This window comes from Coregonus clupeaformis, chromosome 24, assembly GCF_020615455.1.
Source record: "Coregonus clupeaformis isolate EN_2021a chromosome 24, ASM2061545v1, whole genome shotgun sequence".
NCBI classification, from domain to species: domain Eukaryota; kingdom Metazoa; phylum Chordata; class Actinopteri; order Salmoniformes; family Salmonidae; genus Coregonus; species Coregonus clupeaformis.
In genome coordinates, this window is record NC_059215.1 from 38,978,806 (window position 1) to 39,222,684 (window position 243,879).

General features: G+C 45.5%; 1 protein-coding gene across 1 annotated transcript; it reads right to left on the reverse strand.

Annotated features, from left to right (window-relative positions):
* Positions 1–12,761: 12,761 nt before the first annotated feature.
* LOC121537238 (protein bassoon-like) lies at positions 12,762–232,754 on the reverse strand. The gene is made up of 11 exons (XM_041844922.2): positions 232,480–232,754; positions 174,120–174,633; positions 111,871–113,208; positions 39,791–40,231; positions 32,523–39,158; positions 28,109–29,735; positions 25,913–26,766; positions 24,540–24,648; positions 20,273–20,404; positions 20,043–20,098; positions 12,762–15,873 (listed from the first exon to the last, which is right to left on the reverse strand). The coding sequence occupies exons 1-10, from the start codon at positions 232,650–232,652 to the stop codon at positions 20,058–20,060; spliced, it is 11,865 nt and encodes a 3,954-aa protein (XP_041700856.2). The 5' UTR covers positions 232,653–232,754; the 3' UTR covers positions 12,762–15,873; positions 20,043–20,057.
* Between the last annotated feature and the right edge of the window lie 11,125 nt (positions 232,755–243,879).

Here is a 243,879-nt window from a genome sequence, read left to right on the forward strand (position 1 = left end):
TAAATATAACCACATAATTTTCCTACCTCATGATGCCATCTATTTTGTGAAGTGCACCAGTCCCTCCTGCAGCAAAGCACCCCCACAGCATGATGCTGCCACCCCCGTGCTTCACGGTTGGGATGGTGTACTTCGGCTTGCAAGCAGCCCCCTTTTTCCTTCAAACATAACGATGGTAATTATGGCCAAACAGTTCTATTTTTGTTTGATCAGACCAGAGTACATTTCTCCAAAAAGTACGATCTTTGTCCCCATGTGGAGTTGCAAACCGTAGTCTGGCTTTTTTATGGCGGTTTTGGAGCAGTGGCTTCTTCCTTGCTGAGCGGCCTTTCAGGTTATGTCGATATAGGACTCATGTTACTGTGGATATAGATACTTTTGTACCTGTTTCCTCCAGCATCTTCACAAGGACCTTTGCTGTTGTTCTGGGATTGATTCGCACTTTTCACACCAAAGTACGTTCATCTCTAGGAGACAGAACACGTCCCCTTCCTGAGCGGTATGATGATTGTGTGGTCCCATGGTGTTTATAGTTGCGTACTATTGTTTGTACAGATGAACATGGTACCTTCAGGCGTTTGGAAATTGCTCCCAAGGATGAACCAGATTTGTGGAGGTCTACAAATTTTTTCTGAGGTTTTGGCTGATTTCTTTTGATTTTCCCATGATGTCAAGCAAAGAGGCACTGAGTTTGAAGGTAGGCCTTGAAAAACATCCACAGGTACACCTCCAATTGACTCAAATGACGTCAATTAGCCTATCAGAAGCTTCTAAAGCCATGACATCATTTTCTGAAATTTTCCAAGCTGTTTAAAGGCACAGTGAACTTAGTGTATGTAAACTTCTGACCCACTGGAATTGTGATACAGTGAATTATAAGTGAAATAATCTGTCTGTAAACAATTTTTTGAAAAATTACTTGTGTCATGCACAAAGTAGATGTCCTAACCGACTTGCCAAAACTATAGTTTGTTAACAAAAAATGTGTGGAGTAAACTTCCGACTTCAACTGTATGTCTTTAAGTTCAGCAGGGACACTAGCTGCTGTGTCGAGGAGGAGGGGCAGGCAGATCTCATCAATCATCTGTGTGTTTTAAATCCTACATGATGATGTTACCGGTGTTTACTTTGTGTTTTTTTTCTCTTATTTCTTCTTTCATCACACTTTTCACCTGTGTATTACATTGAACTATTTTCCTAGATAAATATCTAAAAGGTCTGCAAATGTATTTGTCTGGTTATTTATACATAAAATATTACTGTTCTGAATCAGTCACTCAGTAAACGTATACTGCTTTGTACGAGCTATGTAAATGAGGTTAATGTCTTGGGAATCTGTCCTTATTGTCTACAGCTGGACACTCACTCTCACCCATGTACCCAAGTAGGAAAGTACTCACTGAAAGGCCACTACACAACACAAGGTTAGTTAAATGTCTTGAGGGTCTAGCCTCCAAAGAATATGATAAACTAAAACAACAAGGATGAAGTGATTTGTAAAGTGTGATTTAAAAAAACAACAACAGCCAAGTGTGTAGCTCACAACATTATATAAAGTATAAACAGTCGTCAACCAGAGGCAGGAACATACAGTATGTGTGCACATGTTTTCCAAACCACATTCCAACATTTACTGTAGGGTGCCACGCATGATAGCAGCATCCTGGAAAGACACTTGACCAGCTGGTGTGAGGAAGTAGTCCTTGAGGTTGTTGCGCACATCTATAGCAACTCTGGTTGCCCTGTATGCTGACATGTTTCTTGGGTCCAGGAAGCTGGTGTCCCCTTGTACCAGCTGTCTCCACTCTCCTGGACGCAGGTCCCCAGTGGGTGTGGAGTGGTCTACAAACATGGGGTGGATGTACTTTGTTGATAATGACTGTGTTGTCAGTGTCTGTAGTGCAAAGGTAATTGTGGATGGCCATGCAGGCCTTCACTATGGTCTCAGCTTTCTCTGAGTCAACCTCAAGGGCTCGTCCCAGGATCCTCCATCTTGTAGCAAGGATCCCAAAGCAGTTCTCTGAAATTCTTCTGGCTCTTGAGTGGTGGTAGTTGTAGATCTTCTTGGCGTCATCAAGGCCAGAATAAACTTTCAATAAATAAGCGTTTCCATTAGTATTGAACAGGAAGGCTATCAAATGTTCACTGCAGTGTTTCCCAAACTCAGTCCTGGGGACCCCAACGGGTGCACGTTTTGGTTTTTGCCCTAGCACTACACAGCTGATTCAAATTATCAACGAATCATCAAGCTTTGATCATTTAAATCAAAAAGCAACAAAATCATCCTTCAGGACATGCCAGATAGCGTGGCACTTCCTTGACGATGGCACAAACTGTCGAGATTCCTAGCTTATAACTTGCAGTGATACTTTGCTGTGTGCTACCACTCGTCAAAAACAGACTGTCACAGACAGCCTTCCTGCAGCAATTTCTTTTCCTTCTCCTCCTGAGTGGTAAGAGCAGTTCAAGCTCTTGCAGTTCTGCTTCTGTGGCAAAAAAGTTGCGTCGTAAAGAATAGAAAACCAGACTAGCCTGACATGTATTTGCAGATAGTATTTGTAAACAGGCATATAACACCAGATCCGGAAGTTCAAATGTTGTCACTATCTAAATATTTTTTATAAGATTGCCTCGGCCCTTGCTTGGTAAGATCCTCTGGCTCCCCATGCCCCCTAGTGGATAGGCACTACACAAGGCAGACTTCCTTTCTACACAACGAAAATAGTCCGCTGCCCTAAAAAAATCGACTCCACCCACGAACATGCACACGAATAGATTTACACACGTAAAACGTGTATGGGTCCCAAAAGGGTTCTTCGGCTGTCCCCATAGGATAACCCTTTTTGGTTCCAGGTTGAACCATTTTTGGTTCCAGGTAGAACACTTTTGGGTTCCATGTAGAACCCTCTGTGGAAAGGGTTCTACATGGAACAGAAAATAGCTCCTCCTGGAACCAAAGGGTTCTACCTGGAACCAAAAAGGATTCTTCAAAGAGCTCTCCTACGGAGACAGCCGATGAAGCCTTTTAGGTTCTACACTGAACAAAAATATAAATGCAATAATTTCAACGATTTTACTGAGTTACAGTTCATGTAAGGACATCAGTCAATTGAACTAAATTCACTAGGCCCTAAACTATGGATTTAACATGACTGGAAATACAGATACGCAGGTGTTGGTCACAGATACCTTTAAAAAAAGGTAGGTGCGTGGATCAGAAAACCAGTCAGTATCTGGTTTGACCACCTCATGCAGGGCGACACAACTCCTTCGCATAGAGTTGATCAGGCTGTTGAATGTGACCTGTGGAATGTTGTCCAACTGCGAAGTTGCTGGATATTGTCAGGAACTGGAACACGCTGTCATACACGTCAATCCAGAGCATCCCAAACATGCTCAATGGGTGACATGTCTGATGAGTATGCAGGCCATGGAAGAACTGGGAAATGTTCAGCTTCAAAGAATTGTGTACAGATCCTTGCGTCATGGTTCCGTGGAATATTATGCTGAAACATGAGGTGATGGCGGTGGATGAATGGCACGACAATGGGCCTTAGGATCTAGTCACAGTATCTCTATGCATTCAAATTGCCATTAATAAAATGCAGTTGTGTTCGTTGTCCGTAGCTTATGCCTGCCCATACCATAACCCCACAACGTTGACATCAGCATCTGCCCGGTACAGTTGAAACTGGGATTCATCTGTGAAGAGCACACTGCTCCAGCATGAAAGTGGCCATTGAAGGTGAGCATTTGCCCACTAAAGTTGGTTATGACGCCAAACAACAGTCCGGTCAATACCCTGGTGAGGATGACGAGCACGCAGAAGAGCTTCCTTGAGACAGTTTCTGACAGTTTGTGCAGAAATTATTTGGTTGTGCAAACCAACAGTTTCATCAGCTGTCCAGGTGACTGGTCTCAGATGATCCCTCAGGTGAAGAAGCCGGATGTGGAGGTCCTGGGCCGGCGTGGTTACACGTGGTCTGCGGTTGTGAGGTCGGTTGGACGTACTGCCAAATTCTCTAAAATGACATTGGAGGCTGCTTATGGTAGAGAAATGAACATTCAATTCTCTGGCAACAGCTCTGGTTTACATTCATGCAGTCAGCATGCCAATAGCACGTTCCCACAACTTGAGACATCTGTGGCATTGTGTTGTGTGACAAAACTGCACATTTTGGAGTGGCCTTTTATTGTCCCCAGCACAAGGTGCACCTGTGTAATGATAATGCTGTTTAACCAGCTTATTGATATGCCGCACCTGTCAGGTGGATGGATTATCTTGGCAATGGAGAAATGCTCACTAGCAGGGATGTAAACACATTTGTGCACAACATTTGAGAGAAATAAGCTTTTTGTGTGTATTGAACATTTCTGGGATCTTTTATTTCAGCTCATGAAACATGGGACCATCACTTTACATGTTGTGTTTATATTTTTGTTCAGTGTCGATACCTTTTTTTCAGTTTAAGATCAGGCAATCATGGGCATTTGAATAGCATGTCTCTTGGGGAATCCAGTCTCAGTGCTGATGCAGAGAAAAAAACGTTTATGATCATTAACATAGCTAGTACAAACCTAGCTCTTACAAAGCTGGTTAGTAGGAATCAATACACATTGAATATCAGAGTATCAAACCGAAAAAAAAAAAACTACATTTTGCCCACAACTTGCTCTCAATTACTATGGATTTAAGTAGGGGGGTTTCTGCTCTCTCCTTTCCCTGGGATGTGGCAGAATAGGTGACTGGTAACTGAGTGGGTGGCCAAGCACTGTTCTAGAGGCCATGCTTCAGGTCATTGACATGGTTCAGGAACTGTAAGGATGGAGACGAATCATGATTAACAATTACCTAAGGTCTTCACTAAGTTAGACTTAGCCTAGCAAGTACATTGACTATGTTGCCCCTCAGCAATCTGGTAGTCAGGCAGACAGAGAGAAAGAGAGAGAGATAGACCGCAAAACATAGGTTATTTAAATGTCTTAGTCAGCAGGCTAGATAACTTCTCTACTCCTTCCCTTTGTTTCCTCCTCCATCCTTCCATCCAATAAAAGAGAATCAAGAATTGAAAAAGGTAGTTGAGAGGTGCAACATTAGAATGCTTGTTGAGGGGGAGCAGGGATAGGCAAAATCTATCATATTCTCAAATACAAAATACACAAAAGGATCTCTGATGAATCAAGAAAATCACACACACACACATAGCTAGCATGACACAATGTTGACATGACAATATTTTCTATAAGTTATTGTGATCATAATCATCATCTCTCTCCCCCTCTCTCACACAGAACACACACACACACACACACACACACACACATACACACATAGCTAGCATGACACAATGTTGACATGACAATATTTTCTATAAGTTGTTGTGATCATAATCATCATCTCTCTCCCCTCTCTCACACAGAACACACACACACACACACACACACACACACACACACACACACACACACATAGCTAGTATGACACAATGTTGACATGACAATATTTTCTATAAGTTGTTGTGATCATAATCATCATCTCTCTCCCCCTCTCTCACACAGAACACACACACACACACACACACACACACACACACATAGCTAGCATGACACAATGTTGACATGACAATATTTTCTATAAGTTGTTGTGATCATAATCATCATCTCTCTCCCCTCTCTCACACAGACACACACACACACACACACACACACACACACACACACACACACACACACACACACACACACACACACACACACACACACACACACACACACATAGCTAGTATGACACAATGTTGACATGACAATCTTTTCTATAAGTTGTTGTGATCATAATCATCATCTCTCTCCCCCTCTCTCACACAGAACACACACACACACACACACACACACACACACACACACACACATAGCTAGCATGACACAATGTTGACATGACAATATTTTCTATAAGTTGTTGTGATCATAATCATCATCTCTCTCCCCCTCTCTCACACAGAACACACACACACACACACACACACACACACACACACACACACACACACACACACACAGCTAGTATGACACAATGTTGACATGACAATCTTTTCTATAAGTTGTTGTGATCATAATCATCATCTCTCTCCCCCTCTCTCACACAGAACACACATACACACACACACACACATAGCTAGCATGACACAATGTTGACATGACAATCTTTTCTATAAGTTGTTGTGATCATAATCATCATCTCTCTCCCCCTCTCTCACACAGAACACACACACACACACACACACATAGCTAGCATGACACAATGTTGACATGACAATCTTTTTATAAGTTGTTGTGATCATAATCATCATCTCTCTCCCCCTCTCTCACACAGAACACACACACACACACACACACACACACACACACATAGCTAGTATGACACAATGTTGACATGACAATATTTTCTATAAGTTGTTGTGATCATAATCATCATCTCTCTCCCCCTCTCTCACACAGAACACACACACACACACACACACACACACACATAGCTAGCATGACACAATGTTGACATGACAATCTTTTCTATAAGTTATTGTGATCATAATCATCATCTCTCTCCCCCTCTCTCACACAGAACACACACACACACACACACACACACACACACACACATAGCTAGCATGACACAATGTTGACATGACAATATTTTCTATAAGTTGTTGTGATCATAATCATCATCTCTCTCCCCCTCTCTCACACAGAAAACACACACACACACACACACACACACACACACACACACACACACACATAGCTAGTATGACACAATGTTGACATGACAATCTTTTCTATAAGTTGTTGTGATCATAATCATCATCTCTCTCCCCCTCTCTCACACAGAACACACACACACACACACACACACACACACATAGCTAGCATGACACAATGTTGACATGACAATATTTTCTATAAGTTGTTGTGATCATAATCATCATCTCTCTCCCCCTCTCTCACACAGAACACACACACACACACACACACACACACACACACACACACACACACACACACACACACACACACACACACATAGCTAGTATGACACAATGTTGACATGACAATATTTTCTATAAGTTGTTGTGATCATAATCATCATCTCTCTCCCCCTCTCTCACACAGAAACACACACACACACACACACACACACACACACATAGCTAGCATGACACAATGTTGACATGACAATATTTTCTATAAGTTGTTGTGATCATAATCATCATTTCTCTCCCCCTCTCTCACACAGAAACACACACACACACACACACACACACACACACACACACACACACACACACACACACACACACACACAGCTAGTATGACACAATGTTGACATGACAATCTTTTCTATAAGTTGTTGTGATCATAATCATCATCTCTCTCCCCCTCTCTCACACAGAACACACACACACACACACACACACACACACATAGCTAGCATGACACAATGTTGACATGACAATATTTTCTATAAGTTGTTGTGATCATAATCATCATCTCTCTCCCCCTCTCTCACACAGAACACACATACACACACACACACACATAGCTAGCATGACACAATGTTGACATGACAATCTTTTCTATAAGTTGTTGTGATCATAATCATCATCTCTCTCCCCCTCTCTCACACAGAACACACACACACACACACACACATAGCTAGCATGACACAATGTTGACATGACAATCTTTTTTATAAGTTGTTGTGATCATAATCATCATCTCTCTCCCCCTCTCTCACACAGAACACACACACACACACACACACACATAGCTAGTATGACACAATGTTGACATGACAATATTTTCTATAAGTTGTTGTGATCATAATCATCATCTCTCTCCCCCTCTCTCACACAGAACACACACACACACACACACACACACACACACACACACATAGCTAGCATGACACAATGTTGACATGACAATCTTTTCTATAAGTTGTTGTGATCATAATCATCATCTCTCTCCCCCTCTCTCACACAGAACACACACACACACACACACACACACACACACACACACACACATAGCTATCATGACAACTGTCGTTGTTTTTCAGCTGAGTTTTGTGTGGTCTATAGGGTGCGCTTTCCAACTGCTGTATGGAATGTTGACCGATGCGCTTGAGCAAGCAGGCTGCCTGTGCACAGAGATCTATAACTGTGCACGAGGCACAGATTCCAATCCAAGTTTTAGCTAGAACTGATATGCCTACCTCCTTATTTAGCCACTGAAATTAAAATAATATACTGCACGCATTATGTTAATTGCTTAAAAGCATTAAGGGAAAATATAATAGTCATATTTTCAGGTTGAAATTCAGGTGCAATTTTTTTTTGTATGATTATTTATGGCAATAATTGCGATAAAAATAGGGTTTTGTAAATCCTGGTGGAATGTAGGATGATATTGAAATAAAAGACAAAGCCCTACGTGTTTTTTGTTAAATTCTGAAAACAAATGTAGTTATTCATAATAGAACTTAAAAACAGCATTCAGTGGAACAGAAGAAAATGTGCAGCACAATAATCAGTGCAATTAGCTAGCACAGACAAAAGATTACCATTAGGAGCTAATACACACAGCAAGCTACCAGATATCATTCATTAAACAACCATTTTAACGGCAGTGCATTTTTGTAAGGGTATCCTGTATTATTGTGCATGTTTATCTTACATGCTGTTAGCCTAGAACAAATGTTATGGAAGTGAATGTGCACTTTTTAATTGTGTGGACTGCAACTACAAAAACAACTGCCATAGCCTGTAGTAAAAGCAAAAACATTTATAGCATTGGAGATTATCTAAATTAGGGACCATCTCTGATAGCTATAGGACTACAGAGACTGTCACAAATTGTAGCTTTTAATGACCTAGCAAATTCCATGACTTGGGGGTGAAATATACTACCGGTCAAAGGTTTTAGAACACCTACTGCAAAAATCTCTGAAGCTGGAGACTCTTATCTCCCTCACTAACTTTAAGCGTCAGTTGTCAGAGCAGCTTACTGATCACTGCACCTGTACACAGCCCAATCTGTAATTAGCCCACCCAACTACCTCATCCCCATATTGTTATTTATTTTTCTAATTTGCACCCCAGTATCTCTATTTGCACATCTATCATTCCAGTGTTAATACAAAATTGAAACTATTTTGCACTATGGCCTATTTATTGCCTTACCTCCATAACTTACTACATTCGCACTCACTGTATATATATGTTCTGTTTGTATTTTTGACTTTATGTTTTGTTTACCCCATATTTAACTCTGTGGTGTAGTTTTTTTATCGCACTGCTTTGCTTTATCTTGGCCAGGTCGCAGTTGTAAATGAGAACTTGTTCTCAACTGGCTTACCTGGTTAAATAAAGGTGAAATAAAAATAATAAAAAAATACTCATTCAAGGGTTTTTCTTTATTTGTACTATTTTCTACATTGTAGAATAATAGTGAAGACATCAAACTATGAAACAGCACATATGGAATCATGTAGTAACCAAAAAAGTGTTAAACAAATCAAAATATATTTTATATTTGAGATTCTTCAAATAGCCACCATTTGCCTTGATGACAGCTTTGCACACTCTTGGCATGGTAGTGTACATCACATTTCATATTTTTTTTTAAAATAGATATTTCAACAATTGCCAAATAAAAACCTTAAATGGCCCAACTCCTGAAAAAGTTAATCGGGCTGGATAAGCTGAAGTGGACTTGGCCCGGGTACCATTAGCCGGAGCCCAGAGTAATATGATTCTGCCGGACTTGGGAAGGCCTTGGCCTGCATGAAGTCCTCAGAGTCCATGCAGAGTCCCCCGAGTCTCAGAATAGGCCTGAGCCCAGCGTGTTGACTGGGTAAAGTATGCCTCAAGACCCAAAGCTGATAAATGACAATATCCATCCAGACATTTGCCACCTAGGAAATGTGTGTGACCGGACCATCTCAAATAGTACTTGAGTACCCTTGCAATACGCCTACAACACATAAATGTGTTGACCCTAACCCGCTTTGGTGCGCGCTGCCAGCTGTTGTTTGCCAAGTGTGCTAAGATGAATCATGCAAACCTTGCTGACAAAGAACATTACTCAAGTTTTTATAATTGTAATGCTCTAGTGTCTTATATGCAATCAGTACCTGGCCCACAAACACTATGCCCATGTATAAACATAGATTGATGTCTATTAATTGAGTAGCATTTCGATAACTGGTCGGTAGTTCAATCCGATTTCAACCAAAAACCAGATATCAACCAAAATGACTTCAAAAAGACGTAATGAACAATATGTCTTAATCTGATCTAGTTATAAGACGTCCCGACCAGATTTTAACCAGTAAAAGACGTCTTTATCATGTAGTATGCCCACTGGGCAGGTTTGTTACAAAGCTGATAAATGACAATATCCATCCAGACATTTGCCACCTAGGAAATGTGTGTGACCGGACCATCTCAAATAGTACTTGAGTACCCTTGCAATACGCCTACAACACATAAATGTCTTCTCGCCTCCCATCATTAAGGCTACTTTCTGTCCCTAACACTAAAACTGAAACTAAATAATATAAAAATGAAATATAAATGTTTTTATCAAATCAAGTCTGACAAACTGAAACTAAACTGAATTTCAAATATAATCTAAAAACAGATAGAAATAAAAACAAATAGAAAACCACAAAATTATAATAACCTTGAATTTGAATATGGAGAAGCAGCAGAGTCAAGTGACCATGATACGAGTTATGTCTCTCACTCATAGAAAGCTCTCTATGATGACCTGACTGTATTTCTACTGATGTTAGACAGATTACTATAGACACAACAGTCATTTTTTTTGTTCTCTTTATTCTTTTCCTGATTGAAATGTATTGTAAGGTCATTATTTCATTCATCACATTACATGACATGATGCACCAAGTCTAATACAACTGTTTACAGGAACACACTGAAACATACACAATGTTTTACATGAAGTATAGCTCATTGCACTTACAACAGTGAATGTAACATCTTATTCATTTAGGGACTCTGCCTTTATTTTCTGTTGCTTTTTTGAATTAGATTAGATTTTTTTTACACCCCCCCCCCTCCACAAAATAAAATTGTATATGGAAGCCAGGATATCCCTTTTGAGGACGTTTTTTTTTCCTTCTCATTTTACAAACACAACATGTATAGAAACTCTACACAGACCAATATGTTTCTGAATACAACTTTTAGTTTTTAAACAGTCTGCACGAGCCAGCCACATACACAATGCTTTAAAAAAACAATAACTGCTCTTTTTTGTATTTTTTTTTTTACACAAAAGCACAAGTTTGGCGAAGTCGGTCTGTGAGGCTTTCACTGCACACTTCGGCGTCCCATGCCTGTGATGGTGTTCAGTATGACATTTACATGTTGTACAGAGTGGTCTATGGTCCTGACTGGTATTTACAGAGAATATGGCTGCCAGGTGAAAGGAGAGGGCTGAGGCTGGGGAGTTGGGCGTTAGGTTGCATTAGCTCATGCACTTGTTGCTTTTCACTACAGTAAAAGATGACTGCTCCCTGATGGTTGTGAAATATTTTTGTTTCAGCATTCCCTTTCTAAACCTGTCTGTCACCCTTTTCTCTTCATCCATAGTAATAAATACTTGTGTTGTTCACTGTGCATAGCCATCCACAACCACCCACAGTAAGGGCATGGTCACAGTTGCTATGCTACTTTAAAAGCACAATTGTTGGTTGACATAAAAAAAGACATGAGTGTTTTATTTGTCCCTGGCAAAATGTTGTGGTCCAAAGTCCATGCAATCCAGAGTAGACGTAGGACTGGATGGGACAGTAACAAGATGGCTTTCTTGATTGATCAGCATTGTAATAATAAGCCCTTACTGCTATGCATATTAACGTCCCCTTTCGTTTCGCCACGGTGCATTTTGTGTGTGCTTTCCTGAGGCAAAGTGATTGAACACAGTTACAAACTCCTTCAAACATAAACATAAACAAGTCATAATTGGATTTTGATAAATATCATTTCCCTTATTTTATTTTTTTACAGCTTTATTATTATGATCTCTATTATATCTATATCTAATTTAAACATATCTGATATTTCAGTCAGTGGACAGTGACTTCATCAGTCACTAGTCTGTTCTAATGGAAGTGAGCCTGTGAGGTGCTTTCCATGCCAGTGTCTATTTGCTGTAAGCAGGCCTTTGCACCAGCTCCATTAGGACAATATTGAAATGATCATCATTCTATTCCATAGACTTCATAGGGATATGGACAGTGTACTAATGACTCTATTCATCTGTATGATAAAATAATATTTCTGTATAGATATTCCATAAATGTAAGTCATAAAAATATCCCCACTTTTTTACATTGAACTAATTCGCCCATACTTGAAATAGCAGTTAGTGTACAGAGTGAGTTGTGGGTTAAGGGATGTTCACACTATAGCCTCCTTCAAGCCAGATGAATGGTGAGTGGATATAGCCTACAATGGTTTTCTGTGGGTCACACTAAAAGGAAACAAGCTTTGTAGTGCCAGCAGACTCCCATCAACGTTCAAACTACTTGAGCATCATATTATATTAATAGGTAGTGGCAGTGTACACACACAAGGTCAACCCCTTTGATCATGAAAAGTGCCTGTCATTACAGAAATATTTGTGATATATGTTATCATATATATTTATCATTTAGTATTTGTTTTACATATACTGTATATTTTTTATATATATATATATATATATATATATATATATATATATTTAATCTCTTCATAGAATTGGCTTAATTCTTCAGCAGCTTTATTCTCTTCTATGAAATAACAAATGCACAAACTGGGTCCCAATTTTCAGTGAGGGGACTCAAACATGCAAAAAATAAAAACATTTAATCAATTTCCTGACGTAAAAGTATTGTAGCTATATACAAACCAGCCAATTAGTTTTTCTAGCAGGAATGCTACAATAAAGGAGTATTTTTCTCAGGCATGACAACAATAGTGGTATTCAGTTGTGTTTCTTTCTTCCTTAGTATTTTCCCTAAATATGATTCATTGCATAGAACGTTTGGAATTGAAAAATTGCTATCGACCACACACTTGGGTTTTATTTGTCAAATATTGTTTTGTTTTGTAGTTTTGTAATATGATGATGAGAAACATACACATACATACAGACATCAGGAACGTAACGATACAGAAGTGACTGTTACTGAGGTTTTGCCAGAGCATGCTTGATCCCAGCGTCCACAGAGAGAGAGAGACAATATACATCAGGTTTAGGGTTCCCATTAGTAGGCCTCTGCCTGACCAGTCCCACCTGACCAGTCCAACTACTATCCACGCTGCACTGCAAAGAACAGCAGGAAGAACACTGACCTGAGAGGTTTCTGTGACAACTGTCAACATCTTGGGGTTTGCAGTTTGGTCGCAAAAACAAAGGCAAATAACTGTCTGTGACTGAACCAAGTGCTGTATCTTTGACCCTTCAGCGTCTAATGCTCCAAACACCTTTAACTTGCACAGAACTCATACAGCCACATGTGAGTGTGTGCAGACTAGGTGTCTCCAGTGTGTCATCCTCAGTCTATTTGAAACACAGCCTATATGTACTACTTGTCAGTAAGGATTATCTCTTTTCCCGTTTGTGTTCTTTTGGATGTAAAACATTTGAAGTAAGCCAAAAAACATGAAAACCCATTGATGATGATGACCGTCAACAAAAGAATGCTAAAGTATTCAAGTCAGATTCAATGGTGATTTGCACTGGTTTGTATTCAGTGCCTCTCTGCTGTCTTGCAGTGCTCATATATCAAAATGGGCAGATATTATGTGCCTTGTCTGGGCAGTACCAAACTACAAGAATGGATTTCCAGGGTCGTATTCATTAGAGCACACCGTAGCAAAACGTTTTACGACAGAAAATGAAAATGAGGGTTTCTTATTGGACAATTTCAGGTAGTCCCTCCCTGTTTCAGTCCGTTGTTTCTTCGGTTTGGTACCTAGTGAATCTGACCCAGGTGTGGCCCTGTTAAGATGTGATAGCAGAAAATTGCACAACTCAGATATACAGACAGAGGCACACATTCCTGACCACTGATTTTTTTAAATGACACAAGACTGTGCTCTTTACTGACTTCCTTCCACATACTATTGCGTTTTCACTATTATTAATAATAAATGAATAAATAAATAACGTAATAAATTATTATGGCAACCATAAACATGTATGAAAAAATAAATAATATAAATCATTTCAAACCTAAAAGTGAAACAAAATCCAAAAATATAAATTAATCTCATAGCCAGTGTTCCAGCTGACATCATTATTACATAAAAAACGTTTGCAATGAAAATAAGCTTTATGGACAGAACATGGAGTAAAAAAAATAAGATATGTCACTTTACTCTAAATAAAAAATAATGGAATGATTAAGGCGAATCCGCTATCATATAACAGAAAATCTGGCAAATACATAGCGAGAACAAAATCCAATGGAAACGTTGTGGGAAGGTTCAGAAACACTTTGAACCCAAACGTTCTGGGATGTTTTTGTTCTTATTAATGGCTTTGCAATGGCCAAAAAACTAACCTGGCCACATTTGGCTCTCATGGTGCAACCAAAACCTCCCAAATGATGAGTCTCCCATTCTATGGCCAGATTCAGTGTTGTCTCCACCTTGTCGTCTTTTGGAGAAATCTTACTGAGCTTTTTTTATTAGTATTATTATTATTAACCAGTGTCTTATGGCCTCTGTGATTGAAATGGTGAACAGTGTAAGGTCTTGGATATAAAGTTCCATGCATTCAAAATCCTAAATCCACTATACACTTCTTAGACACATAAAAAAAAAAAAAAAGAATGAGTCAGCATAAAAAACAGAGCCTTTTTCCATTCTGGAATGTAGAGATAAGAACAGAACAGACTGTGAAGTTGTCATGCTAGCTTCTGTCATCCTAGTCATCCATATTATGTATTTTTTTCTTTCTTCTTCTTCTTCTTCTTCTTCTTTTTTTCATTTTTTCTTCTTCTTCTTTCTTATTCTTCTTCTTCTTCTTTTTTTTCATCTTCTTCTTTCATCTTCTTCTTCTTTTTCTTTTTCTTCTTCTTCCCTAAATTGTTATCAGCATCCAAATGAAACAGCAAGTCTTTAGTACCAGAAAAACCTACGAAGCGCTTCAGTGTTCTTTTCTTTTTCGGAGATGAAAGGAGAGTGTCTGAGCACAGGCTTATGGAATCAAGGATCCTACCATGCCACTATGGCCACGCCCCCTGGGATGTGTTACGCCCCCCAGCAGACAACAGCACAACAGCCCACATACTAGAGCAGTGGTTCCCAACCAGGTGTACTAGGACCCCTGGGGGTATTTGGCTTTATCAATACTTGAGAAGACTCATGAGATAATAGGACTACTGGTAAAATACACACGAGGGAGTACTTCAAGGGTGTTCCGGGCAGATCTAAACTCAGTTACCAAAAAAGGTTGGGAACCACTGGACTAGAGGATAGCATCATCAGTGTGTTGGGGTGTCACAATATTGTGGCTCCCTCCCATCCTCCTACAGAGCAGCTGGATGGAGTATTCCTTAGTATAGAGCCCATTCCCCAAAGGATAATGGCTGATTGAAAGGTGGTGCTGAAAACCCAGACAGTGGCAGAGACCCGGGGGACGAGGCACTCTATCCAGCTAGCCTCTCTCTGGAAGGGTCCTCAGGGCTTGTGACCTCAGTGCAGACTGCAGCCCTAGGGTGTTCTGGGGGTCCCGGGGTGTCAGGGGCCTGGTTCTTTGGCTGTGGGCATTGCAGCCAGGTGGCCTCAAAACGATCTAGAGAATGTAAACACAAAGTCAGGTGACTGGTATCCTATGAGTATCTTACTATAGCCTAAATGAAACAGTAAATACATGTAATGGATCCCCAATGAATGACAGAGGAATGCACCACTTAATTCAATCATTCTGTGGAAATAAGCTTTCTAAATTAACGCTTTCATTATATGCAGAGTTGAGTGTAAGATTAGAACAGAGTGAAATCCTATGATTCAACACTAGATGGCAGAAGAGCATAAGAAAAGCAGGACTGAACTGTACAGAGTACTGAGGTCTGTGCAGGTTATGTAATTATACTACCTCTCTATTACATTACACTCAGTTTATCCTCAGTAAAACACATTTAACAAAATATTAACAGTAATAATCTGAATTGAATTGAATTGAATATTATGATTAAGGGCATGGCAGCCTACATGTAGCCTCTCTCTCACTGAATTGGACATAAACACAGCAGAACAGTCCATTTCACAGATAGCTTGAAACACAAGATGGTTTACTGTTCATGAGGCTCTATTCATTCCTTTAGCAGCACCAATATCTGTATATGAGAATGCTATACTGCGAGAGACAGACAGACTGGGGCTGTGGTCACATGAGGTGGTTATTCATCTTGGCATGGTTGGCTGCACCACCTTGTACTACAGATGCAGCATGGGTCTCTGTCTCAGGCAGCACACTGCCATTGCTGACAACTGAACCTGACAGATATACTGTATGTTGTCGATGGATAATGGATCAGTCACACACTGGTTTCAAATTCATCTTCTCCAGAAGGAAATCAACCATGCTTAAATATATTATTAAGGAGACATTGTGTTAGCTTCAGGAACGTCTTTACTGAGATAACAACCGTATATGATTACAGAGCATTATGGGTACTGTAGATGTACATCATGCTACATTAAACACATCATAATCCAGTGGGAGTATGTGTTCAAGGAGATGTGACTGTATGTTGTGCTAATGAAGGCTTGTTAATCAGATATACTAGGGGAAGTTACGATAAAGCCTGTTCAGGTGTTCTCCTTGAGCTTGTCTAATAGGACCCTATGGGACAGCCCTTCAAAACCAAAGTTCCAGTTCTCAACACTAGGGGTTTTATTTTGGGTTCATTGGGTTGCTATGATGTAATGTACTGTAACATACATGCTCTCTCTCTCTCTCTCTCTCTCTCTCTCTCTCTCTCTCTCTCTCTCTCTCTCTCTCTCTCTCTCTCTCTCTCTCTCTCTCTCTCTCTCTCTCTCTCTCTCTCTCTCTCTCTCTCTCTCTCTCTCTCTCTCTCTCTCTCTCTCTCTCTCTCTCTCTCTCTCTCTCTCTCAGTAGATGTCAGGTAATCCACACAGTCCAATAACAGTAATGCTATGTTAAGCATTAGAGGTCTGTTCAGGTGTCACATTACAGGAAATTTAGATATCACATAGAAACGTCTTGTGTGGAACAGACATCATTATCTGACAGGTAGAACAGGGAATTATATTAGCTGTATTCATTACATTTCTATCCCAGGGAATACAACCAAGTCTCCCTGTGACCCTAAAAGACTGTGACCTCAATGGGCACCATGGGAGAGCAGGGCTCCGATGTCACAACTTTACAACACAATTAAAAACCAATCAGGAATGCTCTCTTGTGTCACAAAGGCAATGATGCTATAATATAAACAAACGTTGTTGTTGTTCTGTATGCTCCTCCAACGCTGCTTGCCTTGGTTTCACAGCTTTATCCTTGGGCCTAGTTAATTACTCTGGAGAGGTTATATAACAATGCTGGTTTGCCATTTTCTATGTAGCAAAGCAATCATACATTACTACTGCGTGATATAAAGTATATTATGCACCATGGAGGAAGGAGGTAAAGAGACGAGGAGGAGGTAGAGAGAAGAGTTGGTAGAGAGAGGAGGAGGTAGAGGAAGAGGAGGTAGAGAGAGGAGGAAGAGAAGGAGGATTAGAGACAAGTGGTAGAGAAAGGAAGAGGAGTTAGAGAGAGGACGGAAGGTAAAGAATGGTTACTTTAGCAAACAACGGTAAACTAGAGCCATCTGTACTTGTAGCGGATGAACAGTGAGGAGTTGAGAAGTATACAGTGTATGTTGTCGGGTGGGGAATGGAGAAGAAGGGGTCCCGGGGGAGGTGGATGGATACACAATCTTCTGGCACACATTACCACGTCACTCAATCTCATATCCATCCACGGATACTGTTACCGCCCAAATAGCCTTTCCGTAATTAGAGAGCGTGCTCTGTTCTCTGTGAATATGATGAGTCCAGTTCATAACCGGACAACCCCCTTCATCTATCTCACTGATGCATTATTAAAAACAGGGGGCTAGCCAGAAGGTAACAATACCCTAACTATACATGTTTGAGGGTAGAGTGTTTTGTTTAAAGGAAAAATCCACTAAAAAAACAATATTTTGATATTTTCTTTATTAGTCCACTGATGAAAAATGCATCATCATGATGATGTGGCAAGTGACACTTTGCTTCTTGAAAGTCCAATAGCTTGTACTGCACTTGACTGCTGACATGCAAAACATTTTGGGACTGTATCAACAGTGGACTAATGAAAAAAATACCAAAATATATAGTTTTTGATTGGAGTTTTTCTTTATGTGATATAAAGGGACTGCAGTTGAACCACAAGATAAGTCTGCTGTTCAGTTACAAACTACTATGATCAAATATGTTGTTTTCTCTCTATAAACTGGTAGGAGAGGTAGAAGATAACACTGCCAAAATGAATGATACAATGTCATAGACAAGTGTAGGTAGAATTTGCCCTAGATTACGTGCTATCTCATTGAGTCTTTCAATGCGCCTTATATTAACCCTCTGAGGTAAGATCAACACTCTTATGTCACGTACATTGGACGTTGAAGGCCTTTCTGAGACTCTTCTATAGCCCTGGTTGCCCATAGAAACGTGACCTGGGGCTGGCCCTTGAGAATCGCAGTGTCAATGCCAGTGTATGGACGTCACAGTAATATGGCTGTTACGGTACACTCATGCATAGGCTGACAGAGAGCCCATGTGTCAAGGGTCAGGGTTCATGAAAGGGTTAGCATAAGGTGCAGTACTGTTTTGCAGTAAACAGGATAGGCCTACTATATGTAAACAATAGCAGGAGTGACTTGACTGCAACATATTAAGAGATGAAGAATCTAGAATCTACCTTTGCTGTGAGCTAAATCTTTCCCACACCATCACTACATAATCAACTATATTAGTAAATAATGATTATTGTTTTGTTATAATTCTTGTGTCATTAGTGTATTACTAAGAGGTATCCACCATCCTACCTTTTCTAATCTTAGCTGTGTTCGATGAGTCTGTGTGCACTACTTACTGTCTGGCCTGCCAGAGAAAGCAGCATTGTTTCTCTGCCTTCGTGTGCTCAGGCCTGGGACATGCAGCATCCATTTATTCCTGTCCTCATTGGCTGAATGAGGGTGGGAAAAAACACAATCAATCTTGAGCTGATCGATCATGATCATGTCAGGTTTGCTCATCTTTTCCAATTATATTTTTAAATGCTGCAACTTGAAATATACACAATACTGTATGTACTACTTACAAGTTCAATGTCATTTATGTTTTTCCGTATTACACTACAATAAAGCCATGGGGTGTCTTTTGAAAATAAATAGTTTACAAAGTAGTGTTTGATGTAATTTTCTGAAAATGAGGGAGCTTTAGGCAGGGAATAGAGATGTTGGACTCACCAGTGCGCTCAGATTTCCTCTATCGGTGGCTGTATCTTTCCCTCCCTCCCTCCCTCTCCCTCTCTCTCTCTCTCTCTCTCTCTCTCATAGTAAAACAAAGCAGGGGTCTTCCTAGGTTTTTCTGGTACGAAGCCTCACGACGTCCTCCATAACATTTACAGACACCTGAAATCATACGACCGTGAGACTCCCACTTGTCACTTACTGAGGTGAGCTGTCATACTGTTCTAAAATCCTAGTTCAGGACTCAGGAGAGACACTCAAACCTACACACAGTGCACTTCAGACCTCCAGAAATTGCAGAAAGTGGAAAACGGAACCACCCCACACACAGTTAGAAGGAATAGTATCAGGTAAAGTTATTCTGTCTATAGCCGAGCACACTGTTACCTCACTGACTGTGTTAAGGATTTTTACTTGGTAGTGCCAGGTGAACGCTTACCTTCATCTCAACACCTCACCACAACGAGGTGAACTTCTTGCCGAAACCGGAGATCGCTGTTGGAGGGAGGGGGGAGGGAGCGAGGGAGGGAGGGAGGGAGGGAGGGAGGGAGAGAGAGAGAGAGAGCGATTAGGCATATTGTAGCAAGTAGAATAAAGGTTATGTTGATGGAATAATATTAAGTTCCACACAGAGAGTAAAAACATGGAGTCTGAGATCCAGCATGGCACCTTCTCCTAGTTTTCCTGCCGCCTCTGCAGGGTTTGCTGGCAGGACTTTAGAGAGGAGACTATCCCCCTCCATCCCCGGTTGACCCGCTGCTGCGCTCCCGATGCCACCGGGTCTAGGGCTGGCCTTGGAGCCTGCAGGGAGAAGGGAGAGGGGAGGAAGATGGATGATGATTAGAAACTCATTTTCAGAAAATGTACCTACAGTATGAGAAAGAATCTTAAAATATAATTAGTTGAATCCTGATAAGTGGACTTCTGATAAGTGCAAACTCTGTTTAGGTGTAGTTTTCAAATTGCAATTCAAAGACTTTCTTTTTAATCCAGGTGATGCCATACTCAAGTTTAGTGCACACTATCACAACAGTCTGAAGCCATTGCATTTATCTGGAGATGACTGCACCAGCTTTCCACATAAATCTGATACCCATTGCGCTTTACAGACTGTTTCTGACCCTGGTATCTATTTCCACAAAACAACTGTCTATGCAACTGTCAGTGAGGTGATGGGACTGTATAGACTAGAGCATGTCAACACAGACACAATTGAACCGTGACACGAAAATGTCTGAAACGATTTAGCATAGCCCCTAAGATCCTTACCAACTTTTACAGCTGCACCAACAAGAGCATGCTGACTGGTTGTATCACGGTATGGTATGGCAACTGCACCACCCTCGACCTGAAGGCCCTACAGTGGGTGGTGGGGCGGCCCAGTGAGCTCCCAACCATCCAGGACGTACATGCCAGTATATCTGAAAAAGGCCCAAACAATTGCCAAAGACTCCAGCCACCCGAGACATGGACTGTTCTCCATGCTCCCGTCCAGCAGGCGGTGCCGGTGCATCAAGGCTCAGATCTACAGACTCCTTAACAGTTTCTATCCCCTGGCCATACAACTACTTCTCCTCCTCACACCTAAGCTGCTGCTAAAATGATTATTGATTTGATTTATTACTACCACTACTCTGCTGTTCATTGATGATTGATTTCCATTACCATTAGTATCAATGTATCCTACTACTGGTCACTATTACTCCTGTTTACATGTATACATTACCATTAGTATATTACCACAAGTATTTATATATTCCTGCTACCAGTCACTTTTCAGCCCTGTTTACATGTATATCCGCGTATAACGCCTACACTGACACTCTTGCACACACACACTCACACTAACACACACACACACACACACACACACACTTACACATACAGTGCCTTCAGAAAGTATTCACATCCCTTGACTTTATCCACATTTTGTTGTGTTACAGCCTGAATTTCAAATGGATTACATTTAGATTTTGTGTCACTGGCCTACACACAATACCTCATAATGTCAAAGTGAAATTATGTTTTTACACATTTTTACAAATTACACTGAACAAAAATATAAATGCAACATATTTCATGAGCTGGAATAAAAGATCCCAGAAATGTTCCATACGCACAGAAAGCTTATTTCTCTCAAATGTTGTGCAAAAATATGATTACATCCCTGTTAGTGACCATTTATCCTTCGCCAAAGATAATCCATCCACCTGACAGGTGTGGCGTATCAAGAAGCTGATTAAACAGCATGATCATTACACAGGTGCACCTTGTGCTGCGGACAATAAAAGGCCACTCTAAAATGTACAGTTTTGTCACACAGCACAATGCCACAGATGTCTCAAGTTTTGAGGGAGCATACAATTGGCATGCTGACTGCAGGAATGTCCACCAAAGCTGTTGCCAGAGAATGTAATGTTAACTTCTCTCCAACGTCATTTTAGAGAATTTGGCAGGACGTCCAACCGGCCTCACAACTGCAGACCACGTGTAACCATGCCAGCCCAGGACCTCCACATCCGGCTTCTTCACCTGCGGGATCTTCTGAGACCAGCCACCCGGACAGCTGATGAAACTGTGGGTTTGCACAACCAAAGAATTTCTGCACAAACTGTCAGAAACCGTCTCAGGGAAGCTCATCTGCGTGCTTGTCGTCCTCACCAGGGTCTTGACCAGACTGCAGTTTGGCGTCGTAACCGACTACAGTGGGCAAATGCTCACCTTCGATGGCCACTGGCATGCTGGAGAAGTGTGCTCTTCCCGGATGAATCCCGGTTTCAACTGTACCGGGCAGATGCTGATGTCAACGTTGTGAACAGAGTGCCCCATGGTGACAGTGGGGTTATGGTGTGGGCAGGCATAAGCTACGGACAACGAACACAATTGCATTTTATCGATGACAATTTGAATGCACAAAGATACCGTGACGAGATCATGAGGCCCATTGTCGTGCCATTCATCCGCCGCCATCACCTCATGTTTCAGCGTGATAATGCATGGCCCCATGTTGCAAGGATCTGTACACAATTCCTCAAAACAGATGCATATCTTTATTCCCAGTCATGTGAAGTCCTTATATGAACTGTAACTCAGTAAAATCTTTTAAATTGTTGCATGTTGTGTTTACATTTTGTTCAAAATTAAAAGCTGAAATGTCTTGAGTCAATAAGTATTCAACCCCTTTGTTATGGCAAGCCTAAATAAGTTCAGGAGTAAAAATTTGCTTAACAAGTCACATAATAAGTTGCATGGACTCACTCTGTGTGCATTAATAGTGTTCAACATGATATTTGAATGACTACCTCAGTACCTCATCTCTGTTGCCCACACATACAATTATCTGTAAGTCAACCACAAAGACCAGAGAGGTTTTCCAATGCCTCGCAAAGAAGGGCACCTATTGGTAGATGACAAAAAAATAAAAAATAAAAATAGACATTGAATATCCCTTTGAGCATGGTGAATTTCTTAATTACACTTTGGATGGTATATCAATACACCCAGTCACTACAAGGATACAGCTGTCCTTTCTAACTCAGTTGACGGAGAGGAAGGAAACCACTCAGGTGAGCATTTGCCCACTGAAGTCGGTTTACGACGCCGAACTGCAGTCAGGTCAAGACCCTGGTGAGCATGAGGCCAATGGTGACTTTAAAACAGTAACATAGTTTATTGGCTAACCTAAATGACAGAGTGAAAAGAAGGAAGCCTGTACATAATACAAATATTCCAAAAGATGCCTCCTGTTTGCAATAAAGCACTAAAGTAAAACTGCAAAAAATGTGGCAAAGAAATTAACTTTATATCCTGAATACAAAGTGTTATGTTTGGGGTTATTTTCAAGCATGGTGGTGGCTGCATCATTACATTTACATTTACGTCATTTAGCTGACGCTCTTATCCAGAGCGACTCACATTATTATTTTCATACTGGCCCCCCGTGGGAAACGAACCCACAACCCTGGCGTTGCAAACACCATGCTCTATCAACTGAGCTACCTCCCTGCCTGCCATTCCCTCCCCTACCCTGGACGACGCTGGGCCAATTGTGCGCCGCCCCATATGTCTCCCGGTTGCGGCCGGCTACAGCAGAGCCTGGATTCGAACCAGGATCTCTAGTGGCACAGCTATCACTGCGATGCAGTGCCTTAGACCACTGCGCCACTCGGGAGACATCATGTTATGGGTATGCTTGTTATCGGCAAGGACTAGGGAGTTCTTTGTTGTTGATAAAAATAAATAGAAAAGAGCTAAGCACAGCAAAAATCCTAGAGGAAAACCTGGTTCAGTCTGCTTTCCAACAGACACTGGGAGACAAATTCATCTTTCAGCAGGATAATAACCTAAAACACAAGACAAAATATACACTGGAGTTGCTTACCAAGACAACATTGAATGCTTCTGAGTGGCCTAGTTACAGTTTTGACTTAAATCGGCTTGACAATCTATGGCAAGACTTGAAACTGGGGCCTCCCGAGTGGCGCAGTGGTCTAAGGCACTGCATCGCAGTGCTAAAGGCATCACTACAGACCCGGGTTTGATCCCGGGCTGTATCACAACTGGCCGTGATCGGGAGTCCCATAGGGCGGCGCACAATTGGCCCAGGTATACAAAGTTCTTAGAGCAGGGATCATCAACTAGATTCAGCCGCGGGCCGATTTCTTCTTGAGCGGATGGTTGGGGGGCCGGAACATAATTACAAATAATTTGTAGGCTGCAAATTAACCGCAATAAGCCTGAATAGATACAATGCTTGACTTAAAGATAATCATTTCAAACCTTGCTTTCCAACTAAGTGACCCAATGCCTTCAACCCAGCAGTTGGGTCATCCAAACAACCCAGAATGTTTTAGAGTGTACAAGTGTACTAATCACTCTCAGTGAAATGTTCAGTGGGTGGAGCAGCAGCAGTTTGGGTGCAGACAGGGATGTTTACCTATTCCTGTGAGTGGGGGTTGAGGTGTTTTTGCAGGTTGGGCTGCTCCTCCTATGACAGCTTTGGCCCCTATGGCAGTCACAGGGGGTGTGTTTGCGACAGGTGCCTGCTGGAAGAGCGAGAAAGAGACAAAGAGATGAGGAACTCAGTTTAAGGTGGCAAACTGACTGTACATCAATAATTTTGTTCTGATGCACTGAAAGATGAGCCTCTTATCATGTTGACCCCTACTGTAAAATACCATGCCAAAACTTGATGCAGAATGATGAGCATTAGCAATGCCAGAGATCATTGAGCTGAAACCAGTTTCACGCTTCCTCCCTGCAAACCAACTAGCCGTGCATCTAAGCATGCATCTAGATTTATTGGAACAGATATAACATCATTCGCTTAGCAATGTGGACGTTTGCCAAATAATCACACATTATTTGTTTTGCATTCACTTTACCCAGCGAACGGATGCAATGCATTCCATTAATTTCAATTTTCAATTAGCCTTTTTTATAAATTAATTTTAATCACTCATTGGGCCTTTCAGAGAGAACAGGCGCCATTACAGTTCAAATTAATGTGGCACAGGATGAATGTGATTGGATTTGTATGATTGCCTAACAACTGCATTTCCATTTGGAGCTTAGAACAATCTTTCAGAACCATATCTCAGTCTGCACATAATAATGAGGATCATACATAATACGGAATATTTCATTTTACGTCATCAGTATAGGCTATAGCATAGAGGTCCTATAATTCCTATAATATAGGCTTTCTATGGCCTAGAGTACAGGATTATATGGAAAACATAACAAATAGCTGAAAAACTTTAGCATGCTGTATAGTTCTGTATATTATAACCATGGTGACATATTCAGAGACATAACAAAACAAACAGGAATGGGAGGATTGGGAATGATTTACAGTGGAAGACATTTTTGGGGATGAATCTCTCTCCTCCATCTGAGTGGAATAGACAGAGGCTGTTACACTGCCACTATCTACAGCCACAGTGCTAATCACAAGACCAGATAAGGTCTGCCAACAGGGTTTCACACACATTTAAATAAAACCTCTTCTCAGAATGATGTGCTAGGCTTTATCAGAGAGACAGAGAGAGAGAGGAGGTGGAGGGGGAGATGGAGAGAGAGTATGAGAGAGAGAGGGAGACAGATGAAAAAGAGGCAAGAAAGAGATGAGAGGGAGAGATGCCACCAAAGACCTCTAAAGCTGTCTTAACATGTGAAATAATAATCTACATACATTTACAGTGATTCTCATTATAATTCATAAACTGGATGGTAGATTTGAATAATCATGACACTTTCAATCCAGTGTCACCACACTTGTACTGTACTATGTCATAATCCTGTACCCACCGCAGTTGGTGGCAGTTGCCCCAATGGGCCTCCTGCCTGTGGCTGGCGACCGGGCTGACCAGGACCAAGCTGACCAGGCTTGGCCTGTAGACCCTGTTGGGCTTGGGCCAGGCCCAGAGGCTGCTGGCCCCCAGGGGTGGTGCCACCAGGGGTGGTGCCCCCAGGGGTGGTGCCTGTCTGTCGTGCCGCCAAGGTCTGGGGCTGCTGCTGCAGCTGGGTGCGCTGGCCTTGATGCAGCCCATCCTGCTGGGAGGTATGACCCTGTCCCCTGGAGCCTGGGGGCCCACCGGCGGATCCCTGCCCACGGCCAGAGCTGCCCTGGCCCCTGGAGGAGGAGGGAGGGTGACCCTGGAGGTCTTGCTGCTTCCTGGAGGAAGTCCGCCCATCATGGGAGGATGAGGACTTGGAGGAGCGGCCCTGGCTGTGGTGGTGGCCCGACGGGTCCCTGGAGTAGTCCGATGAGTGATACCCCCCCTGGGAGCGGGATTCACCCCTCTTTCCTGACGAGGACATCTGGCGGGAGTCATGGCGCATGGACGGATCTTTGGGGTGGCCCTTGGAGGAGCGCGAGGAGCGCGGTTCGTCCGAATGGCGGGACGAGGCGGAGTGTCTCCCGGAGCTGCTGCTGCCGTGGTGGCGATGGTCCCGCGAAGAGGAAGATTGGCGGGTGTGGCCGTACTCGTCCTGGGGCCACAGGTCCTCCTCTGGGGGCTCGTCATAGTCCTGGTAGGTGTGCTTGACGTGGCGGCTACGGCCGGACGAGGAGTGGCCACCACTGCCATAGTGGCGGGAGCTAGAGCGCAGGTCCCTGGGCTTCTCAAACCAGTCCGTCTCCTCCTGGCCAAGATGGTAGGCTTTGGAAACCAAGAGTAGATCACAGTCAATCTCCAAGTCTGACGGCGACAGAGGCATGCAGACTGAGGGCATGCAAAAGAAGAACGGGAAGGAGAGAACAGAAAAAGAAAGGGAAAAAAACAAAAACAAAAAACTGAAGTCGAGATTTACGCCCATGCATAATACGAAAACAAGACACACATCAAAAAAAGAAAACAAATGTAAAAATCAGAAAATAAGTTAATCACAACAAGAAAACAAAACAACTTTCACAAGACAACGGTATTGTGTGAAAAATAGTTATGCACCTCAGAATAACATGCAAGTGAAAAGAAAGAGACGAACAAAGTGAAGAAACTGGACATGGCTGCTCATGCAGACAGCACAGACAGCAGTCAGTCAGTCGGGACGAGAGCAGCCAGTATAGGCCTCGAGACAAAACACCAGCACAGCATGCAACAACTCTCTCTCTCTCTTTCTCTTATCTAGCCTTATCTCTGGGTGGGTGGGGGATGTTTATTCGTGGGCAGAGACTGGCATTCAGCACCCATTTACCTTCGCTGTCCGAAACAGCGCAATGCATATCGTCTATAATGTAAAAATCATCTGGTTTGTAGACGTGTGTCCGGGGCAAGTCTCTCATGTGGTTCTGCACGTCAGGCATGGAGTGGCTGGAGCCGTGCTGGCCATAATACTGACTACTACGGCTGTCGTACAGCTCTGGGCCCAGGGAGGAGGCCCTCACATGAACACCCATGGGGCTGAGAGGGCTCTCCTCAGACGAATACTGAGAGCGCATGGGGGGTCTGCCCCGGCTATAGCTCGCCCTGTATGACGATCGCTCCCTGTCCCCATCTCTCTCGTAGGAGCGGCTGCGGTAGCCGGCGTAGTCCCGGGATGAGATCTTGTCCATGCCGTAGCCCGTTGAGCGCGAACGGCCCGAGGTGTAGTACATGCGCTCCTCGGGATAGGAGTATCTCTTCTGCTCGTAGGCGCTCTTCCTCAGGCCATAGGCCATGTCGTCCTGCAGCTTCCTGGCCCGCGACACCACGGTGAAGTTGCCACCGCCCGACGTGCTCATGGTGTAGGAGGCCAGATCAGCCTCCATGTCGCGTGCTTCCTCAATGGGGGAGAACTTGGAGATCTTCTGCTCCACGCCTTGCTTGTGGTGCTTACTGCGCTTGGAGGACATGACGGCCGGAGCCAGGCTCTTGGAGGCGTGCTTCTGGACCCCGGTGCGCTGTGTGCCGTGTTTGGTGTAGTCATCATAGTAATAGGAGGATCCCCCACCCATGCTAGTGCTGCTGCTGCCCACTACTCGGCCATATGTGTCTGACACTCGCGGGTGGTAACTGCTCTTACCCCTGCCATGGTGGTCGTACAGGTCTTCTTCCCTGGTCAGCTCATCCTCCGGCCTGCCGTAGGAGCTCCCTCCTCTCGCCGGACCGCTCTCCACTGCGTAGCGTCCACCTTGGCCGTCGCTCCGGTGCATGTCTGCTGTGCCTCCCAGGCCCTCCTTGGTCAGCTCGCTGATGTCATCACACATGACGTAGTTCCTTGGGACATTCTGCTCCAGGCTTGCGGGGCCGTAGAGACCGTCCTGTGCGTAGGTAGAGGGGCTGTCAACCGAGTGCAGACGGTCAGATGGAGTGATGTGGCCGTAGCTGTTGGCCACTGTTGCAGTATACTGGCCGTAGGAGCTGGCTGTAGTGGTGGTGTAGCCATAGGTGTTAGCTGTGGTGGTGGTATACTGGCCGTATGTACTGGCCGGGGTGGAAGTGTACTGCTGCCCGTATGTGTTGGATACTGTTGTGGTGTACTGGCCATATGTACTGGAGACTGCCGTAGAGTACGGCCCATAATTGTTGACCATGGTGGTACCACCAGTATACTGTCCGTATGGGGGTGCCCCACTGGAGGAGGAGTAAATGGTGTCTTGAGCCGTGGTGGTCACCCCTACAGTGGGGTTGCTTATGACCTCATAATTAGCGGGCATCTTGTGCTCCAGGTCAGCCAGCGATGTCTGTCTCGGTCTCTGGTGGACAGTGAGGATGTCTGCCTGGGGCTGGTAGGGAGTGATCTGCCCAGGGCCAGCTGGGTAGGACACCTGGCTGGGGTATGGAGAGGTGTGGGTGGGGTACGGAGGTTGGCCAGGCTGGGCATGCTGGAATCCCTGGTGGCTAGGCTGTTGCTGTTGCTGAGGCAGTGGGTGCACACCCTGCTCTGTCGGGTAGGGGGGATGGCTCTGGGGGAATGTGTGGGAGGAGAAGGACTGGATCTGGTAGGATGGGGGAGGATGTTGGGTCTGCAGGGGGGTGGGCTGGGGGAGAGCTGCTGCCTGGGACACTGAAGGGTAGGGGGGCTGGTTGAAGGCTGCAGTCTGGTAAGGGGTGCCGGGCTGGGGAGCTGGAGCTGGCTGGCTCTGGGTGTGATAGGACTGATAGGAGACGAAGGAGGAGGTGGGAGGAAACTGGGCGGCTGTGTTGAAGTCGCTGGTGAACTGGCTCAGTGGTGCTGTGCTGGGTCTGGTCAGCACCCCGTTGCTCTCGTAGGAAGCTACAGCGGCCGCCAGCCGCAGGTTATTCAGCTCGCTGTCTGACATGTAGTCTCGTGGGTCGCCCATGCAGCGCAGATAGGCCATATCCCTCCTCTCCCTCTCCTTCACCAGGGTCTCCTTGCGCTGATGGATGCCCAGCTCCAGGTAGCGCAGCTTGGCATCAATCTCCTTCTCCTCCTCCTCCAGCTCCTGCTGCTGCTTGCGGAGCTTGGTGGACTCCTGCTCCACGGCCTTCAGCTCGTGGGTGAGGTCCTTCAGCAGGCTGGCTTTGGCTGCCAGACCTGGCCTGGTCCCGGCCCTCAGGGAGGGCATGGAGGGCATGTACATCTGAGGGAGGGCCGGGGTGACGATAGGGAGGTGGCTTTCCTCTGGAGGGGGGCTGGGCAGGGTCCTCTTCACCTTCCTCAGGGCGCTCTGCTGCAGGGCGGCCAGCTGCAGGGAGACAGGGGACAGGGCCATGAGAGCAAGGGTTAGGGAAAGAGCTTGCACAACAGAGCACTGCACATGTGACGTAAATATGTATTGTTCCTCAAGGACGATACAAAATAAAAGGTACATTCTTAAGGTGTGATTATACATTACTCAATGTGCCTGTGCAAAAGACAAAAGCAATAAACAAATTGCTGTAAACTGAAACTTGATAAATACTGTATCAATATTTTTGCTACCTTAAATGGTATTGCTACAGTTACATAGCAGTGCAAAGCAATACAAATGTCTATAATTTAACATTTCCACTAACATTTCTCTATTGTGTTACATCCTCAGTCATGCCACAACTGTGCATGCAGCATTAAGTGATTGTGTAATAATTAATTCATTGTTTCATTGTGGTAATTAAACTTGGATTTCCATTGAGAGTCAAATTAATCACAGCCACAGTCTCAAGAAATGTTGGGGAAGATAGCCCCAGTATCTGTCTGCAACATGACTGTTTAATTAACTATGACCATCTCATAAAGATGATCCCACAATAGCAATTCTACAATAACTCAGTAAATGTTTTACAACCATGCACCTCTCATCAGCAATTCTAGCATAATCCATGAATAAGGTATAAAATAAATTCCTCTCCACTCTTAAATCGCCTTCAAATCCTCAGTATTTATGAAATCAACCAACTTCAAGTCTGTCTGTTTATCTTCCAATTCAAAATGAATCTACTCCCTGTTTATTTTCAAATGCTATTCAAATTCAATACTCAGGTTTATCATTACTCTACAAGAACTGCCACAGATCTCCACCCCCCTTTTTCCCTGTAGAAGATTAGGTCAATTCTCCATCACCTACAGAGGTCTGTTTTATTTTAACAACTCCTTGACCACCTCAAAGACTGCATCAACTCCTTCAACAACTCCTTCAAATACAAAATAAAAAGATATCTACTGGACATTCCAGCTCAACGACTCACCCAATCATTTCCTGCCTATCAGTCACTTATTTTGATTATGCATTTTACTTGAATGTATTTTTTCTCTCTCCCCACCCCAAATCATGAAGTTTTCCTTTTTCTTTGTGTAAATTTTGTTTGTTTTTGTTTTATAAATATTTGAAAGAGGGAGGTACCTCTCCTGCACATGCTCTTTCCAGTTGCCTTTTAAACTCTTATCATGTTGTTTCGTATTTTCTTGTGTGCAAATAAATAAATAACATATTTTTTAAATCACAAAGAAAGCGTTATTCACAAATACGACGGATGGTCACTTAAATTTCTGAATAGTTTCAGCATTTTCTTCCCTTCATAGAAATCTGTATATAGGGGGGACAAACGTCAATCTGAAATGTGCCACTTAAGCAAAAGTAACATACAGCTGTAGTTAGTATTAGATGAATGGATATATTGTTGTCAGCATTTGCCTATGATGATGTTCAAAATTGCTTGCCAAAAACATAAATAACTTCAGTGTAGAGATAATTTGACAATGTTCACTTAAGCTGTGCATTAGTAATATGTTGGAGGACATATGTCTATGGTGCTTTTTGAAACTAGAGATCTATCACAGTGTCAATGTGTGTACATTGTGTTGTGTGTTTTATGTAGAGTACACACTCTTAAAAGTAAAGGAGCCAGGAAGAACCTTTTGGGGTTCTAAAAACTGCCATACGGGGAACTTTTCCAGTTGAAAAAGGTTCCTTGAGGAACCCCTATGAAAAGGGTATTCGAGGAACCCCTGTCTAAAGGATCAAACCGGAACCTTTTTGTGGTGAGAGGGGTTCAATTTTGAGCATTTTTAACAATATATTGTAGAGGTGGCAGACCATCAGATGATTGGAGGCGTGGCTTTCACATAGTTATTTTGGGTCACCCGTTAGAGTAAATGTAATTCCTGTTCATCATGTTAAGTTTGTACACTGCAAATTAAAATGTTTCTTGAATATTTCTGCATATTACATATTCTAATATAATATTAACATGATTAAATATAGTAATAAAGTGGTAACTATTCCAACTTTGGGATTTGCATAGGCTCTGGAGGAACTCATAAACCTCTGTAAGCCTCATTGAAGCTACAAAACTGTTAGTGTTCAACCTTAACATGTGATGACAATACAACAGAACAGATTAACTGGAATTACATTTACTTCCACGGGTGGCCTAAAAAGATCTATCTGAAAGCCACGCCCTTACTAAGCCACTCCTCCAGTCCAGGGTTCTTCCAGGAACATTACATTGAAACATTAAAGCAGGGGTGTCAAACTCATTCCATGGAGGACCTAGTGTAGGCTGGTTTTTTGGTTTTTCCTTTCAATTAAGACAACCAGGTGAGGGGAGTTCCTTACTAATAAGTGACCTTAATTAATCAATCCTGTACAAGAGAGGAGTGAAAACCTGCAGACACTTGGCACTCCGTGGAATGAGTTTGACACATGTGCATTAAATGTTCCTCCAAGAGCCCCTCAACTAACCAAGGGTGCTAATATGAACCATTGACTGGCAATGGTTCCTTGAAGAACTCCAGGGATTCCTTGAGGATCTCCAGGGTTCCTCGAGTCACCACTAATTGTAAGAGTGTAGCATTGTATGGTAATGCACTGTATGTTTATGGGGCCATATTTTAATATTACGCTGCCAATTTGATACATACTACAGTAGAATGCATACAGTACTTAACAGTAAAAAAAACAACTGTCCATGTGATTTTGCGGTTTGACTCTTTTGGTCTCTGCATGTGTACAGAAATAGCTGTTGAGGATCAAAGGATTGACCTTATGACCTACCTGGCTCTGAAGAGCTTGCTGCTGGTACAGGTTTAGCCTGGCCTTGGTGTGCTCATCTGTAGTTGGGCTTAGGGGCTTGGGGTCCGACATGGACCTCTGTGTGTTCTTAATGGGCCGGGGCATGCTGGGGTGGCGTTGGGGCGACTCGACCGTGTATGCCTTCTGCTGGGGGGTGACGTGGGCCTTGTTCAGCCCGCCGCTGGAGAGGGAGGTCTCCAGCAGGTGGTGGGGGGAGACTGGGGAAACAGGGGAGTAGAGCACCTGGGGGGACTTGGGGGGCTGACGGATCAGGCTGGAGAGGGACTCATTATGGAGGTGGTTCATGGGCTGGGTCTGGTAGCTGATCTCCAGGGGGTCCGGCCTCCTCCTGTTCTGCTGCTGGCGCGGGTCGGCAGACCCCACCAGCTGGATGCTCGTGGAGTAGGGGCTGATGGTGGTGGGCACGCTGAGTTGCGGCACCACCACGCCCTGAGACTGGGCCTCAACGTCTGTTTGGCAGGCTAGGCTTTGGCCCTTCTGGGTCCTCTCAGGGCCTGAGATGTAGTGGACGATCTCGACTTTGTTCGGGTCTGGCACGGTGACGTGGATGGCCGGGGACACCTTCCACAGCTGGTCTGTTTCAGTCTGGCAGGAGCCTTCTCGGATGGTCTGGATGGCAATGCTGGATGAGGCGGCTGTCTTGGAGGCTGTGTCTGTCTTGTTTTCGGCCCCGGGATCCGAGTGCTTAGAGAAGCGAGAGCGCCTGCGCCTCACGGGCTGCTCCCACTCCACTTTCTCCTCATCATCGTCGGTTTGAACGCTGCAGTCTACACTGCGCCTGTTGCGTCTGCGCCGGGACATGATGTACCTCTCCTCGCCATCCTCTTCGTCTGTCTGGACGCAGCTGTCCACGATCCTCCGCGCTCCATAGAACTGGACGCTCTCGCCCTCCATTCCATCCCTCAGCCGGGGCATGGAGGTGGAGTTCTGCCTCCTCATGTTGGTTCTGGTCTCTATATGCTCCTCGTTGTTCCTTAGACACATGTCCGAGGAGGAGTTGGGCAGGGAAATGAAGCCCACTTGGTTTCCATTGGGCAGCAGGGTCTGGCCGTTCTGGTCCACCTGAGCGGCTGCGGCGGCTGCAGCAGCAGCAGCTGCAGCAGTCTTCTGCCTCTTCTGCTCCTCGAGCTGCTGCTGAAGCTGCTGCTGCAGCGACTGTATCTGGTCGAGCTGGGCTTTCTGCTGGGCCAACTGCTCCTTCTGCATCACCAGCTGGTTCTCCCTCTCAACCTGCTGCTGCTGCAGGACCTGCTCCTTGATTGTCTGCAGCTCCTGGATCTCCCTGTGCACCAGCATCTGCTCCTTCTCGCGGTGCCGCTGCAGCTCCATGCGCTCCCTCTCCAGCTCCTCCTGCAGACGTAGCTGACGCAGCTTCTCCAGCTCCACACGCTCCCGCTCCATTTGCAGCAGCTGCTCATGCTGGCGGTGTATCCTCTCCTCCGTCTCCGTCGCAGGGTTGACGGGGCCGCTGGAGGGTGGGCCAGGCGGAGGGGGCTGGGTGTTGCTCTGGGGCCCAGTGTAGCTTTGTGTCGGAGGGTAAGTGTGGGCTGGAGGGGGCTGGCTCTGGGGTGGGAGCTGGCCCTGAGGATGGGATTGAGGTTGCATGTGCTGGGGCTGGGCTGGGGGTTGGTTCTGAGGCTGGACCTGGGGCTGCCCTAGGGCCTGAGTGTGGAGGTGAGCCTGGGTCAGGTTCATGGGTTGCTGCTGGGGCGCCATTGACAAGCTGACCGGGGCTGATGTATGGGCAAAGAGAGGTTGAGACGATGGATCAGATGCACCTGATTTCACAGAGGGCTTCCCTAGGTAGAGCGGGGCATCCTGGGTGGTGTTGATAGCGGCAGGCATTCTCACAGAGGCCGAAGTGGTGAATGGGAAGATGTTGGGAGCCGGATGACGGTATGGAGCCTGCCCAGATATAGGCATCCTTGGGTTCACAGGCATCCTGGTGAGGCTGGCCAGAGGCACGGGTGTCATGTTGGCTGTGGGTAAAGGTCTGTACACTCCCCTCAGTAGCGGGCGCAGCACTGAGGCAGGCTGGGAAGTGATTGGCAAGGTGGATGCGATGGGCGTGTTGACGGTGGAGTAGGTCATTCCATCAGCAGACCTCATGGCAGACGGGTACATGGCTCGGAGGCTGGCTTGCCTGGCATTGATCATGTTGGTGAGCGCTTGGGTTTGAGAGATTGGCTTCCCGTCAGGTCCGTAGAGCATATTTTGTCTCATAGAGTTAAGCCTGCCACCTGGACCAGTTCCTCTTCCTACGCCGTACTGCACAAGCTCCGGGTTGCTCCCATAACGGTCCATTAAGTTGAGGGCAGCGCACATTCGGCTGATCTCTCTGGCGGTGGTGGCACTGTACTGGGCCAGGTTGGACTCCTGGAAGTTAGCGAGGTCTCGGGGCGAGTAGCCGTAGTCTGAGCTGATGTTTGACAGGGAGTTGAATCTGCGTATGGGCAGGGAAGTAGCTGTGAGGTCACCCCCATGGCGAAGGTCAGTGTAGGAGCCGTACTGCATGCCCAGTCCCAGGAAGCCTCCCTCATAGCCATGTTTCATGGTGCTGAGGTCCACGGCCAGCTCTTTAGAGACCTGGATGTGTGGGTCCATCTTGAAGTGGTAGGACTGGAGTCCGGCCTCTGCTAGGTTGGTGTCAGACATCGAGGGCGGTAGCCGCCCAGGGAACGGTAGTGTGTAGGCTTTACGCCCATCCACAGAAAACTCCTGATACTGGCCCTCCTGGTCTGACTCGTAGGAGAGTGGTGGTGCAGAGGGTGGACTTGGCTCTTGAGTGGCCACTTTCTCATCAACATTTTGCTTCTGGGAGAACGGACCACCAACACAGCTACCTCCGAATGGGAGGCGGTACACTACGTCACAGCAGGCCGGTTGGTTCTCAGCTTTGATCTGCCCCCCTGTCAGGTCCACGGCATCCTGGCCCTCTTCTGTCTTCACCAGCTGGGTCACTGGTCCTCCCTGTGGGGCTCCATCCATCTGGACCATCATGCCATGAGGTCCACCGCCTGCCAGGTTCATCACACCTGCTGGGGTTGGTTTGCTCTTCAGCTCCAGGGGACCTCCAGTGCTGTAGATGTCAGGGGCGATGGTGGAGGATATAGCGCTGACCACAGCTGGGGAGTTGCTGGTTTGGCTGACCAGAAGGTCCTTCTTGAGCAGAGTCATCTGGCCTGGTAGGTTGTACCGAGCTAAGGAGGACTGCTGCTGCATCTGATGGTGTTGCTGGAGCTGCTGCTCCAAGAGCTGCTGCTGCTGTTGAAGCTTCTGCTGCTGCTCCATCAGCTGCTGCTGCTGGATGCTCAGGTCCTCCAACTTGGCGTCAATCTTGGGGATGGACGGGTCAGTGGGTGGTGGTTTGTTCTGTGACAGGCACATGGCTGAGCCCAGACCCTGACCCAGGTCCACTCTGTTTTGTAAAGGGTCCCCGTAGACCATGGGCTGTTGGGGCTGTGATATGAACATGGAGCCGGCCACTGTGACGCTCACAGTGGTTACGGTTGATACCATCACTTGGGGGTGCTGCTGGGTGTTCAGGTTCATGATGAGAGGCTGGATGATGGTAGAGGGGTGGCTCCCCTCGTGCCCACTGGTGTATTTGCGTGTTTCTGTGGCCAGGGAGGTAAGATCCATGCCGTGGTCAGTCATGATGATGGGAGCTGGTATAGTGGCTGTTCTCAGATCCACTGTTCTCAGATCCACCACGCTCCCACCATGGATCATCTTGCCTTGCTCCACTCTCGAGGTCCCTGGGACGGTGGAGATTCTGCAGAGCGAGATGCTGTCCATAGATATCGAACCACGGCTGTAGGTGCTAGCTGTGGTGACCATGCTGGTGCCAACATTGACCTTCTCCAACTTCTGCGTCCTATAGAAGCTGCGGTGAGGAGACTGGTGGTATGGAGGGGTGTCTGGCGGACTGGCTTGTGGAGAGTAGCCGTCAAATGTCAACTGTCGGCTGAATCTGGTGGGCGAGGATAAAGGTGAGGTGGCCGTGTTGACCGTCATTGGTTTGGCAGGGCTTGTGTGCTCGGCGTCCATGTAGGGGGCGTCCTGGGAGGATTGCTGTCTGAAAAGACGTGGGGATATGACTCTGTGAGTTGTCTGGGTACCCTGGACCATCACTGGGGAGGTGGGCCCTGAGCCAGCCGACGGAGCCCCTATGCCTGGGCTGAACGTCTGGGTGGAGATCTCGACCCTCCTGGAGGGGGATTTACTTAGGCTTTCAGTGGGCGAGGTGGAGGGGGACAGAGGGGGGCTGGAGCTCTTGTAGTACGAGTATATCTTTGGCGAGCGGGGCTCAATGACGTGCTCTGAAGATGTTGCACTGTCTCTGACTTGGACCCCTCGGTTCTCCCCCACGCTCCGCGCAACCACCTGTCTCTGGCTGTATGCCTGTGTTATCTCTGCTATCTTGCTGCACACATTTGAGATGGTTGTGGTTGAAGTGGTGGGACCTCCAGTTTGCCGACCATACATGGTGGATTGGATGGTCGTCATCGTTTGACTAACGCTGGTCTGGGAGATGGTCACTGCATCCCGGGAATAAACCCCGTAGGCGGCTAATGTGGTGGCGGCCGCCACTGGAGTGATGCCATTTTTACCCATCTGGCTCTTCATCCCTTTTGAGTAGTGTTGTGTCACCCGTACATCAGGGATCCTTCCTCCGGTCTCAGAGAAGGACACAGGTGCAGAGAGCTGAGTGGGGCTGGTGCCAGGAGTCAATAGGTCATTGGTCTGCTCAAGCAGCTTAGCGAATGCTGACCCAGTATCTAAAAGCTGCTTATCTGGATAGGTACTGTTGTCTATTTCCACCTGCTGCTGTAACTCCAGGGTGGAGGACTGGTGCATCTTAGTGATGTTCTGGGAGGTCTGGCAGATCTCTTCGTAGATGTCTCCCGTCTCTGCTGCCTCTTTTTCATAACCAGTCTCTGCCTGCTTGTACGCGTACTCATCTTCATACTGTTGACCATTTGTGTCATCCTCATATGCACTGTTGTGTCTCCCTTGTTGCTGCTGCTGTTTCTGTTGTTTATGTTGCTGCTGCGGTTTCTGTTGTTTCTGCAGCAACTCAGCTTTCCTCATCATTTCCTCGTACACCTCCTCAGCACTCTTCAGGGGCTTGCTGCTGGAGGGAGCAGTGGTCGTCATGGTTGTCGATGATTTCTCGGTGGGAGAATACAGAGACATGAATGTAGGTAGGTTATATTCGCTGCCAGACTTGTAGAGTTTAGACTCATATCCCTCAACCTCTGAGTCAAGGCTCTGGGGGGAGTATTCCGAGGCAGAGGATCGGTGGAGCTCCTCCATCTCTGCAGCCTGTCGCAGCTCCTCAGTAGGGGAGGCATCCTCGATGGGGGAGAGGTTGCTGGGGGGCGTCTTGGACCTCTCCCTGCGTCTCTGGGCCCTCAGCTCCTCTTTGTCTCTTTTGGTCTTCCTGGCCGTGCTGCGGATCCTCTGTTGCTCCAGGTCCCTCATCTTCTCCTGCTCCCGCAGCAGCTCCTCCTCCTCCCTCAGCTCATCCTCCTCAGAGGAGTCCTCGATGGTGGGCAGCAGGGGGCCATGGGAGCGGTGCCGGGCCTTCCTCTGCTGCTTGGCATCCTCCAGTCTCTGTCTGCGGCTGGGGCTGCTGTCGCTGTCGTCCTCCATGGAGGAGATGGAGGTGGGTGAGGTGCCAGAGGTATAGCTGGAGGTGGTGGGTGGCAGGGTGGAGGAGTACTCTCCCCTGGAGCGCTCCTCTGGAGATCCCGTCAGGCTCTCCATCTCCAGCTCGGGCTCCCGGTCCAAGCTGAGGTCATTTTCATTGTTGAGCTCCATGTCATGGCTGTAGCTGTTGGTGTTGTTGAGCTCAATGGTCTTGAAGCGGCGCAGGCCCCCCAGGCCCCCCTCCTCTCCTTCCTCCGCAGAACCTTTGTAGATGTTGCTGGAGCTTTTGGTCTCCTCCTCGAAGCTGCTAGACTGGTGAGATAGGCGGCGTTTCTCTTTCATTGACTCCGAAATGTGCTTGTGTGTCTTTTTCGGTTTTTGGTAGCCGTAGCCTTCGTCCTCCTCGTCCTCCTCCTCCATGTCCTCCTCTTCTTCGTTGTCCTCGTCTGCGCTCATCTCCATGATCTGCCTCCTCATGAACTCCTCATCTGTCATTGGCTCCGGCTCAGCCACTTTCTTCTCGTCCTTGGGAGCGGCACTGCTCTTGTGCTCCCGTTTGGACTCCCTCTCCCCTCCGTCCTCTTCCTCCTCCACAATGTCCTCCAGCTCCTCATCAGAGTCATAGGCCTCGGGGGTGATGGACAGCGACCGGGGCCTCTGCTCTCCGTGGTGCCTGCCCCGGCCCCGTTCGCGCTCCCTCTCCTCGGCCGGCAGGGTCTTGGACTCCAGCAGGGGCCTCATGGAGCTCTCCAGCTTGGTGATCTCGGAAGGGCTGGGGGGGCTGCCACGTCCGCTGATGCCCCTCTCGCTCAGCTTCATCTCCTCCTCCTGGATGAGGCCGGTGATCTCACTGTGGGAGCTGGAGATGCCGTCTGAGGAGTAGCCCGTGTCGCTCAGGCTCTGGGGGCTCCGTGACAGGTCTTGAGTGCTGTTCTTGGTCTCCTAAGGAGGGACATAAGAAATCAGCCAAAAACAAAACAGCAGACTGGGAAAAAGACCTGAAAAAAAGACCTGAAAAACCCTGAAATGATCTTATGCAATGACTGTTCTAAAACACTTATTTGTAATGTTCTGCTCCTCATATTATTCCACCCATACTCACAGTGAACATCGGAGAACAGTGGGCATTAGAGTGGATCACTTTCATTTTGTATTCACATCAGCACTAATTCAGTACCACTAAGACCTTGATGGCTTTGCATATTCATGGTTGTACCAATCGTAGCGCATTATGTTTCAAGAGGGGCGACGGCTAAAATGGAGTGAGAGAAAAAACACATTCATTTTCTCTGTGTGCAGTAAATCCATCAGTGCTGTGGCTGGCGCCTGCTTCATCAGCACAATTTTTTTTCTAGACGTCAATAACAAGGTGCAGAAGAAGAGGGAAGGCTGAGAAAAGATTGGATGCCATGTTCAAATAATTTGCTATACTGTGGCTATAAACTATCAATACATTATTCCATTTCAACTCCACTAAATGTCCCTCAATAAACATCTTGCTTTACTATATAACAACTAAGATTTATCAGCTGTATATCAAAATGAATTTCTAGGAGACCTAAAAGGTGACTTACGTCATAATGTCTTGACTTCTTTAGGTCTTTTAGGATTGGCTCTCCCTTCTTCTGAGTTAATTTGGTGTCTATGACGGGTTCCACCACCTCCTCTGACTTTGGCATAGTCTCTTCCGTGGCCTTCGGTTGTTTTGGGGGCTCGTTGGCAGGTGTGGGCTGGACAGGTGCCTTTGTGTCCCCAGGTTGCTTCACTGCGAAAGGTCCGCTCCCCAGGCCTGTCTGTGGCTTCTGCTGCTGCATCGGTCTCGGCCCTTGCTGCTGCTGATTGGTTGATTTCTGGAAGGGCGGCTTCTGAGCTGGCTGCTGACTGGCTGGTGCCTGGTGGCGTGGAGATCCCATTGGTTGGTGCTTTGGAGACAGATGAGGAACAGGAGAAGGGTCTCCGAGTCCACCGGACATCAGCCGCTGGGTCTGACAGTTCAGACAGAGCCACTCCTTCTTCTGAAAAACAAAACAGAAAAACAAAACTATTATATTAACCTTTTGATAAAAAAATGTAAAGAGAAAGAAAAAAGAGAGAAAGTTAGGAAGTGAAGGGTGAACATTTGTTCAAAGGGGGGTACAAAGCGGGCATGGAAGAATCTGACAAGAGTAGAACATCCCTCCCATATTCCATGTACATCTTCACTGTGATTCTGTGGATAAAGAAAAGAGTGACAGCATGGCCTCCCTGGGATTAAGTCTGTGGGTCTCAGAGGAGAAAGTAGTACTGTCTATTGGCAGGCTGCCACCAGATTGAGAGACATCGCCCTTCTACGACACATTTTGGGGAGCCGGCATACATAGACCACAACAATGGGACTGAGTGGAGGCCCAGTCCCACACCTACAGTAGCACTACTCTGAGAAGTAAGCCTCTTAAATCTGTGGGATATGATTCCATCTATCTTTACTGGTGTTGTGCTTGATCCTCGATTCAATGGTTTCTTATTGCTCGCGTAGGCCCTATTTTTTATAGGCCGGGGCTACAATACAGAGTTTTTACCCCTGTCCAGCCTGTCTGGAAACGTCTTTGTCAAATCTGAAGATCCGAATCACGTTCTGCACGTGTTATTTTACACACACATTCACGTTTCTCTCTTTACTCACCCTCTTCTGAAAGCTCAACCAATTTGATCGATATCATGATGTGGCCTATCTCGCTGCCTAATATTTCTGAACAGCTGCAATTTGAACAAATGTTCAAAAAATATGTGTGAAGGCTACAACCTTCTCTGTCTGTTGTAACGGATATTGCCGTTGGACAAGCAAGACGCAGTCTACACATTGCATTGGGGCAAAACAATTAGTGTTTTGATGATGTAATCTTTATAGTTATGCAGCAATATATCGCCAGGAGTCTGCCTCCTCTTAAGCCAATGTTTGCAATGATGATGAAAAAGAACATTAAATCGCTATTGACTGCCTGTTTGTGTCTTGCTTGTTTGATATGCTGTGTAACATATAACTTGCAATGGCATGTAACTCCCCTCCTTAAAAAATAACATGAAATTGCTAGACAACCTGTTTGTGTCATGCTCATGTTTGCAATAGCCAACATTTACAACAGACAAAGAACTAAGTTGTAAAACTAACTGTTTTGTGTAAAAGAATGACTGAGCACTGAACAGCAGCTGAAAGTAGGTAGGCTAGTGTATCCCGCATGCGCAGATATCTCAAAACCCAGCTAGTTGAGTTCCAGAAATTCCAGAACCACAGACACTGTTTTTTAAAAATCAGGAAGCTATTAGCATTGTTCAAATAATTTCTATTGAATTTCGAGTGGGGTTGAGGCAACAGCAAGTCAGCATCTAAAACCAGCATGTCAACAATAAACCATGTGGGTGTTGTTCTGTAAAACACATTGATTCATTTCTCACTGAAGGGCAGATATATGCTGTACAGAGCAGTGGTGGAAAAAGTACCCAATTGTCATACTTGAGTAAAAGTAAAGATATCTGATTAGAAAATTACTCAAGTAAAAGTGAGTCACACAGTAAAATACTACTTGACTAAAAGTCTAAAAGTATTTGGTTTTAAATATACTTAAGCATCAAAAGTAAATGTAATTGTTAAAATATTCTTAAGTATCAAATGTAAAAGTATAAATCATTGCAAATTCCTTATATTAAGCAAACCAAACGGCACCATTTTATTTTCTTGTTTTTTTTTACAGATAGCCAGGGGCACACTCCAACACTCAGATATAACTTACAAACAAAGCATGTGTGTTTAGTCAGTCCGCCAGATCAGAGGCAGTAGGGATAACCAGGAATGTTCTCTTGATAAGTGCGTGAATTGGACCATTTTCCTGTCTTGCTAAGCATTCAAAATGTAACAAGTACTTTTGGGTGTCAGGGAAAAATGCATGTAGTAAAACGTTTATTATTTTCTTTAGGAATGTAGTGAAGTAAAAGTTGTCAAAAATATAAATAGTAAAGTGTCACACCCTGATCTGTTTCACCTGTCTTTGTGATTGTCTCCACCATCCTCCAGGTGTCACCCATCTTACCCATTAACCCCAGTGTATTTATACCTGTGTTCTCTGTTCGTCTGTTGCCAGTTCATTTTGTTTCGTCAAGCCTAGCAGCGGTTTTCCCCTTGCTCCTGTCTTTCTCAAGTTCCTGTTTTCTAGTTACCTGGTTTTGACCATTCTGCCTGCCCTGACCCTGAGACTGCCTGCCGTTCTGTACCTTTTAGACTCTGATCTGGATTACTGACCTCTGCCTGCCCTTGACCTGTCATTTGCCTGCCCCCTGTTTTTGTAATAAACTTTTGTTACTTCAACACTGTCTGCATCTGGATCTTCTCTTGAAACGTGATCGTAAAGTACAGATACCCAAGTAGTACTTTAAAGTATTTTTGCTTAAATACTTTACACCACTGGTACAGAGACACTGAGAGAGAACAAGGAAGACAGGAGAGAATAAGTCAGAGAGGACTAACTGAATGGAACCGTATTGACCATTAACACCAGGAACAATTTTGAGGCTAATGTTTAATTTTCTCTCTATTCTCTCCCTTCATGCAGGTCTTCAGAAGTCAGGGAATGGTATGAACTGTATGAACCTGTCATAGACACGCAGCCCACAGATACATAAATATTGTATCACTCTCTAAAAAGCAGACCGGAAAAAAAAGGTAAAAGCCCTCACTAATAATACAGCATCTCTTATCATCCATTTCACATCCTAAAGACTAAAATGCACCCAGTCCCAGTCCCCTCGTTTACCAAGCATGACATCACATTGAGGGGAAAAATACAAACCATTTCAGAAAGATTTACAAAAGAAATTGGATTATGGTTTCAATTAATGGAAAACTAAATTCTCCTACCGAGCAGAAGAGTACATCGTGACTAGTGATATGAGAATATAAAAAGGTTTGTATTCAGATAATCATCAATGCTCACACCATCTTGAAATGAGATTTTCAAACGTAACTGTCACAGTCATCGCTGGACTGACAGGAAGTTCCAGACACTTGTACAATCTATGCCAAGGCGCATTGAAGCTGATCTGGCAGCTTGTGGTGGCCCAACATCCTATTAAGAAACTTTATGTTGGTGTTTCCTTTATTTTGGCAGTTACCTGTAGCAGCAGGCTACACAGTGAATGGAACAGCTGGATAGGGGAAACGTCTCGAGTCGCACAAAAGGGAATATAACGTTGCAGGTAAAGTTCGGAATGACACAATTTCATGTGTACAACATCTAAAGACCTGCATCACTATACTGTTAGCTTTGCAGTTTCTAAAAGGACATATTATGTGTATTTTTCTTACTCTTTTTATTAAGGACATATTTGAGTGTTTTTGGAGCCTTTGTTAATGTTTTTTCAGGGTCCTGCTTTCTGCACAATGACGATGAGGAAGTGATTAGCTGTTTTGGGTAAGTTTATCAAAAACAAGTGAAATCACTAAAAGGTGTCTGGACCCTTCTATAACATTACATTTACATAAAAATAATAGAGATTTGGTTGTAAAAAAGAAAACTTCTCCTTTAATCTGTTCGGTTTGGATTACATTCTTCAATGACACTCCCACACACTATTCTTTATCTGCACTCCAGGCAATAAAACATTATAAAGAAAACTGGTGGATGAGTAGTTGGTACAAAAAACAATGTTACTGAAATGAGTGCAATAAGTTCATTAAGAAGAAATTGCTGGAATTCAAAGTAAGCTTCCAGCCTACTGGCGATGACTGAAGGGAAAAAACTGAATTAAATGAAAAAGCTACTGTCAATACTCCACCATCAATAGTGTGGGGGGATTTTCAACTTTTCTAACCGAGATTGAGTGAGGTATTGACAAAAGCATAAAAGCCTCCCTGCGAGACCTGCCAAGCTGTTAAATAGTTCATTTCAAGCAGTGGGTGTTTTGTTTTTTCTTTCTCTTAAGTGTGATTAGCAAAGCCACAAATTATATCCCTATTTTTCATTTGCTAGTGGACTCATACAGATTGCTCTTAATTCAGAGAGAGAGCAATACTGTGGCCCCACTTTGCTATATTGTTCTGACTAAAGTATAGTGCACTACAGCCCTTCTCATAATTGCCTGGCTACCCAGACTCTTTGCTTCGGGCAAACGCTACGCCACGCCCACGGACGTTAGTTTCTTCTCCGCAATGAGTCTGGATCTGAGTACATCCACGACCAAATGGGAGCACATGCGGGGCCGTCTGATGGGTCCAGAAACCGATGGGTTGTCCAGAGCCAGAATACACGTGGATAAAACGGTGGTTTGAAAATTAGTCATTGACTTTGATACTCTGACTGGTTAGAGACGATCCAAACGCTGATGACTTTGTTTTGCACAACGCCCCTCGTGGCCCTCGTCACAACAAACGACTTCAATGATGGCAGTCTCAGACTGAAGCAGGTAGTGAACGACAGAGCAGAGGAAGAATTTACTTTGAGTGGTCAGGCTATTCTCATAGTGCACTATTATCCATCCCTTGTAGAGTATTTTGTGCTTTTCCTCACCCTACCTTTTCTTGCATATTATATACCCTGGAGACCCCCAAAAAAGATAAAGCAGAATACCACAGAACACATCCACAATTGGATGTACAGCACCAGTCAAAAGTTTGGACACACCTACTCATTACAGGGTTTTTCTTAATGTTTTACTATTTTCTACATTGTAGAATAATAGTGAAGACATCAAAACTATGAAATAACACATATGGAATCATGTAGTAACCAAAATAAGTGTTAAACAAATCCAAATATATTTTACATTTGAGATTCTTCAAATAGCCACCCTTTGCCTTGATGACAGCTTTGCACACTCTTGCCATTCTCTCAACCAGCTTCATGAGGTAGTCACCTGGAATGCATTTCAATTAACAGGTGTGCCTTCTTAAAAGTTAATTTGTGGAATTTCTTTCCTTCTTAATGCGTTTGAGCCAATCAGTTGTGTTGTGACAAGGTAGAGGGGGTATACAGAAGATAGCCCTATTTGGTAAAAGACCAAGTCCATATTATGGCAAGAACATCTCAAATAAGCAAAGAGAAACGACAGTCCATCATTACTTTAAGACAAGAAGGTCAGTCAATACGGAACATTTCAAGAACTTTGAACGTTTCTTCAAGTGCAGTCGCAAAAACCATCAAGCACTATGATGAAACTGGCTCTCATGAGGACCGCCACATGAATGGAAGACCCAAAGTTACCTCTGCTGCAGTGGATAAGTTCATTAGTTACCAGCCTCAGAAATTGCAGCCCAAATAAATACTTCACAGAGTTCAAGTAACAGACACCTCTCAACATCAACTGTTCAGAGGAGACTGTGTGAATCAGGACTTCATGGTCGAATTGCTGCAAAGAAACCACTACTAAAGTACACCAATAATAAGAAGAGACTTGTTTGGGCCAAGAAACACAAGCAATAGACATTAGACCAGTGGAAATGTGTACTTTGGTCTGGAGTCCAAATTGGAGATTTTTGGTTCCAACCGCCGTGGCTTTGTGAGACGCGGTGTGGGTGAACAAATGATCTCCGCATGTGTATTTCCCACCGTAAAGCATTGAGGAGGAGGTGTTATGGTGTGGGGGTGCATTGCTGGTGACACTGTCTGTGATTTATTTAGAATTCAAGGCACACTTAACCAGCATGTCTACCACAGCATTCTGCAGTGATACGCCATCCCATCTGGTTTGGGCTTAGTGGGACTATCATTTGTTTTCTAAAAGGACAATGACCCAACACACCTCCAGGCTGAGTAAGGGCTATTTGACCAAGAAGGAAAGTGATGGAGTGCTGCATCAGATGACCTGGCCTCAACAATCACCCGACCTCAACCCAATTGAGATGGTTTGGAATGAGTCGGACCACAGAGTGAAGGAAAAGCAGCCAACAAGTGCTCAGCATATGTGGGAACTCCTTCACGACTGTTGGAAAAGCATTCCAGGTGAAGCTGGTTGAGAGAATGCCAAGAATGTGCAAAGCTGTCATCAAGGCAAAGGGTGGCTATTTGAAGAATCTCAAATATAAAATATATTTTGATTTGTTTAACACTTTTTTGGTTACTACATGATTCCATATGTGTTATTTCATAGTTTTGATGTCTTCACTATTATTCTGCAATGTAGAAAAGAGTAAAAATAAAGAACAACCCTTGAATGAGTTGGTGTGTCCAAACTTTTGACTGGTACTGTATACGGTGGTCCTCTCCACCGTCTCTTCACTTGGCCTACATCCCCCCGACACACACAACTCTCCCTTCTCTTCCATATAATTCCCCCAGCTCCCTTCAACGTGTGCATTGGATTCCCTTCCTTTCTTCTGTATGAAGTGCATTGTACATCTGCATATAGACCACTCAATCCCCCCTCTCTTTGTACTGCATATAGTACAGCAGGCAGGGCCCCTCCCCCTGCCAAGCTGGGAGAGCTATTTTTACCCAGGGTACCATTGTTCTGCTCTCGCGCACACTTCCATCCCCTCCACAGTTCTACTGCTGCTGCTTCAGGCAGTGCTACACTACACTACAGCACAATGCCGCAAAATGGAGGACCACTCAGCACAGGGTCGACCAGAGAAGGAAGAGGAGAGCCGGAGGGGCCCACCGGAAACAGAAGACAGAGAAATTAGAAGGAAGAAAAGGGGGAAAGCCCCATAGTGAGTGAGGAGGAAGGGAAGCAAAGAAAGAGAGTGAGGGGGATAGAAGAGTGAAATATGCCGAATGAAGACGAGAGGAGGGGCGTGAGCAGATTGGAAAAGAGAGAGGTCACAGAGATGGGGGGTGAACAGGAGAAGGCACTAGAGGTCAGAATAAAAACATAAAGAGATGGAGAGCATGATTAGGAAGAGAGGAGAGAAGATCTGCTGTAGCTGGTCAGATGATAATATACAGTAGAGAAGAGAGAAAATCTGCTGTAGCTGGTCAAATGATAATATACAGTAGAGAGGAGAGAAGATCTGCTGTAGCTGGTTAAATGATAATATACAGTAGAGAGGAGAGAAGATCTACTGTAGCTGGATAAATGATAATATACAGTAGAGAGAAGATCTACTGTAGCTGGTCAGATGATAATATACAGTAGAGAAGAGAGAAAATCTACTGTAGCTGGTCAGATGATAATATACAGTAAAGAGGAGAGAATATCTACTGTAGCTGGTCAGATGATAATATACAGTAGAGAGGAGAGAAGATCTGCTGTAGCTGGTCAAATGATAATATACAGTAGAGAGGAGAGAACATCTACTGTAGCTGGTTAAATGATAATATACAGTAGAGAGAATATCTACTGTAGCTGGTCAGATGATAATATACAGTAGAGAAGAGAGAAGAGCTACTGTAGCTGGTCAGATGATAATATACAGTAGAGAGGAGAGAATATCTACTGTAGCTGGTCAGATGATAATATACAGTAGAGAGGAGAGAAGATCAGCTGTAGCTGGTCAAATGATAATATACAGTAGAGAGGAGAGAATATCTGCTGTAGCTGGTCAAATGATAATATACAGTAGAGAGGAGAGAATATCTACTGTAGCTGGTCAGATGATAATATACAGTAGAGAGGAGAGAAGATCTGCTGTAGCTGGTTAGATGATAATATACAGTAGAGAGGAGAGAAAATCTACTGTAGCTGGTCAAATGATAATATACAGTAGAGAGGAGAGAATATCTACTGTAGCTGGTCAGATGATAATATACAGTAGAGAGGAGAGAATATCTACTGTAGCTGGTCAGATGATAATATACAGTAGAGAGGAGAGAAGATCTGCTGTAGCTGGTTAGATGATAATATACAGTAGAGAGGAGAGAAAATCTACTGTAGCTGGTTAGATGATAATATACAGTAGAGAGGAGAGAATATCTACTGTAGCTGGTCAGATGATAATATACAGTAGAGAGGAGAGAAGATCTACTGTAGCTGGTTAAATGATAATATACAGTAGAGAGAATATCTACTGTAGCTGGTCAGATGATAATATACAGTAGAGAAGAGAGAAGAGCTACTGTAGCTGGTCAGATGATAATATACAGTAGAGAGGAGAGAATATCTACTGTAGCTGGTCAGATGATAATATACAGTAGAGAGGAGAGAAGATCTGCTGTAGCTGGTCAAATGATAATATACAGTAGAGAGGAGAGAATATCTGCTGTAGCTGGTCAAATGATAATATACAGTAGAGAGGAGAGAATATCTACTGTAGCTGGTCAGATGATAATATACAGTAGAGAGGAGAGAAGATCTGCTGTAGCTGGTTAGATGATAATATACAGTAGAGAGGAGAGAAAATCTACTGTAGCTGGTCAAATGATAATATACAGTAGAGAGGAGAGAATATCTACTGTAGCTGGTCAGATGATAATATACAGTAGAGAGGAGAGAATATCTACTGTAGCTGGTCAGATGATAATATACAGTAGAGAGGAGAGAAGATCTGCTGTAGCTGGTCAGATGATAATATACAGTAGAGAGGAGAGAATATCTACTGTAGCTGGTCAGATGATAATATACAGTAGAGAGGAGAGAAGATCTGCTGTAGCTGGTTAGATGATAATATACAGTAGAGAGGAGAGAAAATCTACTGTAGCTGGTTAGATGATAATATACAGTAGAGAGGAGAGAATATCTACTGTAGCTGGTCAGATGATAATATACAGTAGAGAGGAGAGAATATCTACTGTAGCTGGTTAAATGATAATATACAGTAGAGAGAATATCTACTGTAGCTGGTCAGATGATAATATACAGTAGAGAAGAGAGAAGAGCTACTGTAGCTGGTCAGATGATAATATACAGTAGAGAGGGAGAGAATATCTACTGTAGCTGGTCAGATGATAATATACAGTAGAGAGGAGAGAAGATCTGCTGTAGCTGGTCAAATGATAATATACAGTAGAGAGGAGAGAATATCTACTGTAGCTGGTTAGATGATAATATACAGTAGAGAGGAGAGAATATCTACTGTAGCTGGTCAGATGATAATATACAGTAGAGAGGAGAGAATATCTACTGTAGCTGGTTAAATGATAATATACAGTAGAGAGAATATCTACTGTAGCTGGTCAGATGATAATATACAGTAGAGAAGAGAGAAGAGCTACTGTAGCTGGTCAGATGATAATATACAGTAGAGAGGAGAGAATATCTACTGTAGCTGGTCAGATGATAATATACAGTAGAGAGGAGAGAAGATCTGCTGTAGCTGGTCAAATGATAATATACAGTAGAGAGGAGAGAATATCTACTGTAGCTGGTTAGATGATAATATACAGTAGAGAGGAGAGAATATCTACTGTAGCTGGTCAGATGATAATATACAGTAGAGAGGAGAGAAGATCTACTGTAGCTGGTTAAATGATAATATACAGTAGAGAGAATATCTACTGTAGCTGGTCAGATGATAATATACAGTAGAGAAGAGAGAATATCTACTGTAGCTGGTCAGATGATAATATACAGTAGAGAGGAGAGAAGATCTGCTGTAGCTGGTCAAATGATAATATACAGTAGAGAGGAGAGAATATCTACTGTAGCTGGTCAGATGATAATATACAGTAGAGAGGAGAGAAGATCTGCTGTAGCTGGTTAGATGATAATATACAGTAGAGAGGAGAGAAAATCTACTGTAGCTGGTCAAATGATAATATACAGTAGAGAGGAGAGAAGATCTGCTGTAGCTGGTCAGATGATAATACACAGTAGAGAGGAGAGAATATCTACTGTAGCTGGTCAAATGATAATATACAGTAGAGAGGAGAGAAGATCTACTGTAGCTGGTCAGATGATAATATACAGTAGAGAGGAGAGGGATATGGGGACATGGCCATCCATATGATGGCCCAGTGATATAGAGACTAGGGCATTATCCCAATTGGCACCCTATTACCTATGGGGGCCTATACAGTCTCCTATGACAGCGGGAGTAAAAGTCCAGTGGGATTGCTTCCTTCCACCCAGCCAACCTCTAGATGAACCTCTCAGAGCCAGAGTGAGTTATTGACTTCCATCCACACTGCATCTCCACTCTTAGGCAGGTAGCCACAGTCCAGTCCCCCATAGCTACTGTACCACCATCAGTCAAACCTCCTCTGCTAGAAGCATGTCCCCCATCCCATTGACACAACTCCTTATCGATCCCCCTGGTGAGCACAAGTTAACTTCTATGGGATCGGTGTCCCATATACGGGATGGTTGAGCTAACGTGCGCTAATGTGATTAGCATGACTGTTGTAAGTAACAGCAAACTTTCCAGGACATAGACATGTCTTATATGGGCAGAAAGCTTTAAATTATTGTTCATCTAACTGCACTGTCCAATTTACAGTAGCTATTACAGTGAAAAATACAATGCTATTGTTTGAGAACCATAGAGAGGAACAGAGGAACAACCCTATGCTTATTAGATCTAAAAGGTAATTTAGCTGCTCTCTCTCTCTTACCATGCTAGGGATTAAGGCTCACCTCCTTCGACATCTCTCTCTTTTCGCTTTCCCTCAATCCTTTTCTCCTAAATCCCCCATTCCCTTTCGTGCACTTTATTTCCTGTCTTCCTCGAATTTATTCACCTTCTCTCAATCTCCCTCCTGTTTTTATTATCCAATTTCACTGCCAGACCAATTCAGATTGTTCTTCTTCTGCTTCTCTCTTTTCTTCCATTCCTCTGCTTTCCTCTCTTCAACCATATTAACTTGGCCGTCCACGGTTCAATATCCTTGATGCAACTACAGTTGAATTTCCCCATTTTAACTCCTACCAAAGCCTGATCTTATAAAGATTGCTCTCAGAGAAAGAAGGTGAGAGAGTGTGTGTTTGTAATCACTGGTGGTGGTAACCAAGGTTGAGGGCAACATTTCTGGCCATAGAGAAAAGAGGGCTTTTGTCTGTTCACACAACTGGGAGAGAGATAAGGTAGACCTCCATGAGAGCAAACACCACCTCAGACTCCTCAGCCTATCATTCACACAGGGCCCTATAGAAAAGCAATGCCACACGAACGGAACACACACCCACGCATGCACGCACGCACGCACACACCTCTCCTTTACTCTCAATCTTTTTATTTTGCTCTTACTCTCTCACCCTTTCTCACACCGTCACTTTCTCACACAATCAACAACATCTCCCTCAACGTGATCACGCCCCCATTCTCATCAACGGGGCTGTAGTGGAACAGGTTGAGAGCATCAAGTTCCTTGGTGTCCACATCACCAACGAACTATCATGATCCAAACACACCAAGACAGTCGTGAAGAGGGCATGACAATGCCTATTCCCCGTCAGGAGACTGAAAAGATTTGGCATGGGTCCCCAGATCCTCAAAAAGTTCTACAGCTGCACCATCGAGAGCATCCTGACTGGTTGCGTCACTGCCTGGTATGGCAACTGCTCGGCCTCCAACTGCAAGACGCTACAGAGGGTAGTGCGTACGGCACAGTACATCACAATAAGTATTTGACTCCCCTCTATATCAGAAAGATTTCTGGCTCCCAGGTGTCTTTTATACAGGTAACGAGCTGAGATTAGGAGCACACTCTTAAAGGGAGTGCTCCTAATCACAGCTTGTTACCTGTATAAAGGACACCTGTCCACAGAAGCAATCAATCAATCAGATTCCAAACTCTCCACCATGGCCAAGACCAAAGAGCTCTTCAAGGATGTCAAGGACAAGATTTTAGACCTACACAAGGCTGGAATGGGCTACAAGACCATCGCCAAGCAGCTTGGTGAGAAGGTGACAACAGTTGGTGCGATTATTCACAAATGGAAGAAACACAAAATAACTGTCAATCTCCCTTGGCCTGGGGCTTCATGCAAGATCTCACTTCGTGGAGTTGCAATGATCATGAGAACGGTGAGGAATCAGCCCAGAACTACACGGGATGATCTTGTCAATGACCTCAAGGCAGCTGGGACCATAGTCACCAAGAAAACAATTGGTAACACACTACGCCGCGAAGGACTGAAATCCTGCAGCGCCCGCAAGGTCCCCATGCTCAAGAAAGCACATATACAGGCCCGTCTGAAGTTTGCCAATGAACATCTGAATGATTCAGAGGAGAACTGGGTGAAAATGTTGTGGTCAGATGAGACCAAAATGGATTTCTTTGGCATCAACTCAACTCGCCGTGTTTGGAGGAGGAGGAATGCTGCCTATGACCCCAAGAACACCATCCCCACCGTCAAACATGGAGGTGGAAACATTATGCTTTGGGGATGTTTTTCTGCTAAGGGGACAGGACAACTTCACCGCATCAAAGGGACGATGGACGGGGCCATGTACTGTCAAATCCTGGGTGAGAACCTCCTTCCCTCTGCCAGGGCATTGAACATGGGTTGTGGATGGGTATTCCAGCATGACAATGACCCAAAACACACGGCCAAGGCAACAAAGGAGTGACTCAAGAAGAAGCACATTAAAGTCCTGGAGTGGCCTAGCCAGTCTCCAGACCTTAATCCCATAGAAAATCTGTGGAGGGAGCTGAAGGTTCGAGTTGCCAAACGTCAGCCTCGAAACCTTAATGACTTGGAAAAGATATGCAAAGAGGAGTGGAACAAAATCCCTCCTGAGATGTGTGAAAACCTGGTGGCTAACTACAAGAAACGTCTGACCTCTGTGATTGCCAACAAGAGTTTTGCCACCAAGTACTAAGTCATGTTTTGCAGAGGGGTCAAATACTTATTTCCCTCATTAAAATGCAAATCAATTTATAACATTTTTGACATGCGTTTTTCTGGATTTTGTTGTTGTTATTCTGTCTCTCACTGTTCAAATAAACCTACCATTAAAATTATAGACTGATCATGTCTTTGTCAGTGGGCAAACGTACAAAATCAGCAGGGGATCAAATACTTTTTCCCCTCACTGTATAGTTTTTTGTGTGCTCTAGGGCAACAGTGTATAATTGTGATGGTAGGTTTATTTGAACAGTGAGAGACAGAATAACAACAAAAAAATCCAGAAAAATGCATGTCAAAAATGTTATAAATTGATTTGCATGACTTAGTACTTGGTGGCAAAACCCTTGTTGGCAATCAAAGAGGTCAGACGTTTCTTGTAGTTGGCCACCAGGTTTGCACACATCTCAGGAGGGATTTTGTCCCACTCCTCTTTGCAGATCTTCTCCAAGTCATTAAGGTTTCGAGGCTGATGTTTGGCAACTCGAACCTTCAGCTCCCTCCACAGATTTTCTATGGGATTAAGGTCTGGAGACTGGCTCCAGGACTTAAATGTGCTTCTTCTTGAGCCACTCCTTTGTTGCCTTGGCCGTGTGTTTTGGGTCATTGTCATGCTGGAATATCCATCCACGACCCATTTTCAATGCCCTGGCTGAGTAAAGGAGGTTCTCACCCAAGATTTGACGGTACATGGCGCCGTCCATCGTCCCTTTGATGCTGTGAAGTTGTCCTGTCCCCTTAGCAGAAAAACACCCCCAAAGCATAATGTTTCCACCTCTATGTTTGACAGTGGGGATGGTGTTCTTGGGGTCATAGGTAGCATTCCTCCTCCTCCAAACACGGCGAGTTGAGTTGATGCCAAAGAGCTCGATTTTGGTCTCATCTGACCACTACATTTTCACCCAGTTCTCCTCTGAATCATTCAGATGTTCATTGGCAAACTTCAGACGGGCATGTATGTGTGCTTTCTTGAGCAGGGGGACCTTGCGGGCGCTGCAGGATTTCAGTCCTTCATGGCGTACTGTGTTACAAATTGTTTTCTTGGTGACTATGGTCCCAGCTGCACCAACTGTTGTCACCTTCTCACCAAGCTGCTTGCCGATGGTGTTGTAGCCCATTCCAGCCTTGTGTAGGTCTACAATCTTGTCCCTGACATCCTTGGAGAGCTCTTTGGTCTTGGCCATGGTGGAGAGTTGGGAATCTGATTGATTGATTGCTTCTGTGGACAGGTGTCTTTTATACGGGTAACAAGCTGAGATTAGGAGCACTCCCTTTAAGAGTGTGCTCCTAATCTCAGCTCGTTACCTTTATAAAAGACACCTGGGAGCCAGAAATCTTTCTGATTACTTAAATCAAATACTTATTTCCCTCATTAAAATGCAAATCAATTTATAACATTTTTGACATGCGTTTTTCTGGATTTTGTTGTTGTTATTCTGTCTCTCACTGTTCAAATAAACCTACCAGTAAAATGATAGACTGATCATTTCTTTGTCAGTGGGCAAACGTACAAAATCAGCAGGGGATCAAATACTTTTTTCCCTCACTGTACATACCTCAGCCTAAACATCAGCGCCACAGGTAACTTCCACAAAGCTGTGAACGATCTGAGAGGCAAGGCAAGGAGGGCCTTCTATGCCATCAAAAGGAACATAACATTTGACATACGAATTAGGATCTGGCTAAAACTACTTGAATCAGTTATAGAACCCATTGCCCTTTATGGTTGTGAGGTCTGGGGTATGCTCACCAACCAAGAGTGATGAACCTGGAGAAGAGTCTCCTAAGCCAGCTGGTCCTGGGGCTCTGTTCACAAACATAAACAGACCCCACAGAGCCCCAGGACAGCAACACAATTAGACCCAACCAAATCATGGGAAAACAAAAATATAACTGTGACTGACCCAAACTTAGGGAAAGCTTTGACTATGTACAGACTCAGTGAGCATAGCCTTGCTATTGAGAAAGGCCGCTGTAGGCAGACCTGGCTCTCAAGAGAAGACAGGCTATGTGCACACTGCCCACAAAATGAGGTGGAAACTGAGCTGCACTTCCTAACCTCCTGCCAAATGTATGACCATATTAGAGACACATATTTCCCTCAGATTACACAGACCCACAAAGAATTTGAAAACAAACCCAATTTTGATAAACTCCCATATCTATTGGGTAAAAACCACAGTGTGCCATCACCGCAGCAAGATTTGTGACCTGTTGCCACAAGAAAAGGGCAACCAGTGAAGAACAAACACCATTGTAAATACAACCCATATTTATGTTTATTTATTTTCCCTTTTGTACTTTAACTATTTGCACATAATATGACATTTGAAATGTCTTTATTATTTTGGAACTTTTGCGAGTGTAATGTTTACAGTTATTTATTTATTTATTGTTTTTTTCACTTTTGTTTATTATCTATTTCACTTGGCATTTGGCAAATGTAAACATGTTTCCCATAACAATAAAGCCATTGAATTGAATTGAGAGAGCGAGAGCGAGAGCGAGAGCGAGAGAGAGAGAGAGAGCGAGAGAGAGAGCGAGAGAGAGAGAGAGCGAGAGAGAGAGATTGTGGTGTTTCTGGCAGAGGCTAAGACTGAGCGTACTGCACTCCCTCAACTCAACAACACTAAGAAAAAAAATTCTGGAGGACAGAGATAAAAGCTATAAAAAATATATATTTAAGTTTGTTAAAGATAAGCAAAAAGTAAAGGAAAAGTGAACTCCACGTAAACCATGTGTCCTCAAAGTCCACTTTGTTTGCAGGCAGTGTAGCCTGAACACTTTTCTAAAAAGTGTGAAGTCATGAGCTATGTGGCGCTGAACTCCTCTGTCTGTCTGACAAAGAGGTAGAGAAAGTGTTTACCCAACACGGATGTCAGGGTCACCAGGAGAATGTGGTGTGACATAGCTACATAAACACACACAAACACACACGCACCCATAGTGTCCTTGCTCAGTCTGCTCGGTCATCAACCTTTGACTGGCCAACAAGATCACAGGGCTTCTGTTGGAGGAGAGTTGCCAGCAGCGACATGGGAGACACTCCATCTCCCCTCCCTCCCTCTGCTCTCCCCTCCCTCCCTCCCTCCCTCCCTCCCTCCCTCCCTCCCTCCCTCCCTCCCTCCCTCCCTCCCTCCCTCCCTCCCTCCCTCCCTCCCTCCCTCCCTCCCTCCCTCCCTCCCTCCCTCCCTCCCTCTGCTCTGCTCTGCTCTCCCTCTCCTCTCCTCTCCTCTCCTCTCCTCTCCTCTCCCTCTCCTCTCCCCCCTCCCTCCCTCCCTCCCTCCCTCCCTCCCTCCCTCCTCCCTCCCTCCCTCCCTCTGCCCTCCCTCTGCTCTCCCCTCCTCCCTCCCTCCCTCCCTCCCTCCTCTCCTCCTCCCTCCCTCCTCCCTCCCTCCTCCCTCCCTCCCTCCCTACACTCCATCAAAGTGTTTGGCTGAGGCCAGCAGATCTGCACTGAAGCACAACGCTGCTGCTAGAGCTGCTCCAGTTGCCGCACACTGAGGACAGGACACCGTCCTCCAATTATTCATCACATTTGTACAGCCGCTCTCATCAGACCACAGAAGTGTTAGTCACAGAGAAGAGAGAGAGAGAGAGCGAGAGAGAGGGAGGGATGGAGTGTGGGAGAGAGAGAGACCCAGGGGACTTAGAGGGAGTTAGTACAGCAAAGAAGTGGTTGCCAGAGCGTGCGAGAGAGAGAGAGAGAGAGAGAGAGAGAGAGAGAGAGAGAGAGAGAGAGAGAGAGAGAGAGAGAGAGAGAGAGGGATTGAAAGAGAGATGAAGAGGGGGGATTAGATAAAGACAACAGTGACATAGTAAACCTGTAGCTATGGAGGGAGACTAAACAGAACAGCCATTATAAAGACCAGCCAGTGTCATGTGGGAGAACACAGTCCGGAAAGCTACACCATGACAACATGGGATGTGTCTGATGCTAAATACTGTACATGCACACACTTGCTTACAGACACACACACACACACCCTCTTACAGATCCAGAGACTGAGACACCAGCCCAGCAGAGACAGGCAGGCGTTGCTGTACTGTAATGCTGACAGAGCCGAGGTAGCCCAGCCAGGGAGACTAGTGTGCTCTGAGCCTGCTAGTCCATGTGACGGACTAGCCCACAAGAAGGAGACTTAGCCTGTGTCCCAAATGGCACCCTACTCCTTAGATGGTGCGTTACATTTGACCAGAGCCCTATGGTCAAAGGTAGTACACTACATAGGGAATAGGGTGCCATTTGAGACACACACACACAGTGAAATGCTGAAGGATTTATGGAATTTCAGATACAGTGTGTAATCTTAATCCTGCTGCCAGCACATACACAGGGACAAATGGCTGGATCAGGAGGGAAGGATTTTAACCAACACTTCCTTCACCTCCTGGATGGGTTGTGGGAAAGAGGGAGGAACGGAGGGAGAAAGAGGGAGGGTTGAAGGGTTGAAGGGGTGTAACAGTGACTCAACCAGTCTGTTGTGACTACATGTATATGGGGCGTGTAAGTGGCTCCCTAACATCAGTACAACAATACATTAACCAAATCATGATTATTCTAACTAAGAACACTACTACTTACATTTACATTTTAGTCATGCAAGCCGTAAAGGAACAAGGGAAGTAATAACAGAAGAGTGTGGCTTCGTCTGAAATGGCACCCTATGACCTATATAGTGCATTTCTTATGAGCAGGGCCCTGGTCAAAAGTAGCGCACTATATAAAGAATAGGGTACCTTTTTGGATCCACCCTGTATCTCCAGTTTGGCAGCAGAATGGTGAGTTGAGACTAGGGCTGTTGCAGTGACCGTAATACCACCACACTGGCGGTCACAAGTCATGAAGGCAGTCAAATTCCACGTGACCGTTTAGTCACGGTAATTAGGCTTCTCCAAGCTCTGATGCTGCTGCTGGTCATTAGTAGCCTACCAAACTTGCTAACTGCCTGGTACTCACCACTCTATTGTCCTGCTAATCACTCGGACATCAATGTAAACGTTTTAGAAAATCTAATGAAACACTTCATGAGAGCTCATGAGCTCATGTTGCGCAACATTTCTACAGGCTATGCAATTGTGTGAGAAATGTGATGAGTGATGGCCTCTACTAAAAAGAGGAGGATCCCATCAGCTTTCTATAGGCTAAGCCTACTATATTTATTTCTCAACTTTTCAAATATTAAGCACATTACTTATATTTACAACAGGAGTATAGCCTACCTGGCTGGCATTCGCTGTTTAAGTGCATAGATGACATGTATTGTTTCCCGCTGCCCCTGTTTCAATACAGATGCATGATAATGGTCCATTCTAACATACAGTACCAGTCAAAAGTTTGGACACATTTTGACATTTAAATTTTAGTCATTTAGCAGACGCTCTTATCAAGAGTGCATACATTTTTCACACACCTACTCATTCAAGGGTTGTTCTTTATTTTTACTATTTTCTACATTGTAGAATAATAGTGAAGACATCAAAACTATGAAATAACACATATGGAATCATGTAGTAACCAAACAAATGTTAAACAAATCAAAATATATGTTATATTTGAGATTCTTCAAATAGCCACCCTTTGCCTTGTGTCATGAGCACTCTCTCTCCCTGGTAGCAACATTAATTGCATTCAATTATCTTCCACTCTGCTCACCTCCCTCTCTCTACTCAGCCTAACTAGCTCCACCTGCCCTGCTCTGCTCTTGTTACCTGGCCAGCTGCACTGCATTTCCCACTCACCATCCTCACCTTGCCTCACTCTGTTCTAATTACTCTGCCAGCTGAACTGCATTTCCCCACTACCTCTCCCAGTATATCAAGCCCTGGTTTTCAGCCAAGCCCTGTCAGATCGTCTTCAAACCCGGACCAGTAACCTGCCTGTCTGCGCTCTGACTCCTGTTTGTGATACCGATCCTTTCTTGACTGCCTCCTTGTTCTACTGCCCCGTCTATCCCAACCTGCCTTCTGGACCTCGACTACTCTCCGATCTTCAGCCCCTCCGGTAACTCGTTTCTGCCTTCTGTCTCTCACCACGATATTTGCCCAGCCCTGATCTGTACTTCTGCCTGCCATTCATATTGCTGTTGTGTGTGTGTGTTCCCCCAGGTCTCCGACCACCAGATGAGCGTGCCCAGACGTTTCACCACCCTCAGCCCGATACGCCGCTCCATCACTGGGGAAACACACACTAAGCACTTGGACTGGACACCCCCGGACATTTGGTGACCCCCGGAGCACAGGTACCCACAGGAGGACCCTGAAAGACCCCTGACACCCCTGGGACTCCTCTTCCCGCCTGTAACCTTGAATAAAGAACTCTGAATTTGAACTTGCGCTCTTGGGTCCTCTTCTGTTCGTGACAGAACGATCTGACCATCATGGACCCAGCGCACTCCCTGACCACGATGGAGGAAGAGCCAGAGAGGACTGCCCTACAGCGACTGGAACGCTCTGAGGGAGACATAAATCGGATGGCTGGCGACATCGCTTCCCTTCTCCAGCTATTCAACCAGCAGCAACAACAGTTCCAACTGCAGCAACAACAGCTAGCCCAAGCCCTGCAACTACTCTCAATCCCGGCTACTCCACCTGCACCCCCCCTGGTCCTTTTGTTCCTGTACCACCGATACTCCTTCATCCCTCCGCTGGAGGTCCCAATGCTGCAGGCCCGGCAGTGCTGCCACCAGATCCCCACGCTCCTGAACCAAGGATTGGGAACCCGGAACGTTTTGATGGCAACCAGAAGCAAGTAAGACCATTCTTGAGCAGCTGCCGAATCCAGTTTGCACTACAGCCCAGGACTTTCTCAACAGAGGGAGCCAAGGTGGGGTATGTCATCACACATCTCACCGGTCGAGCTCGGTTGTGGGGAACGGCGGAATTCGACCGGCAAACCCCAGCCTGTGCCTCCTTCAGTGCCTTTGAGGAGGAGATGTTAAAGGTCTTTGACCTAGGCTTGCCAACAGCCGAAGCGTCACAAGCTCTGCTCACCATCCGTCAGGGCAATCGGACAGTGGCAGACTTCTCCATTGACTTTCGTACCCTGGCCAGTCAAAGCTCGTTTAACCCAGAGGCACTGGTGCAAGCCTTCCTCCATAGCCTGGCGGACTATATCAAGGACGAGCTTGTTTCCCATGACCCGCCCTCAACGCTTGATGCCGCCATTGACCTTGCCGTTCGCATTGACCGCCGTATACAGACCCGGAGGAGGGAGAAGGGCCGTCTCAGTCAACCTGCCATCCGTACTCGGGTCGATACCGCTTCTGTCCAGCCCCTGCCTGTCAAGTCCCATAGCCAACTCAATCAGCCTGAGCCCATGGAGATTGGCCGTGCCTCTCTGACTCCCGAGGAGCGTCGGCGCCGTCTAAGCTCCAACCTTTGCCTCTACTGTGGTGGCGAGAATCACCGTGTCGCTACTTGTCCGGCAAAAGCCGCAGCTCACCAGGTGTAGGGGAGATCCGGGTGAGCTCAACAAGCCTTCAGTCTCCCTCCATCCGAAAGACCCTGCTTCATCTCCGCCTTCAGCTTTCTGACAAGACTCATACATTGGCCGCCCTTGTGGATTCCGGAGCCGAAGCAAACATCATGGACCCTGAGCTTGCACAGCAACTGGGCGTGAACCATCATCAACTGACACAACCCATTCCTGCACGAGCCCTGGATGGGCATCATCTTGGCACTGTCACTCATATCTCCGCCCCTGTGACAATCCTGCTGTCAGGAAACCACCAGGAGTCCATCCAGTTTCACCTCCTACACTCACCTGGCCAACCACTCATTCTTGGATACCCGTGGCTCCGTCAGCACAACCCCCACATCGACTGGGAGACAGGAACAGTCCGTGAGTGGGGAAGGAGTTGTCACCAGACCTGTTTAAGGGGGCCACCCTGCCCGTTCACCGGGAAGGATCTAGCGCTACCTCCGACATATCCAATGTTCCGGCCTGTTACCACAGCCTGAAAGAGGTGTTCAACAAATCCAAGGCGACATCTCTACCCCCACACAGACCCTATGACTGCGCGATTGATCTCCTGCCTGGCACAGCACCTCCCAAGGGTCGTCTGTATTCACTGTCAGCCCCGGAAAGAAAGGCCATGGAGGACTACATTAATGACTCTCTTGCCTCCGGGATAATTAGACCGTCGTCTTCCCCGCAGGAGCGGGATTCTTCTTTGTCGGCAAGAAGGACGGTTCTCTTCGTCCATGCATAGATTACCGGGGTCTGAACGACATCACGGTTAAGAATCGCTACCCACTGCCCTTACTTTCGTCTGCCTTCGAACTGCTGCAGGGAGCCACTGTATTCACTAAGCTGGACCTTCGCAATGCCTACCATCTGGTGCGGATGAGGGAGGGAGACGAATGGAAGACAGCGTTCAACACACCAACCGGCCACTATGAATATCTCGTCATGCCCTTCGGCCTCACCAATGCCCCAGCAGTTTTTCAAGCCCTAGTGAATGATATCCTCAGGGACATGCTAAATACGTTCGTATTTGTGTACCTTGACGATATTTTAATATTCTCAAAGACTCTGTCAGAACACACGCACCACGTCCGGTTGGTCCTGCGCCGCCTGCTGGAGAACTCTCTTTTCGTGAAGGCAGAGAAGTGCGAGTTCCATGCCAAGACCGTTTCATTCCTGGGGTATGTGGTGACCGAGGGCAGCATTCAGATGGATCTCACGAAGGTGTCGGCTGTCACTTCCTGGCCAGTTCCTGAGTCTCGGAAGAAGTTGCAACAGTTCCTGGGCTTTGCCAACTTTTATAGGAGATTCATCAGAAACTATAGCACAGTGGCTGCACCCCTCACGGCGCTAACCAGCACTAAACAACCGTACCAATGGACATCAGCTGCTGATAAGGCCTTCAATATCCTCAAGACATGTTTCACTTCTGCTCCCATCCTCCAGATGCCAGATGCAGCAAGGCAGTTTGTGGTGGAGGTAGATGCTTCGGACGTGGGAGTGGGTGCAGTGCTTTCTCAAAGAGCAGCTGAGGATGGCAAGATGCACCCCTGTGCCTTCTACTCCCGTCGGCTAACCCCTGCCGAATGCAACTACGACATTGGGAACCGCGAGCTGTTGGCTGTCAAGCTCGCCCTTGAAGAATGGCGGCACTGGTTAGAGGGGTCAAAGGAACCATTCGTAGTGTGGACAGACCACAAGAACCTGGAGTATATCCAAACAGCCAGGAGGCTGAACTCCCGTCAACAGCGGTGGTCTCTGTTCTTTACGCGCTTCAATTTCACGCTCTCCTACCGCCCGGGATCTCGCAACATCAAACCTGATGCTCTTTCCCGGATGTTTCAGAAGGACGAGACCACCGCCATGACAGCTCCCATTCTTCCCAGCCACTTGGTCGTAGCGGCCCTCACCTGGGAGATCGAGAAGCAGGTCATGGAGGCTCTTCGGGACCAGCCAGGTCCAAGCACCAGCGCCCCCAACCGTCTGTTTGTTCCAGCAAATCTCAGGTCACCTGTGATTCAGTGGGGGGCACGAATCCCGTCTGGCCTGTCATCCCGGCATCACTCGCACCCTTCATCTGGTCCGCCAGCGGTTCTGGTGGCGGGGGATGAGACGGGATGTCCGAGAATTCATCCGAGCTTGTCCCACTTGTAACCGAAACAAGACTCCCAACCAGCCTCCTGCTGGGTTGCTGCAACCCCTACTCATACCCAAGAGGCCCTGGTCCCACGTTTCACTGGACTTTGTTACGGGCCTTCCGCCCTCTGACGGACACACAGTCATCCTTACCATTGTTGACCGCTTTAGTAAGATGACCCACTTCGTGCCCCTTCCCAAACTACCCTCTGCTAAAGAGACCTCCCAGGTGGTCCTGGAACATGTGTTTCGTATCCATGGCCTACCCCAGGATATAGTGTCAGACCCGGGGCCCGCAATTCTCAGCAACCTTTTGGAAGGAGTTCTGTCATCTCCTTGGGGCCACCGCCAGCCTATCGTCTGGATTCCACCCGCAGTCAAACGGCCAGACTGAAGCATGAACCAGGAGCTGGAGAAGGCACTGAGGTGTGTGGCTTCCCAAAATCCCCGGGCCTGGGCTCAACACCTGCTCTGGGTGGAATATGCCCATAATTCACTCACCAGTTCCTCCACCGGGCTCTCCCCCCTTTCAGTGTGTCTACGGGTATCAACCTCCACTGTTTGCCAGCCAGGAGGCGGATGCCACCTGTCCGTCTGCTCTTGCGTATGCCCGCCGCTGCCGCCGCACTTGGGCCCAGGCTCGCACTGTGCTCCTGAAGTCTGGAACCAGCTACGCCGTCGGTGCCAACCGACGGAGGACCCCAGCACCTACTTACCGGGTTGGTCAGAAGGTCTGGCTGTCTGCCCGGGATCTGCCGCTGCGGGTTGTATCACGAAAGCTGGCCCCTCGCTTCATTGGTCCTTTTCCTGTGCAGAAAGTCATCAGTCCAACGGCGGTCCGACTTCAGTTGCCCGCTTCCATGCGGGTCCACCCCACCTTCCACGTCTCCAAGGTCAAGCCGGTCCATGAAAGTCCCCTGGTCCCTGCAGCTCCGGCGCCACCTCCTCCGCGCCTCGTAGATGGCGGTCCTGTCTTCACCGTCCGGCGGCTGCTCCGCTCTAGGCGAAGGGGTAGGGGTCTCCAGTACCTCGTTGATTGGGAGGGATATGGTCCAGAGGAGAGGACCTGGATCCCGGCCAGGAGGATAGTGGACCGGACCCTTATCACTGACTTCCACCGACTACATCCTGATCAGCCTGCAATCCGTAGGGGGCCGGCCAAGAGGGGTTCCTAGCCGTCCGGCCCGCCCTGCTCCTGTCTCAGTGCCTGTCCTGTCTCCCGACCGTGACCCTCCAGCTCCTTCTGAGGATGAGGAGATTCACTCGGACCGCTCGGAGGAGTTCTGACCCGCCGCCTGCTCCCCTCCACCCTCCCGGCATGATGTTGTTCTTGGGACTTCTGGGGCCGTCCCTTGGAGGGGGGTCCTGTCATGAGCACTCTCTCTCCCTGGTAGCAACATTAATTGCATTCAATTATCTTCCACTCTGCTCACCTCCCTCTCTCTACTCAGCCTAACTAGCTCCACCTGCCCTGCTCTGCTCTTGTTACCTGGCCAGCTGCACTGCATTTCCCACTCACCATCCTCACCTTGCCTCACTCTGTTCTAATTACTCTGCCAGCTGAACTGCATTTCCCCACTACCTCTCCCAGTATATCAAGCCCTGGTTTTCAGCCAAGCCCTGTCAGATCGTCTTCAAACCCGGACCAGTAACCTGCCTGTCTGCGCTCTGACTCCTGTTTGTGATACCGATCCTTTCTTGACTGCCTCCTTGTTCTACTGCCCCGTCTATCCCAACCTGCCTTCTGGACCTCGACTACTCTCCGATCTTCAGCCCCTCCGGTAACTCGTTTCTGCCTTCTGTCTCTCACCACGATATTTGCCCAGCCCTGATCTGTACTTCTGCCTGCCATTCATATTGCTGTTGTGTGTGTGTGTTCCCCCAGGTCTCCGACCACCAGATGAGCGTGCCCAGACGTTTCACCACCCTCAGCCCGATACGCCGCTCCATCACTGGGGAACACACACACTAAGCACTTGGACTGGACACCCCCGGACATTTGGTGACCCCCGGAGCACAGGTACCCACAGGAGGACCCTGAAAGACCCCTGACACCCCTGGGACTCCTCTTCCCGCCTGTAACCTTGAATAAAGAACTCTGAATTTGAACTTGCGCTCTTGGGTCCTCTTCTGTTCGTGACACCTTGATGACAGCTTTGCACACTCTTGGCATTCTCTCAACCGGCTTCACCTGGAATGCTTTTCCAACAGTCTTGAAGGAGTTCCCACATATGCTGAGCACTTGTTGGCTGCTTTTCCTTCACTCTGCGGTCCTACTCATCCCAAACCATCTCAATTGGGTTGAGGTTGGGTTATTGTGGAGACCAGGTCATCTGATGCAGCACTCCATCACTCTCCTTCTTGGTCAAATAGCCCTTACACACATTGTCCTGTTGAAAAACAAATGACAGTCCCACTAAGCCCAAACCAGATGGGATGGCGTATCGCTGCAGAATGCTGTGGTAGCCATGCTGGTTAAGTGTGCCTTGAATTCTAAATAAATCACAGACAGTGTCACCAGCAAAGCACCCCCACACCATAACACCTCCTCCTCCATGCTTTATGGTGGGAACTACACATGAGGAGATCATCCGTTCACCCACACCGCGTCTCACAAAGACACGGCGGTTGGAACCAAAAATCTCCAATTTGGACTCCAGACCAAAGGGTACATTTCCACCGGTCTTATGTTTATTGCTTGTGTCTCTCCTTCTTATTGGTGTCCTTTAGTAGTGGTTTCTTTGTAGCAATTGGACCATGAAGGCCTGATTCACACAGTCCCCTCTGAACAGTTGATATTGAGATGTGTCTGTGACTTGAACTCTGTGAAGCATTTATTTGGGCTGCAATTTCTGAGGCTGGTAACTCTAATGAACTTATCTTCTGCAGCAGAGGTAACTCTGGGTCTTCCATTCCTGTGGCGGTCCTCATGAGAGCCAGTTTCATCATAGTGCTTGATGGTTTTTGCAACTGCACTTGAAGAAACGTTCAAAGTTCTTGAAATGTTCCGTATTGACTGACCTTCATGTCTTAAAGTAATGATGGATTGTCATTTCTCTTTGTTATTCGAGCTGTTCTTGCCATAATATGGACTTGGTCTTTTACCAAATAGGGCTATCTTCTGTATACCCCCCCTACCTTGTCACAACACAACTGATTGGCTTAAACGCATTAAGAAGGAAAGAAATTCCACAAATTAACTTTTAAGAAGGCACACCTGTTAATTGAAATGCATTCCAGGTGACTACATCATGAAGCTGGTTGAGAGAATGGCAAGAGTGTGCAAATCTGTCATCAAGGCAAAGGGTGGCTATTTGAATAATCTCAAATATAACATATATTTGGATTTTTTTAACACTTTTTTTGTTACTACATGATTCCATATGTGTTATTTCATAGTTATGATGTCTTCACTATTATTCTACGATGTAAAAAATAGTAAAAATAAAGAAAACCCCTTCAATGAGTAGGTGTCCAAACTTTTGACTGGTAGTGTATATTATTTAGTATATGTAAAGACAAGATGAAATCAAGAATAGTCTGATGGGTGACAATATCAGCCTATCACATGTGAATGATATATTATCACTTGTGAATGATGCCCAGCATAAGAAACAATGCCTTTTTTTTCGCTACCTTTTCGAATAATAGTCACACACCTCATGTAGCCTAGCCCATAGGCCTATATGTTTTAATAAGGTTTGTATCACAAGAAATTGGCCAAATTACTTCTTAAAATTAAGCACATTAATCAGCTTTACAAGGGGTGTAGAGCTTAACTGGCATAGTTTCAAGTTTGGGGAAGATCATTTTCACCATAATAATAAAGGCATTACATGCATAATTGCATTTGCGGTCACTTTTGATAATGGTGTTTTACGCTAATGGTCTTTCGCACTTATAGCCTACTACCATGTGCGCATTGCTGCGCTTATAATGTGAAGAAATAGCCTAATAGTTTATCAACGTTTTAAGCTAAACGTTCTGATCTGTTGCGTCAGCCACATTGCGTAAAAAAGGTTTTTTGATGCTAGTGGTTATATTAATTTGGGATCTATCGCATCCCACAACTGTCCCAGACTATGTTTGGAATATTTATTTCTTGCACAGAATAGAATAGGTCGATCTTTGTACTATGGGGGATAGTAGATTGACATAGTCTAGTGCTTTTGCTGTTTGTTAGGCCTACTGATCTTGTTGACTGACAAAAAGTTAATGTGGACAGTTCTTCCAATTTCTTTAATATGCACCTCGGAATTGGATAAGGACGCACGCAGTTGCGTCCCCGATGTGTCTGTCTTCGCTTATAGCCTGTGAGCAAGACCCGATCACGTGATGGAGCGCGCAGCACTCAGGGAGAAGGGCACAACGGCCACTGGCCGCAAAAGGCATGGAATTCTTTTAGGGTGCATTACGGCCACACAAAGAGGATGCCGCCGTGAAATTCTAGGCATTATCAAGAGCTTGTCAAATTGTGAAGGAGTGACTGATGTAGTGTGTACAGCCTGCGCAAAAAAAACAAAGCAGAGCTCATGCCTTTCAAGCAACTTTTTTCAAATCATCATTAGAGTCGCATCATGTAGCCTTACAATGTATTAAAAATAAAAACATATAGCCAAACGTTTGTAGAACAACTAAAGTTACATTAATAACTCTAAATTAAGCATATAGGAGTACCTATTTCTTTGTTAACTGCTCAACACAGAATAGCCGCATGTGCGCACTCCCTCAAATCGTTTGGAGAAATTATCCTTTCTATTTTATTCAGCTTTGTTCAATTGTATTCTTCTTACTATAAAATAATGCCACGGCATTTTAAGCAAATCTTGTCTGCTAAATGAACTAGTGTAGCCCACAGCCATTTGGCATAGCCAGATCAGGGCCTAACATAAGGACAACTCAGAGTATACTATTCTGTTCTTCTGAAATAGGCTACATTTTCTTCATATCATGCTTCTTTAGACCTATCTAAAATAAATAATGGATTTATTGTGAAGGTGTAGGCTATATTACATGGATTTATTCAACTTTTTAAAATGTAGGTCAGCATCAGTGGCTTGTAGGTTATGTGTGGAAGCCAGGAGATGCTAAATATGTTTATGTTAATGAACGGTCAATTACCGTGAGACCGACAGTTATTTGCTTGACAATCACCGGCTGATGAAATTTCGTGACTGCCACAGCCCTAGTTGAGACAGACATGTAGCCCCAGACAGAAAGAGTGTTAACTAATCCTCCTTCAACCAAAATCTCCGAAAAACAACTCCTTCCGTCAATTAACCTTACCACAACACACACACACACACACACACACACATCAATACCAATATTACAGTGTAGATAAACTGACTGTCCATTTCCTCAGTAGCATGTTGAAGACTGCTTGATTTCATTCGTCATCAGCAAGGCTGCAAGAATGTTTTCCTGATTTCTATAATACATGAAGCGATCTTCCTTTGAACTGGTCTGGGGCTATATGTATCAAGCCGCTCAGAGTAGGAGTGCTGATCTAGGATCAGGTCCTGACTGTCCATATAACCTTATTCATTGTGATCTCAAAGGCAAAACTGATCCTACATCAGCACTTCTACTCTGAGAAACTTGATACATATGGCCCCTGAAAGACAGACTTAACTTGGAGAGAGTGTTCTCAGAGAGTGTCGCTAGCTAGCTATACCTCTCAACGTTTGGAAAAAGGCTCCCATCCATCCTCGCTGAGTGTTGTGGTTATGCAATGGCAGGTTTAGCTTCCATGTCAGGGTTTTAAAAGACTTGCATTATCATAACAAAAGAGAGACTTTGATGACATAACTCACTATCTAACAGCCAGAACAGTGTGTGTGTGTGTGTGTCTGTCTGTGTGTGTGTGTGTGTGTGTGTGTGCGTGCGTGTGCCTACAGTGATCTGTATGTAGTCTGTCACAGAACTGAATGAGATACATTACCACTGTGTGTGTGCCAAGAAGATTAGACTCTTTGTAAACCATGCGATTTCTTTACACACGTGCACGCGCGCGCAGCACACACACACACACACACACACACACACACACACACACACACACACACTCCTCCTCGCGAACCCTAGTATTAGGGAGTATTGTGTGTGTGTGTGCATGTGTGTGTGTGTGTGTGTGTATGTGTGTAGAGGTGGAGGTGAAGGTGAAGGTGGAGTGGGGGTGTCAGGCAACAGCTATGTAGAAGGACATCACCTACTGAATTCAAACACTCGTTGCCTGCTGTCTACAACAGTGAGCGTGTGGGAGGAGGTGATTCAGAGGAAACAGAGGGAGACGGGGGGGGAGTAAAGGAGAAGGAGAGTGTGTGAGTAAGAAGTTAATATTTAGAGTATGAGGAGAAACTGACAGGAGGAGTTGAGCTGAGCCAGGGAAGGTGGTGGAGGGGGTGATGGCAGTGTGGATGGAATCAAGAAAGAGCACAGCCCCCTCTCTCTCCCTCTCTCCATCCATCCTTCCATCCCTCCATCCTGGGAGTAGTAGCGGTTAGCGGGTGTGTGCTGCGGGATGGGTGGGGCTGAGGCCAGCCTGGGCCGTGGTGCATATCTCAGCGACACACATGTCTGGCATTAGGACTCCCTTTAATAGGATTAGAGTCCCATTGGCCCGGGAGCATGGCCATCTAAAGCAGGAAGTGACAGCAGGAGGGAAGGGGGGGCAGGAGGGGCTGATCAAAGCCCCAGTGGTGCTGTAATGACATGAAGCCAGGTTAGCTGTCACAGGGATCAAAGGGGGTCAGCGGAGATGTGTGTGTGTGTGTGTGTAGGGGGGGGGGGGTCTTAGGTCTATCCAGGATCAGACCTCCTACCCTTAGCTGAATTTTATAATATCTTGAAATGCAGTCATATAATCAGTATCTGACTAATGAAATATGAACAGCAAAGGCAAAAATAAAAGAAACACTAGGGTCTGAATGTATGAAGTGTCTCAGAGAAGGAGTGCTGATCTAGAATCAGTTTGGCATTTTAGATCATAATGCATAAGATTATATGGACAGGAGGGACCTGATTCTAGAAGCACTCCTACTCTGAGACAATGAATACATACAGCTACATTTCTACCAAACAGTAAAGTGCATGGTGCATCTTGATCTCCAGGCTAAACGAGCCCTCTGTCTCTCTCCACAGTGAAGAGGTGTTTAGTATTCATTTGTTTTAATTGCTCTCGGCTCTCCTGTTTTAATATGGAGGAGAGCGTTGTCCTCTTTGATGTTTTGAAGTGCACACTTGGATGGCAGCCGGAGGGAAGAGGCTGAGTGCATGATCAGACACCCCAAAACTTCCTCCTTCAGAACTTAGTCTGTAAACAGCTTGACCGAGACCAATGAGGTGGAGAGAGGGAGTGAAAGAAAGAGGGAGATAGAGAGGGTGGGTAGAAAGAGAGAAATAGAGAGAGAGCTAAACGGACAGGGAGAGAGAGAAGGGGTAGAGAAATAAAACTAAAAAGAGAGAGTGAAGGGTCGTGTTCGTGAGAGAGAGAGCAATAGAATACGCGAGAGAGAGAGAGGAGGAGGATATTAGTGTGAGATAGAGTTGGAGGAAAAGAGAAAATAGAGTGCCTTCCAAAAATGTACAGTGAATTAGTTCCACCTTATCAAATCGGCAGCATTCTGCTCATGGGTGTAATATTCTGTTGTATTGCTCCTCTGGTGTACATCCCTAACTCTAGCCTGCCAACACACATACAGTACATACAAGCATGCACACAGGCAACCACACACACACACACAAGAGAGCGCTGACAATAGATTCTAGGTTACAGGGTTCGGTTACAGTGTGCTGAATCAGCCTCTCATGCAATGCCTGACACACACACACGTACACACGTACACACGTACACACACACACACACACTTGCCAACACACTGTCCTTGGAACACACTGAAACCACCCAGAGCCATGGGATGAACCATGCTTTAGTTTAGAGAACAGTGTTTTGGACACAGTGCTGAACAAGCCTTACAGTACATCCAGGACTCTACAGTATGAGTGATAGACTAAACCAAAACGGCACAATCATCACCATCCACTGACCACACAAAACCCCTCACACAGACAACACAGTGGACGTAATCAGGCAAACTGAGGACCTGTCCACACCAACTACAGTGTTCAACAACCGTTTTTGACAAACGCGTTTAGAATGTTCAGGACATACAAGCTAGTGCGTCCAACTTGCGGTTGCGGTCAAGGCCCAGAATTAGAATACTATGTGTAATACCTTGCTAAAACCAAGTATAGAGTTTATTTGTTATAATTAATTGGTATTAGATTTAAAAGGTGATCGAATAGCTCCTGATTTGTAATGTCATTAATGCATTTATTTTGAAGCAATGTTTATAACAAATTTACAAGTGAATAGGTTGGTTTACTTTTAAGTTTAAGGTTCCCACGTATCTCGTTAAAGTTTTGACCAATGGGAGAGTGGACTGGTTGCTGGGAAAGAAAAGAGAGGGAAAGGTTGAAAGAAGGGAGAGGAGAGACGTTAGTGGGGTTGGTGAAGGAAAAAACGACCAAAGGAAACGATAAAGTGTAACGATCCCGGCTGTCTGAGTCGGGTCCTGGTCGTAATCTCCAGTTTCCCGAGGGTTCGGGAACGCTCCGGGGAGCGCTCTGGTTTCCGCACCTGCTTCCCATTAGCAATCTGCACACCTGGGCCTAATCAGCACCTTTCTTAGGCTCTGGCCCAACATCCAGTTCCTGCCGGATCGTTAGCCATGAACAGTAGGTGTTCTGTGTATCAGTTTAGAGTGTTCTAGCGTGAGTTTTGTTATTTTGTACTTTGTGGAGTTTTTGTGTTCTTACCTCCGTTTTTGTTCCACCTGCAGTCACACGTCCGGAACCTTCACCCCACCTCTGCCTGATGGTCGGCGGCTGCCGAGCCATCACTGGACCCAGTACTGCACCCCCAACTACTCAACCACGCCGCCCGCTCTGTCCCTGGATTATACTGCACCTTTTGTCGTATCTAATAAACCCTCACCTTCGTTCAACTCTCCTTGTCCTGGTCTGCTTTTGGGTTCTGGCTGAGGGAACTGTGACAGAACGATCCGGCCAAATATGAACCCAGCGGACCTGGACTCTGTTCGCCATGCCATTTCCCAGCAGGAGAAGATGTTGGGCCATCATAGCATGGTACTACAGGAGATCGCGTTGTCAGTTCGGAACCTTTCTACCGGCCTGACGGAGGTCCAGAACCAACGCCAGTGTCCGGTGGAGGACTCACTACGGTTTCACCCATCTCGCCTGCCGCTTCTGAAGTGGTGTCCCTCCGTGAGCCCAAGGTTCCGACGCCGGATAAATATGAGGGGGAGCTGGGAAGATGCCGTTCCTTCCTTATGCAGTGTGGATTAGTGTTCGATCTACAGCCCTACTCTTATGCCACTGACAAGGCTAGGATAGCCTTTTTGATTGAGTTGCTGCGTGGTCGAGCGCTGGAGTGGGCTTCAGCTGTTTGGGAACGACAGGATCCCTGCATGGCTTCATACCAGGGGTTCACGGCCGAGATGAGGAAGCTCTTCGACCATTCCGTCCGAGGGAGGGACGCAGCTAGGCGTCTGTTTTCTCTTCACCAAGGAACTCGTAGCGTGGCCGACTTCGTGATCGAGTTCAAGACGTTGGCTGTGGAGAGTGGGTGGAACGAGGAGTCTTTGCAAGCGGCCTTTTACCAGGGCTTGTCGGAGCAGCTCAAGGATGAGTTGATCTCCTATCCGGAGCCTAGTGACCTGGACAGCTTGGTAGCCTTGTCTATTCGGGTGGATAATCGAGTCCGAGAGCGAAGGAGGGAGAAGCAATGGGGTCCGTCCAATCGATCAGCTTCTCAGTTCCCAGTCGGGTCGGGTGGTGGACCAGAACACGTCGATGATTCTCCACCACTAAGGATTAGTGGAGAGGACCTCTCTCCCGATTCTGAACCCATGCAAGGGGGGCGGCACGGGTTAACCAAGGAGGAGCGTCAACATAGACGTAAGACCAACTGCTGCCTCTACTGTGGTCGCTCGGGACATTACATCTCCACCTGTTCCCGGCGGTCGTCAAACTGCCCGGCTCGCTAAAGTTGGGAGGACTTTTAGCGAGCCAGTTTCAACCTCTCAGTACCTCTGTCAGACCCCGCTTCCCGGCTACCCTTGTGAACAGGAATCAGAGCTTAGCGCTTAACGCTTTTATCGATTCAGGTGCCGGTGGAAGCTTTCTTGATGCCGAGTTGGTGGAACAGCTGGGGCTTTCCAAGGAGCAATTGCCGGAAGCCATTGAAGCGACCACTCTGAACGGCAGTAGTCTGGCACGTATCACGATGAGGACTGAACCGGTTAAGATGCGGTTGTCGGGGAATCATTCGGAGATGATTTCATTTTTCATTCTGCCGTCTTCCCATGTTCCTCTGGTCCTTGGATACCCCTGGCTGAAGGAACACAATCCCACGTTCGATTGGGTGACGGGCAAGGTAACGAGTTGGAGCCTTGATTGTCATGCTAACTGTCTCAAGACTGCCTGCCCCCATTCGGTTCCCAGTCAGGTGATTGAGGCTAAACCCCCAGATTTGTCCCTGGTTCCCGAGACATATCACGATTTGGGGGAAGTTTTCAGTAAGCAGAAGGCTCTGTCACTTCCTCCCCACCCGACCATATGATTGTGCCATCAACCTGGTTCCTGGAGCTGTCTACCCCAAGGGAAGGTTATACAGTATCTCCCGACCTGAACGTGAGGCGTTGGAGACCTACATCAAGGAGTCCCTAGCTGCTGGTCTCGTTCGTCCCTCGTCATCACCCCTGGGGGCAGGATTCTTCTTTGTGGGAAAGAAGGATGGCTCTCTTCGACCGTGTATTGATTATCGGGGGTTGAATGACATCACGGTCAAGAACAAGTATCCCCTGCCCTTGATGAGTTCTGCCTTCGACTCCTTACAGGGTGCTACGGTGTTCACCAAGCTAGACCTACGCAATGCGTATCACCTGGTCCCGGATCAGAGAGGGGGACGAGTGGTTGACGGGTTTCAATACACCGATGGGTCACTTCGAGTATCAGGTGATGCCGTTTGGACTGACCAATGCTCCAGCGGTATTCCAGAGTATGGTGAACGACGTCCTGAGAGATATGATCGGTCTCTTCGTGTTTGTTTACCTGGATGACATTCTGATCTTCTCGAAGGAACCTTCCGACCACGTCCAGCATGTCCGGCAGGTTCTGCAGCGATTGTTGGAGAATCGTCTGTTCGTGAAGGCCGAGAAGTGCGAGTTTCACGCCCACACTACATCCTTTCTCGGGTACATCATCTCCAGGGGTGAGATTAGGATGGATCAGGAGAAGGTTAGAGCGGTTCTGGAATGGGTCCAGCCCGGTACGAGATTGCAACTCCAGAGATTTTTGGGGTTTGCGAATTTCTACCGCAGATTCATCCGGGATTACAGCCGTGTGGCCGCTCCATTAACTGCCTTGACTTCCAGTATCAGGACCTTCAAGTGGAATCCGGAGGCGGATCGAGCGTTTCTGGATTTGAAGAGGCGATTCACCAACGCACCGATTCTCTCTCAACCGGACACGGCCCGTCAGTTCGTCGTTGAAGTGGACGCGTCTGATGTGGGAGTTGGCGCCATCCTGTCGCAGCGATGCTCCACGGACAGTAAACTCCATCCCTGCGCCTACTACTCTCGTCGCCTTTCGCCTGCAGAGAGGAATTACGATGTGGGTAACCGGGAGCTTCTCGCGGTGAAACTTGCCTTGGAGGAGTGGCGCCACTGGTTGGAGGGGGGCGGAGCAACCGTTTATTGTCTGGACTGACCACAAGAATCTTGCTTACGTGCAATCGGCTAAACGCTCTCAACTCCCGTCAGGCCAGGTGGGCGTTGTTTTCGGACGATTCAAGTTTGCCCTGACGTTCCGACCTGGATCTAAGAACGGCAAGGCGGACGCCTTGTCCCGGATGTTCTCCAAGACGGAGGAGAGTGGGTCCAAGACCGAGACTATTCTCCCCCGGAACTGCGTCGTGGGAGCAGTGATGTGGAAGATTGAGGAGGAGGTGCTGGCGGCCCTTCGGACTCAGCCCGGTCCCGGTAACGGTCCACCCGGTCGGTTGTTTGTGCCTGAGTCGGTTCGTCCTGCTGTCCTCAAATGGTCCCACGCCAGCAAGATGGCTTGTCACCCCGGCGTGGCTCGGACTATGGCGTTTCTTCGCAGACGCTTTTTGGTGGCCTGCCGTGGCCGAGGATACTCGGGGTTTTGTTGCTGCCTGTCCAGTGTGTGCGCAGAATAAGAGTACCAATCGGCCCAGCTCTGGACTACTTCACCCCCTTCCTATTCCCCGGCGTCCATGGTCGCATCTGGCCCTGGACTTCGTCACGGGGTTGCCCGCTTCTGAGGGGAACACGGTCGTTCTGACTATCGTGGACAGATTCAGCAAGTTCGCCCACTTTGTGCCTATTGCCAAGCTTCCCTCTGCCTCGGAGACGTCCGAGATCCTGGTTAGGGAGGTTTTCAGGGTCCACGGTTTGCCCAGTGATATCGTTTCCGACCGTGGCCCTCAGTTTACCTCTGCTGTCTGGAAGTCCTTCTGTTTGGCCATTGGAGCTACAGTCAGTCTCACATCTGGTTTTCACCCCCAATCCAATGGTCAGGCGGAGAGAGCCAACCAGAAGATGGAATCCACGCTACGCTGTCTGGTCTCTTCCAACCCCACCTCCTGGGCCTCTCAGTTGCCTTGGGTTGAGTATGCCCACAATACTCTCCCTACATCTGCCACTGGGATGTCTCCCTTCCAGTGCCTGTATGGCTACCAACCTCCCCTGTTCCCTTCTCAGGAGAAGGAGCTCTCAGTGCCTTCTGTTCAGGCCCATATTCGGCGTTGCCACCGGACCTGGCATCGGGCCAGAAAGGCACTCCTTAGAGGTTCGGACCGGTATCAGCTCCAGGCGAATCGTCGCGGATCCCCGCTCCCACCTATACCATCGGAGATAGGGGTTTGGTTGGCCACACGGGATCTTCCGTTACGGACTGAGTCTAGGAAGTTGTTACCGAAGTTTATTGGTCCGTTTGTGGTGGAGAAGGTGATCAATCCAGTGGCAGTGCGACTCAAACTACCGAGGACGCTCAGAGTCCATCCCACCTTTCATGTCTCCTGCCTCAAGCCTGTCTTCCTCAGTCCTCTGTTGCCTCCTCCGCCTCCTCCTCCTCCTCCTCGGATGATCGGAGGTGGTCCTGCCTACACGGTGCGTCGCATTATGGATTCCAGACGGCGGGGCCGGGGTTTCCAGTATCTCGTGGACTGGGAGGGGTATGGTCCTGAAGAGAGGAGTTGGATTCGCGGCGACAGGTCCTAGACGCGGATCTCATCAGGGACTTTTACCGCCTCCATCCTGGCGCTCCGGGAGTCCGCCCGGTGGCGTTCGTCGGAGGGGGTACTGTAACGATCCCGGCTGTCTGAGTCGGGTCCTGGTCGTAATCTCCAGTTTCCCGAGGGTTCGGGAACGCTCCGGGGAGCGCTCTGGTTTCCGCACCTGCTTCCCATTAGCAATCTGCACACCTGGGCCTAATCAGCACCTTTCTTAGGCTCTGGCCCAACATCCAGTTCCTGCCGGATCGTTAGCCATGAACAGTAGGTGTTCTGTGTATCAGTTTAGAGTGTTCTAGCGTGAGTTTTGTTATTTTGTACTTTGTGGAGTTTTTGTGTTCTTACCTCCGTTTTTGTTCCACCTGCAGTCACACGTCCGGAACCTTCACCCCACCTCTGCCTGATGGTCGGCGGCTGCCGAGCCATCACTGGACCCAGTACTGCACCCCCAACTACTCAACCACGCCGCCCGCTCTGTCCCTGGATTATACTGCACCTTTTGTCGTATCTAATAAACCCTCACCTTCGTTCAACTCTCCTTGTCCTGGTCTGCTTTTGGGTTCTGGCTGAGGGAACTGTGACATAAAGAGAGAACAAAACCATACCTACAGAGTTTTTTAAAGGGAAATCCTGATTTTATTTCTATAAGAGAGTGTTTATTATTTCGTTAAGAAAGACCTAGTGGAGACTGAAGCTGCCGTCGCATTGTGGAGACATTCGACATCCTAGAGGTTAGCCTAGTATCGTGCAAGACTTGGAGAGAATTGCTTGTGACGATCAACGAGTTCGGGTTTCCAACGGATGTCTGTTGCTGCTACCGAATACTGGCTGCATTGATAGCTGTGTTCGCTGTGGATCTTGTGAGGACACCTGCACGGAACTACTATATTTTGCTGAGGCATTATCTACAAGTAGTGAGTAACTACAAATGTGGGGTGGACTTCGGGACTTTATGTATGTCGTCAATTTTTTATGAGCTCCAACGCGCGCCCAGGGTTTAAGCAAGCTTGCAAATAATTTGGACATGGGTTGTGGAAAAATCATTGGGGTTTATTATTTTTATTTCTTTTGATGTGATACATTGAAAATTTGATTAATATAGATCTTGAACCTTATGTCTGTTGTATTGGTGGAGTCATTTACTGTTTCAGTTTCATTTAATGCATGGGAAAGCACATCCTTATTATAATAACCAAGTCTATAATTATTCTATCTGAAGTTAACACCCTATTTGTCATTCACCCTAGCAAGTTTACAATAGGGATTGTTATTGGAGATGTCCTTCTCACCTAATATCCCATGCTGTTCAGATATTCTAAATAAGGTAATATTGTGAGAGTCAAATTCGAGCCTGGTGAGAGGGTTACATATGAATAGAATGATTTGTCGTTAGAATTCATTGCTAGGTACGTCACAACAAATCATTAGTGTGATTAACTAGTTTAGCGCCCTCTCTCTCTGTGACAACCGAAACACACACACGTACATACACGCACGCACACACACAGCTCTAGCCCAGGAGAGATCCCTGGGAGGAAGTAAGGAAGTGTCATCAGGGAGACAGAGACAAGGCCTTTTATTGTCTGTGCCTTTAATCCATTATTCATTTCCCCACAAACAGGCCATGACAAACAATCAATCACCATATGCCCTGCATTAATAAACAAACCTGCCCGCTAAAGACACTATGTAAAAGGAGAGGGAACGTTCCATTCAAATGAGTGAATTCACTTCCCACGCTTTCTATCCACTACAACTAAACCTATATATGTTCACAACAACCACGCAGTTTCATTCACACAATAAGCGGTTTGTGTCCTTCAAGCAAAATGGATCTACAACCTGTGTGTGTGTGTGTGTGTGTGTATGCATGCGTGCGTTTGTGTGTGCGTGTGTGTTTTTGTGTGTGTGCGTGTGTTTTTGTGTGTGTCTACACTACAGGGTGATGCTTCTGCAGCGTTTGTCTCTGATGCCCCACATCCCCAATTACCCTCACACTGAGCTCTCAGCCTGTCAGCCAATCAGCACGGCTCGCGCTCAAACTGGGCCTCTGGAATTGTCTATTTGCTAATTTTTTTGTGAGAGAGAGCGAGAAATTGCTGAGAGAGAGAGTGAGAGAGAGATTGCTGTTTATTATGCTTCCAGCCAATATAGATGAGAGCTACATGGTCATTTACAATGTGCAGTTATTTGATGCTATCTGTCACTCCTATTTGGCTCAAATGAACATCGATTAAGTGTCCGTTTCAATACATGGCCCCAGTCATCAGCATGACACATTCTCCTCTACGTCTGCAACTCTCTGCTGCTGCAGTCTTACAGTGAATGAGTCACTGGTTGTGTCCCAAATGGCACCCCATTCCCTATATAGTGCCCCATAGGGCTCTGGTCAAAAGTAGTGCACTATGTAGGGAAAAGTGTGCCATTTGGGACACAGAGTGACTTTAGCTGTAATCATGGCTGCTGAGGTATTAGCACAATCGGGAGGGATTTAAATAGTATTTCCTGTTGATTACACTTTGATCTGAGGGAATCAATAGACAATAAGCAGGAATCGCAACGCCATGGCTGATGAAGAGATGTTACAAGTAATCAATTGTTAGCTGTTAAACCCCACAAGGTAAACAGAACTTGCATTAGAAAAAAAGCCACTGTCCAAATTGTGTTTTCTCCTCTGGGTAGAAAATACCGCTCTCCTCCAACACTACTCACTCTGCCCCTACTCAGATGGTAATGTGCCGTCGCAACCTTCGCACTCTCTCTCCCGCTACTCTCTCCTCTTCCATCCTATCATCTCTTCCCTCTGCTAAATCCTTCTCCCTCCGATCTCCTGATTCTGCCTCCTCAACCCTCCTCTCCTCCCTTTCTGCATCTTTTGACTCTCTATGTCCCCTATCCTCCCGGCCTGCTCGGTCCTCCCCTCCTGCTCCGTGTCTTGACGACTCATTGCGAGCTCACAGAACAGGGCTCCAGGCAGCCGAGCGGAAATGGAGGAAAACTAGACTCCCTGCGGACCTGTCATCTTTTCACTCCCTCCTCTCTACATTCTCTTCCTCTGTTTCTGCTGCTAAAGCCACTTTCTACCACTCTAAATTTCAAGCCTCTGCCTCTAACCCTAGGAAGCTCTTTGCCACCTTCTCCTCCCTGCTGAATCCTCCTCCTCCTCCCCCTCCCTCTCTGTGGATTATTTCATCAACCATTTTGAAAAGAAGGTTGACGACATCCGATCCTCATTTATTAAGTCAAATGACACCGCTGATCCTGCTCACACTACCCTACCCTATGCTTTGACTTCTTTCTCCCCTCTCTCTCCAGATGAAATCTTGCGACTTGTGACGGCCGGCCGCCGAACAACCTGCCCTCTTGACCCTATCCCCTCCTCTCTTCTCCAGACCATCTCCGGTGACCTTCTCCCTTACCTCACCTCGCTCATCAACTCATCCTTGACCGCTGGCAATGTCCCTTCCGTCTTCAAGAGAGTGAGAGTTGCACCCCTCCTCAAAAAACCTACACTCAATCCCTGCGATGTCAACAACTACAGACCAGTATCCCTTCTTTCTTTTCTCTCCAAAACTCTTGAGCGTCCCGTCTCTTGCCAACTCTCCTGCTATCTCTCTCAGAATTACCTTCTTGATCCAAACCAGTCAGGTTTCAAGACTGGTCATTCAACTGAGACTGCTCTTCTCTGTGTCACGGAGGCTCTCCGCACTGCTAAAGCTAATTCTCTCTCCTCTGCTCTTATCCTTCTAGACCTATCTGCTGCCTTTGATACTGTGAACCATCAGATCCTCCTCTCCACCCTCTCTGAGTTGAGCATCTCCGGCGCTGCTCACTCATGGATTGTGTCCTACCTGACAGGTCGCTCCTACCAGGTGGCGTGGCGAGAATCTGTCTCCACACCACGTGCTCTCACCACTCAGGGCTCAGTTCTAGGCCCTCTCCTATTCTCTCTATACACCAAGTCACTTGGCTCTGTCATATCCTCACATGGTCTCCCCTATCATTGCTACACAGACGACACACAATTAATTTTCTCCTTTCCCCCTTCTGATAACCAGGTGGCGAATTGCATCTCTGCATGTCTGGCAGACATATCAGTGTGGATGTCGGATCACCACCTCAAGCTGAACCTCAGCAAGACGGAGCTGCTCTTCCTCCCGTGGAAGGACTGCCCGCTCCATGATCTTGCCATCACGGTTGACAACTCCATTGTGTCCTCCTCCCAGAGTACAAAGAACCTTGGCGTGACCCTGGACAACACCCTGTCGTTCTCCGCTAACATCAAAGCGGTGACCCGATCCTGCAGGTTTATGATCTACAACATTCGCAGAATACGACCCGACCTTACACAGAAAGCGGCACAGGTCCTAATCCAGGCACTTGTCATCTCCCGTCTGGATTACTGCAACTCGCTGTTGGCTGGGCTCCCTGCCTGTGCCATTAAACCCCTACAACTTATCCAGAATGCTGCAGCCCGTCTGGTGTTCAACCTTCCCAAGTTCTCTCATGTCACCCCGCTCCTCCGCACACTCCACTGGCTTCCAGTTGAGGCTCGCATCTCCTACAAGACCATGGTGCTTGCCTACGGAGCTGTGAGGGGAACGGCACCTCCTTACCTTCAGGCTCTGATCAGACCCTACACCCAAACGAGGGCACTACGTTCATCCACCTCTGGCCTGCTAGCCCCCCTACCTCTACAGAAGCACAGTTCCCGCTCAGCCCAGTCAAAGCTATTCGCTGCTCTGGCACCCCAATGGTGGAACAAGCTCCCCCACGATGCCAGGACAGCGGAGTCACTGACCACCTTCCGGAGACACTTGAAACCCTACCTCTTTAAGGAATACCTGGAATAGTATAAAAGTAATCATTCTACCCCCCTCCCCCCCATAGTGGTTGTCCCACTGGCTACCATAAGTTGAATGCACCAATTTGTAAGTCGCTCTGGATAAGAGCGTCTGCTAAATGACGTAAATGTAAAATGTACATTTCTTCTATGTATTGTGGGAGTGTCATTTTAGATAGATACTCGGATGCTTTCTCTGGTGAGATACATTCAGCCTCTTGCGAATTGAAGGACAGAAACACAGAGAGATGAAAGATCAATTATAAAAATAATAAAACATCTTCTTTTTTTCTTGGTAAATCTTCCCTTGGCAACCATGAATACACGCCACTGATGCGCACACGTACGCACAAAAAAAGTAGTACTACGTTTACTGTATGTCGCCTTCAACCAAGGCTGTCAATCAATCCTCGAGACTATCCCTCATGTGTGTATTTGTTTAGCTCAGTGGGACAGTATACTGTACTGTAGTCACTATGCCGTGCTCCCATGCTAAGAGATGTGAAGTTCTCAAAACACTACCGGAGGTGGGAAAACCCTTCCAGACAGATCTAAATCGTAACACACATGCTGATGAAGACTAATGAAATGCAAAGAGGACACAGGGAAAGAGAAAAGAACATCAGCCTACATAGTACTCCATACATAACACTAACATACTGTATAGGCCTATATCCAGTACTAAAGTCCAACTATACTGTATACTGCCCTACCAAGCAAAAAGGCAGTAACTGCTCATAGCGTGGAACTGAGAAAAATGGCTTCAAAGTTTTTTAATTGTCCAGCCAAATTAATTATAGGGAGATCATTGGAGATGTAGTGATCTGTTGTCTTACTATGAGTAAATGTTTTATTCGTGTTGACCCTGACTTCTGACATGACCTTTGACCCTTAAATGGCAGTTACTGCCTTCTTCCTTGGCATGATATGTTACAAATTGCAGGGTAATACCAAAGCAAAGAGCAGTATCTGCCATTTTCATTTGTTATTTTACTATGTTTCTCATTTATGCTATTAATAAATGGGCAGTGTAATTACTGACAGTGTAACAGAGTTGAAACTGCATCCTTTGTGTGTCTTCCACTAAGATACCAGTTGCATTTACATGGAACCACCATTATTTGCAAATAAATTCATTAAAAATCCTACAATGTGATTTTCTGGATTTTGTTTTCTCATTTTGTCTGTCATAGTTGACGTGTACCTATGATGAAAATTACAGGCCTCTCTCTGTCATGAGCCCTCTCACTCCACCGGGTTACCACCTTAATTGGTTTCCACTAGCTTCCACTCTGCTCACCTCCCTCTCTCTACTCAGCCTAACTAGCTCCACCTGTCCCTGCTCTGCTCGGCTCTAATTACTCTGCCAGCTGCGCTGCATTACCCACTAACCTCTCCCAGTATTTAAGGCCCTGTCTTTCAGCTCTCCGGTGTCAGATCGTCTGCAAAGCTCACACCCGGAACCTGTTTGCTCGCGCTTCTGGCTCACCCTGGTTTTGTGACCCCGGACCTGCCTGGTTTTTGGATACTCTTCTGCCTCAGGAGATCCAGACCTGCTTCTGCCATTACGACTCCTGACTACTCTTCAATCCCGGTAACTCTGACCAGCCTTCTGCCTTGCTACTACGTATTTTGGATTTCCCTTGAACTGTACTGCTGCCTGGTTTCATTCCGCCCCGTTGTGTCTGTGTTTCCTCCCCCCAGGACTTCTGGACCACCAACCACCGGCGTCATCGGACGCATCGCTGCCACTGGGGGGAGGCACAGACCCAGCACATCGGACGGGATACCCCTGGAGCCTTCACTCACTCCCTACATCCCTTTCCCTTTAAGTTTAAATAAACTTTCTGGTGTGACGCAATTGTGGTCCTCTTGTCGTCTGTCTGAATCGTGACAGTACGATCTGACCATCATGGACTCAGCGCACACTTCCCCCGACATGGAAACCGAAGAACCTGAGCAACCCACCGCCATGCTACGCCTGGAACACACTGAGAGAGAGCTAGGCCGCATGAGCGGCGACATCACCTCTCTGCTTTTGGTCGGCCACCAACAGCATCAGCAGTTCCAGCAGCACCAGCAGCAGTCCCAGCAGCAGCAACAACAACTCGCCAGGATCATCCAACTCCTCACCAACCTTACCGCAGCCAGTCTGCCCACCAGCCCTGCCCCCGAGTTACCTGCCCCGGTCATTGCAGCCGCTGCTCCGGAACCCAAGATTGGAAACCCCGAGCGGTTCAACGGCGATTCAACCCAGGTCCGGCCATTCCTGACTAGCTGCCGACTTCAGTTCTCCTTGCAGCCAAGGACCTTCGCCACGGAGGGGGCTAAAGTTGGGTATGCCATCACTCACCTGACGGGCCGAGCTCGACTCTGGGGAACAGCAGAGTTCGAACGTCAAACCCCCGCATGTGCAACCTTCGACCTGTTTGCTGAGGAGATGCTGAAGGTGTTTGACCTGGATTCCCCAACCGCAGAGGCGTCTCGTGAACTGTTCAGTATTCGACAAGGCAGACGTACAGTCGCAGACCATTCCATCGACTTCCGAACCCTGGCTAGACGAAGTTCTTGGAACACACCATCGTTGGTGGACGCGTTCTTCCATAGTTTGGCTGACTATATCAAGGACGAGTTGGTCTCCCATGAACTGCCTTCCACTCTTGATGAAGCCATCGCACTGACTGTCAGGATCGACAGTAGGATACAGACCCGTCGTCGTGGGAGGGGGCGCCAAGGTCCACCTACTACCGGCATTCGGAGAGATCCGACTGGGCTCCTGTCATCTACTGCCACTCACCCAGGTCAGCTTGATCAGTCTGAGCCTATGGAGATTGGGCGAGCCTCTCTCACTCCTGCAGAGCGCCAGCGACGCTTCACCTCAAACCTCTGCCTCTATTGTGGAGGTGATGGACATCGTGTGGTAACCTGCCCTTTAAAGGGCCGAAGCTCACCGGGCATAGGGGGAGTCCGGTTGAGTTCAATGACCATCCAGTCCTCCGACCGCAAACCCCTGCTGCAAGTTCACCTCCGCCTCCCTGACTCAACTCACACCCTGGCTGCTCTGGTGGATTCTGGCGCCGAAGCCAACATAATGGACATCAAGCTGGCACGCCAACTGGGACTGGAGAACCTCCGTTTGACACCTCCTATTCCTGCCCGGGCACTGGACGGACACTTACTCGGATCGGTCACTCATGTCACGGCCCCGGTCTCGATGGGTCTGTCCGGAAACCATCAAGAAACTATCCAGTTTCACCTGCTCCCCTCTCCAGGCCAACCCCTCATCCTGGGTTACCCATGGCTCCGCCCGGCACAACCCTCAGCTCGACTGGGTGACCGGGGTGATCAGGGAGTGGGGAGAGGACTGCCACCGAACCTGCCTGCTTGCCGCCGCACTACCCCCTCGGCCAGTACCTACTAACTCCGCTCCTGACCCCTCCAAGGACCCTGTGTCGATTCTGCCAAGTCCCTGCATCGTTGCAGCTCTGACCTGGGCTGTTGAGGAACAGGTGCTGGAGGCTCTCCGTAACCAGCCAGGTCCCAGCACTTGCCCAGCTGACCGCCTTTTTGTCCCCGAAGACCTGAGGTCCCAGGTCGTTCAGTGGGGACATGACTCCCGCCTAGCTTGTCACCCTGGCTCCACCCGCACTTACAACCTGCTCGCCCAGAGGTTCTGGTGGCCCTCTCTGAGGAAGGATGTACGGGGAATTCGTCCAAGCCTGCCCCATCTGCAACCAACACAAGTCGTTCTGCCAGCCCCCAGCCGGATTGCTGCAGCCCCTGCCTGTGCCCAGGAGTCCGCTGGTCCCTGCTGCGCCTTGCCCTCCTCCTCCACGGCTCGTCGATGGTGGTCTGGTTTACACCGTCCGCCGCCTGCTTCGGTCCAGACGGAGGGGTAGGGGTCTCCAGTACCTCATTGACTGGGAGGGCTATGGACCTGAGGAAAGGACCTGGGTGCCAGCTAGTCGGATTGTGGATAGGACTCTCATCACCGCTTTCCACCAACGGCATCCTGATCAACCTGCAATCCGTAGGGGCCGCCCCAGAGGGGTCCCTAACCGTCCGGCCCGCTCGGCTTCCTGTCCTGTGCCTGATCCTGTCTCGGGACCTGTCCCATCTCCCCGACCACGGCCCTCCGGCTTCCTCCGAGGATGAGGACGTTCACTCGGACCGTTCGGAGGAGTTCTAGCCCTCCTCCGGCTCCCCTCCTCCCGCCCGGCGTGGTGTTGCTCTTGGGACTTCTGGGGCCGTCCCTTGGGGGGGGGGTTCTGTCATGAGCCCTCTCACTCCACCGGGTTACCACCTTAATTGGTTTCCACTAGCTTCCACTCTGCTCACCTCCCTCTCTCTACTCAGCCTAACTAGCTCCACCTGTCCCTGCTCTGCTCGGCTCTAATTACTCTGCCAGCTGCGCTGCATTACCCACTAACCTCTCCCAGTATTTAAGGCCCTGTCTTTCAGCTCTCCGGTGTCAGATCGTCTGCAAAGCTCACACCCGGAACCTGTTTGCTCGCGCTTCTGGCTCACCCTGGTTTTGTGACCCCCGGACCTGCCTGGTTTTTGGATACTCTTCTGCCTCAGGAGATCCAGACCTGCTTCTGCCATTACGACTCCTGACTACTCTTCAATCCCGGTAACTCTGACCAGCCTTCTGCCTTGCTACTACGTATTTTGGATTTCCCTTGAACTGTACTGCTGCCTGGTTTCATTCCGCCCCGTTGTGTCTGTGTTTCCTCCCCCCCCCCCAGGACTTCTGGACCACCAACCACCGGCGTCATCGGACGCATCGCTGCCACTGGGGGGAGGCACAGACCCAGCACATCGGACGGGATACCCCTGGAGCCTTCACTCACTCCCTACATCCCTTTCCCTTTAAGTTTAAATAAACTTTCTGGTGTGACGCAATTGTGGTCCTCTTGTCGTCTGTCTGAATCGTGACACTCTCATCTTTTTAAGTGGGAGAACTTGCACAATTGGTGGCTGACTAAATACTTTTTTTCCCCACTGTAATGATGTATTGGAACATGATAGAAGTATGACGTAGGGAAATACTAATTATACAAAAATTACCATGAGATTGCAAATTAAATTATTTATATATATGTATATTTTTTTAATGACACTTACATAGACAAACAGCTTTAAGAATTAATTTTAAACATATTTACATTTTCATATTCATAAGAGGACAGAAATGAAATGTAGCTACAATTGATAAAATGCTGAATAGTTACATAATAAAAACCTAATATTGACGTGGTTGTACAGTCCTAATGCACCCTCACATGGCGACTTTGATCCGCACAGATCCTATAATCATCTACTTGGTGGAAGTCATTATGGCAAAACAGTTTTTTCGTGCATGCATGTTGAGCACACTTTTGGCATGCCAAAGCTTGTTGTACTAATTACTTACGCCACCAACAAAGGTGACGGATAACATTTCGAATGTTTACTTTCCTGAACGGGACAGTCACTCAATACTGGAATATAAAAGAAAACCAGAAACCCTGGACATGTGAGTAGATATATTATTAAATGAGGTAGCAATGCTGTGTGTGTGCTTAACCAGAAAACGAGGGTGCGTGGCTTTTGACAATTCAGTATGGGGTGCATGTCCAACAGACTGTCAGCTGGCTAGAGATCGTGTGTGGTGTAACATTACTGATTCAAATAACCCATGGAATGTCCGAATAAAATTATAGGGGTTATATTCATTATAGGGATAATAGATTGACGCTAGTATGAATTGCTGATGGCCTCTTATGGGAGCAAGTGGCACAAATCTATGCTTCATGCTAGCTAAGTTGGTTTTGACATTTTGGTAGGTGGCTGTCACTGGCTAGAAATCGTGTGTGGTGTATTGATTCAAAGAAACCATCAGATGAAATTTCAGAATATAAATCATTATGGAGCTAATAGATTGAAGTTAGTATCAATTGCTGATCTCCTTTTATGGGAGCAGGTAGCATTGTTAGTCTGTGCTCGCTAGCTAGTTAGCTAGCTTAGCTTGCTTGCTAGCCAGCTAATTAATTATGTTCTCAGATCTACTTAGCTAGCTAGTTCTTACCAGTGTCTAAGTTTTGGCGTTTCAGAGCAAGTTCAACCATCATTTTCCCAGGGAATGCTGTGCCATGATGTTGTGTCCTTAGATTAGCAATGTATGTGTGTGTCAGTGTCATACAGGTTCGATTGTTTCACTATCAGAATAAAATGATATGATACCAAGGTAAAGGCAGTAACTGCAGCCAAGGGCAGGTTGAAACCAAGCTAAAAGGCAGTAAGTTCAGTTACTACCATTTACCTTGGTTCCACAGTAACTCTTTGCAGTTACTGCTAATATGACCCCCATTTTCTCCAAAACACAATACAATAGAGGCCGGATACTTGTCCACATGATTAAGCATGTATTTAATGTAGCAAAAATGACATTAACTAATTTTCGACCAAATTAGCATTTACTGCCTTTTTGCTTGGTAGGGCAGTACAGTAATCAACCTTATAGAGTCCACACAAGCCCACACAGTAATGCCAGGCCATGGCTCCTCCCCTGGCCTTCCTCCCCTTGGACCACTCAAGGTTAAACCCAAGCAGTCAGCCTTAAGGGAAATATACAGCCTCTCCATGTTCCACTGCACAGGCATAAACAGCCCGTAGAACACACACACACACACACACACACACACACACACACACACACACACACACACCTCAGGGAGCACCTCTGTGAGCACTACAAGGGGACGTGAGCTACAACTTTAAGCTGCCTTCTATCTGGGGGCTTTAATCTCAATCTCAAGGCAGATTCTCAAATATTCTGGAACTAAAAAGGGTTCTACCTGGAACCAAAAAGCGTTCTCCTACGGGGACAGCCGAAGAACCCCTTTGGAACCCTTTTTTCTAAAAGTGTCTTGTACTGCACTGGGCTGTGAGAATGTGAGGCCATAGAATCAATGTGAGGCCATAGAATCAATGAAAACAGATACACCAATCACAGAAGCACATACTTCATTACCATTAGCATACATACAAAACCACGCTCACATTACAGCTATCTACAGTTGAAGTTGGAAGTTTACATACACTTAGGTTGGAGTCATTAAAACTCGTTTTTCAACCACTCCACAAATTTCTTGTTAACAAACTATCGTTTTGGCAAGTCGGTTAGGACATCTACTTTGTGCATAACACAAGTAATTTTTCCAACAATTGTTTACAGACAGATTATTTCACTTATAATTCACTGTATCACAATTCCAGTGGGTCAGAAGTTTACATACACTAAGTTGACTGAGCCTTTAAACAGCTTGGAAAATTCCAGAAAATGATGTCATGGCTTTAGAAGCTTCTGATAGGCTAATTGACATAATTTGAGTCAATTGGAGGTGTACCTGTGGATGTATTTCAAGGCTTACCTTCAAACTCACTGCCTCTTTGCTTGACATCATGGGAAAATCAAAAGAAATCAGCCAAGACCTCAGAAAAGAAATTGTAGACCTCCACAAGTCTGGTTCATCCTTGGGAGCAATTTCCAAACGCCTGAAGGTACCACGCTCATCTGTACAAACAATAGTACGCAAGTATACACACCATGGGACCACGCAGCCGTCATACCACTCAGGAAGGAGACGCGTTCTGTCTCTTAGAGATGAATGTACTTTGGTGCGAAAAGTGCAAATCAATCCCAGAACAACAGCAAAGGACCTTGTGAAGATGCTGGAGGAAACAGGTACAAAAGTGTCTATATCCACAGTAAAATGAGTCCTATATCAACATAACCTGAAAGGCCGCTCAGCAAGGAAGAAGCCACTGCTCCAAAACCGCCATAAAAAAGCCAGACTACGGTTTGCAATTGCACATGGGGACAAATATCGTACTTTTTGGAGAAATGTCCTCTGGTCTGATGAAACAAAAATAGAACTGTTTGGCCATAATGACCATCGTTAAGTTTGGAGGAAAAAGGGGGACTCTTGCAAGCCGAAGAACACCATCCCAACCGTGAAGCACGGGGGTGGCAGCATCATGCTATGAGGGTGCTTTGCTGCAGGAGAGACTGGTGCACTTCACAAAATAGATGGCATCATGAGGTAGGAAAAGTATGTGGATATATTGAAGCAACATCTCAAGACATCAGTCAGGAAGTTAAAGCTTGGTCGCAAATGGGTCTTCCAAATGGACAATGACCCCAAGCATACTTCCAAAGTTGTGGCAAAATGGCTGAAGGACAACAAAGTCAAGGTATTGGAGTGGCCATCACAAAGCCCTGACCTCAATCATATAGATCATTTGTGGGCAGAACTGAAAAAGCGTGTGCGAGCAAGGAGGCCTACAAACCTGACTCAGTTACACCAGCTCTGTCAGGAGGAATGGGCCAAAATCAACCAACTTATTGTGGGATGCTTGTGGAAGGCTACCCGAAACCTTTGACCCAAGTTAAACAATTTAAAGGCAATGTTACCAAATACTAATTGAGTGTATGTAAACTTCTGACCCACTGGGAATGTGATGAAATAAATCATTTTCTCTACTATTATTCTGACATTTCACATTCTTAAAATAAAGTGGTGATCCTAACTGACCTAAGACAGGGAATTTTTACTAGGATTAAATGTCAGGAATTGTGAAAAACTAAGTTTAAATGTATTTGGCTAAGGTGTATGTAAATTTCCGACTTCAACTGTAGATATGTGTACAGCTCTTTTGAAGGCGGACATGCTAGCTAGCTGTGATGTGGATAAGTCCAGCTTGTTCCAGAGCAATGCTCCACAGAACTGCAGACTGCCTTGGAAGACCATGTCTTATTGCACTGATGTAGGGTGGGAAGCCATTCTGTGGCGCAGTAGTCCAGGTGAGTTGTTATCATGGTGTGGTAGATTTTCAGGAGGATGTCTTTGGAGATGAAGCCCCTTGCCCTTTTAAGAGTGCAAGCCCAGACAGCAGTTTCCCTGTGACCAGGCTGGCGTGCTCAGTCCGGTGTAGGTATGGGTCCAACTTCATCCCCAGGTACTTTATGGCATTTACTTGTTCATATGTGTTTTGTCTGCCTGTTATTGTGATACTTTTGCCCGTGTGTCTCAGCTTTTGCGGTTTGCCAAACAGCACTGCCTTGGTCTTCTGAGAAAGATAGTTTGTTTATAGTAGGACCATCTGTAGAGCATCTACAGATGGAAAATCCGGACTATCCAAATAAAGTGTGAACAAATGTTGGGGTTGGATGTTGAATAGACATCTCATTGAGCTAAATCAGTTTCAGTGGTTCTGATGGGCTAAGGTCACCGCTGCCAGGCAGTCAGGCGCAGTGCAGTCCTGATGACAAATGCTTGATCACTCACTACAGTGATTATATACGAGCCCACGAAGTCACACCGTAGGACTGGGATCCCGGAAACATCAGTGATCATCATTTCACGTGATCGTCATTGTTGAGAGTTGATTGTGTTTCTGAATGAGCGCGTACAGTAGCTGGCATGTCAAAGAGTGTGTGTGTGTCAAACCGAGGCCAGGGTTGAGTTGGAGTGTTAGGTTAGTTGTTTGTTGTGTGTGTATGTGTGTGTATGTGTGTGTGTGTGTGTTTGTGTGTGTGTGTGTGTGTGTGTGCCTGCGTGTGTGTGTGTGCATGCATGTGTGTGTGCGTGTGTCTGTTGGGTCCTGCCTGCCAAGCCCCCTCCCTGTAGAAGATTTATCTTAAAGAGACAGAGCTGAAGAGCTGGGGTGTCCTCTCAGAATGCCCACACAAATTTACGACTCTAATCTCCTCTGCGTTCGCACTGGTGACTTCTGTCCTCCCAAGGGACAACCACACACACACACGCTAAAAATCTCTCCTTCTCTACATTTTTTTTCTCTCTTTCTCTATTTTATCCTTTCACGCCTAACCTTTCTTGTTCTGTCTCTTTTCTCTCCCCTTCTCCCTCTCTCTGAGTATGTAAAACCTTCCTGAAATTCATCCATAAGGCTAATAGAATGTTATGACAACATAAGAGACAGTTTAAGGTGCTATAAGTGATGTGTTGGCACTATACATGCCGCTAATGTTTGTATAATGTCAACATTTGAATGGAAACTGAAAAAAACATCCATCAGTCATAACTGTCTTTCTTTTAACAACCCCCATATCAAACAAAGTACATTTCTCATGGCTCCAACCAAATTAACATAATAAAGTTAGAGAAAATGCAGTATCCATCCCCCTCTGAAAGAGTTAATTCTAGCTTCCAACCCAATAATTTTTCTGGGTGGAAATGACAGTGGTTGAAGGAAAGTGTCAGTGTACATTATCATTACAGTACAATGGAGATTACTGATGTTTTTTTAAATGTTGTGTGAACTCCCACTGCGATCTAGATAGAACCCACTCTTTCTCTCTCTGATGCCTACTCCAACATTTACATTCTTTGTCCCTTCCCTCTCTCATCCACAGCAGCTTGAATAACCCCTGAACCTGTCAAGGGCCTGACTGACTGACCAATATACAAGATTATAAAAGATTATGTGATTGATAGAAAAAACAGCTGACTGACTGACTGGATGAATGGCTGACTGTGGTTTCTACCGTGCCGTCTACAGTAAGGCAGCACTGGAATATAAAGTACTGTGCTGGCCGCAGCTGGTTTTTTCTAGTTCTCCCCATCCGCGCTGTGGCTCTTCTATGTTTATGGGTTTATTGTTTAAATCTGTTCCTCTCTCCACAGTGAGATAGGTGGTGAGGCAGATCGCCCCCAGGCCACACAGGTCTTTAAAGACAAATGATTTTTCTAAACCACAATCACTAACACAAACACTGAACGGCTCCTTAGAGAAACACAGCGAAATGAACAACAACACACAGAGCAAAACAGACCAAGCATCCATTTTCAATTAGCAATCCTTCTGTCCCTGTTTTCTCTCTAGAAGAGAAAGAGACAACAGCCAAAGCAAAAACATCCTGACATCAGCAAGTCTCTCATCTCTACATGACACAATACTTTACCATTCTCTCTCTCTCTCTCTCTCTCTCTCTCTCTCTCTCTCTCTCTCTCTCTCTCTCTCTCTCTCTCTCTCTCTCTCTCTCTCTCTCTCTCTCTCTCTCTCTCTCTCTCTCTCTCTCTCTCTCTCTCTCTCTCTCTCTCTCTCTCAATTCAATTTAAGGGCTTTATTGGCATGTGAAACATATGTTAACATTGCCAAAGCAAGTGATGTAGATAGTAAACAAAAGTGAAATAAACAATAAATATTAACAGTAAACATTACACTCAGAAGTTTCAAAAGAATAAAGACATTTCAAATGTCATAGTATGTATATATACAGTGTTGTAACAATGTGCAAATAGGAAACAAGTACAAATGGGAAAATAAATAAACATAAATATGGGTTGTATTTACAATGGTGTTTGTTCTTCACTGGTTGCCCTTTTCTTGTGGCAACAGGTCACAAATATTGCAGCTGTGATGGGACACTGTGGTTTTTCACCCAGTAGATAAGGGAGTTTATCAAAATTGGGTTTGTTTTCAAATTCTTTGTGGATCACTGTAATCTGAGGGAAATATATGTCTCTAATATGGTCATACATTTGGCAGGAGGTTAGGAAGTGCAGCTCAGTTTCCATGTCATTTTGTGGGCAGTGTGCACATAGCCTGTCTTCTCTTGAGAGCCAGGTCTGCCTACAGCAGCCTTTCTCAATAGCAAGGCCATGCTCACTGAGTCTGTACATAGTCAAAGCTTTCCTTAAGTTTGGGTCAGTCACAGTGGTCAGGTATTCTGCCACTGTGTACTCTCTGTTTAGGGCCAAATAGCATTCTAGTTTGCTCTGTTTTTTTGTTTGTTCTTTCCAATGTGTCAAGTAATTCTCTTTTTGTTTTCTCATGATTTGGTTGGGTCTAATTGTGTTGTTGTTGTTGTTGTTGTCCTGGGGCTCCGTGGGGTCTGTTTGTGTTTGTGAACAGAGCCCCCCTCTCTCTCTCTCTCTCTCTCTCTCTCTCTCTCTCTCTCTCGATACAACAGGTCTAAAACTTACCTTGAGAGCGCTTTCCCAACAATGCAGTGATAACAATAATCATATAGATAATAGAATACAAAATTAAAGTAAGAATTAAAACCACACAATAACTATGATGAGAGTTCAAGAAACATGAGAATGAAAGTATATACAGGTCAGTGCAAGTACCTAATTCAATGTGCAGAGATGACCAGCTCTCACAGCCTCACTTCAGAATTAGACGTTCATCCATGTTTCTCAAACAACACATTTTGAAGTTGTTCCAAACGTCAAACTTCAAAGTGTTTAAAGTTAAGTTTAAGGTTTTGTTTTAAGGTTAGGGTTAAGTTCAGGCATTAACTCCAAAATCTTAAGGTTAGGTATTAACTTCAAATGGTTAAGGTAAGGGTTAAGGTTTGTGATAGGCTTAAAACAAAATATAAAAAACAACTTTCTATTGCTGGATTTGAACTTGCAACCTTTGGAATCAGAGGCAGATGCTTACACCCACAACGCCCTAGCAAAACCGAAACCTACTTAAAGGTAACAGCACTCACTGTTGCCCCTAGTGGCCGTTTGTTATGTAATCTCCCGACGTCCTCAGACATGGATGGATGTTGAATACTGACTTGTATCATGGGTGACCTGGCTGGGTGGAGGTGGGTTTAAACATAAAAAGTGACTAGTAGTAGGATATACATGTAAACAGGGCTAAAAAGTGACTGGTAGCAGGAATATCTAAATACTTACAGTAATATACTAATGTTAATATTAACCAGTAGCAGGATAAATAGATACATAATAATGTTAATCAATAAACAGCAGTGGAAGGAATTGAATCAATAATCATTTTAACAGCAGCATGGATGGGCATCGAGTCAGTGTGGATAGTCTGTGGGAAAGGGAGAGCAGTTCCGTACCGTTGTCCGGCAGAAAGAAAGCGGCTAATGAAATGATGAAGACAGAGAGAGGGAAGCGATAAAGAGCTGGAACACCCAGAGGGGTTGGGATGTAATGGAGCAGAAAGGCAGGCCCTGGTCTCAGGGGCAGACCCAACAGCATCCACACAACACAACACACCCCTGCAAAAAGAAACACAGTGGCGCAGCCCACATGGGACTCATCTATTAGAAAGAAAGAGAGGGGAGATAAGTATAGGGCAATCTGAATGCTCTCTCTCCCTCTCCACCCCTTGAGTCTGTCTCTCTGCTCCCTCACATAGTATCACATCTTTCCCCAAACACCAGTTTCAATAAGTTTGTAGAGGAGATCTTCATGCCAAATGGAATGAAATTCTCTCTCTCTCTCTCGCTCTCGCTCTCGCTCTCTCTCTCTCTCTCTCTCTCTCTCTCTCTCTCTCTCTCTCTCTCTCTCCAACATTCTGCTAAAAAGGGCAGTATGCCTGCTGTGGACAAACATTATGTGGGGACATCTAAATAATAGTATTACCATCAGTGATCACTAAGTAGCTAAGTCCCTCTGTAGAGCAGGATAATGAAGCATGTATGCTCATGGGCAGGCACAAACACACACACACACACACACACACACACACACACACACACACACACACACACACACACACACACACACACACACACACACACACACACACACACACACACACACACACACACACACACACACACACACACACACACACACACACACACACACACACACACACACACACACACACACACACACTAGGGTAGTGGAGGAAATATGAGCACTCCACTGATTAAGCCCTGTACATGATCTGACCTCCTGTCTATGTTGTCATGGAGCACCAGGTTAGAAGAGTGTTCCGCCGCATCGCATTTCCGCATGTCTCTGCCACAACAAAACCAATAAGCTCATTTAATCACTGATGCTCGTTTCCAGCTCACAACCTCTTGGTGTTCTAGCCAAACAAAGTGACAATGACACGGGCCATTTCTTTTCCTCCTGCTGACAGCAAAACGCACGAATGACACACACTCATGCAGTGTTTTATGTGGAGTGAGTCAGTGGGGAGAAATAGTCTGAAATGGCACCCTGCTCCCTGGCCTACACAGTGCACTACTTTTGACCAGGGCCAATAGGGAGCTGCTTAAAAGTAGTGCACTTTATAGAAAATAGGTTGCCATTTCAGACGCAGGTATTCTTTCATAATGAATGGGAAACAATGGAGTAAACCGTAGGATGATGTTGCATGTACAGTGTAGTGACAGGGAGAAGGGAGGAGGTGCTGAGGCTGACAGTGAGTGAGATAGACATCTTGGGATATAGGACCTGACAGATGATTGGCAGATAGGTGGCTACCGGCCATTCCATCATAGAACTGTCCTGTATGAAAAGCCTGAGTGTTGTTGGATTTCCACCCCTCTGCAGAAACACATAGAGCAGCCTATGCAGATATATTATTGACAGATGTTGTTACAAAGGGACACACACACACCTGTGTTTGTAATCTTTCTAAAGACAGAGGCAAATTAAACAGAAGCATGCTAGAGAGCGAGATGGCTCTCTAGCGAATCTCTCCCTGCGATTGTGCGGCTGCTTCCTACAGGGGGGGTTGAGTGCTGTCAACTGGAGCTAAAATAAACTGTCACCCCCCACCCGCCCAGGGCTGTACATTAAGCTGTATGGAGGTGGGGTTGTAGTGGAATATCTCCTGCAGAGAGACAGCCTACTCACTGACACATATACATACATATCCCACAGTTCCCCTACTCTCTCAGCCAATCACAGGAAGACTAACAGAGAGAGGTTAACAGCTCGTCCGAGAGGGCGCTGTGCAGAATCACTGATCTACAAATCACCTGGCATCCCAAATAACCTTAAGTGACCAAGATTAAACAATCTGTGCAGCTACTGTATTGAATGAGTGAAAAACAAACATTTGCATGAAATTATTGATCTAATCTGCCTGTGTGAATGACTATGAATAAATCTACAAGCACAAGTAAAATAGAGTTAAAACACACTTTTCACTGGAGGTGTTTCTCCCTCAAAGTCCAAGGTGACTGGTGTCTGACACATTAGAGCATATAATGACTGAGAGCACAGAAGAGGGAAGAAGAGAACTTGGTTCCCCTCCAGAGGAATACAACAATGAGTAGAAGGTGTGAATCAATGCTCTGTCTTTCCGTGACAAAACCCAACATCACACACCTCTCTCTCTTGTTGAGAGACAGACAAAAGCAAGGGAGCAAGGAGGATAAGAGAGGCAGTGACGGAGGGAGGGAGGCGTCGAAAGAAAGAGTGTAGAAAGAGTGGTGTGATAGAGGAAGTAACAGAAGACATGGCTGTTCTGAGTCATTGAACGTTTTGACAGTATGGTGATGAGTCAGAATGAATTGGAGGGGTCCTCTTCACGTGTGCCTGATGAAAATACAAGACTGTGGCCCTTCTATTCCGACATTGAACAGCTCATGACTCACTCAGTGAGCATAGGGGGGCTAACAGTGTGGGGGCAGATCAATGTGTTTGGCTATGATATGAACACAAACACAATCCCACAGAGAGAGAGACTGAGAGAGTGGAGTAGGCAACTGCAACTCTATTACGGCTCAGTCTTATTGTAGCACAGCATTACCCAGCTCCACCATTCCGGCTCTGATCGCATCAGTTGCTCAGCGGCTCCTGTGCTCTCCATCACAGCGAGGCCCTGGGGACACCTGCCTTGCTGACTGACCTATTTAGATCCAGGGTTTCGCGGGCAGAGGTGGAATGTGCCAGGAAAATACCAATCTCAACCAATCGCGTGGGTCGCGCTGCATCGCTCCATCTTGATTCGCTAACAACTCTCTGTGGGACACGTAATGGGTTATTCCTGTCCTGCCAAAGATAGATAACCTACTACAGGCTGTACTGTACTAATAATGTAGTTCAATTCCCAACCCAGTCTGGAAGCTTACACCATATAATTACATATATAATCTTTAATTTACAAGGTCTTTATGGCCTACACATGCTTGTCGTCTTAGAATATACAGTATGACTGTGAAATGTCTTTCATGTCCCCGCCAATCTCTGAAGTAGGGAGGCTCTCTCTCCTTAGCTCTATGGGTCCCAGGGGTCCACTCTCTCTAAACCTTCCATTACTGCCTGGTTGTATGGCACAACAACAACCACTGTCTACATGGGGTCAGCATGCACGCACGCACGCGTGCACACACACACACACATACGAAAGCACGAACGCACACACACACATACGCAGGCATGCACACACACACTACGGATGGGCACTTAGCACCAGGAGCATAATTTTGTGCTGGATAGAAGACATTAGTTCCTTCAGACCGAAATTCCACACACACTGGAGTAGTGACAAAACGACCCATTCTGCAACAGCCACTCTCTTTAGAGTTCTTATCTAATGCATCAAATTCTATCCCTACTCCCTTATCCTTCTGTGGAGCACCAACTGGCCCCTGCATAGATAGCACCTTACACATATGGAATCCAATAAGGTAAGAGCTACAGTGCCTTCGGAAAACATTCAGACCCCTTGACTTTTTCCACATTTTGTTAGGTTACAGCCTTATTCTAAAATTGATTAAATAGTTTTTTCCCTTATCAATCTATAATATGCCATTTAGCAGACGCTTTTATCCAAAGCGACTTACAGTCATGCGTGCATATTTTTTTTTGTGTATGGGTGGTCCCGGGGATCGAACCCACAACCCTGGTGTTACAAGCGCCGTGCTCTACCAGCTGAGCTACAGAGGACCACCAGCAATCTACCGGCAATCTACAAACAATAGCCCATAATGACAAAGCAAAAACAGGTTACTTTACATTTTTGCTATTTGGTTTTAAATGAAAATGGAAATATTATATTTACATAAATATTCAGACCCATTACTCAGTACTTGTTTGAAGCACCTTTGGCAGCGATTACAGCCTCGAGTATTCTTGGGTATGACGCTACAAGCTTGGCACACCTGTATTTGGGGAGTTTCTCCCATTCTTCTCTGCAGATCCTCTCAAGATCTGTCAGGTTGGATGGGGATCGTCGCTGCACAGCTATTTTCAGGTCTCTCCAGAGATGTTTGATCGGGTTCAAGTCCGGGCTCTGGCTGGGCCACTAAAGAGTGTTCAGAGACTTGTCCTGAAGCCACTCCTGCGTTGTCTTGGCTGTGTGCTTAGGGTTGTTGTCCTGTTAGAAGGTGAACCTTCACCCCCAGTCTGCGGTCCTGAGCACTCTGGAGCAGGTTTTCATCAAGGATCGCTCTGTACTTTGCTCCGTTCATCTTTGCCTCGATCCTGAATAGTCTCCCAGTCCCTGCCGCTGAAAAACATCCCCACAGCATGATTCTGCCAGCACAATGCTTCACCGTAGGGATGGTGCCAGGTTTCCTCCAGATGTGACGCTTGGCATTCAGGCCAAAGAGTTCAATCTTGGTTTCATCAGACCAGATAATCTTGTTTCTCATGGTCTGAGAGTCTTTAAGTGCCTTTTGGCAAACGGGCTGTCATGTGCCTTTTACTGAGGAGTGGCTTCCGTCTGGCCACTCTACCATAAAGGCCTGATTGGTGGAGTGCTGCAGAGATGGTTGTCCTTCTGGAAGGTTCTCCCATCTCCACAGAGGAACTCTAGAGCTCTATCAGAGTGACCATCAGGTTCTTGGTCACCTCCCTGACCAAAGGCCCTTCTCCCCCAATTGCTCAGTTTGGCTGGGCAGCCAGCTCTAGGAAGAGTCTTGGTGGTTCCAAACTTCCATTTAAGAATGATGGAGGCCACTGGGAGGAGGGAGGAGGGTGCGGATGGAGCGAGGCAATGTGAGGTGACATGGATTTTCTCATGTCTCCCTGGTTTTATGCAGCAATGCGCTACAGTACTCTCTACGTAGCCACATAATGCTTGGAGAGAGATGTTAGCTGTGACGCACGGAAACCACCATCAATATTGCAATACACAAAGTTAAGAGCGGAGAGTTGAGAAGTTGCAATGTGTTTTGAACTGCGTAATGAATTATGACTAATTTGATACACAGCCGGTGCAACACAGCAAACTTGTCTGTCTTGCAATTTCCTCCTAACATTGTAAATATTACATGGCATCTACAAATGACATAGCTGGAGTTACTTTGGTTGAATAAGTTAGGAGCTGGGCTGTGCCGTGCAAGGCAAGGTGCTTGGTTATTGAGGGCGTGGGCAGTTGGTTCTGTATGGGTGATGTAAGAGGGGAGAGGATGAGGAGCATGAGGAGGAGGAGGATGGGGGGAAGAGGAGGAGGAGGAGGAGGAGGAGGGAGGGAGGAGGAGGAGGAGGAGGAGGAGGAGGAGAATGGGGGAAGAGTAGGAGGAGGAGGAGGAGGAGGAGGAGGAGGAGGAGGAGGAGGAGAATGGGGGAAGAGTAGGAGGAGGAGGAGGAGGAGGAGGAGGAGGAGGAGGAGATTGGGGGAAAGAGTAGGAGGAGGAGGAGGAGAAAGAAGAGGAGGAGGTGGAGGAGGAGAAAGAGGAGGAGGAGGAGGAGGAGGAGGAGGAGGAGGAGGAGGAGAATAAATATGATCATATTTATTGGCAATATTTCATATACCTGACAACAGGGAATTTTCTCCTAAACATCCACTGAGTGGCGCAGAGACAACATTCAAATGTGTGCAGACTCGTTGCAACTTCAGCTTTAAGCAAAAAATGATTTAGTCCGTCTGTGACCAATAGTGAGTGGTCTTCTTTCAATTCTATGAAATTATTTAGTATATTTTTATGCTCTAAATCAAGCAGAGAATATCACAGCGAGATGAAACCACAACAGTTGGACTCGCTAGACTGTCACCGTTCGTTTGCCTTCTCCCAAGTTGGGCTCACTCGCTCAGAGGAAGAGATAATCAATTATTTGTTTGGGCTCCCTCGTTCAGAGGAAGAGCAAATCGATTATTTGTCTTGATAGGTCAGAAAATATGACACGTCACTCCCTATTCAAATGTGGGGTCTGAAACCTGACACTTCAAGTCAGCTCCGCTGAGAGAGTGGAAGCAGAGAGCAGTCAGATGGGGCTTTCTGGCACGGGACCCTACGAGCGCTTTGTAAACCAAAATGTTAGTGAGAACCGGTCCAGAACCCATATAGGGGACTTAACATCTAAGAGGAGAAAGCTGCTGCACCTCTCTCTCAGCGTCTATTTCTGTAGGTCTCTCATCTCCAAGAGGGTGAGTCTGAGTCACTGCCTGAAAACAGCAGTATGCAGGCCCTCCCTCCACCACTCGCAGTTTGACCGATCCATGCAGGGCACACTCACCTCAGTCCTATGGACCACTGAATCCTGAGTTCAGGATTGGTTAAAGCACAGGATGGGTTTAGAATGAGTATAAAAAGGATATAGTATGGTTTTAGTATATACTGTATATAAAGACATAGGATGGGTATAAGGATACAGGATGTTTATTAGGATATAGGATGGTTATTAGGATATATATGTTTATTAGGATATAGGATGTTTATTAGGATATAGTATGTTTATTAGGATATAGATGTTTATTAGGATATAGGATGTTTATTAGGATATAGTATGGTTATTAGGATATAGGATGGTTATTAGGATATAGGATGGTTATTAGGATATAGGATGTTTAATATATATAAGAAGGCTGTTAGGATATAGGATGGTTACTAGGATATAGATGGTTACTAGGATATAGAATGTTTAAAGGCCCCAGACCCCTTGGAATTCAACATGAATCCATATGAATTCTGCAGTTACTGTTCCAAAATCCACAACCCATTTTAGGCATTCTACAATGCATCCACATCAATCATCAATCAGAAGTGTCGAGAAAAGATAAGCAGATCATCGATATTCATGAGGCTAACACTGCCACTTTATTTTTGTTCTCGTACTCTCCCAAACGTTTATCTTGCATATCAAAGCACTCATAAGCTTTCCCCAAGTCAATCATTCGGCAAACGGAACGCAGCATAAATGGCACACAATTATCTCCGTCTGCGCAGTCATGTGAGAGACAGAGAGAGAGAGAGAAATTTCCACTCTCTTTGTTGGGACAGTGAGAGAAATAGGCCTAATAATAAGCTAGTACTTACGGTAAGCAGAGGCAGTTCAGTGAGCTCCACACACACACACACACACACACACACACACACACACACACACACACACACACACACACACACACACACACACACACACAGTGGAGTGCTCTGCTTAGTTTGCCAATATGGACCTGATTATCTACTGCCCGCTGAGGCCTGTCTCTCTGCCTAACGCCCTTACCTCTCTTTACCTCTCTTTAACTCTCTCTCTCTCTCTCTCTCTCTCTCTCTCTCTCTCTCTCTCTCTCTCTCTCTCTCTCTGTCTTTACCTCTCTTTCTCTCTCGCTCTCGTTACCTCTATTTCTCTCTCTTTCTTTACCTCTTTACCTCTCTTTCTCTCGCTCTGTCTTTACCTCTCTTTCTCTCTCTCTCTTTATCTCTATTTCTCTCTCTCTCTCTTTACCTCTATTTCTCTCTCTCTCTTTACCTCTCTTTCTCTCTCTCTTTACCTCTATTTCTCTCTCTCTCTTTACCTCTATTTCTCTCTCTCTCTCTCTCTCTCTCTCTCTCTCTCTCTCTCTCTCTCTCTCTCTCTCTCTCTCTCTCTCTCTCTCTCTCTCTCTCTCTCTCTCATAGCCTGTTGTTTCCCTAGGTCTTTCTCGCTTTGCTTACCTCAATCCCTTTCCCGCTCTCTCTCTTTCTCACTCTCCCTCTCACTCCCTCTCTCTCCCCCTCTCACTCTTTCACTCAATTTCTTTCTCTGTGGACTGACGCTCTTCTCTCAGTCAGCCTTCTTTCCATGTGAAAGCCCAGCCATGACTAAGACAGCTGTTCAACCCTTCCTGCTAGTCTATTTCCAGCCTCTCTGTGACAGGGATGTATACATGGGGCAGGGGTTCTGTTAGTGCTTTCACCACACACACACACACGCCAGAGAGCAGGATTACACACATAGTACACACACACATACATTAGCACACAAACATGCACACACACTAACACGTGAGATGGATTAGTCATCCATAGTGGTAATTATTACATACATAGACACAATTCATTTTACTGCACACACACGCCATTTTCAAGGTTCACACAACCATTTTCAGCCTATTTCTGAGGAACTCATTTGGAGAGCTAGACGTGCATGCACCTGGTCTGGTGGACTGCATGAATTGATTTGTCTGATTGGTCTAAACCAGACTGCTATTCACCAGCATGACAGATGGGAAACTTTCCCTCACCCAAATGAATATCACCACTCACACACAAACATAAGCAAACAAACATACACACACATGCACGCACACACACACACACACACACACACACACACACACACACACACACACACACACACACACACACACACACACACACACACAGGATCATTAGTTCTCTCTCTACATGATTTATCTTGATCTGTGGCAGTGTAAGGTATGCATGGCTCTGGCTAGGAGAACATTGTGATTGATGAGGTTTGCAGTGTGGACGTAGAAGGTGTGGCTGTAAATTAGTCTATTATGGAAAGCCACGCTAACGCTACGCACTGCTCCCTCCACATGAATGAATGAATAAATTAAAGAGACTGCCAGTGTTTCTTAAACACTTGAGATAGATGTTGCCCTCAACCACAGATCTAGGATCAGATTACCCTACCTCCAAGCCCAACCTTAACCATCAGGGGAATAAGAAATATCTGAACCTGCCCCATTGGTTAAGGGCAAATTCTAATTTCTAACCTACAAACCTACCGACCTAAAGTCCATCTCTCCTTCCTTCTCTCCAGTGTTGGGATGTGTGTGTGTGTGTGTTTGTGTGTGTAGGGTGCTAACACATTATTACAGCACCTTCAGAAAGTATTCAACTCCCTTCACTTTTTCCATATTTTGTTGTATTACAGCCTGAATTTAAAATTGATTAAATGGAGATTATGTGTGACTAATCTACACACAATATCCCATAAAGTCAAAGTGGAATTTTGTGTTTTTTATTATTATTTTTTAATGAAAAGCTGAAATGTCTTGAGTCAATAAGTTTTTAACCCCTTTGTTATAAAATTTTTACATTTTAGTCATTTAGCAGACGCTCTTAACCAGATACATTTTTTAAAATATATTTTTTCATACCCCCCGTGGGAATCGAACCCACAACCCTGGCGTTACAAACACCATGCTCTACCAACTGAGCTACATCCCTGCCTGCCATTCCCTCCACTACCCTGGACGACGCTGGGCCAATTGTGCGCCGCCCCATGGGTCTCCCGGTCGCGGCCGGCTATGACAGAGCCTGGATTCGAACCAGGATCTCTAGTGGCACAGCTAACACTGCGATGCAGTGCCTTAGACCACTGCGCCACTCGGGAGGAGTGGCAAGCCTAAATAAGTTCAGGAGTAGAAATGTCCTTAACAAATCACATAAGAAGTTGCATGGACTCACTCTGTGTGCAATAATAGTGTTTAACATGATTTTTGTATGACTAACCCATCTTTGCACCACACACATTCAATTATCTGTAAGGTGCCTCAGTCGAGCACATTTTCAAACACAAAGATCAGGGAGGTTTTCCAACGCCTCGCAAAGAAGGGCTCCAATTGGTAGGTGGGTAAAGAAATAAAAAAGCAGACACTGAATATCCTTTTGAGCATGGTGAAGTTATTCATTAGGCTTTGGATGTTGTATCAATACACACAGTCACTACAAAGATAAAGGCTTCCTTCCTAAATCAGTTGCCGGAGAGGAAGGAAACTGCTCAGGGATTTCACCATGAGGCCAATATACATTTTTCAACAGTTACATAGTTTAATGTCTGTGATAGAAGAAAACTGAGGATGGATCAACAACATTGTAGTTACTCCACAATACTAACCTAAATGACAGAGTGAAAAGAAGGAAGCCCCTACAGAATATAAATATTCCTAAACATCCTGTTTGCAACAAGGCACTAAAGTAACACTGCAAAAATGGGGCAAAGATATTTACTTTTTGTCCTGAATTCAAAGGATTATGTTTGGGGCAAATCCAACACAACATCACTTAGTACCACTCTTCCTATTTCAAGCATGGTGGTGGCTGCATCATGCTATGGGTATGTTTGCCATCGGCAAGGACTAGGGAGTGTTTTAGGATAAAAGGAAACGGAATGTAGCTAGGCTAAGCACAGGCAAAATCCTAGAGGAAAACCTTGTTCAGTCTGCTTTCCACCAGACATTGGAAGACAAATTCACCTTTCAGCAGGACAATAACCTAAAATACAAGGCCAAATCTACACTAGAGTTGCTTACCAAGATGACATTGAATGTTCCTGAGTGGCCTAGTTACAGTTTTGATTTAAATTGGCATGAAAATCTATGGTAAGATATTAAATTGTCTGTCTAGCAATGATCAACAACCAACTTGACAGCTTGAAGAATTTTTAAAATAATGATGCGTAAATATTGTACAATCCAGATCTGCAAAATTCTTAGAGACTTACCCAAAAAGACTCACAGCTGTAATTGCTGCCAAATGTGTATCTAACATACATGTACAGCACTGGTCAAAAGTTATTGAACACCTACTCATTCAAGGGTTTTTCTTAATTTTTTACTATTTTCTACATTGTAGAATAATAGTGAATACATCAAAACTATGAAATAACACATATGGAATCATGTAGTAACCAAGAGTGTGCAAAGCTGTCATCAAGGCAAAGGGTGGCTATTTGAAGAATCTCAAATGTAAAATATATTTTGATTTGTTTAAAACTTTTTTGTTTACTACATGATTCCATATGTGTTATTTCATAGTTTTGATGTCTTCTACAATGTAAAAATTGTCCAAAAACCTTTGTAGTGTACATTGAATACTTATTTAATCAAGATATATTAGTTTTATATTTTTCATTAATACTTGTAACATTTTAGAATTTTCCTTCCACTTTGACATCGAGTATTTTTTGTAGATCGTTGACAAAAAATGACAATCAAATCCATTTTGAATACCTTCTGAAGCACTGTAGCTGTTGATCAGTCGATACAACAGGACACTAATTCCTCCAATTAGGAGAGGTGACAAAGACAGCTGAACTAACACACAGGGGGCACAGACTAAAACTAGCAGAACACACACACGCACATGCACACTCACACTCACACATTACAAATCCATAATCCATGTCATCCATGTGTGCGTGCGTGCGCGCGTGTGTGTGTGTGCACTGTGTGGGTTAGTCACTGGCCATGTGAGTCATACATCTCCCACCTGCAGCCCAGCAAGCAGAGAACACACACACACAGATTGGAGGGACAGATTGAAGACTGCATGGACAGAGCAGTGAGGAGCATCTGGACATGGTGAATCACTGAGTTCTCACCAGCAAAAGCTATGAGAAGGACAACTCTAATCTGTAAGAGAGAACCAGAGAGAGAGAGTGATCCCCCCTCTTTCCTCTAAGGTCTGAAGCACAGCAGGTTTTCATTCTTTACCCTGCAATCAGGGACTGATTCAGATTTGGGTTTAACCAAGTGAGTGCAATCGCTGGCCAATCGTTGTAGTAGCAATCCTAATAGTAGGAATATGTATGTATCTCTATTTGAGTATCCCTGCCCTAATGTGTCTAGTCGTGCACTACATAGGGAATAGGGTGGACACATGCACTAGTATTAGCCCTGCTAACCCACATACAGAAAATAAGCTAACCAATTACCTTTACCAATCCTCATCATCTCTGTGGTATTCCCTGACCTCTCTGTCCCCACTGCCGTCATCCCCGCAGGCACAAATACACACACCCACACACACACACCCACACACATAGATGTATACGTGCGCACACACACAGTAAAGGTTTCTCACTGCTGTAGTTAATGTTATGCAGAGGCCCAGACAGCAACAACATGTTGCTTACAATATTAGCACCAATACTATTGTAAAAAAATTACACACCAATACTATTACAAAAAGAAAGCGAGCAGGGTTTCTAAGTATTCTAGGACTACCACAGCACAGTGTCCAGTGTCCAGACAACCACCAAGGAGGTCAGGATGGCTACATCACTGAAGACATGCATGCACGCATACGCACCCACGCACACGCACACGCACACGCACACGCACACGCACACGCACACACACACACACACACACACAACACACACACACACACACAGGTGAGTGAGAGACAGAGTAATTGTTAGGACACCTGTGATGGCAGCTGTGAAGTCCTTTGTGACAGACAAGACACTTCCTGGATGATGAACTCATTCAGTTTTTCTTTGCGTCCCATAATTCCCCCCACCTGCAGCGCCCTCCCCCTGAGCAACTTAATGACAGCAGAGCGATTAAACATTTTCTCTGTCAATCAGCCACATATAGGTTGCGTCCAAAATGGCACCCTATTCCCTATAAAGTATAAAACACTTATTTTGACCATTATGTGCCCTGGTGAAAAGTAGTACACTATGTATGGAATAGGGTGCCATTTGGGACGCATTGCCCTGACTCACCTACTGTTCTGGTTCCAAAGCTAGAGACTGGAGTCCACCAATGACCGCCATTTTAGTATTTATTTTTGTATCTATACTAGCATACTCTGACCATTCTCTGGCCACTCTCACAGTAGTTGATATGTATTTTGTTACCAGTACCACCAACACAGTCTATTCCTCGCACTAACATTTCTAAGAAATTACCATTATCTGACAAAGAATGATCACTGATCTAAAATCAGATTGTACAAATACAACACCTCCCATTAAAAAAATACACAACATTGTTATGCATTCCACATCTCTGTGCTGCACCAAAAGGTTTATCGTAGCTTGAGAGTTGATGAAAAAGACAATTTAGGTGTGAAGTATTCTCAGCTCAACATAAAGTGAAGGTGGCTTTGGGAGTGACAGACATATTTGATAATGAAAGGGAAGTATGCTACAACGCCTGATGAGCCAGTCGGTGTGTGTGTTTGTGTGTGTGTATAAATCTGCACTTGTATGCATACCTGCTTTCATGCATGCCTGCATGTGTATGCGCATGTGTGTGTATGCAAGTGTGTGTGTGTTTGTGTGATTCACAGTGTATCATCATCCCAGTCCTCTGGATGCCCAGTGCTGGCTGTGTTGCCGTCACTGTCCCATCCTCCCCTTATTCTCTTTCATGTCCTTTCATGTTTCATTACAGGCTGCATGGGAGAAGGCTGGCTGCTGGATCAGCCACAGCTACACTGAGCTGCTGCCTCTAAAGGTCACTCTGTGCTAGAGAAAGGTTCCCTTCCACAATACCATCTGAATGAATGTACAATGAAGCTTGCTCTCAAGTCATGGGCGCAGACAGAGGAGGAGAGAGGAGAGTTTTTTTCACTCTCATAAGAGAGAAAAGGATAATGGAGAAAAGAGAAGGTGTTAGTGAGGAAAGAGAAAACGATGAAAAGCTCCACAACGAGAGAATTCTCTCATGGTGAACGTTCAAGCAACATTTGTTACAGTGTGATCTACTACTGTCCGGCTCATGACAACACAACATAAGAGACATTTCCCAAGTGAAAAAGCAAATGATTTTCACAAGCCTGGAAGGGGAGGATTCTGAATGAAATGGAGGAGGATGCCAAGACTTGGTCCATTGGTTGATAAAGTGCATGTCGGTAGAGAACACATTTTGTTTAGTGACAACCATTTGTGTGAACAACGAACAGAGGGGCAGAGAGAGAAGAAGAGTGCTTGATTAATAATTCAACGGGGTATGTGCTTTATAAATAGTGAAAGATTAAATATGTAGGGGAGCACAGTGTACTGTACCCTGACTACCCTCCAGACCTGGGTTCAAATACTATTTGAAATCCTTTCAAATACTTCATCTGGGCTTGATTGAGCTTTCCAGGCACAATAGAACCAATAGAGTAGTCACAATGTTGCAAACTGCCCATCAGGCATCGAGGCAGACAAGAGCAAACACTAAAAGTATTGGAAAATAATTTAAATAATCCAACCCAGCTCGGAAAAGTAACCAAGTTTTGTTCCCTCCACCCTTTCCCTTTTTAGTTTCTGCTGAGACACTGCTTTAGACGTCATGCAGATGGAGGATCTTCATTTGATCACCCTGTTGCAGGAGAACAGGAAATGTAAAACTTGTAGTGTATTTGAGGTTTAAAAAGGCTTCTGAAGTTTGTTTTCCCTTACGAAAAATGTATCAACCCCTACAAAAACCCCTCCATTAATTATAATCCACATAATACTTCACATTTCCTGTTGCTGCATGATTCTTTTCCTGCTGTAGCAAACTGGCTCAAATTAAGATCCTACTGTACATCTGTGTCTTCCCTCTCTCTCCCATTCCATATTTTCACTTTTCATCCATTCCACTACCCTCTCTCCCTCCCCTTCTTTCTCCCCCTCTCTCTCTCCCTCTTTATCTGTATCCCTCTAAAGCAGCTCTCCCTTTGGACTCGCCATGCCACGTGACTCAGCTATAGCGTGCTCCTTTCAGAGTCTCCTCCTCAGCCTGTCTCTCCATCCGTTTCAGGCGTACTGAGGAGCCGCAGGCCACTCTTCTTCTGAAAGCCAGCCTACCGAAGCTCCTGCAGTGGCCCACTCCTCTTAAAAGCTTCCTGGCCTCCTTTATTTGAAGGCTAAATTGAGCCGATATTCATCAAACCGCCGCAGCCCCTTTCCTTCTGTGTGGCTCTAACAGTTTGAATGGGCTGGGATTCCTCTCGGTGTAAATCACTTGATCCAATGAATCCCCCACTCAATCACTCAGGCTGTACTCTGGGGTCTATTTATAGCCCTGCCATTGTCTTTAGGCTGGAGGGATGAACATACAGTACAATACTGGCTCTGGCATCGACCCATTGTACTGTACAATAATTCCCATAGACCTTTGGGAAGCACAACGCTTACTCTATGATCTGCAAAACTTACTGTTGGGTGGGTCCCGTGTGGCTCAGTTGGTGGGTTCGATTCCCACAGGGATCCAGTACGGAAAAGTATGAAAAATGGATGCGCTCACAACTGTGAGTCGCTCTGGATAAGAGCGTCTGCTAAATGACTAGAATGTAAATGTAAAAAAATGAAAGGAGCAATGATTTCATGATCTACACTGAACAACAATATCAAACGCAACATGCAACAATTTCTAAGATTTTACTGCGTTACAGTTCATATAAGGAAATCAGTCAATTGATATAGATTCATTAGGCACTAATCTATGGATTTCACATGACTGGTAATGTAATACAGATATGCATCTGTTGGTCAAAGATACCTTTAAAAAAAAGTAGGGGTGTGGATCAGAAAACCCGTCAATATCTGGTGTTACCACCATTTCCTTTGCATAGAGTTGGTCAGGCTGTTGATTGTGTCCTGTGGAATGTTGTCCCACTCCTCTTCAATGGCTGTGAGAAGTTGCTGGACATTGGCGGGAACTGATCCAGAGCATCCCAAAAATGCTCAATGGGTGACATTTCTGGTGAGTATGCAAGCCATGGAAAAACTGGGACATTTTCAGCTTCCAGGAATTGTGGACAGATCCTTGTGACATGGGGCCATGCATTATCATGCTGAAACATGAGGTGATGGTGGCGGATGAATGATATGACAATGGGCATCAGGATCTCATCACGGTATCTCTGTGCATTCAAATTGCAATTGTGTTCATTGTCCGTAGCTTATGCCTGCCCATACCATAACCCCACTGCCACCATGGGGCACTCTGTTCACAATGTTGACATCAGTAAACCGCTCGCACACACGTCTGCCATTTGCCCAGTACAGTTGAAAGCAGGATTAATCCATGAACAGCACACTTCTCCAGCATGCCAGTGGCCATTGAAGGTGAGCATTTGCCCACTGAAGTCAGTTACAACGCCGAACTGTAGTCAGGTCAAAACCCTGGTGAGGATGATGAGCACACAGATGAGCTTCCCTGAGACGGTTGGACAGATTGTGCAGAGATTCTTTGGTTGTGCCAACCCACAGTTTCATCAGCTGTCCGGGTGGCTGGTCTCAGACGATCCCGCAGGTGAAGATGCCGGATGTGGAGGTCCTGAGCTGGCGTGGTTACACGTGGTCTGCGGTTGTGAGGCCGATTGGACGTACTGCCAAATTCTCTAAAACGACATTGGAGGCTTATTGGTAGAGAAATTAACATTCAATTCTCTGGCAACAGCTCTGGTAGACATTCCTGCAGTCAGCATACCAATTACATGCTCACTTGAAACTTGATACATCTGTGGGATTGTGTTGTGTGACAAAACTGCACATTTTAGAGTGGCCTTTTATTGTCCCCAGCACAAGGTGCACCTGTGTAATGATCATGCTGTTTAATCAGCTTCTTGATATGCCACACCTGTTAGGTGGATGGATTATCTCGGCAAAGGAGAAATGCTCACTAACAGATATGTAAACAAATTGGTGCACAAAATTTGAGAGAAATATGCTTTATGTGCTTATGGAAAATTTCTGGAATCTTTTATTTCAGCTCATGAAACATGGGACAAACACTTTACATGTTGCGTTTATATTTTTGTTCAGTATATGTTCAGAGTACAAATCCTATTGTGTACTCAAACTATGAAGTTATTTCAAGGTAACACTTAGGATGAAATTGTGATAAACAATGTGATATAGCTGTATAGCTAGCTAGCTACATGCAAGTACCGTAACCATTTCGGTTGCGTTCGTATATTCAGTCTGAGTATGCCAGAGCGCAGAATAACTGATGAATTTACGAACGCACAACACCCGTTGAATATGGCCGGTGTCAGTAAATGTCGGCAAAAAAGCATAATTAAATTGTTGCCAGCAGAGCTGGTTAGGCTGTTTTCATGTTACCAGAGGTAAACAATGAACCATAATTCCAATTTTGTGTCTGAAAGTAAATAGCAAGCTAGCCAATGTTAGCCAGTTAGCTTGAGTGCTTGACTGCGGTTGTGAGGTCAGAACGCTCGGATCAACCCTACTCATCAGCCAGAGCGTCAAGTGTGTGCTCTGAACGCTCCGAGAACAAAATGAGATGGTTGGGGCTAAAGCTTAAGAGGGTGTGAACAATGCTGAATGGGTGTAGACAAAGAGCTCTTCACTAGGTACCAAAACATTCAAAGGCCATTTTCTCAAAAGTGAGATTACAAGTTTATCAACTTTCAAAGCAGAATAACTTTCCCATTGTTTCCTTAAATGCAGTGTATGATATACCATTTTGTAGCTCAGTATCTCTGCTTTTATCCAATGTAAAAAACACAATTTCAAATGTTTCTACTTAAGACCGAATTAAGGCGGTCGGTCACATATGATCAGGTTTCAGATAGACAACCTGAGAATAGACAGCTAATAACATCTCACAAGTCTTCCCCGACCCCCATACTTCACAAAGCTATCCATCACCCAAGACACACCCAGTAGTTTGTCTGAATTCAAACCCAGGGATCTAAATGCTGCTTTATGGTTTCTCCTACGTCCCTTCTGCTAGGCTTTGAGTCAGTGGGGAGGATTAAAAACACCCAGTGATTGGTACACTGCAACGGCAGCACTCTACATTCTGGTCACACACACAGATGAAAGCCTGAGCCTCCCTGAATCATAGAGGCTGGAGAGAAATACATCTCCCATCTCCCAGTCTGTAATTGGCAACCTGCAAATATGCACAATGGTGATTTACTCAACCCTTTTCCCAGACTCCTCAACCCCCATTTAGGAGGACTTCTGACCTGGCTTTCTGCAGAGAGGGAGAGAATATCAACTAATCCAGTTTCTTATCCTCATCAATTTGGTCAACATCTCATCTAACATCCGTTTATGGACGATTCACTAATGTATTTAGGAAAATGAGGAAATGTGTTGGTGAGCCACACTACTCACAACGTAATGGGGGAGAGAGAGAGAGAGAGAGAGAGAGAGAGAGAGAGAGAGAGAGAGAGAGAGAGAGAGAGAGAGAGAGAGAGAGAGAGAGAGGGAGAGAGAGAGAGAGAGAGAGAGAGAAACTGCGAGAGAAAGAGAGAGAGAAAGGGAGGAGGATATTATCCTGAGATCACACCACTATATGTGGTGATGCTGTGCTGTTGAGTTTGAGATGAGATGCAAGACACATTTCCTGAAAGGGACACAATACAAATTTGATAGACTTGGAAGAGAGAAACGTGACTGACAGGTAGGGAGAGCTCAACAGAGTGAGGGAGAGAGAGAGAGGGGGGAATAGAAACAGATAGAAAAAGAGACAAAGAGAAAAAAGGGTGAGAGAGGAGGTAGAGTATGTGGAAAGGGAACGTCTTGCTTACCTCCAGGTGAGGCGCGGGGTTGAATCCGCACAGGTTGCACACTTGGGTGTGGCACTGGGTGCAGGAGCTGTAGTTGGGTGGCTCGGCTGTGCTGCCGATGTTGAGCTCCGTCTTACACAGGGGGCAGTTGACTTTGGGCTTCTCAGGCTCCACAGGCTTGGGAACAGGCTCCTGTCTGGCCATCGGCTGCTGCTGCTGTTTGAGGGGAGACCCTTGCTGCTGCTGTGGACCCTTGTGATGATGCGCAGGCGACTGCTGCTGTTGGGGCCCTTTCTGAGTTGGTGCATGGGGGCCACCCATTTGGGGCGCATGGGGTCCACTCATTTGGGGTGCATGGGGTCCACCCATTTGGGGTGCATGCGGGCCAACTGTCTGGAAAGGTTTGGCACCAGGAGGTCCTTGTTGTTTATTGGCAGGTCCACCCCTGGCAGGGGAGGGCTGGGAGGACGGTGGCCCTGAGAGGGGGTCAACAGATGCCAGGGTGCTGGCCGCCTGGTTGAGGAGCGACGCCCCAAAGCCAAACAGTTTGGTCAGGCCGTCCTGGGGAGGCTGTCCCTGGGGGGCGGAGGGCCGATGGGCGGGGGAGGAGCCAGCGCTGGCAGCCTGGCGGCCACCCTGGTGCATCGGGGAACCTCGGCCCAGGTCTGGCTGGGAGGGAGCCTTGGCCATGCCCACCAGGGGGACTGCCCCAGGGTGGGGTATCCGGGGCTGGCCGGGACCTCCAGACCCTCTCTGGCCATATGGGATGTGCTGGGGAGAGCTTGTCGAAGACCCGGGCAGTGAGGCTGAGCCGGCGACAGGGTGTCTCTGTAGGCCAGGGGAGGGCTGTGGCTGATGCTGAGCCTGGGGGTTGGTTTGAGGCTGGGTTTGACCAAAGGGCTGTCGCTGGGGCTGGCTTTGGCCGTAGGGCTGTTGTTGGGGCTGGGATTGACCATAGAGCTGTTGCTGGGACTGGCCATAGGGCTGGGATTGACCATAGGGTTGGGGCTGAGTTTGGCTGTAGGGCTGTTGCTGAGGCAGGGATTGACCATAGGGCTGGGGCTGAGTTTGGCCAAAGGACTGGGGCTGGGATTGACCGTAGGGCTGGGCCTGGGGCTGAGTTTGACCATAGGGTTGGGCCTGGGGTTGGGAGTGGGGTAAAGACTGAAGTGGGGGCCGTACCTGGGCCTGGGGAAGGGATTTTAGCTGGGCTGCCTGATGAACAGGTGATGGCTGGACTAAGGGTTTGGCTTGATGGGATGGAGAGTGGATCTGCTGCTGGCTCTTGGATCGTGGGGTGGTCATGTCAATGCCCAACGCCCTCTGCATCTGGCAGTTGAGACAGAGCCACTCCTGGACCTGGGAAACACAAAGAAGAGAAAAAACATGTTAACAGCACAACAAGTACATTAATTCATGTACTCCTCTTTGATCTTTTTAAACATATCAAGTGTTTGAAGCATTTGGTCAATGTCTACTGTAGTTTTGACTTATGGGATTGAAGAAAGTACCTATACAATTGAGTAATATCTAGTAGTAATTCAACCAAAAAATTAACTGCAGTACAGACTGATTGCAGAGTAAATAACCGCAGCCTGCCAGTAGATTCACCGCAGGATCTAGAGATAATGAGCTCACAGCTCCTCCTCCTCCTCCTCCTCCTCTTCCAGATCCAGGGATATCCTCCCCTGTGTCCAAGTATGCTTTCCCACTCCATCTCCAGCTGGAGAGAAGCGGCTCTCCAAGTTGGCTAAACCAGCCTCCACTGCCCCATCATTATGTTTACCTTTTTTTACATTTTAGTCATTTATCAGACACTCTTATCCAGAGCGACTTACAGTTAGTTCATTCACCTTAAGATAGTTAGGTGGGACAACCACATATCACAGGCATAGTAAGTACCCTTTTCCTCAATGAAGTAGCTATCAGCAAAGTCAGAGCTAGAAAGGGGGGAGTCAAGTGCAAATGTTGGTTCAGGAAAGTTTTTTTGGTGGGGGTAGAGGTGAGGAGGGGGTTATTTAAGATAATCTTTGAAGAGGTAGAGTTTCAGGTGCGGGGACTCTGCTGGGCAGGGCTGCTGTCCTAGCTTCAGGGGGAAGATGGTTCCACCATTAAGGTGCCAGGTGAGAGAGAAGAGCTTGGACTGGGCTGAGAGGGAGCTGCCCTCCCGTAGGGGTGGGAGGGCCAAGAGAGCAGAGGTGGCAGAACGGAGTGCTCGGGTTGGGGTGTAGGGTTTGAGCATAACCTGAAGGTAAGGAGGGGCAGTTCCCCTTGCTGCTCCGTAGGCAAGCACCAGGGTCTTGTAGTGGATGCAAACTTCGACTAGAAGCCAGTGGGGTGTGCGGAGGAGCGAGGTGAGATGGGAGAACTTGGGAAGGTTGAAAACCAGGTGGGCTGCAGCATTCTGGATAAGTTGCAGGGGTTTGATGGCACAAGCGGGGAGACCAGCCAACAGCGAGTTGCAGTAGTCCAGACGGGAGATGACAAGTGCCTGGATTAGGAGCTGCGCCGCTTCCTGTGTGAGGTAGGGTCATACTCTACCGATGTTGTAGCACATGAACCTGCAGGAGCGAGTCACTGCTTTGATGTTTGCAGAGAACGACAGGGTGTTATCCAGGGTCACGCCTAAGGCTGTCGCGGTCATTACATTTTGTCAGCCGGTTATTGTCATGCAAAAGACTGCCAGTCTCACGGTAATTGACCGTTAATTAACCTAAATACGTTTAGTATCTCCAGGCCTCCACATGTACAAGCTGCATACAAGCCGCTGATTCGCACCTTTGCAACATCTACATATAAAATAGTATAATAAATCAATTGAATATACACCATCACAATAAATCCATTATTTATTTTAGTCAGTTTTAAAGAAAAATTATGATTGAAAGAAAATGTATTTCAGAAGAACAGAATATGAGTTATCTGGCTATGCTCCATGCCATAGGCTGTAGGCTTGTTCATTTAGCTGACAAAATATGCTTATAAGTCCTATGCCATTATTTAATGTGATATGATTTTAAAGTAAGAAGAATATAAAATAGAAAGGATATTTTTCCCATTCTGGAGTGAGTGCACATATGAAGTGGCTATGCTGAGCGTAAAAGTGATCACTTGAAACAGGTCATATATGCTAGATTTAGAGTTATTTGGCAACTTTAGTTGTGAATAATACAAACCTTACAATGTCTTAGAAATCAAAACATATATGGGCTGCATGGTGTGACTATAGGCTATTGATGGTTTGAGAAAGTAACAAAAAAAGCTTGTGCTTTGTTCCTTGCTCAGGCTGCACATGTGTTCTCTCATCAAGTGATCATATTTTCACCCATCAGACTATTCTCAATTTAATATTGTCTTTACTAATATGTAAAATTAGAATTTAGAATGGTCCATTATCAAATGGGCAGGAACAGGGGCAGGGAAAAGGCATGTTATCTGCATGCACTCCAATAGCGAATGGGGCCTTGAGCTTTCCCGCTAATCCGTTTTTCAATGATGCCTGGTAGGCTATTTCGGTTTTATTGCTGAGCATGTGCTTAATATGAGCATCTGAGAAATAAATATAAGAACACTTATTTCACTCCATGCATCAACCACTGTTAGAGGAGCATGCTCTCGCAGCGCGACAGGTGATTTTCCACCCAAACTCTGTATGCCATGGGCTCCCCAACCATGTTCCTGCAGCTACAAAAGTGCTTAATTTGGGAAACCAAGTAAAATCTGTTTGGCAACATCGATAGTAACATGTTTTCGCAACAAAACATATTTCACTAAACTGTTGACAGCCCCTCTGTGTGCTTGAGAAAGGAATAAAGGAGAGAGAGGAGGAGATGGTGTTGAGATATACTGTTTAATTATGAAAATGGGACTACCACATATCACAGGCATAGTAAGTACCCTTTTCCTCAATGAAGTAGCTATCAGCAAAGTCAGAGCTAGAAAGTGGTCAGTCAAGTGCAAATGGTGGTTCAGGAAATAAAATTCCCTATTACTAGTCTATTCAAAATCGCCCTGCACAATCAATTAACCAATTGGCTATACGTTCTCTCCCAGACTCATGGATATACATTTTGGAGCATAGCATAAGGTAACCATTCAGTATGCATAATAATACAGTCCACACTCAAAGGCGATTAGTCCCCTCCAAAAACAATTTGGGAGTATAGTCTAGACCAATGATGTACCAAAGACATCTTAAATCAGTTTTGTTTTATGTTTTTCTGCCATGCGTAATATGCAATAGGCTATGTATTGTATAACGGCACAATACATTTTTTGGGCTCAGAAGCCTATGTGTATGCATAAGCTCTAATATGCATATATTTAATTAATCATCACCTTAGAAAGCTGCCCATTTCATTGTGTTAGGCTTTGAAACTACATCCACAATGACCACGTTCTACACTCAGTTACAACCTGCTATTGAACTTTTAATGCATGATACTGTTTTAATGATAAGTGTTTGATGTGATTTTTGATTGCATTTGAATTGATGTCAGAGTGGTTAGAGGGACAATAGAGCTCTGAGTACCAGGCCATTAGGACCTGATGGTCTATAGCAAGTTGGGTACAACCAAAGCATGTCCAGAGTGCCTAACAGGAGATTACCGTGACTCAACGGTCACATGGAATTTTACTGCGATCATAACTCATGACTGCCAGTGTGGCGGTAATACAGTCACCGCAACAGCCCTAGTCACGCCAAGGTTCTTTGCACTCTGGAAGGGCGACAGTTTGGAGTTGTCAACTGTGATAGAGAGGTCTTTGAGCGGTTTGGCCTTCCCCGGGAGGAAGAGCAGCTCTGTCTTGTCGAGGTTGAGCTTGAGGTGGTGGACTGACATCCAAGCTGAGATATCTGCCAGGCACGCAGAGATGTTTGTCCCCACCTGGGTGTCAGAAGGGGTAAAAGTAGTTGAGTGTCATCCGCATAGCAATGATAGGAGAGACCATGTGAGGATATGACGGAGCCGAGTGACTTGGTGTATAGAGAGAAGAGGAGAGGGCCTTGAACCGAGCCCTGCGGGACATCAGTAGTGAGAGTATGTGGTGCAGACACAGATCCAAGAGTGTGCAGAGCCTGAGACGCCCAGCCTAGAGAGGGTGGAGAGGAGGATCTGATGGTTCATGGTGTTGAAGGCAGTGGATAGATCTAGGAGGATGAGAACAGAGGAGAGATAGTCAGCTTTGGCAGTGCGTGGAGCCTGCATGACACAGAGACGAGCAGTCTAAGTTGAATGACCCGTCTTGAAGCCTGAATTGGTTAGGGTCAAGAAGAGCATTCTGAGAGAGATAACAAGAGAGTTGATCAGAGATAGCGCGCTCAAGTGTTTTGGAAAGAAAAGAAAGAAGGGATAAAGGTCTATATTTCTTTACGTAAGATGAGTCAGGTGTTGGTTTCTTGAGGAGGGGAGCGACTCGGGCCATTTTGATGTCAGTAGTCAGGGATGAGTTGGTGAGGGAAGTGAGGAATGGGAGAAGATCTCCAGAGATGGTCTGGAGAAGGGAGGAGGGGATGAGGGAGGAGGGGATGAGGTTGAGCAAGCAGCTTGTCAGGCGGCCAGTCCTCACTAATCGCAGGATTTTGTCTGGAGAGAGAGGGGAGAAAGAAGTCAAGGCGTAGGGTAGTTCTGTGTGAGTAGGACCAGTGGACTCAATAGGCTGAGGGGTGGATGTCGTCAACCTTCTTTTCAAAGTGGTTGACAAAGTTGTCCACAGAGAGGGAGGAGGGTGGGGGAGGGGTGGATAATTAAAGAGGGAGGAGAAGGTGGAAAATAGTGTCCTAGGATTAGAAGCAGACACTTGAAATGTAGAGTGATAGAAAGTTGCATTAGCACTGGATACAGAGGAAGATAAGGTAGAGAGGAGGGAGGGAAAGGATAATAGGTCCTCCGGAAGTTTAGCTTTACTCCATTTTTGCTCAGCTGCCCGCAGCCCTGTTCTGTAAGCTCGCAATGAGTCAGTCAGCCACGGAGCAGGAGTGGAGGGCCGAGCCAGCCGGGAGGAAAGGGAACAGTGTGAATAATATGATGCAGAAATGGAGGAGAGTAGGGTCGAAGAGGCAGAATCAGGAGACAGGAGGGAGAAGGATTTAGCATTAGGGAGAGATAATAGGATAGAAGAAGAGAGAGTAGTGGGAGAGAGAGAACGAAGATTGCGACAGCGCATTACCATCTGGGTAGGGGCTCAGTTGGTAGCGTTGGAGGAAAGGGAGACAGAAAAGGAAACAAAGTAGTGATCAGAGACCTGGAGGGGGGTTGCAGTGAGATTAGTAGGTGAACAGCCTCTAGTAAAGATGAGGTCAAATGTATGCCCTGCCTTTTGATTTGGAGGGGATTGGGAAAAGGTGAGGTCAAAAGAGGCAAGGAGGGGAAAGAGAGAGTTGGAAAGAAATGAATCGTAGGCAGATGTCGGGAGGTTGAAGTTGCCAAGTACAAAGAGCGGTGAGCCATGGTCAGGAAATTAGCTTATCAAGGTGTCAAGCTCATTGAGGAACTCTCCAAGGGCACCTGGTGGGTGATAGATGACAACAATGTTGTTACACGCAAATCCCAAAAATTTAAAGAAAGTATATTAGAAGTGTCCAGAATATAAATATATGTAAATGATGGTGTGTATAGACATTATGGACAGTATATGAATAGAAAAGGTGTATTCAGCAGTAGTTATATAGGATGAGCCTTGACTAGAATACAGTATATACATATGAAGTGGGTAAAACAGTATGTAAACATTATTAAAGTGACCCGTGTTCAATGACTAAGGCTCTAAGGTACAGGGTTGACTACTGGGTGGTAGCCGGCTAGTAACAGTGACTAAAGGCCAGGGAAAGGTACTGGGAGGAGGCCTGCTAGTGGTGACTGTTTAACAGTCTGATGGCCTGGAGATAGAAGCTGTTTTTCAGTCTTTCGGTCCCAGCTTTGATGCACCTGTGCTGTCTCCACCTTCTAGATGGTAGCGGGGTGAACAGGTCATGGCTCGGTTGGCTGAGGTCCTTGATGATCTTCGTGGCCTTACTGTGACACCAGGTGCCTTAGATGTCATGGTGGGCAGTGTACCCCATGTGATGCGTTGGGCTGACTGCACCACCCTCTGGGGGGCCTTGCAGTTGCAGACGGTGCAGTTGCCGTACCAGGCGGTGATACAGCCCGACAGGATGCTCTCAATGGTGCAATTGTAGAAGTTTGTGAGGGTGTTAGGGGCCAAGCCAAATTTCTTCAGCCTCCTGATGTTGAAGAGGCACTGTTGCACCTTCTTCACCACACTGTCTGTGTGGATGGGCCATTTCAGATTGTCAGTGATGTGCACGCAGAGGAACTTGAAGCTTTTCATCCTCTCCACTGTGGCCCCATCGATGTGGATGGGGGCGTGCTCCCTCTGCTGTGTCCTGAAGTCCACAATCAGCTCCTTCATTTTGTTGACGTTGAGGTTATTTTCCTGCCACCACTCCACCAGGGCCCTCACCTCCTCCCTGTAGGCTGTCTTATCGTTGTTGTGTCATCTGCAAACTTAATGATTGAGTTGGAGACGTGCGTGGCCACGCAGTCATCGGTGAACAGGAGGTGGCTGAGCATGCACCTTTATGGAGCCCCCGTGTTGAGGATCAGTGTAGCGGAGGTGTTGTTGCCTACCTTCATCACCTGTGGTCGGCCCATCAGGAAGTCCAGGACACAGTTGCACAGGGCAGGGTTTAGACCCAGTCCCCCGAGCTTAGTGATGAGCTTGGAGGGCACTATGGTGTTGAAGGCTGAGCTGTAGTCGATGAACAGCATTCTTATATAAGTATTCCTCTTGTCCAGATGGGATAGGGAAGTGTGCAGTGTGATGGCGTCATCCGTGGATTTGCTGGGGCGGTATACAAATTGCCGGGGCGGCATGCAAATTGTAGTGGATCTAAGGTGTTGGGTAAGGTGGAGGTGATATGATCCTCTCTAAGCACTTCATGATGACAGACGTGAGTTCTATGGGGTAATAGTCATTTAGTTCTGTTATCTTCACTTTCTTGGGTACAGGAACAATGGTGGACATCTTGAAGCAAGTGGGGACAACAGACTGGGATAGGGAGAGATTGAATATGTTCGTAAACACTCCAGCCAGCTGGTCTGCAATGCTCTGAGGATGCAGCTAGGCAGCCTTGCAAGGGTTAACACGCTTAAATGTCTTACTCGCGGTGGCCACAGAGAACGAGAGCTCACAGTGCTTGTGAGTGGCAGTGGCCTGCGTTGGCGGCACTATGTTTTCCTCTAAGTGGGCTAAGAAGGTATTTAGCTTGTCCAGGAGCAAGGTGTTGGTGTCCTCGACGTGGCTGGTTTTCCCTTTATAATCCGTGATTGTCTGGAGTCCCTGCCACATATGTCTTGTGTCTGAGCCGTTGAATTGCGACTCTGTACTGATGTTTTGCCTGTTTGATTGCCTTACGGAGGGCATTGCTGGACTGTTTGTACTCGTCCATGTTCCCAGTCACCTTGCCGTGCTTAAATGCAGTGGTTTGCGCTTTCAGTTTTGCGCGAATGCTGCCATCTATCCACGGTTTTTGGTTTGGATAAGTTCTAATCGTCACAGTGGGAACAACATCCTCTATGCACTTCCTGATGAACTCAGTCACCGAGTCAGTGTATACTGACTAAGGGCTTGTAATTAAGCATTTCACTGTAAGGTCTACACCTGTTGTATTCGGCGCATCTGACAAACACAATTTGATTTGATTTGATTTACATCAATGTTATTCTCAGAGGCAACCCGGAACATATCCCAGTCCACATGATCAAAACAATCTTGAAGCATAGATTCCGATTGGTCAGACCAACGTTGAACAGTCCTTACCACGAGTACTTCCTGTTTGTTTCTGCCTATAGGAAGGGAAGAGCAGAATAGAGGCGTGATCTGATTTGCCAAAGGGAGGGTGGGGGAGGGCCTTGTAGCCGTCCCAGAAGGTGGAGTATCAATGGTCAAGAATTGTTGATGAGCGAGTAGTGCAGGCGATGTGTTGAAAGAACTTCAGTAGCTTTTTCATCAGATTTTCTTTATTAACCCTTTCATGTGTGAGTTCCAAATATCTCTAACATGATGTCAGGATGCACTCACTGTTCCAAAATGGGATTGTTACGCAACAGGACAGTTAACCAGCGCTGCCCTCAAACCAAGGCACGTTGCCTGCTAATTATTTATAGGCTATGTTTCACTAGTACATTTAAAACCCTTTAAAACCCATAGCGGCCGTCAATGGCTTTTCTTTAAATTACTATAGCAGCCACAAACTGCCTTGTTTTTCTAACAATGATCTGTGTCAATATCGCAAAATTAACTTGCTAACAACCTGTTGTCGTATTCACATGGCTGTTGTCATCAACCAGAAACAGGGTATGCTGTCATTTAACTTTGAACGTTTTTTAAACTTCATTACTCAAAATGACAGCGCCGAAGCAGACATGACTTTTCACTGTGAAAGAAGCTTTATCTATGTTGGTTGGTGATACGGATGAGATACGGATTTGCACACGTCCTTGCACGATGATATCGAGGTGAGTGAAATAAGTAAACAGCAGATATATGTTTGGTGTTGTCAATGTTTGATGCTGTGAAACTTGGAGAATAGCTAACAGATTAGCAAATCCTGTCATGTCATGATAACTTGGTTGGTACAGGCGAGCACATCAGCGGTGGAGCTCGAATGATTGCGCGCTGTCTCATGGAAATAGTTGCAGTGTTTAGCTGTATATAGTCAGCTAACAGGGTTGGGTAGGTTACTTAATAAATGTAATCCGTTACAGTTACTAGTTACCTGTCCAAAATTGTAATCAGTAGCGTAACTTTTGGATTACCCAAACTCAGTAACGTAATCTGAATACATTCAGTTACTTTTAGATTACTTTCCCCTTAAGAGGCATTAGAAGAAGACAAAAATGTATGACACAATTGAACAACATCTATTGCAGGATAAATCTATGTTAAAGGTTACATAGCTGGCCATATATTGATGTTACATTTGACTTTATGGGGTGGTTATGTAGGCTTCTTCTAACCCATCTCTTTCTACAACATATAATAATACAATTAAATGATATCTTTACATAAAAAACCAAAGTCTATCAGAATTCCAGTCATCGCAATAAATGATATACCCCTTGATCTATAGCATTTGCTATAGGCCAACTGTTTACAGTGCCTTGCAAAAGTAGTTATCCCCCTTGGCATTTTTCCTATTTTGTTGCATTACAACCTGTAATTTAAATAGATTTTTATTTGGATTTCGTGTAATGGACATACACAAAACAGTCCAAATTGGTGAAGTGAAATAAAAAATAAATAAAAATCTAAAAAATAAATAACAGAAAAGTGGTGTGTGCATATGTGTTCACCCCCTTTGCTATGAAGCCCCTAAATAAGATCTGGTGCAACCAATTACCTTAATTAGTTAAATAATCACATAATTAGTTAAATAAAGTCCACCTGTGTGCAATCTAAGTGTCACAAGATCTGTCACATGATCTCAGTATACAGTTGAAGTCGGAAGTTTACATACACTTAGGTTGGAGTCATTAAAACTTGTTTTTCAACCACTCCACACATTTCTTGTTAACAAACTATAGTTTTGGCAAGTCGGTTAGGACATCTACTTTGTGCATGACACAAGTAATTTTTCCAACAATTGTTTACAGACAGATTATTTCACTTATAATTCACTGTATCACAATTCCAGTGGGTCAGAAGTTTACATACACGAAGTTCACTGTGCCTTTAAACAGCTTGGAAAATTCCAGAAAATGATGTCATGGCTTTAGAAGCTTCTGATAGGCTAATTGACATCATTTGAGTCAATTGGAGGTGTACCTGTGGATGTATTTCAAGGCCTACCTTCAAACTCAGTGCCTCTTTGCTTGACATCATGGGAAAAATCAAAAGAAATCAGCCAAGACCTCAGAAAAAAAATTGTAGACCTCCACAAGTTTGGTTCATCCTTGGGAGCAATTTCCAAACGCCTGAAGGTACCACGTTCATCTGTGTTGGTAGAGCATGGTGTTTGCAACGCCAGGGTTGTGGGTTCGATTCCCACGGGGGACCAGTATGAAAAAATTATGTGTGCACTCACTAACTGTAAGTCGCTCTGTATAAGAGCGTCTGCTAAATGACTAAAATGTAAATGTAAGTACAGATCAGGGTTGGGGTATAAAAAAATATCTGAAACTTTGAACATCCCACAGAGCTCCATTATTAAAACATTTTAAGAATATGGCACCACAACAAACCTGCCAAGAGAGGGCCGCACACCAAAACTCACGAACCAGGCAAGGAGGGCATTAATCAGAGAGGCAACAAAGAGACCAAAGATAACCCTGAAGGAGCTGCAAAGCTCCACAGCGGAGATTGGAGTATCTGTCCATAGGACCACTTTAAGCCATATACTCCACAGAGCTGGGCTTTACGAAAGAGTGGCCAGAAAAAAGCCATTGCTTAAAGAAAAAAATAAGCAAACACGTTTGGTTTTCACCAAAAGGCATGTGGGAGACTCCCCAAACATATGAAAGAAGGTACTCTGGTCAGATTAGACTAAAATTGAGCTTTTTGGCCATCAAGGAAAACGCTATGTTTGGCACAAACCCAACACCTCTCATCACCCCAAGAACACCATCCCCACAGTGAAGCATGGTGGTTGCCGCATCATGCTGTAGGAATGTTTTTCCATCGGCAGGGACTGGGAAACTGGACAGAATTTAAGGAATGATGGATGGCGCTAAATACAGGGAAATTCTTGAGGGAAACCTGTTTCAGTCTTCCAGAGATTTGAGACTGGGACGGAGGTTCACCTTCCAGCAGGACAATGACCCTAAGCATACTGCTAAAGCAACACTCAAGTGGTTTAAGGAGAAACATTTAAATGTCTTGAATGGCCTAGTCAAAGCCCAGACCTCAATCCAATTGAGAATCTGTGGTATGACTTAAAGATTGCTGTACACCAGCGGAACCCATCCAACTTGAAGGAGCTGGAGCAGTTTTGCCTTGAAGAATGGGCTAAAATCCCAGTGGCTAGATGTGCCAAGTTTATAGAGACATACCCCAAGAGACTTGCAGCTGTAATTGCTGCAAAAGGTGGCTCTACAAAGTATTGACTTTGGGGGGGGGGTGAATAGTTATGCACGCTCAAGTTTTCTGTTTTTTTGTCTTATTTCTTGTTTGTTTCACGATAAAACATATTTTGCATCTTCAAAGTGGTAGGCATGTTGTGTAAATCAAATGATACAAACACATTTTAATTCCAGGTTGTAAGGCAACAAAATAGAAAAAATGCCAAGGGGGGTGAATACTTTCGCAAGCCACTGTACCTTATTGTTGGTGACACTTTGATATCTTGATGCAGCTGTTTAAATGGCAAATCCAGAGATGAAACAACAACAAAACGATCGCCCGCCTCTGTTTTGGTAATAAGCTGAGGGATGGGACTGGAGAAATGTAACTACTCTCAGATTGATAGACAGAGATATGGATACAAGGACTGACCATCCATGATATCAACATTATTGTTTTAACCATGTTATGAGGCTATAGAGTGTTTGTTTACATTTACAATGTTTACAAACAGTGGAGAAAAACAAGCTTATATATCTTCAAAGTAGCCACCCTTCGCCTTGATGACAGCTTTGCACACTCGTTGGCTGCTTTTCCTTCACGTTTGACCCAAGTTAAACAATTTAAAGGCAATGCTACCAAATACTAATTGAGTGTATGTAAACTTCTGACCCACTCGGAATGTGATGAAAGAAATAAAAGCTGAAATAAATAATTCTCTCTACTATTATTCTGACATTTCACATTCTTAAAATAAAGTGGTGATCCTAACTGACCTAAGACAGGGAATTTTAATAGGATTAAATGTCAATAATTGTGAAAAACTGAGTTTAAATGTATTTGGCTAAGGTGTATGTAAACTTCCGACTTCAACTGTATGTATATATATATATATATATATATATATATATATATATATATATATATATATATATACACACACACTACCATTCAAAAGTTTGGGGTCACTTAGAAATGTCCTTGTTTTCGAAAGAAAAGCAATTTTTGTGTCCATTAAAATAACATCCAATTGATCAGAAATACGGTGTAGACATTGTTAATGTTGTAAATGGCTATTGTAGCTGGAAACGGCTGATTCTTAATGGAATATCTACATAGGCATTCAGAGGCCCATTATCAGCAACCATCAGTCCTGTATTCCAATGGCACGTTGTGTTTGCTAATCCAAGTTTATCATTTTAAAAGGCTAATTGATCATTAGAAAACCCTTTTGCAATTATGTTAGCACAGTTGAAAACTGTTGTGCTGATTAATGAAACAATAAAACTGGCCTTCTTGAGACTAGTTGAGTATCTGGAGCATCAGCAATTGTGGGTTCGATTACAGGCTCAAAATGGCCAGAAACAAAGAACTTTCCTCTGAAACTCGTCAGTCTATTCTTGTTGTGAGAAATGAAGGCTATTCCATGCGAGAAATTGCCAAGAAACTGAAGATCTCGTACAATGCTGTGTACTACTCCCTTCACAGAACAGTGCAAACCAGAATAGAAAGAGGAGTGGGAGGCCCCGGTGCACAACTGAGCAAGAGGACAAATACATTAGAGTGTCTAGTTTGAGAAACAGACGCCTCACAGGTCCTCAACTGGCAGCTTTCTTAAATAGTACCCGCAAAACACCAGTCTCAATGTCACCAGTGAGGAGGCGACTCCGGGATGCTGACCTAGGCAGAGTTGCAAAGAAAAAGCCATATCTCAGACTGGCCAATAAAAATAAAAGATTAAGATGGGCAAAAGAACACAGACACTGGACTTTTTCTTTGCAAATCTGCCTAGAAGGTCAGCATCCCGGAGTCGACAGTGGTAGGAACTTGTATCTGTTCCAGACCTTGTAATGGATTACAACAAGAAAATGGGCAGGGTTGACCATCTTGACGAACTGAGGAGCTATTACAATGTTGGACGCACAGGCAGAAAATGGTGTAAGTATGTGTTTTGGGGGATGCTCAACATTGCCATCATAAATGAGTACATTGTGTGGGGGACCCAGCAAAGGCCCATTCCCATAAACTGCAGGCGCTGGTCCCTGAAGGCATTCAAAATGCAACTTGTGCATTCACTTTGTGATATGGCTACAGTGGCAAGAAGAGGGGAACCAAGACTGTGGCACCAGGACGTGTGGACCGAGTTGTAACTCATTTGAAAGCAGGTGAAGTTTGAAGGGCACAAGAGGGTGTGTGGTGTGGACGCAGGGCAAAGAGTGGGAGATGTGTAGAAACCACCTTTGGGTGCTCTACATGGTCTGTGCCACTTTGCAGGATAGGGCCGTGCTTCCAGAAGTTCCATGACATGTTGTAGGCTAAATGCAAACACTAAAGTGACAGTGTGAAATATGAATTTGTCCAACACATTTTTGATTGTCTCTGAACAGTTTTGTATCTTCATCTGTTTCGATCTAATACTTGTTGCATTCACTGAATTGTTGTCAAAGTAGGCTAATATTTCTACGTTATTTGTCAGGCCTGGTCTGTACTAAATCCTATTGAGAGAGGCTACCTATATTTTGAAATAGTCTCTGAATAGTTGTTTGCATTTTTACATTGTTACAGATGTAAGAATCGTTGTCAATCCAATAGCCTACTTTGTTTGTGTTTTGAAATACTTTCTGAATATTGTCCTCTGATCATATTTAGGATATTCTATTTATTTATATGTAAATAATATTTATGTGTATAATATAGTATACTTGGTACATTTTAAGTGAGTAATTTAGTCAAATGTACTACAATTTAAATACTACAACTTTTTTGTTGTGTTGAGTGTTAATCGTTTTTTGATAGTGAGTGTCTTTACACAATGGAAGACTAAATTAGTGTTATTCCTATTGACATGAATGTAGTGTCATATTAAAGAAGGGATTGTGCTCTTTAAAACTACGTTAACTTGTAATTGTCATTTGTTCTTGGTTTTTGAGTTATGTCAGTAATCTACAGCAGCATTCTAGAATTCTATTGGGGTCTAAAAGGTTAAAAATATTTTTTTACAAGTTTTATTTTCTAACAACAGTTTGAATTGTAGTGTGTTCTGCCTCCTCATTAATTCACATAGAAGTAGCCATTTCACTGTTGCGGACAGTTTATGTTTGATGTTTTTCTGAGCCAGACAAACTTTTCTCTTTGACGATAGCCCAAGCACTTCCCCAGTGTTTCCCCAGATCAAGTATGAAGACATTGTGCATCTCTAGTCAGAACAGGCCTTGCACAAACTTTTCCCCCTGGCACATCTTCTGCATTGCCTTCATTGTTGTTTTCCTTACAAATAATAACTTTGGACATGTGTGCGTTGCTATCAAAGTAAGTGCCTTATTATTTATTTTATCATGTTATCATTATAGTTTCTGTATATTGTGTTGTCATTTCTAATGTAGCACACCGTATGTATGTATGTATGTATGTATGTATGTATGTATGTATGTATGTATGTATGTATGTATGTATGTATGTATGTATGTATGTATGGAGCATAATATATTTAATGTTTTATTCACATGTTTTCAAGTACTGGTGAAAAATCATGCATTCCGCTTCTTGAATAAATTGTAATGGACAGGTATAATGTGTGTAAAATACTTTTTGGAAGGTTGTACTGATTATGATTGTCACGCCCTGGCTCTGGGGACTCTTATATGTTGAGCCAGAGTGTGAATTTTCTATGTGTCATTTTCTATGTCATGATCTAGTTCGTGTAGATCTATGTTGGCCAGGGTGGTTCCCAATCAGAGGCAGCTGATTCTCGTTGTCTCTGATTGGGACCCATACTTATGCAGCCTGTTGGCACTAGTTATTTGTGGGATCTTGTTCCGTAAGGTTTGTTTTGGTGTGTTAACCTAGGACTTCACGTATCGTTTGGTTTGTTGTTTTGTTAGTGTTGTGTACGAAATAAAAGATGTACGCATATCACGCTGCGCCTTGGTCCGCTGTTTATAACGATCGTGACAGAAGATCCCACCTCGACTGGATCAAGCAGCGTGACGAGGAGAGAGGATGGACCTGGGAGGAGATGAGTGAGAGTCTGGCAAGAGGGATGGAGGCCATGAGCACGGGGGAGAGACAAGCCCAACACATTTTTAGGGGGGGGCTCACGCCATGGATGACGAGGCAGCAGGAGGCCGCGATAGAGCGGTTCAGTCGGTTAGCAGAGGAGGCCGCTAGGTTACGGGGGTCACTGGTCATGAGGGAGAAGGAGAGTGTGGAGGCACGTCGAGAGGAACTGAGTAGGCAGCAGAGGGAGCGGAGGTTTATGAGGAAACCCAGTCCCGCTCCTCGCACCAAGCAAGTGGTGTGTGTCACCAGTCCGGTCCGGCCCGTTCCTGATTCCCGCACAAGGCCAGTGGGGTGTCTTCCCAGTACGGTCAGGCCCGTCCCTGCTCCCCGCACTAAGCCTGTGGTGCGCGTCGCCAGCCCGGTCCGGCCTGTTCCTGCTCCCCGCACCAAGCCAGTGGTGCACGTCACCAGCCCGGTCCGGCCTGTTCCTGCTCCCCGCACCAAGGCAGTGGTGCGCGTCGTCAGCCCGGTCCGGCCCGTTCCTGCTCCCCGCACCAAGCCAGTGGTACGTGTCGTCAGCCCGGTCCGGCCCGTTCCTGCTCCCCGCACCAAGGCAGTGGTGCGCGTCGCCAGCCCGGTCCGGCCCGTTCCTGCTCCCCGCACCAAGCCAGTGGTGCGCGTCGCCAGCCCGTCCGGCCCGTTTCTGCTCCCCGCACCAAGCCAGTGGTGCGCGTCGTCAGCCCGGTCCGGCCCGTTCCTGCTCCCCGCACCAAGCCAGTGGTGCTCGTTGTCAGCCCGTTCCTGCTCCCCGCACCAAGCCAGTGGTGCGCGTCGTCAGTCCGGCACGGTCCGTGCCTGTTCCACCGGTGCCTGGTCCGGCACCGGTCAGCTGCTCCACACCAGAGCCAAAGCAATCCGCTCCACCGATGTCCAGTCCAGCTCCGGCCAGCGGGGCCAGACCAGACCAGGGGCGCTACGGGGGGGTAGAGAGAGAGTGGTGGTCACGCCCGGAGCCAGATCCGCCTCCGAGGCGGAATGCCCACCCGGCACCTACCCTCTTGTGTTTGGTTGGCGCGGTCGCAGTCCGCGCCTTTGGGGAGTACTGTCACGCCCTTTTTTCTATGTGTCATTTTCTATGTCATGATCTAGTTCGTGTAGATCTATGTTGGCCAGGGTGGTTCCCAATCAGAGGCAGCTGATTCTCGTTGTCTCTGATTGGGAGCCATACTTAGGCAGCCTGTTGGCACTAGTTATTTGTGGGATCTTGTTCCGTAAGGTTTGTTTTGGTGTGTTAACCTAGGACTTCACGTATCATTTGGTTTGTTGTTTTGTTAGTGTTGTGTACGAAATAAAAGATGTACGCATATCACGCTGCGCCTTGGTCTGCTGTTTATAACGATCGTGACAATGATGAGCTAATGCTAAGCTCAAAGCCAGCTATGTGTGGCGCCATGTTTGTTGACATCATACAATGCATTCTGGTTGTCACGTAAACGTCTGTCAGACCAAAGATGTTATAACAAAACAAGCTGATGGGATGGTTCACTCGACTGACTTAGATTGTAACTATCGTTACGCAGGGTTGCTAGCTTAGACCCCCCTTAAAAGGGTTTTATTTAGCTTATAAACTTCTCCTGTGTTTGCCCCCCATTTATTGATAAATCCCCCATCATATAAATATTTCCTGCATAACCTTCCCCCATTTTTACCGCCCCATGGACTTGAAATCCCCCACAGATGACGTTAACCCCCCACAAACCCCCCTAAAATGGTTTACCCTAAATCTAGCAACCCTGTTTAGCTTCCGTGCTACGGTTAGGCTAGGCAGTAGGCTTGTATTTGGGGTGATGATCTGTGAGGTGATAACATTTTATTTGCTTTGTGATTTGTCAAAAACGGTAAATGACATTATTTGTCATGTGCTCCGGTTCTTGTATACACTGCAAAAACTACATCGAAGTTTTGTAATATGCTGAAAAGTGGCCGAACTAAGTTCATATTTTTGGGGCAATGCGCGCAGCCATCTTTGACTTTGACTTTGTTTATTTGCATCTTATAGTGAATGGCATTCTGGGATTAGGGAGTTTTCGCTTGTCAAACATGGCTGCCATCATAAAGAATTTAGCTGCTGTTAGCTTAGTTTACACGCCTTTATTTTCTAAACAATATTACATTTCTCCTTTGTGCTTACCAGAGATGTGGTACATTGTAAACAAGTCTAGCTGTTAGGTCGCTAACTTATGTTTTGTTTTTTCTCAGTGCAACCTGTCATTTAGACTGGTTTATGGAATGAGTTTGGCTGTGGATGTGTTCCGTGTGATGCTTGGATGATGAAGTTTGCATTTATCTTTTACAATAAAAGGTCAAATTTAGGAATAAAGTTGTGTAGACCTTTATTTCCCATCAGTACAAAGCATTGTTTAGATGCTTTTTAGACAACAACGCTGTTTAGAGTCGTTTGTTGCATCATACATTCTGTTGCTACTGTTCCAATCACATATTTGCTATGGTACGCTGCAAGGACCACTCGACAATGATCACAAATATGTGATCGTACGTGTCAAAGGGTTAAAATCCCCATGTACAAAAAATGCGGCCTCAGGATATGCAGTTTCGAGTTTGCACAAAGTCCAAGAGCCGTCGGATTGAGGGGGAATATACACGGTTGTGTATATATTTCTCACGTATTATCTTTGCACTCCTCTTCCCTTCCCTCGAATTACAGAAAATGTACCCGACACCAAAGAACCTCCTCTGTCGCTATCATCCTGCGAATCAGGTCAGATAGCATTGACGTTAGTTAGTGTATGAGTCCCATGGCTCTGTGCATGGCAGTCAAAAAGCCAGGTCCACACGGAGCGAACAGTCAACATTTAGGAGGCAGCTCTTCAACACTGATCATGCCAACTCACCTCGTTCTCTGCTCTCACATAAGCCAGTAAAGGCAGCTAGGCAGGCAGTCAGGGAACTACATGAAACCGGTAGCATCAGGTTTCAGCAGTATCACTAGCTAATCATACAGTACAAGATCCATGGGAATGTATGTACGTGTGCTCTGGCGTGCCTATCAAGCACCCTTTGCAACATCATCTACTGTTGCCTATTGTGATTTCTTACTCACATCTTCAGTTACATAGCCAAATGCCACCTATTTCCTTATCCTCTTCAATTTGTGAGCCACTCATCCTTTTTCCTGGTCCCAGATCTGTATACGCGTTTACCATAGCCAACATGTTTGACTATTGTAGTTAGCTAAATCACATGCAAATCTGGGACTACTCATCCTCCATCCACGAAAACACACAGACGCGCGCACACACACACACTTCCTGTCAGTCATTATTTCGAACTAATTAAACTAATCCAGAGGTCATCCTCCTCTCCCTGTGTTCTGTCTCTGTCTCTCCACAGCGGAACTCTGTGAATGGAAGGATGGAAGCGGAGGTGTTCTGTTCTAATCATCCAAGGCCTTATCAGAGCATCTCAGACCCGTGTCCCTGTGCCCTCCCATCACTCCTCCAGAGCAGCGGAGCAGTATGAGGGAGCACTCAGGAGCTCTAATTTAATCTGTAATTAATTACTGGTAGAGTGAGGGGCAGGGGAACTAGCTCGTACGTGTGCGTGTGTGTATGACAGGAGAGACAGTCCAGGAACTAGGAACTCTACTGGTGTCATACTACTAAGAGGAGACGCAGGCAGACAACTGCTATAGTTTGAGTTGTTATACCAGAGATGTTCTTGTTTGAGAATTGCAAGTCTCTTTTTCGATGGTAGTGTGTCTAAAGCTATTAGTCGGATACATGTAAACACATATACATGTCCACATGCACACACGCATGTCTCGCACGTGGGCACATGGACACACACACACACACACTGATAGATCAGCATCAACAGACTAAGAAGGGGTCGGAACGCCATAATTAGCAGAAAATAAAGTCTGACGGCGTACGTCGCCCCAACAAGCGTGGCAATTTCTGTGGCCTGTCGACTCGCACACCAGTGTGACGCGCAGGAACAAACAGGCTTCACGCCTCCGCCACAGACACACAGGCACCAGCTGCCCCCCATGAACAATTCATTAGACAGGTTTGGAAACACAGCTACTGCTAAACAAACAAAATGGTAAGCCCAGAAACACACTAAAACAAATGTTTAATATCCTTTTTATTAGTAGACATAACAGTAGTATAACTACCGATGCAAGTAGTGTTACTAAGACCTGTGTTTGTTGCACACAGTGTACAGACTGTGGCTTATTGAGAGTGCACACAGGCACAGTGGAGTCCAGCTCCCATTGAGTAGTTCCTTAGTGAGGAAGTTTTACTCCCACAGAGTCTTAATTAGCCAATCAGTGATGATTACTGTTCTCCAGACGTCCCAGTGTGTGTGTGTGTGTGTGAGTGTGTGTGTGTGTGTGTCAAATGTCAGCTATATCCCAGTTGTTGGCATTGCCAGCCTGCCCGGCGCACACCACAATTTTCATTCACTCACTAACACTGATCAACATCCAATGGATATAAGCTTAAGGCCATGCACCACACCCTCATAGGTGCCAGGACAGCGGAGTCACTGACCACCTTCCGGAGACACTTGAAACCCTACCTCTTTAAGGAATACCTGGAATAGTATAAATTAATCCTTCTACCCCCCCTCCCCCACCCCCCCATAAAAAAAAGAATAAAAAAAGTGGTTGCACCAATTTGTAAGTCGCTCTGGATAAGAGCGTCTGCTAAATGATGTAAATGTAATAGGGATTTTTTTGTTCCTTAATCATATCACAATAAACTTTTACCAGTTGAATTTAGACAAATATAATACTTTTTTGTATTAATAACCATATGTTATTAAAATATGCAAATGTAGCGTAAATACATTTTCCTGGACACTGGATGAAGTCAGCATAAATATTTTGTTTTCATTTTGTTAAGACACTACAGGACCAGACTTGCCCAGAGCAGATCTTGGATAAATACTTGTTTCATCTTTCTATCTGTAAAATACTAAAGACATGTTATCTAGAATAAAACATTGACAACATATCAACAATTTCCTCTGGGCAAGTCGTCTGGAGAATACATCTAAGTATAACCACAAAACATTTGGTGAAAGCAGATGCTTCTGAAGCTGAGAAAAATGTGTTGGCGTGTGGGAAGAGTCTGACTTTTGGGAAATGGCAGTTAAAGACAAGTACACTTACACTGAATTTAGACTACCAAACGCCAAATGCCTATAGACCCACATCTCTTCAAAGTAAGTTACTAAATATAGTCCAGTTTGTAACACTCTCTATGAAATCGCCTTTTAAATTGTGTGTAATTTAATGTAGTGAGTGTTGAAATAATTTATGCATGTCCATTTTAAAGTGGTTAAAATTCATTAAAATGTTGATGACGATAGTATGATAAACTAAAGAAAATAGAACATTTCATCAAGTATTTGAAATGTTTGTTTACTTTTTGAAAATGCTAATATTAATAGACCAAAATGCCAACAAACCTCAAAATTGATAGGTAGAGTCAAAAATGTCATTTCAGCCTGTGGTGCATGGCCTTAATTACAATATAACTAAATGGATTCACTTTAATATAAGCCGATAGCTAACCAATGAGGAAGGAAACACTGTGGAGAGACACTGATGATGGCCTGAATCGTTTGTATTTGTAGCTTCTTGAAGAACGATTAAGGCAAACACAATGTGATTTAGACATACATGTGGCATACACAGAGATAGTCTTTCTACAGTATAAGCACATGAAAAGATACTGTATTCTGGAGTTGAAAACGCCATAGCTGGAGTCCCTTCTTATTATAGATGGTTATGAACATATAATGAAAGCATCATGGGTGTATGTACTGTATGGAGTGGTGGTGGTGGTGGTGCTAACTGAGGCGTATCATGATGAAACTCTCATTGAGAAACAACAGGCCGCTCCGGAAAAGCTCATTATCCACTCTGTCAGAGGTAAAGGCTACTCAACATCAGAGCCCAGTCATAGCACCACCAGCCTTTTAGACCTGCCCATCAACCAGCCATCCCCCTTGCAACTCAGGTATGTGAATCATAGAGAGAGAGAGAGAGAGAGAGAGAGAGAGAGAGAGAGAGAGAGAGAGAGAGAGAGAGAGAGAGAGAGAGAGAGAGAGAGAGAGAGAGAGAGAGAGAGAGAGAGAGAGAGAGAGAGAGAGAGAGAGAGAGAGAGAGAGAGAGAGAGAGAGAGAGAGAGAGAGAGAGAGAGAGAGAGAATCAGGCAGAGTTTTTTAAAAATCTGCCTGATTCAAGGGCAGCTGAGATGAGTTCTGGCCTGTCCATCTTTACTGCTGTTTACAATGAGTCAGTCAGAACACTTGACTCTTTTATACTCTCCAAAAGTGTCTTTCTCTCCATACAGAACTTCAATGTAGTCTTTCTCAATCATATGGCTCAATTATTTAGAGTGCACTCCATTTCTGTATATTCCCTTGCTTCATTTTATTTATACTTAAGAAGTACAAACCTCGCCAATCACTCATCGACGGGGCTGTAGTGGAACAGGTTGAGAGCTTCAAGTTCCTTGGTGTCCACATCACCAACAAACTATCATGGTCCAAACACACCAAGACAGTCGTGAAGAGGGCACGACAAAGCCTATTCCCCCTCAGGAGACTGAAAAGATTTGGCATGGGTCCCCAGATCCTCAAAAAATTCTACAGCTGCACCAGCGAGAGCATCCTGACTGGTTGCATCACCGCCTGGTATGGCAACTGCTTGGCCTCCGACCGCAAGGCACTACAGAGGGTAGTGCGTACGGCCCAGTACATCACTGGGGCCAAGCTTCCTGCCATCCAGGACCTCTATACCAGGCGGTGTCAGAGGAAGGCCCTCAAAATTGTCAAAGACTCCAGCCACCCTAGTCATAGACTGTTCTCTCTGCTACCGCACGGCAAGCGGTACCGGAGTGCCAAGTCTAGGTCCAAAAGACTTCTCAACAGCTTATTTGCACTGCCCCCCCACCCCATCCTTTTATGCTGCTGCTACTCTGTTAATTATTTATGCATAGTCACTTTAACTCTACCCACATGTACATATTACTTCAACTACCTCAACTAGCCGGTGCCCCCGCACATTGACTCTGCACCGGTACCCCCCTGTATATATAGTCTCCCTACTGTTATTTTATTTTACTTCTGCTCTTTTTTTCTCAACACTTTTTTTGTTGTTGTTTTATTTTTACTTTTTTTGTTAAAAATAAATGCACTGTTGGTTAAGGGCTGTAAGTAAGCATTTCACTGTAATGTCTGCACCTGTTGTATTCGGCGCATGTGGCCAATAAAATTTGATTTGATTTGATTTGATTTGATTTGAGGTAGCATTTTGTCAATGCATGTTGTTGGGCACAAGAATTAATGATTATTTGTACTGTTCTTTCAGTGGGGTAGAGGTGCCTGGAGAAGTGGGTATACTCGAATTTGGCCAAATTCTATGACAAACAGTGACATACACTATGAATGACCTAAAATGATCAATCCCATATTGGTCTTTCACAGTCAGGCCAACCCAAGCTGTACTGTGCAGTAGGATAATAGTAGGTCTACTATTGAAATAGAGAAATGAGGGAGTCAACTGAGTCAGAAATTCAGAGAAAAACAACAACGTTGGATGTCATTAGTCCACAACAATGCTTAAACCACTTCAGGAGACCACTTTTGAGGTCTCCGAAAAATCTACGAAATGTATATTCTGTAGCGCACATGAGATGGAGTTTGCAAAACAAATGGCCACTGGATTGATGCAAATAACCATGATATCATTCTGCCAGGTAGGCATAGGCTACTTTGTAGCTAGTTAACATTTAATTGAGAAGGTTTTTGGTAAAGCCTTTCCATCTACCAGAAGAAGATTAGGCCACAGGAGGTTGGTGGCACCTTAATTGGGGAGGATGGGCTCGTGGTAATGACTGGAGCGGATTAAGTGGTATCAAATACATCAAACACATGGTTTCCATATGTTTGATGTCATTCCTTCACTCCGTCCAGCCATTATTATGAGCCGTCCTCCCCTCAGCAGCCTCCACTGGGTTAGGTCTATCATTAGCATCACTATATTTGTCCTGTTCCTTCATTATTTGAAACCTGGACAATTTACTTCATATTATGAGGCATGTCTTACCAAGATTCAAAGTAGCCTACAGCCAAAATCCCACCATAGAAACATGTAAATGTGATATTTCAGTTTTTTTCTTCTTCCAAAAAACTGTTTTTGCTTTGTCAAAATTGGGTATTGTGTGTAGATTGAGGAGGGGGAAAAAAACAAATTAATCAATTTTAGAATAAGGCTGTTACGTAACAAAATGTGGAAAAAGTCAAGGGGTCTGAATACTTTCTGAATGCAATGTATGGTGGCCTTTGTGTACACATTTATCAAAGGTGTGAAGAATAAGGGAGAGGACTGTAGAGTATGTGAGACATTGTATTGATCATATTTCCAGAAAAATACAGAACAGAACAGTAGATGTACCGGTAATGATGGTTGTGTCCCCAATGGCACCCTATTCCCTACATAGTGCACTACTTTTGACCAAAACCCTATGGGGTCCTAGTCAAAAGTAGTGCACTATTTAAGGAATAGGGTACCATTTGGGACAAAACCATGGTGATGGTGATGAAGCACCCTATTCACACCCTAATTATGTATACAGAGTGGACAATAGATGATTACTGTCATAATGAATAATCATCTGCCTCATTATGGCTATAGACCAGCCAGTGAGATTGATCATCTGCCCTGGGACAGGGAGAACCAGTCAATATGGACCCAGGGCTGTGTCAATTATGGGAAAAAATAAGTGTTTCTTATTGAACAAGTTTAGGTAGTCCCTGTTTCAATCCGTTTTATCACCTTCCACAGAGTGATTTTTCAACCACCAATCAAATATTCAGGTGGTATACATGGGCTAGCCTGGCAAGCCAACTCCATACAAGAATGACATGACAACTATAACCGGAGAAGTTGGCCAAAAACAATGCAATGTGTGATGAATTGGATAACATTTTAAGTATTCTATAGTATCTTATAGTAGTTTATGAAATGTTACCAGGGCTAAATTGTCCACAGTACAAGAGCACTTCAACTGCAGTATATAAGGACTGAATATCAATTAATTTTTCAAATTTTTCCCAATTTGATACCTTTTCACAGGTGAATTATGTTCCATTTGGTTAGAGAACAGCCCCTGTAGTGATAATATACAAATAATATAAAACTCCACTAGTGCTCTCCATTACAGCAGAGTGCTAGGAAGTGTATCATAACGCTCCTTAAGTATTTAAAACCTGACAATATGAGCCCAGTGGCGGCCATTTTCTCAAGCTAGTGCTACCGCTAACGTTTCCACATGGCTGTGTTGCACTGTATTGTACTTTACTGTAGCTCTTTGATTTAGATGAACATTAATTGATGGATGTAACAATGAATCTGCGTCATCTGAAGATTTCTACATTCTAAACCCTCCACTATTTCTACAACTGAAATTAGATTTTCCTAATACTTTCCTCATACTGAAATTCTGATGAATTTATGTGTGACAGTAAGATCAGAATAATTGCAAGGAATATTCTAGATCTCTGAAATAGGGATGATAAGGATGAATTACTACTGGATCACACCAACTTCTCACTGAGGAAGTCATAAACACACACACACACACACACACACTTTCTCTCTCACATTCACCACCACCACCATCAATGTCACTCTCACTCTTCTATCAAACCCCACTTCTTCTAGAGGCTTCTAAACAGCTTCTACCCCCAAGCCATAAGACTCCTGAACATCTAATCAAATGGCTACCCAGACCCTTTTACGCTGCTGCTACTCTCTGTTTATTGTCTATGCATAGTCACTTTAATAACTCTACCCACATGTACATATTACCTCAATTACCTCGACTAACCGGTGCCTCCGCACATTGACTCGGTACCGGTACCCCCTGTATATAGCCTCGCTATTGTTATTTTACTGCTGCTCTTTCATTATTTGTTATTTTTATTTCTTATTAATTATTTTTTAAATGTTTTTTTTGTTTTGTTTTTGGTATTCTTTCTTAAAAGTGCATTGTTGGTTAAGGGCTTGTAAGTAAGCATTTCACTGTAATGTCTACACCTGTTTTATTCGGCGCATGTGACAAATAATATTTGATTTGATTTGATTTGACTAACCCCCCTTTCCCACAGGACACACACCAGTCCCCACCACACCCATTCCTTACAGTGTGAAGTCCCCTCTTGATTGGTCAAAGGTATCAGCCAGTATTAAAGACATCTGAAGCTGTGGAAGAGCATCAACCATAAACTTCCAGATCCTTACATTTGTTTTTGTTTTTGTATTCAAAGCGACTTTGAGATTCTTGTTTGTAAACAAAAGCGCTATATAAAATAAATCTATTATTATTATTATTATTATTATTATTATCTGCATGTTACTTCATTAAAATCTGCCTCAGAACTTTCTCTTGCGCCGACTGGCTGATCGTTAAAAACCTCACTATGAGCGAGGTAATGGCAGATCAATAGTGAATTTCAGTAAAACTGAAAAACAATAACCTCAACAGAACCCAGCCAAAGAGGGTTAGGCGAGGGGACTGGGGGATTTTGTATTCATGTTTTAAATGTGATGTGGTTCCAGAAGCGTGCTCCTTACCTTTAAAGTGTTTTCAGTGACCAATCAATGTAAAAGGGAGTTCTGAGGTACAGACACGGATTGACAGATAGAAAACAGCCTTCAGAAAAAAACATCCTAAAAAAAAAAAAAACATATAATTATATTATTAATTCAATAGGATCTCTGTGGGCCTAGTCTTCAATTTTATTTTTTTGTCATTTAACTTTTAAAATGTATTACTTTTTATTGTGGCATAAACACAACAAATCATGATGTTTTCATCTGATTGTCAAACAATCACTTCAAAGGTCTCCTTTACTAGGCTACCCGTGCACGTTCATCCACTCGCAACATATTTCCAACCTCCAAACGGTGTTGAATGGAAAGAGTATTAACACAAAACACCAAAAAGTCTAGGCCATTGACATTTGGCGAATGTGTCATTCCTCTGACATGTAGTAATAACAAATAATGGTGTAAAAGCCTACAGCATTTTTGAGATTTTGTTTTAATTATTGTGATAGGCTCATGTTTTAACAGTACGGCGTACCAAACTATTTATTTTGCCGGGACACCGTACCGGACCGTACCGCCTTACTTTTACCCCTGGCTATTTGACTTGCATGTCAAGTAAAAAAAGAAAATACAAAACATATTAACTGTTTGTAATCCGAACCCTGTTCAAAGACAATAAAGATGATAATCAGTGACAATGAAAACTGCATGTACTCTGTTCATACTTAAGATGTTGTTGTGCATGAACTGTACAAGTCCAGCCCTTTGCACATGTACCGCAAGTTACACAAACTGTAGTCAACTGCACTATTAAGGGCTATGCATACACTCTTTGAAAAATTATTCTAAAAGGGTTCTTCGGCTGTCCCCATAGGAGAACCCTTTTTGTTTCCAGGTGGAACCCTTTTTGGTTACAGGTAAGTACCCTCTGTAGAAAGGGTCTATATGGAACCTGAAAGAGTTCTACCTGGAACAAAAAGGGTTCTACCTGGAACCAAAAAGGGTTCTTCAAAGAGTTCTCCTATGGGGACTGCCGAAGAACCCTTTTAGGTTCTAGATAGCACCTTTTTTTATACGAGTGTAGTCTGATGGAGACTGTGTTTGTGTGTGTGTGTACGCGCATGTATGTACGCGCGTTCGTGTGTGTGTGTGTGTCTGACTGCCTCTGGCTCCTCTCTGGCCCATGTGGAGCCTTGTGCACAATGCTGATGGGCCCTGCTCATGTATAATGGATGACACCTGGACCCCAGAATAGCAGTAGAGCCCAGAGGAACCCAGTCTAAGTGCTGCTGCTGACATACTGTACTGTACAGAACAACACTGCTAACTTGTGGTGGGTCGTGTGTGCGTGGGTGTGGGTGTGTGTGTAGAGGTCCTCTGTAGCTCAGCTGGTAGAGCACGGCGCTTGTAACGCCAAGGTAGTGGGTTCGATCCCCGGGACCACCCATACACAAAAATGTATGCACGCACGACTGTAAGTCGCTTTGGATAAAAGCGTCTGCTAAATGGCATATTATTATTATTATTATAGAGGAGCCTTGAAGCGCCATTATTCTCCAAGTAAGGACTTTCAGACAAACTGGTCCCACTTTCAAAGCTCATACAGGTGTAGGATCTTAATTTGATCACTCGTTTGTTGCTGAGAATTTTCCTGTTCAACACGAAATGCAAACTCGTAGTGTATTTGGGTTTTAAAAAGTATTCTGAAGACATTTCAGACTTGATTTGCCCTAACAAAAAAGGTATTAACCCTACAAAAATGTCCATTAATTATAATCCACATAATAATTCACATTTTCTGTTGCTGCAGGATTATTTTCCTGCTGTAGTAAACTGGCTCAAATTAAGATCCTACATCTGTATGAAAAAATACTATAACCCTTCCATATAGAGTAGACTGATCCAGCCCAATAGCCCCCATCACTAGCATGTGCCCTGCCAGATTCCACCCACACACAAGCTGCTGAGAGACAAAGGCAAACACCATTGGTTTTATTGACTGTACTCTCCAGCACACAGCCCACAGCCATTAGGAACATTAGGAGTGCTTGAGTGACAGTCAGAGACATAAAGAATGACATGATGACCCTCTGGAGACATGGACAAGGAGAACAACCCCTGGGGAGAGCTTGGATGACATATTGGGATGATATATTGTATATCACATACTGCTCACGAAGCAAAAACATACATTAAAAACATGTTGTGCAGTACATATCATATAGTACTATACACACTCTCGCCTGTATGAGAAATCCCATGGTTAGCCTGCATACTATCAGAACAGCTGCAAGATTGCTTTGCCTGTATTTTACAGACAAGAATGTCTTCTCCTGTCTGTGTACAAACGTCATATTTTGCATACGGCTCCCTAGGACCTCCTCGTAAATCTATGGGTTTATAATACTCTGTCAGTATCATCCCTGTGTGTATTCTCCTGTGTACATCAAGTTTCGATTGTCGTCCTCGCCATTCTTTCAACACTAATGCACAAACATACATTAAAAACATACTGTACAGTACATATTTTATAGTACTGTACACACTCACCTGTATGGTATAACACAAATGAAGTACACACCCAAATACACTAAAAGTATGTGGACAAAAGTATGTGGACACCTGCTCGTCGAACATCTCATTCCAAAATCATGGGCATTAATATAGAGTTGGTCCCCCCTTTGCTGCAATAACAGCCTCCACTCTTCTGGGAACGCTTTCCACTAGATGTTGGAACATTGCTGCGGGGACTTGCTTCCATTCAGCCACAAGAGCGTTAGTGAGGTCGGGCACTGATGTTGGGCGATTAGGCCTGGCTTGCAGTCAGCGTTCCAATTCATCCCAAAGGTGTTCAATGGGGTTGAGGTCAGGGCTCTGTGCAGGCCAGTCAAGTTCTTCCACACCGATCTAGACAAACCATTTCTGTATGGACCTCGCTTTGTGCACAGGGGCATTGTCATGCTGAAACAGGAAAGGGCCTTCCCCAAACTGTTGCCACAAAGTTCGTAGCACAGAATTGTCTAGAATGTCATTGTACATCACTCCAGAGAACGTGTTTCCACTGCTCCAGAGTCCAAGGGCGGCGTGTTTTACACCACTCCAGCCGACGATTGGCATTGCTCATGGTGATCTTAGGCTTGTGTGCGGCTGCTCGGCCATGGAAACCCATTTCATGAAGCTCCCGACGAACAGTTCTTGTGCTGACGTTGCTTCCAGAGGCAGTTTGGAACTCGGTAGTGTGTTGCAACTGAGGACAGACGATTTTTACATGCTACACGCTTCAGCACTCGGTGTCTCGTTCTGTGAGCTTGTGTTTCCTATCACTTCGCGGCTGAGCCGTTGTTGCTCCTAGACGTTTCCACTTCACAATAACAGCACTTACAGTTGACCGGGACAGCTGTAACTGAGTTCTTCAGTACGGGCCATTCTACTGCCAATGTTTGTCTATGTTGATTGCATGGCTGTGTGCTCGATTTTATACACCTGTCAGCAACGGGTGTGGCTGAAATAGCCAAATCCACTAAGTTGAAGGGGTGTCCACATACTTTTAGTGTACACAAAATCATGGAAATCTAATGAATCTAATGAATCTCTCTCTCTACACACACACACACACACACACACACACACACACACACACACACACACACACACACACACACACACACACACACACACACACACACACACACACACACACACACACACACACACACACCAGAAAGTCCAGGCTGGAGGACTGAGGCTGGGGCAGTGCCAGGGAGAGCGGGCAACCTCTCTGTGATAGTTCCGCTGGGCTAAATTAAGCCATAATCCTCCCTGCTCAAATACCAGGGAACAAAACCACACCTGCAACGTAATCTAATGAGCAACGCCTGACTGATCATCAAGCTGTCCCCAGAAAAGGGACTGTTAGTGATATTAGCTACAGTAGCTGCCTAACTTCACTGCCCTCTTGAGTAAAAACTATAATCTATAGTTTAGTCATGTTTAGGCTGTTACAAATGTACTGATATAAGTGGATGCCCGTGGCATTCCGGCAACTTAGATAAAAACACTTAGCTGTGCCTGTTGTTCACGTGCGTATCTGCCCTCTCATTGGCTAGAATGGTCTCGCCTGATCACGGCTGCCTTACATTGTTGAAGACATGCATTTCCATTGTTAGAGCGGTCACTCGAACATCTTGTCAATATAATAGATCATCTTTTGTGAGACTGACTGTCGAGGGGTCCTTGGAGTCGACTTGGCGGGTGCCCAGTCAGATGCCTGCTCCAGTTGGACTGGCTCTCCTGTGCTCTATCTGGAGAACAGTCAGCCCCTGCAGTGGGCTAAACACTGCTAGCAGCAGCAGCTGTAGCTCAACATATGCTTCTCAACAGCTTCCTGTAGAAGAAGCAGTGATTCCCACAGTTCTACACCACTAGAGAGAGAGAGAGAGAGAGAGAGAGAGAGAGAGAGAGAGAGAGAGAGAGAGAGTGGTTTAGAGAGAGAGAAGGGGGGAGTGGGGTAGAGTGAGGTGAGACAGATAGCTAGAGAGATAGATGGACTGGAGAGAGGAAGCAGAGGAAGGAAGAGACAGAGGGAGAAGAAAGGAGTGGGAAGGAAACAGAATATGGGTGTGTGTGAAGTCCCATTTAAGCGAAATATTTTGATGTTTCCCGGCCCGCTTCTTAGAGTTGCTAGGGATCAGCATCACAAATCCTGCCTGCCACCCATTAGAGAGAGAGAGAGAGAGATACTTTGATGTAGTGTCAAACAAGACTGTCACTCTCTTTATACTTGGGATTTTATTTAACAACCGGCAACTTCCATGTCAGGAAACAATAACTGATAAGGGTATAGAGTGTAATGGTGGAGAATGCAACATGCACAATTCAGTCGCGCAACTAATGCATTCCAAACCTGTTTAGAATTAACATCCAGAGTTTTTGAAGTGATACAAGTCATTTTTTACACTATAATAATATCACTGTTACTTTCCTTTCTTCCTCCCATCACTTTCTCATCCATGTCACTGAAAAGGTGACTGTGTGTCGGAGCGATTGAAAGAGAAAAGTACGATGGTGATCAATGCCTGGTCCACATGGTTTAGTGGGTGTGCATAACAATGCCTTCATTAAGCATGGAAATGGATGCAAACTTTGTCATAACCCTCCATGCTGCTAGGGGAATATTCCAGTCCATTTAACTTTGGATTTCTTTTTTTCTTCTCATCATGCATCATTTTTCTTTTCTTTTCAGAGGTGACACTCAGTCAACACCTGTATGGCTGCATATAGGGATCTGTTGTTAGCAGGTTTATCAAAATAGGTTTTTAGACAAAAAATAAATGAAAATAAAAAATCTAATTTTCATAAGTATTCAAACCCTTTACTCAGTACTTTGTTGAAGCACCTTTGGCAGCGATTACAGCCCTGAGTCTTCTTGGGTATGACACTACAAGCTTGGCACAACTGTATTTGGGGAGTTTCTCCCATTCTTCTCTGCAGATCCTCCCAAGGTCTGTCAGGTTATTATGCGTCCATGCAGCTTATTATGCGGCTTATTATGTGACTTGTTAAGCCCATTGTTACTCCTGTACTTATTTAGGCTTGCCATAACAAAGGGGTTGAATACTTATTGACTCAAGACATTTTAGCTTTGAATCTTTCATTAATTTCAAATATTTACTAAAAACACAATTTCACTTTGACATTATGGGGTATTGTGTGACACAAAATCTAAATTGAATAGATAATACATTTGGGCTGTAATACAACAAAATGTGGAAAAAGTAAAGGGGTGTGAATACTTTCTGAAGGCACGGTGTATATGTATGTTTTATATATTTAGCTCAGAATCTGGATGATTCACAAAGGTTCTCTAGGAGCAATATGCAACAATATAGTTTATAAAAGAGAATAATTATGATGATGACAATGGGGATGGCCATGATGCTCATGATGGTGACAGGATAATGACAATGTGTATATTTATCACCCTAATGATGATGACTAACAATTATAATCATGGTAATTTTGAGTGCTAACATTAGCACGGTTGGTCGGTAGGTAGTCTTCTGTCTCACGTGTCCTCCTCCCAGGCTGTAGATTAGACAGTATCTCCGGTCTGCAGCCCCAGAGCCAGCGTTAGATCAAGACTGTCATGCCAGTGAGAGGAGGACGAATCAAAAGCCCCGATGTCGGCACAAACCACTGTGAAACAGGAAGAAATCCCATTTAGACCCTCCAGTCACAGTGACATCCCATGCTAGCCGCAAACATAAACCCATATTTCACTCTGAAATATCTTTACTGCTGTACTGACTGAGGTCTCTCTCTCTTTCTCCCTCTATCTGCTTTGAGTCTCTTTCTTCTTCTTCATCTTCATCTTCTTCTCTTCCCTCCACGTGTCTCTCATACACCTCTTTGATCTTCCAGCCTTCTTCTCTCTGTCCTCGTAAAGTGTGTTTCGTTCAGTGTTGATGTGTGTGTATGTTTATGTGGGTGGGTGTATGTGTGGTTGGTGTTCTGCGCTCTTCACACATGACCCCTGAGTTCACACACATTGACATTAGTGCAAGGCTGTTGCCATGGAGACTAACGTGGTGCTGGTGCTGAAGGTCACAGTATATACAGGGCTATGTGTTTGTGTGTGTGTGTGTGTTCTCCATGTAGCATCGATGCTGAACATATGTGATGCTGGATGTGTGGGGCATGTGTTAGAACTAATAGCCCCTCTGTTGTGATTCATTTTGATAGCATCATGTTTGATAACAACAACAGCCCTGGCAAAGGACTCTGTTTCAAAGGGGGGGAAATATGCTTGCGAAAAATCAGTTCCACCACAGGGAAAAGGATGAAGAGACTAGAGCCTCCAGTGACAATCTCTCCAACTGCTGTGTGTGATGATACTAATTGTATTTAGCCAATAAAAATCTATCTTTCTAGTCCTCTAGTCTTGAAAGCTGCCAGAGGGAGAAGTCTCTCTCTCTCTCTCTCTCTCTCTCTCTCTCTCTCTCTCTCTCTCTCTCTCTCTCTCTCTCTCTCTCTCTCTCTCTCTCTCTCTCTCTCTCTCTCTCTCTCTCTCTCTCTCTCTCTCTCTCTCGTGTTTGGTTCATGCTGGGAATTGTTTGAGTGAGTGCTAAGTGCAAGTGTTGTGTAGAGTTAGATATCCTGGGTTTTCTTTCGGTTTTCCTTTTCTTGGTGATATCCTTTTTTCTTCTATGCATGATTAAGGTTATTATTTCTATTTTCTTGTTGTGGTATAATTAAGTATATTGTTTTTCGTGTCGAAATTACCCTGATTTTGGTGGGGATGGCGGCCCGAATGGGGACGCCGTCCCTGTCACTTCGGCACGGCTTTAGGTGTGTTACTGAAGCTACTGTCACGGTGGAGGAGTTTCTGGTCGCCGTAGGAGAGAAGGTAGGATATGAGAATGTTGCTTATGCATCATGGATGAATAAAGCGGTGGTGGTATTTCTTAAAGAAGAACGCCTTGTTGATCGTATGGTTGAGCATGGCGTACTTCTTAAAGGAATGTTTATTCAAGTTAAACAAGGGAATGTTTTTCTCCGTCAACAAGGGTAAACATTTCAAATGTACCGCCATTTATTCCAAATGAGCTATTGGAGCGCGAGTTATTGCGCTTTGGGAAGTGTTCAAGTTCAATTAAGGTTGTCGCGTTGCGTTGCAAACACCCAGCGTTGAAACAGGTTATGTCGTTTCGGCGACAGGTGTTTATGTTTTTGGACTCACCGGAGCAGACTTTTATCGTTTAAAGTCAAGTATGATAATAGACTGTATATGGCTTATGCTAGTACGGGTAGTCAACAGTGTTTTGAGTGTGGGGATGTTGGTCATAAGCGATATGCTTGCCCGAAAAGGGAGAAGGCAGAGGGAGGGGCGCAGGTGGTCCTCGTAACGCCTGGGCCCACTGATGTAGGGAGAGGTGGGCTGACAGCGGTAGTGCAGCCACAAGCATCTGTTGCTGAGGAACAAGTTGTCCGTGTTGAGGGCACAGAGTTGCAACTTGTACCAGAGGGAAATGTTATGCAGCAGAAAAATATTGTTGTAGAAGGTAAGGATGGATCTGAAGAGCCATTTCCTCAGACTGGTGAGGAGGTGCCCAGTACGAGTGCTGGGGTGCAGGAGGGGGTTCATGTGGAGCTAATCTCTCAGGTAGTGGAGGAGATGCCCACTACAAGTAATGGGTTACAGGAGGGGGTTCATGTGGAGCTAATCTCCCAGGTAGTGGAGGAGATGCCCACTACAAGTAATGGGTTACAGGAGGGGGTTCATGTGGAGCTAATCTCCTAGGTAGTGGAGGAGATGCCCACTATGAGTGCTGGGGTACAGGAGGGGGTTCATGTGGAGCTAATCTCCTAGGTAGTGGAGGAGATGCCCACTATGAGTGCTGGGGTACAGGAGGGGGTTCATGTGGAGCTCCCAGGCAGTGGAGGAGATGCCCACTACGAGTAATAGGGTACAGGAGGGGGTTCATGTGGAGCTAGGCTCCCAGGTAGTGGAGGAGATGCCCACTACGAGTAATGGGGTTCATGTGGGGCTAGTCTCCCAGGTAGTGGAGGAGATGCCTGGTACGAGTGATGGGGTGCAAGTGGGGAGTGTTGAAAGGGATGTGGTAGAGGGCAGTCAGTGGTCTGTGGCCTCAGTTGAGGAGGATCAGGAGAAGGATATGGATATCTCTCTTGATACGATATCAGCTGGTGAGGACTCAATTTATGATCTAGAGGAGGTAAATGGGTTTCTGGATCAGACTTTTGGGAAATCTGTCAAATTGGCAGATTATTTTGATGTTGATAAGTTTGTGAGGTCAGCTGTGATGTTACAGAAGACGGTGGGGTTAGACCTGTTGAGTGAGAAGAAGCGGTTTCGCTTGAGGAAATGTGTTACTGCTGTTGCAGCAGCAAAAGGTGGTGGGAAACGTGGTCAGGTTAAGAATTTTTTAAAATAATGATGATTATGCCTCATAGAGTGTTTTATTCTCTTTATCTGGTTTCTCTGTGGTATCTTCTGATTTTCCTTTTTCTTTTTTATATGGAGATACTAAGGGTAGGTTCTCTCAATATTAATGGAGGAAGGGACAGGAATAAGAAGGCTTGGGTATTAGAAGTAATTAAACAGAAAAGGCTTAATGTAGTTTTCCTACAGGAGACACATAGTGATGAGGAAAATGAGGTTGACTGGGGTATGTGGTGGGAGGGGCAGCATATACTCAGTCATGGTACTAATTTCAGTGCTGGGGTGGCAATCTTGTTTTCTTCAGGCTTAGGGGTGACTGTGGTATCTACAACAGAGATTGTCAAGGGTCGGGTTTTATTGGTCAAGGTGGATGTTATGTTTGAAAAAAAATAAAAAATAATAATGTTTATGCTCCTAATGAGGGTACAGAGCGTATTGTTGGTTTTGATAAAATAAAGGAAACCTTAAGATAGTGTGACCAAGAGGGGTGTATGGTTTTAGGAGGGGACTGGAACTGTACAGTGGATTATACTGTTGATCGCACCGCTGAAGAACCTCACCTGCGGTCAGCCACTTGCCTGTCTGGTCTGTTAACTGAGTTTGAGCTTTCTGATGTGTGGAGAGTAAGGAATGCAAAAGTTAGGCAGTACACATGGCTAAAAGTTAATGAAGGTCATGTCAGTGCAGCAAGGTTAGACAGGTTGTATGTATCTGAGCAATACTGTAGTAGGGTTGGAAGGTGTGACATTACTCCTGTGGGTTTCTCTGATCACCATTGTCACTGTTGATATTCACTTGTCCTGTCCACGAAGGTCATCATCTTATTGGTATTTTAATGTCAAATTGTTACATAATGTCATGTTTTGGGAAAGGTTTTTGTTGTTTTGGGAAAAATGGAGGGTTACAAAAGGGAATTTTGAGTCCTTGAGACAATGGTGGGAGGTTGGGAAGGCCCAAATACGATTATTTTGTCAACAGTATACTGCTCTGTTTTGAATTTAAGTTAAAGAGACTATCAGGGCCCTTGAACAGGACATCAAATCTATTGAATTGAAGTTGCTCACTCAGAATGACCCCAGACTAGTCATGACAACAGGACAAGAAACATGAACTGAGGTCGTTTCTGCATGAAAGAGTGAAGGGTGCCTTGATTAGGTCTCGTTTCGCTTCCCTCAAGGATATGGATGCTCCTAGCGTTTTTTTTTTTAACCTAGGACAGTCGACATTGCAACGTAAACAGATGGTCTGCCTTCGTCTCCCTGATGGGAAGGTGACCACGGATGACAGTGAAATGCGTCAACATGCCGTGGATTTCTACTCTGCCCTCTATAAGGCGGAGGATTGTGACTCTCTGTGTACTGAACAGTTGTTACACGGTCTTCCTCAATTGGGACCTGAGCAAAGAGTCGTATTGGACTCTGACATTACACTGCAAGAGCTGTCCACAGCAGTTATGCAGCTCTCAACAGGCCGAGCCGCTGGCATTGATGGTTTACCATCTGAGTTTTATAAGCACTTTTGGGGGTCTATTGGGGAGGATTTTTATGAAGTGGTGTGTGAATCTTTTCATGAGGGCTCTCTTCCTGTATCTTGTCAACGTGCGGTACTTTCACTGTTGCCAAAAAAGGGGGATTTGGCTCTCATAAAAAATTGGAGACCTGTTGCTTTGCTGTGTGCAGAATATTAAAATTGTTTCTAAATGTCTCTCAAACAGGTTGAAAGAGTATCTGGGATTGTTGGTCCACAAGGACCAGTCCTACTGTGTACCTGATCGCTCTATTGTTGACAACTTGTTTCTAATAAGATATGTTTTAGACATTTGTAAACTGTCTGATGTAAATGTGGGTTTACTTTCTTTGGATCAGGAGAAGGCTTTTGATCGTGTAGACCACCAGTACTTGTTTAAAACAATGAAAGCCTTTGGGTTTGGGGATGTTTTTTTGTCTTGGATGAATTTACTGTATGCTGGGGCCTCGTGTATGGTGAAGGTGGGGGGTGGTTTGAGTTGCCCCATCCCTGTCCAAAGGGGCATCAGGCAGAGATTGTCACGGTTTCGGCCGAGGCTGCCTCTCTTCCTTGCTCGGGCAGGCTTCGGCGGTCGTCGTCTCCGGAGTACTAGCTGCCACCGTTGAATGTTTCTATGTTCGTTTGGTTTTGTCTTGATTATGTACACCTGTTTTCGTTTAGAGCTAATTAGTGTCCTATAAGTTCTCGTTGTGTTTGTCAGGTGTTGTGTGTGATTGTTTCGCTGTCGTGTTTGTGCGCTACTGTTGACCGTTTGCTCTTTGTAGCTTTCCTCCTCTGTTAAGGAGGGGAATATCGCACATGTTTAGTGCGCTCTTTTGTTTACGCCTGTGTGCGGATTTTCTCGCCTCCGGGCTCTTGGCTCGTGTATTTGAGTGTGCTTTCACTAAAGTCTTTTGGACTTATTTTCTGCGTCCTGCGCCTGATTCCTGCACCACACCCACCTACAGCACCTACTGACAGAATCACACACCTGAAGGATGGAATCAGCAAGAGCCGCAGCAGCACATGAGTCTCTGGAGGATCGGGTCCGTGAGCAGAATGATCAGATCCTTCGTATCGGGACCGCCCTGCAGGACGTTATTAACACCCTTCAACGCTGGGAGACCAGAGGGACACCTCCAACTCCATCTCCCCTGCCATCACCATCGGCCAGTCAGCCCATTCAAGCTCCGGAACCCAGGGGAATTCAACTCTCGCTCCCGAGGGCCTATGATGGGACCGCTGCCGGGTGTCAGGGCTTCCTTCTACAGGTGGAGCTATACCTGGCCACCGTGCACCCGGCGCCCTATGGACACGAGAGCGTGTCCGCCCTCATCTCCTGTCTTACCGGCAGGGCGTTGGAATGGGCCAACGCCGAGTGGAGGAGAATAGACGCCACCACCATCACATACTCTGAGTTCTCCCGCCGCTTCAGGGCGGTGTTTGACCATCCACCTGAGGGGAAAGCGGCGGGGGAGCGTCTGTTCTACCTCCGGCAGGGGAGGAGGAGCGCCCAGGAGTTCGCTTTAGAATTCCGTACTCTAGCGGCGGATGCAGGGTGGAATGAGCGGGCCCTCATCGATCACTACCGCTGTAGTCTACGAGAGGACGTCCGTCGGGAGCTGGCCTGCAGGGATACCAGCCTCTCTTTCGATCAGTTAGTGGACATGTCCATCAGGCTGGACACCCTGCTGGCTACCCGCGGACGTTCCGAGGGGGGTCCGTCCATTTCATCCTCCAGCGCCTCCGAGCCGAGCCCTATGGAGCTTGGGGGCGCTGGCGCTAGAGAGAGGAGGGGTCGGAGTACGAGGGGGCCCGTCTCCTGCACCAACTGTGGCCGTGGAGGACACACCGCGGCTAGGTGCTGGGGATGGTCTCCTAGGGGAGAAGACGACAGGCTCCGCACTGGGGAGTCTTTCCAGGTGAGTAGGCGCCCCACTTACCCAGAGCTCTCTGTTGCGCACTTCTGTATACCTGTGCGTTTTCCACAGGTAGCACCTCATTCCCAGCATAAGGCGCTGGTAGATTCAGGCGCGGCTGGGAATTTTGTTGATAGAAAATTTTGTTTAGAATTAGGGATTCCCCTTCTTCCTGTTGACGTCCCATTCCCCGTTCATGCCCTAGATAGCCGTCCGTTGGGATCGGGCTTGATCAGGGAGGTCACGGCGCCACTTAGGATGTGTGCGCAGGGGGGTCATGAGGAGATTATCCAGCTATTTCTGATCGACTCGCCTGCGTATCCGGTGGTGCTGGGCATGCCCTGGTTGAGTATCCATAACCCGTCTATTTCGTGGCAGGAGAGGGCTCTGATGGAGTGGTCTGCCCAGTGTGTGGGTCGATGTTTAGGCGTTTCCGTGGGGGCTACCTCGGTGGAGAGTCCAAACCAGGTGCCCGCATTGCACATTCCCCCGGAGTATGAGGATTTGGCTATTGTGTTCAGTAAGTCGAGGGCGACGCAGTTGCCTCCCCATAGGCAGGGAGATTGTGCGATAGACCTCCAGGCAGGAGCTGCGCTCCCACGGAGCCATGTGTATCCTCTGTCTCAGGAGGAGAAGAGAGCTATGGAGACTTACATAGACGAATCTCTGAGACAAGGATACATACGGCCATCCACTTCCCCTGCGTCCTCAAGTTTCTTTTTTGTGAAGAAAAAGGATGGAGGGTTACGCCCGTGCATTGATTACCGTAGTCTCAATCAGATCACGGTGAAGTACAGTTATCCACTTCCTCTGATTGCGACCATGACGGAGTCATTGCACGGGGCGCGTTTTTTCACTAAATTAGATCTCAGGAGCGCGTACAACTTGGTGCGCATTAGGGAGGGCGATGAATGGAAGACAGCATTTAGTACCACCTCGGGGCATTACGAGTATCTTGTCATGCCATACGGGTTGATGAACGCTCCTTCAGTTTTCCAATCATTCGTGGATGAGATATTCAGGGACATGCAGGGGCAGGGGGTGGTCGTGTACATAGATGACATTCTCGTGTACTCGTCTACCCGAGTCGAGCATGTGGCTCTGGTGCGCCGAGTGTTGAGGAGGCTGTTGGAGCACGACCTGTATGTCAAGGCAGAGAAGTGTCTGTTTTTCCAGGAGTCGATCTCCTTTTTGGGTTATCAGTTGTCTGCGTCAGGGGTGAAGATGGAGGTGGAACGTGTGAACCAGGATGTGGGTAGGTTTCTTAGATCATACTGACAGGACCGGCCGGAGGAGTGGGCACGGTACGTTCCCTGGGCAGAAATGGCCCAGAATTCCCTACGCCATTCCTCAACTAACCTAACCCCATTCCAATGTGTGTTGGGTTACCAGCCGGTTCTGGCACCTTGGCAGCAGAGCCAGATCGAGGCTCCTGCGGTGGATGAGTGGGTGCGGCACTCGGAGGAGACGTGGAACGCTGCACACGTCCACCTGCAGCGGGCCCTCCGTCGTCAAAAGGCGAGCGCCGATCTCCACCGTAGTGAGGGGCCGGTGTACGCACCTGGTGATCAAGTCTGGCTCTCTACCAGAAACCTGCCCCTCCGCCTGCCCTGTCGGAAACTGGGTCGGCGGTTTGTGGGGCCGTTTAAAGTCCTGAGAAGATTGAACGAGGTGTGTTACAGATTACAACTGCCTATTGAGTATAAAAATATTAACCCCTCGTTCCATGTGTCTCTTCTCAGGCCGGTGGTAGCTGGCCCACTCCAGGAAAATGAGATCAGGGAGACTCCTCCGCCCCCATTGGACATCGAGGGGGCACCGGCGTACTCCGTGCGGTCCATCTTGGAATCGAGACGTCGGATGGGGGGTCTCCAATATCTGGTGGAGTGGGAGGGGTACGGCCCGGAGGAACGGTGCTGGGTGCCGAGGAGAGACATTTTGGACCCGTCTCTCCTGACAGAATTCCACCGTAGTCACCCGACACGCCCTGCGCCGCGTCCTCCTAGTCGTCCCCGAGGCCGGAGTCGGCGCACGTCTGGAGCCGCGCGTCAAGGGGGGGGTACTGTCACGGTTTCGGCCGAGGCTGCCTCTCTTCCTTGCTCGGGCAGGCTTCGGCGGTCGTCGTCTCCGGAGTACTAGCTGCCACCGTTGAATGTTTCTATGTTCGTTTGGTTTTGTCTTGATTATGTACACCTGTTTTCGTTTAGAGCTAATTAGTGTCCTATAAGTTCTCGTTGTGTTTGTCAGGTGTTGTGTGTGATTGTTTCGCTGTCGTGTTTGTGCGCTACTGTTGACCGTTTGCTCTTTGTAGCTTTCCTCCTCTGTTAAGGAGGGGAATATCGCACATGTTTAGTGCGCTCTTTTGTTTACGCCTGTGTGCGGATTTTCTCGCCTCCGGGCTCTTGGCTCGTGTATTTGAGTGTGCTTTCACTAAAGTCTTTTGGACTTATTTTCTGCGTCCTGCGCCTGATTCCTGCACCACACCCACCTACAGCACCTACTGACAGAGATGCCCAATTTCAGGGCAGTTATATAGTCTGGCGATTGAACCAATGCTTTGTTTTTTAAGAGCGAAGCTTACTGGTTTCTCTGTGCCAGGTGTAATGAAGGGTCCCACGATAGCACTGTCTGCGTATGCAGACGACGTGACAGTTTTTATTACAGGGGGTGAGGATGTTAAGGTTCTCTCAAATGCTTTAAAGGTGTATGAGGGGGCCTCCTCAGCTAGAGTCAATTGGGGAAAGAGTGAAGCGCTGTGGGCAGGTCAGCTTCAGATGGGGTCTGCTCCACGGATACCAGGGGGGCTTCAGTGGGGCAGAGATGGGATGAAGACTTTGGGGATTTTTCTAGGCTCTGATGTCTTTCAGAAAAATAACTGGGAGGGTGTAGTGGAGAAAGTGTGTGCCAGACTGTCAAGATGGAAATGGGTGCTGCCCCAGCTGTCTTATAAGGGAAGGGTACTGGTAGCTAATAATCTTGCTGCCTCTACCCTGTGGCACAGACTAATGATTTTGCAGCCACCAAAGGGTCTGATACAAGAGCTTCAGAGGACCCTTGTCAATTTCTTCTGGTCTGGACAACACTGGATTAAAGCTGCAGCCCTGTACCTGCCACTGCACGAGGGTGGGCAAGGCCTGGTGGACATTTTCTCTAGGATCATGGCTTTCCGGCTTCAAGCAGCCCAGAGACTGTTGTACAGTGACGGTTCTAGCTGGGTTGACACAGCCTACACATTGATGAGGAGAGCGTGCTGTTTGGGCTTAGACAAGCACATTTTCCTCTTAAAGCTGGAGGGGGTGAGTTGTCTGGCCTGACTCCTTTTTATGAGTCTGTTATGCAGGCTTGGATATTTCTGATCAAGTCCCTTAAGGCCTGCACGACACCAGGGATGTGGCTTTTTGAAGAGCCTCTTTTTCACAACACTGCCATCCAGTCCCGTGTTCTGGGTTCAGATAGCCTACGTTCATGCCTGTTAGGCGTGGGGTGTACTAAGCTGGGTCATCTGATGCGGAACAGGAATAGGTCGTTGGAGGAGCTGGGAGAAAGAGCGGGGATCCGATCGTCTCGCTTACTGAGGAAGGTCGTCACTGAGGTCTGTGACTCCTTGCCAGTACTTCATCTGCAGTATGTGACTGACACTTCCAATTCTGATCGGTGGAAGGAGGGTCTGGATTATGTGTTCCCTGCACTGATTGTTAGTGCTGCGGCGGGGGCATTCGAGGAGGACGTGGGGATGCTGCTTTCCTTCGATACCGCGGAGCTGGGGGAGTTCAAGGAGGTGGGAAAGAAGGCCATGTACAGAATATGTGTAAAGGTGTCCCATGCCTCTTCCCTGGAAGGGGTAAAATCGACGAGGTGGGCGGGTGTGCTTGGTCCAGGTGCCTCCCCAAAAGGCTGTTGGCGATCATTATACAAACTGCCTATTGATAAGAGGACAGCTGACCTCCAATGGAGGATAATACATGGAGCCATAGCCACCAACATGTATCTGGTACACCTGGCTCTTACTGTTGGGGAGGGGTGTCCATTCTGTGCTGAGTCTGATACTCTGGCACATCTGTTTTTACAGTGTCCCTGGTTGGTCGGGATGATTCACCTGATCACTAATTGGTTCTCAACGTTGGGAGAGGTTTTCTCTTCCCAACTGTATATACACTGCTCAAAAAAATAAAGGGAACACTTAAATCACACAATGTAACTCCAAGTCAATCAAATTGTCCACTTAGGAAGCAACACTGATTGACAATAAATTGCACATGCTGTTGTGCAAATGGAATAGACAACAGGTGGAAATTATAGGCAATTAGCAAGACACCCCCAATAAAGGACTGGTTTTGCAGGTGGTGACCACAGACCACTTCTCAGTTCCTATGCTTCCTGGCTGATATTTTGGTCACCTTTGAATGCTGGCGGTGCTTTCACTCTAGTGGTAGCATGAGACGGAGTATACAACCCACACAAGTGGCTCAGGTAGTGCAGCTCATCCAGGATGGCACATCAATGCGAGCTGTGGCAAGAAGGTTTGCTGTGTCTGTCAGCGTAGTGTCCAGAGCATGGAGGCGCTACCAGGAGACAGGCCAGTACATCAGGAGACGTGGAGGAGGCCGTAGGAGGGCAACAACCCAGCAGCAGGACTGCTACCTCCGCCTTTGTGCAAGGAGGAGCAGGAGGAGCACTGCCAGAGCCCTGCAAAATGACCTCCAGCAGACCACAAATGTGCATGTGTCTGCTCAAACGGTCAGAAACAGACTCCATGAGGGTGGTATGAGGGCCCGACGTCCACAGGTGGGGGTTGTGCTTACAGCCCAACACCGTGAAGGACGTTTGGCATTTGCCAGAGAACACCAAGATTGGCAAATTCGCCACTGGCGCCCTGTGCTCTTCACAGATGAAAGCAGGTTCACACTGAGCACATGACAGATGTGACAGAGTCTGGAGATGCCGTGGAGAACGTTCTGCTGCCTGCAACATCCTCCAGCATGATTGGTTTGGCGGTGGGTCAGTCATGGTGTGGGGTGGCATTTATTTGGGGGGCCGCACGTGCTCGCCAGAGTTAGCCTGACTGCCATTAGGTACCGAGATGAGATCCTCAGACCCCTTGTGAGACCATATGCTGGTGCGGTTGGCCCTGGGTTCCTCCTAATGCAAGACAATGCTAGACCTCATGTGGCTGGAGTGTGTCAGCAGTTCCTGCAAGAGGAAGGCATTGATGCTATGGACTGGCCCGCCCGTTCCCCAGACCTGAATCCAATTCAGCACATCTGGGACATCATGTCTCGCTCCATCCACCAACGCCACGTTGCACCACAGACTGTCCAGGAGTTGGCGGATGCTTTAGTCCAGGTCTGGGAGGGGATCCCTCAGGAGACCATCCGCCACTTCATCAGGAGCATGCCCAGGCGTTGTAGGGAGGTCATACAGGCACGTGGAGGCCACACACACTACTGAGCCTCATTTTGACTTGTTTTAAGGACATTACATCAAAGTTGGATCAGCCTGTAGTGTGGTTTTCCACTTAAATTTTGAGGGTGACTCCAAATCCAGACCATGGGTTGATAAATTTGATTTCCATTGATAATTTTTGTATGATTTTGTTGTCAGCACATTCAACTATGTAAAGAAACAAGTATTTAATAAGATTATTTCATTCATTCAGATCTAGGATGTGTTATTTTAGTGTTCCCTTTATTTTTTTGAGCAGTGTATTTGGGCCAAAGTAGAGGTTTAGTCAAAAAGGTGTAGTTGTGTTGCTTAATTTTGTGTTAGGGGCAGCAAAATTAGCGATATGGAAGACCCGAAAGAACAGTATTCAGGGACAGGGGTCTGTGGATGTGGATGTGGTGGGAATGCTGGCAGCGAGACTAAGGGTTGAGTTTGCCTATTATAAACTTGTCAACAATATTGATCTGTTTATGAGTATATGGGGTATTCAGAGGCTGTTGTGTTTAGTTACTGTGGAGGAGGAATTGGAGTTGTGTTTTTAATTGATGTGTAACTACGGTTTTGTATGAGTATTTATTTTTATTGTGTGGTGGGCTCCCAGACCCAATAAAGATTTTTTTTTACTCTCTCTCTCTCTCCCTCTCTCTCTCTCTCTCTCTCTCTCTCTCTCTCGACAGTGACCTTGTCAGGGGGGTAGTGACTGAGAGCTGCCGTGCAGCGCTGGCCTGCTGATGAAAGGCAATACCTCTGCAGCTCTATGCTGTACTGCGGCCAGGCTCAGACATGACAGGCAGGAGAGAGGGAGGGACCGGGAGGGAGAGGGATGAAGGGACACAGAGAGAGAGAGGAAGGAGAGAGAGAGAGAGATAGGGAGAGAGATATGGAGAGGGAGAGAGAGATGGAGAGCGAGAGGGAGGGAGAGAGTATTTCAACTATTTGCACATTGTTATAACACTGTACATAAGCATAATATAACATTTGAAATTTCTCTATTCTTTTGAAACCTTTGTGAGCGTAAGGTTTACTCTTCCTTTTTGATGGTTTATTTCACTTTTGTTTATTATCTATTTCAATTGATTTGGCAATTTAAACATATAGTTGAAGTCAGAAGTTTACACACACTTAGGTTGGAGTCATTAAAACTTGTTTTCAACCACTCCACAAATGTCTTGTTAACAAACTATAGTTTTGGCAAGTCGGTTAGGACATCTACTTTGTGCATGACACAAGTAATTTTTCCAACAATTGTTTACAGACAGATTATTTCACTTATAATTCACTTTATCACAATTCCAGTGGGTCAGACGTCTACATACACTAAGTTGACTGTGCCTTTAAACAGCTTGGAAAATTACAGAAAATGATGTCATTGCTTTAGAAGCTTCTGATAGGCTAATTGACATAATTTGAGTCAATTGGAGGTGTACCTGTGGATGTATTTCAAGGCCTACCTTCAAACTCAGTGCCTCTTTGCTTGACATCAGGGGAAAATCAAAAGAAATCAGCCAAGATCTCAAAAAAAAATTGTAGACCTCCACAAGTCAAGTTCATCCTTGGTAGAAATGTCCAAATGCCTGAAGGTACCACGTTCATCTGTACAAACAATAGTACGCAAGTATAAACACCATGGGACCACGCAGCCATCATACCGCTCAGGAAGGAGACGCGTTTTGTCTCCTAGAGATTAACGTACTTTGGTGCGAAAAGTGCAAATCAATCCCAGAACAACAGCAAAGGACCTTGTGAAGATGCTGGAGGAAACAAGTACAAAAGTATCTATATCCACAGTAAAATGAGTCCTATATCAACATAACCTGAAAGACTGCTCAGCAAGGAAGAAGCCACTGCTCCAAAACCGCCATAAAAAAGCCAGACTACAGTTTGCAACTGCACATGGGGACAAAGATCGTACTTTTTGGAGAAATGTACTCTGGTCTGATCAAACAAAAATAGAACTGTTTGGACATAATGACCATCGTAATGTTTGGAGGAAAAAGGGGGCTGCTTGCAAGCCGAAGAACACCATCCCAACCGTGAAGCACGGGGGTGGCAGCATCATGCTGTGGGGGTGTTTTGCTGCAGGAGGGTATGGTGCACTTCACAAAATAGATGGCATCATGAGGAAGGAAAATTATGTGGATATATTGAAGCAACATCTCAAGACGTCAGTCAGGAAGTTAAAGCCTGGTCGCAAATGGGTCTTCCAAATGGACAATGACCCCAAGCATACTTCCAAAGTTGTGGCAAAATGGCTTAAGGACAACAAAGTCAAGGTGCTGTAGTGGCTATCATAAAGCCCTGACCTCAATCCTATAGAAATTTTGTGGGCAGGACTGAAAAAGCGTGTGTGAGCAAGGAGGCCTACAAACCTGACTCAGTTATACCAGCTCTGTCAGGAGGAATGGGCCAAAATTCACCCAACTTTTTGTGGGAAGCTTGTGGAAGGCTACCCGAAACATTTGACCCAAGTTAAACAATTTAAAGGCAATGCTACCAAATACTAATTGAGTGTATGTAAACATCTGACCCACTGGGAATGTGTGTCCAAATAAATCATTTCCTCTACTATTATTCTGACATTTCACATTCTTAAAATAAAGTGGTGATCCTAACTGACCTAAGACAGGGAATTTTTACTAGGATTAAATGTCAGGAATTGTGAAAAAATTAGTTTAAATGTACTTGGCTAAGGTGTATGTAAACTTCCAACTTCAATTGAATGTTTCCCATGCCAATAAAGCCCTTTGAATTAGAGAGAGAGAGAGAGAGAGAGAGAGAGAGAGAGAGAGAGAGAGAGAGAGAGAGAGAGAGAGAGAGAGAGAGAGAGAGAGAGAGAGAGAGAGAGAGAGAGAGAGAGAGAGAGAGAGAGAGAGAGACTAGCTGCTGACTTCTACTGGAAGCTAATGACTCTGAACACACACCTCTATTAACTACATTGTGTGCATGCTGCGTCTAAAATTAGCACCCAGCCACAAATAACAACAAACATTAGGCAGGAGGGAGGAGCTGTATGGCAGGTGCTTCATTACATTGATATCACTGGTCCTGAGATTTTGTGGTTCAAGGTGATTTAGATGTAACCCAGTCCCAAATCTGTTTGTCCTCTCTTGCCAACTCCTTGACAGTCATTGTCACGCCAAACATAGAATGGCAAGAGAGCAGAAAGAGCTAATTTGAATGAGGGGAGGTCTTACAAACACAGGTTCTTTGAGGTGGAGAAGGGTGGGGCTGTATACGTCTTATACGAGATATGGCGAGAACATACTTACAGTGCATTTGGAAAGTATTCAGACCCCTTGACTTTTTCCACATTTTGTTACGTTACAGCCTTATTCCAAAATGGATTAAATACATATATTTTCTCATCAATCTACACACAATAACCCATAACGACAAAGTGAAAACACATTTTCAGAATTCTTTGCAAATGTATTACAAATTAATAACAGAAATACCTTATTTACATAAGTATTCAGACGCTTTGCTATGAGACTCTAAATTGAGCTCAGGTGCATCCTGTTTCCATTGATCATCCTTGAGATGTTTCTAAAACTTGATTGGAGTCCACCTGTGGTAAATTCAATTGATTGGACATGATTTGGAAAGGCACACACCTGTCTATATAAGGTCCCACAGTTGACAGTGCATGTTAGAGCAAAAACAAAGCCATGAGGTTTAAGGAACCGCCGTGGACCTCCAAGACAGGATTGTGTTGAGGCAGAAATCTGGTGAAGGGTACCAAGAAATTTCTGCAGCATTGAAATGACCCCAAGAACACAGTGGCCTCCATCATTTTTAAAGGGAAGAAGTTTGGAACCACCACGACTCTTCCTGGAGCTGGTTGCCCGGCTAAACTGAGCAAACGGGGGAGAAGGGCCTTAGTTAGGGAGGTGACCAAAAACCCGATGGTCACTCTGACAGAGCTCCAGAGTTCCTCTGTGGAGATGGGAGAACCTTCCAGAAGGACAACCATCTCTGCAGCACTCCACCAATCAGGCCTTTATGGTAGAGTGGCCAGACGGAAGCCACTCCTCAGTAAAAGGCACATGACATCCCGTTTGGAGTTTGCCAAAAGGCCCCAAAGACTCTCAGACTATGAGAAAAAAGATTCTCTGGTCTGATGAAACCAAGATTGAACTCTTTGGCCTGAATGCCAAGCGTCACGTCTGGAGGAAACCTGGCACCATCCCTACAGTGAAGAATGGTAGTGGCAGCATCATGCTGTGGGGGATGTTTTTCAGCGGCAGGGACTGGGAGACTAGTCAGGATCGAGGGAAAGATGAACAGAGCAAAGTACAGAGAGATCCTTGATGAAAGCCTGCTCCAGAGCGCTCAGGACCTCAGACTGGGGCGAAGGTTCACCTTCCAACAGGACAACGATCCTAAGCACACAGCCAAGACAGCGCAGGAGTGGCTTCGAGACAGCCAGAGCCCGGACTTGAACCTGATCGAACATCTCTGGAGAGACCTGAAAATAGCTCTGCAGTGACGCTCCCCATCCAATCTGACAGAGCTTGAGAAGATCTGCAGAGAAGAATGGGAGAAACTCCCCAAATACAGGTGTGCTAAGCTTGTAGTGTCATACCCAAGAAGACCTGAAGCTGCAATTGCTGCAAAAGGTGCTTCAACAAAGTACTGAGTAAAGGGTTTGAATACTTATGTAAATGTGATATTTCAGTTTATTATTTTTTATACATTTGCAAAGATTTCTAAAAACCTGTTTTTGCTTTGTCATTATGAGGTATTGTGTGTAGATTGATGAGGGACAAATTTAATCCATTTTAGAATAAGGCTGTAACGTAAAAAAAATGTCAAAAAAGTCAAGGGGTCTGAAAACTTTCCAAATGCACTGTAGATTTCTGGATTTACTCAGTGTAACAAAGTGTCCTCAATCACTCATTTATGATTGCAAACACTGCAACAAAGAGCCATTGTTAAACATTCTAAATTACACTAAATGACTGTATCAAAAAGATACCAAACACTGCACAAGCCAAGAGTGGACATGAACATGTGTTACTATACATTACACTAAATGTCAAACACTGTGTAGTGGATCTAACATAAAGTCTGCCTCATAAGCATCTTTGGCCTTATAAGCTCTGTCAATGGCATTTTAAGTCACACAAATAGCTAATAGTGGATGCAAAAGAAATAAGAACCCATTCAGGTTGAGCGCATATGAGATCATGGTGAGAAGTACCATTGATTTGATCTGTGAACAAGCCAGAGGGGAGATGGAGAGATCTGGTGGAAGAGAGGAAGGAAGACAGGAACACATTAACACCTGTTGCCTAGTCGCAGAAAAGACCTAGTGATTCCTTCAATTAATTCAAAGCCACATTTCATTACAAAAGATGCCATAAATTACACAAGGCCAGCCAAGGGGAGCACAGATATGAATGACTTGTTTCAGGGGTCCATGAGTGTCACGCCCTGACTCAGGGGACTCTCATATGTTGAGTCAGGGTGGGAATATTTTATGTTGTGTTTTCTATGTTGATGTCTAGGTGTTGTATATCTATGTTTGGCCGTTGTCTCTGATTGGGGATCATACTTAGGCAGCCTATTGGCACTAGTGGGTTGTGGGATCTTGTTCCGTGTGGAGGCTTATTTAGTGTTCAGCCTTAGGACTTCACATTTCGTTGGTTTGTTGTTTTGTCGTGTGTTGATCATTTAAATAAACATGTACGCATTTCACGCTGCGCCTTGGTCTGACCCGTCCTTCAACAAACGTGACAGAAGATCCCACCAAACACGGACCAAACAGCGTGCCCAGGAGGACCGAACACCCTGGACACAGGTGGGGAAGATGTGGTCGTGGGAGGAGATATTTGCGGGGAAAGGACCATGGGCGAAGGTAGATGCCCAGGCAGGAGAGGAGCAACGGCAACACAGAGGACGCCGGTCAAGGAGGAAGCCCGAGAAGCAGCCCCAAGAAAATGTTTTGGGGGGGCACACGGGGTGGTTGGCGGAGCCTAGTTTCAGAGCAGAGCCAACTCCCCGTACTCACGCCAGGAAGCGTGTGACTGGGCAGGCTCCGTGTTATGCGGAGCTACGTACTGTGTCGCCAGTGCGCCGGCACAGTCCTGTACATCCTGTGCTAGCACCACGCACGTGCCGTGCAAAAATGGGCATCCAGCCAGGACGGGATGTGCCGGCTCAACGCTCCTGGTCTCCACTACGCCTCCTCGGTCCTGCATATCCTGCGCCGGCTCTACGTACTGTATCGCCAGTGCGCGTGCACAGCCCAGTGCGTCCTGTGCTAATGCCTCACACGTACTGTGCGGAAGTAGGCATCCAGCCAGGACGGGTTGTGCCAGCTCTCCGTTCCAGACCTCCAGTCCACCTCCACAGTCCGATACGGCCCGTTCCTGCTCCCCGCACCAAGCCAGTGGTGCGTGTCGCCAGCCCGGTACGGCCAGTTCCTGCTCCCCGTACCAAGGCAGTGGTGCGTGTTCCCAGTCCGGCCCGGCCTGTTCCTGCTCCTCGCACCAAGCCAGTGGTGCGTGTCACCAGTCCGGCCCGGCCCGTTCCTGCTCCTCGCACCAGACCTGTGGTGGCTGTCTCCAGTCCGGCCCGGCCCGTTCCTGCACCTCGCACCAGACCAGTGGTACGTGTTCCCAGTCCGGCCCGGCCTGTTCCTGCTCCTCGCACCAAGCCAGTGGTGCGTGTCGCCAGTTCGGCCCGGCCCGTTCCTCGCACCAGGCCAGTGATGCGTGTTCCCAGTCCGGCCCGGCCTGTTCCTGCTCCTCGCACCAAGCCAGTGGTGCGTGTCGCGAGTCCGGCCCGGCCTGTTCCTGCTCCTCACACCAAGCCTGTGGTGCGTGTCGCCAGTCCGGCCCGGCCCGTTCCGGCTCCTCGCACCAAGCCAGTGGTGCGTGTTCCTAGTCCGGTCCGGCCTGTGCCTGCTCCTCACACCAGACCAGTGGTGCGTGTGTCCAGTCCGGCACGGCCCGTCAGCTGCTCCACTCCGGAGCCAGAGCATTCCGCTTCACCGGTGCCCAGTCCAGCTCCAGTCAGCGGCTCCACTCCGGAGCCAGAGCAGTCCGCTCCACCGGTGCCTAGTCCAGCTCCGGTCAGCGGCTCCAGTCCGGAGCCTGAGCAGTCCTCTCCACCAGTGCCCGGTCCAGCTCCGGTCAGCGGCTCCAGTCCAGATCCAGACGTCAGCCCCTCTCCAGGTTCGGGGTCTCCCACACCAGGGTCCAGACAGGGCTGGAAGTATCGTGGGAGGAAGGAGAGGGGAAGCAGCGCGCTGAGGTCCAGACCAGACCAGGGGCGCAATAGGGAGGCGGAGAGTATGTGGTCGTCACGCCTGGAGCTGGATCCGCCTCCGAGGCGGAATGCCCACCCGGCCCCTACCCTGTTGTGTAAAGGTTGTGCGGTCGGAGTCCGCACCTTTGGGGGGGCGGGGGTACTGTCACGCCCTGACTCAGGGGACTCTTATATGTTGAGTCAGGGTGGGAATATTCTATGGTGTGTTTTCTATGTTGATGTCTAGGTGTTGTATATCTATGTTTGGCCGGGTGTGATTCCCAATCAGAGACAGCTGTCGCTCGTTGTCTCTGATTGGGGATCATACTTAGGCAGCCTATTGGCACTAGTTAGTTGTGGGATCTTGTTCCGTGTGGAGGCTTGTTTAGTGTTCAGCCTTAGGACTTCACGTTTCGTTGATTTGTTGTTTTGTCGTGTGTTGATCATTTAAATAAACATGTACGCATTTCACGCTGCGCCTTGGTCTGACCCGTCCTTCAACGAACGTGACAATGAGTCTCCCAATTCAAGGACTGCTAAAGAAAAATAGGAAATCACAATTTACAATCAGTTTTAAATCAGGATTCTAAGTATGCTGTAAATACAGTATACTGTCAGTTTCAATCAAATCTATTGTTAAACGGCTCATCAGTGGCAGATTGATCAAGTCTGTTCCTCTCTCCTCTGTGTGGAGGGAGGGAGTAGTGGCTGCTGGTTAGTGGAGTCACTGGACATTTTGGAGATTCAAATGGGTTCCCAGCTGAAAACGTTTGAATCCCACTGCTCTACAGGGAAGCTATTGTTGCTCTTTTCCAATCTTAATTATACTTTGCAAACATCTGGCTACTTTATAAAATGTTATATTTTAATCTTAAAACAAACGAACAGAAGCGTCTGGTTAGGGCCCCACTATTACCAAAGGGCATCTCCAGAAAGTATTTATATTAGGCCTATTTGATTTAGCCTAGTGTAATATTGTTGGATTCTTTACCTCTGAAAAGAACACATGAACTTTGTGAAACTGTCAAACACATGAACTGTGTAAAATTGTCAAACACATGTACTATGTCAAACTGTAAAGAATTATTGTACACATTTTGTGTTGGAATGCACACGTGTTACAGATCTAAGAAGAAACAATGTTTGTTGTTTTTTAACACATAACTTCTAAGAGTGTAGGTAGACGGACATCCCCCTCCCATGGCATGGGGCTTATAATGAACACATCACTTCATTTCATTCAGCTACATCATTAACCTGTATAGTTAGAGCTAGCCAGCCTATCAGCCACCAACATACTGGAGCACGGTGATAGAGCCTGTAGGCTGGCACGCACACACACACACACACACACACAGACACACACACACACACACACACACACACACACACACACACACACACACACACACACACACACACACACACACACACACACACAGGCACGCACATTCACACACACAGACACACACACACACACACACACACACACACACACACACACACACACACACACACACACACACACACACACACACACACACACACACACACACACACACACACACACACACACACAGGCACGCACACACACACACACACACAGGCAAGCACACACACAAACACACAGGCACGCACACACACACACAGGCACACATACACACACAAACCCACAAACACACACACACACACTGACAGGAGATGGATTCCTACATGGGTGTACAGAGCTTTATGCACCATTAGAATAGCTATAATAATATAATCAAATTATTATGCAGCGTTATTATTGAAAGTATCAGTAATGTGGGTATCTTTTTCATTTCAAATGGAGATACGTATGTTCATCTACGATTTGCCTGATGTTGCTTTCAATGTCTTGAAGTGAGCTGACCCAGAGAGAACAAAAGGTCATGGGTGAACATTTGAGAGGTGAGAGACAGAGAGTAGGATTAGAACAGTTCACTGCCAGTCACGCCAAGTCCATACAGTCAGAGGGTGGTAAATGGCATCCACAATATGGTGGTGAATAGTTATTTTCACACACACACAACATACAGTGTGGCAGCGTTTATACACGTATGATTGGTGAGGGGGAAGCTCTGCTCCGAGTCCAACTTCTTTCATTTCCTGCAATTGACTGGTTCAAGAAGACTCTGATTGCGTCCCAAATGGTACTCTATTCCCTATAAAGTGCACTATATAGGGAATAGGGTGTATGGGTTCTGGTGAAAAGTAGTGCACTATAGAGAATAGGGTGTAATTTGGGACACAACCACCCTCATATTTTTCCCCTCTATCTTTACTTCAGGTCACCACTCCAAATGAATATTCTCTACCCCCACTGATTTACTTAACGGTAATAATCAATGTGATAAGAGGATGAATGAATGTTAGATATGTCTCCTATATCCATACAGGGTGAACACTGGGAGAAGGGTTGCTTAAAGGTAACAGGGATTGACTCCTATTTGCTCAGAGTAAGACTCTACACCTTGTCTTTTCATTCTCCCCCGCTTCCCCTTACAACTCCCTCTCCTCTCCCCTTCCCTCTTCCTAATCCCTCAATTTGAAATCCTGCCCTACCTCTTCTCCCCTCCTCACTCCTTCCTCTAACTCCTCCTCTTTTCCCCTCCTCACTCCTTCCTCTAACTCCTCCTCTTTTCCCCTCCTCACTCCTTCCTCTAACTCCTCCTCTTTTCTTCTTCTCACTCCTTCCTCTAACTCCTCCTCTTTTCCTCTCCTTTCCCTCCTCCTCTTCTTTGTCCTCTTTTCCATCCTCCTCTTCTCTATCTCTCTTTTTCCTTTACCCTTTCTACCCCTCCCCCTCCCTCCTCCTCAGCAGTGAGGGGTGTGTTCTCCGCCACCTCTCAGTTCTGCTGCCCCTTTCTTCACATTAGGGAGAGAACGTTATTTATAATAAGGGTTACAGGGAGAAAATCGGACCTCTCTGAAATGAAAATGGATGGCCCTCACTTAAGCAAAATATATTTTACAGGAATGTTGATAGCACACATGGATGCTGGCCAGACCACTGTGGACAAGAGTAAGGGTGGAACGATCTCCTTTATAGTAAAGGTATTGCATGAATCTATCATCGTATTTGCAGGTCCGAGAGAAAATGGCCTTTTATAAATATTTCATGCAATTCTACGTTATTTTACATATTAGCAGAACCTTTTTTAATACCACAACAAATTACCAAAATGACAGGCTGAGAAAGGACAGAGAGACAGGGCTATGTGTTCATCTTATCATATTTCTCCAATGCCAAATCAGTGAGTACGGTTACATGCACACATCCATGCGATTATTGTGGATAGTCAGATTAATATAATAGTTTCATTAATTAATTAATTAGCGAGTAGAACGATTCCCCAAATGGACACATCTGAAAAGGCTACCTGATGGCACTCGGATAAATGCAGAAAATCGCCAATCAAAATAAACGTTCTACCGAACATGTTATTTTTGGGAAGCAAATTTTGATTCGGAGTTCCGACATATAAAGTTTGTATGTGAAAACTACTTCTAAGATACATACATTCCATTGTTCTGAACTCACTTCACTCGTGCTAAAGAAGGAGGCTTGCTCGGCTGGTGCTAGCACATGTGCAAATCAAATACACTGCTGTTATGCTGATTAAGGTGTTTACATGTCCTAATAATTCGAAAGATTACTCAGAAAACCAGGTGTTTTAATCAGTTTACACTTACTTTGATTTTGACCTCACGGCGATGAAGATAAACAGAATAAGGTGTTTACATGACAATTGCATAGTCTATGCCTACTGCCATAATCCATTTAATATCGACTTATTAGTGTGCATGTAAACGTACTCATTGAGTCTTGTTTGCAACGTAACTGTCCCTGTTTGCAAATAATTAAATCTGAGACGTCATTAGGAATCTGAGCATAGTAGGCTACTTTCAAAAGCTAGGCCTACCTTTCCACCCCAGACAGTAGGCCTACCAACGCAGAAAAATATAAGCTTTAACTGCTGGCTACTCTTCTTCCGTGACTTAACCCAACGAGAGGTCACAAGTGTTTCCCTAAAAGCTGACTGGGTTTAAACATCTTCTACTGTACAGAAAGTGAATAGCTTAATCAATTGATAGTGACAGAATTAGGTTACTTCCCAAGCAAAGTCCATGTTATGTCTCCTCGGCTATAGAAGGTTGTAGCTCAGCCTCTGAATGTCAAAGAAACTAAACAATGATATTCCAATATGCATCAGAGTCAAGTCTTTCCCGAGTATTTTACAGCTTGTTTTTAGCATAAAGTATTGCAGACCAAAACGCACTTATAGATCACTTTATATAATCTGATCTGTTTTATTTTCTTCCAAATCTTAAACTAACAATGGGTAGACCTGTGCTTTTTGCCATTTTCTTTAATAAAAGGTAGGCTTATGGCATACCCTCTCATACCCCCTCAATTCGAGTCTTGGTTTTAACTTAACAGCCCTTCACTGAAATGGAGTTAGGATATTTAAAGAGTGCATGGTGGGTGGAGGAATTGGCAGACAAATATATATATATATATATATATATATATATATATATATATATATATATATATATATATATATATATATATAGCAGCCTATAGCCACATTTCTTCTGTCAAAGACCTACCTCTTATTTCTTAGGAAGAAACAGGCTCCAACACAAAGCCCTCTTGTTGTTAGTCCAATTAAAATTAAGACGGTTTAAATAAATTATGCCAAATGGAATTTGCCTACTTTCAGCACCATGAGCTGTCCATTTCCGATTGATTGTGCCGCAACTGCTGCTTCAAGTTTCAGCACCACAATGTAAGTTACCTGGCTTATTGTGAGGTCAATAACTCTGATAAATACATAATGGGCAAGAAACACATTGTTTTTATTGAAATCAATAATAGTAGTAGTAAGCTATTAAAGTTGACCTCCGGTCCTCCTCATCTTAGCGCTTTCCTTCTCAAACTGAACAGAACATAGGCTATAGGCTAGTCCAGGTGCAATATATAGTTTTTTCAGCTGTTGTATTGTGCACTGAAGTCCACAAGCGAAGGGAAAAGGTGTAAGGAGGAGAGCGCGTAGATGCAAGAAGAAATTATACAACGAGCAAATGATCATGCGGTTTGTATGTGACTGCTATGAAAGTGAACTGTGTTTGCGGTTATCAGGGGTGTATTCATCCCTCCGGCGCGCTGATTCGCCGGTCTACTGGGCCACCGGTCTGAGCGCACCACCTCGGCAACACCGGAATGGAAACCCAACACACACTAATCATATCCAGCGCACCTGCACATCATCATCTCATCACTACCCCTATTTAGCCCTGGACTGTTCTGTAGGATGTTGTGTGTGATTGTTTTGCTTCGTGTCATGTACTCTATCTTTGTTTATATTCTTTGTCATTGTTTGAGTAAACCTTGACCTTGTTAATTCCTGCGTCTGTGTCCTGCCTCTTCATATCCTCAGTACTCGTCACAGAATCACACACCAAACAAAAATGGATGCAGCAGGAGTTTCCCAGTGCCTCGACCAGCACCAGCAGCAGCTTGCCCAGTTGAACATCGCATTGCAGGAAGTGCTCCAAACTCTGCATAATCTGCCCAGCGCGCCAGTTCTACCTCAGGGAGCGGCGAGTGCCTCCAATCCACCTGTCCCCAGGCTATCACCCACTTCTGCGGGAACCCTCGCCCTACTGGAGCACTTTGACGGTAAAACTACTAAAAATAGAGGCTTCCTGCTACAGGTTTCACTTTATCTGGCGCGTCAGCCTGGGGCATATCCATCTGACCAAGCCAGAATAGCGCTGGTGATTTGGCTTCTAAAGGGGAAGGCGCTGGATTGGGCCACGGCAGTCTGGGAAGGAGAGGAGGCAGTGGCACTACCCTACCCCACCTTCCTCGCTCGGTTCAGGGCGGTGTTTGATCATCCCACGGAGGGAAAGGACGGGGGTGAGCGTCTCCTCCATCTACAACAGAGAGAGGGGCCCGCGTCCGAGTACGCTCTGAGCTTTCGCACGGTGGCGGCGTCTTCCGGCTGGAATGGGCGTGCTCTGCGTACAGCATTCAGGAGAGGTTTACGGGAGGACATTAAGACGGAACTTGCATGTCGGGACGAAGAGATGGACCTTACCCTTATCACCACGTCCATCCGTCTTGACGAAATGTTGCGAGAGAGACGGCGTTCCCAACACCTCCCGGAGCTTCGACGCACACCCCATCTAAGCTATGGAAGCCACCCTGATTCCGAGTCCTCACCCATGGAGGTGGGCAGCACCCCCTACACCACCACGGCACACAGATCTCCTGGCGGCTCCCTATCTAGGCGGTATGACTCCCGTCGCTGCTCCGTGAGTGTGACGACATCTCCTATCACAAAACCATTGTTTTTAGTTCCCATAACGGTGACTGGTTATTCCTTCTCTTCCATTTCTACTGCAATGATAGATTCCGGATCAGCGGGGTACCTTATAGATAGGGAGCTGGTTTCTGAATGGGGGTTGCCCACCGTGCCACTGCCATCTCCGCTACACGTCACCTCATTGGACAATCAACCCCTTGGGTCAGGCACCATTATGCACGTCACTCTCCCCATCACAATCACCATTCCCACACTACCGGAGCACCACAAGGAGCTGTCATTCCACATCACCACGTCACCCCTTCACTGGATCGTCTTGGGATTGCCCTGGCTCAGACTACACAACCCCACCATCAATTGGATCACCAAGAGGATCACAGCCTGGTCTACCTCATGCAGGAAGACCTGCCTGCCGGTGGTTTGTTGTCCCACGTCAGTGGAGAGTCCAGAGTCCACCCTCCAGCCCAACATTCCATGTGAGTTCCAGCCGCCCGCTCACCACTCTCCTTAAGGGTGGACCTCAGAAGCTGACCTGGAACCCTAAGGCTGACGATGCCTTCAAGAGGCTGAAGGAGAGGTTCACCACAGCGCCCATCCTAAAACACCCAGATCCCTCTCGTCCTTTCATCCTGGAGGTGGACGCATCGGAGGAGGGCGTGGGTGCGGTCCTCTCCCAGCGGCACGGTAAGCCAGAGAAAATGTATCCCTGTGCCTTTTTCTCAAAAAAGCTTACCCCCGCAGAGAGGAACTATGGAGTTGGAGACAGGGAGCTGTTGGCGGTGGTCCTCGCTCTGGAGGAATAGAGACACTGGCTGGAGGGCGCAGTCCATCCATTCCGGATTCTTACTGACCACCGGAATTTGGAGCACATACGGGCAGCGAAACGGAAGACCTCTCATCAAGCCAGGTGGGCCCAATATCTTACTCGATTTCAATTAATTCTGTCCTACTGCCCAGGATCCCAGAATGGGAAAGCTGACGCACTCTCCAGGATGCACCATACCGGAGAAAGGAAGGATCTGGGAGGCTCTATCCTGCCCTCGACTCTCATCGTTGCACCTGTCGTTTGGGATGTAGATGAAGACATCCGCCTGGCGGCTCAGGAGGACCCGGCGCCTGCCAACGCCCCTCCGGGGTGCATGTATGTACCCACCAGTGTCTGGGACTGCCTGCTGTTCTGGGCGCACACCACCCTTATGGCAGGGCACTCCGGTATTACGCCCACCCTGCATTCTCTAGTACAAAAGTACTGGTGGCCCACCTTGGCTTCTGATGTGTCCCGCTATGTCAACTCCTGTTCCGTATGTGCCCAAACGAAGACAACTCGGAACGCCCCGGCAGGCAAACTAGTTCCCCTCCCAGTGCCTCAGCAACCTTGGTCACACCTATCCATAGACTTTGTCACCGACCTTCCATGTTCTGACGGCTTCACCACAGTCATGGTGGTCGTAGATCGGTTCTCCAAATCATGCTGTTTTTTGCCACTAACTGGTTTTCCTTCTGCTCTCCAGGTCACTGAGGTCCTGTTCCAACAGGTCTTCCGGCATTATGGACTTCCGGAGGACATCGTCTCAGACCGTGGCCCCCAATTCACCTCCCAAGTGTGGAAGGCTTTCCTGGAGAAGATCTGGGCCACGGCCAGCTTCACTTCTGGGTATAGGCCTCAGTCGAATGGGCAGGTGGAGCGTATGAACCAGGAGCTGGGGAGGTTTCTTCGCTGCCACTGTCAGGACCGGCAGGGTGAGTGGGCAAGGTTTCTTCCCTGGGCAGAATATGCCCAGAACTCCCTCGTTCAATCCTCCACGGGGCTCACTCCCTTCCAGTGTGTCCTGGGGTACAAGCCGGCCCTGGCCCCTTGGACACCCAGCCAGACCGATGCGCCCGCTGTCGACGAGTGGTTCCACAGGGCTGGACAGGTCTGGGACACCACCCATGCCCATCTCCAGAGAGCCATTCGTCGGCAGAAGGACTAAGCCGACCGCCACCGCAGTGAGGCCCCTGTATTCCAGCCTGGGGATCGTGTCTGGCTGTCCACAAAAAACCTCCCTCTCCACCTGCCCTGCAAGAAACTGAGCCCCTGGTTTGTGGGGCCGTTTAAGGTCCTCTGGCAGATAAATGAGGTATCGTACCGGCTGCTCCTTCCCCCTCACTACTGTGTTTCACCCACTTTCATGTGTCTCTCCTTAGGCCGGTGGTTCCTGGTCTTCTGGCGGATGCCGTCTCCCGGGTACGCCTCCTCCACCCCTGGACATTGACGGGAGTCCGGTGTATGTGATGAGGGATCTGCTGGAATCCAGGTTCCGTGGCGGACGGCTCCATTACCTGGTGGACTGGGAGGGGTATGGTCCTGAGGAGAGGAGCTGGGTTCCGGCTGGGGACGTTCTGGACCCCAACCTAATTTGGGACTTCCACCGTTGCTGATCGGCCTGCTCCTAGTCGTCGGGGTCGTCCTCCTGGCCAGCGACGTCCAACGGCTGGAGCCGCGTGTTCGGGGGGTACTGTCACGTCTCCTCCCGTTGCTCCCCTCCGGCGCGCTGCTTCGCCGGTCTACTGAGCCACCGGTCTGAGTGCACCACCTCGGCAACACCGGAATGGAAACCCAACACACCCTAATCACCTCCAGCGCACCTGCACCTCATCACTACCCCTATTTAGCACTGGACTGTTCTGTAGGATGTCGTGTGTGATTGTTTTGCTTCATGTCATGTACTCTTTGTTTATTCTCTTTATCATTGTTTGAGTAAACCTTGACCTTGTTAATTTCTGTGTCTGCGTCCTGTCTCTTCGTATCCTCAGTACTCGTCACAGAAATATAACGTTGTTCCGTGCTTCTCCAAGCATGACCCTCCCCTGGACTAGATTTCTTTTTTTAATACTAAACCCTCCCCTTGACTGAAATTGAAAAAACATGACCCTCCCCCATTTTCCTACAGGTACCCATTCTGTACATTTCTATCCATCCCTTACATCCAAGTGCACCTCCGGGTATTTACCCTACACCCTATACACTCCACCCTGCCTCAGTAGACTAATGGAGATTCTGTCATCGTCTCGAGAGGAATTACTGTCACTTACCAAGAGACACACACACACAAAGACGCACACTGTATCACAAATATGGCCTACATACTGTACAGTGCACATCACTAACATAGCGTAAACATGCACATACATATGTTATACATGAACGGACATGCTCTTCAAATTGTATACTATATTTTCACTCCCTCTTTCTCCCTCCTCTCTCTCTCTCTCGGCCATGTTTCTCTAACACTCCACTTCCCACCCTCTCTTCATCATTTCCCTACATTCTCTCTCTCCCTGGTCCCACTCCCAGAATATAATGCACCCAAATGACCCTCACAATAAGACATGATGGCAGGCCGACCAGAACTCATCTCAACACTGCGGTGGAGTTAGCTCTGTGCCTCGGTGGCTATCTCCGCTCCAGAGAGAACACTGCTTTGTCCGCATCCTCGGGGCACAAAATACGCCACATCATCTCCTCCCTCACTTCATTCTCTAAAACCCGCCTGCCTGGTGCTGCCAGCCCGCCTGCCCGCTAGTTCAGGGGAAGGACAGAGAGACGTCCCCCCCCGTCACTCTCCTGACAATGGCTGCTGTCAAAACAGAAGCTGACAAGTCAGGGAGCGAGACCAACGGAGACGCTAAGATGGCCTGGAGGGACACCCTAATGACAGCAGGCTCTGGCGGGCTCCCTCCGAGAAAGAGAGGTCAGAGAAATGGGAGACACCGGAGATGGGAGCGCTTCACACTCATTAAGGAAGGGCCTTTTCTATGTTTGGGACTCAGAGATTGGAGAAGTCAAAATGACTGTGCATATCTGCATGAGAGAGACTAGAGTCTATAGAAACGTACTTACTTCTCACACCAGGCCTCTTCAAGGTCTCTAGATATAAAAGGATGTGCCTATTTTTGTGTCTAAATGAAGGGGTAAGGTGCCCCTTAAGAGCTGATCTGGAGTCAGTTTTGTTTAGTAGACTGGTTTCATTCCCTAAGTATGGAGAACACTGATCCTAGACCAGTGCTCTGGACTGGAGCCAATGGCACCTCTAGCTGTATTAGAGTCAGCATGTTAACAGGCAGTGCTTGTTGCTTACCTCTGTGAGGTGGGGGTTGGGGTTGAAGCCACACTGGTTGCAGACGGTGGAGCGGCACTGTGTGCAGGTGTCGTAGTTTGGCAGGGCCGGTGGATTGGTTAGCTCCGTGGTGGAGCATAGTGGGCACAGCTTGCTGACGGGCATGGGGGCGATCTGGGGAACCGAGTAGGGTGAGGTGGGGGTGATCCCCCGGTCCGGAGACATCGAGGAGGAGCGACCCGACCGGCCCCCCGAACCGCTGAAGTCCACCTGGAGGTTCCGTCTGGAGGCGTGCTGACCGGGCTGACCGGGGCTCTGGCCACGCTGACCGGGACCACCACCCATCCCAGCACCCATCCCTGGCCCATGACCCCCGTGGCCTGGGCCTGAGCCATGGACAGGGCCTGGGCTAGACTGCTGCATCGGCCTGTGGCTTTCTTGGTTGGCCAGTCTCTGACCTCCTCCTCCACCCATTCCTCCAGCCATCCCTCCATAGCCAGCCTGCATCCCAGGTTTAGGACTCCCAATAGGAACCCTGAAGAAAAACAACAGGAATCAAATTAATTTCAAATATAACATCCCTTCTGTTTAGATGGGACCTAGAGTTTTTTACATATCTAAAGATGCCTACATGACAAAGAAGTTCTATAGGTGTTATGGGTAACTATAGGACTAGATCTATACATGACAATGGAGTTCTATCTATTCACGAGACATCCATAGTCTATACACCTAAATCTACAGGAGCCTTACATAGCCTCTGAAAGTGTTCCCGTTCAGCAGGGATCCTACTACCATCCTTGTTATGGCTGTGTAGAGAGAACATGGGACATTAAACAAGTTGACATTAGCAGCGGACATTTGCAACTATCTGGTCAAACCATGGAGCCTCGCAAACCAGGTTTACAACTCTTCTACAGACTGTGAACAAGATATTTGGGTGTTTGGTCAGTATCACTGAATCTTTTCATTCATAACTGATGTGATCTGGGAAAAGCATAAATGTGGATCAAAGAGAACCACAGTAGTGTCACGTCCGTCTATGAAATAGGACCAAAGCGCAGCGTTGGGAGTGAACATGATGATTTTAATTAAATGCTCACAACAACAAAACAATAAACAACGAAAGCGTGACGTCTAGTGTACAACACGCACACACACGAACAAAATCCCACAACCCGAAAGGAAAACAGATAGATTAAATATGGCTCCCAATCAGAGACAAACAGCCGACAGCTGACACTCGTTTGCCTCTGATTGGGAGTCACACCGGCAAACATAGAAAATAAACCACCTAGAACACCCACCAGAGAAACCGAAAACATAGAATGAACACACCCTGGTTCAACATAATGAGTCCCCGAACCAGGGTGTGACAGTACTCCCCTAAAGGCGCGGACTGTGACCGCGCCTAAATACGAGCAAAACAGGGGAGGGCTGGGTGGGCATTCTTCCTCGGCGGCGGCTCCGGCTCGGGCTTGATCCCCCACTCCCTCTCCAACCCCCAAAGTACTCCTGGTCCTGTCTAGCCCCGCTGGCCGGAGCCGGACTGACGACACGCGCCCCTGGCTTGGTGCGTGGAGCAGGAATGGACCGGAATGGGCTGGCGACGCACACCACTGACTTGGTGCGGAGAGCAGGGACGAGCCGGACAGGGCTGACGAGACGCACCACAGACTTGGTGCGGGAAGCTTGGATGGGCCGGACTGGGCTGGCGACGTGCACCGTATCCCTGGTGCGAGTGGCCGGAACAGGCCGGGTCGGGCTGGCGACGCGCACCGTATCCTTGGTGCGAGTGGCCGGAACAGGCCGGGTCGGGCTGGCGACGCGCACCGTATCCCTGGTGCGAGTGGCCGGAACAGGCCGAGTCGGGCTGGCGACGCGCACCGTATCCCTGGTGCGAGTGGCCGGAACAGGCCGGGTCGGGCTGGCGACGCGCACCGTATCCCTGGTGCGAGTGGCCGGAACAGGCCGGGTCGGGCTGGCGACGCGCACCGTATCCTTGGTGCGAGTGGCCGGAACAGGCCGGACCGGGCTGGCGACGCGCACCACCGGCACGATGCGAGGAACAGGAACAGGCCGGCCCGTACTGGAGACACACACCACTGGCCCTACGCAGAGATCAGGAACGGGCCGGACCGGACTGGACACACACCCCAGTACCTCTCGCCGTGCCTCCACACTATCCCTCTCCTCTGTGACCAGTGGCCCCCCTTAACCTGGCGGCCTCCTCTTCACACCCGCTGGACCGCTCCATCGCGGCCTCCTGCTGCCCCGTCGTCCACGTCGTGAGCCCCCCTAAAAATTTTCTGGGGGTCTTCCCAGGCCTCCAACATTCTCTCCCATCTCTCGCTCCTCTGTCTCCAACCCTCTTCACTCAGCTCCTCCATGGGCTTGACCCAATCGAAGCTGCCACGGAGATTTATTCGCGATGGCTCTTCGACACGCTGCTTGGTCTGGTCAAGGTGGGATTTTCTGTCACGTCCGTCTATGAAATAGGACCAAAGCGCAGCGTTGGGAGTGAACATGATGATTTTAATTAAATGCTCACAACAACAAAACAATAAACAACGAAAGCGTGACGTCTAGTGTACAACACGCACACACACGAACAAAATCCCACAACCCGAAAGGAAAACAGATAGATTAAATATGGCTCCCAATCAGAGACAAACAGCCGACAGCTGACACTCGTTTGCCTCTGATTGGGAGTCACACCGGCAAACATAGAAAATAAACCACCTAGAACACCCACCAGAGAAACCGAAAACATAGAATGAACACACCCTGGTTCAACATAATGAGTCCCCGAACCAGGGTGTGACAAGTAGTTCCGGCCAATAATTTGCTTAATTTGCTTCAGTTGTTTCATGGGAGTTTGACACAAGTATTCGTTGTAGGGATAGACCTATTTTGCGACAGCCCAAGTCAGTATGAGACATTTGCTTTCAGCTACATGTGAATGTCACGAAATCTCTCTCATCCACCCCCACACCTTAGATCTGAAGTTACTGTCACCAAATTCACATCTACTCAGGGCCCTGCGAGCCAGACTTCACCTAGTGATCTTCACATGGAGCAGACTTAGGGAAGCTGTGCGTGCGTGTGCACTTAATGCAGTCTCATCTGGTCTAATGATGTTAAATGTCTCCTGGCAGCTCTCATAACAGTTTGCCCTCTTCACTGTAAGCGCTACCCCAGCAGGTAAAAGGCTACAAAGGCCACAGGAGCCTCAAACCAACCAGGCGGCTGGAGCAAAGTGCTATAATGAGGGGTTCAACACATAGAAAGCAGGCTAAAGTGCATACGTTTTTTTGCAGGCTGTCCGGAAGCTTCTACCGTGCTTGAGCCATTTCAGCACCATAGAGCTGTCCCTTTCAGCCCCATGAGCCATTTCAGCACCGTTTCAGCACCATGGCGCTGTCCACTTACACAGACATGTGCCTCACTTTGTCATATCCACTTACAGTCCCACCTAAAGTAAACAATGAAATCAGTCACACCTAATGTAAACAATATGTTTGCCATGTGTCTGCATGCATCCATTTTTAACAAAGGATCCATTATTAACTCAAGCACTGTGCTTACTGTACTTTCTTCATGTTAAAAAATATTATAATAATCTTTAAATTCAGTAATCTACAACGTCATGCTCAGCTTGTGCAAAGGAACAGCTGCACATTCCTGCAAGTCCCCGAGCCAAACTAAACCCGAAAACCGTGTCATTTTCATCCAATGTGGAAAGACTGTTGTCAAGCTGGTGATTGTTTTGTGGCCCTCCAAACATGTCTTCCAATAGAAATGTTTGCAGGAAAACAAATAATAAAAGAGTAATGTACAGTGCGAGGCTATTCACTGCTCTGAGTTGGGTGGTATTTGTTGAGACTGCTTTGACAATCTATCTACAACAAAGCCTGTCGGAGAAGTAGCAGGGTAAATAAGGGAAGCCTTAAAACTGTTTTCGCCTTGTAACAGTTGACTGCTGTCTCTTCCTTATTTTCCTTAGTGTTATACTTTCCAATGCAGTTCCTGACAGTATTGAACACAGAACTCACACTCATGTACGCACACAGTACACGTGCAAACACACACACATGCAAACACACACACACACGCACACACTCACTCAAGCCCTAGCAGTTTTGAAAGGTTTAGCTTTCTGTTAAAAAGATCAGGGATTGTCTGGCATTCTCTCTGTCTCCAGATGCTGTAGAAGAAGAGGGACATAAATGTGGTACACGGGGGATCTCATCAAAAGAACACCTGGGTTTATTCCATTTATTACCAGTAGTGGGTGTGTTATTACACATACAGAGGAGCGCATTAAGCTAAAGCAGCTCACAAAGGTGGCTGCCACCCAAACTGCTACCAAGCGGTCACACTGCTCAGGTAAGTGGGAGGGGGGAGGGGGAAGGAGAGGGGGAGGATGGTGACTCATTCTAAACCTAAAAGCTTTTACCCTGACTCACCCAAAGTGCTTGAGGAAATGAGAATGAAAGAGCTCCGGGGCTGTAAGAAGGACTCACAGCCGTTTCTGAGCTCCCTCCCGCTCTCTCATCTGTGGACAGCAGGAGAACCAGAGAAGCAGAGAGAGGCTCACGATGCTTTGGGCCTGTTAGCCTGTTATGCTTTGTACATTTACCCATTAACCGGGTGGGTCCGTGAGTGGGCAGAGCGGGCAGAGCAGCTCTTTGTGAGCTGTCGAGGAGCAGAATACAACCACGTAGAGTCATAGACGTCCGGACTGATGCTAACGCCGCGCCACGCCTTGCTATAATAACGCAGGCATCTCATAATTACTCAGCAAAGACGACGTGAAAAACACATTTTCCACCAACGGAACAGCTTTTTTTCAGTGTTTACAGAGCCGCTCCGGCGTTCGTTTCCTGGTGGTCATTTATCAGTGTTGCGCAGGAAGTTAATGACTCCGACCGAGCTAACATCCCCCTTCTCTTCAGCTGGCTAATACAGGAGGTTAGATTCAGGGGTCACCAATTAAAGCTGATGTGTGAAAGGAAAGTGCTAGTGGTAGCTAGCCGTACATTGTGCTGTCATACTGTATAGCTGGGTCCCCTGTTCTTCTAACTGCTCTTTCTCTATTGTTCACAGCTGGGTAGGTTCCTGCACTAGGCTAATGGTGTGTGCTCTCTCTCTCTCTCTCTCTCTCTCGTGTCTCATGGCTGTGCGTGTCTTTTGTTTTAATCCTTATCATTGCTGGATATTATACTGCCATTACTAGGACTTTGGGGCCATCTTTTCCTCAGTCTGTAGCACACAGAGGCCCAAATAGAGCCATACACAAGGCCCCAAAGTAGTTTCAATAGGCTATTCAACAAATGCACGTTTAGTCATGACACCTATTTTCATCAACTACAGTACATACTGTAACAGTATATATTTTTTTAAACAGGGAAAACCAGGGTTGGATTGCAACCCCGAACTTTAACTCTAACTACTCCTTACAGTTCAGCGTCATCAAGCTCCCTTGTACAACATTACCCATTCAAAGCACACCTGTCAAGTGTTGCTGTGTAGTCGGGTTGTTCAATAGGTTGCCATTTGGGACGCATTCTCGTGACACTGGCACCAGCGGAGCTGGCGACATCGACCATACATTAAGGCGTCACTCGATCAGTCAAGCATCCCGTGGCAGGCAGGCAGGGGCACACAGCAACCTTATAACGTTGGTCTCAGGACAGCTACAACTCTACACCGCTGACACTGACAATCACAGTCATAGTTCTATTAGACATAGTACATACACTGTACAGGACGCACACACACAGAGAAAGATAGGGTACACAAGGGAGTGATTACACACACATACACACACAGATAAAGATGGCAACACACTGGCTTTGATGTGGATACTATTTCTCTACTGCAGTGGTATTCAAAGTCCATTCAAAGACCCCTAGTGGGGTTAAGAGTGCAGATTATTGTATGGGACAATATGCAAGCGTTTTTGAGAAAGATCATTTGAAAAATACAATTTTCTTGAGTAAATATATGTATTGGTTTCTTTTCATTTCGATAAGAGATGAAAATGTAATGAATTGAAGGTTATAGATTTTAACATTTGTGTGACGAGGTGTGAATTCGTGACAATTTGTCTCATTAGATTTGGGGTGGGTCGCGAGAAATTATAGCGGAAAAAATGGGGTCCCCACTGAAAAAGTTTGAATTCCACTGCTCTACTGTATAGGAGCCAAACCAGAGCACTAGAATATAAATGCTCACCATAATCAAGTATGATGACTCAAGTGGCATGTGGCCTGCACTCAGTTACAATATGCTCCAACAGCAAGGTAGCCACCTTTTATAATTTTATTGAACTCCCTCTACCTCCTAGCATCCTTTAACACACAGGTCTCGTAGATTCTCTGTAGCCTAACCGTATTGGTATTGGTATTTTATAGCACTCCCACATGGACGGATGCATCTGGCCCAGTCAGATTTAGCACCTACATGCATGTTCACACTGACACACAAATAAATATATACACGCCTTCTCTCTCACACACACACACACACACACACACACACACACACACACACACATGCACGCACACACAAACAAATTGATTTCCCGCAGCTGTTACCTGCACACATTTCTGTGGGAGAACAAGCTCTCTGCTTCCTGCAGTTAGATACACCATTAGTGGTCCTGTGTGAAACAGACCATGCACTATGAATCACAACGACACATGCAGGCACGCGCGCACACACACACACACACACACACACACACACACACACACTCAGCACATAGGCTGCACTCACACATGCTTGCACACGTTTATACACACATACACATCAACTCCCTCACACACAGCTGATTGAAAGGTAGAATGCCTCATTTAGCCTGCCTTGTGAAATCCACCAAACCAAACAAATCACATCTAAATAGAATTTCTGAATGCAGATTTTATTTATGTGGCTGTGGGGTAGGCTGCGTGGTGGCTTCGATCTGTACGTGGTGGTGAAAGCCCCCTGCTCTGATAAATGGGTGTTTGTGTGAAATTGATCAAAGAGAAGAGCTCAGAGAGGATGCTCTCTGTGAATAATCCTCCTGTTTAGCATTCCGCTCCACACCGCAGAGAGCCGGGAAACTATCCTTTGCATTGTCATCCTCCTCACCACACTACCAAGAGAGAGGGGCTGCCGGCCAGGGAGACAGGCACACACACGTGTGTAGAGCTGTAGCGGTCATGACATTTTGTCAACAGGTTATTGTCATGCACAAGACTGCCGGTCTAATGGTAATGTACCATTAATTAACATAAACAGGTTTAGCAAGCTGCTGATGCATGCCTTTGGTACATTGACATTTTAACAAGTCTAATACATCAATTTAATATACACCATAATAATAAGACGTATTTATTTTAGTCATGTCTAAAGAAACATTATTATATGAAACTGTAAGGGTTGGTGTGAGGTGTGACCCAGGTGCGGTGCAGGATATACAGTAGGCAGAGATGGTGAAACAAGGATCTTTACTGGTGGTCCCGAAGCCAGAATACCAAATAACGGACTTATCACGATAAAAGGCGGAGCAAATAAGTCTCCAAAAACCGTCTGACAGCCAAAATACGAAATACTACCTACGACTGAAACAAATAACGAAACAGGGAGAACACTTCTCATGTACCTGTTCATAGGTCTCCGATCAGACACTGAGTAGTACTGCTGGACATAGAGAAACTAACAGAGAAAACTGAGCAAGGGAACACAGGGAAGTGAGGGCATAAATACACAGGTGAACAGGTAGACACAGGTCACACCAATAGGATACTGATTAGTCCAGACTGTGAATGAGGAGGTGCCTAAGATTGTCGGAGGATGACACCTAATGGGTCGCTCCAGAACTGCGACCCTCTCCTGTAACATGAAACATTATATTATACGCTGCTGCTACTCTCTGTTTATTATCTATGCATAGTCACTTTAACTATAACTACATGTCCATATTACCTCTTTCCTCGACTAACCGGTGCCCCCTCACATTGACTGTGTACCGATACCCCGTATATAGCCTCACTACTGTTAATACACTGCTTTTATTTTTTACTTAACTGTTGTTTACTTAACACTTATTTTTCTTAAAACGGCATTGTTGGTTAAAGGCTTGTAAGTAAGCATTTCACTGTAAGGTCTGCACCTGTTGTATTCGGCGCATTTGACAAATACAATTTGATTTGATTTGATTTGAAAATGTATTTCAGAAGAACAGAATATGAATTGGCCTATTACTACTGTATGTTATCTGGCTATGTGGTATGCCATAGTAGACTGTGGTTTGTTCATTTAGTAGACAAGATAGGATTATAAGTCCCGTGTCATTATTTTATGTTATATGATTTTATAGTAAGAAGAATATAATTGAACTGGAGTGAGTGCACATATGAAGTGGCTATGTTGAGCGTAAAAGTGACCATTTGAAACAGGTCCTATATGCTAGATTTAGAGTTATTTGGCAACTTTAGTTGGTAATGTGACAAACCTTAGAATGCCTTAGAAATAAAAACATACATGGGCTGAATGATGCGACAATAGGCTATTGATGATTTGAGAAAGTGCAAAAAAAGATTGCGCTCTGTTCCTTGCCTCAGGCTGCACACACTGTTCTCTCTCAAGTGATCATATTATCACCCATCAGACTATTCTCAATGTAATTTGTCTTTACTAATATGCTAAACTAGTTTCGATTAAGAATGGCCCATTATGCACTCGAATAGCGAATGGAAGCTGCTTTCCCGCCTGTTCGTTCGGGTAGGCTACTCCAGTTATTTCACTCCACGCATCAACCACTGTCAGAGGAGCATGATCTCGCTGCGCGATAGATGATATTCCACCCAAACTCTGTATGCCATGGGCTCCCCAACCCTGTTTCTGAAGCTACCCAGTGCTTAATTTGGGAAACCACGTGAAATCTGTTCGGGAACATCCAAAGTAACATGTTGTTTTCACAACAAAACATATTTCATTAAACTGTTGAGAGCTCCTCTCTCTGCATGCTTGAGAACGTAATGTAGCTAAAGGTAACCTAATGTGTCACCCTATTAATTATGAAATTGTAAAAAATTCCCTATTACTAGGCTATTCAAAATCAAATACAAATTCACTATTGTAAGCTAACTCTGTAAGACGCCCTGCATAATCAATGAAGCAACAGCATCGCCTAAGCAACAGCATCGCCTAGGCCAGTGGTAACCAACCTTTTTCGGTTACTGTAACTGAATTTTATTCTCATGAATAGAAACTTTGTAGTGTAGCATAAGGTAACCAGTCCATCCAGAATGCATAATAATACAGTCCACACTCAAAGGCGACTACTAGAATTTGTTTAATTTTGGAATATAGGCTACACTAAATTAAATACATCTTAAATCAGTGTTTTTTATGTTTTTCTGCGGGGCATAATATGCAGTAGGATATGTATTGTATAATGAACGGCAAAATCATTATTTTAATCACGCTTTGAAACAACATCCATAATGATCATGTTTTCCACTCAGTTCCAACCTGTTGTTTAACTTCTTTCTTCAAATTCATCAATCACAGTGAGGTGAGTTTTAAAAGTACAATACTGTTTTGATGATAAGTGTTTGATGTGATTTCGATTGCATTGATGTCAGAGTGGTTAAAGGGACAATAGAGCCCTGAATACCAGGCCATTAGCAAGTTGGATAGTACCAACGCATGTCCTGAGTGCATAAAATGAGATTACAGTGACTCGGTCAAGTGGAATTTTACTGCGGTCATGACTGCCGGTGTGGCAGTAATACGGTCACAGCAACAGCCCTACACACACACACACACACACACACACACACACCCTCTCCTCGTATGCCCCTGTACACTCCTGATCACCCTCAGTACTGGTATTGTTGTAGAATCACATCCAATAGAGATGGTATACATAGATTAACTTTTTATCACATTGTACTGTGTACAGTATGACACTAAGCTAATCAAATAGGGCGACGCACTTTTGGCAAGATATGTATTGCATACATTTCAGTAATGTAGGACACTGTGCACCACTAAATGTCCTGGCTATTAGGCATATCTATTCTATTCTAGTCCCCATAGATAGAGATAGTGTGTGCCATGCATGTGGAGTTGGCCGCAGGTGCTATAGTTCCCTAAATATAATTTGTGTGGCGCTAGCCATGCTCTCACTGAGAATAGCTGTGCATGGTCATCTTCAAATTGAATCTACAAGGCTGAAACGTACAAATCAAATCAAATTTTATTGGTCACATACACGTGCTTAGCAGATGTTAAGCCGGGTGTAGCGAAATGCTTGTGTTTCTAGCTCCGACAGTGCAGTAATATCTAACAAGTAATATCTAACAATTTCACAACATATACCCAATACACACAAATCTAAGTAAAGCAATGGAATTAAGAATATATAAATAAATATATTGACGAGCAATGTCAGAGTGGCATAGACTAAGATACAGTAGAATAGTATAGAATACAGTATATACATATGAGATGAGTAATGCAAGATATGTAAACATTATTAAAGTAACTAGTGTTCAATTTATTTAAGTGGCCAGTGATTTCTAATCTATGTACTGTATATAGGCAGCAGCATCTAATGTGCTAGTGAAGGCTATTTAACAGTCTGATGGCCTTGAGATAGAAGCTGTTTTTCAGTGTCTCGGTCCCAGCTTTGATGCACCTGTACTGACCTCGCCTTCTGGATGATGACAGGGTGAACAGTCAGTGGCTCGGGTGGTTGATGTCCTTGATGATCTTTTTGGCCTTCCTGTGACATCGGGTGCTGTAGGTGTCCTGGAGGGCTGGTAGTTTGCCCCCGGTGATGTGTACGCCGAGGAACTTGAAGCTTTCCACCTTCCCCACTGCGGTCCCGTCGATGTGGATAGGGGGGTGCTCCCTCTGCTGTTTCCTGAAGTCCACGATCATCTCCTTTGTTTTGTTTTCTTCGAGTGAGAGGTTATTTTCCTGGCACCACACTCCCAGAGCCCTCACCTCCTCCCTGTAGGCTGACTCATCATTGTTGGTAATCAAGTCATGGGTGAACAGGGAGTAAAGGAGGGGGCTGAGCACGTTGAGGATCAGCGAAGTGGAGATGTTGTTTCCTACCTTCATCACCTGGGGGCGGTCCGTCAGGAAGTCCAGGACCCAGTTGCACAGGGTGGGGTTCAGACCCAGGGCCTCAAGCTTAATGATGTGCTTGGAGGGTACTATGGTGTTGAATGCTGAGCTACAGTCAATTAACAGTATTCTTACATAGGTATTCCTCTTGTCCAGATGGGATAAGACAGTGTGCAGTGTGATGGCAATTGCATCATCTGTTGATCTATTGGGGCGGTAAGCAAATTGAAGTGGGTCTAGGGTGGCAGGTAAGGTAGAGGTGATATGATCCTTGACTAGTCTCTCAAAGCACTTCATGATGACAGAAGTGAGTGCTACAGGGCGATAGTCATTTAGTTCAGTTACCTTTGCTTTCTTGGGTAAAGGTACAATAGTGGCCATCTTGAAGCATGTGGGGACAGCAGACTGGGATAGGGAGAGATTGAATATGTCTGTAAACACACCAGCCAGCCTGTCTGCGCATGCTCTGAGGACGCGGCTAGGGATGCTGTCTGGGCCGGCAGCCTTGCGAGGGTTAACACGCTTAAACGTCTTACTCACGTCGGCCACGGAGAAGGAGAGCCCACAGTCCTTGTAGCAGGCTGCATCGGTGGCACTGTATTATCCTCAAAGCGGGCAAAGAAGGTGTTTAGCTTGTCCGGAAGCAAGACGTCGGTGTCCGCTACGTGGCTGATTTTCCCTTTGTAGTCCGTGATTGTCTGTAGACCCTGCCACATAGATCTCGTGTCTGAGCCGATTAATTGCGACTCCACTTTGTCCCTATACTGACGTTTTGCCTGTTTGATTGCCTGTGGAGGGAATAACTACACTGTTTTATTCTGCCTTATTCCCAGTCACCTTGCATGGTTAAATGCGGTGGTTCGCGCTTTCAGTTTTGAGCAAACGCTGCCATCTATCCATGGCTTCTGGTTAGGGTAGGTTTTAATAGTCACAGTGGGTACAACATCTCCTATACAATTCCTGATAGACTCAGTCACCGTATCAGTATATACGTCGATATTATTCTCTGAAGCTACCTGGAACATATCCCAGTCCGCGTGATCAAAACAATCTTGAACCGTGGATTCCGATTAGATACCACGAAAAAGGGGTAAAATACCCCCCCCCCCAAAAAAATAAAATAAAAAATAAATAACAGTTAATTCGCCAGCATTTTCCTCAAATTTGCTTTGTTAAAATCCCCAGCTACAATAAATGCAGCCTCAGGATATGTGGTTTCCAGTTTGCATAAAGTCCAGTGAAGTTCTTTGAGGGCCGTCATGGTATCGGCTTTAGGGGGGATATACACGGCCGTGACTATAACCGAAGAAAGTTATCTTGGGAGATAACTGTCGGCATTTAATTTGTGAGGTATTCTAGGTCAGGTGAACAAAAGGACTTGAGTTCCTGTAAGTTATCACAATACACCATGAGTTGCTAATCATAAAACATACACCTCCGCCCTTCTGCTTCCCAGAGAGATATTTATTCCTGTCTGTGCGATGAACTGAGAACCCAACTGGCTGGACCGACTTGGACAGTATATCCTGAGAGAGCCATGTTTCTGTGAAACAGAGTATGTTACAATCCCTGATGTCTCTCTGGAAAGAAACCCTCGCCCTGAGCTCATCAACTTTATTATCCAGAGACTGAACATTAGCGAGTAATATACTCGGAAGCGGTGTGTGGTGTGCACGCCTCCTAAGTCGGACTAGAAGACCGCTCCGAGTACCTCTCCTCCGCCGGCGTTGTTTTGGGTCGGCCTCTGGAATCAGTTCAATTGCTCTGGGTGGTGCGAACAAAGGATCCGCTTCGGGAAAGTCATATTCCTGGTCATAATGCTGGTAGTGCTGGTGAGTTACCACCGCTCTGATATCCAATAGTTCTTCCCAGCTGTATGTAATAACACAAACAATTTTCTGGGCTAATAACGTAAGAAATAATACATAAAAAAACAAAATACTGCAAAGTTTCCTAAGAGCTAGAAGCAAGGCAGCCCTCTCTGTCGGCGCCATTTTCCCCTCCAATTCCTCTGTCCTTTTAAATTGAAATTCTTATCGGCCTGAAGAGATGAATAAATGAGTATGCACACAGACAGGAGGAGAATAAATCAAATAAATAAATGCCAGGTAATCATTTTTTCTCTCTGTGTGTTTTTCAATGAATATCAGCGTTCAGATTCACTTAACATTCCGTGCTGGGTCTCTCGTCCCCTGCTGAACCATGATGGAACTTTGTGGTAGGCCAAGCCCAAACTCCAGTGGATTATGTGCTAGCCACGCATTTCTGCGTGGCTTGTGTGCGGCTTCTCTGCCATAGAAATCCATTTCATGAATCGCCCGACGAACAGTTATTGTGTTGATGTTGCTTCCAGAGGTAGTTTGGAACTCGGTAGTGAGTGTTGCAACTGAGGACAGACGACTTTTACGCGCTACTCACTTCAGCGGTTCCGTTCTCTGAGCTTATGTGGCCTACCACTTTGCGGCTGAGCCGTTGTTGCTCCTAGACGTTTCCACTTCACAATAACAGCACTTACAGTTGACCGGGGCAGCTCTGACGTGTTGGAAAGGTGGCATCCTATGACAGTGCCACGTTGAAAGTCACTGAGCTCTTCTGTAAAGCCATTCTACTGCCAATGTTTGTCAATGGAGATTGCATGGCTGTGTGCTCGAATTTTATACACCAGCAACGGGTGTGGCTGAAATAGCCGAATGCACTCATTTGAAGGGGTGTCCACATACTTTTGTGTATCTACATTGTCATGACTTGACTTTAACATTCATCTGAAGACTGTTTCATCGAATTAACTAACTAGGTTTAATTGTTACCCGATTAAATTAATCATGTAACAATTAACTCATTGGGATCTGGGGCACCACGAGAGCGGTTCTTTAAAGAGTTACCATCTCCAGAATTAAACTCTAAAAGGTATTTACCTATCACATCTATAAACAGTCAACTTATTAATCATAACCTCGTATCATATCATCATTCTGAACAGTCGTAACCTCCTTGCATCTGCAAAAACCAGAGCTTTACTTATGATTCAGTACTACACCAATTGGTTTAATTATTTATTTACTAGCTAATTAAATGGGAACACAGGATAAACATACACACTCTGCACCGGTTATTGACTGGAGAAAACAGGTCCCTAGCAGAATGACAACAACATGGCTGCTAGTTAAAGAAGAGATGGAGAGGGAGGGACAGAGACACTTAACATTGGTACATTCAGAAACTACTCTCACCTACAGTAACCATATACTTGGCACACGAACCACCGCCTGCTTTGAGTAACAAATCATGAATGTATTTACGTGAAATGCCTGAGTTAGCCTGGGATCTCTCGTTGAATAGGGCAGCCTTGGAAAGGGGGTTGGGCCTTTTTGTGGCACGCTGGTAAGGCTCCGATTGTCCGAAATAGTTCCAACAGTCTTCTACTGTTGTCCTTTATCCGATAAGTTGTCATGTAGTCCTGAACAGAACTACATAATTGATTTCCCTTCCATTTGCTCTTGAAGTTGCTTCTTTGAAGATAGGCTAGCCAGTCGTATCGATGGTTCCCCGTGGGGTGATGAGAGTAGCGTAATACGATGGTTTGAGCAGAGCAGCAGATGGTCCTACTTAAATTCACTTTCGAAGATACCTTACTTAGTACAGCTAATCAGCCGTTCCAGTGATTGTCCGGGAGGTGAGTTTATTTTCTTCACCTCGTGTTGAGATTCAAAGTTCCAACCATTTTAAACATGTAGCTGCCGCGTCACGCTTTTCTGGTCTAATGTGTTAATTCGTAACCCATCATTTATACATTCTGTTCGAAAGGGGCGGTTCCGGCAGGCTGGCATGCTTTCTGACCTCACTTTGGGGCGGTGTCTATTCACTGTGCAAAGTTCATGGAAAACAATTATCTCTTATAGCTTCTCAAATCACATCCCTCTCTTAACAGAAATACTTTCATCATTCTTCATACATCTAGTGGGTATACTTTCCAAGTTACAGTATTTCCTTTATAAAATTTTTAATGACATCACAAAATAACAAACAAAATGACCTTAGTGTCCTATAGATTGCCTCTGCCCATTCCTCACGTTCTACATTAGAAATATTGTTCCAGTAATCGCTTTTGTGTTATGATTTAACTGGATAGAACCCAAATGCAGACAAGTACACCAAGCCAGAGAAGTTTTAACAGGTTTATTATAATGTTCAATAGTCCAGGTTTCCAATAAATGGGGAAGAGCAAGTCCAGGTTACAGGGAGGGTACAGATCCAGGTCAGGGCAGGTGTGGTACCGTAATGTCCTAGTGTCCGTGGTGAGTCCAAAGGAGAGGCCCGATAGTGGAGAGCAGGATGGTGGTGGCAGGAGTGAAGCGGAGGCAGGAGTCAGGTTCCAAATATATGGTTGTCTTGACTATGATCTGACGATGAGTGGAAAGTTTGACCGGGTCTTAAAGGCTGAGGTGATTATGGTGAATGAGCTGCAGCTGGAACCCTGACTCCCGCACACCAGACTTCACTCCTGCAATCAAGGACAGACAGAGGGGAGGGGGAGAGCAGAGAGAGAGCTACCTAGCAGCAGTAGGCCTAACATTTTGAACGTGTTAAGAGTTTCAGCGGGAAAAAGTCTGTTGAAACAAAGATCATTCCTTTGGTGAATCTTGAGAGGGAGAGCCTGGATCTTCTCCCTTGATTTACAACAGGACTTTTGTTATTTTCTTCCCCCTCTACGGCATCCCAGAGTCGCCTCTTCACTGTTGACGTTGAGACTGGTGTTTTGCGGGTACTATTTAATGAAGCTGCCAGTTGAGGACCTGTGAGGCGTCTGTTTCTCAAAAATATATTTGTCCTCTTGCTCAGTTGTGCACCGGGGCCTCCCACTCCTCTTTCTATTCTGGTTAGAGACAGTTTGAGGTGTTCTGTGAAGGGAGTAGTACACAGCGTTGTACGAGATCTTCAGTTTATTGGCAATTACTCGCATTGAATAGCCTTCATTTCTCAGAACAAGAATAGACTGACGACTTTCAGAAGAAAGTTCTTTGTTTTTGGCCATTTTGAGCCTGTAATCGAACCAACAATTGCTGATGCTCCAGATACTCAACTAGTCTCAAGAAGGCTAGTTTTGTTTCTTTAATCAGCACAACCGTTTTCATCTGTCCTAACATAATTGCAAAAGGGTTTTCTAATGATCAATTAGCCTTTTAAAATTATAAACTTGGATTAGCAAACACAACTGCCATTGGAACACAGGACTGATGGTTGCTGATAATGGGCCTCTGTACGCCTATGTAGATATTCCATTAAAAATCAGCCGTTTCCAGCTACAATAGCCATTTACAACATTAACAATGTCTACACTGTATTTCTGATCAATTTGATGTTATTTTAATGGACACAAAAATAGTGACCTCAAACTTTTGAACGGTAGTGTACATACACACACACACACACATATATATATATATATATATAAATATATATATACACATACATACATACATACATACATACACACACACACACACACATATATACACATACATACATATGAACTTTAAAAAATATATATTTCCCTTTATTACTTTCCAACCCCACCACCCCTTCCCTAATTGGAGTAAACTAGTGAACAACAACGATTAGGCCTCTACTTCCAGCTTATACATACTATATACATTTTATGGACACAGTCAAATTCTACAATAATCATATTTTGTTTGTTTTTACTCCTGAACTTCCTCTACCCTCAAACTTTCCGATCATTTTCATGATGTCCATCCGGTTTGCTTCTATATGCCATATGCTCTTAAACACTAGTAAAACTAAATGCATGCTCTTCAACCGAACGCTGCTTGCACCCGCCCACCCGACTAGAATCACTACTCTCGACGGGTCTGACCTAGAGTATGTGGACAACTACAAATATCTAGGTGTCTGGTTAGACTGTAAACTCTCCTTCCAGACTCACATTAAGAATATCCAATCCAAAGTTAAATCTAGAATCGGTTTCCTATTTCGCAACAAAGCCTCCTTCACTCATGCTGCCAAACATGCCCTCGTAAAACTGACTATCCTACCGATCCTTGACTTCGGCGATGTCATTTACAAAATAGCCTCCAACACTCTACTCAGCAAATTGGATGTAGTCTATCACAGTGCCATCCGTTTTGTCTCCAAAGCCCCATATAATACCCACCACTGTGACCTGTACGCTCTTGTTGGCTGGTCCTCACTACATATTCGTCGCCAAACCCACTGGCTCCAGGCCATCTATAAATCACTGCTAGGCAAATCCCCGCCTTATCTTAGCTCATTGGTCACCATAGCAACACCCACCCGTAGTCTGCGCTCCAGCAGGTATATCTCACTGGTCATCCCCAAAGCCAACACCTCCTTTGGCCGCAATTCCTTCCAGTTCTCTGCTGCCAATGATTGGAACAAATTGCAAAAATCTCTGAAGCTGGAGACACTTATCTCCCTCACTAACTTTAAGCATCAGTTGTCAGAGCACCTTACCGATCACTGCACCTGTACACAGCCCATCTGAAATTAGCCCGCCCAACTACCTCATCCCTATATTGTTATTTATTTTGCTCATTTGTACCCCAGTATCTCTATTTGCACATCATCTCTTGCACATCTATCATTCCAGTGTTAATACTAATTGTAATTATTTTGCACTATAGCCTATTTATTGCCTTACCTCCATAACTTGCTACATTTGCACACACTGTATATATATGTATTTCTGTTGTATTTTTGACTTTGTTTTGTTTTACCCCATATGTAACTCTGTGTTGTTGTTTTTATCGCACTGCTTTGCTTTATCTTGGCCAGGTCGCAGTTGTAAATGAGAACTTGTTCTCAACTGGTTTACCTGGTTAAATAAAGGTGAAATAAAAAAAAAAATATATATATATATATATCTCTCCAACTGTGCTCCTTCACAAAAGCTCTCAACCTATAACCTATGTACTTATTACGGACACAGCATGCCCTATATTAGTTATCTTGCTGTTATTAGTTGTTGTTAGTTGTTATTAGTCCCATCCTTCAGCTCCATTCAACACCTCCCATCTATCTCTTAACACCAACCATCCATAATTTCTATTTGCCATATATTTTTCAACTGTACTGTGATGTTTCACAAAAGTTCTAAACCCTTCTATTCTCATTGTTTCTACAGATTGTAAATTGAAAATAAACATTTTTGCTAAGTATTATTATATTATTGATCGATTGACTATTACTTTTCAGATCACACAATAGTGTTATCTGCAGGCTTAGCTCCAGGTAAATATTGCCATCCTTCAGCCATTCCTGAACCTGTGACCAAAAACAAGCCACAAATGGACAGTACCAAAACAAATGATCTAATGATTATGTCTCTGTTCGCAGCAAAATCTGCAGAGCTGGGAAGATTGTATCGCCCATATAAATAACATTCTATTGGTAGCAATAATTTTGTATAATAATTTAAATTGAAAAATTCTAAGTTTTGAATCCGGTGTCGTTTTGCGTATCAGTTAATAAACACTATGCCATGAAATCGGTACGTCAAAAATCTCTTCCCAACTATTTTGCAATCTATATGGGACGGCTGTCAATCCTTTGGTCCTTAAATGAAACAGGTATACTTTTTTATTTATCACAATTTTCTTTAACCAATGTTGTTGTTTAATGCAGGGCCGACAGACAAGTTCCTTACTTTTTCCCCCTTCCACTTTCCTCTTCCATTTTTGCGGTAATGCTGCAATTATTTGGTTGTAATTTTGGGTAGAGCAGACATTTCCATATGTTTTTTCTTTGCCACTAAGCAAATTTCAGATCTGCAAACTTGAACATTGTGAAAATTCTGTGCAACTTCAAACTTCCGGTCTCGTTACTGTGAACACTGAGGCTGTACTCGCTTTAAGTTACAGTTTTAACAGTGGCCAAGAAGGCTACTGTGGCTATTTGATCATAATGTAGGCCTACCAGAGTGGCCTACCATCCAAAACAATGGAGAAAATGCATCCCATAACATTTTAACATGGAAATAGCTGTTCTATCATTCAGCCTACAGTAGCAGCCAATGTGTGGTGTTCAATGTAGGCCTATATTGACATAGAGCTTGACATTAACCTGTTTATCCACTTGTCCTTCAGACAAGGATGTGACTGAAAATGTTGTATTGTTTGATGTAAGAAACCACTTTACAAAATAAAATGCATTATTATTCCCATACCATTATTACAGAGAATCAGACCAATTATGCTGCCCTCTGCCTATTGGCTACTTAGCTTATTCAAGCCCAAAATACAACACTGTCCCTTTAAAGACAAAAAAAAAGCTCTTTACCTGACTTGCTTTTCAAAGATGTCTAAAAATGTACTCTTGTAGGAAGCACTCACTCCCCTATTGCTGACTACAAATTATCTATAACTGGGCTAATAACGCACTAACTAGCATTTACATTTTACATTTTAGTCATTTAGCAGACGCTTTTATCCAGAGCGACTTACAGTTAGTGAGTGCATACATTTTTTTCATACTGGCCCCCCGTGGGAATCTAACCCACAACCCTGGCGTTGCAAGCGCCATGCTCTACCAACTGCGCTACACGGGGGGCCAAGGATATTAACAAAATGTGAACACGTGGTTACGCTTTGATCTCAAAACAAGCGCATCTACTCACGACTGCTTATGCTGTAAACACAGTCCAGTTCAAAGTAAATGGCACAGATCCATAAATGAAAATGGTCTATTTACATATAGGCCTACTGCAACTCTGATTGGTTGTGTCATACCGGTCTGTGTAGAGTACGGGCTGAGTCATGCATGTCAATGCAATAGAATCCTACTCCGATGCGTTCTGCCTACAACAAAATCTCTTGTATAGTTGTTTTGTTTCGGTATGTTGCATTGAAAGTGGCTAATATTGCGTTGATTCAATCACTATTGCCACAGTAAAGGGAAACGTTGATAGTGTTAACAGTGAAAACTCTAGAACAGTGGTCACCAACCTTTTCTGAGTCAAGATCACTTTCTGAGTCAAAATGCAAGCCGAGATCTACTAAAAACATTACTTAAAAAACGAAAACCTATGCAACATTAACCAATTAAAAACAGTACTGTAGCAATGACATTTGTGCAGTAAGCTATAGGCCCAATACATTAGCACCGCATATTGGCTTTGCTTGAATTGCACTGCCAATGTATTGTTGTTGGGGACATTTTTTAAAATTATATTATTTCAAAATTTGAAGTAGGCTATATGATCACACCGGTAATAGATCCATTTTTGTATTACTTGTGAGGCACAGCTGAGTGAGCGTACATTTAAATAATTAGCTTTTTATTTGTATTTTACTGGGCTGATGGTGCCTGCTTCTGATGGTCAGTCTCAGCAGACTGAGGGTCCGCCTCTCAACATCCCTCTGCTCTTCCTTTCCTCCACTGACACTGACCAAAAAGGGACACTGTCTTCTAGCTGATGGCGAAACTCGAGTCGCACCGCATTATTTCTGCCTCATGCACAAATTCATGTTGTTACTTCTATGAACAGAGAAAGTGAAATATTCCTAGATAAAAGACCCAAGACGCTAATAATAACAACAACGCAAGCCTATAGATGCTCATTTATTACTGCTGCAGTGCTTGTTGTAGCACTGAGTGCAAATAGGAAGAACACACATTTTATGGCTTATGAAAGTGTTTAATATAAAGTGTTGACAGTGCTGAGTAAGAACTTAGACATGAACTCATAAAAACAGCAGCTCTTTGCTGTATTCATTGACAGTCTCTCTCTAGTCGTGGTTTTAAACGTTTCGAAATCTCACAGCATCAACTTTGCTGTAGATTTATTTTATGCCTGCTACATTACTGCAGACACGGTAATCTGAGCCATCCGATTGGCCAGCGGTAGGCCTATAGTGCACTTGATTTGCTCTCCGGGCCTGCTGGGAAGGCAGAGTTTGTACCTTCAGACACATGAAATGGTTCAAAATGGCAATAGTTTGCCTACCCGGCGCGCAGGGCAGCTGAATCGGGTGCACCTACCACCAACAGCCCGAGACGAATAAAAAAAAAAAGGAACACGGCTTTATCGTTGGATTTTTTACAGAAATGTTTGGAGATCGACTAGGAATGCCTTGGAGATCGTTGGTGACCACTGCTCTAGAAAGTTGAGTGAAGTTCACTCTCGTGCTTCTCTCTATGGGCTGATATTTATTCTGCGAGGCAGTCCTGGGGGAGCTGCTAGGCAGTCTCGGGGCTACTTCGCGCACGCGCACAGCTTAGAGGGAACATTGCCTGGCACATACTACCATACCCCATTCAAAGGCACTTAAATATTTTGTATTGCCCATTCACCCTCAATGGCACACATACACAATCCTTGTCTCAATTGTCTTAAAGCTTAAAAATCCTTCTTTAACCTGTCTCCTCCCCTTCATCTACACTGATTTGACGTGGATTTAACTAGTGACATCAATAAGGGATCATATCTTTCACCTGGAGTCACCCGGTCAGTCTATGTCATGGAAAGATCAGGTGTCCTTAATGTTTTGTACACTCAGTGTACAGGGAGTACAAGTACAGAGTCGATGTGCAAACCTACCACCCTGCTGTTTCCGGCACCATGCTCCAAACTATTGAGTTATTGCAATATTCACATTTTCAAGGGAAAATATTAATGTTGTGATTAGGTGATAAGCATATACACCCATACTCATTGGCAGAGTGGGTGTGTGGCCATCAAGGGTGTCACAAAGGACAATTTTACACGCAACATTTCAGGAGAGATGAGGGGTGTCCGAGTTGCCATGACGATTCCCCTCGATGACGGTGTAGGTCATTGCCGCAATCAGAGTGTCGGGCGATCTCCCCGCAAGCAAGCTGTCAAGCGGAGCAGTTGAGTGTTTATTCAGGTACCATCTGAATGTTTGGCGACCTCCATGGAAAGACAAATTAAAATAAATAAATGGGGGCGGGAGGGAGGGAGGGGTTGAATAGTGGTTCTGGAACATTCTTTCATCTTACCAATTTCAACACAAATCCCCCGTCCACCCCCTCCACACAAACACACACACTTGGCCATTCACTTATGAACCTGACCTCATCTTTTTCATTCCATGCACTCCCAGCCACTCTCCATCTCCATCCCTAAGGATCCAGGCCAGGGTCCCCTCCCCTGACCAGCCTCTGTTTTCTATCAGCTCCTTGTCGGCCTTCTTCCTCGATCCCTCCCCCCCCGGGTAATGACTTTATTAAAGAAGCCTGCTGCTCTCACTCTCTCTCTATCTATGCCTCTTTCACTCACTCACTCACTCACTCTTTTTGTCTCTCTCTCTTTCTCTTTCTGTCTTCTCGCTCTCTCCACCCAGCCACCTCTCTCTCAGCCCTGGACATACTGCTGGTTCTAAGGCTCTATGAAGGAGTTTTACCACATACAATTGTTTCACATTACTCCTTAATTAATCTTATTGCGTCAACAAATGTGGCCATCAGAGATTTCATTAATAGCTTGTAAACCAATGAATGAGAATGAACATATTAATTCACTTATATATTGCTCATAACAGACAGCGACACAATATTGGATAACAATCATGTTGATGATAATGTTACATGGTGCTCATAGTCTCGCTGATGTAAAGGTAGAAATACAGAGGAATTAACCGGTGGAAATATCATCCCTTCTCTCCCATCTCTACGGCCCTTCAGTGGCCATTAGAGTTTAGTGTGACTCAGCATGACTCGTGACTGTATGAGTTCATTTCTTCACTAGACCTGCCTGTGTTTCTGAAAGAAAAGGAACACTGTAACCCTCAGGCAATCAGTGCATACCGTGTGTGTGTGCGCATCTATGTGTGCGTGTGTCTTTCATGCTGGGAGTTGGCAAATGAAAAATGACATACTATACACATTTTCTGCGCTGCAGAAACATTACAACATAATGTGGCCTCTTTTTCAGTCCTTTTCTGCTGTCTGATGTTTTACCAACCTCCAAATCCATCCACACAATCCACAACAGACACACATATACACACAATGATCCTCTGTTCCTAAACCTGTGTCACCTTCTCCCTCAGCCCACACACACTAAACAAACTAGCTACATACTTTTACCAGATGAAAGATTTGTGAATCAGGGCTGTGGTGAAACAAATCTGCCCAAATCCCTCCCTCCCTCCCTCTCGCTCTCTCATATTTAAAATTTTCCCCATCCCTTTGCTTCAGCGAGCAGGCTATTTCATGCTTTGTGTAATAAAGGAATTCATTTTAAATGCTCAGGCTGAGAATGGGACTAAATGGGGAAGGCGATATAAATAGATTTCCCTCAGAGCCTCTCATTCCAGCAAGATTTAGCTTTTTGCCAAAAACGCTTCCTCTATCTTCTGCACTTTCATTGAAGTTCATCACCGCTATACTAAAATGGCAGCCATGTAAGGAGATAACCTCTTTAAGGCCACACAGTACATGAACAGGTAGCCTAGTTAACGTACCATTGATAATTCATGATTTGTGAATTAAGAGAGTTTGACCAGACCACAACAGGCTACAGTACTTATCCTTGGTCAACCCACAGTGTGGGGTGGACCACCTGTCCAGTAGCATAAATAGTAGATGTTTGTATTATCACTTGCATGCCATAGAGTAAACATGACATGATTAAATGGGGCTGCTCTAAGCATAACTCCCATTCGTATCCTATAATGCAATGGGATCTTCTCACTCTCAGTGTGTGTCAACCAGTTAGGACATAATACAGATTGATGGACTCTGGTCCTGTCACGCCCTGGCTCTAGGGACTCTTTTAAGTTGAGCCAGGGTGTGTAGAGTTTATGTTTTGTGCTCGTTGTGTCTAGTTTTTGTATATCTATGTTGGCCAGAGTGGTTCTCAATCAGAGGCAACGAGTATCAGCTGTTGCTGGTTGTCTCTGATTGGGAACCATATTTAGTCAGGTGGTTTTCCCACAGTGTTTGTGGGATCTTGTTCCGTGTTGGTTTGTGTTTTGCACCTGTGGACGTCACGTATCGATTTGTTGTTTTGTTCGTGTATCATTTAATAAATAAGTATGTTCACCTTCCACGCTGCGCCTTGGTCCTCTATATCCTTCAGCGATCGTGACAGAAGATCCCACCAATACAGGACCAAGCAGCGTGCCCAGGCAGGAGAGGAGAAGCGGCGCCAACCGGGCAGTCGTCGGACAGGCGAGGGGCACCCCCAAGAAATTTTTAGGGGGGGGCACATGGCAGGGACGACGGGGCCACTGGAGGCAGATAAGGGGCGAGTTGGTGGACGAGGAGAGAAGGCCACCGGGTTACGGGAGCCATTGGTGTATAGAGGGAAGGAAAATGTAGAGGCACGGCGAGAGGTACTGAAGTGTGTTGCCAGTCCGGTCCGGCCCGTTCCTGATCCCCGTGTAAGGCCAGTGGTGTGTGTTCCCAGTACGGTCCGGCCTGTTCCTGTCCATCGCGCCAAGCCTATGGTGCGCGTCACCAGCCCGGCCCGGCCTGATCCTGCCCCTCGCACCAAGCCTATGGTGCGCGTCGCCAGCCCGGCCCGGCCTGTTCCTGCTCCCCGCACCAAGCCAATGGTGCGCGTCGCCAGCCCGGCCCGGCCCGTTCCTGCTCCCCGCACCAAACCTGTGGTGCGCATCGCCAGCCCGGCCCGGCCTGTTCCTGCTCCCCGCACCAAGCTAGTGGTGCGCATCGCCAGCCCGTGCCCGTTTCACCGATGCCTGGTCAGGTACCGGTCAGCTGCTCCACACCGGAGCCTGAGCAATCCGCTCCACCGAAGTCCAGTCCAGCTCCAGCCAGTGGGGCTAGACCAGACCAGGGGCACTACGGGGGGGTTAGTAGAGGGTGGTGGTCAAGCCCGGAGCCGGAACCGCCTCCGAGGAGGAATGCCCACCCAGCCCTTCCCTGTTCGGTGATGTTTAGGCGCGGTCGCAGTCCGCGCCTTTAGGGGGGGGTACTGTCACGCCCTGGCTCTAGGGACTCTTTTAAGTTGAGCCAGGGTGTGTAGAGTTTATGTTTTGTGCTCGTTGTGTCTAGTTTTTGTATATCTATGTTGGCCAGAGTGGTTCTCAATCAGAGGCAACGAGTATCAGCTGTTGCTGGTTGTCTCTGATTGGGAACCATATTTAGTCAGGTGGTTTTCCCACAGTGTTTGTGGGATCTTGTTCCGTGTTGGTTTGTGTTTTGCACCTGTGGACGTCACGTATCGATTTGTTGTTTTGTTCGTGTATCATTTAAAAAATAAGTATGTTCACCTTCCACGCTGCGCCTTGGTCCTCTATATCCTTCAGCGATCGTGACAGGTCCTCAATGGGCCAAATTGGTGTCTCACTTTTTCCCACATCCCTAGCCAACACACCTGATTAAAGTAGTTGCATTCTAAACCAGAGATCTGTATATAATGACGAGATGCTCATGTCTACACCCTAACAATGGGAGTCATTGTCCCAAATGCGGGAAGGCAGGCAACAAGCTTAGGTCCAAAACAAGCCCATAGAAACGATTTGGACTTATTTTGGACAGATTTAGGCGAGAGTGAAACCTCTCGCGTCGCCTCTTCCTCTCTGTCTAAACTGAAGAACATGATGAATTGATTATTGAAGTCAGGTGTGTTAGCTAGAGCTGCGGCTAAAGTGTAACATGGATCCTCCAGAGGACCGGAGTTACCTTACTGATACTGGACAGCAAAATCTCATCTCATTTTATTTGTCACATGCGCCGAATACAACTGGTCTAGATTTGACCGCGAAACGATGCAGAGTAAAATACGCATAAAATACACAAGAATGAAGCTACTGTATATACAGGGAGTACCAGATCAATGTGCAGGGGTACAAGGTATTTGAGGTAGATATGTACATAAAGGCAGGGTAAAGCGACAAGGCATCAGAATAGATCATATTAAGAGTAAGAATAAAGAACAGAGTAGCAGCACCATATGATGAGTGTGAAAGTGTGTGTGTGTGTGTACAGTGCCTTCAGAAAGTATTCATTCCACTTGACTTATTCCACATTTTGTTGTGTTACAGCCTGAATTCAAAATAGATTAAATTGTGCCACTTGCCTATACACAATACCCCATAACATCAAAGTGGAATTATGTATATTGAAAATGAAATACTGAAATATCTCATTTACATACAGTATGTATTCACACCCTTTTGCTATGACACTCCAAATTGAGCTCAGGTGCATCCAATCTCCTTTGATCATCCTTGAAATGTCACTACAACTTGATTGGAGTCCACCTGTGGCCAATGCAATTGTTTGGACATGATTTAGAAAGAAACAAACCTGTCTATATAAGGTCCCACTGTTGACAATGCATGTCAGAGCAGAAACTATACCATGAAGTCCAAGAATCCGTAGATCTACAAGATAGAATTGTGATTAGGCATCAATTTCTAGATTTTCCAAGAGCACAGCATTGGTGAAATTGAAAAAATATGGAACAACCTGTTATGTTTGTTCCTTGTATAATGGACAAACCGAGGCATAGGTTTAACTACTTTTAATAAACAGATACTTCAGCTAGCAATATCCTTGTATAGCTATGCAAAGCATACTTCAACTCTCCCACCCTCGCATAGCTTGCTGGGTAACGTAGTCTTAATGTTATTAACACATAACACACTACCCAAACTCTGCCTAGCTTTGGCCATCCGAACAAACCTGGCAAGAAGGAGCTTGGTCAAGGAGGTGACCAAAGAACCCAATGACCACTCTGACAGAACTACAGAGTTCCTTGACTGAGATGGGAGAACCTTCCAGAAGGACAACAGTCTCTACAGTACGGTGACCACATGTCCCGGATTGTGCGGGACAGTCCCGCATTTTGGCCTTTTGTCCCGCAACCAAACAATCATGTTCCGCATTTTATCAACAAATTCAAACAACACCAATTTAGAAAAAACGTTGATTTGTCCCTTATTTCAATCAGACATTCCAACCTGTCTCTTGCAGTCACGTTAAGCTTATGAAAAAATTTATATCTCTCCATGCTCTCCATGCTCATTAGTTGCTCATTCAAATTTGCTGCTACTTCACTCAATCCTGTTTTAAAAGTCTCTCATCCGAACTGTTTTACATTCCCTGAGCCCAACCAGAAAGGTTTCCTTGGCCAAATATTCCCAGATCTCCATAAAACAGCCACACGTGGTCTCTTGTTTCTGCATCAAATTCTGCACAAGGCAAAAGAGTTGGCTACACTTCAATTGCTCGTTCGATGCAACGGACTGCAGGGGCGTAGTGCTGTTTGAGCACACAGGAGTGTCACTCCCGCCGCTCCTTTAGTAAAGTTATTATATACAATCTGAATCTTGGATGTCTTGGAAGATCACATAATGATGAATTAGTATTCTAAATAACAGAATCAAATCTACAAAACAGAATCAAATATTATAGCATAGTATAACGTAACTGTTACACCAAAAACACCACCTAATTTCTTATGCGATTTTAGGATTGTTAGCTGAATAGTAAAGAATAACTCAACAGCGCGCGCCACTAGGCAGAATGTGCTTTGATTTAAACAAAATACAGGAAGGTTATGTAGTTTGTTAACGCCATCTGCTCTAATTTGCTCACGAAACAGTATTTCAAGAAGATCTAAATGCATATGCAAATGCTGCCAAATGTTTTTATTCATGTAGGCTACACTGTCCCGCAAAATCATCCTGTTGTCCCACATTTGGGTATTTTAAATGTGGTCACCCTACTCTACAGCACTTCACCAATCTGGCTTTTATTGGAGAGTGGCCAGCCAGAAGCCACTGCTGAGAAAAAGGCACATGACAGCACGCCTGGAGTTTGCAAAAAGGCACGTGAAAGACAGAGCCAAATACAGGCAAATCCTTGAAGAGAACCTGCTTCAAAGAGCAAATGACCTTAGACTAGGGTGAAGATTTATGTTCCAACAGGACAATGACCCCAAACATACAGCCAAAGCAACGCTGAAATGGCTTCAGAACAAGAATGTGAAAGTCTTTGTGGCCTAGCCAAAGCCCAGACTTGAATCCCATTGAACATTTGTGGAAACATTAGGAACACCTGCTCTTTCCATGACATAGACTGATGGCAGGGAGCTCAGCCCCAGTGATGTACTGGGCCGTCCGCACCACCCTCTGTAGCGCATTGTGGTCAAGGGCGGTGCATTTGCCATACCAGGCAGTGAATGCAGTCTCTACTCCTGAGCTGGAGAAGACTTCTCTGAACCAAGGATATAGCATAAGTATAAGGCTTTGGCAAACTGGTGTAAGAACTGTGAACAGAGAGGCTTCCCTTGGCAATGACAAGTGTTTTGCAGGGCGTACAGAAAAACTGAGAGGGAGGAAGGAGAGCTTCTAACACAGTTTGCGTTTATGTATTCGGTCTTAAGTGCAAATGTGCTTGGGATTCCAGGGTGAATTCAAACCATGGAGTAGAAGTAGTATGACAGGAAAATAAAGGAAAGGAAAGACTAATGAACTCATATAGTGAAGCAGTGTTTGTAAGAATGCAGTATAACAACTAACTAATCACCATTATCTATTGTTAATTAAGGATTTACATTGAATTCACATCATGTTTTAGTGATCAAGAAAAAGTATCAAACAAAGCGTGTTATTCTTTCTCGGATAGTCTCTGAAATCTTTTGTTTGACCATAATGAATATGGACATGGTAACCATGGATATGACACACTCATTTGTATCCACTTCCTGTGTGTTTGTGTGTGAGAAACTGTTCTTCACTGATTATCACATTGAGACATGCGTCAGTCAGACTGGAATAATTACTCTAAGCCTACATAATTAAATCAACCAGGACATATTCATTTTGAGATGACGGCTACAGAACGACAGAGAAGCAAAGGAGACATGTCCTTTCAGCTTAAAATAAAACCTAAATCCTCTCTCTTTGTCTCTCTGACAATAGGCAAGCCTCGCTCATTCTCCAAGGCTCAGAAAAACCCAGAGTAGGAGAGCATTCCCAGACTTGAGACAAAAGTGAATTGAATTAACACTGAACCACCAAATCACCTAGTGATTTCCGATAAAAACAAAAAAGACTGTCCAATCGATGATACGAATCATGGATGGTATACTAAACAATCAGTGCTGAACAAAACACAACATTCCCCCCCTATTTTAAACTAGGCATGAAAGGAGGTGATAAAGTCTTGAAGGTAAGCAGGGGGGTAGCGCACCCTTACAGGCCCAGGATGGTTGCTGCAGCGCAGCAATAGGTGCCTGTGGGGCTGGCACTTGTACTTCAGGCGGGGCCAAGGGAGCGTGTGCTACTGGTAGTGAACCACTCAGGGTGGCATCAATGGCAGAGTGGGGACATGCAGGAGGTGGCATCTTCCTCAGTCGGCTGGCATGCCAGCAAGAGCCCTCAGTCAGTTGAAACGTTGCTCGGCCCAGCTGAAGTTGAACTTGACACGGTGTTGACCAGAAGGTGCGGAGCTTGTCTGCGCGGTGTGGTTGTTGCACCCTGACCCCATCCCTCACTTGGATTCCAGGAAGCTGTGCTCTCTTTCTTTTGTTGTAGCGCTCCTGACTTTTAAACTGTTGGCCTTGCTTTGCTGATTTGACTGTTGAGGCTGTCGGGTTGCCAACAGAGCGTCGGAGCCTGTATAGGGGCAGCTCTAGTTCACGTCCTAGCATCAGCTTGGCAGGAGAAACTCGAGTGGTGAGCAGCTCTGTATTGCAGCAGAGTTTGCAACAAGGACTCAGTGAAGGAGCAACACTGAGCTAGTTGAGCTCTGTCAGTTTTACAGGGTTTGATTGAACCTCACCCCCCCTCCCCTCCCCCAGCTGAGGGCCGTTGTCCGTGGTCAGAGTTGCAGGCAGTCCCCAGCAAGAAAAGAGCATACGTTTATGATGGCCCCTGAAGTGACAGAACCTATGGGTGTGACCTCTGGCCATTTTGAATGTAGGTCATACGCAACCACAAGGAAGCGTTGGTGATGTGGCACATTGTAGAGTTCACCACAGATGTCCAGTTGGATATGTTCCCATGGACGGGAGGGCCATGCCAGTGGCTGCAGTGGTGGTGGAGGTGGGCCTATCTTTCCACTGACAGTCACGTACTAGCCCTTCGATATCATCATTGATTCCAGGCCACCACACCAGGTCCCGGCAGCACTGCTTCAGCTTCACAATGCCAAGGTGGCCTTCATAAGCCATGGCCAACACTCGTCCTCTGAGGCTGCTTGGTATGACGGTGCAGTTTCCGCAAGCCAGACGTGTCATTCCAGCATGACAGCTCATGTTCGAATCTGGCAAATGGTTCTGACGGGGGCTGTGCCGGCCAGCCATTGGCTACGTATTCCAGCAAGGTCGTGAAGATGGGGTCGTTGGCTGATTCTTGGGTGAGCTCCTTGAGCGACACTGTGTCTTGGAGAGGTGAGTGTAGGAACTGGATGAGGTCCTCCTCTGAGTCAACCTGGGCACAGGTGGAGTCTGGGGACACTGAGCACGAAAGGAGGTAGGCCACCACATTGTCCTTGCCCGGCCTAAACTGCAGCTTAAAGTTATACTGCTGGAGGCGGTCTGACCAGCGGTACATGTGGAGGGGCTTGTGACCCGACCCGAAGGTAGACATCAAGGCTGTGAGGGCCTGGTGGTCGGTGCACAAGGTGAAAGAATGTCCATTGAGGTAAATGTGCCACCGCTCGCAGACCCAGACAGGCCTCCCTCTCTCCAACAGAGTACTTCTGTTCGGTGGGGCTCAATGTGCGAGACGCGAAAGCCACCGGCTTCTCAACACCGTCCTGAAGCTGAGAGAGGACTGCTCCCACTGCTGTAGCTGATGCGTCACAGGTGACCAGAGTTGGGTTGGTGAGGTTAAAGTGGGCCAGGACGGTTGAAGTGGACAGCATTTCTTTGAGAGGCCCAGTACACCTCCTATTTCAACAGCTGACACAGAGGGGAAGTGATGGCTGAGTACTGGGGCAAGAAGCGCATTTAGTAACCCATCATTCCAAGAAATGAGGCGTGTTGTATAGCAGATATCGGTTCCAGCACACGATGGATGGCTTTCATGTTTGACTGCAGCGGTGTGAGCCCTCGGGCTGACACGTGGAACCCGACAAAGTCGATCTCTGGCACTGAGAACAGGCACTTCTCAGTGTTGAGTGTGAGGTTGTGTTGACTGAGCGCTGTGAAGGCTGCTTGCAGATGTTCGTCATGGATAGCAGTGTTGGGGCCATGGAAGACGATGTCATCCAAGTAGACAGCCACTCCAGTGACCCCGACAAGGATGGTGGACATTATCTTCCGGAAACAGCTGGGGGCCGAACTGAGACCAAAAGGCATCCTTGTGTAGCGGAATACTCCGATATGAGTGACGAAGGCTGTCAGCTTCCTACTCTCTATGTGTAGGGGAACTTTGAGGTAGCCCTTGCGAAGATCCAGCTTTGTGAAGACTGTCGACCTGTAGACGTAAGTGGTCAGTTCCTCCATGGTCTGCAGTGGGTACCGATCAGGTATGACGGCCTTGTTGGCCGCTCTCAGATCCAAGCAGACCCGCAGCTCTCCAGACATCTTTTTAGCGATGATCAAGTTGGACACCCATGGGAAGGCATCCACATTCTCAATGAATCCATCCTCCAGCTGCTTGTGTAGATCCTTAGTGACCTCCTCGCTTAAAGCCAGCGGAATACGGCGTAGAGGATGAATGACTGGAGTCACCGTAGGGTCGAGGAGGGGCTTAGGTGTGAATGTTGTCAGAGCACCTACGCCGTTGAAGAAGGTGAGCCATTACTCTTGCCATGGGGAGGCCACATGCACGGTTGTTCAGCTACTGTTGTCCAACAGAGAGAACCCCAGGCTGGTTAACAGGTCTAGACCTAAGATATTAGTGCCCTGCCCTGATGTGGAAGGGGAACTGAGTGAGGACCTTGTTGCCATACTGCACAGGTGAGGGTATAAAGCCGATGACATCAATCACTGTGCCTATATCCATACAGGCTAAGGCTGGGCGGCTGTGGGAACAGGTGGGACAAGAACTGCTCATTGGTGGCCATGTTGAGGAGCACGAGAGGAATGCAGGAGTCACCCAGGTATACAGCGCAAGTGGAAAACACATTCGGGTTTGAGCCAACAGTGTGAATGACAGCAGGGAGTGTGTCCATGGGTCTTGAGCGTTGGAGCAAAGGGGGCTGGAGTTGACCTACACCACTTTGCAAAATGGTTTGTATTTGACATCGTCTACATGTATGTCCATGAGCAGGGCACATGCATTGTGTCTATTGGAACCACAGTTGGCACACTGTTGACGCATCTGGGGTCTCATCAACTGCACTGAGGCATTCATGTCACTGTCTGAGTGACAGCTACACTATGAGCACTTAGACTGCTGCACAGCTTGAACGGCACTGGAATCATGAGTCTGTGCCTCAGAGACCTTAGTTGCACAGTTAGCTGCTGATTACACTTGGGAAGCTATGGCTACAGCTTTTGCTAAAGCCTCTCCAGCAAGAGTGGGCTTGAGGTTCTTTCAATTAACTGGTCCCTGATCATTTCATCTCTAAGATAACCAAACTGACATGACTGTGCTAGCCCTTTAAATAACATTCTTAGAACGTTACTAATGTTTTGTGGTTATTATGGAACGTTTTCTTAATATTCTGAGAACATTACTTTAAATAAAACCATGACTGCTCTGGCTCCGGAGTAGAGCAGCTGACCGGAGCTGGATCAGGCACCGGTGGAGTGGACTGCTCTGGCTCCGGAGTGGAGCCGCTGATCGGAGCTGGACTGGACCCCGGTGATGCGGATTGCTCTGGCTCCGGAGTGGAGCAGCTGACTGGAGCTGAACTGGGCACCGGTGGAGCGGACTGCTCTGGCTCCGGAGTGGAGCAGCTGACCGGTGCTGGACCAGGCACCGGTGGAACAGGCACGGGCCGTGCCGGACTGGACACACGCACCACTAGCTTGGTGCGAGGGGCAGGAACAGGCCGGGCCGGGCTGGCGACGCGCACCACTGGCTTGGTGCAAGGAGCAGGAACAGGCCGGACCGGGCTGGCGACGCGCACCACTGGCTTGGTGCGAGGGGCAGGAACAGGCCGGGCCGGGCTGGCGACGCGCACCACTGGCTTGGTGCGAGGGGCAGGAACAGGCCGGGCCGGGCTGGCAACGCGCACCACTGGCTTGGTGCGAGGGGCAGAAACAGGCCGGGCCGAGCTGGCGACGCGCACCACTGGCTTGGTGCGAGGGCAGGAACAGGCCGGGCCGGGCTGGCGACGCGCACCACTGGCTTGGTGCGAGGGGCAGGAACAGGCCGGGCCGTACTGGGAACACGCACCACTGGCTTAGTGCGGGAAGCAGGAACAGGCCGGACCGGACTGGCGACACGCACCACTTGCTTGGTGCGAGGAGCGGGACTGGGTTCCTTTATTAACCCCTGCTCCTTCTGCTGCCTAACCAGCTCCTCTCGCCGTGCCTCTACACTTTCCTTCTCCCTTATAGCCTCCTGTAGTGCCTCCCTCTGACCGAATAACTCCTGCTCCCTCTGAACCAATAGCCCCCGTAACATGGTGGCCTCCTCTCCTAACCTGCAGATCCGCCCTTTAACGGCCTCCTGCTGCCTCGTCGTCCACACCGTGTGCCCCCCCAAAATGTTTTATTGGGGTTGCCTCTCGGGTCTCCGTCGTCGGCACTGTTGGCGCCGTTTCTCCTCTCCTACCTGGGCATCCTCCTTCATCGCCTTCCGATAACGGACGGCCTCCTTCTCCGTAATTCTCCCCCAACCGAGGAGGACATCTACTAATGTAACCTCCTGTTGAATTCCCGGCGTTTGCTCCTGAACACGCTGCTTGGTCCTCCTTTGGTGGGATCTTCTGTCACGATCGCTTACAGACGGGACGGACCAAGGCGCAGCGTGATATGCGTACATGTTTATTTTTAATGAATAAACAACCGACAAAACAATAAACAAACGAAACGTGAAGTCCAAGGTACACAAACAACATACCTAACACAGAACAAGATCCCACAACCCACTAGTGCCAATAGGCTACCTAAGTATGGTCCCCAATCAGAGACAACGAGCGACAGCTGCCTCTGATTGGGAACCACACCGGCCAACATAGATCTACACGATCTAGATCTAAACATAGAAAATGAAACATAGAACATACCACACAGAAAATACACACCCTGACTCAACAAATACGAGTCCCCAGAGTCAGGGCGTGACAATGTAATGTCCTTAAAACAAGTCAAAATGAGGCTCAGTAGTGTGTGTGGCCTCCACGTGCCTGTATGCCCTCCCTACAACGTCTGGGCATGCTCCTAATGAGGTGGCGGAAGGTCTCCTGAGGGATCTCCTCCCAGACCTGGACTAAAGCATCCGCCAACTCCTGGACAGTCTGTGGTGCAACGTGGCGTTGGTGGATGGAGCGAGACATGATGTCCCAGATGTGCTCAATTGGATTCAGGTCTGGAGAACGGGCGGGCCAGTTCATAGCATCAATGCCTTCCTCTTGCAGGAACTGCTGACACACTCCAGCCACATGAGGTCTAGCATTGTCTTGCATTAGGAGGAACCCAGGGCCAACCGCACCAGCATATGGTCTCACAAGGGGGCTGAGGATCTCATCTCGGTACCTAATGGCAGTCAGGCTACCTCTGGCGAGCACATGTTGGGCTGTGCGGCCCCCCAAAGAAATGCCACCCCACACCATGACCAAACCGGTCATGCTGGAGGATGTTGCAGGCAGCAGAACGTTCTCCACGGCGTCTCCAGACTCTGTCACGTCTGTCATGTGCTCAGTGTGAACCTGCTTTCATCTGTGAAGAGCACAGGGCGCCAGTGGCGAATTTGCCAATCTTGGTGTTCTCTGGCAAATGCCAAACGTCCTGCACGGTGTTGGGCTGTAAGCACAACCCCCACCTGTGGACGTCGGGCCCTCATACCACCCTCATGGAGTCTGTTTCTGACCATTTGAGCAGACACATGCACATTTGTGGCCTGCTGGAGGTCATTTTGCAGGGCTCTGGCAGTGCTCCTCCTGCTCCTCCTTGCAAAAAGGCGGAGGTAGCAGTCCTGCTGCTGGGTTGTTGCCCTCCTACGGCCTCCTCCACGTCTCCTGATGTACTGGCCTGTCTCCTGGTAATGCCTCCATGCTCTGGACACTACGCTGACAGACACAGCAAACTTTCTTGCCACAGCTCGCATTGATGTGCCATCCTGGATGAGCTGCACTACCTGAGCCACTTGTGTGGGTTGTAGACTCCGTCTCATGCTACCACTAGAGTGAAAGCCCCGCCAGCATTCAAAAGTGACCAAAACATCCGCCAGGAAGCATAGGAACTGAGAAGTGGTCTGTGGTCACCACCTGCAAAACCAGTCCTTTATTGGGGGTGTCTTGCTAATTGCCTATAATTTCCACCTGTTGTCTATTCCATTTGCACAACAGCATGCGAAATTTATTGTCAATCAGTGTTGCTTCCTAAGTGGACAGTTTGATTTCACAGAAGTGTAATTGACTTGGAGTTACATTGTGTTGTTTAAGTGTTCCCTTTATTTTTTTGAGCAGTGTATATATACTCCCCTTTATTACTTTTCAACCCCGCCATCCTTTCTCTACTTGGGGTAAATTAGCTTATACTTACTATCTACATTTTATGGACACAGTCAATTTTACAATAGTTCTATTTTATTTGTTTTTGCTCCTGAACTTCTTCTACTCTCAACCTCTCCGATCATTTTCATGATGTCCATCCGGTTTGCTTCTATATGCAATATCTTTCTAACTGTGCTCTTTCCCAAAAGCTCCCAACATACAACCTATATACATTTACATTTTAGTCATTTAGCAGACGCTCTTATCCAGAGCGACTTACAGTTAGTCACATTATTATTATACTTTTATTTTATTTGTTTAATTTTTTTTTTCATACCCCCTGTGGGAATCGAACCCACAACCCTGGCGTTGCAAACGCCATGCTCTATCAACTGAGCTACATCCCTGCCGGCCATTCCCTCCCCTACCCTGGGCCAATTGCGCGCCGCCCCATGGGTCTCCCGGTCGCGGCCGGCTACGACAGAGCCTGGATTCGAACCAGGATCTCTAGTGGCACAGCTAGCACTGCGATGCAGTGCCTTAGACCACTGCACCACTCGGGAACTATACTTATTATGGACACAGTATGCTTACATTATTAGTTATCTTGTTATTATTTGTTGTTATTTGTTATTAGTCCCATCCTTCAACTCCATTCAACACCTCCCATCTATCTCTTAACACCATCCATATAGGATTTCTATTTGACATATATATTTCAACTGTACTGTGATGTTTTACAAAAGTTCTGAACCTTTCTATTCTCATTGCTTCTACAGATTGTGAATTAAAAATAAACATTTTTGCTAAAAGTATTATTATTGATCGAATGACTATGACTTTTCAGATCACCCAGTAATGCTATCTGCAAGGTTAGCTCCAAGTAAATATTGCAATCCTTTAGCCATTCCTGGACCTGTGTCCAAAAACAAGCTACAAATGGACAGAACCAAAACAAATGATCTAATGATTCTGTCTCTTCACAGCAAAATCTGCAGAGCTGGGAAGATTGTATCCCCCATATAAATAACATTATATTGGTAGCAAGAATTTTATATAATCATTTAAATTGAAAGATTCTAATTTTCGAATCCGGTGTCGTTTTGCGTGTCAGTTCATAAACACTATGCCATGGGATCGGTACGTCAAATATCTCTTCCCAACTATTTTGCAATCTATATGGGACGGCTGTCAATCCTTTGGTCCTTAAATTAAACTGATATACTTTTTTATTTATCACAGTTTTCCTTAACCAATGATGTTCTTTAATGCAAGGCCGACAGACAAGTTCTTTACTTTCTCCCCCTTCCACTTTCCTCTTCCATTTTTGCGGTAAGGCTGCAATTATTTGGTTGTAATTTTGGGTAGAGCAGACATTTCCATATGTTTTTGTTAGCTGCATGTGCAACATAACTCCACCAGTCCTACCGATGATATCATTTACGAAGATTATACCTTTTTTAAACATTTTGTCAAAAAATAAAGGCTTTTTGTCAATTAGTATATTTGAATTTAACCACAATATTTGTTGCATTATTTGTTCTGTCGTTTCTGGAGGATTAAATTGAAATTACAACCAACTTTCTATGGCTTGTTTTAGAAATAGTGATATTTGGGAGATGATTTCCTTTTCAAATAACTGAAAATGAGTGGTTGTAATCTGAATAAAGGGAAAAAGGCCATTCTTGAACATTGGGTGAGACAATCTTACTAATTTGCTTGAGAACCAGTTCGGATTTAAGTATAACTTTTGTATGACTGAAGCATTTAGTGATAGGTCTAATGCTTTACTATTAAATAATTTCTGTCCTCCGAATGCATATTCATTATATAAATAGGCCCTTTTAATTTTGTCTGGCTTGCCGTTCCAAAAAAAATTGAATATTTTTTTCTCATATAATTTAAAAAACTGTTCGCTAGGCGTAGGCAAGACCATAAGCAAATAGGTAAACTGGGATGATACTAAAGAGTTAATCAGGGTGATTTTTCCACAAATTGACAGGTATTTACCTTTCCATGGTAGCAAGATCTTATCTATTTTTGCTAACTTTCTATTAACATTTATTGAAGTGAGATCATATATTTCCTTTGGGATATGTATTCCGAGTATATCCACATCACCATCAGACCATTTTATTGGTAAACTACATGGTAATGTAAAAATTGTATTTTTTTGTGATCCAATACGTAATATAGTACATTTGTCATAATTTAGTTGTAATCCAGAGAGGTTAGAAAATGTATCTAGATCCTCTATGAGGCTGTGGAGGGATTCTAGTTGTGGATTTAAAAGAAAACATGAATCATCAGCGTACAATGACACCTTTGTTTTTAAGCCCTGTATTTCTAATCCTCTGATATTATTATTGGATCTGATTTTAATAGCTAACATCTCGATGGCCACAATAAATAGATATGCCGATAGTGGACAACCTTGTTTCACTCCTCTTGACAGTTTAAAACTTTCTGAGAAATAGCCATTATTTACTATTTTACACCTAGGGTTACTATACATGATTTTGACCCATTTTATAAGAGATTCTCCAAAATTGAAATGCTCCAGGCATTTATATATAAACCCCAGTCGAACTTTATCAAATGCCTTTTCGAAGTCTGCTATGAATAGCAGGCCTGGTTTCCCATATTTTCCATAGTGTTCTATTGTTTCCAATACTTGCCTTATATTATCTCCAATGTATCTTCCATGTAAAAAACCTGTCTGATTAGAATGAATAATATCCGACAATACCTTTTTAATTCTATGCGCTATACATTTTGCTAGAATTTTTGCATCACAACACTGAAGTGTAAGGGGCCTCCAATTTTTTTAATGGACTGGATCTTTATATTTTCCACTTGTATCCTGTTTCAGTAATAATGAGATCAGACCTTCTTCTTGAATGTCAGATAATCTACCAATTACATAGGAGTGATTAAAACATGGTAATAACGGTCCTCTTAGTATATCAAAAAAAGGTTTGGTATACCTCAACTGGTATGCCATCCAACCCTGGAGTTTTCCCGGACTTAAAGTCTTTAATTGCATCCAGAAGTTCCTCCTCTGTAATTTCACCTTCACATGAGTCTTTCTGTATGGCTGTTAATTTTACATTATCAATAGAAAAAAAATCTCTTCAATTAGCTTCAGTTAGAGGAGATGGAGGTGTAACGATCCCGGCAGTCTGAGTCGGGTCCGGTCTGTGTACTAGTTTTTCTGCTCGTGATCTCCAGTTTCCCGAGGGTTCTGGAACGCTCCCTGCCTGGTTGCCGGGCAACGTTGCTAGGCGGGAGCTCTCTTGATTTCCGCACCTGCATCCCATCAGCAATCTGCACACCTGGTCCTGATCATCACCCTTCTTAGGCTCTGGCCTAACATCCATTCCCTGCCGGATCGTTAGCCATGAACAGTATGTTTATCAGCGGATCAGTCCTAGAGCTTAGAGCATTAGTTTTGTTGTTTTGCACCTTGTTTGCTGGTTGTATGCTTACCTCCGTTTTGTTCTCCCTACAGTCACTCGTCCGGAACCTTCACCCAACCTCTGCCTGATGGTCGGCGGCTGCCGAGCCATCATTGGACCAACCACTGCACCCTCTACAACTCATCCACGCCGCCCGCTCTGTTCCCTGGATTACTCAACATCACCCGTGGATCAGTTAAATAAACACTCACCTTTGACACCACTTACCTTGTCCTGGTCTGCTTCTGGGTTCTGGCTTAGTAAACCGTGACAGAACGATCCGGCCAGTAATGAACCCAGCGGACCTGGACTCTGTTCGCCATGCCATTACCCATCAGGAGAAGATGTTGGGCCATCATAGCACGGAGCTACAGGAGATCGCGTTGGCAGTTCGGAACCTTTCTACCGGTCTGACGGAGGTCCAGAACCAGCGCAAGTTTCCGGTGGAGGATCCACTACCGGTTTCACCCATCTCGCCTGCCGCGTCTGGAGCTGTGTCCTTCCGTGAGCCCAAGGTTCCGACGCGCGGACAAATATGAGGGGGAGCTGGGAAGATGCCGTTCTTTCCTTATGCAGTGTGGGTTAGTGTTCGATCTACAGCCCTACTCTTATGCCACAGACAAGGCTAGGATAGCCTTTGTGATTGAGTTGCTGCGTGGTCGAGCGCTGGAGTGGGCTTCAGCCGTTTGGGAACGACAAGACCCCTGCATGGCTTCATACCAGGGGTTCACGGCCGAGATGAGGAAGCTCTTCGACCATTCCGTCCGAGGGAGGGACGCAGCTAGGCGCCTGTTTTCGCTTCACCAAGGAACTCGCAGCGTGGCCGACTTCGTGATCGAGTTCAAGACGTTGGCTGTGGAGAGTGGGTGGAATGAGGAGTCTCTGCAAGCGGCCTTTTACCAGGGTCTGTCGGAGCAGCTCAAGGATGAGTTGATCTCCTATCCGGAGCCTAGTGACCTGGACAGCTTGGTAGCCTTGTCTATTCGGGTGGATAATCGAGTCCGAGAGCGAAGGAGGGAGAAGCAATGGGGTCCGTCCAATCGATCAGCTTCTCAGGTTCCAGTCGGGTCGGGGATTGGACCAGAATACGTCGATCATCGTCCACCACACAGGATTAGTGGAGAGGTCCTGTCTCCCGAGTCTGAACCAATGCAAGTAGGGCGGCACGGGTTAACCAAGGAGGAACGCCAACTCAGACGTAGGACTAACTGTTGCCTCTACTGTGGTGGTTCGGGACATTACCTCGCCACCTGTTCCCGGCGGTCGTCAAACTGCGCGGCTCGCTAAAGTTGGGAGGACTTTTAGCGAGCCAGTTTCGACCTCTCAATACCTCTGTCAGACCCCGTTTCCCGGCTACCCTTGTGAACAGGAATCAGAGCTTAGCGATTAACGCTTTTATCGATTCAGGTGCCGATGGAAGCTTTCTTGATGCCGAGTTGGTGGAACAGCTGGGGCTTTCCAAGGAGCAATTGCCGGAAGCCATTGAAGCGACCACTCTGAACGGCAGTAGTCTGGCACGTATCACGATGAGGACTGAACCGGTTAAGATGCTGTTGTCGGGGAATCATTCGGAGATGATTTCATTCTTCATTCTGCCGTCTTCCCATGTTCCTCTGGTCCTTGGATACCCCTGGCTGAAGGAACACAATCCCACGTTCGATTGGGTGACGGGCAAGGTAACGAGTTGGAGCCTTGATTGTCATGCTAACTGTCTCAAGACTGCCTGTCCCCATTCGGTTCCCAGTCAGGTGATTGAGGCTAAACCCCCAGATTTGTCCCTGGTTCCCGAGACATATCACGATTTGGGGGAAGTGTTCAGTAAGCAGAAGGCTCTGTCACTCCCCTCCCCACCGACCATATGATTGTGCCATCAACCTGTTCCCTGGAGCTGTCTACCCCAAGGGAAGGTTATACAGTATCTCCCGCCCTGAACGTGAGGCTTTGGAGACCTACATCAAGGAGTCCCTAGCTGCTGGTCTCGTTCGTCCCTCGTCATCACCCCCTGGGGGCAGGATTCTTCTTTGTGGGTAAGAAGGATGGCTCTCTTCGACCGTGTATTGATTATCGGGGGGTTGAATGACATCACGGTCAAGAACAAGTATCCCCTGCCCTTGATGAGTTCTGCCTTCGACTCCTTACAGGGTGCTACGGTGTTCACCAAGCTAGACCTACGCAATGCGTATCACATGGTCCGGATCAGAGAGGGAGACGAGTGGTTGACGGGTTTCAATACACCGATGGGTCACTTCGAGTATCAGGTGATGCCGTTTGGACTGACCAATGCTCCAGCGGTATTCCAGAGTATGGTGAACGACGTCCTGAGAGATATGATCGGTCTCTTTGTGTTTGTTTACCTGGATGACATTCTGATCTTCTCGAAGGAACCTTCCGACCACGTCCAGCATGTCCGGCAGGTTCTGCAGCGATTGTTGGAGAATCGCCTGTTCGTGAAGGCCGAGAAGTGCGAGTTTCACGCCCACACGACATCCTTTCTCGGGTACATCATCTCCAGGGGAGAGATTAGGATGGACCAGGAGAAGGTTAGAGCGGTTCTGGAATGGGCCCAGCCCGGTACGAGATTGCAGCTCCAGAGATTTTTGGGGTTTGCGAATTTCTACCGCAGATTCATCCGGGATTACAGCCGTGTGGCCGCTCCGTTAACTGCCTTGACTTCCAGTATCAGGAGCTTCAAGTGGAATCCGGAGGCGGATCGAGCGTTTCTGGATTTGAAGAGGCGATTCACCAACGCACCGATTCTCTCTCAACCGGACACGGCCCGTCAGTTCGTCGTTGAAGTGGACGCGTCTGATGTGGGAGTTGGCGCCATCCTGTCGCAGCGATGCTCCACGGACAGTAAACTCCATCCCTGCGCCTACTACTCTCGTCGCCTTTCGCCTGCGGAGAGGAATTACGATGTGGGTAACCGGGAGCTTCTCGCGGTGAAACTTGCCTTGGAGGAGTGGCGCCACTGGTTGGAGGGGCGGAGCAACCGTTTATTGTCTGGACTGACCACAAGAATCTTGCTTACGTGCAATCGGCTAGACGTCTCAACTCCCGTCAGGCCAGGTGGTCGTTGTTTTTCGGACGATTCAATTTTTCCCTGACGTTCCGACCTGGATCTAAGAACGGCAAGGCGGACGCCTTGTCTCGGATGTTCTCCAAGACGGAGGAGAGTGGGTCCAAGACCGAGACAATTCTCCCCCGGAACTGCGTCGTGGGAGCTGTTAGGTGGAAGATTGAGGAGGAGGTGATGGCGGCCCCTTCGGACGCAGCCCGGTCCCGGTAACGGTCCACCCGGTCGGTTGTTTGTGCCTGAGTCGGTTCGTCCTGCGGTCCTCAAATGGTCCCACGCCAGCAAGATGGCTTGTCACCCTGGCGTGGCTCGGACGATGGCGTTTCTTCGCAGACGTTTTTGGTGGCCTGCCATGGCCGAGGATACTCGGGGTTATGTTGCTGCCTGTCCAGTGTGTGCGCAGAATAAGAGTACCAATCGGCCCAGCTCTGGACTACTTCACCCCCTTCCTATTCCCCGGCGACCATGGTCGCATCTGGCCCTGGACTTTGTCACTGGGTTGCCCGCTTCTGAGGGGAACACGGTCGTTCTGACTATCGTGGACAGATTCAGCAAGTTCGCCCACTTTGTGCCAATTGCCAAGCTTCCCTCTGCCTCGGAGACGTCCGAGATCCTGGTTAGGGAGGTTTTCAGGGTCCACGGTTTGCCCAGTGATATCGTTTCCGACCGTGGCCCTCAGTTTACCTCTGCTGTCTGGAAGTCCTTCTGTTTGGCCATTGGAGCTACAGTCAGTCTCACATCTGGTTTTCACCCCCAATCTAATGGTCAGGCGGAGAGAGCCAACCAGAAGATGGAATCCACGCTACGCTGCCTGGCCTCTTCCAACCCCACCGCCTGGGTCTCTCAGTTGCCTTGGGTTGAGTATGCCCACAATACTCTCCCTACATCTGCCACTGGGATGTCTCCCTTCCAGTGCCTGTATGGCTACCAACCTCCCTTGTTCCCTTCTCAGGAGAAGGAGCTCTCAGTGCCTTCTGTTCAGGCCCATATTCGTCGTTGCCACCGGACCTGGCATCGGGCCAGAAAGGCACTCCTTAGAGTTTCGGACCGGTATCAGCTCCAGGCGAATCGTCGCCGGATCCCCGCTCCCACCTATACCATCGGAGATAGGGTCTGGTTGGCCACACGGGATCTTCCTTTACGGACTGAGTCTAGGAAGTTGTTACCGAAGTTCATTGGTCCGTTTGTGGTGGAGAAGGTGATCAATCCGGTGGCAGTTCGACTCAAACTCCCGAGGACGCTCAGAGTCCATCCCACCTTTCATGTCTCCTGCCTCAAGCCTGTTTTCCTCAGTCCTCTGTTGCCTCCTCCGCCTCCTCCTCCTCCTCCTCGGATGATCGGAGGTGGTCCTGCCTACACGGTGCGACGCATCATGGATTCCAGACGGCGGGGCCGGGGTTTCCAGTATCTCGTGGACTGGGAGGGGTATGGTCCTGAAGAGAGGAGTTGGATTCCGCGGCGACAGATCCTAGATGCTGACCTCATTCGTGACTTCTACCGCCTCCATCCTGGCGCTCCGGGAGTCCGCCCGGTGGCGTTCGTCGGAGGGGGGTACTGTAACGATCCCGGCAGTCTGAGTCGGGTCCGGTCTGTGTACTAGTTTTTCTGCTCGTGATCTCCAGTTTCCCGAGGGTTCTGGAACGCTCCCTGCCTGGTTGCCGGGCAACGTTGCTAGGCGGGAGCTCTCTTGATTTCCGCACCTGCATCCCATCAGCAATCTGCACACCTGGTCCTGATCATCACCCTTCTTAGGCTCTGGCCTAACATCCATTCCCTGCCGGATCGTTAGCCATGAACAGTATGTTTATCAGCGGATCAGTCCTAGAGCTTAGAGCATTAGTTTTGTTGTTTTGCACCTTGTTTGCTGGTTGTATGCTTACCTCCGTTTTGTTCTCCCTACAGTCACTCGTCCGGAACCTTCACCCAACCTCTGCCTGATGGTCGGCGGCTGCCGAGCCATCATTGGACCAACCACTGCACCCTCTACAACTCATCCACGCCGCCCGCTCTGTTCCCTGGATTACTCAAGATCACCCGTGGATCAGTTAAATAAACACTCACCTTTGACACCACTTACCTTGTCCTGGTCTGCTTCTGGGTTCTGGCTTAGTAAACCGTGACAGGAGGCGACTGAAAAGAAAACATATGCTTAAAGTACTTTGTTTCCTCCTTCAAAATATAATTAGGTGAATCATGGGTGACTCCGTAAATTGTAACCAGTTTCATTAAATTCTTTTTGGTAGCATTCCTATGTTGAAGATTAAAAAAGAGTTTTGTGCATTTTCCCCCATATTCCATCCAGTTTCCTTTATTTTTATAATATATTATACTTAATCTTTCTTGAATAAGTTTCTCCATTTCTTTTTGTTTTTCCTCTAATTTATTCTGAGCCTCTATGTTACAGTTTTTATTGCCATCTATCTGTTCTGTTAGACTTTCTATTTCCTTTGTTAGTATAAACTCTTTTGACCTAAATTGCTTTTGTTTTCGAGATGAGTACTGAATTGCATGGCCTCTAAAGGCACATTTAAAGGTGTCCCATACAATAAGGGGATTTGCTGTACCTATGTTATGTCGGAAAAAGTCAGTTATAAATTCCTTTGTTCTAATTATAAATAAATTATCATCCAATAGGCTTTGATTAAATGTCCAATATCCTCGCCCACATGGAAATTCAGTAAGAGTAATGTATATGCCAATTATATGATGGTCTGACCGCATTCTGTCCCCTATCAACACTTTTTAAACTTTTGGTGCCAACGAGAATGAGATAAGAAAGAAGTCAAGACGAGTAGCTTGATTGAGTCTCCGCCATGTATATCTCACTAGATCAGGATATTTAAGCCTCCATATATCTACTAGTTCTAATGTATCCATGACATTCACAATTTCCTTAAGAGCATGAGGGTGATTGTTTGTGGTGTGATTTCCTTTATGGTCCATTGAGCTATTTAAAACAGTATTATAATCCCCCACCATAATAATATTGTCTTGAATTGCTTGCAGGGTTGATAATTTATTATATATATTGTCAAAGAAGTGTGGATCATCATTATTTGGTCCGTAAAGGTTAATGAGCCATATCTGTTTATGGTCCAATAACATATTTAAAATAATCCATCTACCTTGCGTATCTATTTGGACAATTTGCACATTCGGATCGAAATTACTATTAATTAATATCATCACCCCTTTTGAATTTCTTTGCCCATGGGAGAAGTATATTCCCCCCCCCCCCCATTCCTTTTTCCACGTAACTTCATCTCGAATTGTTGAATGAGTTTCCTTTATACAATAGATATTATATTCCTTCTCTTTGAGCCATGTAAATATTGTTCTTCTTTTGTTATTATCAGCTAAGCCATTACAATTATAACTGGCTATACTTATTTCACCATACACCATAATGAGATACAAGTTTCAAGTCTATTTATCATTATATATGTTTGTAAATTTACCAATAAAAAATACCGTAATGATTGAGTGTCCATATAGCTGTACCGTGATATTTGCATTGCTACTGAGTAACCCTTCAATTGTTCTCCACTAATTCCCCCGCTAAAGCCCCTCCCCATCCCAAGTTGAGCCGTCATCCCAGTGATCGGCATCCCACCCACGTCCCTCCGGATCCCTAAGGCCCCGAGAGGCCAGGACCCATCCATCGAAAACAGCACACAGTGCCACCCACAAAACAGAAGCAGATTAACCGCCAAAAGCATTTCCAATGCTGTCACCTCTCTCTCTATATATATATAACTATTTTAAAAAATAATGCATATCCTATTTTCCATCATTATCAATTAATATGCGTAATAATGTCAGCAGTTCATGCGTAGGATTTGAACATATAACCCGGATTGCCATTGTATTACATTTAATTTATTGACAAGCAATTATTATCCTAGCAAATAATTACTGCGGTCCATCCCATATCCCCACCCCCCCACAACAGATGCCGGACAAACACACACACACACACACATACTCCAACACACTCAACCCCCCTCCTCCACAATCCACCATAAAATCAGATACTCAACGGCTGTTATATCCCAGAGCCCAACTCAAGAAAGGACCTGATTTACGAGTGAACGGACAGTATTTTGTTATGTTTTTATCGGAAATCACTAGGTGATTTGGTGGTTCAATTTCCATTGTATTTGAGATGCTACACATTGAGATAAAGGTCAGCCTTAACTAAGAACAAGTGTTTGTTTGGTTCTTTTTAAACATAACATTTGGCAAACGAGGATGGCTGAAAGTATTTCTACAATATCCCTACCTCCACCGGAGCCATTTTCGCCTCATGCGGGCGAACCAACAATGCCATGGGACAGATGGAAATTGTAGTTTGAGACATACATGCTAGCTACCGGACTGGATGTGGTTAAAAACATATACATTCCATTCTCAGCGTCACAAAACTCTATCCTCTCTTGTTAAGTGTGTTCAGGTGTGTTGGTCACGCCCAGTAATTGGCCACAACTGATCTTAATGAGTTCTTGTTTCCTTTGAAAATTTGTATTTTTGAATAGACTAATGAACAGCTTTGTATGAGTTAAAAAACAAACATGGCATGATAGTTCCATCGTGGTGGTGCAGTGGACTAATTCCATGGAGAGAGAACATAAGAGCATAGGTTTGAATCTCACTGACGCCATGCCACAATCAAAACTAAATGTGTTTGCATGATTAATGCCTAAGCAAATTAATTTCAATGTGTCCTATCTGTGCTTGGAGTTCAAAACAGTTACCCTAAGCTAGCAGTAATAATAAAAGTATTATTGAAACATTCAGTTTAAGTTAGTTATTCAAAAACCTCCAAATAACCTTTAAATGTTCAAAACATTCACAACATTTAGAGAATGTTCTCAGAACGCTATTTAATGACCTTCAAATAACGTACAATTATAGAACCGCCCAGGAAAACATCAGGGAACCATAGTAAAACATTCTCAGAACCTCCCTGCAACCTAAAAATTAACAATCCCAGAACAGGTGAAATTTTCATTTCCATTCTCAGAACATTTAAAAAAACGTTCAGTTTTACCGGTCAGGAAACTTATGGCTTCATTCCCAGAACCAAGGGAGACCCAAAACTCACATTCCCACAACTTCCAAGGAACCAAATGTGCTAGCTGGGTTCGCTCTGCCCTCGTTGACTAGCCTCCTGAAGACATCAATCAAAACGTGTCGATAACTATGCAGGAAAAATGATCTTACTGACGTAATTAGTCCAACCAGAGGGAAAGTGAAGTTATTACCATACTGTTTACATCTATCCTTTTCTGATATGAGAAGGAAAAACAAGGGCAGAGGGAAGGAAGCAGTTCGAGCAGGGTTTCCCAAACTAAGTCCTGCCCCCAAGGTTTGATTATTTGTATCAGCTGTGTAATTGTCTGGCAAAAAGGAAAACGTGCACATAAAGTGGGGCCCCAGGACCGAGTTTGGGAAACCCGGTGTTAGAGCAGGGCTGTTCAATTCCGGTACTGGAGGGCTGAAACACTTCTGTTTTTTGTTTCTACCTGGTAGTTAATTGCACTCACCTGGTGTCCCAGGTCTGAATTAGTCCCTTAATTAGAAGGAGAGGTTGAAATCCATAATTGTTTCAGCCCTCCAGGACTGACATTGAATAGCCCTGAGTCAGAAGATTTGAATCCATTCTTCACCTCCTACAACAGCCCACAGTTCTGGAGTACACAGATGGTTTATTGGAGTGAAGGAATCATGATTTGTGTGATGGAAGAGGGAGCGGTTTGAGCCAATTAAACCAGCCAATCAGAAAGCAGAAAAGATATATGACCAAACCTTTAGAACCATCAATCAACAGACCTAAATGGAAAATCCAGTTACTTAATTTCATGGTGATAAAACAATAGGCCTACATTTTTTGTTTTATGCTCTGCAAAACTCTGCAGATTCCAAATTGCAATGGGTGCAGTGCGGTGCTTAGAAAAAATAAGCCAAGTGACGTGGGTTGTGACCACACCGCTTTCAGTCAATGTAGAAAAAGTTTGGCCTACATTTAAAAAGTAAAGGCTGTTCTTGGGCAGTAAACCACAGTGAAGGAAAAAGGACATCACATCATATGTTTAATGTGTCATAACAAACCAATTGAAAAGGATGGGACTATTGACTGTGAATGATACCCATCTCTGAACAAATCCTCACTGCAGGCTACTGTTAACTTAGGCTTCATGTTGAGGAAAATCTGTGGACTTTACGTGCTGCTGCCCTGACTGGGTCAAAAATGGTAGAAGTTGGCATGTTTGGCAGTCAGGGTATGGGTCTGTGACCCCTCTGGCCTCTGCATATGGATACTGGTAGCCAGTCCAGAGCTGAGCAGACAGCCTCCATTGCAAAAAGTGCAAATACATCCAATCAAGTTAAGTAAGTACAAATCCCTTTTTAGCTCTGTGGGAACAACCTTCCAGGATACACTACAGCCATGAGTCTGGTCATGTACAATTGACCCCTCCATGCAGGTTGCTGTTTCAACGCAGGTAGTTGTAACAGCCGGGTAAGCATTTAAAGGCACAGAGACATGCATACGTACGCGCGCGCAGACACACCCACACTATTTTCAAACCCTTTCCGATGACTAAGACAAGGACCAAGCATATAAATACTGTAGACCAGCTCAACCCCTTGGAGTCACTAGGCCTTTTATAGAGCAGTCGAGTGGATGCTATAGCCTACTACAGTGCCCTAGTATGATGCTATTTTAAGGGAGTGATTTTTGATAAGCAGGGAAACACCTGGACACACCAGCCTGGCCTCTCAGACTAGACTTAACATAGTAAACGTACATAGCAAATCTGAGATCAGAATGTTAACACCCACAGTGTTAAATTTAACACTTTCTTAGAAATTACACCCGGACACACCAGCCTGGCCTCTCAGACTAGACATAACATAGTCAAGTTATACAGCAAATTTGAGGTCCGAATTTTAACACTCACCGTGCTAAATTTAACACTTTCTTAGAAATTATGTGACCCACTGAAATAGTGTTAAAGGTCCCCATACAGTCATCCTATTTCCCAAGTAAAAATAGTATTTGACCAAAACATCATCTGTAATATTTGTACGCTATTAAAATGCTCAGAATTGAAGAAATTGTACCTTTTCGCTCATCTCTAACTATCAGGAAGCCTGAAAGAACAGGCTGATTGGGCGGTGGAGCTAATATTCATGAGCTTGCCTTGACTGACAGCTCTTTGAAACGCACTTGTGGTAGTTGCCAGGTAACAAGGTAAACAATGGGCCACATGTCATTGATAACAAGGTAAACAATGGGCCACATGACATTCCGAGCCTAAATAATATGCCACAACCCATTTTCTCCGCAAAATGCTCTCACGGTCAACAGAGCTGTTGGATACCAGACAAACAGAATCAATACACAATTGAATTTCTATTGTTTTGTAACTAATTACAGAAAAAAGTTCACTGATACACTTCTTCACAATAATTAGTAAATCCTGAGTCACCTTAGAATCTTAGACATAAGGGAATGCACATAAAAAAACAGCATACAATAAGTGAACTGGACAATTTATAGGTGCCTCTGCATTACCATTATAAATGACAATATGTTCAGAATTGTAAGTATTGATCAGACATTTATTTAATCTTATACAATTAGGCCAGCTTAGCTGAAATATTGATCAACATGAACAAATAAAGGTGAAAAAAGAATGGTGAGACATCATTGGACATAAAAAAGAATAACTAGAGCCATAAGCGTAGCAGAGTAACCCGGCCACCCTACAGTCTGCAGGACCCATCGATTCGTACAATTTGTAACACTCATCTCCAGTCCGAACGCTTGAAAAAAACTATAAAAAGTGACTAACTGTGATATCATATCACGTAAAAGTCAATTACTTAGGCTTTAGGAAATGCAACCAACTACAGAGATTGATGGGGAGGGGAGCGGGAGAGAAGGTGGACCCATGTACCCCGCTTCAATCAGGCAGGCTTCAGTCACCCACTTGGTTACAAATCCAGCTATGGCCTCCTCCTTGTCAGGCCTCTCTCACTGGGCAGACAGGGGTCCTGGGATGGAAAGCTCGCACAGCTTCCCCACATACAGCGCTGGATCAAGGGTGACTTCGTTGAAGAGGAGATCCAGGAGCCTGTCTACGTAGCCTGTAATGTTTTTGGAAGGGAAATGTTTGTTAAATGGGTAGTGAATTACATTTCCTTTTATTTACTGTTCTGAGTTATGATGCTATCAATTTGTTGATGTAGTGATCTACTCATTCTACAATGTGTTTTCTGGTGTTTTTGAAGTACTCAATTTGAAATATTCAATATTTGGTCATGCACTTTTTGGTGAAACTTTTCAATGTTTGCATTTGGAATGTTCGTGTTCCTGAAATGCTCATATGATGCAGATTTGAAATGAATAACTATGACTTACAGTATGTTGGGTCTGTCTTCATGGGCTTCACAGCATATCCCCCCCTTCTTTGGTCTGTCTTCACAGGCTTCATAACATATCATGTGGTCCTCTGTAGCTCAGCTGGTAGAGCACGGCGCTTGTAACGCTAAGGTAGTGGGTTCGATCCCCGGGACCACCCATACACAAAAAATGTATGCACGCATGACTGTAAGTCGCTTTGGATAAAAGCGTCTGCTAAATGGCATATTATTATTATTATATCCCCCCCTCCTCCTTTGCCTTGGGAAAGCTGATTTCGTATCACACCATTCCTGCTGTGGTGGTTGCCTGGGAAGCTGTGCAGACAGAGTAGATGTTGAATTCTCTAAAATGTCTATCATTACAGCTTGATGATAGTGGAGACAAAAGGAGACGGAAAGTGAAATAATAATACCACCCTCCCAATCATCATGATTAGCCCCAATGACACAAGCTGCATCAACTGGAAGACAACAACCCACACAATGGAACAACGCGGACTGTGAAGACACACACACAGACACACACACGTACACTCTACACACACATACATTGTAATATTGTTATGTGGCAGTATTATACATTTTGTATTGTTGATATGTAGTGGTGTAATATTGATATATGATGTACTGTTATATTTTTGTCTTTTTGTGTGATGTAAGTGCCTTCATGTGTTTGGACCCCAGGAAGAGTAGCTGCTGCTTTGGCAGCAGCTAATGGGGATCCCTAATAAATACAAATTCAATAGATTGCAAATCTATACACACCACAACTCCTTTTGTGGACAACATTCCTTCATGTCAGCTGTGTGCTCAGACTCTTAGGGTTTAGGGATGGAAGAACAAAAACCATATAGTGACTATCGGGTGTGTTACAGAAAAGTCAAAGCAGCCACAGCCACAGTTGCATTATCTAACGTTATCCCCCCCATCCCCCAAAAATGTTGGCTACCGTGTCAGACTCATCAAACTCTGATACTTACATTATGGTCAGCCCATGCTAGATCCACTGTCAATGATGGTACAGCATCCGTCTTCAGGATTAGCTTCCTGGGAAGACCCATCGAATGTTCTCCCCAATTGATAAAGCAACTTCCCTTGAAATGGGCACTGCACATGCTTGACATGATCATAATTTTCTGTGCAGCCTGTCCACCTGAAATGAAAAGCAGCCACTGCTGTCGGATGTCTTCATTCTTCTTCTACACTATGTCATCCAATCACAACACAGTGTGCTTTTGCCGGATTAAGTAGTTTGCTAGCTAACAGTCCCATCACAGATTAAAGGTTACCAGTATCTTTGATCGTACTTTCTGGTTGAGCTAGCTACTAGTAGCTATCTTACGGTTTGTAAACAAAGCCAAAGCAAGGCGTAGGCACACATGTGATGATGGTTTTAAGGCGGTACACATTTAAATTAGTTAAGATGCTACCATTGGTGTATCACATTTCCGGCTTCATGTGATGTTGTATAAAGCCGGAAGTAAATCCTTGGTAATGCCTGCCTCCTGAATCCAAGTGTTTGACATGTAGGGAGGGGACCAGTAAATTTATGATCAAACTTTATGAATGTACCAGCTACAGTCATTTTTCATGCTTTGAACTGGTTTTATCCTAATATCATCCAATTTGATGAAAAACACGATTTTCACTGTTCAGGACCTTTAAACTAACGCTTTTCAAAATGTTCACAAACTAACTCCCCTAGAGTGTTGGTCCCTAACACCATGGGTGTTGCAAATTGCAACTTAATTGCTGTTGCTGTTACACTTTTGTAGTGTTAAGGAATAACACATGTAGTGTTACAGTATATGGGGGGGGTTAACATTGTAGGTTGCAACGCCTTATTTGCATCTTTCCCAGCATGCCTTTCAAGTGAATGTGAGACATAGAATGTGTTTCAATTAAAAGTAAACCCTTTCTGACCATATATTATACATTTCATAAGGCCTTTATTTATGGCCTAGTTATCCTCAACATTGTGGTCTGAAAATCTTGGCTGATGGCCCACATCAAACCTGCAAGTCATAATAAGATGGTTTGTGAAGTGATTAGTAACTCCCATTGATGTTACGTTTGATACCGGAGCTCCGAGGCATGCATCGAAATCGCTAAGCATTTTACTTCGAAGAAGTGTACCGATGCCTGTATCACTTTATCAGAAGCATGGGATCAATGTTTCATTTAATCGAACAACCACCTGATTGGTTTGGTATTGGTTAGGTAGAAGAGAAAAAAGCTACTCTGCGCACGCACTACAGCATGTGGGTCGTCGTCTATAATAACTTGGCTGCTCTAAATTATTTTGACCAGTAGGTGCCACTAGTGTACACTGTGTTGATCAAAGCCTCATGTAATTAACTATTTACTAAAATTATTTAAAAAAATCTACCTGCAACAACACATTCAGGGAAGAATGATAATGATGCCCCTCCCACATCTTTTTCACTCTGAGAGAGTTAATGGAAATGAACTCAACACAGTTGAGTAAGAACAACACCATGCAGTGTTGATTCCACTGTGATTCAAATAAGACTTCATTTATTCACCGCATGTATTGTCAATTTCAATCCCACTGGTGTTAACCCCACTAGAATCAACACTCAGATATAACACTCACAACACTTTTGACCTTTACACCGAGATTTTGCTAATTTGCTGTGTCTAATTGGTGCCCCTCAAATTAGTATTATATGTTATGTTTGGTATGGTTACATAAGACAGTATACTGTAACTTAGAGCACCCCAAGAAAAAATTCCCAAATTACAAACTCTTAAATCAATTGTTAGAATATTATAATGTATGTTTTTCTTCAAATCAGCTCTAATTTCTGACGAAATCCCACAACACCCCGCAGTTAGCGTCACACGATCAATGAAAAACTTCTTAAAAGGTGGGTTACATTTGTGAGAATGAGGCAGGAGAATTGAGCGTCTACTCGTCAATATGGGTGGCACATTTCATCCCTTAAACTTCCACGGCTATCAAAAAAGGAAGGAAGGAGGGCTTCAGCTAGAACTTGCTTCTTAAAGTGGATGCTACCGCTACCATCAACGGGGCTTCTAAAGCATCTCAAACAGCCAGCAGCATCAGCAGAGACCATGAGAATGGAAGTGAACTGGGTAAGTGAAAGAGCTAGCTTGCTACTGCCATGCTAACATTAGCTAGCTATAGTGCATTTAGCTAACGTTTTCCATCTAAATAACATTAATAAAACGAACTAAATGTAAACATGTCTGCCAGAGCTGTTGGTAGCTAACTGCTGATGCTGTCATACTATAGATAGTACAAGCCTATGGGAAAGAGCAGTTTTGGCTGTGACGGAGGTCACTTACTGTATAGTTGCGGTAAATCGGCTATTCTGTGGCTCCGGGAGAGTTTTCTAAACAGCCTGCCGAGTACGGGCTTAACTGAAATGCAATGCTTCAGCCATGGATCCGATCCCGGCTCTGGGGCATTTCAGAGAAGCCCCAGAGCCATGCTTTCTTTGGAGGAGTGGATTGTAGATGTTACTCAATGGGAAAGTTTATTTTGTGATCTTAGGATCTCTGGATTTTGTTTGTATACAGCCATATCAATAAAATAGCTAGCTGCTTGTCACTGGTATGAGCTAGTAAATATCCTAAACCTAGCCAGCTAGACTCATAGCCACAAGCTAAAACTGGGGAGAGAGGGAGGAGAGAATTCACTTTCTGTTTCATCTGCTGCTGGCTTGTTCACTCAAATATGTATTTCCACATGTAATTGATGAAATCTGATTTTTATTCAATAAAGATTTTAATTATGTCAATATTGGGAATATTGTAGAAAAAAAACAGTTTTTCATACTAAAGCGTACAGTAGGCTCCAGGCAATATGTTCGTTCCTCCACCGTGTGAGTCATAGAAATTACAATCTTGCATTCAGGGGTTTCTGGCAGTCTTCCTGGTTTTTACATGCGGGGAGGATAAAATGTACAATTGTAAAATAACTACTAATTGTTCAAGTTAGAACCCATGTATATTTGTTAATATACAGCACCAACTACATTAATATCTGATAGGGTCCATTATCTGCTACCTGGACATTAAGACAAAAACTAAAGAAGGGAGGTTGGTTGATTGGGGAGGATGGGTAGGCATACAGTGCATTCGGAAAGTATTCAGACCCCTTCCCTTTTCCCACATTTTGTTACGTTACAGCCTTATTCTAAAATGGATTAAATTAAAAATGGTCCTCATCAATCTACACACAATACCCCATAATGACAAAGTGAAAACAGGTTTTTAGAAATCTTGGCAAATGTATATTTAAAAAAAAAAACATTTACATAAGTATTCAGACCCGTTTCTATGAGACTCGAAATTGAGCTCAGGTGCATCCTGTTTCCATTGATCATCCTTGAGATGCTTCTACAACTTGATTGGAGACCACCTGTGGTAAATTCAATTGATTGGACATGATTTGGAAAGGCACACACCTGTCTATATAAGGTCCCACGGTTGACAGTGCATGTCAGAGCAAAAACCAAGCCATGAGGTCGAAGGAATTGTCCGTAGAGCGCCGTGACAGGATTGTGTCAAGGCACCGATCTGGGCAAGGGTACCAAAAAATGTCTGCAGCATTGAATGTCCCCAAGAACACAGTGTCCTCCATCATTCTTAAATGGAAGAAGTTTGGAACCACCAAAACTCTTCCTAGAACTGGCCGCCCGGCCAAACTGAGCAATCGGGGGAGAAGGGCCTTGGTCAGGGAGGTGACCAGGAACCTGATGGGTACTCTGACAGAGCTCCAGAGTTCCTCTGTGGAGATGGGAGAAGCTTCCAGAAGGACAACCATCTCTGCAGCACTCCACCGATCAGGCCTTTATGGTAGAGTGGCCAGATGGAAGCCACTCCTCAGTAAAAGGCACATGACAGCCCGCTTGGAGTTTGCCGAAAGGCACCTAAAGGACTCTCAGACCATGAGAAACAAGATTATTTGGTTTGATGAAACCAAGATTGAACTCTTTGGCCTGAATGCCAAGCGTCACGTCTGGAGGAAACCAGGCACCGCTCATCACCTGGCCAATATCATCCCTACGGTGAAGCATGGTGTTGGCAGCATCATGCTGTGGGGATGTTTTTCAGCGGCAGGGACTGGGAGACTAGTCAAGATCGAGGGAAAGATGAACGGAGCAAAGTACAGAGAGATCCTTGATGAAAACCTGCTCCATAGCGCTCAGGACCTCAAACTGGGGCGAAGGTTCACCTTCCAACAGGACAACAACCCTAAGCACACAGCCAAGACAATGCAGGAGTGGCTTCGGACAAGTCTCTGATTGTCATTGAGTGGCCCAGCCAGAGCCCGGACTTGAATCTGATCTAACATCTCTGGAGAGACCTGAAAATAGCTGTGCAGCAACGCTCCCCATCCAACCTGACAGAGTTTGAGAGGATCTGCAGAAAAGGATGGGAGAAACTCCCCAAATACAGGTGTGCCAAGCTTGTAGCATCATACCCAAGAAGAATCGAGGCTGTAATCGCTGCCAAAGGTGTGTCAACAAAGTACTAAGTAAAGGGTCTGAATTTTTTACTTTTTTTATTTTACCTTTATTTAACTAGGCAAGTCAGTTAAGAACAAATTCTTATTTACAATGATGGCCTACACCGGCCAAACCCGGATGACGCTGGGCCAATTGTGCGCTGCCCTATGGGACTCCCAATCACGGCCGGTTGTGATACAGCCTGAAATGGAACCAGGGGGTCTGTAGTGATGCCTCAAGCACTGAGATGCAGTGCCTTAGACGCTGCACCACTCGGGAGCCCAATACTTATGTAAATGTGATATTTCGGTTTTATATTTTTATTTCTAAAAACCTGTTTTTCCTTTGTCATTATGGTGTATTGTGTGTAGATTGAGGGATTATTATTTTTAAAATCCATTTTAGAATAAGGCTGTAACGTAACAAAATGTGGAAAAGGTCAAGGGGTCTGAATACTTTCCGAATGCACTGTATAACGCGAACGTCTAGCAGCCCAAAAGTTATGCGTTTGAATCACATCACGGACAACTTTAGTATTTTAGCTAATTAGCAACTTTGCAACTACTTACTCCTTTAAACTACTTTGCAACTACTTAGCTTGTTAGCTCACCCTTACCTCTAACCCTAACCTTAACCCCTAACCTCTAGCCTAGCTAACATTAGCCACCTAGCCAATAGCCACAACAAATTCGAATTCGTAACATATCATACGTATTTCCAATTTGTAACATATTGTACGAATTAGAATTTGTAACATCATATGAATTGTAGGATGTAACATATCATATGAAATGGATGATGGACATCCACAAATTAATACATATCATACCGAATGTAACATATCATACTATGGAGGGAATCAAATTTACATTTACTATGTTTCATCGACACCCTGAGTCCAGGTTGGACACACACACACACTTGGTCTATGTGTCAGTCATAATGAACATGAAAATTGGGGCCCATGCATGCAAATGTTGTGATTTAAAACCTCCAGGGAGCGCACATAGGCCTACATCCTAACACATGCACACACACAGTAGCATGATTAGCTCTTTCACACCTCATCTCAACACAGACTAAGAAGGCCTACTTATTACCAAGAACAGTTAGAGTCACTGTGATTTGTAGTTTGTAGTCCATGTAATATGTGATGACAAGACTAGACGAAGATAACAAAATTGGGGGAAAATAAATATGCCGTGTTGTCATATAAGTCACACACGTGTCCAAATGTCATAGCAATGGACAAGTAGCCTAACACATCTCCTCTAGCTATATAACCACCAATAGAGTGATATTCGCGCAAAAGGGTGACGAGCAAATTCACGCTGCACGTGATTAGATAGGTTCACATGGACTTTTATTATGCCGTTATTCCAGCCCGCCACCGTTATGATCAACTGGGACTTTACATAATAACACTCTTGTGTGTCAATTCTTGGAATTTATTTCATGCAGAAATGTCCCTTTTCCTGCAGCAACTACGAGCTGTCATCCCTTCGAAGCTCTCTAACCTTTTATATAATGACGGATATGCTGGGTTAAACTACACATTATTATCAAGCCATTAATATGTCTGTCTTTCTACAACACAATGTAAAAATCTAAATAATCAAAAGGACTGATATTTCGATGTATTTTCAATGAAATTTTTGTTTGGCTATGCATTGCCTATGAATGTCATTCTGCCAGCCATCCCAACGCTGATGCGAGCTGGTACCCACAACATCCAGAATCTGAAGATGGGGTCGTTTGCACATCATTATCGAGAGAGTGGCGACACGTACGTGAATGTCTTACGATAGCTTACATACTACTAGGCTAAACGACACACTCTCACACACACACAAAGCAGTAGCAAAAGCATCCTCCCCTGCAAACACCTATGCAGAAACGAATGAGCTTGAGCATCCTTCATGACAACCTCGAAATAAGCCACAATTCAGTGGTCTAATGCTATAATTGCATGGTTTTACTTTTTTTTACCAATGACATTACAGTTGATGGAGGGAAAACGCTACCCATGACACGTCCCAACAGCTAGGCAAAAACCAAGTAAATCGTAAAAGCATCTCAAAACCAACTGCCAAAGCCAAACAGGATCGTTTCCCTGCCTACACAACAGAGCATTTTACGATATAAATGATGTAAAGCATCATATAAAATGTCAAGTGTATAAGGATATCAAATCTATCATTTGTCAAATACTTGGCATCAACTGCACCGTTGCTTATGACAGGTGTTACCTATTCATCCCCGGTCCGCCACCCATTCCTCCACCGGCAGCAGCACCATTGGCGGGCTTGATGTGCTGTCCAGAGCCCAGTGGTGCTGAAATGGAACCAGGCGCTCCCGCCATAGAGATTGAGCCCGGTTCCCCGGGTTGTCCGCCTCCCTCGATGCTCCCTTCGTTCCCCATCGTCTCTGGTTAGGAGACCGAGGGGAGAAATTGTATTTCGACCGTTTTTATAATTATATTAATATAAAAAGCTCAGAGGAGCGAACTCAGCAATGCTGCTCCTCCAACGCCATCATCACCTACGATCCAGAGACCTGCATGGGGCACGCGCACAGACCGAGGCGAGAAACAGCCAGGGCACGAGCTCTGCTGACGCTAAGGTTGCCGTGCGCGTTCCTATATCAGACGTGTCTCCTGGATCTTGGAGAAGAGAGAACGCGCAGAGGAGATCTTGGGGTGATGATCTGTTGTAGGCTGCAGATGTGTGTGTTACTTTCGTGGCATTGATATTAAGCAGAACTTCTGATGTTGAGAACAAAATTATTGTTATTGCAAACAAAAATAATGATATTGAAAGCAAAACATAAACTTAAAAGTGTTGAGAGCATCATTTAAAAAAAAGAAGAGAACAAATTAATTGTAAATGAGTGCAAAACAATTCGTTTTCAGTTAAACATTTTCCTGGAATTTTCCCTATCTTCGGTTATGTTACCCTGGCCTTTGCTTTCGCTGCCTTTTTTTGCAGTTGCACGTTTTTTTATTAATTCCAGCAGCATACCACCAGGCATCCCACTGTTGTTTTGCCACTGAACCTAAGCAGGGTTGGTCCTGGTCAGTCCCTGGGAGGGAGATCAGATGTTGCTGGTCAAATTCCAATGCCTCAGGGTAGTGATGGGGACATTACCCTGCATAGGGTGCCGTCTCTCGAATGTGATCAGAAACAGATGTCCTGACCCTCTGTGGTCATTAAAAATCCTGTGGCACTTAGTATAAGTAGTGGTGCTAACCCCAGTGTCCAGGCTAAATTGGCAACCTGGCCCCATTCCATCATAGCCACCTAATTTGCATATACAATACCATTCAAAAGTTTGGACACACCTACTCATTCAAGGGTTTTTCTTTATTTTGACTATTTTTTTATATTGTAGAATAATAGTGAAGACATCAAAACTATGAAATAACACATATGGAATCATGTAGTAACCAAAAGAGTGTTAAACAAATCAAAATATATTTTACATTTGAGATTCTTCAAATAGCCACCCTTTGCCTTGATTACATCTACACACTCTTGGCATTCTCTCAACCAGCTTCACCTGGAATGCTTTTCCAACAGTCTTGAAGGAGTTCCCACATATGCTGAGCACTTGTTGGCTGCTTTTCCTTTACTCTGCCGTCCGAATCATCCCAAACCATCTCAATTGGGATGAGGTCGGGGGATTGTGGAGGCCAGGTCATCTGATGCAGCACTCCATCACTCTCCTTCTTGGTAAAATAGCCCTTACACAGCCTGGAGGTGTGTTGGGTCATTGTCCTGTTGAAAAACAAATGATAATCCCACTAAGCCCAAACCAGATGGGATGGCGTATCGCTACAGAATGCTGTGGTAGCCATGCTGGTTAAGTGTGCCTTGAATTCTAAATAAATCACAGACAGTGTCACCAGCAAAGCACCCCCACACCATAACACCTCCTCCTCCATGCTTTACGGTGGGAACTACACATGTGGAGATCATCCGTTCACCCACACCGTGTCTCACAAAGACACTGCGGTTTGAACCAAAAATCTCCAATTTGGACTCCAGACCAAAGGACAAATTTCCACCGGTCTAATGTCCATTGCTCAAGTTTCTTGGCCCAAGCAGGTCTCTTCTTATTATTGGTGTCCTTTTAGTAGTGGTTTCTTTGCAGCAATTTGACCATGAAGGCCTGATTCACACAGTCCCCTCGGAACAGTTGGTGTTGAGATGTGTCTGTTACTTGAACTCTGTGAAGTATTTATTTGGGCTGCAATTTCTGAGGCTGGTAACTCTAATGAACGTATCCTCTGCAGCAGAGGTAACTCTGGGTCTTCCATTCCTGTGGCGGTCCTTATGAGAGCCAGTTTCATCATAGCGCTTTGCGACTGCACTTGAAGAAACTTTCAAAGTTCTTGAAAATGCCCGTATTGACTGACCTTCATGTCTTAAGGTAATGATGGACTGTCATTTCTCTTTGCTTATTTGAGCTGTTCTTGCCATAACTTGGTATTTTACCAAATAGGGCTATCTTCCAAATAGGGCAGCCCCCCCCCCCTTTTTTTTTTGGTTACTACATGATTCCATGTGTGTTATTTCATAGTTTTGATGTCTTCAATATTATTCTACAATGTAGAAAATAGTACAAATAAAGAAAAACCTTTGAATGAGTAGGTGTGTCCAAACTTTTGACTGGTACTGTATCACTCCTAACCTCTCAACCATGCTAGTTGATGTGTGGTGAGCATTCCGGCACAAAATAGTTGCCATGCATCACCCAAGTGGGTGCCACACATTGTAAAAGCTCTTTGATTACCTCAATTGGTAGAAAGGTGACGTATAAATCCATTCCATATAGGCGGGTTTAGAGGAAGGCATAGATGAAGCATCTCCATTGGTCAATCAGTTTTGGAGTGATAGTTCAGCCTTATGTTACGATAAGTGCCCAGGGAATTTGTTTGACCACATAGAATTGTATTTATTTATCCTTTATTTAACTAGGCAAGTCAGTTAGGAACAAATTCGTATTTACAATGACGGCCTACACCGGCCAAACCTGGACGAAGCTGGGCCAATTGTGCACCGTCCTATGGGACTCCCAATCATAGCCGGTTGTGATACAGCCTGGAATTGAACCAGGGAGTCTGTAGTGATGCCTCAAGCACTGAGATGCACTGACCTTTCTACCAATTGAGGTAACCGTTGCGCCACTCGGAAGCCATCAGGACATCCTTTTAACATCCCCATCTAAAAGACAGCACCCTTCGCAGGGCAATGTCCCCATCACTGCCCTGGGATTTGATCTTCAGACCAGAGGGAAGGGTGCCCCCTACTGGCCCTCCAACACCACTTCCAGCAACACTTCCAGGTTGGTCTCCCATCTAGGGCCCAACCCTTCTTAGCTTCAGAGGCAAACCAGCAGTGGGACGCCGGGTGGTATGCTGCTGGAATATATTTTTAAAAACTTGCAACTGCAAAAAAAGGCACTGAAAGCACAGGCCAGGGTGATAATGTAACCAAAGATAAAAACAAAAAATAGAGGCAAAGAGGGAGGCGTTTTATCTCAATTGCTTTATAATTAAACATGTTTCACTGAAAGCTTTTGTTTTGCATTTATTTACAATTCATTTGTTCTCACATGAAAAACGTATTTCCTTGCAATATTATATATTTTTGCTATCAATACTTTGGGGTTTATGTTTTGCTTTCAATACCATTATTTTAGTTTGCAATACTAAGAATTGTATTCTCGATTTCAGAAGTTTTGCTTGATATTAATGGCAAAAAGTAACTCCATACAACTTTCCTACTCAAAACATAGAGACCGACCTATCAACACTTATTGTAACTTCCATGTCCTCTTTGAGCAGCTGAACACAGCTCTCTCAAGCTACTGCAGGACTAGCTCTGGTCCCGGTTGTTAGTGTGCATTCCACCACTTCTGCAGAACCAGGGTGAGAGCAACATTTTCTGTTGTGACACCAAGCCCTCAGAGCCCCAACAATACAGTTGAATAAACCATGGCAGGTTACAGTCCCACTTCAAGGCTGATCAAATCCCTTTGTAGCTAAAAAAACAAAGTTTGTTCCTAAACTTCCTTCCAGCCACCATCAGAGCTGCTATTCTGATCCAAACCAACAAATAATCTGCCAATGCATGGCCACCAATGCGTCTTGGATGGACAACCCGCATTATCATTCACTCTGACAGGCAGCCTAGCCCGTTGCGTTGACGATATGAAGGAAATTGCGCATACTTAAGGAGATTAAAATTAGGCATGTGCCAACATACCACTCCACCTCAGGCGGCACGGACGGAAACATTCCATTGGCTGGGCTGGGATGATTGATTGGCGGTGGGCCAGCCTTGATCAGCACTTTGGCTGCCCACCTGTTCCATGGACCACAGAGAAGAGCAGAGGCTGGGCAGTGCCAGTCTGCTAGTCATTTATCTCATCCTCCTCTCCCCATTCCATCACAGTCAGACTAGACTACAGCTAGACAGCTTTGTCTCTAAATGAACAGATCATTACTGTGATGCCATACATGAGCTAAGCTAAAGATTTTCTCTCTGTTGGCATTTTCATTTGGACAGGTCCCAATGGACCTCAGTAGGCCTATCACTGGAATCTACTGGTCAGTTTTTAAAACAGAACCTCATACCTGAATTTCCAAATGACTGGACTACCTTCACTACAGTACAATGAAGCAGTTGTGTTTATCAATACATTGCCACATAGGCCCTTCAACCACAGAACACACAGTCTATGTCCGTCATATCAGTTTCAGCATTGATTAGGAAAGCCTGGCCATTGCCAGAAGAGGAGAGTAAATGTGATGCCTGAGGGACACTCAGAACAGAGCCATAGATACACCGTATAGAGTTAAATATGGCTCTGAGAATAAGCCCTGTGACAATGCCTGCCTATAGGCATTATAGCCATGTAGGCTCTGGCATATAGCCTGGCCTAATCCACCTGGAATTTAAAGGACACATAAACCCCTCCCCTTCCCTGTCATGAACGGGTTAATTCACTACCTGCCATACATTGAGGTCTCCAAGTCCCTCTAGACCTCTCTCTCACTCCCTACCTTTCACTCTCTCCCCTTCTCCTCCCCTTCTCTCTACCTCTCAATTCCTCCTGCTACCTTTCCCTCTCTCCCCCTGTCCTCCCTCTCTCCCCCTGTCCTCCCTCTCTCCCCCTGTCCTCCCCCTCTCATCCTCCACCTCTCCTTTCTCCCATAGTATAGTGGATTTCCGACAGTCTCTCCTTGCTGTCTGAACAGAACACGTTGATGGCGTGCAGATGCTGTATAAAAAAACCCAGGGGAAATCTGAAAGACAGATGGCTGAGAGAGAGAAATTGAATGGCCGTTTCTAAAATGATAACCTCGTAACTTTGCAGAGGCTTGGTGGGCGCTGTGCTGAAAGCTATTTGACATTTGATGATGTTTGTGGTGTTTCCGAGTGTGTTCTGACTTCAGGACACGTAGAGCTGCTACAAGGGTAGTCTGCGGAGAGATTTGGGAAGGAGGAGGGGTTTGGGAATGTCTGTTAGGTAAACTGAGAGAAAGACCAATATTACCACGTCCTCATTTCTGAAATCTGTCCAAATGATCAACAGCCAATGAAAGAGCTGAGAAAGAAAACAATGGCAAATGTGATAATGTGGCATTACGCAAACAACATATAAAACAGCCATGTGGCACTTCATATGTAATTTTCAGCCCTATATGCTCTCCATAGAGGATTTTTAAAAACTCACAGGCTGATGTAGAACACTCATAAGACTGTTGCTTTATGTAAAACAGCATATGGCACCACTGATAAATGAGCAGCGAGGCAGTCATTTGGTTCTACTTACAGAAGACAAGCACATGGAATTATCAAGGGTAAAATGCTCTGTTTGGTTCCTATAGGTCTATTATTTCCAGCTGTCCTCCAAAAGGGATTCGTTATAATGACACAACTTAAAAGCAATGCGGTCTATAGTTACATTAGAGCAGTGGAGGCTACTGAGGAGAGGACGGCTCATAATAAGGCCTGGAATGGAGCGATTGGAAACCATGTGTTTGATGTATTTGATACCATTTCACTTATTCCGCTCCAGCCATTACCACGAGCCTGTCCTCCCTAATTAAGGTGCCACCAACCTCCTGTGCAAGAGAGTATGTTTGGCGCTCAGATTACACTAGGAAAATGTCCATGGTGAGTTACCCCATCTAGTGGAAGAATACCATCATTGCACTAACAGCTGCAAACAGCAACATTATAATCAGTAACATGATCAGTTGGCGTAGGAGAAAAACCATCAAGCGCTATGATGAAACTGGCTCTCATGAGAACCGCCAGAGGAATGGAAGACCCAGAGTTACCTCTGCTGCAGAGGAAAAGTTAATTCGATTTACCAGCCTCAGAAATTGCAGCCCAAATAAATGCTTCACAGAGTTCAAGTAACAGACACATCTCAACACCAACTGTTCAGAGGGGACTGTGTGAATCAGGCCTTCATGATCGAATTGCTGCAAATAAACCACTACTAAAGGACACTAATGAGAAGAAGAGACTTGCTTGGGCCAAGAAACACGAGCAATGGACATTAGACCGGTGGAAATTTGTCCTTTGGTCTGAAGTCCAAATTTGAGATTTTTGGTTCCAACTGCTGTGTCTTTGTGAGACGTGGTGTGGGTGAACAGATGATCTCCGCATGTGTATTTCCCACCGTAAAGCATGGAGGTGTGATGGTGTGGGGGTGCTTTGCTGGTGACACTGTCTGTGATTCATTTAGAATTCAAGGCACACTTAACCAGCATGGCTACCACAGCATTCTGCAGCGATACGCCATCCCATCTGGTTTGGGCTTAGTGGGATTATCATTTGTTTTTCAACAGGACAATGACCCAACACACCTCCAGGCTGTGTAAGGGCTATTTTACCAAGAAGGAGAGTGATGGAGTGCTGCATCAGATGACCTGGCCTCCACAATCCCCTGACCTCAACCAAATTGAGATGGTTTGGGATGAGTCGGACCGCAGAGTGAAGGAAAAACAGCCAACAAGTGCTCAGCATATGTGGGAACTCCTTCAAGACTGTTGGAAAAGCATTCCAGGTGAAGCTGGTTCAGAGAATGCCAAGAGTGTGCAAAGCTGTCATCAAGGCAAATGGTGGCTATTTGAAGAATCTCAAATGTAAAATATATTTTGATTTGTTTAACACTTTCTTTGGTTACTACATGATTCCATGTGTTATTTCATAGTTTTAATGTATTCACTATTATTCTACAATGTAGAAAACCCTTGAATGAGTAGGTGTTCTAAAACTTTTGACCGGTAGAGTATTTTTATTAATAATATTATGAAAAGCTGAAATGTATTGAGTCAATACGTATTCAACCCCTTTGTTTTGGAAAGCCTAAATAAGTTCAGTACTAAAAATGTGCTTAACAAGTCACATAATAAGTTTAATGGACTCACTCTGTGTGCAACAATAGTCTTTCACATGAGTTTTGAATGACTACCTCATCACTGTACCCCACACATATAATTATATATAAGATCCCTTAGTCGAGCAGTGAATTTCAAACACAGATTCATCCACAAAGACCAGGAGGTTTTCCAATGCCTTGCAAAGGGCACCTATTGGTAGATGAGTAAAAAAATAAAATAAACAGACATTGAATATCCCTTTGAGAATGGTGAACTTATTAATTACACTTTGGATGATGTGTCAATACACCCAGTCACTACAAAGATACTTTACAGGCATCCTTCCTAACTCAGTTGCCGGAGAGGAAGGAAACCATTCAGGGATTTCACCATGAGGCCAATGGTGACTTTAAAACAGTTCCAGACTTTAATGGCTGTGATAGGAGAAAACTGAGGATGGATCAACAACATTGTAGTTACTCCACAATACTAACCTAATTGACAGAGTGAAAAAGAAGGAAGCCTGTACAGAATACAAATATTCCAAAACATGCATCCTGTTTGCAACAAGGCACTAAAGTAATACTGCAAGAAATGTGGCAAAGCAATTAACTTTTTGTCCTCAATAGAAGGTGTTATGTTTGGGGCAAATCCAATACAACACATTACTGAGTACCACTCTCCATATTTTCAGTGGTGGATGCATGTTATGGGTATGCTTGGAATCATTAAGGACTTGGGAGTTTTTTAAGATAAAAAAGAAACGGAATGGAGCTAAGCACAGGCAAAATCCTAGAGGAAAACCTGGTTCAGTCTGCTTTCCACCAGACACTAGGAGATGAATTCACTTTTCAGCAGGACAATAACCTAAAACTCAAGGCCAAATATACACTGGAGTTTCTTACCAAGACGACATTGAATGATCCTGACTGGCCTACTTATAGTTTTGACTTAAATCGGCTTGAAAATCTATGGCAAGACTTAAAAATGGCTGTCTAGCTAGCAATGACCAACAACCAACTTGACAGAGCTTGAAGAATGTTTTAAAGATTAATGGGCAAATATTGTACAATCCAGGTGTGCAAAGCTCTTAGAGACTTACTCAGAAAGTCTCACGGCTGTAATCGCTGCCAAAGGTGATTCTAACATGTATTGACTCAGGGGTGTGAATACTTACGTAAATTATATTATTCTGTATTTCATTTTCAAAAAATGTGCTAACATTTCTAAAAACATGTTTTCACTTTGTCATTATGGGGTACTGTGTGTAGATGGATGAGAAAACAACATATATTTAGTCCATTTTTAATTCAGGCTGTAACACAAATGAATGTGGAATAAGGCACATGCATTGATATGTGGTATGCATATGCAGGTATGCATTGATTTGACCCAGGTCTGAAAGCTAGTAAAGGTAAATGTTGTAGAGTAAAAATGCTCCACTCACATACCTCATCATGAGTCAAGAGTCATGAAACTCATCATGACTCACCTTTTTCAATTATCTCACTTTCTTCAGTAGCTTCCATGCCCCTGCTAAACGCGTTCTGACTCGCATTCCAAACACGTAACATTTTCAGTGTGCTGCTGCGGAGAAACAAAGTAATCATTACAAGTTTAGAAGAAAAAATGTTGCAGTTGATTAGCTAATTAATGCTTTTCACAGATCAATTCTGTCTGCTTGTTAGAGTGGAAATAAACACTGCTGCTAAATCACTCTCCAACCAGGTGCATGAATTGAAGAGCAAAGTGAAGTGAAAAGGAGATTTTGCAACTCTTGGACGGCAGTGGAAGTTGATAAAAACATTTATTGAATTAGTGATGTAACCAACTGTTTCAGCAGGGACCGAGTTTGGGAAACCCTGATTTAGCAGACACTCTTATTCAGAGCGACTAGGGTTAAGTGCCTTGCTCAAGAGCACAGACAGATTTATTTCACCTAGTCAGCTTGGGGTTTCAAACCAGCAACCTTTCAGTTACTGGCCCAACACTTTTAACCGCTAGGCTACCTGCCATCCTATGGACAGAAGTGACAGGTTAGGAGGTTTAATGCAGCAGGTTAGGATAATTAATGTAGTAGGTAAACAAATCCCCATCAAAATCAGTCAGTTTACATAAGAGATATCTGGTCCACTGCATCCGCCTATGTCGGCCTTCCGCATCTGCGGTGGAAAGTGACCGAGCTACAGCTGTGTTTGTCAGACCATGTGATGTCCTGAAAATCGGTCTTCTCACGAAAACGTCTGTAGGGTCCGAACTGTTTGACCACTCTATGGAAAGATGAGACTCTCACAAACATGATGGTGTTCACCGTTTTGCGGAGTGTCACAGGACTTGTCTGAAGGTAACCCATACAAATGAATGGAAGTATGGAGGTAGTTTAATGCCAACAAAAATAAGGGGTTAAATTGTCAAAAAAAACTAAAATATTTCCTGAGCTTTTTTTATATCTTCTAGATGTAGAGTACCACAGTATGAGTCATAATACCCATAAAACCTAGCGGTCAAACAACAAAATGGTTCCAATTGTTTTTCCACCATTCATTTTTCCCATAGGGTAATTTAGAAACACTTAAAATAAGGGCTGTGTTTTGTGTAGGCTTACCTTGGCATGATGTTTTGATAACCGTGTATATCTCTCTAGGACAGGCTGACATATCAATATATTCACCTGTATTCATCCCCCATATATTAGATGCTAATGTGGCTATAATAAAGAACAACAAATGCCATGATGATCTGGAACGAGAGTGCCGAATCGAGGCAAAGGTAAGAATCTCTGGATTATGTTTGCTAAATTTAGTAATTCATAAATTGGCTACATTTCTTTAAATTGACAATTCTGGGAACTGTCTTGTCAAGTTTTAAATTGACACAATACCTGTTAGCAAATGTGTCAGCTAGAGATGACATGCAGGAGCTTGCAGGGATTTGTAGTCTTGCATGATGTCTACTTTGATGCTAATTAGCATTTTGAAATTTGAGAGTAAATAGAGCTGAATATATTGATAAAAGTCACCTTGTCCGAGAGAGATTTACATGGTTATCAAAACGTCACGCCAGGGTAAGCCTACACGAAACACAGCCCTTATTTTAAGTGTTTCTACAATTCTCTATGGGAAAAATGAATTGGATTGGAACCATTTCCATGTTGACCGCTAGGTGTTATGGGTATTATTTTTACATTTTTAGTCATTTAGCAGACGCTCTTATCCAGAGCGACTTACAGTTAGTGAGTGCATACTTTTTTCATGGCACCTCCACTGTGGGGCTCTATAGTGGTTTTAGAATTAACATTGAAGGAGCTTTTTATACATTTCAAAATGGCCTCCTATGGGTTCAGGGACCAGTCACAATGGGAATACAAAACAAAGCATAATGTGATTGGTGAATGAGTTCTTAAAAATCTGACCAATTGTATTGAGACATAGAGTGACCAATAGATTGTGGTTAAATGTTACTGATCAATAGACTAGTATATAGTTACAATACTAGTCACACAGTTGAATATCTTCACTCTGAGTTGTTGTTTTTTTGCTCAAACTAATATGGTCATATGTATAATGTCACTCACACAAGAGAAAGAAGACAAACTCTGCAACGAACATAAGTGCATGAAAGGTTTGGTAACAGAATGATGGCTTGTGACGTTTGTGCAGTCATTATGTTACCAAACTTGGCATCTGCACTGTTCTTCAAGTAAATGTGTTTTTATAAAATGTTCTGTGGAAATTGCTAAAAGTCTTCCTTATGCATAGAGTTGTATGGTTGGTTTACCTTTGCAATCAATCAAATTGATTTATAAAGCCCTTTTTACATCAGCAGATGTCACAAAGTGCAATACAGAAACCCAGCCTAAAACCCCAAACAGCAAGCAATGCAGATGTAGAAGTACTGGTTTTTGTTTGGCATACATTTAAAAGTGAAAATTCTGAGTCTCAGCAGTTTCTTACCTAGAATTGTCCTGAACTAAATCAAGGGGAGCTTAACATAATTGGCCAGTAGGGGTCGCCACGAGAACGAGACAATTTATACATTATGCAGCATACTTTTTTCGGATGATTACTCAGGAGACTACTAGCCTACTGGGTGAAATCTCTTGCAAAATACTGGCAAAAATCTCTGGTAAAAAAAGTATCATTCCCTCGATCAATTAACACAGAAATAAATGTGTTACTGTTTAAGAAGAGAGCAAATGTAGGCTTGTCGTAATGAAGAGCATATCAGATTGGAAAATATTCAATTT

Excerpts from the sequence above, each read along its gene's own strand:
- LOC121537238 (XM_041844922.2), bottom strand. The coding sequence starts at position 232,652 with ATGGGGAACGAAGGGAGCATCGAGGGAGGCGGACAACCCGGGGAACCG. Across the intron at positions 174,634-232,479 it reads GGCGGACCGGGGATGAATAG|GGTTCCTATTGGGAGTCCTA; the intron begins GTAACACCTGTC and ends GTTTTTCTTCAG. Across the intron at positions 20,405-24,539 it reads ACCCCCACTCACAGGAATAG|GCTCCAAGGCCAGCCCTAGA; the intron begins GTAAACATCCCT and ends TTCTCCCTGCAG.